This window comes from Cygnus atratus, chromosome 5 (assembly GCF_013377495.2).
Source record: "Cygnus atratus isolate AKBS03 ecotype Queensland, Australia chromosome 5, CAtr_DNAZoo_HiC_assembly, whole genome shotgun sequence".
NCBI lineage: Eukaryota > Metazoa > Chordata > Aves > Anseriformes > Anatidae > Cygnus > Cygnus atratus.
The window spans coordinates 50,913,321-51,201,678 of NC_066366.1; the positions used below are offsets into that span (position 1 = coordinate 50,913,321).

General features: G+C 38.2%; 6 protein-coding genes across 17 annotated transcripts; 5 read left to right on the forward strand and 1 right to left on the reverse strand.

Annotated features, from left to right (window-relative positions):
- The first annotated feature begins 43,429 nt into the window (after positions 1-43,429).
- On the forward strand, positions 43,430-69,531 carry BDKRB2 (bradykinin receptor B2). 3 transcript variants are annotated; one of them, XM_050711050.1, is made up of 4 exons: positions 43,439-43,530; positions 51,965-52,146; positions 59,220-59,284; positions 66,312-69,531. In XM_050711050.1, the coding sequence occupies exon 4, from the start codon at positions 66,314-66,316 to the stop codon at positions 67,457-67,459; it is 1,146 nt and encodes a 381-aa protein (XP_050567007.1). In that variant the 5' UTR covers positions 43,439-43,530; positions 51,965-52,146; positions 59,220-59,284; positions 66,312-66,313; the 3' UTR covers positions 67,460-69,531. The 3 variants fall into 3 exon arrangements, with proteins under 3 accessions (XP_035395568.1, XP_050567008.1, XP_050567007.1); XM_035539675.2 differs by lacking the exon at positions 51,965-52,146 and having other exon boundaries at positions 43,430-43,530; XM_050711051.1 differs by lacking the exons at positions 51,965-52,146; positions 59,220-59,284 and having other exon boundaries at positions 43,436-43,530.
- Positions 69,532-74,108: 4,577 nt separating this feature from the next.
- Positions 74,109-78,604, forward strand: BDKRB1 (bradykinin receptor B1). The gene is made up of 2 exons (XM_035539648.2): positions 74,109-74,208; positions 76,900-78,604. The coding sequence occupies exon 2, from the start codon at positions 76,911-76,913 to the stop codon at positions 77,994-77,996; it is 1,086 nt and encodes a 361-aa protein (XP_035395541.1). The 5' UTR covers positions 74,109-74,208; positions 76,900-76,910; the 3' UTR covers positions 77,997-78,604.
- A 24,812-nt stretch (positions 78,605-103,416) lies between these two features.
- On the reverse strand, positions 103,417-148,008 carry ATG2B (autophagy related 2B). Its single transcript, XM_035539431.2, has 42 exons — positions 147,480-148,008; positions 143,680-143,842; positions 141,400-141,552; positions 140,369-140,471; positions 139,315-139,477; positions 138,649-138,828; positions 136,633-136,729; positions 135,565-135,747; positions 134,768-134,922; positions 133,870-133,981; positions 133,466-133,727; positions 132,453-132,603; positions 131,828-131,917; positions 131,467-131,655; positions 131,015-131,288; positions 130,104-130,206; positions 128,882-129,074; positions 128,616-128,758; positions 127,490-127,647; positions 127,078-127,250; positions 126,593-126,743; positions 125,657-125,856; positions 124,707-124,787; positions 123,512-123,618; positions 123,182-123,274; positions 122,218-122,288; positions 121,140-121,216; positions 120,746-120,916; positions 120,073-120,214; positions 119,023-119,225; positions 117,740-117,966; positions 116,957-117,065; positions 115,231-115,425; positions 114,574-114,675; positions 113,034-113,112; positions 111,992-112,196; positions 111,393-111,462; positions 110,343-110,425; positions 109,721-109,842; positions 109,349-109,503; positions 108,333-108,482; positions 103,417-107,874 (listed from the first exon to the last, which is right to left on the reverse strand). The coding sequence occupies exons 1-42, from the start codon at positions 147,639-147,641 to the stop codon at positions 107,644-107,646; spliced, it is 6,231 nt and encodes a 2,076-aa protein (XP_035395324.1). The 5' UTR covers positions 147,642-148,008; the 3' UTR covers positions 103,417-107,643.
- A 72-nt stretch (positions 148,009-148,080) lies between these two features.
- Positions 148,081-151,872, forward strand: GSKIP (GSK3B interacting protein). 2 transcript variants are annotated; one of them, XM_035539433.2, is made up of 4 exons: positions 148,129-148,231; positions 148,771-148,996; positions 149,095-149,353; positions 149,983-151,872. In XM_035539433.2, the coding sequence occupies exons 3-4, from the start codon at positions 149,096-149,098 to the stop codon at positions 150,139-150,141; spliced, it is 417 nt and encodes a 138-aa protein (XP_035395326.1). In that variant the 5' UTR covers positions 148,129-148,231; positions 148,771-148,996; position 149,095; the 3' UTR covers positions 150,142-151,872. The 2 variants fall into 2 exon arrangements, with proteins under 2 accessions (XP_035395325.1, XP_035395326.1); XM_035539432.2 differs by lacking the exon at positions 148,771-148,996 and having other exon boundaries at positions 148,081-148,231.
- A 1,119-nt stretch (positions 151,873-152,991) lies between these two features.
- AK7 (adenylate kinase 7) lies at positions 152,992-176,951 on the forward strand. Of its 8 annotated transcripts, none has more exons than XM_050710926.1 (18): positions 152,992-153,016; positions 153,922-154,104; positions 155,250-155,358; positions 156,361-156,455; positions 156,884-156,994; positions 159,046-159,129; positions 159,703-159,791; positions 160,311-160,401; positions 162,289-162,366; positions 163,135-163,284; positions 164,856-164,984; positions 165,448-165,586; positions 166,465-166,593; positions 167,587-167,655; positions 169,679-169,876; positions 173,471-173,691; positions 175,421-175,584; positions 176,689-176,951. In XM_050710926.1, the coding sequence occupies exons 1-18, from the start codon at positions 152,993-152,995 to the stop codon at positions 176,810-176,812; spliced, it is 2,187 nt and encodes a 728-aa protein (XP_050566883.1). In that variant the 5' UTR covers position 152,992; the 3' UTR covers positions 176,813-176,951. The 8 variants fall into 8 exon arrangements, with proteins under 8 accessions (XP_050566883.1, XP_035395401.1, XP_035395402.1 ...); XM_035539508.2 differs by lacking the exon at positions 152,992-153,016 and adding an exon at positions 153,289-153,418; XM_035539509.2 differs by lacking the exon at positions 152,992-153,016 and adding an exon at positions 153,289-153,418 and having other exon boundaries at positions 175,421-175,579; positions 176,689-176,936.
- A 1,668-nt stretch (positions 176,952-178,619) lies between these two features.
- Positions 178,620-221,788, forward strand: PAPOLA (poly(A) polymerase alpha). 2 transcript variants are annotated; one of them, XM_035539462.2, is made up of 22 exons: positions 178,620-178,959; positions 188,258-188,428; positions 189,035-189,101; positions 190,252-190,333; positions 190,811-190,920; positions 192,751-192,804; positions 194,894-195,005; positions 196,112-196,201; positions 196,297-196,435; positions 197,627-197,699; positions 199,135-199,255; positions 200,163-200,247; positions 204,942-204,995; positions 205,709-205,828; positions 207,456-207,565; positions 208,951-209,072; positions 210,752-210,894; positions 212,242-212,342; positions 213,626-213,846; positions 214,238-214,303; positions 217,507-217,578; positions 219,637-221,788. In XM_035539462.2, exons 1-22 carry the CDS (start codon positions 178,952-178,954, stop codon positions 219,730-219,732), a joined length of 2,217 nt encoding a protein of 738 aa, XP_035395355.1. In that variant the 5' UTR covers positions 178,620-178,951; the 3' UTR covers positions 219,733-221,788. The 2 variants fall into 2 exon arrangements, with proteins under 2 accessions (XP_035395355.1, XP_035395357.1); XM_035539464.2 differs by lacking the exon at positions 178,620-178,959 and adding an exon at positions 186,044-187,753.
- The last annotated feature ends 66,570 nt before the right edge of the window (positions 221,789-288,358 follow it).

Below are 288,358 nucleotides of genomic sequence, written 5' to 3' on the forward strand. Positions count from 1 at the left end.
ACTCCATCCATAAATTCTTCTTACTTGGAGTATTCTCAGCTTTCCTTAATTTATGTTGAGATGATCATAAATTGTCACTGGAACATTCTGGTAGCCAGAGACTGCCAGCTTGGAGGTGCCCTGCCTCAAATTTACATTTACATTTACATAAACATTATGGCACATAGATTCCCTGTGTCTGACATGAATGGGCAGACTATACAGAGAAGACCCTGCAGGTTTTGGAGGATTTTTTTCCAAATCACTCAGACTGACTGAACTGCATGACTTTTCTTCACAGACAGAGCAACTTGCACTGGAGAACACCAAAGCATTTTAAAAAACTCAAGTCTATAGGAGATGGCCAAGAACCAACAGTGCAAGGGAGTGGTGAGCAACTTTCCATCACAGAATATCAAAACTGCTCTTATGACCACCCATATCTGAAGTAGAACAAGATTATACTGACACTATTTAACTCTGAGCACACTCCAACAGCCCTCAGGAAAAATATTCTGTTTGGATGGAAAAGCAAAGGGTGGGAACATAGATCAGCAAAATAAAGTAGGAGAATACAGGAGAAGGGAGAAGACAAACCTTGGAAAGGGGAATGGAAAGAAACAGTGCACAGTCTTTTATAGACTAGATACATAGAATAGATATATAGATATATAGACATATAGATACAGCTATATAGATATATATGTATAATAGATATATAGATATAGATATAATAGGTAGGTAGGTAGATAATAGATATATAGATAGATAGATAGATATAATAGATATATAGAATAGAATAGACAGCTATTCTATCCTGTTTCCCGGAAGGGACAGCCCTTACCTTCAGGTACTAAACTGAAGTGTAGAGTCATCCCAGGTTTATTAATTTTTATGGGTGGGAAATAGAAAAAAATAGTGCATAACATCCCTCTGGTAGCTGCAACACTGAGGTGATGTTATGAACTTACACATCGTACTGAGAGGCCTGAAGTTAGTTAGGGAAACATGGGCCTTCATGTTTTCAATCAAGATATCTGCATCATCAAAGAGAGATAGGAAATATTCATAAGATGGAGGGACTCAGTGCATTTAACATAGAATAAATGTACACCTCATCTTACTGGGCAAGCAAACACAGAGATAGATAGGAAAGCATAACAATAACGCTTTTTAAAAGCACCAAAGCCAAATCAGAAATCCTAATTTTTGGGGGGAAGACTTGGCAGAAGGAAAGACATACTTATTTTTGATCATTCATAGTAAGACAGCAAAAGTGCTAGAGAAAGGTGATTTTTGTGTTCTTTTTTTGTTTGTTTGTTTGTTTTATAATCAAAGGCACAAGTGGAGATGCAGCTACAATGGTAAATGTGCTTCTGCTACAAGAATTTAATTTACTCAGACAAAAAAAAATCAAAAAAAAAAACCACTAACATGGTATTTTGCTCCCGTGACGCGAGTTCACTGTAAGAGCAATTGCTAGCACAGATCTATTAACCAGTCTTTATTATCAGGCACCCAGCTGCAGATGTAACACAGATTTCCGTTGAGATGCAAAACATTTAGTTTGCTCTTAATCAGATTTTCCTTTAAAGAAATAAATGAGTAAGTAACAAAAAAAAAAGTTCATGAACTCACACCAATGGCGCAAATGCAAAACCAAAATCACTTGAGCTTTGCTGAACTTCCAGATCTGAAGTTTATTGTATGATTTGTAGCACTGCTGAGTGCAGCCCTGACACTGACAGACCAGAACCAGATGGGTCTCAAGCATTAGCACTGGTGATTGCAAATACATTCAAACTACAGCTACACACAAAGCAGTCTTTGCAGGAGCAGAAATAGATCTCTAGTGACTGTAACAAACAGGGCTTTGCTTCAGTTTTTCACTTCTAAGATTATTTATCATCTATTCAAAAGGCTACTTCTGCTTTCTGAGAATTGGATATATATTGATCGAATCCCAGACCACAGAGAATTATTGCCTTAGCTAGTTCACCGAGTGCAACTCGATGTTGCAAGCTTTATAAACAGGCTCTGAAGAGAGCCTGAGGCCTGCACACTGAAATCCTTCCTTTTGCACCTACATGTGTCCAGCCCAAATATACCAGATTTAGATAAAACCACCAGATAGGAAAAAAACTCCCTTGAAAAAAACTCAGGTATCAGTGTAGCACATTTATCTGATACTGAAGTGTCTGAAAAACACTATTTTAAGGTGAAGGATAGTTTGAAAATAAAAGGGCTACAACTAGCTAGACTATGCAGAAGGAATTTTCTTTCCCTCAGGCCTAGCTCTAGCATATCTGCAACTTCTATAAACTTTGAAGCTCTTTTCCATGTTTTTTACTGAAATAGGAAAATATTAATGACTTCATAGCTATCACTTGCATGTAGCATGATAAATTATTTCAATAGGGTTGTGTCAGTCTTTAGCTTGGGTACATGCAAATTGATTTTATTTGAACACTTAAGTCAGGAAGGCAAACTATGCCCTGGAAACCAATTCTTCTCAATGCTTATGAGGGTAGATATGCAGTGAACATGTTTTTCAACTGAGCTTTTAAAAAAAGTGTCAGTACCAGCTTTTCTTAGGACAAGCAGTATAAGGGACATAACATCCCGAGCATTGCTTTGGAAGCAAATTGCTACACAATCCAAGTGACTGTATGTGACGGTGATTCAGCCTGTAATAAAGCAGAGAAGTGTTTGAGCTCCTACACCAGCCAGATTCACAGCAAGACACTTTTCTGTCCCTGCAGGCTCTGCAAGTTCTCTTTTTTGAAAATATTCTCTGGGAACTTCATGAGAAAAATGGGCACTGATCTACACCAAAGATGACGACTCAGGTTCAGCATGCTATTGCTTGGCCTCCAGTGAGACAGCCCAAGCAAAAACAACAGAAGGATAAGCTACTTCTAAGAGAAAAGCAACAGAAAGGAGTAACAGTCACAGATATGACTTAATGCCAAGGGTACACCCATATCCTTTATAAAGTTTTTCACTGATAATCTACAACAAAAACAGGTGAATGTGAATTAATCTGCAGCTGTAAACCTGTCCCAGTGTTCATCAGATGGAGCTGAGCACGTGCTGTGGAAGGACAAATCCTTCAAGGGAGATGGGAACCTGTATCTGCCTGTTGCACGGTGGGTATCCTGTCACACCGTAACTCCTACCGGTTACACCGGGATTGCTCAGCACTATCAGCTCTGTGTGACGTAACACTTTGGCCACCATAGAGATTTTTGAAGTGTTAAATTATCTAATGTTTTGCCATATGGAAGAGGCATAAGGAATATACAGAACACAGGTGAACGGTGAGTGCTGTACATGCAATTTGCTACCAAGTACAGACAATGTACATTGTCAGGGTCAGTACTTAGAAAAATGAAAGACTTAAGCTAAACTTCCACATTTCTTCTAGAACATGACATCCTCCAGAAAATCCACCCTTTCCCTGTAGCTGTGCTATATTTACTACAACATAGTACCCCAAAGCACTATAGAGGAGCTCACGAGTCTAAAGGAATCTCTTCAAACTGTGAGGGTGTATTTGAACAAGATGGTATGGCCAGTTCTCCGTGGCTGGTGCCAAGATCTGGCCTACGTTAACACAAGTTAAGCCAAGTATCCACAAATCCAATCCTCAGAAAATGGAAATTCTGCTAGCACAGTGCTGAATGCTGCTTCGTTGGCAAACATAACGAAGCAACATTCTGTACAATAAGCAAATTTAGAAGCTAATAACTCTTCAGGCTCTGTACATGTAGGTAATGGGTAAGGAATGTTTCCGTTCTAACTGTTGCTGATATGAGCAACCTTGCCCTGCAGAAGAACTCCCCAGTGCAAAGCACAAAATAATCTTTAGCACTAAATCTGATGATAAATCATTTCATAAACATTCTTGTCCACATAGGAGACTATTGCCTGAAAAATCTCAGTCAAAGACTACATGCTTTCCAGCTGATATTGAACTTGTGGAAATAATGAGTCTGTGGATATCTATTCTATGGATTGTATTTTAATAACGTTGGAAGAAAACAGTGTCAGTTAGTTTCATAGTTTGTGTAAACCACAAGGGCTGCACCAGTCTGGATGAGACTGTTGTTATACACACTTTGTCATGTTTTCATCACCTGTTTATGCCACTCAAAACTTGACACTAACTGTAAAACAAAACAAACAAACAAAAACACATTTTCTGCTCAATAACACTTTTGAATTGAGAAAAAGAAAAAAAGAAAAAAAAATCACCAGAAGCTCTGGGACAGTTTCTGAACAGAATTGCACACTTTGTTTTTGGTGTTGCCAAACAACAACAAGAAAACTACCCAAAGTAAGGTTGAAGAAAGAATCCAAAAAATATTGGTGGCAGGGGTGGGGGGATGGGGAACACATCATAAGACTGCCAAAAATAAAAACTAAACATCAAAATCCAGTTACCCTGAGGCAATATAATTTTAGGTAATAATAATAATAAAATAAAAAATTTAAAAAAAATTAAAAAAAGCTTTAAAGTTCAAGAATCCAAAACAACTTTTAATGTAAGTAGTAACTTAAAACAGGTTATTTTTAGCATTTTGGAAAATTTCCCCTTTCCTATTTTTCTTCTTTTATTCAAAGCAAGTGATTCATTGGAGATTGGATACTGGTTTGGTTTTATTTTTAGTAACTTTGGCTTGCCAATAAAAATTGCATGCATAGCCAGAGTAAAACACTCAAAGCCTTGTCCCAGAAAACACAGGAATCCCTCAGATAACAGCAAGTGACCATTTTCATATTAAATAATAAAATACTCTTCCACAGACCAGTAAAGATATGAGCTGCTATAATTTAAAGCCATTATTCTCAAACTGGGAGATGTTCCCAAATGTTATAAGGATCCTTAAGAAAGTTTTTGAGTACAACTTGATTGAAAGTGAGTAGAGGAGGAAGAGGAGAGAAAAAGCAAGAAATACAAAATATTTAACTACTATTTTTTTTTTTTGCCCCCCAAAAAAATGTGAGAGAGGAAGGGGGACCAAAAAAAAAATTTTTTTTTTTTTTTTTCTGGGATAGCCTGGTTGAAGTGCAGTGTTACAACATTATTTTTATTATTTTACTTCTAAGTCTCACATTAGTAGCAAAACATACTACCATGGTCAACACCTTAAAAAAAAAAATAAAGGAATTCTGACAGATCAAAACTACTGTGGTGCAAAAGAAACAACCATGGAGTAAGTTTACTGATGCTATATATACTAAGAAAGCTGTTCATGTTTGCTAGCTTTAAACAAATTAATTAAAAAGTGTGAAAATCTTCATTTAAAGGCTTTTTCCATGCTTTTTCCTTGTAAATGGAAACGAACCAAGGAAGCTGGCAACCTGTTGCTCAGGCTCTTTCTTGAGAGGTTCTTCACCTCACTGATCTTCCTAGAACTTTCTGCTTTATCTGCAAAATTGCTCTGACAGGACTTCCTAGGAGCATTCCTATATTTCAAAACCACATCCCAGATAAAGCCTGGGGTGCAGCAATGAACACCAAAAACGCAAACAAAGCACGCAGCTCTTTCCCATTAGAAAAGGATTCAAGACTGAAATTGAAATCATAACTCTGGCTTGTCCTTTAGTAAGCAATGTTGTTGCAGTACCACCTGTGGCATCTGATTTGGGGGATTTCTCCATATAGTGATGCTGAAACATCTGAGGTCTGCCAACCAGTGAAGCAGAAGATGGTTCATCCAGCTACGAGCTTCCAATACAAGGAAGCAGGCACACTCTCAGCCATGGTTTGCTGCCCCTAGTAGCAGCAGAATTCCTGATGAAGAGCAGAGTTTCTCAAGCAGATAATTACTAGAGTTATATTTAAGCAAGCGTCTGTCCTTGTTGAATGCAGGAGTCCCAGAGGTTCTGGTGTTTATCTAAAGAAGCTTGTCTAGGATGTTCTCAAGGCCTGACAGACCTCCTAAAATGGCACTCAGTGAACATGCCCACAGAGGCTTTCACTCTTTCAATATTTATAATTTAAAAACACACAGACTTTGGCTTAGAAAAAATATTTGAAAGGAGAGATTGGTAAATAGGGAGAAAGGATGGCTTTTGTATCATCTCAGTAAAAAACAACAGAAAAAAAACACATTAAAATCAGCTGAGCATTTGGTTCGGCTATCAGCTTCAGATATAGTTTTAATGTATATCTACAGATGGAAGACTTTTCATGACTTCAGTTCTTCAGTTGTAATCTATTCCTTTAAGCTTTCTTTTTGCAATAAAATTTACAACATGAAGACTTTTACTTAATATGAAAACAAAATGAGTAAAGCACTTGAAGTCATAAAGCAAATGCAAACTGAACTTTTTTTTTAATGATCCAGTTATCTTCAGCTATCAAGTCACACGGAAGTCTTTGTCTCTCCAATTCTCCATCTTACTTAGATCAGAAAAGCAAGCAAACACTACACTGAACAGACCAAGAAACACTGCTGCATTAAAACAGCTGGAAGCTGATTTTTCAGGGTTGGCAATGAACACAAAATGCAGTTCTCAACTCTTGTCAGCATCCTGAAAGTAGAATCCTGAAACCCAGGTAAAATTTTTGAAAAGTTTTTTTTAAGGGTTTTAAAACACCTATTATCCCCAAGTTTGTTATAAACCAGAACGTGTACATGCAACTAAAACTGAGAATATTCTCTGTTCTCTGAGTTCTGTGAAAACATAGAAACAGATCCAATAGGACAGAAACTCTTCTGGAATTTTAATTTTTCAGGAATAAAAGTTTTCTATTTAATTTTTTTTCCCCTCCTAAAATCAGAATTAAACATTATCCTGAGATTATTGGAGCAGGGAGATGTACAAAATGAGTGAAGGCTACCACAGGATCTCAGTGACCTCTGGATCCCCACCCCTCTACAGTTGTTACCCCACTCCATGTCTCAGGGCAGGTGGAGCATAAGCCATGACAGCTCTTCCTCCCCATGTCACCTTACCCAGCTCTGCTTCACAAGTGTTTGTACCTCACATGTGTTATGAGACTTAAATTATTTGAGAGATGAAGAACAAGCAAAACCCTATTTCTTTTTCCTTCTCTCTCCCCCACACCAACATATACAAACTCTCTTGGCTCTCTCCCTGCACACACCTTTCAGGGCTTTTAACCATAAATATTTTATATTCATAGGGAATTATAAGTAAAATCTTTTCATGAGGTTGCTAACCATCACTTAAATTCCTTTATAGTTTCATTTTGAAAAACAAATTTGATAAACGTACTGCAGACTACCATTAATTATTTAGAGGTGTGCATTTCCTCAACAAATATCTTGAACAAACTCACAACCAAACAGGTCTGCATATTAAAAGTTACGTTTCCCTGCATAAGTTGCATTTTCTTTATAGTATTATTTAAAGAGCAGTGATGGCTATAGACTTTCCATTACTCACTGAAGTAACAGAGTTAAAAGCAAACAAACAAAACTTTAATGGAAAATACCCCCAATTTTTTTACAGCTAGCTTCCATAATATAATACTGGCAGAGAAAGGCAAGGAATCAGGAAGGCCCTGTGAGGAGAATCATGCATCATTTTGTTTGAAAATTTAGATTTTAAACACTAATTTTCCTTTGTCTGTGCCCTTGCTGGAAGGCATTCCCTACGTAATCCCCCCACTACAGACCCCTTTGAGCTATTTCAATTGTCAAAATAGGAGAGGTGCCTACAGAGGGAATGGTGCATCCTGAGTGGGGTATGGTTGAAGAGAAAAAGGCGAGAAGGGTGGGAGCTGGGAGGGATGGAGTTACAGCAGCAGAAGCATCACAGAACACAGAGGGAGGAAATGAGCACAGAACAAGAGGACACAGGATGTGAACAGTTTAGAACAGAGGTGGAGCCCAGGTGAGAAGATCAAGGCTGACAGGAAAAAGAAAGGAAGTATCCCGTTCATCTTATAAACTATTACACATGGGTTTTTCCCTTTTGGTTTTCACTATGAACACCAAGCAATGCAAGAGCAGACAAAATAGTCTAGTTAGCAGTTCTGATTTTCACTGAGTCTCCCTGCTATTTTCTTCTTCTTCCCTTTCCTCCCTCTGTGGTTCTGTGGTTAAAAGCTGACAAACAATCCTGCCAATGCCAACTTCATCTTTGCATCAGCCTTCTGCTTCATTGGTTTCTTATCCCTCTAAAAGTATCACCTCACCAGCTCTTGAAGAAGTTCCCAAGGTGTCACACCTTTCCTTTGCTCAGATGACATTCAGTCAAAACCCCCTGAGTTATTACAGTTGATGCTTATTTGGCAAGAGATTAGAATAAAGATCCTACTGCATTTATAGATAGTTTCTTTGCTGCAGTGACTGATGGCCATTTTGGCCGTTTAACACTTGCAATGTTCTATGGGCTTCAGGCATTGTGAAATACACAGAAAACAGGCAGGATTTGTTTCTCCTTTAGAAAAGAGCATATGCAATGTTATTTTCTCTTTGGTTTTTGGATATAGCTGAGAAGGGAGAAAAAAAAATGATAAAGCAAGTTTCTGGCAGATGGATAGAATAAAATTTCTAAGCTTGGGACTCTTTATTGCTCAATACAACAGTCTGAGCCATGGGGTTATTGAGGTCAATGGACTATTTCAAAAACACTGCTTCATGTAACAGTACTACAAACATGAATGCTTTGCTAGGTGAAAAGGACACCAGGGCTTTCAAAGGCCACAAAGAATTGCATCTCCCTTTGCCTGTATTAGCGCCCTGTGCTTCCACACATCAGCTTGTCCAGAGTAGAAACAGAAAAGTGAAACCTATCTTGAGCAATGTCACTACAAGGCATGAGTGTGACCCAAATTAGTATCAAGGTCCTCTCACCCTCAGCACTCTCTGCTGACTCATATCCTTAGCCTGAAGGACAGCATCCTCCCATACCCGTTCCTCACTGGCAGCTGAGGCCACCACAAGTGTGGTGCTCTTCTATCCCAGAGAGAGGAACACCATGCTAGGGCCAGGTGTCACACTGCAGAGTATAAAACTAGTATAAATAATATCACCGATACGGCCCCTAATACACGTTACTGGTCATAGTGGTTGAAAAAGCATTCCTGTAGGGACAGCAGTGTAGTGTCCAACATTAGTTATAACATTAGGTTTCAAAGCAACCTGTTACTTTCTTTTGACTCAGCTTTTCTGTCATGCACTCTCGCAACAGTGAACTAATAATATTTCTCATTTTTATTTTTTTCACCTTGATCCCACTTGTGTTAGGTGTTCAGAGCTCAAAAGACTTCAATAACATCATCACAGACATTAATAACAGCTTTGCTATGCACGTATGGTAAGTATGGGTTAAATTTGTCTTTTACCCTTCTTAGCTAAAATCCAGGAGCAAGGAATGTTAGGATCTCCTTGGCGGAGGCAGCTCTGCAGAGGCTAAACCTCCTTTCTGCTCGTGTTCTTCAGTGTCCAGAGAGGCAGGGGGTCTAAATTCAAAGCTGTTTCTACCTTGCCTTCTTCTCAGAGGGACACTCGCTAGGGAAGTAACACACAATTACCCATTTCCAACAAAATCCACTGTGTGTTTCTCAAAATTAGCCAAGCATAAAGACTAAATTAGTGCAGCAAACTTTTAAACTGTCAAGCCAGAAGCCATGTGCAAAACAGATTCCACAAACTGGTCTTTTACACAGGCGATTCAGGCTGGCACATCTATGAGGCTGTGCTGGAGGTGCAGACATAGCATGGAAACTTACGAGTTTAATCAAGGTCATCATTCCCCTATTAAAACAACAGAAAAAAGCCCCAGAAACAAATTTCTAAATGGTGTCCAGCAGGGTTTTTGAGATGTGCTTCATAAATTGTTGATTTCAATCTCTTGAGGAAAAGCAGAGGACAGCTTCATAGCAAAATCCAGAACTTTACTTTCATTTCCTGAATTTATTTCTGCATTAAGAGAGAGAGAATTTTTTTAAAATGTACTGTTTTTAAAGTGTGTTTGCAAATGCAGAACAGATACCAGATAACAAGCAGCTTTGTTCTAGAGCACTCTAAACGCACTTTCAAAGATCACTTGCTATGGTCATCTGTATTAAATAATAACTTCTGTTTAAGCTTTAAATTTCATCAACTTGAAACAGCTTATTACTGGCACATGTCACCACAGTCCTTCCTTACTAAACATAATCTTTTTCCCTCTCATTATCTGATGATGAGTTTCAACTGTCTTTAGTGACAATGAATCATTTTCCAAGCAAGATGAAATGATGCAGACAAACCTCTTACAACAAACCACTAACTCAGTAGAATCATGGTTAATCCTCCATGTGACTTCCCACACAGCCCCTTCTCTTTTGCTAGAACTGGTCAACCAGCTATTATGCAAGTGTATCGCTTCAGGGCGATTTTCCAAGGAAATTCTGCCAAAATTTGAGTGAATAAATATTTTAATAAAAATAACAGCAACTATTCTGTCTCACATACACATATACTCTCTTCTATTTCCCATTCCCATTTCAAGTCTTGCCCATCTTTCTACAAGTAGTTAACTTATGGCAAAATGAGGCAATGATATATTTTCCAACCCCATTCCAGTATTTTCAAAATTGGAGAAGCACTGCATAGCTAGGAGATTAGGGTGAACATTAGGCATACATTTGATTTCACTGGTCTGTAACCTTACAGCATATATGGGCTCCAGTGACCTCTGGGAAGCCAGAGAGTGGCGATGTACAGCAGCAAGTAAGCAGTCAGGTATGAGATTTGTATGGCAGTATAATTGCCAAAGACCTCTTAATGCAAAGCCACAAATTGAAACAAAGAAAAACAAAGGACTGGAAAAAGTGGGAAAGCAGACAAGAGGATCATCAGTCTTTGCCAGCAGTCTTACAACAGTAAGCTGTTAATGCATGATCAGTTCCATACAATAGAAACATGCAAAAGCAGGGAAACAAGTGTGATACATTCTGTACAGTACACTGAAGCCTAATTGATTGCAATGTGATCTCAATGTGATCTACTCCTTTACCTCCTGGCTCTACAGTTTGCTTAAATACAGTTTTTCAACATAATAATAAACTACACTTTGAAGACTGATCAATTCATCCCTTAATAACGGTTCTCCAATACAGTGGAAAACCTTCGCCCAAAGTTATTAACCGTATGGCACACCCATAATTCAGTAGGCTCTGTGCTTCGAAGCCTGTTCCCTGCACAAGGCATATTGTCTGGTTTGTCTTATCATCCAGCACAGAAAGCCTGCCCAGTCTGTAGGACAAGACATATTGTGGAAATAGAGTTCACCAGTTGTTTTAATTTTTTCTCTGGTGCTACAGATGTTAGTGATGCTTGTCCTAGGACTGCAGTCACACTATATTTACTGCCAGGTAAGCTCACTCTACTATGAGGTCAGTCCCATCTCCTTTTTGTCCTTGTATTTGCTGTGGAAAAACTCAAGACCAACACTCAGTAGAAAGGAGACATTTCAAAGCAAGCAGCAGGTTTGTCCATCCCTCCCAGGGACACACAAAGCCCTAGTCTGTGCTGACAAACACAAAAGTGATCTCCAGTGATCGCAGTTTGAGGCCTTATTCCTGTTGCTCAGGTGACAGACACTCACAGCACACCCAGCTGAGGAAGAAACTGGTATGCAGCATGCCTCCTTATTCACCACTGCTCAGATCAAGCCCAGCTCCAGGCACAAAGCAGGCTGTTGCCTAAGGCAGCACAGCGGCAATGCCTCTGACATTTGTTTGCCTCCAGCTGAACTGCAAAAAGGCTGAACGTTGCTTTTAGGAGCATAAAGAAAAGGATACTTCTAGGAGACTTAGCTCCTCCTGTTAAAATACCAGCTGCCACCCTCTCCAGACCATGGTCTTTGGCATAGTGAAGTTCAGCTCTGCATGCACTGCTGAGCCAGTTCTGGGGTCTGTCCATCTCAGAGATGGATACCAACTTGAGCAGAGTTATATCTGCAAGCATATGATGGCAGGACCTGATCAGGAACACCTGTTACAAAAACCAGTGTTTGCTGTGGAGCAGAAGGTGTTACTAGAATTGTAACAAAATCTCAAAGCTGGGGCATGTATTTCTACTCTACAAAAACAACCCAGTAAGTAGAGAGATAAATCAGCACCAGTAACTGAAAGCATCTGCCTTAGAAGAATGCTAATAACAACACCCAGAGAGGAAAAAGAAGAAGAAAGGAAAGTCATCTGGATCTCTTTTAACTTGGCTCAGTCACCACCTTCTTTCTGGTTCCTCCATAGCTCAGAGAAGCAATGCTCCCCACTCAGTCTGGGAGCACCATCCAGCCTGGCTGTTAGCATCCAGGGACACCAAGTTCACAGAGGAACAGGACTCAGGAGGTTTGCAGAAGCTGCTTTCTTCAAATCTAGCCCTGCGTCATAATTTCTTCATGCATGAGGTAGGGACAATACTTAACCACTGCACAGATAAGCGAGGAGGATAAATTAAATTGTGCTCACAGAGCTTCCTGGAATAGAAAGTAAGAGACTGCATACAAATTAAAATATTATACAGTATTTGTTGTTGTTTCTCCACTGTATCAATCCTTTTTATGCATTTTTCAAAAACACTTAAAGCATTCCAAGAGAATAAAAGAAAGGGGTGTTTGTTTGGGTTTGAGTTTGTTTGTTTATTTTTAAACTGGACTCTATATCTTCCAGAGATAGCTACAGGGTTTTCAGAACAAATAAAGTCAAGGTGAGGTGGAGGGAAGGCCCACGCTGAACTACTTGCAGATAGCTTTGGGGTGAAACATAAGCTGACGTTGCCTGAAGAGCAGCTTTACTCATTAATTTTGAGACTGTGTAATAAAATTGAGACATGAAGGGATTTCCAGTGTTTAGAAATACTACAATTCTTTTGCCAAAACAAGGATAAAAATGACGGAACCAAGAATCCAGCATATGTAATAAGCCTTAACTTTGCCAGGATCTGTTATTTGAAAAGAAAATCACGACAAGATTAGCAAGGCATATGTCAGGCTTTCCTTAAGAAAATTAGTGAAGGTCTTTTTTTACATCGTAAGTGGACACAGGAATTCAGATATGAACTGGACCCTTCCCAGAAAGTGAGGGAACACACTGTTCTATTCCGTGCTTCCTCTCATCAGATATGAGACTTATATCATTAGATATGGCTTTCTATGAATCAGAAGTCAGAACACAAACCCCAGGCCTCTTATAATGCATAGTCTGGTGAAGCAAGTTAATGGAATGTCTTACCATATCTGTAATACTGAGTAATATTTTACCCACAATAACTCTAGCAGGCTGCCACCCTTCTTTGATACTATAAAATGTGAATAGTAGTGGATTCCTCTTGGCAAAGGCCATGTGATAACTGACTTTGGAAGCAAGCACATTAATAGTCCTTGCTCTCTTAGATTCATTAAATGAGCTAAAGTCCAGTTCTGCTCTTTGGTTTCACATAGATCTGAACCCCTTCTTCTTCTTGATCTGTGCTTTGAAGGCATCAGCCTTTGTCTATCATCCTGCAGTGGGCTGGCACTGGAGACAAAAACTCCCATAGTCTTGTGGACGTCATTTCTTTTTCTGAAGAATTTGGATTTCTAATTTTGGATCATCTGATGCAGGCTACTGCAAACATTAAAAAAATGGGGCGGGGGGGACGTTAAGAAAAAATAGAAACCACGGTGTCAGAGAAAGCTTATTTCTTTGTAGCAACTTAACCAATACATAGCCTCTAGGAAAAAAAAAAATGTCTCTCTTCATCATATTTTAATATCTGCATACAGTAAAGTGGACAGAGATCCAATGGTCATGTCAGGCAACCACAGACTTGCACAGTAGAGAAAAGGAGATGCATGCACTGGTTTGGAAATGACTGTGGCGCTGACTTATGTGCACAAATAACCCTCTGGACTCTGACGTAACAGCTTGTGTAAAACTCAGGAGCAAAGTGTGTGACTTTCTAGATGCTTTCTGGGAGATGAGGCTTATTTTTACTACTGATATTAATTTTCCAAGTTGCATTAAGTGGCACTCAGAAAAAGATCACAGACACTTTCAACTTGTTGAAGTATAGTCATCTGCTATTTCCTTATGCATCTTCTTCTAACAGTATTAAAATAGCTGAGAAATTAGTACATTAATTTATCACTTGTTCTGAAATCTCATTTGTTTTTCAGGACATTTATTTATCTTGCTTACTAAGGAGCAAGTGTTTCTATGTCTCATGGTTGCCCAAACGTAAGCAAGAAGTTTCTAGGAATTTACAGAACTGAGGTAGAGCTGGCTGTTAATCCACTCTAAAATAAGATGAAGTAGCAACTAAGGGGCCACTAAAAATTAGCGTAGTCTAGAATTTTTTACCCCAAATGGAACACACCCTCCTACATCCTAAAGCAGTGCATGAACAAAGGAATCATTACCCAGCTTTCTGGTCTGTGCTGGCTGCAGAGTTTGGGGGGGGGGGGGGAACCTTTTACTTTAAGTTTTCTCAAAAAGCAGATAAATTGGCTGAGAGTAACAACCCAGGTGCCCACCCAGGAGACAGGCTAAACCTAACTGGATGCTTGTCCCAAAACACAGTGATTTGATAAAAATGTTTTCTTCTCACTACACCAAGGTCTTCAAGAGGGAGGACAACCCCTTAAGAAAATGTTTTCTGTAGGTAAGTTTACAACACAAAACTATTTGCCAAATAGATTTGTTTGCAAGATCCAGGTTTTTATGAAGTTATGTCACTAGTTTCTTTATTTGCTGTTCTGTGTATGAAGTACAAGGGGATGTGGGGTGAAAGAAAAAGACTTAAAACCCTAGAAAAACCACCACCCTAACTGCATTCTAGAAATGGCCAGTTGTCCCCATAACAGAAGGTCAGAGCTGATGTGCCTTCTACGAGCCCAATAACTTCTGCATTATACTTTAGGAATCCATTCACCTTTACTCCTGTAATACTTCTCAATCGAATCCAATGCTCTCTTCTAATATATTAGTACTTCCATTACAGTGTTTTTCATAAAAAAGGATAAGTAATTAACTGTTAAAAAAAACAAGGAGATCCATTAATGTTCATGTTTTCTGTTCTTAGAGCATTTTCAAACCAGTTTGCCTTTTTGCTGTATTTCCCCTTTGGCCAAAGCCCATATGCAGAAAAACACTGGGACAATGCATTCTCTTTCATTCCAGCAAAGTGAAAAGCTTGTGTTTCCTTTATTTATGTAGCAAATGGATTTTCATTTTGCTTTCAGCAAACAAGTTGCTTCAGTAATAGAAATACACATTTGTTTAGATTTTGAATACACTTGAAAAGGGTTTGTTATATACTTTTTTTTTTTTTTTTTACAGGAAAAGTAATGGAAATAAAATACATTTGCCCTATCAATCTGTAGCAGGTTTCATGTTCAGAGCTTACAGCAGCCAGTCTGAGATCCATTCCAAATGACCCCAATGAGCACTGAATCTTCATTTTTTTCAAAAAATTGTGCTGAAGGTATGATCTTCATACCTGATAAAAGTGCAAGTGTACAACAGGTGCAAAATGACAGACTGAGTTGGGAGTCAGCTTTCCAAGCCTCAAAACCCCATCTGTGGATACTTATACATGGAGAGAATGAATCAAGCCCTCCCACCTACTCTCTAGTGCAGGACCTGTCCGTGTGAGCCACCAGCCTCCAGAAGGACAAGTGACCAGCATACTAGATTCCCCAACCTGAGCTAAGGAACAAGTCTGTTGTTCTCAAATGGCTGAGCTTTTAAGAGCTTGGGAGCCGCAGGGGAACTCTGACGCAGTACTGCTCTTCCTGTATCTTTCTCTGATCAAAATATTCCTTAACCTACATGCCTGTCTTGCAAGCCCCCTGCCTTCTGTGGATGCAAGTTTTACAAGTATTACTTCCCCTTAAATATAACATAATGAAATGTGATGGCTACTATCTACCAAAAGTGGTAGCAGTTTTCATGTCATGACCATTGCCCTTCATAGAAGAAAGATGTTAAGTAGTGCTGGCAAAGGATCCAAGATCTACTCCTTTCCTCCATGTGCCAGTTGGCCCTGTCACATTGTGGAATGACCACAAGAGCAGTTTCACAGTATGGATATTGAGTATAGCTTCCCTTGCTTATTTTAAGCCTCTTGTGTTTGTGACCTTTGGGTAAAACAACGTGTTTCTTAGTAAATCCTGATTAAATCTGTAGCGCAGAAACAGTGAAAATTTGGATGAATTTCAAGCATGTAGAGGCATGATGAGATATTTATTCAATGAGCATCAAATGCATCTATGCATGGGACTTTCCTTGTTTACCTGTATTTCAGTTCATTCTACAAATAGCTGCATATTCAACAGCTGTCTTCATCCTCCGTGCCATGGCACTGAGCATAGACACAACTCCATAAAAGTTAGCAAAGTCATAACACTTCCTGTTTGAAAACAATGGAGGAAGATAATTACACCCCACCACCACCTCAATGCAATTGAGAAAAATCAGCAAGAACCTCAGCTATCCTAACACACTGACACCCACTCCAGAACCACTTCTTCTAGTGACCCACAATGGCTGTACCACTACAGTTCAAGGCCTGGAAGGCCTTGAAATTGTTGTTACAAGTCCATCAGGATGTTAGATACCAGGATCAGAAAGCCTACCTGAATTTCCAACCACTGCTCTCGGTTTGAAGCAGACACTAAATTCTGACATTTCACCAGTGTGATGAAACTCTTCTTTTGTATCCCACTATACCAGTGAAGCAAATACAGCAAAACTACTCACCATGGAAATGAACTACAGATCTCTACATCACCACACAATTCCAAAGGCAGACATTAATTTATTTTACTACCGTAATTCTACTTTTTAACATTCTTGATCTATTATTTAAAACAACCTTCCACACTACCCTTAGTCAGACATCAGAACATTATCCCCTTAAAATTTTTTCTTTAGTCTATAGGGATCTATTCACCTGCTTTCCTCCCCGCAGTTGTTCTCTACTTCATGGTTGTGCCTTTATTCTGTTTACACATTCAACTTTCATCTTCCGCTTTCCCTTGATAAAACAAAAAAAGTCTAAGCCATGAAGCAAAATTTTTGTAACTAACTTCCAATACTAAGTGTTATGTTCAAACAAGTGCCAAGGAGAACTGAACAGTTAGCTGGTCTAATTAAACTCATTTTGGTCCAATTAACTGCAGTTATGTTTCACAGTTGCTCTGCGCTCTTTGTTAAGCTCCTTTTTCAGGCCTATATCTCTGCTCAGTGAGACGAGAATTTCACCCCACTGATTTCCATTAGGAACAGCTCTCTTCTACCCTCTAGGCTTAATAGTATTCATTGACCTTTCAAATGTGCCCAGATCAACTAGAATCCTCCTTCTTGCTTATCCCTGTGCAATACTAACCTCACATCTTGTCAGATTTGCCAACTGCAGCATTTTCAGCTGAACCACTTGTAATGTAATAGGACATTTGAAGCTTCCCTTATTTAACAACTAATTATCACAGAAGGAAGAAAGTGGGCAAAAAGAGAGGCAGAAATTTACCCTCACACTTCAGCTGGTTCTCCCTGGGCACAGAAACTGCACAATGACTTCCCTCTCCAGAAGGAATTGAGAACAAGAACCAGCCTAGTACAATGAACATTTGCAGCCATTTTAATTATAATAACCTTGTATCATTTGCATTAGTAACTGCTAAGGGTCCAGCTCTGTTAAAGACTGTGATTTAGGCAGCTGATATTAATCATTAGGTATAGTATCTTAATGCAACAATGGTGTTATGTATTAATGCGTATTTAATAACCATAGCAACGAGATCTTAAATTGGTAGACAACTTGATCTTCATTTTTAATCTTGATAAAATTCATAAACTCATACACAGTCACTGTCCTCAGCTGACACAAAACCAGATCTCCACGTTTACCATCACTAGAGACTCTGTCAACTTAAATGGAAATAACTCAATCTCCTTTCCCACTGGAAACCCATCTGAGAATAATTCCTCTTGCAGCCCGTAACAGGACTCTAGATCAGCTGAGGATGGTCAACATGAGTCCCATGGGCTAGATCTGGCACAAGAGGCAGCTAGCATCCAGGAACATGAAACAGAAGGCTTCCTGCTTTAGTCAAAAACAACAGGAAATTAGCCATATGAAGTCTCACGACTGTATTGTGGAGTTCTCTTGATTAGCAAATCCTGCTAATCATCCCATAACATGGAGAATTCAGCCAGCTCTTTAAGTTATACAAATAGGAGCAGCAATTGTTGCGACAAGATCTTAAATTGATAGAGAATTTGATCTTCAATTTTAATCTTGATAAAATTCATAAACTCATACACAAAGTCACTGTCCTCAGCTGACACAAAACCAGATTTCCACTTTTGCCATAACTAGAGACTCTGTCAACTTAAATGGAAATAATTCAATCTCCTTTCCCACTGGAAAACCACCTGAAAATAATTCCTCTTGCAGCCCGTAACAGGACTCCAGATCAGCTGAGGATGGTCAGCATGAATCCCATGGGCTAGATCTGGCACAAGAGGCAGCTGGCACAAGAGGAGTCCAAAGAACTTGCTATCAAGTCTCAAACATTTAACAGATACACCATCATAACAACTGGGGTGGGGAGGCGCTTCCGATTAGTTTCTTGCTGTGGGTGGGCATGTCAAGTTAATAAACATTGTGTTCACTGTTTACAGACATAACATTCTCTAAGACTTCAAGATTTATGGAGGCATCCCAAAGATGCCTGGCAGAAAGAAGATTCAACACAAACTCTTCCTTGCATTCCTATTTGTGGTGTTCTTCATTTCTTAATTTCTCACTTAACTTTTCCTTTGTCAAATTAGAAATATGTTAACATTGACTCCCTAAATAGGCTCCTTTCACCTCCTACAGGGAATAACAGATGTATAAGAATCAGAAGGAAACAAGATTATAGATAGCAAGATAAAGCAGCTCATATGGATTTGTAGATGTATTACCTTAGCCAGCTCAGATTTATTTTCTTCCCATCAGGTTTTCAAAGGAAAAACAATGCATCTAAATTGGTATCCTGGTGTCACCATAAAGAGCTCAGAGCCAAGAAAAACATTTGAGGTATAAAGGATATTTACACTGTTGTCTAGTTTTGACATAAACACAGATATCAGCCTTTTTTTTTTTCGCTTGATCTGAGCAGAAGATTGGAAGCCAAATTATTACACTTTGGTTTTCCCAGTGACTTCTCTTGTGATCTCACGTTAATTTGGAGCTAATTTTTTACAGCTAATCTATGAACACCAGAATAGTCACACTACACCCACTGATGCTGAGGGTGCAGCTGGAGTTTCACCATTTGTCCCCTCCTGCCAGAGGTCAGAGAAAGCACTTATGCCTGTGTGAAAGAATTAAATTCAGCTCATCCATTTCTTTTAACTCTACCTGGCGAAAGATTTCTTGTTGCAGCACCAGAATATTTTCTAAAGCCAAGATCCCAATTTTCCAATACACAAATCAGAGATTTTTGGAAAAAAAAAAAAAAAAGAAAAAAGTTATCTGTTCAGAATTGAAATGGAAGCAAAATGTACCGACTTCAAGCTCTAATTTCAGAAGGTAACTGAGGCATTCAACTTCTATGTCTCCATGTCTCCTGGCTCCTGTCCAGCCTAGGCTAGCTTAGACTTTTAAAGCAAAATCTCATAGTCCCTGAAGAGAATTGGGTCTCTCCTTTTGGACTCTACGAATGGAGAATTTCACCCGCTCTTTTGCTGAGGTACAGTGGGCTAGTCCCGTGGGCATGGTCCTTGCTTGAAACAAAGCCCAAACATTTCTGCAAAACCTGAAGCTATGGCATTAATGGTAGAAAGGAGGAAGAGGAGATTGCCCTCCCTACTTTTGCTGGCAAACTGCACCTATGAGATTTGCATTGAAACTTCGGATACTCTGATTCCAGCTCACAGTGTCTAGCCTGAAGCCTGTACAGTCAATGAAATGAGAAATACCGGGCTACAATGTTAAATAACTTTAGGCTGATGAAAGTTGTTTTGACCTCTCAGAAAGAAGTTTGCTCACTCCCTAGGTTTATCTTTCAGATGTACCTAAGCAATATTAAGATGGCATTAGAGATCTGGGCTGTATGCTGTCTCTCAGCCACGTCATCACTTCAATTGCACTACTTATGAAGCAGCACACAGATTCAAGAAATCCCAGCTTGGCTTTTACTCAATTTTAACTTCTTGTTGTTGGTTTAACACCCCCACACACACACACACTTCTTTTTTTTCTAATTTGCTCAACTATAAACATCTTAGGCTCCAGGCAGCTTCAAGAACTGTCAGCAAACTAATGAAGAAAAGAAGCCTAAATAAGGAAACACGTGTGCTTCACCAATACAACCACGAAAAAAAAATCCAGCAGGGGGAGGAGGGGAAAAATCAACCTTACTATAAATTGAACAGGGTTCCACTTTCCCCCTCCCTAAGGGCTTTAAGTGAGTCACCTTCTGACCAACTTACCATGAAGTAGGTTGACATTTTATATCACATTGAGTTATCTTTTTCCCTTTAAATCTTTTTATTTGTTGGTTTACATGAATGTGATGATAACTTTGTAGTTCCTTTGCACGTTTAGCTCCTCATTCTGCATTGATTTCATGATCTTCAAAACAACTCTGGTTCTTACTCACTTTACCAAGAATTATTTGGAAGAGCTGCTACACTAAAGCCGTAAAAATTGACGAATCAATTTACTCAGCTTAGAACTTATCAGCATGATCTGTTTAGGGAAGCATGTTTTAATGGTTGCTAGCGAGGAGAAGGAAGACATCCAAAATGGAGGCAGAGTATTACTCAAGACCATCATAAAGCAGTCACGCTGATGACGATGACGACCTGTCCTGCTCCCTGCAGTGGAGAGGCCCACTTTCACTACAGGGTGGAAGGCCATGTGTCTGCGATGAGATAACCTCACACAAAAATGGTAGTTCCAAATCCAAGTGCCACACACCTGGGTTCAAATATAGATATAATAAATATAGATTATATAGATATAATCTAAGAGGTGAAGGAGTTAGAAGCTTGTTTTCCCTAATGAAATTTAATGTTTGAACACATTTCTCTCTCATGTCCAGGAGCTGAGGCTTTCAGGAAGACACTACTAATCATGAAACTAAGGAAAAAATCAGCAACACTATAAGAGTTCTTTTTTTCTCCCTCTGTACTAACTTAATTCTGTATACTGTTCTACATCCTTCTGCTTTTGACATTTGAAGGAGAACAGAAAGCTAGATCACCTCACATTAAAATGTTTCATTAGTTGCCATTCTTTATGTTAGAATCTTCACTAAATCTTTTATGAAAGTGGAAGAAGAAAGATATGCCTGAGGTTCTTTGGGCTGGAGACACCAAGCATACCAGGTGCTATAGCACCTATCTGGTCCTCAGGAGCTAGAAATTGCCACAGATATGTTACAAGGTTTACTGTGAGGTGACAAATTCATTTGGCCTCTATCCCCCAAATTTGCTAGTAGGCAGACAGCACTACTAGCTGCTGAACAGAACAGAGCACGTCTTGTTTCCAAAGCGATGACTAAATCTTATCAAGACAATCTTGATCGCTGGGATTATCAATAGGGACCCAAGACTGAATAAAACAGAACTTAGCTTATAGGCCCTAGAAAAAGGTCTCCTTTATAAATCAACAATAAGGAGTTGATAAATTTTTATCTTAAGTTAGGCAGTTTCCTCAAGTCACAATTGGGAAATAGAATACCTAGTGTCACTAAAAAAATGTTGCTTTAGTCCCTTTATGATTTGTGGGAATTTAAGGCAGGTTTACTTTCCTTTCCATTGGCTAAATCAAACTCACAGAGGGCAACCACATCTGCTGCGAGATAATAAAATACAGGTATACATTTACACAAAGCAAATATTTTTCCGTGGTCCACTATTACTTTTTAATACAGTTCCCTCTCAGCTGTTTTCTCCTCCCTTTCCTCAAAAGTTTAAACCGGACAAAAGGAGGGACCTCAGCACTTGGCTCATATTTGCCAGACACACAATTTCACCTGCCCTAGAGAGTATAGAAAAGATTACGTACCTGGGTGAGTGGGTGTGTTTGAGTGGGAGAAGAACTCAAACAAATACTTCAAGGAGAGCCCTACCGGGAAAGGAGAGGGGGGAAAAAAAAGGAAAAAAGTATTTGTACTAGTTTAATAGGCGGTTGTACTGAGAATTCCAATCTTTTCTGTTGAACCACACGAGAGGGAACTAACAATTACCTGCCATTCAAAGTACGAAGACTGTAAACAGAGAAAACTGATGCAACTAAAACTGTTACAACAGAACACTTGTGAATTTAAATGCAGTTCTCACCTCCCCCCTTCTTGGTTTATAAAGCAGTTTCCTCAAGACCTTGCCTCGGGAAAAGACATCTTCCAGTTAGAGGCCAAAGCCATAAAAGCAAGTTCACAGCCCCAGACATCACCTTGAGCTGGTACTGTCATTGATTTAACTGGTTGAGCACATTCACAGCCGTCCCAAAAAGACAATTATACCTAACTACTGCTACTTTGATTTGATGAAACAGAAGGTAGCTATTTCTGCATCACTTTAGCTTTAAAACTTCACATTTTTTATTCAAGTTAGATCATTCCTACTGTAACCTATATGGCTAATAGGTAGGTAACTGACATGCCAAATACCCACATTCAAATCTAAGCCATGGTACAGACTTATTTCACAGTCTTGGGCAAATTTCCTAATGAGAGATTTGTTTTCTTTACTTATAAAAATGAGAACAGTAAGATTTTCCACCAACCTTTGATACTTTCTTTAATGTGGATCATACATCTTTCTGGCTAGGTATAACAAAAAATGTACATATTTATTACAAAGCCCTTTAAAGTTTATTGTTCCTAAATGCTACCAGTGTGAAATAGAGATATTATTACAGGACTAATTTATGAGGAATGAACATTAGTGTAACTGAAATAACGTCTTTTTTTTTTATATATATTTTTTTAATTGGAACCACTGTTCTGTGTGTTATATATCGGAGACATACTAGTGCCTGCCTGTGGGCTAGTACATATTATTACACATTTTCAATATGCCTCTGAAGACAGAAATTTAGAACGTCAATATTTTTAATGTTATCCAGGTGCATGATCAAGTGTGTGTATATATATATATATATATATATATATATACACACACACACATCCATCTGTGACCTAACGTGGAGCATGCAAAAATCGCTTCAGTCACGAAGAAGCTAATTACGTCTCCTTATAAAATCTACCTTGTGTTTAATCCTGTAATACACAAGCAATAAATTCTTAGATAAATGTTTTGATACAACTGAATGTCTCAGAGTTTTAGCTTAAGAAAAAACAGCTGTGAGACAGAATTTATGTCTTTTGCTTGTTACAGTTTGTAATTACTCCCATGGAGGTCAGATAGAAAATGCCAAATGATGAAAACCAAGTCCCCCACCTTTGAAGAGAGATGTCAAGGCAGAATGCAAGCAGCCTTTCTGCTGTTACGCTGATGGGTAACAATTAACATGAGCACTACTGCAGATTTAATTTAGGGTTAGATATCAATGAGAACACATCACAGAATTGTGTTCCAACTTGTGTTACACACATGCTATTGTTGGACATATCTTATTCTACAGGGAAATGATCACCCTTTGGCTTCCTTAATCCTTTAAATTTTCTTCAGCACAACATCTCCTTACCACCTCAGTTTTTGTATACATGAGAATCTGCCAGGTACACCAAGCTCCTTAGCTGAAGCAGTGTATGCTGCAAATTTCAAATGAGGTCTAGGAGTTAAAAAACACAGAAGAAAGAGAAAAAATATTCTTAAAAAAAAAAAAAAAAGAGAAAGGAGAAAAAATATTCTTCAAAACAAAAGGAGATATAATAATTTAATAGATTTCTGATAACCATGCTTTATTCTTTGTTACAGCAAGCTGTCTTTTGCGATGCAAGAGCATCAATGAAAGGCCTGTTTCCTAGTGTCTTCGTTCAGACAGATGGGCATAAAAATTTAGCAGAACCCTCTCAACAGACATCATTGATTTATTAATATCCAGTTTCTCAACCACTGGGAAGAAAGAGTGGTACTTCTGCAAAGAACATACAACAGAAACTGGGCTAAAATTGTCAAAATGTCCATCCATCACATGGAAGCTGCTTACTTCATTCAACACATGCAGGATGGTCCTATTTGTATTAATGTTATGATAACTGGTACATCTAGCATTTGAGATCCCACCAACAGCAGAATTCGGTAAGAAGTCATCACCCATTTTCTTTTTAGTGGGTTCATTTCTGTGTGACAGATTACTGCTGTCTGCCTCTATCTTCTTTAAAATTGGAGGAGTTAGATGAACATCTGACCACAGTGAATTTATCCTGTGGTCAGCACATTACTAACCCAAGAACTATCAGAATTTTTCTCTTTCCAGCTACTGATGTAAAGGATTTATAAAGAGAGAAAACTACAGAAAATTGCGCTATATTATATGAAATGCATCCTTAAATAACACCTGCAGAAATACTGTGTGAGACTAGCACATTAACATTCCTTGCAGAATTTCAAGCAGAGTCACTATGTATGAATAGTACCATCTGACCCATCCCACATCCCTACAGTATTTCCTACATCCCTACAGTATTTCTACAGTTTATCCTCAGTCACATGGGTTTGTCTTTCTGCAAGGAAGATTGAAACAAACAAACAAAAAAAGCTTTAATAGAAAAACTCCTCTTAATGACATATTTAATTCCTTGTTAATTGATTATACTTATTTTCTGCAAGTTAGGTTTCATACCCCTAAGCAGATCTTTGTCCTCATTTCTTGGACACAGATCACAGTAGCTCAGCCACGAGCATCTTCCAGCTTTGATATTATAATTCATTCAGCTCTAAGACCCTCCCCTCACACATACTTGTCTGTTACAACTGTCTAAAATTTGCTTTTAATAAATTACTCTTTTCCGTTTAGTTGCACAGTGATTATTAATCAAAGCCAGAGATGTAACAGGAAAATAAAGTGGCCACAGAGCTGTATGTGGATGATCCAATGAGCACTACCTAACTGCACTATTGGAGTAATGGGGAGTAGAAGGAATCACCAGAAAAGTCATACTAAATGCCACATTTTCCCCCAAATTTGAGATTAACAATTATCTATACTTTTTCCAGTAGTTAAGGATGAATCTTAAATAAAAGTTAAGTTTCAGTGGATCTAAGTGTTAATCTAGGGCACCATATAAATTTATTTACTTTCCTCTAAATGAGGACCAAAAGCCCTCAAAGTTAGGGTTCTGAAATAAAGGATGAAAAGACATTCTGAAATTCTCATCTGACCTGATCTAAATTTAAAATGGCAGGAATAACAAAGATTATCTTAACATTTTGTTATCTTAAATTCAAAGGATCCATGGTCACCTAATCTTAAACAGAACATTCTGTCATTTTACCACTGAGTTATATTGTAAATATTAAATTAAATTTGAAGTTAAAAATGAGAATCACAGTGAAATAGTCTACTCATTTTTTTCCACAGTAATCTTGATTCAGTCAAAGAAATTCAGAGCTGTTGCAAGAGCTAGCTTTTCAAAAGCCACTTCAAATGTGGCTGCCCTGAAGCTTCTCTGATAATAGTGCTTTGTCAGGTCAGACCCACGGTTAGCTTTTCACTCAAATGTTTTGTAATACTGACTCACATCCTCGAACTTTTCCTTAAGTAGGATATGTGCACAAATGCTTTGTATACTTTGGGCTCTGGTCAACAGAGAAGTCAACAATTTGGGAAAACTAAGGTTACCACATCAGCTTTCTGACCCTTCTGCACAGACATACAAGCTGCTGAGTCATCTCTGGAACCACTCAACCTTTTCAGACCCCCATGTTTCCAGACAAAAACAACAACATCTTGGTTTTGCTCAACCTCCAGAGCTGTGAGCTGCAGCAGTTCCAGCTGTGATCAACAAGCAGCCTGGATATCCCTTCAGGATGGGCAGGACAGACCTGATTCACAACACTATCTTCCCTAACTCAAACTAATCCACCTATTTTCAGAGACCAAGAATTAGTAATAATAGATTTTTCTTTTACTTAACCTCATCTCTTGGTAGAGAAGAGGTATTTTTGTATTCATTTTTTATTTTGTCCTCTTTCCTCATTATTTAGTTTTGATACAGAAACCAAAAAGTACCTAGTTCTCTATATACAGGGCTAAAATATATTCCCAGCAGGAGCAAACCTCAAGAATGGGGGAGAAACACAACAACACAACCAGACACACAGTGAATAAGTGATAGCTTTCTAATATAAATTTGCCTTCACTTTGAAGCTTGCAAACACACTCTGAGGAAAGTTTGAACGACTACCTCTGCCAAGGGCAACAGGAATCTCTAACTGCAATTCACTGTCTGCATGATAGAAGAGTGGTTGTGGCTTTTCACTTTTGCAAAAGCTGGTTAGAAAATCTTTCCCTCGCATTCAGGACTTGGACATGAACTTTTGGTGACCAGTTAGTGCTTTATAGAGAATGGATACCAGTTGCTGTTGCCTTAACCCTCATGTTCCCATTACACCAGAACAGCAGTAGCAGATTAAAGTTTGAAGGAGCTGAAAACCTGTACACACATACACAAGCCACTCTAATGTTCACTTGGCATTTCAAGAGAAGGTTATGTCATTGGTATAGACATTAGTAATATAAATGAAACAGAAGAAATCCCTTTCAGTCCTTCTCACTCATAAAAACATCAAGTCATCTTCACCCACCTCTGACATTCTTCTCAAGATTATTACAAGGAAGCCAACAGATGTCACTACTCTCGGAGAAAGCCACAAGCCAAATACTACACAGCTAGTAGTCCTGACCTAGCAAAGCCACAACTTAATGAAGACATGCAGGCAAGCCAGCAGTGCAAGTGCAGCAGGGACTGGAAGCTGCATCATCTCTGTTGGGTTATCAAATACAGACTGAGATCAGGTCTCTTTAGCTTTGCTCTAGACTTGCCAGCAGACCAAAGGAAGTCTTGAAATTAAGAGCAGAAGTCTTAATTTCCCTTTGAATTCTTTAAAATCTGGAGTCTGATCTGATTCTTAAAAAGGTATTTGGGATCACATTCCAGATTTTGTACAAGTCCAAATTAAAGAGCACAGGAATAGAATCAGAATAATGGTTACAACCAACAGTGCTAGGACAAAAGAATCATAGTGTGCGCATATTTTTAAGTTGTTTCCCAGTGTTTCCCAACCCCATATCTAATCCACACAGAAAACTGCTGAGATTCTTCTGCCTACATATACACACACAAATCTGCATACATGAACACATGCTTTTTAATAAGTATATTAACCCTACTATACCACAAATTAAATATTCCAATGACAATTCATAACACAATAGCAACACAGATATTTAGACTATCAAAATTTTAGATTAGTACTTGCTGTCTTAAAAAAAAAAGACTTCTTGCAGTTTGACAGTAAATACTTTTATGACGTGAATAAATCCAGTCAGGGTTTGCTCCAAAGCAACATTTACAGGTTATCATTGTCTTGTCATTCGGTACTGTTGGCTCAGCCATCAGAAGTGTTAAAGCAAACTCAGGAACTTCCTGTTAGCTGTTTGAAACAGGACAGACAGTAGCAGTACATTCTGCACTGGTTGCCAGTAAGGCAGCTGATCCATTTCAAGCTCTTCTAGCCACTTGTACAGCTTTTACAGTCCTGATCAACATGTAATCATCTGTCTCTTACATCCCTCCAAGACATATACAATTAGCTAAATACTCCCTGCTGACTGGAGTGGAGGGCAAGGTCTCCATGGTTCAACACTCCAGGATAAAGTTTCTCTTCCTAAGGCTGAGTCCCTCAGAAACTGCCTTCAGGGCTATAGTCAAAGCTTTTCTATTCAGGCTTCTTCAACAAAAAAATGTTTCATTTTTTTCTACCCAGTAGCTGCAATTAGAAATGCAAAGCAAAGTTCAGTTTTGCAGACTTCACTGGAAGCATAGTGGTACTACAAACTCAGAGTCCAGCCCAGCCTCCTTTCCCATTCCTGTTTCCCTGCAGAGGGGGGTTCTACTTTCAGTTTAGCTTGAGATTGCTATGTATCTCTGCCTTCAGCACTAGACTGTTATCACTGTAAATCATTCAGAGTTTAATGGGTGTACTAGTTTAATATCTTGAAACCAACAAAAGCCAATAAAATTTTTTATCATTTTCTCCAGGAAAGTATTTGGGAGGCTTCAGACATCCCACGGATACTCTGCATTTTTGTAGGAGTGGTTCAGTGACCCATATCCAGGTAGTACAACTACTCTTGCTTATAAGAAGAATTTACTGCCTATTGCTCAAATTCACCACAGTGTTATCAAAAGAGAAGTCTACAAATTGTTGCAAAGACCTAGAAGAACAGAGATGATTTAGTGCAAGTTAACTGGAAGGGAGTAAGCTAAGATCAATCTCTTCCTAAGAAAGACAACACAATCAAACATACAAACCCCACACACAGAGCACCACCGAAGTGAACCACTCAGGGAGACTGATGTGCCACTAGCAGAAATGTTTAAAGTTGATCTAGTAAATATGCTTCATTAGCAGAGCAGCAGCTCAAGAAGCCTGTTCAATGGTCACTTTTGCTGAATATTTCTTCTCACTGAGTTCAAATGAAGTTCAGCTAAGCTGCTCTCCGTTTCTCCAGACTTGTTTCCTTTCAAAAATCTATTCAAAGCACACAATCAAACGATTTCACATATATGTGCATCTACCACTGCACTGTTGTGTGCTGAACTGCCATGTCCATGCTAAAGCAGCTTTTTCTCCCCCAAGATTCAATGAAGATCTGTGCACCAGTGAGAAAAGCACACTTTTCACTCTCCTGGAAGTGTGCAGGCAGAGCACTGTGTGCTGAGTGGAGACTTATGAGTCTGCATGGCCAAGTTTGTGTCCAGTTACAAATTTCTTACAGCATCTTTCTTTCATGCATCAGATTACTGGGAGGTGGGAAGCAATCTCCTGAAGCACAGATATACTGATCTGCATTTTATTTGTCATTAAACAGATGCTATTTTTCAGGCACTATTTGTCTCCCACTAATTAGCATACAAAAGGGAGAGATAAGTGGACTGTGCCAGAACTGAATTTAATAATAACATAAACACTTCGTTTGAAATGCAGACACCTTTTGAACACCTCAGTCATAGCAGAAGTCTATCAGAAATGTGTGTTTTTCACACCTGTTGTTGACTAACCTACAGCCAATGCATACTTGTAAACTAGTTTTCTGTCCCTTATTAATCAATCCCCTGAGATAACCAGGCAGGCTACCAACTGTTACTGCATATTCAGTAGACTTTACTTTGTCTTTGCCAAAACTGCTATTTTTTCAGGAAGGCCAAGCCTGCAGGTTCCATCAGTTCCATCACAATTCTTAACACATTTGGGGGACATCTCTAAATAAGAATTTCAGAAATTTTTACTAGTATGAAATCCTTTTTTTTTTTTTTTTTTAAATACAATTCCAGCATCATTCAGAACATAAGTTAAAAAAAAATAGTGAGAGATCCATGCACTTCAGAATGAGCTGAGTTGTGGATAACCCCTGCTGCACATCCTCAGCTCAGTTTTGCTGAGAAATCATCAACGATGCAGACCTTCCATGCCTGGCTGTAAGATGAAGTCTCAAAGCAGATTTTTACAAAGTTTGTCATGGCTGCCAAAGTGACCTAGGTATCCTAGAGTTCAAGTGAATGCAGAAACCATCATAATGGTGTTTAGACAGACATCATCTAGGAAGGAAACTGTGCAGTCTATTTTCAAAGTAGTGTGTGTTGCTGTTCATCCTCACCTGTTGTGCATGGCAGAAACTGTCAGCAACATACCATGAAGTCCCATATTAAAAGATAAACATATTACAATAATCAATTTGGGGGGAAAACAGGTCACAGATACCATAGGTGTAACAATAATCTGAGAGTCCTGCAATCCCCAATGAGAAAACTAATTTTCCTCTAACAGCACAAGATCAGGCCTGCAGCATTGCTCTTCCAGTAGCAAGACCACCTCCCCAGGATGGCTTTTACTTACTTTGGTAGTTTATTCTTCCACAGCAATTCTCATATCCTCACAGAATATGGATAGCAGCTGGGAATTTTTATTTTTATTATTTTTTTTAATCCTGATTTCTTCAATAAGTGAATAGAATACATCTGAGGAAGCGATATCAGTGTTTCAGGAAAGAGTGGTAATACTTTAAGATGTCACTTCTAAGGGCCTCCTTGGTCTCTGTTTCAGTAGGGGTAATGTGTTGAGGTCCCTTTCACAGGTTTAAAGAAAATAAGAAATACAGCTTCTAGATGCCCCTCATATACATTTTGTATCTAAATGCATGTGTTTCCCTCAACAGCTGGTACAACAAGCTATATTTTATTTTTGCCTTACAGAGAAGTCGTCATGCAAGATTACAAGATTTGTATAGTTAGAGGAGATGCTCATATTTGAACAGTACTGAAGGATACTTGAAAAAAATATACTGCATCCCTAGTTATTGTCAGACCACATATTTCAGTCATAGCTCAAACTCTGCTAGAACAGACAGCAGTTAAAGAGGGAAATGCAGCATTTCAGAATGAACTTATTTTCTACTCGAAAGATGATGCTGAGGAATTCATTTACAGTGCCTTTTGGTCTCTGTGTTGTAATACGAGTACTGTATATATATTGTTTTTCTGTAAGCAAAGATTGAAATGCAGCTAGTGAGTTTCCAAGTGTCCTTCCTGGCATCTCCAACAATAAAACACATGCTTTATTATTACCACTCTTAATTCCAGCATTTTTAAGTTAATGGAGGTGTCATCCCTGAGCACTCTAGGAACAGCTCAAAATGTTTAGAGGATAATTCTGATTTTAGGTCAAGTAGCTTACATCCTTTGCAGTCCTACTGAACTCATAACAAACCAAATGTCCTTGAAGACGGGACGGGACTTCCATAGACCACATACACCATCCTCTTTCCTCACAACCAATAAGATATACCCACTCCTAAAGTGATGAAGGCTTCCTACAAGTGCTTCACTTTCTTTTGGAGTAGAAAGATTTTTCTGATGTTCAGCCTAGATCTCCTTCACTGCAATTTACATCCATGATTTATTGATAGCCTAAAATAGGAAGAACCTCCCATGCCTCTTTAAAGCATCCTTTACTTACTTGAGGGCTCAGGCGTCTCCTAAAACTGAAGGACTCCAATTTCTTCATTTTTCCTGTCTAGGGCATTTTTTCATCTCAAATTCAAAGATCTGACAACTCTCATTGCTCTCCTCTTGCTGGTTATTCAGCTGATCCATATTCTTCTTGAAATGGAGCACCCAAAACTAGACTCTACTCCACTTCAAGCTTTACCACTGCATGAATAATGAAATAATTTTTCTTCACAGGTCTTGCAAGATATTTTCCTTAGCATAGCCCAGGATACTCACATATTTTCCACACAATGTTGCTGTCCCATATTTCTTTAATATAACACTATTCTTCTTGTCTTCCTTCCCCCACCCACCCCACCATGAACCTACTGGCTAAATGGGAATTTTATTCAGCCAAATCACATTTTCCTTGTTTTATGGGCAAACAGGGTGCAAAATATAGTCTGAAACTTTATAGTCGAAACATAGGGCTATTCTGCTGAGTTTTCCTGTAAGATACACTACCTTGTTATAGAGGTAAATAAAATTAATCTAAGACTTTTTGTTCTTGATAAATCTTCATTGCCTATTCTCAACGATAGATTATTTAAAAGGTGGTTTTATTAAGCAAACCACATACCAGTTCATAGACAAAGGAGATGTCGCTGCCTTCCAGAGAGTCTTTATTTTCTGAGTGCTTCCTCCATGTCCCTAATAAAGAATGCCACCTTTCAACCAGGAATAAATCTAACCACCCTACCACTCCAAAAAAAAAAAATCAAGTTGAAAAAAACTGGCAACTAGTAAAGTCTAAGTATGATATTTCACTTTGGAGTGCACTCAGCTGATGCTACTCTTGCAGAATTTACTGTAAATGGAGGATGATGGGTTTACCCTGATTTACACTTATGGGGTTAAAAAAAAAAGCCATAAACAATACTTCCCTGAGCCAGTAAAAAAGGTTTTTTCTCCTCCTTAATTAAAAAGCACAACACACATTTCACCCACGAGAAGGAGGAAAAAAAAAAAAAAAAAAAACACAACACTTTCTCAGTACCCCACAGTTATCAACAGACCTGGTATTCCCACCGATTTCAGTATATCTTCTTTTACTAGGTTACCAGTAAAGTTATCATATAAATTTTCAAGAATTATTGTTTCTATTTTTATTTAATAGAATTATGTGAATGCTGGAAAGGATACAAAATAAACAGATGGAAGGAGGAGATATTCAAGAAATGCTGGAAAGCATGAAAATCACCAGGGATATGTTGAAAATCTAAGTTCTCAGATTAGCCAGAGAAGCCATCATGCAGAGCTCTAGGAGTCAAACTTCAGAAAGAAACTTAGAGAAGAACTGCAATTCTGGTAACCACAGTGGTAACACCAGAGAAATAAGTAGAGAAACTGCAACATTTAAAGTTGTGAAAAGTTGAGGTAGATGCCACTATTGTAAAATATCTTTACACATGTGATGGATCAGCTAAAGTTTCTTTAGACATATAAATGAAGTAAGATATTCCTGGTCATGCTCAATATTTGAGGTTTCTGGATGATGCACTCAATTTACTTAAAAATGAAATAAAAAAGCACAACCTAAATGGAATAAACACTGTCACATATAAAAGTACCCTTCCTCTTATTTGTGCATAAGCATAAACAGGGGAGGTGTACACATATTAGCATGTCCCAGGACAAAACAAAGACCACAGCCAGCACACATTTATTTTAAGGGTACTTCTCACACCACAATTAAAAGGCCTCAATGTTTGAGCTCTATAAAAATCTCTATAAAGAAAGGAGATCTCTTTTTTTTTTTTTAAAACACAAATACACATCTTCCAAATATGGGTTTGTATTCCTTCTTCGATTCCATTTCTACTTAAAAATCTAATTTGGTAAAAAGTATGTATCGTTTCCATTTATACACCACTTCTGAATACTGCATTTCTTGCAAATACCACAATTCTCATCACAACCCTCCAAAAATTGCTTCTTGACTGTAAAGGATGCAAAGCTGGGAAAGAGGGAAAAATGTTGTGAGATACAGAAAATGATGTTGTAACTATTTTTTTTCCCAATGAACTTTAGAAGAATGACTTATGCCAACACCCTTGTAGAAGCACGTACTGCTCTATTCCTTAGAAGAAAAAGGATAGCTTTTATCCTCAAGAGGATTGTCAGCTCATCCGCACAGAAAACGCTTGGTAAAAAATAATGGAACAGCTAATTTTTACTAATGATGTTCTTTAGCACAGGTTAAAGGAAAACCAATCTTTCTAAACTAAGAGGTAGAGAAAGGTGTTAGTTTAATTTCTGGAAGAAATTCAAAAGCGGAGTTCTTGAAGGTAATTAACCTGTTCTTACACAACAGCATTATTAACGGACTCAAATGATACCAAAAAAATACATAAGTATATATATATATTGGTATGTCACACCTACTGTTGCTTAAAGCTCACTGGCAGATCTCCAGTATTATTGGCAATGAGAACTGTCCACTGGGCATTTATACTCCTTCTGAGGTTTCTTACATAACCTTCAGGTCACTGACCGAGAAAAGAAAAAAAAAATTCTTAATAATAGATTTGAGAAGAGGGAACAAAAGAGTCGTGTTGAAGATGTTCGTCATCTTTTTTGTTACAAGCTGGCCCAAAAGAAATTATGAGCTTACATTGGTCGCAGGTGAAACATACAAATGGGAAGACAGTCCAGCCTACATCATGGCTCCTCTCTTGAAGGGTCATAATGATAGAAAAAAAAAAAAAAAAAGACTTGGAACTGTAGAAGTGAAACTTAACAGGTGAATTCAGCCACACTCCCCCTTCGTGACATGAAGCTGTTTAATGTAATTCTTGAAAATATAATTATTAGATGTCTAAGAAGAAAGGAAATGATATAGCTCCTTTTGGTAGTAGTAAGAAAGTGGTCCAGTTCTATTCCAGAGGTGGATTTTTGTCCTGTTCTGACACCAGCTGAGGAAAACAATAATACACTGGAGAAGGGTTAACAAATAGCATGAGTTATTAAAATATTGGGTAACCTACTACAGACTTCCATATTTATAGTTTTTCAAATGAAAGGTCCAGAAATAACTTTATCACAGAATACAGCTACCTACATGAAGAATAAAACTTCACTGAAGATTTCTCCAATGTGGCAAAGGTGTAAGAACTTCAATGCTTGGAAGACACAAAGAGTTTGAAAAAAACAATAAGAAGGATAACCTGTCAAGCACCAGAAAAACTTTCCAAAGATTCTGGTAGATACTCTCATCTTTAGAACTGCCAGAATTTCACAGAACAGCACCCAATACTCTGCTAAAGGCAGGGTGACTTCAATGTTAGATCTAATTGCTGAGGCCTCTGTCTAGCTGAGTTTTAAATATCAGCCTGGGAGGGCAGAGGTAGCTGGAAATTGAAACTTTACTCCAGTTAGCCTCAAAAATGCAAGGCGAAGAATAACTGCATCCTTTAACCTGCTGGCTACACCCTTACTATCAAGTATTCTGCAAAATTTCATACTTGAATGGACATGGTGCTGAATCACGTTCAATCTGCTACTCATTAGGATCATCCAAATCTTTTCTTGCCCACCCCATCTACAGCCTGTACAGAGGTATGGAGTTATTTCACCCCCATATGCAGGACTCTGCACTTGTCTTTGTTGAAAGTAATGTTTCCTGTCAGCCAGCTCAGAATCACTGAATCATCTAGGTTGGAATAGACCTCCAAGATCACCTAGTCCAACCTCTGACCTAACACTAACTCCTCCAGCCTATTGGGGTCCCTCTGAATGGCAGCCCTAGACTTTAGCTATGAGCTACCGCCCCAGTTTCATGTCACCCTCAGGCCTGGGATGCATTCTTTCCCGTCATTCAGGTTGCTGATGAAGACATTAAACAGTGATGGAACACCACTCATAACAATTTGCCAGTTTGATTTTTGAACTACTGCTGCTACTTTTTGAGCCCAGTGATCCATCCAGTTTCTCATGCAGTCTGTATCCCACTGATCTCGTTTGTATCTCCCCAGTTAAGTTACAAGAATTAAGAAATTGTATCAGAGGCTCTGCTAAGGTCAAGGTAAACAAGATCCACTGCTTTTCCTTCTCCACCCAGCCAGCTACCATTTCATGAGAATTGGTAATCTAGATGATCAGGCATTATTTGCCCTTGGTGTACCAGTGTTGACTATTCCAAACCACCTTCTTGTGTTTCACATGCTTGGAAATGCCTTCTGTAAGGACTTGCTCTATAATATCTGCAGGGCAAAAGTGAAGGTAAAGAGCTTGCAATTTCTCAGTTTCTGGCTTTCGTCTTTAGTTCTTCTGCTATAGTAAACACAGCTTGACTCCCCAATAAGCATTTATCTCAAAGCATTTTAAGAAGTTTGTTGAAACAATAAGCTATATGAATCTATTCTTTTGACCTCACATAAGATCTAGGTGAGGACAAACATTAGTCTTCATTTACCTGTTTCTAGTCATTTTGGGTATATGTCAAAAAAATATAAACAATACATGATGTATTGTTTGACTTTGGGAAAGTTTGATCTTGGCTGCTATGAAATCCAAAAAAAAAAGACTAAACGATCTTGTTTTTTTAGTCACATGTGAAGAATATGGTTTCAAAGTCCTAACTCTGTTGGTTCAGTCTTACTCTTAAATCAGCCTAGCAATGGAAAGATAGATTTGTAAAAGAAATATTAAGGAATGACTGCAGTACAAATGCAAAGACTTTTAGGAAACGAGCAGAAGAAACAACAGAGCAAGGGTTAAAAGAGTGATGTGCAACAAAAGACAGGGCAAAATTAATAGTCATAAAACTGGTAAACACTGAAGAATGTGCTGTTCATGCCAAGGTCACAGCAGAGATGACTCATTAGCTGAAGGCTGGTTCTCTGATAGCAGAGTGATGACAACAAGTTAATAGCCCAATGCTAGTGCCATTTCTCTTCCTGTTATTCAAACCAGGATACAGATTGTAGTCAGAAGATACCCAAAATAAGAAAAAAGAAAATTGGCAGAGACCTCACCTTGATTTCTAATGGGTAAAACTGCAGACTGTGATGGCTGTAAAGAAACATGTTCAAACCCAGATTATCATCATCAGGAAGGAACCTGGATGATGAGTAGCTCAGTAGCTGGTGTTTCACATTTTCCATGTCATATACAAATAATCCTAATCACACCAACTCCAGGTTGGACGAAGCCCTGGGCAACCTGATCCAGCTGGTGGCATGCCCATGGCAGGGGAGTTGGAACTAGATGATCTTTAAGGTCCCTTCCAACCCAAGCCATTCTGTGATTCTATGGTTCTTCTTGTGCACGCATATCTAGGTGTTCATGAATATGAAAGGTAGAGTCAACTTACCCAGAAATAAGAATAACTTTCTCCTCCTCCATAGTTTCACACAGACTTGTTACAACCCAATTGGCTTATGTCCCTTTCTGTACCCTCACAAACACAAACACCCATAATGTACCCTCACAAACCACAACACCCATAATGCAATAAATGCTTGGAATGAGGGAAGCCAATCGTTATTGCAGGAACTATTACTTCACACTGAGAAACTGCTGGCATTCAGAAAAAGCAGATAAGGATTCACAAATATTACCAATTGTAGTAGGAATTAGTTACTGCCAGTCATTTGTCACTATAATAAGGTTAAAAAAAATTACAGATTTTTCATATTCAATCTACCTGCAGCTATTATTCTTGTATTCGGTTACTATGATAATCAAATCTCTGCTATCCTTATCTTTAAAAAAAGGTAGTTTGGTTTTTGCTAAATAATGGTGACCACATCTGTTTAATTGTCGATGTGCACTTGAAGCCCAGAAAGCCAACTATATCCTGGGCTGCATAAAAAGCAACGTGGCCAGCAGGGCAAGTGAGGTGATTCTCCCCCTCTACTCTGCTCTCATGAGACCCCACCTGGAGTGCTGCGTTCAACTCTGGGGACCCTCAGCACAAGAAGGGCATGGATATATTAGAAGGAGTCCAGAGGAGGGCCACAAAGATGATCAAAGGGCTGGAGCACCTCTACTACAAAGACAGGCTGAGGGAGGTGGCGTTGTTCAGCTTGGAGAAGAGAAGGCTCCAGGGAGACCTTACTGCAGCTTGCCAGTACCTAAAGGGCGGCCTACAGGAAAGCTGGGGAAAGACTCTTTGTCAGGAAGCATAGCGATAGGACAAGGGGAAACGGCTTTAAATTCAAAAAAGGTAGATTTAGATTAGACATGAAGAAATTCTTTACCCTGAGGGTAGTGAGGCACTGGTATAGGCTGCCCAGAGGAGCTGTGAATGCCCCATCCCTGGAGGTGTTCAAGGCCAGGCTGGATGGGGCTTTGGGCAGCCTGGTCTGGTGGGAGGTGTCCCTGCCCACGGCAGGGGGTTGGAACCAGATGGTCTTTAAGGCCCCTTCCCACTAAAACCATTCTTTGATTCTATTAATTTACATTGAATTATTTTAGATACTTTCTGGGTAAAGTTGTTAGTAATACATTCACATATTCCCCACAGGCGGCACCCAGGTCAGCCTGTGGTGCTGAAGAGTCACTGCCCTTGAAACACTTGTCAACACCCTGCTGCCAGAAACAAACTTGTCTTTCATTTTTCTGGCTTTAGACAACGTCCAGTACTTCCATTCTCCAGAGTTGATTTTAGGACAAATCAGTAAAATACTCACAGGAAAGCACTCTTGAATCTGTTTTAAAATCCTTTACTAAACAAGCTGTATTGAAAATGCCATAAAAGCCACAATTCGTGGTTTGTATACTTGGTAGGTGCGTGGATAAACCCAATACCTACCTCTAGGGGAAATGAACACATACACTGCACATCACCTTTTGTGAAAAAAGAACAGGGGAGAAAGCCAACAGCACATTTGGTTCTATAATTTTCTCAATACTTAAAAGAAAAGCCCCTCCTTTTATGCAGGTAGTTCATATGGTCATGAGTTACCCTTTTTCTAATTAGATGTACAATACTTTTTAAAGTAAAACTAAAATAAAAATCTAAGACAAAAGTACATACATAATGATGAAAGTAAACAGCAACCAATATAAAGGCACATACAGAAAGTTTTACAAAAACAAGTTGCCAGGTTATTTTTTTGTGTACTACAGATGTATCAACAGCCTTTCAAGTACAAATAAGCTTGTGTTATAATATTTGTACCTAAACCTTCTTTTCCCTTAAGCTCAGCCCATGCAGATCTGAAAGGCTATAAAGACTGTCCTGGGAATCTGCATTATCTTACTAGGGCTGTAGTTCACCAAATCTGGAAGTCAGTGGAACTTTCATGTAAAAGATGCAAGACCCAGACATAAACAGAATATATTAATCCCTGAGGTATATGGCTGCTTTTGATTGAAAATCCATTAGCTCTAATAATATGAACAGAACAATCACCACAGTATCTCAACTGGAACCACAGCATTCTTTGTTTTGGCAGATTTTCACAGGCAACATTTTTTTTTTTCTTTGTGCAGGACTTACTCCATGCTGCCATTTAAGCTTATGGGAAATAAACTCTCCCACCCACTCATCAACACCTACAGTGAAGTCACGCTACGGAGAATCATAGTGGATGTGACTCTGTTCTCATCCTTCCCCTCCTTCATCAAATTCAGTGATAATTGCTCCTGTGCCACGTTGCTTCAATCTTACCACTTCTTCCAGCAAAAAGCAGGTCACACAGCTACCCTCCCTATGTTCATATTTGGGGCACTAATTATGCTTATCAAAACAATTCTCATCAGCTACCTTAAACAGCTATCATTGTTCTACATGTACATGCACCAAACAGACCATGGTTCCTGTGTTTGCATTACATCTCTGTTAGCAGAACTTAATTGACCAATACAAAGGAACTCAGTATACATACATACATATATATGACTAGACTCACAAAATTTGGCCTGAGGAGCTCAGGAAAAGAGCAGCATGCATTGGTAATTTTCAACAAATACCAAAATGACTGAGGATGCGCATGGAGATCAAAAGCCTACTGATTCTCTACATGAACATGAAATTGTGTTGAAATTCAACAGTTAATTTGGGGATGTTCAATCTAAGATAAAGAATATTAGAGAAAGGCTATTTTCTTAGCTTGTACAACATATAGCTTAGAATATACCTTTACAGGATTGGATACAGATAGCAGAGTACCTCCTTTGATAAGCTGTTGGTGTTTGATAGAAGTGTGGGAGAGGATACAGAGGAACTCATAAGTCTTAAAGTTTCTGATGAGAATAAAAAAAGAATTTATTGAGGAGAAACAGCAAGTTTCCTTCCTGAATGGAGGAGCTTAATTTGAGGCACATCTGTAACACTGTTTACAGGAAAGCTTCAGTAACTGCAAGGATAGGCGCACTACCCGGTACTTCAAGGCTGTGGATTTTTTTTTCCTTTAATCTTTTTCCTCATGCTAAGTGATTACCATCAATCCCGCCTAACATCTGCAAAGGAAAGGGGGAAGAACACTTGACACAAGAGTAGAAAAGTATAACCTAAACCATAACATCCTGCTGCACTGTATCTCCAGCTAATCCCAAGCACTAGCATGCAGTGGCACTCTCCTGAGAAACTTGGTCAGGTAGAGCTGTTTGGGAAGCAGTAGAGATATGCAGTCTTAATGCTATTTGTTTCCAAGTGTGATAAAAAGCTATAAAATTACTATTCAGTACAAGAGAGATGACAGGCATTACAGTAGGGATGGATCTACATAACGAGCACTTACTTGGGAAGTCACAAGGGAAGACATTAGATGCCAGCTCCCTGTGAAGGCAATAATCTTCTCCATGTAGATGCAGCCAAATTATGATCAATGCAAGGAAGAAGCAGGACCTAGAGTTTCAGTTACAATGATGCTCCCTCCAGTACTTATGGTACACACAGGTTAAAAACAAACAGACTTCTACATCTTACAGATAAACACTCTCATCCCAATAGTACTACCTGCTAGAGCATGCACAGACTTGTCAGGGATACAGAAAAGTAGGGTCCCTTGCTTTCTCTGTTCATTCTAATGCCATTTCACTTGGTATCATCCAATGCAGACTGAAACCCTGGTTATTCAGCTGAGAGTAATTTTACTGCTAGGAGAGCACCACTACCTTCAGGTCTCTGCATTTTCCTATATATGCTCACAAAGGGGTAGGTTGAGATTCATGCCACTGCTTCTAAAGATGAATGCTGCCCCTCTCACTGAACTGAGGAGGTCTGGTTCTGACTGCCTACCTGTACAATACCACACAGAGAATCCAGTTTTCAAACAAAACATTTTTTTTCCCTCTGGTAAGTAAGTCACAAATGTTTCCATCATCATCTTTGATTCTCTGTTGATAATCTGTGTCTGTAATCCACCTCTGTCTCACGATAAGACTTCTGAAACTAAGCCCTTTTTTACAATCCTCAGCGGTTCACACAGCTTCTAAATATTGATTGTCAACCCTCTTTATGATAAAAAAAAAATAGTACAATAACTCTTTGATTGTGAGAAGGAAAGATCATTTCTACATGAATTAGAGAAATAAGTTTTTAAACACGTTTTCTTCTGAAAAGCCAAAAATATGCAGAAACAATAACCTCTTCTTATTATTCCAGAAAGAGAAATGACCAAAAGGGGGCGCGGTGTATACCAGAATACATGCCAAGCGGCTGAGATTCAGTGTGATACAAAAACCTCACTGCTGACAGAGAACTATCCAGATACAATTTATCTCTGAGTATCAGACTCAGCTAAGGGCAAGGAAAGGGAAACCGAAGAAGATCCTATGTCGAGAAGGTATCCAAGTCTCTTCAGTCACTGATTTTAATCATTAAATCTTGTGCAAGACAGTGAGTTTTTACAGGAAGCAAATGCACACACTCAGCTGCAAGAAGAGCTTCTTTGCACACGCGCAGTTTTAATAACCCCTGAGGCAGATGTTGCTCATCTGAGCAGAGGTTCTTTCACACGCATGGTCAAGAACACAAGTCCTCTGCTCATCAGGCAACTCTTGCTCAAACTCCAGCACTCAAAACTGTAACTCCCCATCAAAAAGCAGAGGACTACTCTCCTCTTCCAAACCCAGGGACACAAAGACAGCCATAGTATCAGCAGTAAGGTGGGAAAGTGCAAAACACACTTGGAAAAGGGCAGCAAATAATCAGCTAAAATCACTAGACAAGATGTCCTCCCCCAGAAAATACTAGCAATAATCCTGAACAACTACCAAGGCAAGCAGTACTCCCCATATATTTATTTACTTACCATTTATTTTCTTGAATTAATAGACTCTAATATTCAGCTATATTTTCCTTCAACTTCCTAGCAAAATCTTGGCCAACATTTCCTAGCTAAGAAAAAATGCTCACATGTAACCAAGTTCAAGCTGATTAAAGTTTTCACAATTACTAGTTATGACTCTCAGCTGTGGCATCTTGCAGCCATTCAGACAGTTGTTCTTTAGAAAAACAGAGAGGGGAGGGGAGGGAAAAGTTCTGTCGTCTTTCTGTATTCAAGATATTCTAGTTTTATGCTTACATACTGAAGTTTCTACATGCTATCTCCTGATACTTAAATATGAGGAGAACATTGACTGCAGTATTATAAATGTCCAAGTAATTTAACTGCAGATGAAGCTGGGGGCATGTGCATTACCTCCCCACACCCCTGAACCAGTCACCATTCCTCCTTTGCAGAGGCTGGTCTCTCAAAAACTCTTGAGATGATCAGAGGCATGTTTCCCCTTTCAGAAACAAGTGTCCATAGCAGGCTAGCTCCTGAAGACTACAGAACACCACTCACCTGCTCCTCAAGAGGCTGTCCACATTCCTCGGATTTAATGAAGTAGATCTCACTACAGCTGGGTTTTATTACACTGCTACAAATGAGCTAGCAGAACCCCTCCTATGAATACATGTTAAGTTAATGTTTAAACTCTACCCATATCCAACAAAAAAAAAAAAAAAAAAAAAAGGAAAGAAAAGAAAGAAATTCCAGTTACAGTTCTAAAGTGTTTATTTGGATACAGAAGGACAAAAATGTAAACTTTTTTTAAAAAAAAAAAAAAAGAAGAAGAAGAATTGAAAAAAATTCAGGATGAAGACCTTGGAGATTTGAGTGCTGAGATTACATGATCAAACTAGAACTGTTGCAGGGAAAGCAGGAATGGACCAGGGGAATGCATTGTTGGTCAAAAAGTTTTACTGAGCTTGCGGCATTAATGAAAGACAATTTATTATTTTCTAGCAGCTATTGTAACAGTTTCAGAGAAAGAAAAGAAACATGAATGGAAAGCAAAGCAGTTATTCCTGTTGGGAAAAATGCAAGTGAGTGTTGTTTGAGAATTATAAATGGAGAATGAGAGGGGAGCAGGGGCCCAATACTTTTTCTAGTAGATACCTTTGATCACAAAAGACCACATGTAATATGAATAGCTCCAAGAGTTTTCTTGAATTTATTACTTTCAGAATTAGCAATTTGTGTGAAACAGAGTACACTGATCTCTTCTCTGTTCATTTATTCTCAGAATGAAGATGTATCCTCTGTGTGGGATGCTGCAACCACGGCTGCTATTTCAGGTTTCAGTTTAATTGCATAAATAGAGGAAAAACAGTTATGCCTGTTATGAACAAGGTAAAATTAGATCTGTTATGATCTCAGATTCAGAATAAAAGTCATTGTCATAGGAAAAATGCTCTTCTCTGCTCTTTGGGTATAATTCTGCTTCTTACAGACACTTCATCCAAAACTTGAAGAAATTTTGGTCCTATGTAAATTTTTAAGTGGTATTTGGAATTTGTCTTAGTTCTTAGCACAATGAGTAGCCAGAGATTTCTGCTGAGGAAGAGGAACACACAGTCTTCCAGAAATATAAACGCTAAAATCCTTCTCTTGAATGGGAAGAATGTAGGACTGTAAATGAGATATTTGTTCTTTTCTGTTTTAAAGATTCAAGTCTTGCAAGAAGTTAATTTGTGTAACTGTTGATCATGTCTAACACTGGTAAAAGTAATGCACATGACATCACCCACAATAAAGGTCAGGTTTGTGTATGTCTGCATACATATTTATGCACACACATTTCTGGAAGCTCTTGTTCAAACACATGTAGCTGTTTTATACACACTGTGTCAAATCTTTATTTTAACTTGATTTGTATAGTTTACCACCCATAGTCAAATAAGAGTGGTCTCATGTTGGTTAGAGTAGACAAGCTTTGCTTCTGAAATAAAATATAGCAAGGCAGAAAATCCAGGAATATGATGTCATCAAAAGGGGATGAGTCTATTCTGTTCAGGGAGGGGCAGAAAACCAGAAGTTAGACTCATTCATACAACAGAAGGAGCGTGACTGTTCTCTGAGAAGTGTTGCACTCCCTCGCTTGTACCTGTTCAGTGCTGAATTCACAGTCAAGGTATGCGTTTCCACTTCTTTTTCATATGAAAAGTTGTCATTTAAATTCAGTACAGAGTGCTGCTTTTTGAAACCACTTCTTGAATTCTTAATATGTTTCTGTTTCAATTACAAGAGTACTAATGTTATTAGCATTCCAGGAACAAGGAGAAGTAAAATTATTATTGCTGATGTGGTTTGGTAACTTGGCAGGTTTCACAGAGGTGTAGCATTTCCAAAGAAAAGAAAAGAAAAGAAAAGAAAAAAAGTTTTATTTCAGAGTACCCAAGATGCCAAAGACAGGGCTTTTCCCCTGCCACAGGGACAATCTGGTGTGGGTTACCCAAGGGACATGATTTATTCTGTGCAGAAGGCATCTGATTTGCACCATTGTTTCACCTTATAAAAGATCAGAAAGTGTGAACAGTCAACTTTATTTTCAGCTGAAAAATTACCTACTAAGTAGTAAGGAAAAAGCAGAGGCAATTCTTTCCTGTACTCCCTGTACTTTTTTTTTTTCTTTTCTGTTTATTGTTTTGATTGTCAACTTTGTGACTCAAGAAATGTGGATGTGTGTATACCTTACACTTCTGACCTGTCTCATCTATACTGACTAAATGGATAAAAAAAATTTTTGAAGTTATTTCTTGTGTAACATACGAAGAAAAGTTTCAGTTGACATTTGAACATTATTTGTTTCCTTCTAACATTTGTATTCAAATGAAAAAATACAGTAAGAGCATGATTTATAAGATGTTAAATATAAATACAAGCTTAGAACTGGAGTTGTAATTATGATCTTGTAACAGAAAGACTAAAGGTTGAAATATATGCTATTCTTTTAGCTGCTAATTTTCTATTACTCGGTATGTTAAGCAGCAATTTGAGCACAATAACGGTAATAACAAAATAGCCATGCAACCAAGAGAGTTCAGTTTGTCATTAGAAGCCTTGAATTTGATACATTATGTGTAATCTTACAGATGCTATCTCCTAAGATTAGAGGATATTCTTGTCTTGAACAGTGCACATATTTTCTTAGAGAATCTTGAACAGAGCTAGAAAAAAAAATATATTTTTACCACAGAATCTGTAAGAATGAAGCATCAGGATATTGTGTAATATCAGTCATATGAGTTCTATCTTGTCTGTTCTTTTCTGGAAACACGCAGTCTTTAAGAAAAGAATGAAGAGAAGCATTTTCACACTTCAGAATCAGTCACAGACTTCTAAATATACCTGTCTTGTTTTCAGCGCAAACAGTACAAACTCAGAGAGAAGAGATAAATGTCCCTAAGTTAATAAAGACTTTGGAATAGCCAGAGCAGAGTCATCTCCAGAACAGTTCTGTCAGTTTTCCGCTGAGCCTTGTACATGCTGGAACAGGATTAAGTGTGTTACTCAGAGTTACCTGAACATTTCGTACTGCCAACCCATAGAAAAAAACCTGCCTTTCCTCCTGAGTTAGAGCTTCCTGAAATAACGATCTCATCACCGCACCGGAACACAGCTTAAAATAAATAAATAAATAAATCTGAGCTATATTCTCAGAGTAAATATTACAACATTCAAAGTCCTTTCCCAGACAGAAAATGAGGAATTTGGGAGAATTTTAGTACATCGATTATGAAGAGTCTAAAATTCACTGCCTAAGAACAGTCAGCTTTAGATAGTCTGCTTTTCATGGAAAGAAGGGAGCAAAAAGCTCTTAGAAACCCAAATCCCCCCGTTTTCAAAGTCACAGTAGGAAAAAAGTCTTACAGCAAGTCCAGGGAAACGTGTTAGCAAACAGAGCTTTGCTTTCAAAACAAACACATTCCTTCCTAGTAGCCAAGTCAGCAACAAACGTACACCTGAAGTCATTAGCAATGCTAATCAATATGAAGTTTAAAAGAGAGAGAGAATAAATATTTTCTGTCAAAATGTCGTTTAGTTAAAACCTTCATTTTTTTCTTTAAAAGTTACACATAGGCCAGGCTTGTTCTCTTGTCATTCATGGTTTTTAAAACTCCCCCTCTACTCTCCACGCTTTTGGGTTTCCCTAGCCTTATCTAAATGTTGGTCTTTCTTCCTCATGTACTTCAGATTTTACATACGCAAAGATCAAAAGCTGCATCTCTGCCTGGCCAGTGCAGGACTGCCAACAAACACAGTGCCTTGAAGCAGAGGCAGAAGCTTTCCTTTGCAGCCGGCATGGCTCTGGGTGAAGGTGCAGTTGCTAAAGACCAAACCCAGCCTGAAGTCTCCAGCTGCCAACCCATACGCTCATCTGCCGGCAGGGGAGAGCTCAGCCAGCTTCTCCCTTCGGCTGGATGCCCCTCTCCAAATTTCTGACCCTACTGTTCTCCATTCAGCCACACCTGATTTTATCTCTTGATACACAAAAGAAGCAAAGTGATAACTGCTTCAGCCATTCCTTGCTAGCCCCCAGCACCACTGAGGCTGCATTTCCCAGGGGGGCTCAGGCTTCAGCAGCAGTATGGATGAGCAGAGTTGCCACTCTTCTTCTGCTTCCTGCTTCTGCCCCTTATGCTGCTGCACGGTGTTTCTGATCAGAGAAAGTTTAAATGTAATGTCAAGGGATTTTTGCTTAAAGTGGACCTATTTCCTGAGCTAATGTTGCCATATGAGTAGTTTTGAAACTAGCAAAAGGGCTGTGTCCTATGGCACAAAAGTAAGAACACTGGTGGGGCAGACTGGGGGGAGGTGAGGCAGCAAGGCTTTACACTCTTATTGCCAAACAAGTCCTCACCTTGTGAGACCAGACAGCAGACAAGGGCGAGCTCCTCTCCTAGCACAGCTGCAGGAGGGTCCATCCTTTGTGCGTGTATCCCTGCCAATAACATTAACCTGACAGAAGAGTAAATACGACACAGGCTCAGGGTACAGTTTCACAGCAAACCCTGTTCAAAGACTGCAGCCCCCTTACCCAGCTCCCCATGAGGTCAGGCTCCGATAAGGGAAACAGCGAGATGTCCCAGCCAGCTCTGGAGAGAGGAGAGGGCAGCCTTATAGCATGACAGCCTGGAGATGAGTGGGCACAACCGCAGTGGGGAAACAGGATGAGCAATGCAACAAGAACACGAAACGCAGACCGCAGGCTGCTGTCTTCCCGTAGACAAAGTTGCACCGGCTGCCAACCACAGTTGATAGTATGATGACATATCATTCACTTAGAAGTAATACTAGCACGATGGGGCTGAGGAACCCTGGTCATGGTCCAGCACCCCACTGCAAGCCCCAGATATTGATGAACAGACACCAATGAGACACAGACCAGAAAAAAAAACACAAGGAGTGAAGTTGCCTGCTGAAAGCATGCTATCTTCAGTCTGATGATAAGCAAGCCCGGAGCACTCTGACATTATGGAAAAGAAACTCTATAACTTCAGCAAAATGTTTCAGAACTATGCAAATTTGCCAGAGTGGTAGATTTGACTTACTTTTGCTGCTGTGCTATATTTACCTCCCTTGTATGTTAACTCCTCAACTCAGTTCATCAAGGTTGGGCTTGGTTTTTTTTGATCCCTGAAAAAAAAAAAAAAAAAAATCTTATCATTCAGATTTGCAGAGCTGCCGGTGCTAAGCCCTGCACACTCAGGTATGTCAGTGCAGTGACAGCATTGGAACAAAGCCAGACCTCAAGCTCTGGCTAATTTCAGAGGATGAAGGTGCCAAAATGCAGAAATCCATTTCTCCCTCTCACATTATCTGAGATAAACTCAGTAATAAGGACAGCAAGCTATGGTTTGAGGTTGAGGTGATTTTTATATTAATGGCGTTTACATGCGCTTGTCCGGAGGCAGAACTGGCCGTAGCTGGTTTTCCTCCTGCAGTGTTCCTGCAAGTTGTCTGGGAGTTGCACCCCTGTGAGCCTGGAGGGGCTTTTTCCCTTTGTCATGGCTGTGTGATCAGCTCACTGACTGGCTGAAGCTCTGCTGCTCTGAGGAGCCATGGGGCATAAAAATGGGCAGCACATTCCCTCCAGAAGGGCGGTGTGAGCCATCTGCCCACACACATGCAGAACACCCTGCAGCAACACTTTCCTGATGAGATGGTAAACGGCTTGCAGACAACAGGCAGGCCAGAAAGCTGGGAGCAGTTCATCAGAGCTCCTGAGCCTTTCTACAAAAAGCAGCTGTGAAGCTGACATAATTCAAAGGTGCACCTGATCCTTAAACAAGTGGGAGGACAGAAATATCGAAAATATTGACACTAGGTTTTAGCTCAGGTCTGCATGCACCTCTTATCTTCTCCAGCAGTCTTTCCCTAAAACAGGCTATATTCTTCACTCTATTATCATAGAATCATCATCATATATCCATGGAATGGATTGGGTTGGAAGGGACTTTAAAGGCCATTTACTTTGAACCCCTCTGCCATGGGCAGAGACACCTCTCACCGTACCAGGTTGCCCAAAGCCCCGTCCAGCCTGGCCTTGAGCACCTCCAGGGATGGGGCATCCACAGCTTCTCTGGCAACCTGTGCCAGTGCCTCACCACCCTCTGAGTGAAGAATTTCCTCGTAACCCCTAATCTAAATCTCTCCTCTTTTAGTTTAAAACCATTCCCCCTTGTCCTATCACTACCTGCCCATGTAAAAAGTCGCTCTCTATCTTTTTTATAAGCCCCCTTTAAGTACTGAAAGGCTGCAATGAGGTCCCCCCAGAGCCTTCCCTCTCCAAGCTTTATATCCTCAGCTCTCCCAGTCTTTCTTCATACGAGGTGTCCTTCTATTACAACCAAGGCTGCTAAGTTGGTTTATTTCTTCTCTTTGATTGGGCAAGGATCATTTTTCTAGGATCCTCAAGGATCATCATTCTAGTTAATGCCAAAATTTCCAAGTGGTAAGGATCTGGGACTATCCCTCATGGGCAGATAAACAAATAAGAGCAATTATCTTTTCACAAATCTTCATTCTTTGTAGCGATTTACAAGTAACAGAATCAAGTAATGAAGAAAGAAGTTTAAAAAAACAAGGGCACTGGTTTAAAACTTGAGAGCTTTCTAGATGGCTCTACTCTTTTCTTTTATCCTTGGTGTTTTGCAAGTTTATTTTCAAAGTTGTACTATTTCACCCTGATCAAAACAGTCCTAATGAATCAGAGAAGAAGGCAATTCATGAACAGCTGGGATATTGTTCACAGGAGACTTTGATTTATGACATCCCTGTTAAATATATATATATATATGTATATATAGCATAATATATGCATTGTGTACTCTTAACTTCTACTTACATCATTCCACTGAGAAACCTTTTTTCATTAAAAATATCACCTTATAGCCAAGAAATTCCAGCTAGCTGGCTCAGCAGAAGGAGCATTTCCCAGAACTAGAAGGAAGGGGAAGTAATGAAGCGGAGTCATTTTTTCAGGGGTGTTTCCTGCAAAATTTTGGAAATATCAGTCTTTTTTTTGGAAATGCAAGACAGCAATTTGTTTTCTTTCACAACAGAGTTGGTCTGCAAATTGGCATTTGAACCGTGATTACAGTACAGAGTAAGACATTTGGAATTTCATTCTGCTACACTTTGTGTTGTGGATCACTACAGACAGCTTTACTGTTGTATTTAGCACTGCACTTTTGAGCCTGTTTAAAAAAAAGGGGGGGGGGGCGGGGAGAGAGTGAATACATTAATAAGTTTTAGCTTGGGATAAATGAAATATCTGGTCAAACAGCTTTAAAAAATTTGAAGAAAGATTTGACTCTAAATACCAGAATCAAACAATTTCAGATTTTGGACTATTTTGAAGTGAAGTAAGAGCAGGATCCAAACTGTGTAAAAGATCTAGGCTTTATGACAGTTTGAACAACATTCCCATACGAAATTCTCATTACTTTGGTATATATCTGACTCAGACAGGAATCCTTAGTCATTATATGTCTTTAAACCATTTTCCCTTTTGGGAGATTAAACCTCAGTTTTCTTCCCTCCTTTCCTTCCCTCCAGCCTTCCTTTCTCACAACTAGCAGCATTTCTCCTATGTTTACTTCAGCACTGTTATGTTCTCTTCCAGAACTGGCATCCTCTCACTTTCTCTCCACTTGTTCCTGACCTGACATTCTGCCATGAGCTTTTTCTGCATACTGCAGAAAACTATTGCATGCACTACCACACAGTACGTTATGTGCTGTAGTGGTTGCAAAAGTAGAGGTACACAAGTCCAGAGGAGACATGATTCACTTAAATAAGAATATTTTTCAAAATTAACAAATCTGGTCAGAAGAAAGCATTTCTGTTTCACATGAAAACTGGAAAAAAAAAAAAAAAAGAAAGAAAAAAATGAAATTCCCATCTAGAATTCAACAAGAAATCTGTCTGGGAAGGGGCATCACAAATTAGGGATTTTGAATGAGGCATCTTCCTCTAAAACAAGTGACAGGGAGATATGCTGTAGTGAGTTGTTCTCTTTCATTCTCACTGTTTGCTGGGGCTGTTCCACCTTGTAAAGATAATAAACTATTTAGATGGCCACACAGAGCAAGAGTGAATCTGGGTCTCATGCTAAGCCATTAGCTTCTTGTCAGCATGTCTCCTCCATTGCTCAGAATCAGAAATTACATCTTTAAAATCTTTCCTGTTAAATTTTCCAAATCATTTGTGAAAAAAAAAAAAAAAAACTTTCTTTTAGAATAAGTTTCACCAGAAACTTTCTGTTTCGATAGTCCTTTCAACAAAAGAAGACAATTCCCCTCTTCTGATATTTAACAAAAAAAAAAAAAATCCTACCCCACTGCAGGAATAGGGGGGATGACCCATGGTAAGGTGTGATCAATGAACTGTTAACACTGAGCAAACATGAAAATGTCTCTGATCTTGTGTCAGGCTGCAAAGCCACCCAGTGACAACCTAACACCATGTGACTGCTCCAGCCTAGACGTATTTCTGCGTTTGTTAGCTTGGGGTACAAGAACTCTCTGAAGGAGCTGTGGCATATAATAAGAGAATCTCTCTGACAAAATTCTTACCATATTTTTGTGTTGACACTGATATTCTGGAAAGAGCAGATAGACAAATTTTCCTGGTAACCACCTGTGCTCAAAACCCATGGATACAGAGTGAAAAACAGATTGTCTGCACCGGGTTCCAGCAAGTCTCCGACATCTCTCGTTGCTAGCAAAGTGGAGACAACAAATTAACACATGGTTTAATTTTGGAACACTGGCAAAGCATGAAAAGGCAAAAGCAAAATCGTAATCCAAACACTGGATATCATAAGCTGGCGCTGTAAATCACACCACTTCTCAGCTGGAGAAGTATCTTGAGCCTTCCAGACCACTCAGAGTTGAAAGCTGCAGGAATGTTTGTACAAATTAGTTAATCACCATATCCTTATCAATATTTATTTGAATGCTTAATTCTGCCAATAGAAACATGGTGCATTTCCACATAAAAATTGTTGTCATTGGTGTTCTGGGTTTTCAGCTGAAAAACTGTTTTTTTTTCTTTTTTTTTTGGGGGGGGGGGCCAGGGTGCATATCCAATTTTATCAGCTCTGTATGTCAAAGTAATTGTAATGCAGTCTGAGGTTCACTATAGTTCCCTCTCTCTCACCATTTTAAATATGTATGTACATCTACTTTTGAGATTTCCTCTGTGATAGACTGTGGTAATTTTTAACCCTGGTATCTGAAAAGTGACCTCTTAAAAGTGCAAATGCTTCGTGTGTTGGCTAAGTCAGGAGCAGAAACATAAAAATAATATGAAATGACTGTCCCAGCTGCCCAAGTGACAGCACAGCAGGACATGTTTGACCTAGGAAGGGCAAGGCAAAATGGCTTTCCGAAGTTCATCACTGAACTGAAGAAGCTCCAGACTTTCTTCTCCTTGAGAAGGGAATTCATCAGTGCTTGCACTGCTATACTCTGTTTTTAGGAGTTCTTCAGAGAGTATAAAAAGGAATGGGAAGGGAAGGGAAGGGAAGGGAAGGGAAGGGAAGGGAAGGGAAGGGAAGGGAAGGGAAGGGAAGGGAAGGGAAGGGAAGGGAAGGGAAGGGAAGGGAAGGGAAGGGAAGGGAAGGGAAGGGAAGGGAAGGGAAGGGAAGGGAAGGGAAGGGAAGGGAAGGGAAGGGAAGGGAAGGGAAGGGGAACAAACACCAATTATTTTAGTAAAGATCACCTGCTATTTAGACAATGAATATCGTGTCATACTTGTATTGCCTTCCATGACACAAATCAGTAATGCTGGAGATTGTCTACTGGGATGGTCTATTAGAGAAGTCAGGCTTTTCAAGTGATTGAAATTTTAGTTAATAATTTGATAATGTAGGTTTGGGGATAGGTCTATAGATGTAGTCAGATGTTCTGAATTAAACTGAGACTGTCTTAAGAAGCACATGTGTAGAAGCACTAAATTAAACAACCTGGATAAATATAATCTCCACTATATTCTACCTGCTTAAAATGAATGCTGTAAATTTAATTAACCATTATATATTTAATCATACTTTCTAGCCTATTCTGTTGTCAGAGCCTGATGTGAGCCTTTACTGAATGAAGCTGTCTACATATTATTTTCATGGAGAGAACCCACTGAGAGAACCCAAGACATTCTGTTATAAAGAGGACAGGTTCTGACTGTGATGCCTCAGATGGCTGCCTGCACTAAGGAATCCGCTCCTTGCACAGAGCCATGAGTATGTGACTGAATGATAGAAAACGTAATACTAACTGCAATATTTACAGCTCCTGGTGGGGATAATTATCTGTAGTTGCAGACAAAATATTAGTTTAAAACATCCTTTAGGTTGCTGCACAATGCAGCACAGCCTGAATCAACTCTAGAGCAAAATCAGTTGCCTATATGGTAAGAACTAATGAAAGCAGCAGCTGTCCAAGAAATTGCTATTGCATTGTAGGCACCGCAACCAGTCAGCCACACATACTTAGCTATGGGAGACAGCGTTTTCTCAAAAGCCACGGTTGTGAGAGCCAGTGGTGCAAACGTGCAGGAAACACTGCATTATTGCAAACGCCACTGACAACTCTGTAAACGTGTTAGCAATTGGCAGCACTAGAGATGGCAAATCTGCCTTTTATTCTAAATGGCTGTTACAATGTTCTCAAGGTGCTAGAAGGAAAGTGCTTTCAGGGCACAGATCCAGTTCATCTGAAAGTCAAATCTCACCATTAAATAGTGCAAAAAGGGAGCAACACTGGTAAATACTATTTGGCCATTAGGCCTTCACATTTTGCCTAGTCATGAGAACTTAGTGCTGCTAACCAGGGAAAAGAGCTGTATTTCAATTGATAGGAGAAAGGAGTGGCTAAGCAGAGCTGAGGAGGCCTGGTAGGAGCGATGCAAGAAACCAGAGCTGAAGAGGACATCCATGTACTCCTCAGTGAGGGAGACTTAAGTGGAGTTTCGTACACTGCCGAGCAAATCCTGTGTCTCCACTAAAGCAAAGCAAATAAAGGAGAATCAATTACTCCATTTTCTTGGGGAACACAAATGCTTCAGAACTTACATTTTTTTCCTTTTATTATTCCAACTCTGTTGCTTTGCTGGTATAGTCCAGTGCTTTCTGCAGGATATTCCCACTGATTTCTGTAGTGAAGATATCAAGCAATTTATGTCACTGGTATGCTTCATCTGCGCTCTCCTACTTTTCAGCCACATAACTATTTAATTAGTTGAATCCCAAGACCAGTTCTAAGGATCTATCCTAGGAACAGTTCTCCCAGCCCTCTCAAGAACTGTCATTAGACAGCTGAAAATTCATGTCTTCTCCAGCGTAGCTGTTTTCAGCATGGCACTTGCAATAGTTTTGATCCATCTGGGTTTCAGAAAAGCTTGCTTTCTGAAACAGGAAATGCTTACTTTAACAAAGAAATATAATCTTGCTGTACAAACTACAAACTCTTGATAAAGTCAGAAGCATTTTTCTTTATCACTGGATGCAGGTTACCTCAGCTATTCACCGGGCTCAAGGTATTGTCTGCCACTTGCTTGATAGCTGCATTGTACAGCGTGATACCATCAGACCTGCCATTTCACATGACATCAGACTCCTGCAATGGATATCAAACAGGTCTCACAACATTAGCACACCAACATCTTTGTATTTTGTAGTGGTGATGGGGTACAGCAAGCCCTTCTCATACAACAGAGAACTCCCAAAGCTCCTGCAGTGCTTAGGGAAGGAGGTTCAACCTCCTTTGAACCTATCACAACATGGCAGAACTTTATTTCACTTCATAAAAAAGAGAAAATTTATAGTCTCTCTTTCTCTCTCTCTCTTTTTTTTTCTTTTTTTTTTTTCCCAACTTTCACTCACAGTTCTCATATGGCGAATGCCAAAAAGAACAGAACAAGATATCCTGCCAACTTTGCAGAGTGAGTTTGTAGTCAGTTTTCTCCTGTTTGAATATTTTCTGTCACAGTTTTCACAACATTGTGAGCAAACACACAGAGTGCACACAGAAGTGTAAATTCAGTTGTGATTTGAGAGCATCATGTAAGAGTAATGTGCCTTGCTGTAAAAGAATCAGAGAACATCTTGGTTCACAGAGACACAAAGCTACTCCTGACACCAGTCCTGGAGTAGAGTTGCATTACATCCAGTAGTGCAGGGGTCCATGAGGATTAAGCTCCTGGAGAATTAAAGAAGATTAAAGAGACTTGAGAACTCCCAGAATGTAATTCACTAGTCACAAGGAGAGAGGGAAAGAATTGCAAAATTGACATTATAAACATTTCAGCTGACATTTTCTAGAGACGGAAGAATCACATTCACAACCCTGCTTCAACAATTATTTAGGTACTTATATTAATTTGAAATAGCTTCATCAAGAGGAATAGTCTCAATCAACATTATTCAATGACCTTGTGGTATCTTAGTATACAGGCATGTAGATCACCTGAGTTCAAGACCTTGTTCCAAGTTAGGCAGAGCAGAGACTTGGATATAGGTCTCCCATCTGCCCAATGACTATGAAGATGGCAACAACTTGGCTTATGCTTGATTAGCACTTAGATTTTAGAGCATCATACACTTTGCTCCTCCCTAGGTATATACCATGTTGAGAAAGCTGAGGATGGAGAAAAGAATAACTTAGTAAGACAGAACAGCTTAAACCTCCTCAGAGATGTTTGAATTTCTCTGCAGCAGACACTGAAATGTGTTCTGGGAGAGCAAGAAAGGAAGTGATCATTTCTGTTTTCAGAGTAGTTAGTTTTTGAATCCATCTTCCTTCTCTGCTCACTAAGTGCTATGGTAAATGTTGCTGAACAAGTACAGAAAGTTTTCTACTGTGTTTGCCAATCAATCACATACAAAAGAGAAGGAAAAAGCTGTTCACCATTAACACAAAGGAAATCTCCAGGAAACAGGAAAACAAAATGGTAAACCATTTATTCAAGTCTTAATTTAAACTAGGGAATTGGTTGCTATGCACACATCACCATCAAATACTCAGTTCTTGATGCCCCCACAGTTACAGACCTCACTTAGTTTTATTGCCAAAGACAATATTAGCATTTCAAATATTAGCAGAAGTTTTAAGGAGTAGTGGTAGTGGTGGTGCTGAGGGATTTACCGTCATATTTTATTCCTTTGTCCAACCTGCACCTTGCCATGACGATTAGGCATTTTTGACTATTTATTTGCTTATACCCTTCCTTGTGATTTAGGCCACTTTTTAATTTAACAAAGCTCTGATGCAGCCTTTCCCTGCCAGAGGAACATTCTCAGTCACTTTATCATCAATAGCAGTTCTTTTCAGGGATGCTTTCTGAAATCCCATATCCATGAAAGATTTCCATACAAGAGGAATTGTACAGCTTCAAAGAACTGCTCTGTAAGCTAATACATATAGCAAGACCATGACTAAATCTTTACAGCACCTTGTTAGTCACACCTAGCCCTTGTGCTCATCACTGACTGGGTGTAGGTCATGTAGCCTCACGACAGCTCATGTGAGAACTTTTCACAGAAAAAAAAGATTTCTCAGCGACTGAGTCCACTCACATTTGTAAATTGCTCTCAGTGATGTTATTGCTAGTGAACAATACATTAATACATGACATTTATAAATGTTACAAAAGGAGCAATATATCAGAGCTCTGTGGCATTACCTTTCTAACTAAACGTGTTTTCTCTCCTCCATGCTTCAGGGAAAGAGGACAAAATATTTCTACAACAGAAATTACAATTTTAAGAGTTATTTCTTGCTGAATATTTCTAGCTTATGTTGTTCTTAATATAGTTATGAAAAGTTAAAATACAGATGGAATTTAAGTCAACTCTGAGGAATACAGCATTCTCAGGAATGAGGAAGGTGTTACGAACATGCAGATTTTAAAGAGGTCAGAAAGTCAGCAAAAATAAATGTACTAAGGCAGGTTTGTTTTTTTCTTCTGTTATTTTACCCATAGATAATACCTTTTTTTCAGAGGAAAGACATAATATCAGAAACAAAAACCTTTGACTCTAGCTCATCCTCTTCAGCTGTTGCCAAGGTACCACAACTTTACATAGCATTCCTAATGTCCCAGAAGATAAGAAGCAGGAATATTCCTCAAAACAACATTAAGCCAAGGTCTAATATGCTAAACACTACATCAGACTACATTTATTTCAAACACAGAAATTTTAACTATATTTTAAAATTTTAAGTATTTTTCCATACTTGAAAAGCATAAACATATTTCATTTTTTTAATTCTTATTATATTCTGAAACAAATCAGCAGCTTCTCTTTTTCAGCTCTTAAAATCTGGACTGTTTTAACAGACTCATTCCCAGGAGACTCTTTTCTTTATCTTCTTTTGCTGTGATTCTGCGTTTCATTTTACAGCCACAATGCTCTATTTTATAGCCCTTATAACACCCTATTAAGCCCAAAGATTTGCTAGTTTCGCAGCAGAGTTATGTCCTCCACCCTCCAGTCTTTGTGCTAACATCAAAAGGCAAAGGGACCCCAAAAGTGTCTGGGGCTCTTTCAGGAACTCCAATGTGTTTCACGTGGCTCCAGAAAAACACAACTTTCAGAGACCTTGTATCATATACCATCCTCAGGCAGACATCCCAGACACAATGCACTTTCCAAAATGCCCATATTAAAGCACCCAAATGGCCTCACAAACACCTGGCTGCTGCTGTCTGTCAAAATCACAGATTTTTTTTTCTCTTATGCGTCTCCCCTTCTTCACTAACTTAATGTTAGTGAAGCTCAAGTCTCTGAGATCTCCTTATCTCCCTCCACCTCTCCCCGTAGCCATCTAAAGAGATAACTGAAGCAACCCAAAGATTAGAAAGGTAAATGTGACAGTACATATTTTGGTGCTACACAGATAGTACACACTTGAAACATGGCTCCAACAGCCCATGCATCACACAACAACCCAGAGCAGAAGATGTAACTGGGCACATGTCAACCACCAGCATCGCCCCTCAGCCCCTCAGTGTGCAAGCTTTGCTCCCTAGGCACTCAGGCTCCCCTCTGCCCCCACTGAAACCCCCAGTTAATACAAGTCAGCTTTTCCTCTGTTCTCCAATTTGGACAAGCCACTGCTGTGTCCTGATATTAGCAAAAAATTTAGCAAAAGCCAGTTCACACCGTGCTTTCACCAAAACGTCCATAGCTTCCTAAGGACATTCACTTACTCACTGCCAAAATTCTACTTTTGTTTGTGGGCCTGAATCCAACTGGAAGTTTCAACTATTAGCACAAGAAGCAAAAATTAAGGATCTTAGGTTGGAAGGATCTAGGAAGGTCTCTAGTCCAACCTCTTGCTCAAATCTAGCCCAGTGATGGGATCAGACCATGCTACTAAGGGCTTTATCCTGTTGGGTCTTTAAAATTTCTGAAGGTGACAAGCTTGAAATTGAATGATTTAATGGCTGGATAAACTTGATGATCCTGCTGTTCTGATCCTAGACCAGACTCTAATGTTAAAAATCACTATTTCTCATTTCAGATTAAATAAAACTATTGTAACAAAAATGTTCTTTCAGAATGGCAACAACATCGGACTTGTGTGACATTTGTATCATTTTGGAGTGCATTTTTAGTAGAATAGTTTCTAAAACAGATAGTATCAAATCAAAGGATGAATACCACCACTAAATCTGGACTAAACACACAGTGTTCATAATGATATTGGCCCTTTTCCATATACAATTACCCTGTGTTCAGTGATTCCCACTGATCCGGTTCATATTTTCCTCCTCCTACCAGCTCTCACAGAAGTGTAGCCATTCTGTTCTGCTCTTCATCTCAGCTATAGTTATTTTACCCGTAGATAACATACTCTGTCAGAATTATCACAGTTATTGATGTATATATAAAAGTTGAAATAGAAGCTTTGAAAATAAGCTTTACAGAGAAGGAACAGAATTTATAAGGAGTATGTCTTGCCTGTGTTTTTGTTGACAACAAATTCCAAGAATAAGGTCCATCACAGAAGATTACGATGATCTTCTAACATGCCTTTGACTTCTTGCTGAGCAAAGCTTCTGCTTAGGCTATCCCATCACATGTTCTTCAGGCCTGCTAGACTTGTAGGTGTGCAGATAAAGGAATATGCATTGAGATTGTTATGCCATACATGACACTAAATAAAGAAACAGTAAAACTCCCTTTTCCCTGCAAATAGACATTGTCCTGGAAGGAAAACCTCCAAATGTGAAAAATGAAACCTACCTCTCCTTAGCTGGCAAATATTTGTGACCTGTCAGATGGTCTCAATTGAGGCAGTTCAGAGAAGTTGCGTCACCTCTTATTTTCTTTAGTCCATCAATTTTAACCCTGTATGTTGGCTCTTGAGAAAACGGAAACAATACTTCCACAGTCATCAGGAAACAGGTTTTCTTGTAAGCACCATGCTGCAGAGAACCATCCTTACCTATGACATCTTTTAAATTCTTGTTATTTCTCATTTCAGTAACAGCAGATGTGTCGGACAGATACATTTATATCTTCTTATATCTCTGGCAGCTCCTCTGTTGCTTTTACTATAGCATTTATACCAGTGTGAAGAAGTAAGGCTGCAAAACTAACAGGCACCAGTAAGGGATACTTGGCTGCCCAAGCTGGGCTCAGATATGTTCAGGAGGACAACACCTCACAAAAATACATAGCATCAAAACAGGCTTGGCTCTGCACAGGGATTTACAGGAGAGACCACGGCAGGCCTTGGGTGTTTTGTTATTTCTTTCTGTAGCTGCTCTGCCTTCTTAAAAAGCACCATCTCTAAAGCCTCATATGTCAGAAGTGAGCCAGTGCCCCTCTCAGTATGCAGCCACTCGCTCAAAGCTATGTTTGTCCTCCCAGCTTTTCCACTCCTCTGTGCCACCATCATCTGGCTTTATATGAAGCTGTATATATCTGGAAAACCATTTGGCCACTGGCAGCACTTAAATCAGATATCATAAGACATTGTTAAGAATGTTACTGACTTCAGTCTGGAATTCAGCTGGGAGGCATATCTAGCCTTTACAAGGCCCTTGTTCTGAATCTGTATCACTGAAATGGAGTTCTGTTCTGGATACCCAGCTCCCAGGCACTACCACCAAATAGGTCTTACGCAATTGTTTCCAGCAGATCTGAGAGCAAGGGACAGTCTTTTTGGGGAATAGGAGAGGCGTAAACTGACAGTATGCAATCTCACAAGAATTTTAGTTTACATTCTGAGATCATAAAATCTTACCTGAAGTGGCCTGCAAGAGTCCTGAGGCTGAGTAATCATCAGTATTATTTTATTTCAGGGAACTGAAACAATCCGGATGCGGAATAATCCTCTGCAATAGCATTTGTCCACAAGCTTGTCCAGGTAATGCTGGTTTACTTTAAATACCTTTCCTCTGAGTTCATTGCATGTATCCTATTAATTTAATACAGGAAGAAAAACGGATATCAGCTGTATCCTGTAAAAACACCAAAATGGTTGTAACTGTTATGGTTTCAAAGTAATGATTCCAGAGGCTGTAGTAAGATGCTGACAACAAAATCCTATCCTGGAACGTTTGCATTTTAAACAGTCAGAAGGAATAAATCAATGAGCAGTCTCAACTTCTTACCACTGATGAGGTTTTCATGTAGACATACCTCTTTCTTTATGTGATTCAAAGCTAAGAAGCAGTAATCTGTGTATAAGATTACTTAATGATGTTTCTTTAAGCAAACAAAGCTACAATAGTAATAATAGTATACATATTTCAGCTTTTTTTCATTTAAAAATTTGTTCTCTGTTATCATGACCACTTATGCTGATGCTAATAAATAAGACCTAGAATAACTAAGACCTCAAATCTAAGTGCCAAGATACATCTTGCTGCTGAACAAAGCAGAACAAGCCAGGCAGCAAGGTTTCTGGTGACAAGAGAACTTATTCTACTGTCTTGGCAAAGGAAATGTTCATGATTCGCCTTGAATAAAAGTGAATTACACCTCCCTTCATCCTGATAAAATTTTACTAGTGGATGAGAAGAAGCCTTACGCTGCTCAGAGAAGTAGACATGTCTTAAGAGGCATGGGCACAGTGTGACACAGCAGGAGGCGATGTAGTAGTTCCCTGCATTCATTCCCAAGTGACGTGTCAGCAGTTAGCTGACCCTGCTGAGAGAAACTGTGAATAAATGTACATAAATAGCTCAGGAACCTAGCCATTCCCAAGCAGATATGTGTGTTTCTCTGCACAGTGCCACTATGCATCATCAGAATAAGCAGATGTACAGGGGTCCCTGCACTGCCTGCTCTCTGTGTCTGTGAGGCAGGCACAATTTTATATTCCTCTGAGCACCTTCAGCAGCAGCAGTGCTCCTGTGCTCTGGGGAGAGGTTTGGCAACAGATTGCACCAGGACCTGAACCACAAGGCCGCAGCCTGCAAGAAAAGTTCTTAGAAGCCACAGGCAGGATTGTCTGTGTTTCCTGTACATGATGGGATTTTGTTTGAATTGATGCTTTTTTGTTCTAATTCAGCTTGCCTAGTCGAGAATGCGTGAGTTTGTCCTCAGCACACAAACACGTGGTGACTGTGACAAAACAGGCAGAACATCGTTGCATATAGAAACCAGTACACAAAGACCTAAAACACAGGCTCCCAGCAGCATCCCAGTCCTTACGTATATACTGGAGAAAAAACAGGAATGGTTGTCTGGACTTCCAGAGTTCAGAGAAATCCTGAGGGAATGACCAAATTTTCAAATTATTCCCAGACAATTTTTTTTTCCTAAAAATAGAGAAATCCAATTATGGAAGCCCCCAGATGCTTTGAACTGACTTCAATGGGATATGGGAACATTTAGCAAAGACTCAGAGCAGGATGGTGATCCCAAAAAGTAAAGGAAACCGGAAATTGTTCTTGTCTCTATGAAATGCTGATTAACTATATAGACTCAGGACAACATCAGCAGCTGGCAAGTGCTCACACCGAAGACACTTCACTGAACTATAACCACATGGATGCTCAGCCCCTTGTTTTGATTTGAGCTGTGTCTACTCTTGCTTGAGGGCAAAAGAAGTGTTGTTTGTTGTAGGAAAGCATAAATTAGGGATGGAAGCATAGACGTCTGCAGTGACTCATTTCAGCCCTATAATCCTAGCTGATGTAATCAGTGGGCAATTTGACCATACCAAGATGTGGCTATAATTTACAAATAGGAGAGATCATAAACTATCAGAGTCTGAAATATTGCGTCATGCTTGTAATTCCAGTACCTTTGTAGTCAGAAGTATTTCCATGGGCAAAACAGTCTCTCGGGGAATTTTTATGCCATTTTTTTGCCAGTTAACTCAAACACCTCATCCCTAACCTGGATACCAAACAAAATTATTCCATAAACTATTAAACAAACATTGAGTGCTCTGGCCCAGCTTAAGCCAAATAGCCCTCTTCTCCCCTTCTTAGTCTCAAATACCCTTGTTTACACCACAGGTTACACTTAACCCAACCTGATCCTGCGGCAACAGGTAGCCATGAAGGTTGGGGTCATTTGGCAACAGTTTCTGCCTGCTGGTCTGTCCCTTGTTCTTTCAGATTATATCTCACTGTATCTTAGCATTGAAGCAAATGTTTAGCATAGTACAAGAAAGGATTAATACCACTCTCAGAGGTGTTAATCCAGTAGCTGCAAGACTTCATCCAGACCCAAACCAGGTTGTGAAAAAATGTTAACTTGATGCATTTCCCCATTTGGGGAGTAAAATTGCATAGCTTTCCTCGAGCTTATTCATATTGAGTAACACCATCAACTGAGCTCTGACTTTTTTTCCTGTGCTTGCATTTTCAGCTCACAGCTCGTGATCCTTAGAGGGCTTTTTGTTTTGCTTTATCATATTCTGCTTCTCCTCCTTCAGTAAGGACCATCCATAGAGCCCAGCATGTACAGCAGTAGCATGAAGACTTTCCATCCTCACCTGACCCTTATTCCAAGTCTTCTGTACTCTGTGCATTATCCTTGTCTTGCTGCTCTTCTCACACCTGTCTTCTGATATGCTCCCCCCAGGATGGTACATACAGTAGGACATCCCACCAGGTTCCAGGCAAAGCCAAGGGGCATTAATGACTGTGCCCAGTCCTCAAAGCTTTCAGGCCATGGCACTTCAGACCATCACCTTTTGGGGTCCCTCTCCCCTCTCCAGCAGCACAGCAACTACAGCTTATTACCACCTTTTTCCTAGCTCGTCCATGAGGGTACATTATTTGCAGCATTGGCAGAATCGGGCCATTGTCCAACATATGACTGTGTCAGCCAACCTCAAAGCCCTCCTCTGGTGTTCAGGTCAGTGTTTGAAGGTGACACAGGGCTGGGTGCCACCTGCACAGGGCAGGACATGGCTGTCTGCAACACAGAGCACCCTGCAGCCTCCTGCTACCAAAACATTGCCATTTATGCCCAATACTATTAGCAAAAAAAATATTCTGGAACAACATGAAGCAATGACTGACAATGTTTTTACGTGACTGTCAGGCAAGAAGTATCTAGCTGTAGGAGGTGAACTTCAGCAGAGACAAGTTCAACCCACTACAGCAGTCCTTCATAATCTCAGTAATAAGTGGGTTGCTTCAGCTGGGCAGCGTTTATATCAAAATCATCAGATAAAATCTTTTTGAGGATCCCAGATGAGACATTAAAACTGCCTTGCATTGCACAGAAAGTGTTTGTAGAGGCTGTGTGAAGGGATTACATTTATTTTCACTGAATTGCAATATAAGATAATGGCAAATAGACATAAATCTCTTTTCTAAATTGTGGCTGTGTAAATCATAATTTATTCAGCAAGCACATGGTTTAAATGACTTTCCTGTGCTATAGAGAATAGCCCCAGGCAATCATTTAAATAAGGTATGTAATGATCATTTGTACATTTTATACTGTTCACACCCATATTTCTACCAATGTTTTACGGAAGTGCTTGAGGTAAGAACCAAGGAGGCAAGTCATCCAGGAGCCCCACAGCACGGGACTTAGTCCCTGCACACTGTTCTTAGACCATGGTAATGTGATAGAAGTAATTTATTTTAAAGAATTCTAGGGCTTTCCTTTCTAAAGCTCAATCATGTAAAAGAGATGAATTAAAGGAAAAATATCAATCAATAGGCATTTTTGAGCAGTTATTTGCTGTAGAAATAATTCCTGGGTATTGTTTTTCTATTAGTCATAACTATGACGGAGAGCATAGAAATTGCCAACTACATCATAGTCATTTTGACTCTGAATCACTAATTAATGCTTTATTAAATATATGTGGATATCCAACCTGAAAACATTTTATAATGCACTTAATTCTTGCCACCAGTTCATAGCTCGCTACCAGCAGAAGCAACAGCTTCTGCCATTAGTATTGCCCAAGATCTTCTGTTCTCAGATGACCTTCTGTTGGTCATCCATTAGAATTTCCTATGTGTTTTTACAGCATGAAGTGCCAGGAGAAGGAGCTACAAAGATAGCAAAGGGTTTGGAGGGCAAGACACATGAGAAGCAGCTGAGGTGCCTTGGTTTGTTCAGCCCAGAGCAGAGCAGGCTGAGGGGAGGCCTCATGGCAGCCTGCAGCTCCCTCACGAGGGGAGCGGAGGGGCAGGTGCTGAGCTCTGCTCTCTGGGGACAGCGACAGGACCCTAGGGAACGGCATGGAGCTGGGACAGGGGAGGGTCAGGCTGGGTGTTAGGGAAAGGTTAATCCTGCCCAGAGAAACTAGGGGGTTGAAACTAGATGATCTTTAAGGTCCTTTACAACCCAGGACATTCTATGAAATGTTCTGCACCCAGAGGGTGGTCAGGCACTGGGACTGGCTCCCCATGGAAGCAGTCACAGCACCAAGCCTGCTGGAGTTCAACAAGTGTTTGGACAACACTCTCAGATACACAGTTTGGGTTTTGGGTGGTCCTGTGTGGAGCCAAGAATTGGACTCAATGATCCTTGTGGGTCCCTCCCAGCTTGGGATATTCTATGATTCTGTGATTCTATGAGACACAGAAAGAGAGACTTGAAGCTACTCTTTGCAGTAGCTATGTTAATCCTGTGTGTTAATCACAGCTGTGTTGGCTGAGTTACTGTGTTAATCTTCTCAGAAAAGACTGTAAACTGATATTTAAGATGATTGATTTGAACAATTTGATAAATGTGATTTGAGGAAGAACAAATTAAGGAACACATGGAGGCTCTCAAAATGGCAGGGTTTTATATAACCCACCATTTTGGTGTTCTGGAATTAGGAGAGGAAATCTTTGTTCTTGTGTCTGTGAGGTCAAGGAGAACGGGGACATTTCAGAAGCCCAGAGAGAGTAAAAAAAAAAAAAAAATACCTGCCATTAAAAGGCACAGAGTGCAGGACCCAGGGACTTACAGACCTGTCATGCTCATTTAAAATTCCTGGAAATAGGTTAAAAAATAATAATAATAAATAATCAATATACCAACATATAGAGGACAATAAAGAAAATTAAAGTGATAAGGAACTGCCAATATAAGCATGTCGAGAATAAGGTTGTGTCAAACCAATCCAATACAGACTAATGGATAAATCAGAAGCACTAGATGAGGCATATCTAGGTTTCAGTGAATCTTTTGGTATTATCCTACATTGTACTGAAATATGAACAAATAAAATCACAGAAACATGCCATGTATATGCAGATGCCTGGAAGGGCTCAGACAAAAATTTACAACCTGCAGCAGTTTGCACATGGAAGATGAATAACAAACAGAGATCAGAATATTTCCAATGTTGTATAATATGCAATGCATACGGTGTTTGCTTTCAATATAGAACAAATAAATCCATATCCTCAAGACCTAAAAGCTCCAGATAACCAGTGTAACCAAAAGCATATGTCACTGGACAGGTGTCTACAATGTGTAATGATAGATAATAAACTGGTTCCACCAGCCACCAACCCGTTCTCCAGATGCTGGTTGAAAACATTCAGAAATCTAAAGGATACAGGTGTCTCAAGGCTGAGGTGGTTCTAATAAGGACAAGATGGATGAAGAGTCAGGATACATGCTAGAGGATAGAGATATGTTCCTGCGGTTAGATATGGGCTTGAAAAGTTTTGGGTTCGGAAAGATAAACTTGGAGAATGAGAATATTTATGTTACTGTCCAGTTTATGCAAATATTGTCCTTTGCTTAAGTTATGAAAGACTGGAAGTGTGCATTGCTGTCATTTTGGTTTGTGCTCATTAATCTATTTTTGAACTGCCCTGTATTTCAAAGTTCTCAGTCCCACTTGCCCATTCTATCCAGTTGACCTGTACTGCCTGACAACCGTGCTATAAATTTTATGGTAGAGAGTCTTTGTTGTTGCCTCTACTGTAGGTAGTGAAATGCCATCTTGATCTTTGCTTTTGGTTCCCAAGCACTACAGTACTTAATTCAAAACAAATACACAGAATATGGCCATCATTTTTCAGGAATTCTGAATCTAACAGCCAAATGTCTACGTGCATATCCAGCACTGACATTTATCAAACAACAAATGCAGTAAATAGAAAACAAATGAGAACCTCATCCTTCCAGGAATTACAAATGTGTCCCCTTTTCACTGTCTTTTCACCAGATGAATCAGACAAATATTTTAGTTAAAAATACATCTGAAAAGCTTCCAACCAAACCATAATATAAACTGTGGTATTTTAAAGACCTGGAATAAGAAAAACAGTTTTACTGTCACCTAGTCCAGGGAACTATACATACATACTGGGAAACCAGTCTTGTACTTGAGCATTAATTATCTCAGAAACACAGCAATACCGGTAACACAGTTAACATTTTAATGTCACTAAATGAAACCTGGACACTTAACTACTGTTTAATCCTAGTGACATTTAAGCACATATCTGACATTTAGGCCACTAAATAGCTCCCTGTAAGACCCTAGGCTGTTCTGAATATTTACAGTATAGCACCTGGTTGTCAGATTGTGCTGTTGCACCCAAATTAGCTCACTGTAGCCAGATGGCCACCATCTTTGCGAACCTGCCAACCCACCTACCATGGTAGGAAGGAAGGAAAGGAAGGAAGGAAAAGATAAAGAAAAAAAAATGTAGCTCTAGTGAATAAAGGCCAGCCAATGTTCTCTTCCAGCTTCAGTTAAGCTGCTTGTTACAATGACAACTGTTGCTTCATCCCTTCTGTTTCACCCCCTTGATTGATCCAAATGCACAGTCCATGGCAGTTTGCTTTTTAAAACCCTCTACAAGCATGCAGGGTGCATACAGAAAAACAAGCCAGAGAATTGTGAGCCTGTTCAATACCACATTTTTAGGACAGTGGTAAAAGCAGAGCCAGTTTTTCTCATTGTGTCTTTTGCAGCAATGATCTCATTTCACCTTTTTTTTTTCTTCTCTGCACAGAAATGGTTACCATCACAACTGAAAATGTTACACATCTTTACAAGCTTATGGCCACCGAGGAGCTCACAATCATTCCAGCAGATTTCCACAATGATTCCGAAGTTCATCAGCTGAATGGATACAAATGTATAAATTCAGATGCATGGCTATGGCTACAGACTTTTCAGCCTGGATTCCTTTGGTTTATATTTATTCTGGGAGCAATAGAAAATGCCTTTGTCCTTATCGTACTGTGTTTCCACAAGGGTCGCTGCACAGTGGCTGAAATTTACCTAGCAAACATGGCACTTGCTGACCTGCTGCTAGTCTGTTCTTTGCCTTTCTGGGCCATTAATATTTCTAATAATTTTCAGTGGCCTTTTGGCCTGTTCCTCTGTAAAGCCGTCAACACAGTCAGCAACATGAACTTTTATTCTAGCATTTATTTTCTGACGCTAGTGAGCATTGACCGCTATCTGGCCTTGGTGAAAACCATGTCTCTGGGACGGATGCGGCGAACTGTCTGTGCCAAGTGGAATAGCTTTGTAGTCTGGATGTGCGCATTGTTCATATGCTCACCTGCGATGGTCTTCCGAAAACTACAGTATTACAAAGAATACAACATCACAGCCTGCTCTCTTGCTTATCCATCCCCCTACTGGCACCCTGCAAACAACTGCCTGCTGAATATTGTGGGCTTTGTGATCCCGCTCTGTGTAATTACCTATTGCACTACCCAGATCATCAAGGCCCTACGAAGTAGTGAATTACAAAAAATGAAGTTAATCCAGACAGAAAGGAGAGCCACCATGCTGGTCTTCGCTGTGCTCTTGCTGTTTGTCATTTGCTGGCTCCCATTCCAGATCAGTACATTCATCGATACAATCTGCTCCTTGGCAAAAACTTTGAAATGTCTTGAAGAAATCAATGACATTGTGACCCAGATAGCTACCTACTGCGCCTTTAGCAACAGCTGCTTGAACCCAGTCCTATACGTTATAGTCGGGAAGCACTTCCAGAAGAAGGCTGTGGAATTCTACAAGAACTTGCTCCCACAGAGGTGCAGAAAGTCACAGTCTGTGAAGGCAGAAAACTCCCTGGACACTTTAAGAACTTCCATTTCAAGCGAATATCCAAGGAAAAAGTCTGTTTTCCCATTACCACGGTAGCACAATTTGTTCATAGTCGGGGCAGGGATCAAACATGTCAGTCTCCACTAATATCCATCTGCTATGGGTCCACAGAATAAACACGTGGTAGCATTCATCATTTGTGGAAAACCAATGGTTTGATCTTAATGCAAACTTCATACAGAGAACTGTTTCTAATGTTATGGACATTTTTCACATTTGAATCATTCTTTGTAGCATATTTATGGTTTTCATGGCTGAATTTTATTTCTTGCATGTTTCATTTGAAATGTTTATATTTCCATGGAATATAAGTGTCTGAATGCACATACAGTTGTCTTATTAGAGTCCCAGTATAGAAGCTATTGTCAGGGTTGTGCAACTACTTATGGTACCCGTACAGTTTTGTTAGACTATGTTTTTATAGGAGGGAATCATATTTATGTAAGTTTAAATGAATCCTGTAGGACTATTATTCAAATGGATTTTTAGGTGTGACCCTCTTCTGGACTTTTCCTTTCTCTGCTCCAAAGCAATATGGGTTGCTTGATTTACAAGCTGTGCCTTTTTGCAACTGCTCTGCCTCTGCTAGGTGCAGATTTACATCTGCCTGTATGCATGGAACATAGCTCAGAAAAGGTAATGCAGATAAGGGAGGAAAATTTCAACCAGCTTAATGAAGGCAGTAGAGTTTTCTTTGTAGCAGGAGACTCTTCACTCTTTCTGCCACAAGGTAAAAATGTTCACTGTGGAGAGCTCTTTTGGGGTGGGTAAATGCTATCTTCATTTATACCTATATGTCAGCTCAGAGACTAGTTTTTTAATGTTCACAAAAACATAATTAATATTCATAATGTTATTTAATGGAAATATAAATGCTCAGTACAACTGGTATAATCTCACAAGAAGAAACAGAATACAGAGGAGAGCATCACCTAACTACCTTAGAAATCTAACTGAAGCTAATAGGAGTTTTGAATATTCAGAGAAATCAAAAATGGTATTTTCAGACCCTAATACTACCTAAATTTTATTTATAGAGTTAATATGAGTGCTTTTAATACAAAATATCAATTCCTAAATTAGACTGGATTTAAAAATCAAATGACTTCACACAGAGGAAACTCAGTGTACTGAATTGTCAGGATGCACTTTTACTTATGGGAACCTTGATCTAAAACCAACTTGGAGATGATCTAAAAGCTTCTGAAACTCAGAGCCTTTCTTTCCAGTTGGAGCACTTAAAACTGGAGCCTTACAACTCCCCCCAAAAATAGAGTTTGGTTAGATCACTAAACTCAGACTGTTAATGCATGGCCTTTAATCATCAGAGCTTGAATGGAGCAATAAAGTTCCATTCAAGCTGGAAAGTCTGTATTAAATCTTCAAATAATTAAACCAAAGAAATGCTCTAGAAGCTTGTGGATGTGCTATTAAAACTATGGTATGCAGATGACTGTAGATGATTTATTGAAAATTTCTATATGTTTTATTTAATCATCCAGTATAATCCTATATCATAAGTATTTTTAGAGTTTGTTCTATATATTGTCCTAGACGTCTATGATGAAACACTCCAAGCCTTTCTGTTATTTCCAGTGTTATCAACATTGTCACGTTCATGAGCATATTGTTCACACAATCTTTAAATTAAAGGAACTCCATTCAGAGGTTATTGGGGCAATGGAAGAGAATTTTGAGTATTTGGTACTGAGAAGTAAAATATGGAAATGTTATGACTTGTCAAGAATACAATATTAATTTAAAACATGTAAATACATACATGTGTTGTTTTGCTGTGCAGAAAGCATGTACAACAGAAAATAAATGACTTTAAGATATTAAATTTGCTGGCATTTTGTTTTCCAGCCTGAGTCCTTTTACTCAGGAAAGACTTCTGAGAAGTGCAACTGTTGCAGATACTTTCCTTCACTTCCTGTTGTACCAACAGAAAGTGAGTTAAAACAACAGAATTTTAGCTACTTTCAAAGTTTGGGGTTGGCTTTCTTTTCAGGGCACATCTCTGCATGGTGCTGAACACCCTCAATACCTTTGGAAGTTAAAACCTGAATTAAGGCAGCTGAGGATATTGAAATCATTTCACTAGCTGTTTTCTGCACCCTGGTAGCCTAAGCTTCCATGAAACAGCAGATACTCCTTTTCTTTGTGAGGACCTGGGGTACACAAAAACCTATAGTGCCCTCCATAGCTGTCTGCAAGATGGACCTCCTGCCTAAAACCTTTGCTCTGCTATCAAAACAAACAGATAGTAGCAGCAAAGCAAATTCCTTACATTAGGCTCTGCAGATTGTAGAACGTATAATGTTGATTTCCAGGTTGCCACTTTCTAGAGTGATCCCACACTTTGTACACCGTGTAGCATTGGCATCTATAATTTATGCAGGTAGGAAAAAAGAAAAAAAACGCCCTAGAAATGAACGTCCAGTGTAATGCCCAAGCTACATCTTACCTACTGGCAGTTTATGGTCACACTTGCACGCTTTGCTCTGTCCCATTCTCAGAGAAACCAGGGAAAACGTGAGACACATTCCTGGGAAAACAAGGACAGACTTTATCCTCAGGATCTCAGAGCTGGGGATATCAAATTGTTACTACTTCACTTTTTTACTCTTCTATATCCTGTCCACCTCCCACAGCCTGTCTTCCCTCTTACCTGAGGCTGCCAACTCTTTCATTTAGACTTCAGTCATGCAAAAAGATAACTCCACATTCAGTCTGATGGAGGTGGCTGGGGACCATTGCCACAGGAACAGCACCTACCTCAACACTCAATTGACATTTCCAGGATGGAATGGTATGGAATTATTCAGTTGGAAGGGACCTTCAAAGATCATCTGGTCTAGCTGCCTGACCACTTCAGGGCTAACCAAAAGTTCAAGCACATTACTGCGGGCACTGTCCAAATGCCTCTTGAGCACTGGCAGGCACAGTGCACCAACCACCTCTCTAGGAAGCCTGTCCCAGTGTCTGACCATGCTCATGGTCAACGCATTTTCCCTAATGCCCAGTCTGACCCTCTCCTAGTTCAGCTCCTAGTTCATCGGATGCTGGGAGCAGAGAGCGGCACCTCCCTCTGCGCTTCCCCTCCTCAGGGAGCTGCAGGGAGCAGCGAGGCCGCCTCTGAGCCTCCTCTTCTGCAGACTGGACAGCCCAAGTATCCTCAGCCTCTCTTCACAGGATGTGTCTGACCCTGTTTTCTGCCCTCCTCTGGACACTCTCAAGGACCATAACATGCTTTTCATATTACAGAGCCCAGAACCACACACAATATTCAAGATAAGGCCACACTAATGCTAAGTATAGCAGGAGAATCACCTCCTTGGAGCAGCTGGCTACACTGGGTTTAACACCCACCAAAACGCAGGTTGCCCCCTCAGCTGCCAGGGCACACTGCTGGCTGATGCCAGGCTGATGCCGGGCTTGCTGCCCACCAGCAGCCCCAGGCCCCTTTTGCCGAGCTGCTCCCCAGCCACTCATCCCTAGCCTGGGTCTGGGTCCAGCACTGTTCCATCCCAGCTCTGTGCAAGAATAATTATCATCTTTTTACTGTCTGTTTTTTTTTCAAGTGGATTATTGGCTTCACCTGAAAAGCATAATTAACAGTCTTAAAAGGAGTTGGCACAAGCAGCTGATGCTTGTTGTGGGTAGGAAAAGATTGCTATTAAGGAGGGACTTTGTTGAGAAGTCAGGAACTCAGTTCAGCTCTTCCAAATTCTTTAGCTGTTTCTGTTATCCATCGGATCATCCTTTCCTTCTGTTCCTCGGTCAGTACATTGTAGGTTCCCAGATTGTACTTTCACCTTCCACATTTGCTGTTTCAGCCTCTGTAAGCTGTAGGTAGTAGGGCTTGATTATAGCTGTTATGTGATGTTGGCAGATCAGTTTATTAGTAATTGTAAATCACCATGCCATTAGTTTAAGTGGTTACAAACCGCTGTCTGTAGTATACATAAACAAATCTAGTCAAGCTAAACCAAGGTCACAAGGTCACATCACAAAACTTCTCTCCTGTTCCAGAATAAATGATCATTCATAGAAGATAACTATATTGATATACAAGGCACTTCAATAAAGAAAATCAAAGTGCTAAATTAAATTGTCCCAAAAAGATAATCTGTTCAGATAATTAAAGGCTCCAACTGTGCTATGAGGAAGAAGATTTTAATGGCTGAACTGTTGAACCAAGAGCCAGAACTCCGGAGACCTTTTTTACTCCTTCCACTTCTCTACTCTGTAATGTGTGTAATAACTGAGCAACCAGTCTTACCTCTGCCTTCATCAATATATTTGTTTAATCTTTCTGATCAGATAGACCCAATCAGAGATTTCTAATTCCCTATATGGCCCTAGAGAATGTGTACTTTTTGTAGGGAAGTCAACGCAGATGGGATGGCTGAAGATCATGTTAGCTTAAAACATAAACTAATGCGCCCGAGTATCACAAGTTGAAGGCAACAATAGATGAATATGTTTTAATTATGTATGCAAATACATTTTTTATTTAATTTTTAATTCTGTATACAGAAACAGATCCTTCATATTTCTTTCATTTGCAGTCCACAATATCTGTGTAAAGTGTAAAATGTTACAAAACCATTATATGCTTTTTACACGTTGAAATGAAGACCCAAGTCGCAAAGAAATAAAAAATTAAATCCACTCTTTTTGTAAAGATACCACTGTCATGGACTTTTTCTAAGATGTTTAAGAACTGAGCCTATTCATTTCACAATTTCCACCAAATGTATAGAATCTTAATTTTATATCTTTCTTCACTGCTGACAAAAATTTATAGAGATGGCAATAAAAAAAAAAAAAACCAGAAAATATGAAGCTGGATTTACAAAGAGGAGTTGGGCTTTGATCCCATTTTGAAATGATGAGTTTAGTAAGACTATGTTTTTTATCATTTAGATTTTAGATGCAGCTGCCATTTGCTGTTCAGAGTATGAGAAAATGTGAATGTTGGCTGCTTTTAGAGAGTTAAGTCCAAGCAAGGCTCAATTCCAGACCTCTTTTTATTGCTCAAATGTTCTTCTTTATGAAAAAAAAAATAATCTAAACAAAAATCCACTAGTGTAAGCAAAGAGGAAATTATGGAAAGTCTGTGACGAAGATCTCCTCTTCTATTGCACTTACCTTAGTGAGTCAGAGTGGGTTGCGATGTTTAAAGACTGATCTCCTGTTGGTTATTAGGACTCCTTAGGTCATGTAATCAAAAAAAAAAAAAAAAAAAAAAACGTGTTTCAGGTCTTCACCAAAACAAAAGTTTTAATCAAGATGCCAAAAAAATATTTTGACAGAAGTGAAGTATATAGCTTCATTTGAGATATATTTTTACACTGCTTCATTTATTTAGTAAAATAAATTTATGTTGAAATAAGATGCTATTTAAATAAAAAAACATTTATATCCTTTAAATCTTCAAATTAAATGTGGTTGGTTTTTTTTTGGTTTGGTTTGGTTTGGTTTGGTTTGGTTTTAGATAATAATAATAACACCTGCATTGTTATGGTTTTCATTCAGAACAATTTTTCAAGGTTCTGTCAATTTTACCCTAAAATCATATATTTTTAATGAATAAAAAGAGAGTTGGCATCAAAGTATTTTTTATGATGAAGTTCATAAGGGAAGTCCATAAGATATCATAGTGCAGCCTTGCATGGTCTTTGACTTTAACTCACTTATCAAACAAGAAAGGACACAAAAGAGTAAGAATTCAGAGAGATGGTGCATTTGTGGGGTCACTAGCCAATGGGAAGAATGCTTTCATATAAGTAAATAATATTCCAGTCCCCTCATAATTTCTCACTGTTCTTTAAAAAGAAGTTGAAAATACCTATTGTTTACACATATGTACTTAAGAGAGATTTTGTATTTAAAAATCTGATATACTGATATATATCTGTTTTTTTCTTATTGTTTTTTTTTTTAATATTGCTCTAATAAAAGGACAATTAAAATGAAAAGCATAAAAATAAGTTTATAAACAATTAGTCTCAGGCTACAAACACTGAGGTGATCACGCAAAATGCGGATTCTATATGGGTGCGTGCCTGATAAAATACAGCCATCATCATGCACTCCTAAGAAGTAACATTCACAGAAATTCGTGTACTAATCAGCGATAGTGGGGTGCAAAGGACATCAGTTTTCAAAAACAGAGGAAAGATTTAGTGGCTCCAAGTTTCAGCCCTTCCCAAATACCTCCTCTGCTCTAACCCCAGCTCCTTGGCACAGCCCATCAGGTATGCAGTGCCGCCTTTCCTCCCCATGGCTGGCCAAGGAAGGAGCTCCCACCACACTGAAAACTTAGTACAAAGTTTGGCTTTGTTTGTGTTGGCACTGAGAGGGTGGTTTGGAGCTGTTGATAAAATTGCTATTGTTGCAGACATAGTTAATCACACAAAGGAACTTTTAACTGCCACCAACCTACAGGTCGGTGAGACCTTCATTTATGGTTACATGAAAACAAAATCCAAGGCATATGGCTTATACAATTTCACAACAAGAATGAAATATCTCACATGCCTTGAAAATTACTCCAACTGACATTTGGGAAAAAAAAAAAAAATCCTAAGGCTTTCTGCCAAATTATAACATCATACACAACATGCTTAGCCAACAAAACACTCAGGCAGCACGACAGCATTCAGTCGTGCCTCAGGACATATCTTTGAATTCTTTCAGTAATCACTGTATTGCTATTTACCAACTTTTCCTGAATTTGAAGCTTCGCCTACACTTCCAGGAAAGACAAGGACAAGGTATTTCTATCTGTTTTTAATGTTCTGACTTTATTAAAAGTATTTCAAATGCTTTTTTGTTTTAAAAAATATATTCTTTTGTGCTCTCGGTTCTGCTGTGTGCAGTCTAGTAAGTTTCCCTTTCTCTTCCATTGTGCAGCTGACTTTGAAGGTCCTTCTAATCTGTAAAAATATGTTGCTTCACTTTACAGAAGCTCTGTATAGCTGAATATACTTATCTGATTGCAGAATTTTCTCTTTCAAAGTAATCTTTACTTTAAAAACTTTTCCCAAAACTTAAATGTTTCTAGAAGACATGATTCTAACTAGGAATTATTTATTAATCGTAATAGTAGTAATACAGTCAAGGAACATGGAAACTAATCTGAAATGAGTTCAAAGTAGAAAAAAATGTCATTGTTTGCATAAAGCTGGAATACTGGAATGCATTAAGGCTATAAACTGAAAACCATTCTTGTGGCTAATTGTCAATCAGCTTTAAATACTTCAAAACACAAAAGAAAATTGCCTTTGAAGAAGAAATGAATTAAGTAATTGGAAATGAGTTGCATTTTCTTTCAACAAGAAATCTGGAGCTATAAGTTCATGTGGGTTGTGGCTTGTGGTAGCTCTAGGGCTTTAGCTAGTAGACTTTGAAGAAATTTATCCCAGTAACACAAGCTCTACAGAAACTTCATGTACAATTGCTACCTGAACAAGTCAGATTTAGCTATGGCTAAAATCTCAGTTGCAATGACAAGTAAATATTCCCAAAGTTTTTAATATAGTCCACCATGGATGAATTTGGGGCTCTAGTACACAGATGCCATATGAAGTGCACAAACAGACTGACATTAACTGATAGGAAGAAAATATCAGGAAATGGGCAAGCAAGGAAAATAAGCATGTCTTTTTCCTCTGCATTTAGTAACAGTAATAATTCTGTTTACAAAAGGAAATGTTTAACTAGTGTCTTTCTACATTGTTTTTGACATGTATTTTTGACATACAATGAAAGATTTTCTTCTATTACCGTCCCACCTTAACCAGTCTCCTCCTATGACAAAGGTTAGACTTCTGCCCCCTTGATGCTGATCAGTCATTCATTTACTCTATGCACTCTTTGCAGTTTTAGATCCTCCCAAGTTATCTTAGTTTGCACAAGATGTTCAGTGAACTAGGTAACACTGTGACTGCTGTGAGGGAAGGTGTGTAAAGCCATGGAGCTGTGCCAGCTTGAATTGCAGCCCAGCCCCCTGACAAGCCTACCAGCTTGAGCATGGTTATGAACTCAAATAAAACTTGACTGTGCACTTAATTCTACAATGATGAAAAATGGTCTGTGTGTTAGGTACTGATTCATATGAAGTGGAATATTAGTATTCCTTTAATTCCTTTCTGCACCACAGAGATATGTACTGCATACTGCCCAGACAGTCATCACTGAGGCTGTACATACACGTAAAAGAGACAAACCGTGACCTTAAATGCTCTTTTCAGAAGCTCTATCCTTAGCTATCTCTTTGGTGTAAAAACTGAAAGAGCAGACAAACAGTTGTAAGAGGAAGTTAACATTCAGGATAACTGATTGCAAAATACTGTGTTTTTTTTTTAAAAAAGATTCTTTTTTTATGACTGACACGCTTCCCTTGCATATGAAATACAGAAATGTAAGATGTCACCACAGACTCAGTAATCTCTTGCCTACTGAAACAATTCTAAGAGTCAATGCCTGTAATAGACGAGATCCAGGTAATATGGTTGTGCATGACAGCACTGGGAGAATAAAGTCTCTGCAGGAGGCAGCACTGGTAATTTGGTGGAGTTTCATAGGGGTATAACGTTTTATCCATGCTCTCATTCCTGCACAATCTCTCACTGAGTTACCATTACCACAGAGAAGCAGATGTACGTCCAATGCTATAAAATACTAAATGCTTTGGAGTCTGGGGTTGTCTCTTTCTCCAGCTGAATTCAGGTGGAATTTTTTGAACTGGAGCTGCCTCTGATTAGACAGGAGAAGCACAATGAATTTGGAGCTGCAGAGGCATTCCCTCCAGGAAGGATTTTGAGCACATGGTTTAGGAGAAGTCAGTGTTTTATTATTACAACTGCTGACATTTGAGGGCAATAAACTGTCTAATCTAGCAGTAATTTTAATCCCAAAGTTTGGGATGGAGGAACTGACAGAGGAGAAGAGAATGCAAATTTAACCAAACAAGTTACGCACACAGACAGTGATTAGCAGTCCCAGACATGGCAAAACTGGCACCATCCTGCCAAAGTTATACATAGCACAGAAGAGAGTACGAGAAAGGGCAGGACAAGTTGCAAGCCTTGCATCGTGTCACCAGCATGACTGTCCCTATTCTCAGGGAGCTGGAATTCTGCTATTTCTGTTGCTCTCACCAGTCTGGAGGAGACATACAGAGTTACTTACACTAAACTGGTACATGCCTTCCTCTCTGCAACTTTAAACAGTGGCAACAAAGAGGAAATTTCACAGGATGTAGAGGAATTTCCATTGTTACTAGTTTGTGAATATTTCTCACCATTGCCCACAAGAATCATGGATTGATCTAGCCTATAAAATCAATGAGCACTAATAAAGAATTTCCAGCAGTTAAATGTCTGTTGCAACTTTTAGAATGTTATGGCTCTTTTTTGCAGTCCTTTTCTCTCACTTCAAAGATGTTCTACTGTTCATTTCAGAATTTTGAAAAATGACTGAAAGTCCTCTACTGAACGTTCCCTTCTCAAACCAAAGTGAAAACAAGAGCAACTTAACTAGCTGCCCAGACTTGAATGACTGGTGGGAAATTGTTTACTACTTAGTACCCAAGTACATCAGCGCCATCTGTATTATCGGAATGCTTGGAAATTTGCTCGTTCTTGTCATTTACTCACTGTACAAGGGCCCCCTGAAGACAGCTGAAATCTACCTTATGAACCTAGCTGTTGCTGACTTTATCTTCCTCACGTGCCTCCCTTTCTGGGCAGAGAATGTCAGGAACAAGTTTAACTGGCCATTTGGCAATTTCCTTTGTCGTATCACCAGTGCATCAGTTCACCTAAACTTGTATACCAGCATTTACTTGCTAGTGGCAGTCAGCATGGATCGCTATTTGACTTTTGTTCATACCTTGACACACGGAAGGATACGGAACAAAACCATGGCCAAAGGGATATGCTTGCTCACCTGGTTCTTTGGAATCCTTGTCAGCATCCCAATTTTTACATTTCGGACTGTGAAACACTTTCCCCAGTGGAATATCTCAGCATGTATTTTAGACTTCCCCGACCCGTTGTGGGCAACAGCCGAGCGCCTGGTATTCAGCATACTGGGGTTTGCATTGCCATCTATAGCAATCGTCTTCTTCAATTTCTCTACTATTCGCTCCCTACAAGAACACACAAGGGAACGAATTGCACTCAGGACACAGTGTTGCAAGAACGACAAAGACACGAAGGCCACCAGGCTGATCTTCTTAGTGGTGCTGATGTTTCTTTTGTGCTGGACTCCATACCATCTCTTTACATTCCTTGATATATTATTCCAGATGGAAGTGGTCAAAGGCTGTTTCTGGGAAGAACTGCTCAACTTTGGTGGGCAGTTTAGTTCTACTCTGGCTATCACCAACAGTTGCGTCAACCCTATAATTTATGTCTTTGCTGGGAAATATTTCAGACAAAAGGCCTCAGAAGTTTTTTCACAGTTTTTCCCCTGTGGTTTTTTTTTGAGCTGGGTATCACTCAAAGAGAAGTCTTCAGATTTCAACATGTTTCCAGCCAAAACTAGTATAAAATAATGATTTTCAGTTCCATCTTCATTTTTATAATTCAACTTATTTCAAATGGCATTAAAAGTGAACATGAATTGCACTGATCTAGTATTCACGGACTAAGTTAATTATTTATTAAAGTAAATCACTTCACTGATTATTTGCCCCAAGTCTGCTTTTCCTTTTCTGTGTTACCCATCCAAATGCATAACATGTGATACCAGAATTTTATACCAAATGATCTAACCTGTTTCATTAATTACCAGTGACTGGAAAGAAAAGCTCTTTGACAGTGTATGAGAAGTCTGATTTCTTTACAGAACACTATACATTGAAAAATTTACTACGTTGTATCTATGGTGACAACTATTATACCACCAATAACACTATGCAAAATATTATGTGTATTACACAGCAAATATGAGCTTAATCTCCAGCTGACAACTGCAATGATAGAACAGCTCCCATTATTTTTAACAGTATTTTAAATGGTTTGTATTTTCAATGTAGCATATAGAAAATTTGAAGAACCGTTTGTTCATTTCAAATGTATATGGTGCATAAATATTGTATAAGACACTGTACCACAAAGGAAGAAGTGTACATGAGTTGTAATAAAAAGCAAAACAACATGGTATCATTCTCAAACTCTGACAATTTTTTGGATCCAGTAAAATGTTACATAACCACTCATGAAGTAGGCAAGGATTCTTTTTATTTTCTGTATATGAAAATATCATTGATGGCCATTGATACTGTATTATTTTGGAATATTTTTCATCTGAGGCAAATCCTTAGATGCACACTTATATTTTTATGAATCAAAAATAGTAAAATGCATAACACCCCATTCCACCATAATGTTCTTCTTTTTACATTATTTTGTCTTTTGTTTCTTTCCCTATTCCTTTGGGCAAGATCAATATATAGGTCTGTGATTAAAAATCCTTGCTTCTACCATGGTATTAACTCTATTAATAGTAGTAATAATAATAATAATGATATAACAATAAGCCAGACAGGAGATAAAGAAGAAGGATTTTTTTCTGTCACAGCCACCGTTGTTGAATAGACAGTGCAGCTGAGATATCTGTTCCCATAACTGTAAAGCAAATATATGTGCAGACACTGGAAGAGGAAGAAAGGAGATGTATTTATAGGGAAGTCTGTCCAGCCAGAAGGATACTGAGTGTAGAAAGAGGCATACAAGCATACTGTTGTATAATGTTTTACTTACTTATTATAAACCCTGTTCAGTCTTGTACTCACTGTAATGGTGTTTCCATTTTGCATATGGAATTAATTTCTTATTTTATTATAGAAATCTACCCATTCAACATGACAATAAGATTAGTGCTCATTTTTAATGATTTCTCATGAGTTAAAAGTCTGCTTCCTGCAATGATGGGTTAAGTGTAAAGGGTGGATTAAAGAGATCAGGGAGGAAAAATCATTCACAACGTTATTAGCTTCACTCTTTCTGTGACCATTTTTTTTTCAAATAAATGTTAGAGTTAGACATTAGCAATCACAACAGTATGTGAAGTCCGGTGAGTCATCTGAGATAAAGAATCTAATTCCAGTCTATTTTAAAATACTGCACACACCATTTATTTCATACAACCCCATCTGAAGCCTTAATTCAAATAAACTCCCAAACAGAGATATAGCCTGAAGGAAATAAATAAATAAATAAATAAATGGGAAAAAAAATAAGGAAAAAAAAAAGAAAAAAGTGCATAAACAGAAGTGCCATTTCCCCAACATGCACGGGAAACCTTAAAAGGGAAAAGTATCTTGTATGCACTAACTCTTGTCCATGTTAAGCATTATACACAAATAAAGGGAGAAACACTTTTTGAGCACTGTGTTGTTTTTATAACATGAACTTATAGACTGAAAAATCTGACTGAAATCCAGAATTAATGAAAAGCAGCCCATATATTTCAATACAAATGTGACAAGGACTTTTGTGAAAGTGCTGCTTCAATTCTCCTATGAAGAAAGGCTGAGAGAGCTGGGGATGTTCAGCCCGGAGAAGAGAAAGCTGCAGGGAAACCTCGTTGCGTCCTTTCGGTACTTAAAAGGAGCTTATAAAAAGATGGACAGTGACTTTTTACATGGGCAGATAGTGGTAGGACAAGGGGGAATGGTTTTAAGCTAAAAGAGGAGAGAGTTAGATTAGAGGTTAGGAGGAAATTCTTCACTCAGAGGGTGGTGAGGCACTGGCACAGGCTGCCCAGAGAAGCTGTGGATGCCCCATCCCTGGAGGTGTTCCAGGCCAGGCTGGATGGGGTTTTGGGCAACCTGATTTGGTGGAAAGTGTCCCTGCCCATGGCAGGGGGTTGGAACTGGATGGTCTTTAAGGTCCCTTCCAACCCAAGCCATTCTATGATTCTAAGAAAATATTTTTCATTCATAAAGTAAAAAATTGATCAGCTTCTCTCATTACTGATTGTGTGAGTTGTATTAATATAGAAAAATATGGACAGCAAAAGTAATTTACTGCACAGAAAATGCAAAATTCTATATTTAAACAGAAATTATCCACTGCCCAGAAACAGGCTGCCAAGTGGGAGACTAATAGCAGTTCAGCTGAAAAGGATCCGTGGATTAAAATTTGAACATGCCCCAGGATTGCCATGCTGTTTCTGCCTTGGATGTGTACATTACAACAGCTAATGGACTTAAATTGCAGCGAGGGAGGCTGAGCATTAATTAAAGCCTTCTCCCGGTAAAGCTAGCAATGGGTTGCCTTGGAGATAATCCAGCACCTCAGCCATGGAAACCTCTGAGACCACCTTAGACAGGCATCACGGGGGATGATGTCAGCATAGTCAGTTCTGTCCCAGCACAGGGGGGATTTTTAATGATGTGCATTCCTCTATAGACTCTTTCACTTGTGGTCAATAAATAAAGGTTCCTTGTTCCCCTTCCAGCCCCTTCCAGGGCTCTCCACCTAACAGCTTTCATCCAATTCTGAAATACCAGCCTTTACAACCAGTTAGCCAGTACTGCCAGACTCCATTGCCCATGGGTTGTTCTTTCCAAATGAGCACCTTTTTTATCTTCTTTCATGTTTGTCCTCACACTCCCAATGACCATTGCCAAGCATTTATCATTAAAACAATTCTTTTTTGCAATATCCATCTTCTGTAGGCATGATCCCAGCACCCTGAGAGCTTGCAAAAGTTATAATTTAACTTAGTCCCCTCATCCATCTACATTGACTTTTTGATATTTTATTTGACATTGATATTTTATGTTTTAATCTTAATTTCTCTAGGGCACAAACTTTTATTATCTGTGCAGACATTGCTTAGCACCCTACTTAGTCCTAGTTTACGTGATGGCCGTCCCACCACTAGAATAATAAAATGGCATTCAGAATTCATTGAAACCCATATCAAGGAATAACAGAGCCTGGACTTGGATTTGCAGTATCAAAATATTTTGATGAGCTATTTTTTTTTCAACTTCACAAACTTTAACTGTAAAAGTAGACAGTTGTCATATCGGGTTCTGCCTTTAACAACAACAAAAACAGGCCAAAACCAGCAGATCCATTTCTAAAACTGAAGCTATAAAAAAGAAATGCATTAATTGCTAGAAACAAAGACAGAAACATTTTCAGAGATTTGTAGCCACAAGTGCGTCTAATTTGCCAAGAGTCATCTTCCTGGGAAGTGAGCTGTTTGTTATCCCTCTGAAAATCATACCAAATCAAGCCAATATGATAACTCTTAGATAGAGGAAAGCAGTTTGCACACAACACAGACATGCTGGAGCTTCCAGCAGCCTGACAATCCCATCCTCATGGAGTTGCTCAGACCCTCCATGGTTGCCCGTGACAATGGTCACAGAGCAAGAGGACCCACTTCGCTGCCTGAGGATAGCTTTGGGCTAAGGGCAGTGGGTGTCAAGGAAGCTGCTTGCTCATGGTCCTAGTCTGGCTGTTTGTGCCCGCCCAGCAGCAGGAAAGGAACACCACACAAAGTCTGTGCCAGGCCGCAGGAAAACAATCAGGCTGGGGAAAGGGGGCTGTGGATGGTGTTTAATGGTGAACAGAGAAATATCTCTGGGACTGGGAGTCAGGAAATGAAGGAAAAAACTGAAGGGGAGAGAAGAAAGCAACTAGCAGCATCTCCTTCAGCCACTTCCCAATGTGTGGAGGAGCACGGAGGTCATAGTGAGGGAGGACAGGAGACAGGGACTGGCTGTGACTGGATACACAGCAGGAACCAGTGTGTGTACAAAGGGGAAATGGCTTTGACAAGGAACTGGAAAAGAGCTGGAACCTGCTAGGCAAGGAGGCCTAAGAGAGGAAAGGAGAGGCAGATGGGACAGATGGGCCTCAGGATGGGCCTTGGGATATTTCGTTCTCTTTAACACACACACACACATACACAAAAGCCTGCTGATGAAATTAAAAATTTAACTGCATTAAAATAAAATAAAATTTATCAAATTATGAATTTAAGGGCCAGGAAATGTTTAACCTAAGACCATCCCTAGAATCTCAGTGTGGCCTCCTTCAGTGTGTGAGTTATAATACAGTCTCATATGACTAAGCTTTGACTTTCCAACATTGCAACTTAGCCACTCTGATTTAGCTTTGTGTTACTCTGCCTTATGTGGGAGAGAAACACACTTACATAAACCAAACAGTGCCCTCAAGAAACTAAACCGTCTTGTCTTGTATACTAAACACAAACTATAGTATTGGCAACATACATCTCACCATGAATTTAACTGAAAGAAATCTTTGAAACAACATATAATTAAATTGAAGAATCTGCCACCGTGAGATTGTATGGAGACAAACAAGTCTAATAATCAGAAACGGAATGGTTAGACAAAGTTCTAAAATAACAGCAATTAGAAAGAACATTGTCATCAGTGCAAATATACAATATAACATTTCCCTTTGTTTGTTACATGGTAGGAAGCCTGACAAACAGTAGAAACCACCCTCAGTCATTGGCAAAGAGAATTCAAAACAACTTCATCACAGAAGAGTAAGACAGGGCTTTGGGTCCAGCACGAGGGCAGAAAGAGGGCAGAAGAACTGGGGATTCCAAAAAAGTCCTGCTCCATCAGCTCAGTGCACATAGAGAAAAGCTGGAAACACAGGCCCCAGGCTGGACAAGGCAACAGCAATTTATTTTGCTCTAAGGGAATTTGAAACTTGAAGGCAAAACCAGCTCACCTGAGGAGAATACATGCTTATCTCAGCTATTCTGATGTGTTAGCTGATTTGTTCTTCAAATTTTCAGTAGTTACTGTTCATTGCTGAGCCTTTTTCACACATGCCTGAGGGTCAAATCCTGAGTATCTGTGCCTACTAGAGAAGGGACCTGCCCTCCTCTTTCCCTAGAACCATTCCTAGCACCATACAACAGACAGCCCTTACAACTAGTATGATTCTCCTTGGTGGAGAATGGATCCATTTAGTCACAGGTGTCATGCCCTACTTTAATTTTCTCCAGAACATCACAATGCTTAACATCACACTGAGCAACAGAAAATGTTAGCAAAACTCTGCTCCAGTGCAGGAGGCAGCACCTCCTCCCTTCTTTCCTTTTTTGTTGCTGTTGCCAAAAAGAGGGGCATAGTCTTGCTGGATGAGTTCACTCTGCAGGTGCTCACAAAGACCCAATCTTTGACCAATTCTTGAGTTTCACCTTGGTAACTAAGCATGACTTGAAGACGTCCAACTGCCTTTCAGGGTCACCTACCCATGGGCAGCAGTGGTAAAAAGGGCAAAGTCTGCTTTAGAGCTTTACTTCTCAATTTCAGACAGAGCAGTAGAATCCCATCCACACAAACTACTTTGGCTATGCTGTTATCAGAAATACAAGAAACCCCTTGGGCCACCAAGCAGTAGACATGGGAGGTTATTAAATGACATAACAAAAAGCGGTAAAAAGGGCTTAATTAATTCAAAACTTTCTACCTTGAAAGCAGAAGTGTGGCTGGTTGCAATTAGTAGTATAGGAAAACATCTTAAGAAGCAACTGCTCAAGAAATCTTTCTTCTGCCATCTTAATATTGTGCACTCTGGGTTTATTCCAGCAAAATCTTCCCTGTCTACTAGCTATATTTTCTTACAGGAGATGAGGCTTATTCTCCATCATCACTCTAATCTACAGCTACAGCTGGGAGAGATATTTTCCTCTGGGAAGTAATTCACACATGGAAAAGTTCACATTTGTTTTCAAGCATTGCTATTTATCTGTTTCAACTCCTGCACAGCAAATCCCCAGCCACACATTAAGAATAAAACCAGCCACCATCACTCCCTACAGGAAGAGATGGGATAAGTCTCACATCTATCACACAAGACTAACTCAACAGATGAACTACAAGGTCCAAACCTTGAAAAAACTCTTCAAATTGTCACAGTAACTTTTTGCTGTATGGACAAATGTACATGTCAGGTAGCTATGGAGTGAGAAATGCTCATCATTTAGCACTGAAAGAAGGATAAAAAGCAATATTTAATCTGTAGACTCAAGCACTCCTTATCTGGGCAACAATTTTTTCTATGACATTAGAGGCAAAAACCTCACCTGATGTACTTCACAGTAAATTGAAATTAATGGACCAGTCCTGACCAGAGATAGTGACTTCGAGTCTGTATATCACTACACCACTTTAAAGTTATAATAATTTTTTCAAAGTGAAAAAATATATGATAGGTGAGACACTTTGTCTCTGTGCATTTTAGTTTTTCTGCTATGCTTTTTAGTCATAAAGCTTCTGACAAAAACCTCTTTCACATGGCAAAACTGTTGGTGTACACTGTAGAAGTGGTGGGGATTTGATTTTTTGCATGACAAATCATGATAAAGTGAGATGCCCATTAAACACCGTTTTGAAAAAGATACGTAACTTGCAAAAGAAAACCAAGATTTGATACTAAATCTAATAAATGGAAAGGCAGCTGAGACATTTTTAAAAAAGAAAAAGCAAGAAAAAATATAAAGATCAGGCTGCTTATTTTACAAAACTTTAGTCAGTCTTCACAAGAAGCACTGAGCTTCTGAGTGAGGCCTCTTGCCAATTTTTTGTAACACTTATCTGCTGGTTGCATGCCAGCTTCCCAGCATGGATGCCAGTAATTCACACACAGCAAGAACATAAAATCTCTCTGACGTGGCAAGTGGTAGTCAGACAATGGGTGACAATGAGTCTGATGGGAATTAACGCCCTACAAATATCCTTACGTTTTGGGCGTTATTGTAGAAAAATAGGAATCTACTGGAAGAACCCAAATTATTTGTGAGAGGATGTTATGATGGTTAGCACAGTTTTGTCTCATTCTGTCTTGCCTCAAACATTAGGATCAGAAGGGCTAAAAAAAAAAAAAAAAAAGAGATCTGCAACTACAGAAAAACTGCTTTGTGTAGTGCCATCAAATACATAACCAGGCAAACTTTCTTCTTGCTAGGGTTATGGGAGAAAAGGAATACCCTGGGTTTTTTTAACAGCTATTTCACAGCTGCTAAGCAATAAACCATCACAATCAGGCAGCACCTATCATGGAAGAGGCTATCTTTGCAAGGGGGAATTAAACATAGCAGAAGATTAATGTGACAAAGTGAATAGCAGATATATGGGAACATATGTAGAGTGCCATTTGTCAACGGTAGCAAAATCCCTACAACCAGTCCTAGGGGTACTCTTCATGTCTTGATAATAAAGGAGAGAGAAGTAAATTCAAGCTAATGGGAAAATACCTACCAGAAGCAAGTTCCAGAAAATAAAGTTTCTCTTTTATAAAGTGACTTTTAGATGTGCATACTAGAACTGAAGCTTTGCACATCCTAAAGCTCAAGGCAATTCCTTGCTAAATTGTCACTGCAGATCAAGAGTAACATTCAGGTGCTCACTGGTGCGTTAAAGACACACTCTCCTTGTACACATGACCTTGTTCACACCAAGGCTTAGTATCATTTCTCAGGCCTACCCGATACACGCACTTTAGTAGCCCACGGGAAGAGGCTAGTGGTCTAACCACCAACTGTACAACATGCTCTCAACTTCCCAAAACCACAGAGCTCCAGCTCAGATCCCAGCTATCCCTCCTCAGCCCTCTGGCCTTCTGCAAAAGCTGTACCAGCACCACTCTGTCTCAAAAAACTCCACGCTTGTCCCTTAGTCATCTGAATACCTTCGACCACATTATTACTGAGAGGAAGCCTTCATGATAAAAAAAATAACAGTTTTCATCTCAGCTATAGACCTTTTTATTTATTTATTTATTTATTTATTTATTATTGGAGAAATCCTTACTTTCCATAATTATTTCTAAAATAAACTTTCCAAACTGGATATCTGAATGTTCTGGTTTCTAGAGGCCTGTCAGGAACCAGCACCTCTCAGGTGGAAATAATTCACCTTACCTGCTGCATTATCCCTCATTAACATCCCCTTTGCCCTGAGGACCAGTGGCATCAGAAGGACTCCAGGGAGCCTGCAAGAAATAGCATCAGGCAGAAAAGAGAGCCAAGTCCTCACTGTGGGTGCAGATGTGGTAGCTTGATACCTGGGATATAGCTGCAGCATTGTAGGCTGCTGTAATCTCTACATGAAAGCTGTGTTTGCCCCTAAGGGTATCAGAAGTCACCCCAGAGTGACTCTAGACAAAACACTACAGCCAAAGAGGTACTATTGTTTTGGTGCTGCTGCAATCAGCAGGGTCAATGCTGCCAACAAGTTTGAGGTCATCACCAATAAAATGAGGTTTAAAAATTTCACAGGTGTCCTGTGACACCTAAAAATACAATAGGCATACACTATTCACAGACTGTAATAACAGAGGTTATCGAGTACTTCATATAGACATGAAAGCCAAAACCTCACCTGTTGTCTATGGGTATATAGCACTTCAAGTGTGTTCCCCACAATATGTGTCTTGCTGGTTGTTGCCTCCTCAGAGGTGGCTGCATTGCAGTTCTTGTCCTCCCCATGTACAGTATGCACAGCATCTATAGGTTTGCATTTATTAGTAAAATATTAGACAAATAAAAGAAGTATTCATGTTTTACAGTTAAAATAACCATTTACTTGGAAAAGAAGCTCAAAAACCTAGTTATTTTAAAATCAAAATCATCTCTTCTTTCACAGTATGGCAAAAATCAAATATCCTTCAAGTATATTGCACATTATCCTAACAATAACAAGTGCTGTAAACAGCACGTGATTTCCCTGAGAAAGTGCACAAAAGTAGTACTGATCTCTTTAGAAGAGGCAATCTGAAGAGCACACATGTAAACCAGGGGCTCATTTTCAGTAGAATAAAATTAGATGTGTGAGTTTGGACCTACACAATTCTTCCTGCCTATCTCTGCTCCCCCCAGCTCTGCTTCACTTCCAGGTATTCTGCAGAGCCCATCCTGTTTATTCTGATGAGTCGCAAAAGGTCTGGATGAGTTATTTTGGGATACTGTCCCAGACTTTAGGGTTACTGATGTGAAACACAACTCCCTTCGTGCATCGGATTCTTTGTCTGTTCTTTTTTCAAATTCTAACTATTCAAACTAATTTTAGTAGAGCGACCATGTGCCCCAATTTTAGGGAAGCACTTCCTTTTCCAGTTCAATATATTCTTCTCTGGTGTGTTGGACAATACTGTGTCCAGCTGAGCCTGGATACAGTAGCTGGGAACAGTGCAAGAGAGGTACCTGCAGTCCCTGGTCACTGAGGCAGATAGCCTGCAGCAGAAGATGATAGCAGATGATGCCCTTCACCAGGGCTCCTTAGTCCAGCCCCACAGCTTCTCTCCTGCCCCACAGCTGGGAGCCCCACAAACAGCCAGGCATGTTTAGCACAAGCTGGCCCAGAGCAGGAGAGGCACTGCAACACTGCAGTGAGGTACCAGTCCAGGGGCAGAGAGCTGGGGGGCAGGAGACAACTGTGCAGGACTAATGTCACAGACTAGACAAACCACCTTTCTTTTTGAAAAAATTAGTATCTTCCTAGGCACCCAAAATGTTTTTTGTTGTTGTTTGTGGTTGTTTTTTTTTGTGTACGTGTTTTTTTTTTTGTTGTTGTTTTGTTTTTCTTTGTCACAAAAGGCAGCTGGGAAATTCCTTGGTTTGCCCAGGGTTACTGCTATATGAATAGATGCTTTCTGTACATCTTTCAGGAGAAAAAAAGAGAATGCAAGATGCATTCAGTTCTCTGAGCTTTAAAAGGTGTGAGGAGAAAGACTGAAAGGCGCTGATGCTGTTAGTCCCACTTAGAGTAAGGTTAATAACACTTACTGAGCGTTAGCAACAAACTCATTCCATTGCACTATGCTACAGGAAAAATATCATCTATTCTGAGAAACATGAGTGTGCGTTATCAGAAGCTGTTAGCAAAAAACAGAGGAAGAGAGACAGTTTCACAGAATCATTTCTTGCTGTGTTTTATTGTAAGTTATATCTGACTTGCATGTTATACCTTAATAATGCACACTTTAAAGAGTCAATTAATTGCTTTGCTTTTCCTAGACTAATTCTCTTATTTATACAATTTTAAGTATTATTAATGTGAAAGGTTGCTTTTGAGAAACACATTTTAGTATGCAGCTTACCTAAGTTGACTTCTACACTTCCTTAGGTGATAGAACAAACTATGACATTAGAAAACCTTTGCAGCACAGAAAGAAAGTTATGTCCAAAGGTACATCAAACAATAAAACTGTAGTAAAAATACAGAACATATTAATGAAATCCTTTATCATATGCTGCCAACACACATGTGATCCAAAGTTTGAGTATCTTTGAAGTCAAGCATTTAGAAAGGTCAGATTTGTTAACTGCAACAACAGTGAAGGACAGCAAAAAAGTTCAACGTTTGGCAAACCATGCATGTATTTTCCAAGGGAGAGTTGTGCCAGTCAACTGAGTCATAGCTTGGCTGCAAGACCAGGGGCTGGTGGTAGTGGGCAAATCACATGTGTCACTACGGGCTGCTCCGTCTGACATTAGGTCAACAGCTATGTCTTCTTGGTGAAAGAAGCTAGGGAAGGAAACAGCGAATCAGAAAACTAGAAGAGATAGTCCCTCTTATCAATCTAGGCACTGAGAGAAAGCAGGAAAAAGACTGAGTGGCCATAATTATATATAGGCATGTAATCAAAAGTCCCCCTCACATCACAAACCCATTAAGGAAGGAGAATGAAGGTGGAGCAGACAGTGGAGTCTGTTGCATTTGCTTGCTCTCTGCCATCTGACTTTTCAGTGTTAGCTGCATTATTTTGCTATAAGTAGTTTCTGTATATATGTATACACATGGAACCAAAACTAAGAGACTTCTTAGTGTTCAACAAACCATTTCTTCTTCTAAAAGAAATCAGGAAGAATCTACAGTACTATTTAAGACAAATATTTCTAATTATTATGGTTTGAAAACATCAGATTACTGTTTGCAATATTCTAGTGCATTAACTCTTCCTTCTTCCACATATACATTACAATAAATACACTAATTTCTCTTCTGGCAAATTTGCTTGCAGTAACTACTAACATTACCAAGTGCAATTACTGTCTGGTACTGAGTTATAACAAGACTGAACAGTTTGATTAGAGTTGGATTGAACAATTTCTAGACAGGTATTTTATTTGAAAAATACAGCCACTTTTTAATTCATCAACTATCTACAAAGGAACATGCTTTGTTTGCTTTAAGTGCTCATTGTTTAAAATTATCCAGCAAATGGTATATACTGCATCACACTAAAGGATTCATATCACCCCATTGGATGGCCTTCTTTGAGCACAAAAAGAAATATCTACTAGTGAAAATGATTGGTGAAGCAATATAGAGCTCCAGGAATAGTTAATTTCTCTATATCATTCTAAATTGCAGTTGTAATTCATATAATTATAATTATACGGCTGTAATTTATAACGTATATAACAGAACTTCAAAATATATCACAAGAAGTCTCTTGTGATGGAGCCTGGACCATTGCTTCAGTACTCTGTGGAAGGAACATTGTTCCAAATCAGTTTTGACCTATGTGAACTGACAAGCTAGAGGCATACTTTGTGCACAGCCACTGTGGGCATGCTCTTACTGGGGAGGTTGTGGGAGCTTCTTCCTGCTGCTCAGACCTCCCAATCATTAGCACTGACCAGTGCAACATGTATTCACTGAATTAAAGGGTGCAGTACCGTTGGCATAGCCTCCTTGTCCCATCCCAATTCCTTGCACACCTTCATACAAAGCACAACATACGGGTTGTCATGGCAGCATCTTAGATTAGATGCTAATATTAACTAAATGCGTACTAACAGGCAAGCCAGGTCCCCAGCTATGTATGCACTAATGAAAACCATCACCAGAAAGAACTACCTATCTCAGCTGAAGAACCACCAACGGATTGTATACGGAAGATGCCACTGGAGTTAATGCACCTGAAGAAATATAAAGGGAAATTGCACTTAAAGAGCAAAACAAAGGGACCAGAAGCAGGATTCCATAATGGCTGGATGAAGCTGAAAATCCCTGACTCATTCCAACAATTAAAATGCTTCACTCTCCTTGATGATCTGTATTAGGAAAAAACACTGAAGCGTCAGACAGCTCCTAACATGACCTACTTTGTCAGGGAGCCCTTGTCAGAGAGGTCAACAAACCCCACTCGTTTGCCCATCCCTCATTTGGTTTGAGGGAGGATTGAAGAACAAGACAAAGTTTTCCTGAAAGGTAATGGTTAAAGTAAAAAGGCACTTGTTGGAGATGCAGAGAAGTATATCAGAGAAGTACAGCATTCATATTTTTCCTTTAAGAGTAGACAAAAACTCTTACTCCTTTTCTCTGGCTATTGCAATTACTTTCCTGTTCAAACCTATTTTGGTTGCTCTAATTGTTCTGGAGGACTCAACCTAGTAGGCGAGGCAGTAAACACCTGCACTCCATCTCTATTCTCTGAAAAACATCTGTATTGTCCCATTCTTTAATTTGCTGTCTTCTTCCTGAGAAACTACTGGCCCATGAATAGACAGCAGATCTCTGTTAAAACACAGAAATTAAAATTCAAAGAAGAAGCCTGTGATTGAAAGCAAAGCGCACCATCTCACAGGTACTTGTTTACCAGTCCTATCCTTTACAGTGGCATACTAGTGCTTCTACCTATCACAGACTGCCCCAAAAAAACACTTACCTAAGACTTGTGGTTATCCAGAGATCCTCAGCATGCCTATTTCTTTCCATGGATGCAGCAGGCAATGTGACATTGCTCTGTGCCAACAAGGTGTTGTTCCACATTATGCTGAAATCCAACCAACTGGTGCAAAATGAGTTGAATGAATTCCAAGTAGCTGAGGATATTATTGCCTTCCCAAGGGTGAAGTGATAATGTTGTCAGCTCCTCAGAAAAGGAGGAGTACATATTATTAATCAGCAACATTTGAGATGCTTCAGGGCCAGCATCAGCATACCACAAATGAACCACAGTGGACAGCCTGTCTTTTAAATGAGAAGTGCATCTGAGGCCTCAAGAGATGGGATGGAGAGAAGTAGAAAGAGTATGTGCATGAGTGTACATGAGAGAGGATCCAGAGGGACTGAGATATACGCTACCTCACATGGTAACAAGAAAGTATTAACGTCCTTTCTGCAGATGCACACTCGGAAACACTATCGCCAAATGAGAGAGAGAAGAAGATCTGTCAATGGTTGAACAGGCTCCTAAGGATGCTTACACAGAATTTTGTGGTAACCTAAACTGTTTTGCATGACTATTGCTAACTGCATATTTTATACGAGCTAAATACATCAAATTGTTTATTCTGAATATTTCAAAAGTATTTTCTCCCTGTTCACAAATAAAAGAAGAAAATACACTGCTAATCTGAGGTCTCAGCATCATGGCTTATGAAAATTTTGTAACTGAACGCAGATTGCTTCCAAACACTGTGTACTTAGGGGTAAAGCTCACATTTACAGAATCACTTATTTGCAAGAAACCTCCTGAGAGCACCTAGTCCAATGTCCAAGCTCAAGCAGAGGTAGCTAGAGTATGTTGCCCAGGATGATAACTCCAGAACATTTCTGGGCAACCTCCTCCAGTGTTTCACCACACCTCCAAGAAATAAAAATAAAAAATAATAATTTTTTAAAGTGTTTTCTTACATTCAGATGGAATTTCAAATATTTTAATTTGTGTCCAGTACCTCTTGTTCTGCCACTGGGCATTACTGAGAAGAGCATGGCTCTCTCATCTTCTTTCCCTCCTATCAGGTATGCGTATAAACTAATTCATAACATCCCCCTGAGCCATCTCTGCTCCATGCTGAACAGTCCCAGCTTTCTCAGCCTTTAAGTTATAGTTGAAGAATTCTTGCTGCCTTCCCCTTTTGTACCCTACATTTTTAATACATATTACCTTTGTTGCTTGGTTACTCTCAAACCTTCCATTGCAGTTTTTAAAAATACATTTATTGTCTTCCCCTGCAGTCTCTACACAAAATGAAACAATCAAGGAAGCAGTGTTTGGCCATGCAGAGCTGGATGGCGGCTGTTTCAAATACCATACCACTGACCTCCTCATCACTCCTCAAGCCTTTGACTGCCCTATCTTGTGTGTAAGAACAACAGACGTAAGGCAGAGCTGGCTCTGTCTTGCCTAAAACTGTCCCAGAATTATTCCAAAGTGTGCCTGATGATTAAACATCAGTTATGCTTTCAGAATTGCCAGTGTTTACACAAATGGATACATAAATCATGGAGCAGAGCTCTTGAATTAAACACCATGATTCACTGACAATGCAAGACTAACAAATGACTTTCTGTTCCATTTCCCCTGTAAGTTGCTGACAGCTCCTCCAAATGGAAGCAGATATGCTTCCAATGATGATTCCAATACCTGTGCAAAACTCAAAGATCCAAGATGGATGTGAAACATGAATTTGCGTGGCATGAAACTACACTCAATAAGTATTTTCACTCTGTGAGAAGGAGGGTGGTGGTAGCTATTTGACTGAATGTCTTTCATGTGAACCAAGTGTGCTCAGGAGATGTTCCTGGACATGCATCTTGCCTGATTTTCACATGTACATGACACTGGTCAAACTGCAAGCCCTGACCTGAATTCTGACCTGATATTCTTGGGTGACCAGAAGCTGAGTACCGAACCCATATTTTAAGAGAATTGGAAGCTTTTATAGGTGACTTAAAGGTTAAGGCACCATTTGGAATTGGAGAGGAAAGCTGTTGTGTAGACATAATCTCATCTCAGCAGCTGAAGCAAAATGAGAGATTTCTTCAGTCTCACCTTTAGCACACAAAGGGTGAGCCCATAAGCAAAAAGACTTATTTTCTGTGAGGAACATTTGAGAGTAAAAATCTGAATCTCAGGCTTCTGTACTACGTGTACTACGTGTTTGTCTTGATTCATGTGGATGTGATCATGGAGAGAATAAAAAAAGAAAAACAAAATCTTACAGATAAAGAGAAATCTAGCCTGAAAATGAAAGGTCCATCAGATTGAAAAAAAAAAAAAAAAAAATCACAACGGGGGCTATAGTTATAAAAGAGAATGTAAAAGGATGAAAGCTACATCATTTTTCTGTTACATCAGAGAATGATGCGCTTTGTATGCTCAGGAGTTTTGAAGCCAGCCCGGCCCAGATCCCCAGTGGCACAATAGCATTGTTTTCTCTAGTGTGTTCTTCTGGTTTGCATTTATTAAAAACATCAAATGAACGTCTGAATGAATGTCTCATTTATAACTCATGGCATGCAGACACCCAGGACTCCTCTACCTTATACGCTTTTTCAGTGTCAATCAAAAACATCTCTCAAAAGTGTTTTTATAAGGTTATAGCTTGGGCAGGCTCCCTCACTGTGTGTGGATGAACAGCAGCCACTAAACTAAGAGGCACTCAGAGCTGGGGGTTGTTACTGCTCTTTTTTTCTGATGTTTTATCACATTTGACTCAGCCACACAGAATGTCAGTCACAAGTCTTGTCGGTGGCCTTGACAAGACAGTCAGCCCCAAAATGGCTGCTGCCACCCACTCTGGGCCAACCCTCCCTAGGCACAGACACTGCCTGTGGGCTACCACTACTGCTACCTGATGGAGGCCTCGGCACAGAGCCACAGGCCAGGGTCACCCATGGGCACCACAGAGGTGACTGTGACCGAGCAGGGACTGTCGTAGAGTAGGATGGGAAGATCTGGACAGCTACAGCCCAGCTCTGAGCCTCAAGACGTGGATCACCAAGTGGCACATGCTTTGTCTTGTGATGAAAAGCACTGTTGATATCCTGGCCCTTCTCCCTAGCTCTCCCACAAAAGCCCATGGCCTCTCTTCTTCCTTTGCCTTGAGCAGAGGTGAAACCACCACAGTCTGACCTGAAACCCAGCTTTCCCAGCTCCCGTTAGTACCCCAGGGGCTGTGTCCTGCCCCAGTTGAGCAGACACCTCAAAGGGAGCCGTGCCTGGCTGCCTGTGACCACAAAACAAAGAGTACGTCAAACACATAATCCAGGATAATTGTACAAGAAGAGCAAAATTATTCTGCCCTGAAGAGCACAGCTAGAAACCCTTTACCACAGAAGTACCTGGATAAAGCTGATGCTCTACTCCACCCATATATCAGCGAATCTGCTTCCCAGTGGCTGAGGAAATAAACTTGCTTACCTTGAGAGGAGTCAGGGAGGCAGGACTGCGTTTCAAGAGGAAGGCAAGCTCTGGTCCTTGGGTAGAACTGAGTAGAGAAAACTGACACAGGATTTTTCTGAAGGTTTTCTCAGTGGTGGGGGAGAAAAAGATGTACAGCATGTACACCGTGCCCTGCCCATGATGGGCAGACTCCTTTGCTGCATGGTCTTGTGAGCTATATGTTGGTAGATCCTCAGTGATCCTCTCCAGACTGAGTGCTCCCCTTTTCTCCATGTATACTTCTGCCCTCTTGAAGGGTGCTGGATTGTTTCTGGCTCTGTTCACCACAGCAAAGAGCATGTAAGATATGTAAAACCTCAGCTGAAATCAGGAACCTATTACACCTGTCTTTGTCCATATTTGGAGGAAAGAAAGTAGGACTCTTTCAAGAGTTTACAGTTTAGGACAGGTAGTACAGAAAAACAGAAGAAAAAGAAATGCCTTAGGGGGTTGAACTGCAACAAGAGAGGCCAAGTAACTATATTCTGCTGCTGCAAACTTCTGGCACGATCTTGGGTCTAATTATTTAAAATCATCTATAAAACTCATGCTCAAGCACTCTGCACAGGAATTTTTCCAGTAGAAATGTATTTAAATATTCTGATTTCAGATACAGCCAGAGTTGCTTAAAATTGGAATAGACTGACAATTGGTTCACATCTGTTTCTAGTCTAACATTTTCCAAAACAGCCTCAGTACAGGTCATTATCTGGCATACACCCTAACATATGGCACAAAACATGACAAAAGAGGACTTTTTATCCAAAACTGCAATGCTTGGAATACTCACATTCGCTTTGCCATGCCAAAACTGCAAGCCATTCATTATTATAGTAACAAAAGCCATAACGGTGTGAAAAGATTTGCATTATTGCTATATTCTGAGTATTATTATCTTGTTGAAAAAATAATATGGCAAAAATTTTATTTTATTAGTGAGTTTTATTGTTATTTAGCTGGATGCAAGCTGAGGCACAGAGACACAAAGAACTAAATCCTTCGAGCTTCTCAGGTCCAATAGCATTAAGTGAAAGACTGCCCTATGGCTGGGGTTTCAAAGCCTCACAAGAGGCCTGGGGAGAGCACGCACACACACATACATGCATTAAGGGGAAGGAACCCTTCACACAAACTGTCTGAAATTAGAGGGGCACATATGAGCACGTGAGCTGCAGCCCAGTGAGATTTTCTTTCCTGGCATGGCTGTATGGACAAGAAACAGCTGCTGAGCAGCCTCTCCTGGTAGACATGAATTACTGCTTTTCTAGGAGAAAGGTTTAGTATTTTGTTCCTGCCGCAGTCACTGCAGCAGTCTTTCTCTCTATCATTTTACCATGTTGACGGTGAAAATCTTAATGGATTTACAAATGCCATCAAACAACTCATCCATTAAGTTGAATGATAGCTAAAATCTAAGAGTTTCTTTCCATAAAATCAGGTACATGAGAAGGTGAATCAACCCGTTGCTTTAAGCAGTCCATGTGTCGTACTCCACACACTTCTGTACAATTTCTGCACTTTTTATAGAATTTGAAATCCCTCTTCAAGCAAGCGCTTAAGCACTCCTTCTTATTAAAAAAAAAATAATCAAGCCTTGAGAAGAAACTGATAAAAAGCACTTATAAAAAAAAAAAAGCACTCCCTTCTTATAAAAAACCCTAAGGTATGTGTATTGCTAACTTAAATTCACCTTTGCTTAATTGTTCTGCTGAATCTAATCATCATGCAAGATTACTCACAGTCAAGCCTTGCACTTAAATTTTTTTTAATCTGTAGAATTTTTTTATTTTTTTTTTAAATCCTGTAGAAATAGTTATAGCATATAAAATGCACTTTTAAAGTTATGTTTGGTGTAGGCAAAGCAAATTAAAGCCACCTCTGTACGTATTTTAATGTTAATGAGTCTTTTGCTTGTCTCCAAGCTATCCTTTCAATACTTTTAAAATCTACCACTTAAACTATTATTACAAGTGGCACAAAAACTGCACCAGTATCATCTCATTAACACAGTACAGTATTAGATATCCCAGCACAAATGGAGATGCAGGTGGAATAGAAAACATTGTTTCCAGATGCTGAGCAACAAGTCCTGTCTTGGTATGACGTGTAACATTTATGAGCACTCCTCAGCAGTCTGCTTACGGGAAGGTGAATTCCCTTAAATTCCTTGCAAAGACCGCATGAAGAGACAAATGTATCTGATCTTGCTGAGGCCAGAGTTTCCCAAATATTCATTTCAGGGACTCTGCTGGTTTGTCCTGCCCAGCCTGACCTGTCCTCCCCTCTTGTTTGTTCTTACTCCTCTAGCTGAGTCAGGATGGCTGGATCTGTCTACGTGTGATGAACTGAATCAGGAAAGTGACTAAAATCCAGCAAACTATTAATTATCCAACTCCTATTCTAATTCACTAGGCATGCACAAAGCCAGCTAACCTGGCACAGCTTGGGAGGCATAGCAGAGCACGGACAGAGTAGCTGCTGGACAGATGGGTGAAGGACAGCTTGAGACACTTTGTGAGCAAAATGTAAATGCATAGAAAAAAAAAGTCTATAATTTCATAGGAAATACATAGACACAAGGAGATTTTTATTCCAGGTAAATCCATAACTCCTGGCTTTTCATCAGAGATTATATTTTTCTGGAGATAACCATTTTGTCTTCAATTCCTTATATTTCCGTATCTCATTAAGACTATTAACAGGTTTGTGCAGGTTATTGAGATGAGGAAAAATATTTGGTTTTGGTGGAACAGCATCTCAAAAAAAATCGTATTTGTCAAATTACTTAAAAAATAAATAAATAAATGAATAAATAAACACCATTTTTTCAATTACTGAGTAAATGGGAACTACAACATTTTCCAGATTAGGAACTGAAAAAAAAATGTCCAGAGAAAGTTTAAAGTTGATGTAACATTGTCATTTAGGGTAGGCATTGCTCTGCAGGACTCCTTTGACAACAGGCTATCCCAGGCAGTCGGTAAAGCACAGACTGTTCTTTGGCTAGACCGAAAGCTGGTAAACAAGAGTAATCTTTCCTCAGCCAGTTACCACCATCTACCCTGACTGTCCTCTTCAGTGAACTGAATTTATTAAGGGAAATCATGCCCTGAACTGCCCAAATGGCACACATGCATTTTAGCAGCATCACACTGTTTGAGTGGAAGCTGTGCAACTAACATGCATTGTGCTGATGTGTTCCATTAATGGAAAGAATAACATCTCCTAAAGTTAACATGATATGGCATTGTCACCATTCAAAGCTGTAGTGCATTTTTTTTAATATTTTCAAATATTCTTAATGCAGTTTACAGACTGTCTTTATTATAAACATGTTTAACTATTCTTAACATTGCAACACACAGCAACTATCACTGTGCTTCGAGAGGCCATGTCAATGCATAAATAAGCCTTTAATTTCTTCTCCACTGAAGGAGCACCTAATGTATTGGCAGTGGTTAATGTTGTCTTTGTCATATGAAGATCCATCACTTCAGCTGTGGGTGTCTTGGAAAAGAGCGCTACTTAATTCACTGTGACATTCCGTGGCCTTTGTGAATGACTGTAGATGATACTATGACACATTATTTTCTTCCATAGCAGGCACTTTTATGTTTGCAGTATTTCCTACTGGTATGATCAGTTTCTTCTCAAGGCTTAACTCCAGCATTTCATTATGAAGAACTGAGAAACTTCCCCCTTGAACATGAGAAAACTTCAGGAAATTACTGCTAACCTTCATGAAATATCTGAATTGATGCAGAAAATACATTGTCTATTACTCTTTCTCACAGACCTTAACTTGCTGTGACTAATACTGTCACAGTTACAGTCCGTGTAAGGGTGTAAATTTGCCCCACAAAAGGTACACACTGTAGTACCTAAGATTGCACTTAGCTATCGATCTTGACAATGATTGTCCAGCACCACCTGTCCTGGGCCAGGACAGCTTTAGCACTGTCCTCTACACAGGCAGTTCCTATGTTACAGTTGACACCTGGGATGAAGTTTTATGTATAGACGAAAGTAGAGTTGCTGTTCCTTATGTAAATGAGCTATTCTGAAAACACATTTCAATCATTTTCACATTGCAGTGGTAGCTGACACTTCTGAACACTGCAAAGAAATTCAGGATTTTGAAACGTCTTACGAACGTCATTTCTTGCTGCTTGAATTCTAACACGGTGGACTCGATCTTAAACAGAAAAGCGATCTGAAGAAGGAAACAGCTTTCAGCAAAGCAAATGCAGATTCAGTCATGTGGAAGTTCCCCTGGAGACTAGACACAGTCTGTCAAATGCTCCCAGTTCGTTGCCTTACTCTAAGCAGGTTCTTCAATTTTCCAACAGTAAAGATTTTAAGGAGTCTTCTCTTTTAGTTCTCCTCAAACTCTCACTTTACCCTTGTTATAAATGGGGAAATAGTTGTTGTTTTTTTGTTGTTGTTGTTGTTTGTTTTTTTCATTTCTGCAGTAGACTCCTAGAGCTTTCTTCTGCAGCTGAGAGCATAGGAGAAGGTACAAGCAGGAAAGCACGCAGGGACCAAGAGCTGGCTGGCCTGCCACCCCCGTTGGTGCACATTACAGACATCCCTCTTGTGGTTCTCAGGGCACAACACCTGCACTTGAAGCCAGACCTCGGCCCGCACTACCCAGCAGGGCATTGCCAAGCTGCTGTGGCTCAGGAACCACTGTCACACAGTGCCAGAGTTGCATTCCTCCTGCATCCATACCCATGCTCATGCGTTCCAGTGCTTGGTGGCCCTGATCTGGAACCCCAGGAGGGAAGAATGCTTACACTCATAGCTTCCCTCTTCAGCTCAGGCGTCTTTGTTAGGGCAGATAACTGCCCTTTCTCTATATTAACTTTGCTGCAGATATGTTTTGTGCGAGCAACAGGTACGAAGAACTATCACTCAGTTAACACTAACAGGCCTCCTGTGGACCTGTTTGAATATCTGCTCCTAAATTGGGTGAGAAAACAAACAAACCATTTTTTCCAAGCTTTCAATGGTAATATGAAGAATCTGCTCTTCCTTTCTTTCTTTTGCATGGTAAGTCTGAATTCAGGCAACTGCCTTTAGGATAGCTATATTGACCAAATAATTCAGACATGAGCGCTGATCAGCAAAGCTTGGGAGTGGCAGAAATAAAAATACTGCTCATCTTTATTCATCAGCCTTACTGGCCTTTTCTGCATCTTCCCTAGTATCTGTTTAAAACTGTTCCTAGGGCTTCACACTTAATAGGAAGCAGCAACAGAAAAAAAATCAGACTGAGGACAACAAAGAAGATGGTTATGACGAAAATCGTATTTGAAAACCTTCTCTCTCAATGTCATTGTGGATCTTTGCATTAAATGATACGAGAGGCTTAAGGCAACAGTGTAGAGGCATTAGCAGTTAATGTAGTGGGACACGCTCCTTGTAATTGCCTCCTGTTATTTCTGCAGCATCCAAGGGGTATTTCAAAGAGACAGGGCCCAGTTTGTAATTCTATGTCAACAGATCTCAAACTTGAAGGTCATTTTTTTGAATGAATTGTCAAACTACATTGTGTTAATAAAGAATTTACCTGGAGGTGCATCACCTCCGGTCTGATGAAGGAAAAAAGGGCTACCTGGTACTAAATTGCAGCTCTTACGAAAGGAAAACACTAAAAATACAAAGCAGTGCCCTGAGACAGGACTTTTTGTTGGTTTGAATGACATTCAGACAATGAAGTAAGAGGGGTTTCTCCAATGAACTTGATATAATTGCTACCCCCTCGCTTACCTGTGCCGAATTTGGCCTGCTCAATATTCCGAGCAAAGTAAGTGCTCGGGAAGCAGAAATGAAACAGAGAAGAACTAAAAGAGTATTTGTCATTACAAGAAAGTACGAAATAGCTCTGAAAGGCCAAGAGAAAATGGAACTCAAGAGCATCTCTGAAGGTCTCATGCTTAAAATAAATACCTTTAGTGCTCTTGAAGATACTTCTGGCAGCAAGTACACGGAGACATGCCATAATAACGGTGAAGCATTTTATTTTATTGAGTAATTCCAGGAAACACTTCAGATCTGTTAAACATTACTAAAAAGATAGATGATGCCAGGAACTGTATTTCCTAATAACTTGGATTCCTATAAAGGACCTGTTTATACAATTGAGCACTACTTTTTCCATCTTCCCATATTGCTGTTTTGCTTTTCTGTTAGCCTTCTGCCCCCAGTACCAAGTTTTCGTACAAACATCTGACACATACACATACTCACCCGTATCTATCATTGCCAGGTCCATGTGCTGTCTGGCTTTCTATCAGCTGCAATGGATCCAGATCTGTAAAATATTGGTCATATCAAAATGTAAACTCAGCAATACCCATGCCATCACCTTGCAAACACTCTCATAGCGCACTCTGCAGTGTTTCTCCTTGATTGTTCAGCATCCTCTTCAGCACGTCATGCCTGCACCTTTCAAGTCTCTTGACCTGCCATTTGCCCAAGGACTGCAAGAGTTAGAATAAATAGCATGGCACTGTCAAACTTCCTCAAGTTCACAGCTCTTTTCACTTAAAAACAGCCATAAACCTCCCTCAGACCGTATTGTGCAAACAGTAGGAAGCACTTTCAGCCTCTGCTGACAGAAGAGGTGAATGGAAAGAATTGAAAGAAGTGCTCTAAGATCAGTGGAGCTGATGGAATCACCAGCAAATATCCAATATCAAAGAACTGCCAAGTGCTAAGGCCTACAATGAAGTCAAAGCCCTCCTATTGAGATAGCTGAGACCTGCTGAGTATTTGTGCACATTTACCTTTGTGTCCATGAGCTACCATGGACCAGGTCCTCATTCTGCTGAGTTCTACTGTGAGGGACACGAGGCAGACCATATCCCCAAAACTTTTTTCCTGCCTGAAGGCACCTAATCTTGGCCCGTAAGAGCCAAATTTGAAACTCAAGCTCCTACTAAAGAATGAAATCTACACCAGGGGAAATAATTACATACATAAATGAATCAGTTATATGCAGCGTAATTCTGTTCCCTGTCTCAGAAACAACTAAGGAGCTTGAACTGTTCCCCTGCCTGTTGGGCAGCAAATACTTCATTGCTGCCCCTCAGCAGATTGTGTTCATCTGATCACTCAGTTTCAGAACAAAACAGCTCTGAAACCTGAATTTATCTGCCACAAAAAAGCAACTTTATGCAGCTTTTTGTAATGTATCATAATACTGTATGGTTTTAAACACTATTTGCTACAAATATGAATTGTCAGAAGAAAAAAAATCACTTCATAACACATTTGAAAGTTTGTTTCTTAAAGAAAATCACTATCAGTAAAGTACAGTAATTAAAGCACACAGTAAGGCACGCTTCAGCCTGGCTCATCCTCAATTAGCAATGCAGTTCAAGGACAACAGCTAACGGTGGTCCTGATGTGTCATACTGGTGGCTTCCCATAAATTCTCAGCTGGTTGAAGCATCACAGGCTGTGGAGTCAGTCTCTTCTGCTCTTGGGACTAACTTGGAGATGGAAGGAGACCGCTGTGGTATCAGGAATAGATCTCCTTTGACATTTTCCTTGAGTTGCAATTCCAGTTGTACCATTCTGGATGGTCTCCTTACAGCACGTACAAGCAAAATGAAGCCTTGTATTCTGACAAGGTGGGTGCAAGCTTTGCAGTCACAAACTTAAATTACAGCAGGCTTAAATTCAGAGAAGCACAAATACTTACTAGTAGTTTTCATATAATTGCTTTCTTACAAGTGACAGATAAGCCCCAAAAATCTTGGGAAGTACTGATTGCAAATCAGTTTGTAACTTCATCACTTTTGATCCACGAAAGAAATATTGGGTACAAATGAAAAAAAAAAATCCTTTCATTTTTCATACCTTCTCAGGACGATCAGTGACTAATTCCAAGATATTCCCTATTTCTCCTCTACGGTCCATGCTTCTCCTCTGCAAAGCGTTTGTTAAAATAGCTTTGATCATTTGTATGATAAAAGTTTAGAAAAGCAGAGAAGATTCTTGTCCACCCTGGCTGCAAACAACACCAAAATCCCTCTCTCCTCACCACCAGGTTATCTAGAACTTCCTTAAATTAAAACAAAATTAACAGCTTTTATACCAAAATAATACAACTGGAAGTTAAGTAACAAAAAGGGGGGAAGGAGCTGCATGGGGTAGAAGTCAGCTTTCTTCTTACTATCTGACCAAATAATTATTCAGGCATTAAATAGCGGGCTTGTGTTTTTATTGATTTTTTAGACTATAAAAATATGACAAAACGCAGTAAGAATGCAGCACTGCCACCAATATTTAATACTATCCAACACTCAGCCTAAGACCTTTCAGATGCTTTTAACTAAGCACCTATGAAGCAGGCATCATACTGAGATCCTGAATGAATGATTTTGCATTTTCCACAGTGTTTGGAAGCTAATAAAGCTCTAAAATCTCTTCTGAATACAGGGATAAGGAATACAAACTGAATAAGGAAGCCTGGGAAAGAATATGTGAAGCCAGAGTTAAAGAGCATTTTGTTGATATAAAATAAGGGTGGATTAAAGCTGTATTAGCTAAGCCCATTTATTTCCCAGCTTTTCTCTTTGTCCTTGCTTTCTCTATGCAATTTTGAAGGTTCACGTTCTCTGGTTTGGTGTTGCGTTTTTGTTTGCTTGTTTGTTTTAAGTAGAGAACTTTGTTTCATAGGTAAAAAGCTTTGAAAGTTAACTTCTGATATTTGGGGAGAATGATTTCCGTATTATTTATATTCACAGGTAGAGAAAACCAACTCAAGGAACAAATTAAGGTATTTATTTATATATTGTTACAAAGTTGTGTGTTGTTTTTTTTCCTCAATTTAACATATTTAACAGGACAACCTATTTGCATTCATGCCTTTCAGCACTTTAATAAGCTAAAATATACACATTTAGTGCCATATAAATTATGGTCTAAAAATAATTCTCAAACACCTATTGAGGAGACGAGCTTTAAGCAAAATAACTCAAGTTGAAGGTGTCAATTCCCTTCAACAGTGGTTTCTATTTAATGATGTTATATCCTTTACACTTTCAAATTATATACAAACAATACCACAAAGCTACTAGAAATGCAAAAATGTAAAAAATGTACACAAACATATACACAAACCACTGTTTCTGTCTGAGCTAACTCACTATTAAGAAATCCAGTATAAACGCATGATTTGTATTTATGTACTTAATTTGTAGAGTTTATTTTTTATTTTTTAATTGTAAACAAGATTCAGCAGGTACAGCAACTTAAAACAGTTGTCAGAAGCTTAAATGACAAGGTCTGGACACTGAAAGAACTATGTGGAGCATGGATCCAAACTGACTTCAACACCCACATCTTTTCTGAAAGTGTTTCTATTGCTGTGAGATTTAGGGTACTTGAAAGTATGTAACTGTTCTAAACAAATTTTTGGATTTCACTGCTTTACAAAAACATATGTTCCAGTATTTAAAGTAAAATCAGCATCACATTTGCAGGTTCATGGATCATGTTCAGTAAAAATGTCTTGTTCATAGCCAATTAAGAGCTTTTTGGTTTACTAAGAAACCTTTCTTGCCAGCTCAAAAAACTGTAAATGAAAATGAGCAAAAGATGACCACACTTAACCACTTAGTGAGAGAATAAAAACATGCGCATCCATTAAACACATATGAACTCGCTGGTGACTGACCCAATGCTTATCAATATGCAAGTGAGCACAGGGTACATTGGATTGCTAAAAAGCGGTGGTATTTACAAACCGCCAATTGCTATCTGAAAGAAAATGGAAGCTGCCTTTGCATGAAAGTGATGATTCGTTGCTTTCAGTCATTGTTAAGATACTTATGAAGCAGGGTTTTTTGTCTGTTTCAAAGAACGGCTGTCTCTCATGTAGTTCTTGGGCATTCATCACTGTGCTATTTGAAGTGCCAGGATGCATAAGAAAATCCAGGTTGACTGTTCTGGGCCTGTTATCTGGAAAGTATCAGGCTAAGTAATAGTAGTAGCACAGTAGTAGTGTTAGTTCAACGTTACCGAATTCACTTCTTTAACATGGTCTGTGCTTGTTTACACCCACTAAAACTATGAGAAGGAGTAGTATCTGTAGCAGTTGATTTCAGTAGAAACTTCAAGTGTAACAATTTTTTTTTTTGGAAGATCCCATGCTAACAAAACCACAGCAACCTATAGGCTTCCATTTCCAGGAAATATGTCCAGAGTCAAACTGTATTTTGTGTATTCAATGCCTTAGAAGTCTTACTGTATTGAGCAGAACTTTTGATGTATACCTTTTCATGGACAATACGTATCTTTTGATCTAAAGCACAAGCCTCTCCCCTACACAATACATTTTGAAATGTAAAGGTTAGTTTGGGGGAGTTTTGAGGTTTTTGGTTTCGTTTTTTAATATTTCCAACACCACAAGACGATGTTACAAATGAAAAACAATGCTGAATATACATCCAAAGATTAAGAAACTATTAAGAAACTGCTTGCAAAAATAAAAAGCTAGGGAAAAAAAAGATTTCTCTGAATAGGCTCAATAAAATGCAAGAAGTAAATGCAAGAGTTTAAATGGTGAAAAGTAAAGTTTAATAATTTGTACAATCTGTATTGCCGACAGTGACAGACACTATAAAATGTTTTACCTTGACAGCATGCGCTCATATAAAAATATATTCTAACTGCATTGCTGTACAATCAGATGATGACAGACAGAATGGAAAATGAAATGAACACTGAAATGCCACTGCTCCTTTTCAGCAATGTCAAAAAGGAAAAAAAAAATGCAGATTTATACTATTACAGTATACTCCAATTAACTGGATGAACCAAACCAGCAGAAGTGATGTAGTATGGTAACTGTAAATGAAGATGATTCATTGCTACTTACTTGCATTGACTCATCGCCACTTCTTGAGAAGGCAGTCGGGTGCCAAACTGCAAACATGGAACTCATTCCTGTGCAAAATGCTCAGCTTTGAGCTCTTACTGAAGCAGTCAGCAAATAATTATTGAAGAAAAGTATGATCTACAGCAAGTATTTTTACATCAGAAAGTATTTCAAGTTGCTCAATGTGCAGGTATTTGTCCCCTCAGAAACATTCTCCTGCTTACAACAAGTCCTTTAACCAAAATACCCAGGTCTTCAAAGAAGATTCCAGTAAATGAAAGCCAACTTTGTAATACCACTTGCCACCCAATGCAAGAACTTGTTTGTAAATGGATTTTTGTTTTATTAAAAATAATAAAGCAAACTGTGGTAGTCTTTCCAGCAGAGGGGACATTTTTAAAATCATTTACCCTCCAGACAGATTCTTTGGCGTCCAGGAACAGCTGGTATAATATCAAGATGAATAAGCAATAACTATTTTCCTTTGTATGCTCCTATTTGTCCTGTAATACCCACCAGCAAAGTTTTTGCTAGCGGCAGGTTTTAAAAAAAGAGAAGGAGGCTATCTCCTGATTACCACTAGAGATTCAACTCAGACCAAAAGCATCTGATATCCCTCTTTCAGTAGACATTTGCCCATAGCATATATGTAGGAGAAGCACAGGACTAGTACAAACTAACGTTCCAGTTGGTCACCCAAAAATTTAAAATTCAAAACGAGTAGTTTTCTATTCAAAAAAGTCTTTACTTTTTATCCTCCAGTTTTTGCTAATATAAGGAATAAAGGTTTATTCTGGCATAGCTAGTGTCTAGCCTTTTAATTTTCTAGAAATGATGCAATGTCAGTTGCTTAATAAAGCTCTAGGGAGACCCTGGTCCCCTATTAAACTGTAAATAATGTCAGTATCCACTTTGATTTTTGAAGATTTTTTTTAAAATCCTCTCACCTATCCCCAGTTCAAATTAAATGACACCAAATGCTCATTGACAAATAACTGATGACGCACAATTTAAATTAAAAATATCTTGTGAGAGCAGCAATTTTGCAATAATGTGATTTTTAAATAAAAGCAGATTGTTACAAGTTTGAACATAATTTTAACTATGAATTTATGATTTTTTATTATTTATTTTTTTTTAAACTTTGCTTAGGATCCCTCATTCTTAGAAAGACATTTTGGCTACAACTCAGAACACAACTGCTGTTTTTCTGAAGAACAGTTATTTTTAGCATTGTTGTTAGTGTAACAGAAGACAAAAGTGTTTTCACATATAACAAGTAGTTTAAGCAAATTTAAGACACTTTTCTTTCTGTAGAATCATCAAACGATGCTCTTGTCAATAATTTGTGTAAGCTTCTAAACCACATAAAGGATAATGCACATTACATTTTATTCACACTATAAAAAAAGCACAATATACAGGCCATATCCTTTAAAGTGCAACACAACAGAACATTTCTGCAACATTCAGTTTCTTCAAAGACCCACAAAAGTAGGTATTTAATATTTAGGAACTAATCCTGTTCATAGGCGTATCAACACTGAATCTAAACTCTGAATGGTTATCAAGCTTGCTCTTTTAAGTGCCACGCTAAAAGCGATGCTTATGACCACTAAATGGTATCATCTTATATACTTCCATATTATATAGCCTTCATGTCTCGCTACCAAAATGAAAGCTTTTATCTTTCAGTCAGTGAAGAGCATCTACAGAGCCCTTTATTGAAGACAGTTCCTTGACTATGCTCAAAAACCATCTCTGAAGTATACTTCGTTTTGCCATACAGGCTACTGCTTCAGATGTTATATCTACCAAAAAAAACATGGTAAACAGAATAGAGCAAGCATGTCTCTGAGTTGGCAGCGCATGCTTTGCTATGTTTGGCACTATCTACCAAATGTATTGGTAACACACAGCGTAAGCAAGTACCAATTTGCTTTTCACTTCATAAATATTTTTGGTTGGATGTTTTGCTATTAATAGGTGAAAACCTTGTTTGTTCCTGAGATGAGCATAACAAAACAATTGAGCTTCATCCAAGGCTGCCAATGGGAAAATCCTCTGCATTTCTAGCCTTACTACCTGGCTGCTGAGCCAGATTTTTTTTACTTTCAGTCTTCCCCAAGGCGCCATTTCTGAGACTCTTCTTGACGCACATCTGGCCTGATCTGGTTTCTCATTCCACCTAAAACATTTGAGGTTGCCTCTGTTGCAACAATGAAGGGTTTTACCACAGTTGGTGGAATTTGGCGGAGGACTCCTCCTACTGCTCCAGTTACTCCTCTGTTTTCATGCTCACGAGCAGCAGTCTCATAGATGGTTTGAGCTGTGTCTGTAATTCCCTTTAAGAAATTAATAGAAATTAGTTACAGTGAAAAAGACAAAGCAACCCCTCCTAATTTTAAGGGCAACTTAAAACTGCACAGCATTTATCACTTTCGTATTATAAATTGTAATACAGCTATACTTTGACAAATCTGATTTAATTCTTCTAATGAGACTTAAAATAACACTACTATGAGCTTACAGATGACAATATTTCATTTAACTTCTGGTTGCACCCTCACAACTGAAGAACTCTGAAGTCTTGTTCACGATTAACTGTATAACATCTTAATTTGTTTCTCTAAATTTTCCATGCAAGGTTTCTGTTGGTTTAAGACTACCGTTGAAGACAGTCTTGTTCAAAACTTAAAACCTGTTCATCAGCTGGTTAGCTTAAACTAACATCTGACATTTTATTTGCTTTGTCTTCAGATATTTCTTAAATTATGTTAAGGACGGTTACATTTGCACTCACCTCTTTTACTACACTGTATGCTTTGGCAACACCTTCCCGTAAGTCTACTGGCTGATGAGCCAAACGATGGCGAGGGAATCGTTTTATCTTTTTTGTTTCAATAAAGGTAGGCCCTGGTGATACCATGTCATATGCAGTTTCTGCAGCTGCCTGATGATCAGGAGCAAATGCAAGATAAACAAGAAGTCTTATTTTAGGATCAGATCCCATATTTAAACTACTTATAAGGTAACATCACTGAAATAACATTATTTTTAATGCTACAAACAATACTCAATTACATCAGGTTAAGGTTTTGCACAAGAACTTCTATATATTGTTATAGCTGCACCAACTACAGAAGTTCCATTATGAAACACTGAATGCTGTAGATTTTGGTATTCTCCCCAACCCAGTCCTCCAACTGATGTTACTTCAAAAGCATCCTCCAACCTGTAGAAAATGCTTGAGATAAAAACTTGAAACGTTTGAACAATAATGTTTTCTTACACACACACACACAGATACTTAATTCCACGCATAAATAATATTTTTTGGTTATGCATGTTCATACTTTGGCACTTATACCACGTTTGCAAAATTAGGTGGTAAAAGTGTATTGTCATTAGGTATTTGATATTAAGGAACATAACATTGTTACCACTTTGAACCAAGACTAGGGTTACTGCCTACTATTCCCTGCTCATACCACTCCCCTCTTCAGTAACTAAGCACAGAAAACCTGACATTTTCAAAAAAATTTGAACACTTCCTATGTCTTTCATGTATTACAATGCAACACTTGCAGCCTGAGTGTTGGGCAATATTTTAACACAATAGATATTGCATCTGATGCTACCACTCTCACCTCAGACTGCCATAACCTTTGCCCAATCTCTGCTTTATTTGTACAGCATACATTTACTCTTATTTTTACGCATACTCCCAAGCTTAAATATAGCATTAAGGCTTAACATAAAGCACTTGCTAGTGACACTTCTCATTTTCTGTCTAACTCCAGAAGCAATACACTATACCTGTATAGTCTGAACCATTCTGTTTGTCAGCTCCAGCGCTGCCATTGCAGTTGAAGTACCAAAAGATGCTGCTCCTCTTTGAAAGCCTCTTACAATACGGCCATCCTTCCGGTACTGTTCAATTGGTAACCACACAAGGTCTTTCAGACCTTGAACTGAAATGAAGACAAAACATCGCAGTTAGCAAGTTCTCTTGAAGTTCTCAGTTTGCCCGGAGAGGAAATAAAAACAAGAGTTAACAGTGTCTTTTTTTAGTTTCTTCTTGTATTTTTTTTTCTTTAGGAAAACAAACCACAACAAGAAGCAGAAAAACAAAACAACAGCAAAAAACAATGCCATTGTGTGCCTGAATAGAAACAAGAATTAGCTTACCTAACTGCACTAGCGAGTGCATAGGCCCTACTCCTCCCAAAATTCCTGGCAGCTGGTTTTTCTTTATATCATTAAGCCATTCACTGATTGCATAGGAGAACAATTTATCCACACCTAATAAGCTGAAGTAAGTAAATCATTAATATACTTTTGAAATACAAAGAATTCCTGATAAAAGAAAAATATTATTCATTGAAGTATGCGAATGCCATTTAAACAAAAGGGAAACTGATTTCAAGTGTCATGTGTTGTTGCACTTGGCCAAACCAAGAGTTTAATGTGTATAATCATATCCAGTTCAAGAGGAAGCAAATGTACAAATAAAGAGTTTAGCACCAAAAATAGCACATGTATTAGATAACGTCCTAAAAACAGATGTTGTTCTTGAACTACACCCATTTACAAATATTTATTGATAATAGTTTTTGTGAAATTCAAAAAAAATTATCATAAATTATATTAGGCCTACTCAAATGAAATACTCATTATAAATATTATTAGAAAGTGTCTCAGATTTTAGAAATGTGTCTTATCGGATAATTTGCTTTTTGATTGCTATATTCAGTTATTCACTGTAAACCAATCTGTAACACAGATGCTAGCTACAATTTGATTAACTTACCCATGTCTGTAACAAAGTCTCTTCAGCTTTAATTCTGAACAGTTTAATTGAGCAAGCCCAATAAGAATCCCAGCTAGTGTCCCCTGTAAGTGAAATGTTTTGTTATCATAAGAATTTACTCAGCATCACGATTTGTATGTGAGAGATAATTTCATCATCTTGACTCCTACTGGAGATATTTCTGTCTTAACTGATTCTCCCCCCATCACTAGTTACAATGCTATGAATTCCATGTTCGATTAACTTGCAAGTTTTTACATAACTTGCAAAAGATGGAATCTGGCTTAATCAGCTACTCTAAGGAAAATAAGGATATAATAAATGATGTAAACATAGCTCTGGCATTACTGTTTTCCAAGCGTTATAAAGATGCTATTTCATGTTACAATTTCTTTGGCGGTAATGCCAGTTCAAGAAGTTGTTGCTTCTATTTGTCTATGTTTTCTTACTGATTGGCCAAGACAGACTACAAATCTGGTTCTGCAAACAGGTTTGTTTTTTTGGTTTTTGTCTTGAAGTTTGCTCTGTAAACCCAATACGGTAACACATAAAACCAACCTGATTAACTAATAATTATTTTTAAAAGAACTATGAGCAATTTTTTTTTTTTAAATCTGTACAAGGTTCCAACGTTGCCAGTGAAGCCCATATGTTACTAGACCAGAAGGGACGGAAATCAGAAGAAAAAAAGGTAACGTTATTCTGGCATTACTGAGATAGAAAATGAAATGCTCAATTCTAGCATCAGACAGTGGTATCATCCTTTGAGGGGCACTACAGCTGTGCAGAAAGACTTCCAGCCTGTCGCTAAGCTGATAAACATGACTTTCAGGTTTCATTCTGCATTAGTCACACCCAGAAGATCTATCCCTCAATATTCAGATTACAGATGGAACAAGATTAAGTTTTATTGAAACTATAAGACAAAAGTGCTCTACAATTCGCAAAACCACATTAATAATGAGTAGAAAGCATAAAATAGAGTCCAACTCTTAGGAAAAGAGAACAAAACAAACATTTTGTTTTACATCATCAACGCTATATACAAACCTGATCCATTGATACATGTTTGCCATGGTAATCAAGCCGTATTGGAACTTCTGATGTAAAACGAAATTCTCTAAGATACACAAAGGAAATTTTACAGTAAGAAACATAAATCGGAAATAAGATTATCCTTTCAAAAAGTAGCCCGTGGTTTCCCACCTTCCTGGAAAACAGCGTCGCATCCTTTTCTTTAAACCACAAGTCCTCTAGATACCATGTTAGTGCTTAAGCACTTGAGAATAATCGGACAAAATACAATTGCAAATTTAGCTTTTCTTGGTTTATTAAAATCTAATCAAAGGTAGTATTTACAGGAAAGTTAACGATCCTGCTCTTTTTAATATCTTTGTATAACATATTGGTGCTGTACATGGCACAACTTTAATTAATTGTATTTTCTTGTGCACAGTATTGTACAAAAGTAATAAATTCATTAGTTGCCTTCCCATAATAGAAAAAAATACATTTGATCTCTATTATCAGTGAATAAAAAACAACAACTGCACTTTGTCCATAAGGTGTGATTAGTTTATCATCACCCTTTCTTAAATCAATGAGCAGAACAGTTGTGTGTCTCTGGGAATTTTGTAACAAAAGTTTACCTGAAAAATACTGGCTGATCACTGTATGACGTCGCTTCTTGTGAGAAATGATGATCATCTCCATTAACCACATCCATAGGATCAAAGGTACCATTTTCAGTTGTTTGCTTGTGTGATGAGAAAGAAATGACTGGACTTGGGTCCTTAAGGCTGCTGACATGCCTGGGCAAACTACATGTAACTTCAGCACCAGGAGACTTTTTAACTGTGATAATAAGAGATTACACAGATTAAACAGACTAATTTTTCCATAGTGATTACAAAAAGTCTGTACTTATGCCTTATTTATACCTTAACCTTAGTTAAGTGCAAATACTAATTTGTAGTAATTAGTAGCCAGACAATATTTAAATTCTTAAATATCATTAGAAATCATTACAAGAAGCTTAAGTTGAGATTTATGTATCAGCAAAAATAATTCATCCAATTTTAATAGCAACATTGCACAACACTTCATTACCTATGCATTTCAGTATGATCTCTCAACAGAAATAGGGAAAGGATAGCCGCTAATAAACTCACAAATATAGTTAATAGAGGAAACGTGCATTTCAATATACACTGTTTTTGAAGTGTCGCTTCAAAATACTGATTGAAGTATCGCTTTACATACGTACATTGCATTGCCTATTTATAAACTTGAGCTGTTTCTTCTCAATGGGTTACACAACTTCAAGCTATTAGACAGATATATTCCTTTATGCAAGGGGTACAAAATAATGCATTTGTTTTATCTAATGGGAACTCCTAATTATATATACATTCTCCAATTTTTCAGAAGTTCTTATTTATTATGCTCCAATTTCAGTGAAACATGTTATACAGTGGAGCTCCCAGACATCCAGAAACTTTGTTGGTGTTTATGAAAACCAAAAATACCCCAAGTATCTTTTTTTTAATAAAAAAAATAATTACTAATGCTGGGTTTTGGTCACTATCATAACTTCTTCTATACATGAGATTCACATGTACATTTATAGATATGCATACATACTAAAAGAGAAAGAAGAAACATTTTCATGTGAGATATTTTAAAGTGTACCTTCAGGATCTGGAGTAACTAAGAGTTCTACTTCTGTAGACAGGCTAGTGAAAAAGTCTTTCAAGAAAAACAAGGCATCCTAGTGTCAAAAATAAAATACAATCAGGTTAAAAAAAATAATAAAGGGGAAAGACAAATACCCATTTCTCTAAAAAAATATAACCTACAATTCCAGGTCTTCTATCTTTATAGAGATATGAAACAAAACACATTTCCTTATTTTGATCCTTAAGCAGAAGCCACTTTGAAATCTAGGACATGAACTGCAAAGGCTCTCTTGGTCCTTGCCCCCTGCTACATATAATATGATTGCATAATATATCTAACTCTGTTTTAAAATTCCAGGGTTGTTTTCATCATCTCTACACGTATTTTGAAGCCTGTACCAGAATTCAAGTGTTTTAAAGGCTTTTTAAACATTTAAACATTCCTCCGATTTCCAGTAAAAGGGTATTAAAGCCTAGCTATATTCATTTTATACTAATACCATCAATTGCAGACAAATAATTTCAGATCAGATCTCACTATTACTTCCTTAAAAGGCATTAATAACTCTATGGTTGCTAAATGTCTTGTTAATGTCTTCATATTTTAACATCTAATTTTCTTTTTTGAAAGATGCATCACATTGTTGCCTTATTCATCCTATGATTAAGGACATATAGACATTCTTTTCTTTCCTTTTTTTGTTTCTAACTGATCAGCAGACAGCTTAAGAAATAACAAGAATTTCTGACATAATTGCGCGCAGCCTTGTGCTTCTGGGAAAGCTGTGGTTTATTTTGCAGAAGTTGTAAAGGTGAATTTGGTTATGGTACAAAACAGAAGAGTTACAAAGAAGGTACGTATTTCCTCACTAGATGGCAGTATTTCCGTACTATTTTTCTGTATGAAATTATTACAAACAATACAGAGTAGAATTCTTCTATGAGCAGAAGGAAAATCTGGTCTCCAATGTGCACTGAAGGCTCGCTAAAGAATGTAAAACAATTTCTCCTGTTTCTGTTCTTCATGCCTCTGCAGTTGATAAGGAGAGCAAACACTTCACAGTAGAGAAGCGAGTCCTCAAGTGTCGACTGCCCTTGACTAAAATGGTGTGAACAGCTTCTAGGTTAATCATTAATTTTTCTTCAGTTAAAAACAACTAAACTACCTCATTAGCAAACAAAGCAAGATTGTCCACATTTAAGCATATGCTTTTAAGAAGCTGACGTTTCAAGACACGTAGAGACCATCAGAAATCTCAGAAGATGAACTGGTAGTCTCAAGAAAAAAGCCAGTTACATAGATATTTTTAGTTTCTAAATGTAAAGTCTAGCCTCTATAATAGCTAGAGAACAAGGCAAGTTCCAACACAGACATAAACAGAGAAGCAGAGATCTAAAGATATCTGTGATCATAAATGAAAATGTACCAAACTGAAAATTAATCCCATAAAAACAGGTGTGATGGTCACAAGTATTTGGAGGAAAGCACACCATCAAATATATATTTATAAATATACATATATATATATATATATTTCATTATCACAACCAACCTGGTCAATGTTGAGGCGAAGTGGCATTAGTGAAACGCGTAAACAACATTCCTGTGGGGATCTGCCAGACTCTGGACGGACATGCAATGCTTTAACTGTTAGCTGAGGGACAGCAACAAGATAGGTAAGTAGTAACATTCACAATTATTAAATTTCAGAACACCAGCTAGGACAAATATTTACTGCAAAAGTTCTGTACTGATCTGATTTCACTTGCTAATTCTAAAGCTAGTATAGAATAAGTAGCTTGTTTTAATTTCATTTTTACACCAACAATATGAGAACTCTAAAAAATTAAATTCGTAAATTACAGAAGCAGTAAGACTATAAAATTGTAAGAATACACACACAAGCAATGTTTGTTCAAAACCAAAATTTGAAAGCTGTTTAAGTAGTCCTGCACATATACCTTCTAAAAATGACAGAACTTTAAGAAAATTAATATCTCACATACTAATATTCAAGTTGACTTTTTCATTAGTTTTCATATTCAAAGGAGGCAAGAAAATAACTACCAAAATAAGTTATATTACTTCATTGTTCCACGATCTCATGCTTCATGCCCCTTCTTCTGCAATATTAAGAACTGTATATAACTTCCACAATGATAGTCCAACCACTATAATTATAGTGAAATAAAATTTTCCATAAACTTACCATGTTTGAATGCGCTTTTCTGGGCATCTCCTTACTACAGTAGAGGTAAAGAAATTTATTCATCTGTGATGTAGCTAAGCGGTCTCTAATCTCCAGGTCTTGAACAATAAAAACCTGACGTGACACTGGCTGTTCCAACAGACTGGATTCACCTTCTGCACCACCTGGAGGGTATACCTCATGCTGGAATTTCACCTTTTAATACATGAAGAAAAACAACATAATCAGCTCCAGTGATAAAAAAAGTTTTAACAACAGAATAGTACTTGGAAAACAAACAAACAAACAAAAAAAAAACAACCACACGAACTTTAAAGCTCAGTCCACTGTTTTAAATTTGCAGTAATAACAGGACTTCTGAAAACTATTCAGATTTTTCAATACCCTAGCATTAGAAATCTTTCAATTCCTATTTGTGCACATACTCATATTTTAGTATGTCGATTCAAACCACAACAAAGAGTCAATGGCGTTAAATGAAGTACAAGTTTTGCTTTTCATTTGAGCATGGACTCTGCTTTTTCCTCTCAATCCTGTAGCTGCATCTCCTTTCTTACAGATCATGCCTTGTCTTAACTCCCATAGCATACTTGTCTGCAAGTTGTCTGGGGTAGGCCAGAACAGTGGCTTTTACTGGCCAGATACCAAGATTTTAACACTGCACCCTGTACTCCAGATAAATGTGATAACATTGTAAGTGTTGACAAGAATAGTTGATCATAAATACTGTTAAGAAACTTCCCAATTTTGACAGTATTTTCTTCTCCTTGGATTCTTGTTTAAATATAGTTATTATTATACCGCCTTGCACAACATTAAGAAGTATGAAAAAACTTTATGCCTCAGTACTAACACCAAATACCTACTCGTTAAATACCTGCAAATTAAGAAACATTACAGTTCCACATATTAAATTTTCCACGTGGATTATTAAACTCTTCCTGTTTACCTCTTTTTTATTGTAATGCCAAAAAGAATAAGATTTGCCAAAAACATTTGATACTAATCATATCAAAGTGCTAATGTCATCACACAAATTTTAAACTCCAGAAGTACACACAGACTATAAAAGGCATTCAGTTTTACATAGTGCATTTTTGTATTTATGAAAGTGTTTGAGAAAACTTTATTTTAAAATAATATTCTGTTATTGATCCCTTTAACATAAGATTTAGTTAACTCCTTGCCGATATTCTTCATAGCACCTGAATCATGCACCTAGTTTCTACTAGTTTCTAACAGGCTTCAAAACAATAGCAGCATAATTATTCCTGAAGGGTGGTAAATAATGTTATATCATGATATTGTTGCTGTGTTTCCCATAAGTGGATGTTGTTTAATAACCAGCTGTCCAATGGTAAACCAAATGTCTCAACAGATCTACATCCCAATTATTTTGCTAAATGTTGAATTTCATAATAGGTCTATTAATTCAGAGTAGAACTGAAGACAGAAAAATAGAACAGCTGCTGTACAGCGTGGTGAAACAAACTTTAAGAGTATTATAATAGGTATCCTCCATCTTTAGAAACAGGTTCGGTCAGCAACCAAGCAATACTCTGCTAGAACAAATAATATATTTTTCGTTAAACACATCTACCCCTTTAAATGTGATTGATTAGATGTAAATAGAATTGAGTACGCTTTCCTCCACTGGCATCTAATGGAAAGCTGATATTAAACCTATATAACATGCAAACATATTCACACACAGACAGTCGTTCACCTTGCTCAATTGTATTTCCATTAGGAAATCTGGGTTTCTTCCTCTTCCCCCACATGCTGTACTCCTTCCATGCCTTGTTGGTGTATGAGAAGGAGAACTATGGGGACTTCTGTGGAAATTAAAGAAAAAGAAAGTACACTTTCCTAGTCTAAATTTAAAGCCATCTCACTGTAAGTCCAACTCTAAGAATGTGCATGTTTCACTGTCTATTACTCACTAAGATTTTATGGGTTACAAGACAAAAAGAGACTGGAAGTTGTGTTACTGTTTACCAAAACAAAATCCCTTCTTTTTATTGCTAAAGTAATGCATACTTAAAGTGCAAGGTGTATGCTTCCTACCAAATTCACCTTAATAAAACATTTCCTTAATTTTGGCCATGACAATATTAATTCCTCTTTAGCTTATGTGACATCAGTAAAATCAGACTCCAGCCATCGCAGTCTCTAAAACTCACTCCTTAAACACCAAACTGCTTAGGAAAATTTAACTTTTCAAATAATCCTTAAAAGCAAACCCATCCCTCCACCCTCAAAAAAGAAAAACAAAAAAGAATGACAACAAAACAAAACAAAAAAAAAAACAACAACAAAAAACAGCTTGCTCAGGTTAAGACATAGAAAAAATACATCAAGCTAAACTGAATAACAACAGTCCTTATGTGGAGGAAGCAAAGGAGCAAGTGAGGAAAACTTGAGGTTAATCTCATTATACAATCTCAAATTAAAGGGAAACAAAGTATTTTAAAATGTCCTAATGTACAAAACTATGTCAAACACTTACATGAAACTTTTAGCTGGAGATGTTGGTGGTGCAGTCCCAAAATCCCTTCCACCATAAAGATGCCAAATAAGAGAGATTTCCTTCACAACATAGCGTACCAGAGGAATGGGAAAATGAAGGGGAGCTTTGCTTGTATCTGTTTTTTTTATAGGTTGGCTGAAATGATTTTCCCTTATAATAATTGCATCATCAACCATTTTTTTAATTACTGGTTCTTCTTCTTTGTCCTAAAAAAGTACATAATATTGAGAAGGTGAAGTTCACGTTCTTTATTGACATGTCTAATTCTTTCCTTTAAAGAGAAAAAAAGACTACTCTGTACTGTTTTCTGAAGCTTACACAACACAGGCTTGGTTTAGGAATGAGTCTTACAGAGTAACATAGATACACATAAGAATAAAGTAGAAGCTGAGAAGAAGTTTAAAATAATAACTCCTCATCCAAACTAAAAATCAAAATAAAACATTTTGAGGTAAAACAAACAAGCAAACATACATATATATATATGTATACACACACACATATATATATACACACACACACACCACATGCACATGGAAGACCTCAGACCACTGCGCTAGCTCAAACACAATGTGTCAAATACATCTTCTATTCAGGAATCCAAAACTACTTCTATTAAACAGAATACAACCAGAGGTGATATGAAGAACATGAACACAAGCTGCTTTCAATGAGTTTGAGTAGTTTCCTAAATCTTTTAATGCAGTGGTCAGATAGTAGTGTGAAGTGACACACAAGCTTTTCTCTGAGGTTTGTAAGAACCTTATGCCCATTAAAGCACTGAAAGCTTAAACTATGACAAAAATGAATAAAATGTTAAAAACTTGCAAAGATATTAATTTGATGAGTATTGTAATTTTTACAACCTTTTTTTAAACTATGCTGTTATTGTAAAGCCAAAATAGCAATAATAAATCATAAATAAAATGTAGAAAAACTACCAATATACTTTGACATAATATTGAGATCACAGAACGATTACATATCGTTGATATTGAAAAATTATATATATATTTGAAAATAGCTTCATTTATCCCCAACAGTGCATGAAGTCCTTGCACACAAAGATTTCTGTGATACTGTGTCCACTAATACACAAAATACTCACTTCTCAATGAGAAAGCTACCAACAAAAATCAACCAAAAAGACCCCCCAAAAACCACTATGAAGACTAATTTCTCCAGCTCTTACATAAGCTTTCCTCTGACCCCGTTTACTTAAAAAAAAAAAAAATCCTTAAGTAATTCTTAAAACTTCTTACAGCAACAGCGACTTTGGGGGCGAAAAGAATGCAGAAGTCATCACTTTCTGCAGGAACATCTCCCACAGCTTCATTTATCAGGTGATGAGTGAACGAAGCATAAGTGGGGCTTGAATCTTGTGACGCATTTCCACTTTCATCTGGAAACAGGAAGAGATCTGAGCAAGATGGCTCCTGAGTTTGAGACCTGTCATCCAAAACACCTGGGAGGTGAAGAAAAGTAGAAAAAACTTTATAAAATATGAAAATATGAACAAAGTAACTTAACACTTAAAACGTGTTCCATCATGAAGAGAAATTGCTTATATCTTGAATCAATTCCTACTATAAATACAATTTTCAAAAATTAACCTACTGTACAATCAAAACAATTACAACTTAATCATATCTAGTTACTAGTAGAGATGTACCAACAAAATAAAGAAAAAACACAGGTCTTGCTATCAATAACTTTCAGTACCACACTGATTGCTCACATTTCACCATCAAAACAAGGACATTGTGGAAATAAATATTATCACTATTTGCAATACAAAATCCTTAGTCAATTTAAACCTGGATTTAGAGCTGCCCAGAACGTAGAAGTTATAATCTTTCAATTAAATCAATGATCTTGTTCTATCTGTTAATTAAAAGACTGCCTCATAGCTTCAAATTCTTTCTGTGTCTCGGAACTGTACCATCCTCCTGAACTACCTTTGTATACAAAATGGAGGTCTTTAATTCCTCCATATCACAGTATGCCATATGAACTTACACCTGTGCTAACATACCTTTTAGAAAATTTGAGGTCTTTCATAGAGTCCCACAAAGCCAGATTCCTTCCTTGCTGTCTTCACTATCTCACTAATGTGTAAATGTCCAGAATATTAAATTACTTTTGCATTACTGTTACTAATAGCGAGAAGCTAGTACTCAATAGATGACTTCAGATATTAAAGGCACACTCCCATTATTACTGCAGCATCTCAATACACACAAAATTTTCAATCCCACCTTCCACTCAAAAGTTGCTCTTTATGTGTACCTATGCCTCCAGAGGATTCTTACCATTAGACTCTGGCTTCATGGCAGATGCAGTCTGATGAGTCTCGATTTCCTCCATAGCATCACTCATCAAATCCCGTAAAATCTGTTGCTCTGATTCAGCAAGGGCTGGTCCATGTGAAGAGGGTTGGCTAAAACTCTCTACCTATAGCAGGTGAACTATACAGTCATACCTTAAAAAGTAACTGCAACATCACACTAAACAAGATTTTGCTATATGTCTTGAAATATGGCTGTTAAACTAAGATAACCGACCACAAATTCATCAGGTAAGCTGAAACTATCAGCTAGACAATTCATAAAATAGATTAGAAAATTATGATTCAGGATATTTCACAGAATCATGGAATCATTTAGGTTGAAAAATGCTAGTGCGACTTTTAGGTCAACAGAGCACTTGGACAGCTCTTATGTATCCTGGAATTTGTTTTGGAGGGATATGAATAAAGTACAATAGGTAAATAGCACATAATATTTAAACTATCAGGTAGTGACCAAAGCAGGGAAAAAAAAAGGTAGTATTTTACTCTCAAACATATTTTTTTTTGAGTTAGATAAAATCAGTTACTTTCTTGTTAACTTCAGAATTTCTCATATTCTTTGGAAGTAGGACATGGGTACCAAAACTAAAACACATTACCAGGAAGTGTAGAGTTAAGTCAGTGTTATTTGATACCTTCATTTTCGGCTTGCTAACTCCACATTTAATCTCTGTCTTAGTTGGAGGATGTAGATCACCATAACTTGCAATGTATTGTATAAGATTCATTAGTGCAGCACATGAATCGGAGCAGGTGCGAATATGGATTACATCACTGGAACAATGCAGCTCAAAACGTGGTTTAGTCTAGATAAGAAACGTGAGAATATTCTTAAAACCACTCTAAGGTTGCATAAAAATAGCTTCTATACACAGATGTTTTTAAATTAGTTAAACTAGTCAAAATGGACTTAAAAAATAGTACATGTAAGCTGAAAAAAATAGATTCTAAGTATAATAAAGTAATTTTCAAATCACATATCTGTCCTGCAGATTTTACTTTTTATCTTAGTTGTGATTAAATACTTACTCTTTCCTCCTCAGAATCAGATTTTACTGTTGTAATAGTTAGTTCCAGCAATCCCATATCCATAACACGAACATAATCTGAAAGAAAATGCGTTTAAAAAAGAAAGTACTATACTTAAACGTTTCCTTACTATATATTTTTGGTTATTAAACAATTAGAAATAGTATAAGCATAAAAAAGGATCTTTTTGCCAAAGTCTTTCATATTTCTGGATTTCCTTCTATTATGAAAAGTCAGAGTTCAAGTAGCAGCTATGCAAAATGAGAATTCAAGCATTTTCAGTACAATACATCACCCCCACAGCAACCATCTGTGTGCAATGTAATCTCTAAGACATTTATCCTCATCCCACCCATGAGAGTTAGAGAAAGAGGCACACAAAAGCTGGGTGACTAAGCATCTCAGGAGTTTTTCAGCCGAAGTGGGAGAGAGAGCACATTTTAATACTGCAGTAATCCTTCAGTACCACAAATAACTTATTTCCCCTCTTTCATGTTTAAACACAGTAAGCACACCTTTATTCTGTCCTTCATTAGGGACCTCTGACCTAAACTAAATACACCCATTTGTGCACACAGGGCTTCATTATTTTTCCAATTTATTTTTAAATATTGCTCTAAGTTCCTCAGTTCTAATGGCTGTTATTGTATGAATGAGAGTAAAATAGTCGGTATCTTTCTGAAAAGACTACCTAGAATTCCACGTGATAAAGAACCCTTCAAGTACAGCTATTGAGAATGTATAACTCATTTTATGAGCTTGTTTTTCTTATTTCTTTCTGTGGTAAGTTCAGATTTTTACGAAATATGCTTTTTTCAAATACCTAATATGCAGCTGTAACAAGAACAAGAGGACTTTCAAGTTTCTGTTCTCTGACACGCTTCTGCAACTACAAATCCAAACAAGAACACTCATTTTCATCAACACCACATTACTCATTCATATTCAACTTGCTGCTCCTTATCTTCTCAGATCTTCTTCAGTAACTCATATATGCTGAATATTCCTGTAATTTTATTTCTTTAGGTCCTATCAGAAATTCAGCAATTGATTACAGTTAAATTAAAAAGGTCCTTACCTCTATGGAGGTTCACCATAACAGTGTTGCATTTGTCAGACAGATGCAAAGCAGCTTCATCTAAAATTATTCTAAGAGAAAAAAACAACAAAAAAAAAACAGAGATGAATTAAACAAGATTAAGAAATGTTGTGTGACTCACCAGAAACAATATGAAGTTAGTATACAAAAATGTTTTAAAATACAAATATATCTCAGATATCATAAATCCAAAAACTCTTCAACATTTCATCATTTCCAAATCCATCAGGTAACTGTGTAACATGGATCTAATGACTGCAACGTTCATTCACCATCACTAATAAGATTTTATTGGCTTCTTAGTTTATAAACTTGGCCCTTTCTAGAATAAAAAATAATGTGTTTTGGCATGCTGAATTATTAAACAAATACTTCTAGTTTTTTTGTTCTTTTTTAAAATATAAAGTAACAAAACATTTGTTTGAAGGGTCATTTGTAAGGTTATATCAATAAAAATAAACAACTTGACAGATAGTTCACATAAGAGAACACATCAGAACATAGATGTGCTTAACTTAAATGCACATTCTGATGTGGATATACACGGAATATATATTTAACATTGAATAAAGTTGTCTTAAAAATATTAGAGGTAGACAATAATCCCTAAGTATTTTGATAAGTAATTACTTGTCTACATATAGCAAATCTTTAAGAAATCTTAAAGTGCTCCTAATTAAGAAAATACAATTTCATTCCAGGACACCTTTCAACTGGCTCTATTAAAAATTGCAGAATTGCTAGTTGTTAATAGAAGTAATCCAATTAAATAATGTATTTAACCTAATAAACAGAATAATTACACCTAAGCAGAGTATATTTCAATGGTATATTTCACCAGTGCAACCATTTACACAATATGAATGCTTCATAGATCAAATAGTAAACAGGCATTACAAGTTTCACAGAAGCTTCCACGCTTCACAAGCACTTAAACTCATACCTGAGAGTAGAAGAGGATTTATCTACTGCAACACTGCTGGAAATGCTGAAAGTTTCAACAGTAAGTAGTGATCTGACCGGCAAAAATAAAGGCCTAACAACATATAGAAAAAAATATATATATATTAATACTCCATACACACTTAAAAGTAACTAAATCTTCCGATTTTCAGACAAATATTTATCCTACTTTAGACTGCTTACACTACTAAGCATTTTTTCCAAACAAGCCTAAATAAATGTTCTTAACAACATGCAAACTAGAACATCCCTGAAGAATAAATATGTAGCTGCAGTGCCACCAAGTGACATACACTGACATTTTATTTACCTGTAATCAAGAGCACAACTCCACAGATGTACATGAAAAGTTGTAACTGTAGCTGGAGGATTATATCCCAAAACAGGCTCATCAGAAATATTCAAAAAATATAAAATCTAAAAATCACAAACATATTATTATAATATTTCAATATCTGCTAATTTAACAAACAATAATACATTAGAAAAGAGAAAATCTGTAACTGGTATGATAATAAAATGCTTGATTAGTGCAAGGAACAGGGAGTGAAAGAAGCTCAGATATTTAAAGGTGCTTACCAAGTATATGAATACAGAAAAGCACTGAATGTATATAAGGCAAAAAATACAACATCCAAACTTGCAGACTTAAATGTATGAAAAGACCAATCCACAGACACCTAACTGGCTACTTGTCTTCTAATAATTTTCCCTACCTACTCCTTTGGCCAATTTCACTGCCCTCACAGCAGTAACTGAGCTCAATAAATAAGCAACACCATGTAAAGCAGGCTACAAAAACACATAAGAGCACTATGTAGAGATAAAAGTAGTAACACATCTGTGTGCAAAGCAATGAGTGCAGCTCCATGCAGTTATATAAATAAAAATGAACACAAAAAATATGTCCACCATACTGAAGAATAAGCATTATAAGCTTAAATGACAAGGTTTACCACCTGTAAATCAGTATGGCGTCCATGTAAATATATGCAACTAGACTGCTACTCTACTGATGGCACATCTTTGCTTATGCGGGTTTACACACAGCTTCTCATTCTAGGCTCTCTAGCCTTAACTGCTATGCTATACATCTGTATCTGATCAATACAGGCCCTCTGATTCAGAAATTTGCATTACTGGCATTTACATAATCAGCTGCTTACTGCTTCGCCAAATTCTTTTCCATCACTGTTATTCAAACAATGCAAAACAGGAAACAGACAGAAGGAATGATGTAAAAGGAATGAGCAAGAGGGAAAATACACAAAAATGCTTTCAGGGCTAGGAGTAGTGGGATTTTTGTTGCGTTGTGAGGTTTTTGTTTGGTTTTCATTACTTAAATTGAGTAAATTGGTAAAATAATAAGACAAAACCTAACACAAAAAAAATCCATTGAGGTTTAGTTTGATATTTAAAGCAATTATGTTAAAAAAGTAAGGCATTATGTTAAAGTAATGAAACTGAAATTGAAGATGCAGTTGAGAAAACTGTAGCAATCTGACCTGTTCATGCCAGCTTAAGCCGGAAGGCAACACTCTGTGCTGAAGGGTGGCTCCTCTTAGTCCAACAGCAACTAGAAATTCCTGTACAAGAAAGCTGCACAAGTCAATTTACATGAAATACATGCAACTATTTGACATCTAGATTGTGAAACAGCCATCCTTCTACTCCTGGAATTGAACACAAATTGTCTAGACAGACTCGTCTAGATTGGCCAGAATTAAAAATTCAATTCCCAAAATAGAAACCCTATTTAATACAATCTAATACTTGTTGCAACAGGATAGTTTGGAAACTACTATCAATTTTCTGGTGGTGGTGGCTGGAAGGCTATCAATTCATTTATTCTGGGATTCCCCAGGAATTACCAGGAGCACAAACCCAATGCAGTCCCTTATTATGCTGTTTAAACCTGAGTCAACTGAGCCACAGTGACATTGTGCTGGTCTGCAGATTCCTTCTTCTCTAGATAACTCTAACAGCTTGTTTGTCATCATTATGCCAGCTAACAGGTCATCTTTTAGCCATGCTAATGAATGCTAGTGTTGAAGCCAAATGTACCACTCATTTACCAGAGTGTTACTCCAAACAGGTAAGCAAAAGGCTGCCTATTAGATGACACTGCTAGTAAGCTGAACAGAAAAGCTTTTAAATATTTGTTTTTGCCTTGTTTTTCACTGGATTAAAACTCAACAAGAAAAAGGTCAACTGGACAATAAATAAATTCTGTAAATATAGTGTGACATGCAAAGTGAAACATTGGAAGAATTATTAAATTGTGCTGATGTGTAAACTTTACAATCTACCCAAAAGACTCCAATTTTAACAGAGAATTAAAGTGGCTCCGAATTCATGGTTTCTTCATTTATAACCTTTGTAATCTGAAACCTAAATGCTCCCATGTACACTGAGATAACTCAATTTCTAAAAGCAGAAATTTGAAAAAACAAACCTTTGTATTGCTCTCTATTTTATCTGATTGGATTTTGACTGCAACGGTCAACATATTTGGACAGTCCACTCCCACACCATCTGAAGTAGTCCTACTAAGACCATCTTCTTCCGAAAAACAAATAGTAGGTTCTAACCAATGGGGACGTATCGTGCTGGGCAGTCGTACTTCGGATGAAGGGACGACCCCATCCACCATACCTGCAGAGAGATTTTGTCACAAGTTACCTTGTGGTTCAACGCTGTTACTGATGAATAGTTAAGGAACATTCTTCTTATTCTTAATACCTTTAAAATCCTTTTCATTACCACCAAATAAAGTTAGTCATGCACACTTATAACTGCAAATTGTGGAACTGAGGTTGCACATGATGTAATATTTAAAACCATGGTTCTAGCTAACATTTAAAAACATGGTTCTCCTGTGGGTTACATGGAGTCAGGGGTATGTCTCTGGGAAACACATAAGAAGTTTATTTACATGCGGGTTATCAGACACAAACTACATAGCTTAAAATTCTTCACTTGTTGACTACAATTAGCTACCCAAGAAGACAGAGCAACCTGAATTGCACTGGTAACCTGTACTTTTTTAAAATCAAATTACTACCACCATGTAGGAGGTGTTCACTTTCAAACTAAAGAACAGACTGTTTAGCTAATACTTACAAGAGGACCACAAAATCTTTAAAGATCAGAAGTTGCCATGGAAAGCTTGAACTAAACTAACAACTAGACAAATACAGTTATCATGCAGTTGTATTACTGTAGCACTCTAGGAGCATTACCAATGAATTATAGCCAAATGACATACTATTTGACGAAAGAAAACGGGGGGGGGTGGGTGGGCTGTAGGGCGACAGCATTTCTCCTATAGAACTACAAGTCTATCTCATTTCAAATTTAGCCCCCACAGCCACCTTAATCCCACCCCTACCTTGATGATATAAATTGAGGCTGCCAGAATGGAGGCAAACGTAGTGTCTGTCTTCAAAGCCTTCGTATTTAGTCACACTAAAAAGTGAACCGCTGTTGAATTCAAACCAGAATTCGCCATATTTTCCTTCCAGTATATTTCCATCATCCTGCTGAAGGAAGAACGGAAATGGTAAATTATTGCTTGCTGCAGTTGGATAGTCCAAATTATCTTTACACTTGCTACTAACACGTATTTTTCTGCTTGCATTTAATTACTCTGTATAGCTAAGTAAAAAAAAAAAAAAGCACATAAATAAATAAATCATTAAAATATTATGTCACGTTACAGCACAGTAGCATGAAGATTACAGAACTGTTATACACATTTGTTCCTTCCAGAAAACAGGATATAGAAGTATGAAGGGGTCCCATGGCCAAAACAACAGAACAACTTTTTACATACTATGTTTGATTTTACATGTTGTTTTCCAGACAGTGCCTTACCTTTACATCTGTGAATATTGACACTAATCCATGTGTCACATTTAGCAGAACAGATAGAAAGCTTTGTGAGTTCTTATTCTGAGAGTCAAGCTTTTTCCTTCTGCGTGAACGATAGTTTGGATCAACAGCAGAATAGTATTGTAGTGTTTCCTCCTCTGATCCACTCTCATCATCTAACAGATAAAATGACAAGTAACTTTCTAGCTAGTACACATTATGCCAATAACTCATTTTCCCAACAGTAATGTAATTCAACTTCACACTTATTTTACTTAATAAGTAATTTTTTTTCTTTCTCGATTTAAGTACTTTCTTACAAATTTGCACATTCTTTCCAGTATCATCTTAATCACTTCAGCCAATTATGCTTTTTTTATCACTGTAGTTCTAGAGGATTTATGAAATGTATTACCATAATGAACTGCAGATTTAAACTGACTAAAGCTGTCTTTACTGAAAGTATTGATGAGCTGGCTGGCCACAGATAATCCAACACCATAAGAAAGGTTTTCAAATGTTTCTACAGGAGATGGAGCTGTTGGTTCCCACAGCAGTAAATCATTGCTGATCCTAGAAAGAAATACATTATTATTATTATTATTATATAAAACACATCACTGTATTTGCACTTAGTATAAGGTAAAACAAGCAGTATCTCCTTCACAGATTTCATATAACAACCTTCATAAACAAGGAAGAGGAAAAAGTTCAAGAGAACAAAAAGGAGTAACATATTCAAGAATAAAAACAATAGATAAGGAAATGTTTTCCCTCCATAATTATAGCATGCACATATCAAAATCTAGCATTTGACAGTGACACCAAAGCCTCTATTAATAAAGTGCATATTGGATAAATAGGTTGGGAGGTAGGGAGGGGCAAATACCATTTTGACCACATCAATTTTTAAGCAAAGTTACAAGAAACATTAGTTATTTTGATTTTAAGCAACTCTGTATCTAAAGATCTGTGACATTCAGTACAGAAGTACACTAACAGAACCTGTACACTCAATAACCTGAACATTCAATGAAGGTTTCAGCTTTTCCACTTTGGAAGTGAAATAATGGCTATTCGAGACTAAAACAGATCAGTATGTCTCTTCATGTAGCTAATATGTAGCATAATGCTTACATGCTTATTTTTTTAATTGATTACATCTAGTTGTATTGCTTTGTTTTTCTGCAGATCAGGAACAACTAACAGAAACACAGACTGGGATTCACTATTTCAGAAAGATTAGAGCAAAACTGGACACTGAACAAAGATCTAAAAAGATTTTTCACCGAAATCAAAGGACTTATTTATGTTCACAAAATCTGCCATACTTCTTCAGCAGCTGACTGCTATGGCACCGATCAGACATATCATAGTGTCCCTAATATTAACTTGGAAGAGTATTTACAGAGCACTTTATATTCTTAGAAAACCACACAAATACCTGCTATAGCCATGCATTCAATTGCCTTCATGAACAATTAACATAGAACTAAAAGTACAGGTAACAATAACTAAGCAAAAACAATTATCATACTTGCCTATTGTAAAGTTTTTCGTAAAAGCTTTTGTTTGGTAATGTTAAGTGAATGTTTGGTAACATGAGTTCCAGTACATAATGAGAATTGTTAATCGTTTTATCTTGAAATTCAGTCATTTCAACTATATCTCCTGGCATCACCATCTGAAAGAAAACAAAAAGTGGGGAAAAAAAAACTGAGAGTCAGAAAATGCATACAAAAGTAGGAGATTGATTTTTTTTTTTTATCTACCATAAGAACAACACAGTAACAAAATTTTATAGTACCTCTTCATTTTCAAACATGACTCTACGAGAAGAAAAAGGAGAAGGCTCTGGTCTTCTAATATCACAGACATCCTTCAAAGAATGAGGCCCTCCTTCTTCTTCCTCTTGAAAATTACCATCTCCTTCTTCCTCCTCAGCTGCTATCCTTTCCAGAATGGAGTGCACAGCCAAAGGGTTTATTTTCAATACAATCCTGATATTGGAGAAGTTATGCAGAACAAGCCATTAGAGATGCTGAGCATTTTTATATTGGTACCACAGTCACGTGTCCTACTCTACTAGCTAGCCAGGAAATACACATGGGCTAAGCAGGTCAAAGATCAGAGATCTTTTATTAGACAGGAACATTTGTTAGGGGGAGTGATACCATTGAGAAAGATCACCAAACTTAGAGGCACAAGGTAATATAGAAAAAGAATCATCACACCAAAAGGTTTGTGTCTGCTATTTTCAGCTCTATCAAGTGACCATTAGGTGACCAAAGAAAAAAAACTTAGCGCTCTCCCAAAATAACGTTTATACTATTAGACCACCAGCAGCTGTGAAAAAAATGCTCTGCACGTTCTGTGCAGACTGTATGTATACTGTTACAAAAAATTACTTGTATACAAGAAAACCATAGTGAAAAAAATTCCATACAAAAATACTGTCCAAAAAGCCACTGAATTTTGTGACAAAAATGTATGTGGCAAATTCTAAAATAACCTCTTTAAACAGCTTATTACTTGTCACAGCTGTTAAGTGATTCTATTCAGGAATTGTAAGGTATTGTATTGCCTTACATGTGATATAGGCTGCAGTAATACAGGCATAATGCAAGTCTCTTTATTGTTATTACAACTTTGTACCAGCTTATTAACATTTTGAGACAAAATTCAGCTGAGATCTTTTTGTTGGTGGTCTGTATTCAGTCTTCTTCACTGTAAAAGTAGGAGAAAATGCAAACTAACATATAAAAATGGATAAAGTTTCAAGTCTCCAATCATCCACATTTCACTGAAATTTACTCAAATCTACCCAGAAACTTTTATATATTAAAACCAACTTGCATTATTATAAACGCAGAAGTTTTAGAATTCTTGCGTTCTTTTCAAGAGTTATATGTTCTTGCTTTAAAATTAATTTTAAAGCATTTGCCACATAGGTAGTCTGCATTAAAATTCAAAATATAGTTCTTCAAAAATCCAAACAACCCACACAGAAAAATAAAACGTTATTTTACCGAGGCCAGTCAAAGTTATCTGATGATGTCATATCTCCATCTACGCCACCAGACACTTGAAAAAATTTTATTGGTGCTTGGGCTTTATCTTCTTCAAATGAACCTGAACAGAGAAAGATCACAGAAAAAAATTAACACAGGAATAACAACTGCTAACTTCAGGTTGCTCACTCCTCAGGTTGGGGTCGAACAAGCTAACATATCAATGCTACTAACAAGGCACCTTTGAAACCAGAATGCTTTCACATTATCTTCTAGCTATCACAAGTTTGAAAAAACAGATGCTTCTAATGTATAAGTACCTGTATTTACATAGCATCACTAGATTATGCCAGTCCCTTAGAAGGTACAAGGAATGACAAAGCAGCTGAGAAGGTTGCAAATATAAAACAGTCTCAAGGACTTATTACTTTTAAAGGTATTAGAGTCATAAAAGTATTACAGTTTTCTAAATTGCAATTATTTTAGACATAACCAATCACTTTATTTCTAGACCAGAATTGAGATTCCTCACTTGCACAGGTTCTAGTGCCTCCCTACTGTCCACAACACTTATTCCAACACAATGACAGAGATCTCAGGGATGTCCTAAATTGAAACAAACTGGTATGACAATATGACTGAAAATAACAGAAACAGTAGTTCAGGTCTCAAAAACAAGAAAGCAAACACTACACACACACACACACACACTACTCCCATCTCCCAACAGTATTGCTTTGACTTATGCAGATATTTAGTACAGAACACAAAACTACAGCAGAGATATCTGCTTCAGATATCTGCAGATGGAAACGCATTCCTTCAAGAGGAAAAAAGTCACGATTAATCCATAAAAGAACACCTTTGTCTCAACTGCATAATTTCTGGGAAAATAATAAAAAAAGAATACTTAAACGTAATATTCTTACCAGTTAGCTCTTTAAATGTAAGTTCTAATTTAACTTGTTCTGGAGTTGACCCTCCTATAAATTCAGTTTTAAATTCCATATCTGTAAATTCAAGATGAAGAATCTCCTTCTGAAGTGATTTCTTAAACCATGGTCCTCTTTCCTGATCTGACCGCAGGTCAGGTATGGGGAAGCGAACAGACAGATTTAATGCAGGGGCAGTGACTTGAACTGAAACTCTACAGTTTGCAGGAGTATGTGAATCATCCAGAAAAACTTCAGTAAATGCTTTATGCTAAAACAAAGTAAACAGAAAAAGTAAAAGAACTTACCACTGACTTTAGGTTTGTTATCAAACATACAATCACTAAAATGATGAGATAGCTGCTGTTCTTTATCAGAAGTGAAAAACAAAAACAAACAAAAAATAGACTATCCTGTCTTCCTGCTGGAAAAAAAAAAAATCAACTTACCAGATTTATGTGCTTGTTGTAAGAAGTGTACATGTGAGATGCCATCATCTCCACTGTAGTTAGTTTCTGTGGTTGAAGTAAAGAATTTAATCTATCTACAATACTAATATCCAGCTCACAAAACACCGGACTTAACTTTATTTGTAATTCTGCTTTCTGTGGAATAGAACTGAGTCTCCCTTGACTACCCTGAAAAGAAAGAGAAAAAGCACTAAAATCCTTAAAAACAACATAGTGAAACAAATTATAATAGCTGAGAGTTAAGGACTCTCAGCTGTACAAGGTACCTTTCTGTTAAAATGAACAAAATTAGACAAATGCTGTTATGCAGAAACTTGGTGTTTGTAATCTCCCTCCTTACCTGAGGTCCTCTATTATCTGAATGCTTATAATGAAGCTGAAGACATGGCAGAGCATGGGTATTTTCTTCTTCAGAATGAAATGTCAGCAGCTTTAGAACAGAAGAGTCAAAAATAATTAATGGATAAGGAGGCCATAGAAAAAGACATTTATGACATTTTACCTAGAACAGATAGCATGAAATTCTGGATTCAAGTCAGTGAACAGAGCCCTGGTCCATTCACTTACTCAATCCATTTGTTCCGTTACTTCTAATGATGTCTCTCATCATTAAAGAGTTGGAACAACAAGCATCACCTAAAGAAACCTTCCTATTGCTTAACTCCACGGGTTAGTTTTTGAAAAAAATCTTACTCCAATTCCCAAATTACATTAAGCATATTTTAAAGAGAGGTAAACTACGGAATTCTGGCTACTGAATTCTATTTTTGTCAGGAATGACAGCAGTCTGGTTCACCATTTGAGCTTTCAATTAAAATATGAGACGCATCTTAAAACCATAGCATTTATAAACTTATAACTTAAAAATTATAACTAAGTTAAAATCTAGCATTTTAAATTATACAATTCAAATTTCTTTTTGGGGAACTCCCTGCCTTCTTTTTTTTTTTTTTTTTTAAACATACCTCTGTATAGTGAGGCTGAATGGAATGAGAGTCAGTAGAGAAAAGGCATTCCAGGAACTCCATATCCCCAATGGATAAATCAGTACTAAAACTTCGAGAGGCAGACCTTTGTCTCTGTTCATAAGACACTTTGATGCCAGTACCTATAAATCTGAATTATGAAAACTACGAATTACAGAAAGTAGCATGAAATAATAAAATTATGAAAAGTCAATGTTTAAACATGTAAAAAAAGTATCACTACAAGCCTGTAAAAATCATTAAAACTGACAAATTTTTCTTAAAAAGCTAAAAAGAAGTTTCTCATTGTAGCTTTAGCAACAAAGATAAAGGATTTCACATGTCATATTTCACTTCACACATCTAACTTAAGGTATAATTCACATAAAGATGGGAATCCTTATATAGACAAGGAAAGAGTCAGGTGCCTAAGGAAGTCTAGATTACATGCACAAGGTAAGAAAATATATTTACACCCTTAAACATTCTGCATCATACACTGTACTGGGACAGTAAAATCTTCCGGGAAAAAAATTGTTTCCTGACTAACTGTAGGGTTTTTGATAACTTTTTTTTTTTCCTTCACATTTCTTATCCGTACTAATACTATCCTATTTTGCACTAAGTAAAAACCTAAGCTTCTCCAAACAGAAATCCCTCTATTGCAGTAAAGATGGTACTAAAAATATATCTGTTGCTAAAGAAATAGTTTACTTAATGATCCTGATTCTGTAGCTTTCTGCAGTAGAAACTTTACCTAGTTAAATTGATCAATCATAAAGGTGCTAGGTTTACTTCAGTGTTTATGCATTTTGCTTCTTTTTTTGTATTAAAAAATACACCTTGGACAACAGGTGTCAAAATACAAGGCTATTTTGAAGTTAACAAAGAAGTCTAATGCAATTCAATTAAGTGACAATTCCAATGGAAATAAACTTCTTTATTTTATTCAAGTTTACTTAAGAGATATATATATGTACTTAAATTAGATTTATTAATAAGCAAAGTTATACCTAAGGTGATCATGAGAACAAGCTTCTGCAAACACTTCTCGGAAGGATAGAAAATCTTCTGTTGCAAACTTAACTGGCTCAATCTTTTCTATTCGGGCAAAGAAATCCCGAGCCATTGGTGTCAACGGGTTATGGTTCAGTGAACTTTCAGGTGGGGGTAAAGGGTCAATATGAAGTACAGACACTGAGAAAGTTCCCACTGCCAGTCTAAAAAGAAGCTCAGGTCTGGATTCATCCACAGAAACAGATCTGGATGGAATAGCTGAAATACAAAAGTAAGTCCATATAATTTTTCAGCAATAACACATTCATAACATTTTCATTTCTTTTTACCAAGTTGCTCCATAACAGTTTCTTTCCAGAACTATCTGGAGAGTAGAACGTAAAACAGCATTTTTACTTACATGTCCTTCTTAAGGAAGTCTGGTGAACCACGTTGGCTGTAAGCGAAGAACCTCTAGGAGGTTGTAGCTCTTGTCTGTTACGGTCAAGAAAATCACCCCAAGTTGGTTGAAGCTAAAATAAAAATATGCTACATCGTAAGTTTGCTAAATAGATGTTCATATACTTATTTATTAGGTCACGCATAAACTGTAAGGTAAAGGAACATGAAGACATGCATAAACAATCAACAGCATGCTATTTCATGGCATTTTAACACTCAACTGAATGATGCAGATATGCTTTAGGCTATGTTTTTTAATTCTACAGTAGTCTTTATCCACGTATTTATAAAGCTGGATAAAGCTGCTCTCTCAATAAACATCTATTATCTTGTTTCTCTGTAAAAAGCATGCATTCTCCATAGCTTTAATTAAATAAAACATTAGGCACCTAATATCTCCATCTTCCCCAAATCTGTTAACAGCATAATTTTTTGTTCTCTAAGAAATGAATATAATGATTTTGTATTTTCATTGTCATTGCCCATGTAGTCCATGTTAAAACAAGACTCAGATATCAAATATACAGTTATGAAAAATCAAAGGGTCTTTCATAGACGACCATTGTAATTTCTGAGGAATTTCGAAGCAAGTACTCTCCATTTCCTGTCCTGGTAGCCAAACAAAGAAACTTTCCGATACAGCTTCCATAGCTGACAAGGAATACTATCAGCTCTAAATAACTTTATGTCTCAAGACAGCTGTTAAACAATTTCAGATCTATACACAGACAGAAAGATGCAAAATTGGAGTAACAGAAAGTGTTGACCAGCAACAGTTCTTGATATTGCAAAGAATAAATGAAATGAAAAAATGTTGATTTCAAAAAGATTTTAAATGCAGTTAATACTATACATACCACTGTAGTGCTCAGTGGAGATCCTGCTGGTGTAGTTGTGTACGTACTAGTTAAAGACAAGTCTAGATCCATAGTAGGAGGGTCTCCAAGAGGTGGAAGGGAGGAAAGGCTGTGAGACATGTCCATGTCAGCCATCGAGAAAAAAACTTCTTCTTCTAATGAGAAACAAGGATAATAAAGAGTTACTTTCTAAAGTAAAAAAATAACTTTACTTTTAATGGGAATGTATTTCTAAGTTCAGAAATCCAATGGCTAGTCAGAATAACCAACTAAATATATTTTTTACAGAAGCTCCAGGTTCTCCTGACACTGAAACAAGTAGTACATACAGACAGAAATTATAAAAAAAGGCAAGAAAAATAATAAACTGTCAACCATTCTGTTTTCATATTCAAGTTGGTATAATTTCTACAGTTTCACGCCTTCTGACAAATCAAAGTTTTTATTTTCATATTACAAAACAGTAAAAAGTATTTAAGCAAATAAAAATGTAAGCATTAGTGCAATGCAACTATTACTTTCCTCAACGGTATTTTGAAAAGATACTACAGTTCACATGTATTTACAAAGTTGCAAAATAACATACAGATTACCGAACGCTTTTAATGAAACACTGAATGAAACCTAGCCCAATATTTAAACTGTAAATTCATTTTTCAGCAGTACAATTAATAGCACAATAGTAGTATGCCAAAGTTCTTTTGATACTTAAATTACTAAGATTAAAAGCTCAACACTCAATGTATGTAATTTTCACAACAGGCTATTTTCTACACTGCATCATCTTTTATACTTGCCACGACTAGAAGGCGTTCTGGCAGTCTCTGTTTCATAGAAGCTTTGTTCAGATGAGGCTCCTGCAGATAAAGACTCTTTTCTTAAATAACGTTTCAACTCCATCTGAATTCGATACTCATCCTCCTGCTTCATCGGTCGGTTCTTCCTATCTTTATTTGACAATTCTATCCTGCTTAGGCTCTCTAAATTAAAAAGGCACAAAACTCACTGTTACTTCCTCACCAGTATCCCAAAGAAAATTCAAAACTGAGTCTGAAAATTAACCAATTGTTATTGTTGTGTATCTATATATGTAGATTTATATGCACATCTATCTGTAGATGCGCACACATCTGTTGTGTATCAGATGTATATATACGCGTTGTTTTGGGGATTTTATGCATCCAAGATGGATTATTCTCTCTTTAGCATTACTTTCAAGTCTGAAGTGACTGTTTTAAGATCATATATGCAGATATGTTCACATATGATATCACCGTATATTTCTGGGTCAGCTTTAGAGACTAATGGACACAATGCCTTGAAGATTTTACTATTATTATCATCAATTATTAAAATTTCAGGTTTGAAGATGATACAAATTAGAAACTATTTGTAATGCTTTTCCAGTTATCGAAAACCAATTAACAAGTCTAGTACAACAAAAATGCTAGCATCGTTAGAAGAGTATCAAGCATCTACCCAGTATTAAGTGTTTTCCATGCCTGTCTCTAAAGCATAGGACACAACAAACTGGAATACTAACCTAAACCCTCTGGTCAGACAGAAGCTGTAAGAACCAAAAATGTTCTGGCCTCCTGACCTTCTCCAACTACCATTTCCCCATCTCTTGTCTTAAAAAAAATAAAAATAATAAAATCATTACCTACATTTTCATTATCAACAATCTGCAACTGAATAAAAACTGCATTATAGTCCTACTCAGAGCATTTTGCTAAAAACAGATAAAAATTATTATTAATCTACTACCACAAACATTTTTTCCACTGAAGAAACTTGTTTATCTTACAAATCTTCATTCTTGTCCACCTAAATACACATCTAACATTTACAGAATGCTCACTTGCCTGGTCCTGCAATAGCTGCTACCATGTCCAACAGAAGATGCACCTGCCTTGGTGACAGAAACAGATGTACAGAGTCTACTTGTCCATCCACATCCAACTGCAAAAAAAAGGAAGGAAAGAAATTAATGAACACAATTTTTCCTTAGAAGTCTTGACTCAAATATTCTGATGATAGATTTTGATGCTATAAAGAACACAGCCATCCCAGCAATACTTTCATCTTCCAACAGCTAGAACTTTTAACAGTGTATTGCTTCTGATTTGTAGCTTGGCAAGACGAACAGACCTGTCTCAGTGACTGTTTAGTTGCTTGAATTAAATACAGATTCACCTAGCAGGAAAATTCAAGAATACCATTAACATGCCCATGCTTAATAGTTTTAGAAGCAACTAACAGTATAAATTTAGCTTTTATGTACTAATTACAAAATACTGAAATCAGCTCCTTCTGAAGTAGACCTTAAAAACTGCACAGGTTCTCTGCAGAATTTCTCTTCAGTGTACAGACTAACAGATTTAAATGCTTTGTTCCAAAAGAGCAGGATGATTTTAAAAGTCTAATTGTTTTAACATGGTATACAACAGAGCAAGCCACTTATCTTGTGAGAACTGCTCAAGCTAAATTTATCTTAAGAACTCCTATAGATTTATTTTTCAGTTCAAAAGTCCTATACTCATTGTACTGGGTGTAGGTGGCAAAGCGTTGGTAGCAGGGTGTGCTGCAGGGATGGCCTCTGTAAGAAGAGGTCATGGGCTGTCCCGTGCTGGGCGTGGCTGGTTACAGCCAGCCCTGCACCAGACTCTCCTCAGGACACAGCACAGCCCATCAGCAAAGCAGGTTTTCACCCCTGCAACAACATATTTAAGAAACAACATAATGCTATGTAGGCTGCAAGGAAAAAATAGCTGTGAGAAACAATCCTGCAAACACCAAGGTCAGAGAAGAAGGAGAGGGAGAAGGTGCTCCAGACACTGGAGCCGAGATGCCCTTGCAGCCCATGGAAGAGACCTCTGGTAGAATAGAATTTCCCTGCAATTGTTAATAGATTATTTTAATATTGGAGACAAGGGGCGTATATTTATACAAATTTACCTATATATTCACACCTTTAAAGAAAAAAAAAAGCTTTATTTTCAACTGCTTTGTTTCCTGTATTTTTACGTCAGTCAAAATATTATTTTAACTACTAGCATTTAAATATAGCATTATTATTTTATTGCTATAAATTTTAACATAAAAATTCAAAAGTAGAAATGTTCACATTAGTTTTATAGTGCTGCAACCTAAGCAAGAATTTAAGGACTACTTGTAATTCTTGAAGTAATTATATCCTTTTAAAGTGTTTTTAATCAGCCATTTAAACATTCCATGCATACGTAGGCAAGGTTAGTCATAGTGCTACAAGAAAAAAGGATAAATGAATAGCAGCAGGAGTTTCATGAAAACAAAACAATTTCCTCAGGACTCACTTCAATACATAAATTCATTCCATCTCCAAGATACAAGAACCCTCCTTTAAGAGATTTCCATGCATTTCTTGTATTTCCAAATGTAATTTTAATTAACTGTCCTCCTGCAGTTCCTTTTACTGTTTGCTTTGCATAGAAATAGCAGGAGAATGTCTAAGTAGTTAACGTATTTGTTTACTTAAGAAAAAACAAAATAGACCCACAAACCCACACTTGACTTACTCTTCTTTTATTTATAAGTTTAAAAAAAAATCCCCTAACGATTATACAGTTTTTAACAGATAACATATCTATATTTTTTTTCTATATTTTTATATTTATATTTTCCTTTTTTTTTTTTCTGTATTTTATGATATGTCCTGGGAAGATATCAGATATCCTTTGTAAAGATGTCTTATTAAACATATACATTAGTACTGAATGCAGCAAATCTAAAACAAAACCTAAGGTGATTCTTTTCCTTTGAAAATCTTACCATTTTTGTATACAGTTAAAAAAAAATCCTACATAACCAATAATTTTAAAGACCAGGAAAGCATGACTAACCTTAGCTCCAGGAAGTACTTCATTTTGCTTTAATGTTAGGCTCAGCTCCATTCTACCAATCAGCTTACTGATCTGTACAGGGTCAGAAGGAGTAATTTCTGGCAAGTTTCTTGTTAATTGCGGATGTGGCTCATAAGTGATTTTTGGGTTCCAGCTAGGTGAAAGCTTTGGCTCAGTTGCCTTAAAAATGTTACAGAGATAGGGATTAGAATATATGCCATTTCTTATCAAGAAATGTAAACATGCACTTCAGATAAGCTTATCACACAAATGATAATTTCACACAAATATAAATCTGATAGTGGTATTAAAAAAACACTTATTAAGAACTGTGAAGAAACAAGGCACATAAAAATACGAAACATCAGGCCATCACAAAAAAAACTGGAGCAAATTTCCACAGAATAGCAAGTTATAGAGGACTTCCACACATTAAACTTGCAACCAGATTCCACTGCATTATATATCCTAAGTTTTACTCAGTAATAAAGTTTCCATTTCCTTCCCCCTTGTCAAAATCAACAGAAGTGATTATGAATGTTAGCAAATACAGATGCAAGTAAAAGTTCAATTTCTATATCCTTTAGAATGAATCTAATACATCAGTGTAACAATATATTCTATGCTTCATCACTTTACATTCTTACATAATGCATTTTATTTTACCAGCTGTGTAGCTGAACACACTGGGGAGGACTTTGTTGATGCGGGAAACTCATCCCAGAAGAAAGAGACACCTGAGAGCTGAAGTAACTTGTGAGCAAAAGCTGTGGGCTGATGTACATTAATTCCAGAGCACTCATCAGCAGTTTCATCACAGTACATAGTTCTGGGAGACAAAAGCAAGGAAATAAAGATGGTAGGAGCATGCAAATTTTTACCTTTATTGTGCCATTTAGCCTCTAAGTTTGTACATGCTCTCTCCCTCTTCAGACTATTTACAATGCCGTAGACTGTCCTGAAAGGAGAAACCACCACTCTCTGGGAACGGGTGGAGACCTTCAATTTTCTACAGGACATTTGCAACATGCTTCCAGTGTAAATATATCCTGGTGTATTACCCTAGTACTTATGTCTAATCTAACTGTAAAACGAAGGAGTCTGCCCAACACTGTTTCCATTAGGACATATGTAACTCTTGCTTCAGAACCCTGATTTTTGGAAAATCTACCATCTAATATTTTTATGTTGTCTACAAGCACTATTTGAAAGTAATATTCTGTGTCAAAATAGAATTTGAATATTGAGAGAATGTATTCCAGTCCCATAAATTTTTGGTGCAAGTCTTCACATAAGAGAATCTACAGTGGAAAAATACATCTGCCTTTCCATAAATAAGTTGTATCAAATATCAAAACAACATGCTATTTATCGCTTTTGAGTAAGAGGTGGCCCGATTTGCCAATAATACCAAATGACTTTGGAGCTTCTGAGAGATGGTGTTCATTAATTGTGGAAGCGGTCATTACTTTGCCTTTTGAAAAGTCTAGATCTCTTCTAATTTGATGATTAAATATTGCGCAGTTAAAGTTCAGTGGAGAAACCGCTCCCTGGCTCTATAAAAGAGGTAGTCTTAACAGGGCTACTCAAGATCTAGTGTCTAACTGTATATGAAGATATGTTTATGTGCACATGGTAAAATACTTTGTACAAGAAGTGGCAAAAAATGTCCTGAAAATATATATATAAATATAGATAGATTTTTTCTAAAAATCTTTACCTTTCAATTCGAATTTCAAGTGCAGTTCCACTTTTAGAGTTTTCTGGCACATGTTCAACTCGCAAAACAGTATCTAAAAAGGTAACTTTCACTCTTCGTAGAACTTAAATGAGAAAATTAAAAGACAGCAAGCACTTAAGTCACTTTACTCAATAACGACTTTTATAAACCAAATGAAAGGCCATTTTAAATTGACAAAGTTCTCAATATTTATTTCAGTGAAAATAAATTGCCATTAAGTTTAATAAAGTAACAAGATCTCAAGTGACGATGTGAACTACTCCTAAATGTCTAATATGTACAACCATACCATGAAATGGACTGTAATGGACTTGAGCAAACAGCGACTCAAACCAAATTGTTCTGTGGCTCAGTGTGGATGACCCTTATAATATCTGCTGCATTGCACACCATGTCTAAACTCCTAAACATTGCTATAAGCACTATGGGTCTTTATCTGGATACTTCTATTTCTAGATCTGATTTTAGATGTTTCCCTTAGCTCAGACATTCCAGCACAAGGCTCTCCATTCCATCACGTGGTCATAAACACTTATTTTCTTCCACTTCAACAACAGCAAGCAACATGGTGTGATTATTGACATACACATCCTAACAGGTCAGTTTTGTGTAAAATGAACTGAAAAAACATTCTGATTTTCTTCAAAAGCATCAACGCTAACAACAGTAAGTTTGTGTGAAGTACTAAACTGGTACCTCCACAACTAAGGCACCTCACCAGTCATTCACACACAGATTTACTTCAATTTGTTCTGGTGCAAACAATGCGCAATTTGGCCCTGAAGAAGGGCTCATTCTGTCCACTGCACTATGTATACACATATTTCCAAGTACATTCCCCACACACACACCTTGAATACAGGAACTATTGTCCTGCCTTCCTGTTTAAAGTTTACAGGTATAAAGTGAAGATTTGTGAGAAAAGTTATGGCAAATAAGATGCCATTTTGCAAAACTGACACACAACAAAAACTGTGATGTTCACTCAGATCTCAATAATGAATTCATACCTGTTTCAATAGTTTCTGCAAATTTCTCAAGTCCTTCAAAAGGCTGGGATCCTTCTCCTTGTTCATCTGTCAATTTTTGGCTAAGACACTCTTTTGCAAGCTGCATACTACTGGTCATAAAACTTGACCAATACATCGGTTCAGACCCCGATGCTGTAAAGTAAGAGAAGTCTTAATAAATTTGTCTGTGAACATTTTGAAACAATGAAAACAAAATGAAATAAGTAATACATTTGGGACAACAAGAAAAGATTTCAACAGCTTGGTAAGAAGTCATACTTAAAAACGAACTTAGTCATGATCTGTCTTTATGGCTTATCATAGAATATCCCGAGTTGGAAGGGACCCATAAGGATCATCAAGTCCAACTCCTGGCACCGCACAGGTCTGCCCAAAAGTTTAGACCATGTGACTAAGTGCACAGTCCAATCTCTTCTTAAATTCAGACAGGCTTGGTGCAGTGACTGCTTCACTGGGGCGCCTGTTCCAGTGTGCAACCACCCTCTTGGGGAAGAGCCTCTTCCTATGTCCAGCCTAAACTTCCCCTGCCCCAGCTTAACACCGTTCCCGTGGGTCCTATCACTGGTGATAACGGAGAATAGGTCACCTGCCTCTCCACTCCCCCTATACACTACTTTTCAAATACCAGAACCTCACCAGTACAATTTAAATAGATTAAAGTAATTTAAAGGATGAAACCACTGTTCAAATTAACCAATCTTCAGCATTGCTTTAAGTGAATAATTTCACTCTAAACTTTATTATATTGGTATGATTTTGCAGGCATAATCAGCAAAATGAAATAAAAGAAATAAAAGAAATAACTTTGTTTTTAAGAATTATTTTCGGGTTTCCTATTCCATTTGAAACACACCCTAGATGAGGGAAGACTTGGCAAGGTTTAAAATGTTATCTAAGCATGTTAATTTAAACATGTTTAAATGTCTAATGCAGACCTGACCTACTAACTATAAAATAATAAAAGAGCAATCCAAGAGCCCAGCATGTGTTAAGCTTAACAAGTTTTTTAGCAAACAGATTAGCTTAATTGAAATTCTATCAGCTAACACCAAGCCTATTGTGAGCAAACACTATAAATCTAGATTAGAAAAGGTAATAAACTTCCAACATAACACCCTAGTACAGGAAACAAACAGTACAACAAGTACAAATGCAAACACGTTAAATGGACAAAACATTCCAGTTTAGCAATCAAATAAAACCAGCACTGTTCATCAAATAGAAATAAATGCATGAAAGTGAACAAATAAACCTTTCTCCTAATACTACCATTCTTTCAAATAACTAATCTTAAATCAGAACGTAAGACTGCTCAAAATTTAGTTCCAGTTAGACAAACAAGAATGAAACAGAGAAAATATGTTACTTAAAGTAACTCGTGAAAGATGGAGAATAGATTTATGCATTTTTCCACTTATGAAAAGAAAAAAAAATACAGAATAATCAAAGAAAAAATATTGGAATAAAATATTTTCTTCCACCTTCTTTACACTATAAAAAGGAAAACAAATTAAAATCCTTCAAACATTCATACATTAATCTCCACAAATTAAAAATGCACAGGAATGTCCCACACATGCTATAATAATAAATGTTACCAGAATTTCTGGGAGTTTCATAGTCACTAAAAATTTATCACCAGGACAATCAAAACTAGATCATCTAGATTTGTATGGATACAGACAAGCCAGAAGAGCTCAAACAATGCTCTCAGCATTATAATCAAACCTAATAAGTATTTACAGTAAAGTCATTATTTCAGACCATGATAGCAATTAAAATGTACTTGTTATCCAAATATACATACTAAATGCAGCTTCTGCCGTGAAGTTGCTGAAGAAAGCCAGTACCTCACTGAACCCCCCTCATAGTCTTACACTACTGTGTTCTTCTCCTGCCACGTAACAGCCAAGGTCCACACATCTACTAATGTTGACTAACAGCACTTGGCATGCAATAACCAAAAAAACTAGCTAACAAACTCCCTACCACGCTGCACTGTTTTGATTTCAATATGCCTGAAGCTGTTTGGAAGAAAAGATACAGCAGTAGGAGTATTATACACACTAAGTTATTTAATAGAACAACCAATTAAGAAACACTGGACCGTTTCTTTATTAGATTCTCTATATCGTTAATGCATGTAAATTAAAATGACACTTTAAATAACGCTAAGAACTGACTAAAACAGGTGCAGCCTTTTGCCTCTGAAAAACTGTGGAGTTTCCTTCTGAAAAATAAAAAAAATAACAAACCTACCAAGCCTTGGTCTTGGCCTGAAGACCATCTCTAATCCTTTTACTTCCAATGCACAGTTATCCTGTAGCAACGATCCCCATGGAACAGATAAAGAAATTGACTGGATAAAACCATCTGTGACTTCCAGAGGTGCATCTGCAGACTCCAGGATCTCATTAAGACACTAGAAGAGAATCAAGAAAAAAAATAATCAGCATAGTAACAACAATAAAATATAATGCATATATATGCATGTGTGTATATATATATATATATATATATACATACACTGTATATAATAAGACAGATTGATCTATTAGAAAAGGAATTAGAGAAACAATAAACCAGCTGTTTCCAAGTATTTTGATTCCATCATAATTTGTTTCCATTCATTACTGAGCTTTCAACATAATAGTTTTATCTGTGGCTAGCTATATAGCCTGTATTTTTACACCACATCAACAAATTCTGCTATCCTACTGTTATAAATACCACAATACTGATACAGGTTCATCTGTTCTTTTTCTACCAATATTGGAAGACCAATTTCTAACAATATTAAGACTAAGAACGCTGTAAGTACCTGGTTTCTGTGACAAGCCTATTTCACAAGACAAATTTCAATGTAACACTCATTTGACCCTTCCCTGCAACAATGGAACAACGCAACCAAATAATCATCTATTGCTTCATACCATACTTGCCATTTCTAAATTATATTTTACTGTGTTCAAAGTCATGTTCAACACTAATTTAAAATTACAAAAATTGAAACTCAGTTGACAATCCAATGTTCAACAGAAACTGTTTCATTAATCGAGTCCTTTATAGTGACATTATAAACAAAACTCCAATCAATCAAGCTTCCGTAAGTATCACAAAGAGTTGAGTGAAATTGATGACAGAAATGGAAGCCAGCTCTCAAGCAGTAATTAAGGATTTTGAAGTTTTCTGTAATCCTCAGAGAAGTCTCTTTTTGCACCATAGTGCTTTCATTACAACTACAGAGTCCAAAAGAGGCCTTTTCCAAACCAAACACATTTTTCCCATCTTTATTAAAAAAAGCAACCCCGTTTGCGCTAATTCAAATGTTCAATAATTTCAATTTTCACTAAATAAGAACTATCTAGGCTGCTCTAATAAAATAAACACAATCTAAATCCCATACCAAACTTGGTGAGTGTAACCTTCTGCTGTACACAAGACCCTGCTGAAGACTGTGGCTGTAGTATCAGGATACAACATTCTACAGACAAACGTGTGGTTTCAACCTTCCTATCTTGAACACAAACTTTGATTTTACCTCAAAAAAGCATAAGTTCAACATGTTAAAAAGATAAGGAATTAAAAGATGCTTTCAATTTTTATTTATTTTTAAAATGCTGTTTTATAGGATTTAAAAATAAATATGAACAAAAACTTCAGAAAATCAGATTTTTTTCATTCGTAAGTCTCCAGTTTTAACTGTCACTTTGTGTTAACTTGCTCTATACTCTCAGTAAATTTGCTTTTAGAATTTTATCTACTTGTATGCTTTTCTAGTTCCTGTTCCAAAGTCCACTCAAGCACTAGAAAAAGACACCAACTTAAAAAATAAAAATAAAAAAAAAAGCAGAACTTGAAACAGTTTTGTCAGGAAATTTTTAAATAATCAAATAATGAAGATTCAAAGACATTAAAATGTTATTTTGAATTAAATGTAATAATTATAGATGTGGCAGTAGCATAAGATAAAGCAAGAAGTAATTATTTGGCATGAAAACCTTATTTGAAAATAATACTGATTCTTTTAAATTACTTGAACCTTTACAAATTAATTTGCTATAAGAGGAAGTAAGCTAGTTATTAAAATCAATTTTGAATAAATCTGACCTCAGAAAACTTTTTGCTAGCAAGATACATTACAACAGAAATTATTAAATACATTCCTTATTACTTTGAAATAGAAATTTACTATCTAAAAGAAAAAAAAATCAAGTATTTTTATACCTGTTGTACCTAGAAAGCACTAATTACAGCATTCTAAGCAAAATTTTAAAACTGAAGCACAGACTTTGCATCAGGACTTTTTCCCACGTTTGACTGAAAGCATGCAGCTAGAATCACAGCAATACTACCTGCTAAAACACCATTCGATGTGCACTAAAATTCAACCACAAATAACATGGGATACATTCTGATTTTTCTCAACAGTCCAGGAGGCAAGGGTGTTACGGCAATAGCCCCAAGTATTTCTATCTGTAGAAATTGTAAACACGTGTACAACATCTTATTGTATATTAAGATGAACAAATGTATCCACAAAAATGGATGAGATAATATGCAAAACTACAGTCATCCTGGTAATTCGCAGAGAACAAGCTTACAATGACTAGAGGAAAAAAGGAGCTGTAGTACTTCCGTGACATCTGTTTTGCAATCTGTCATACACGAGAGTCACGTGCAGAGAACTTCAAACATGTCATTCATTGTTTATAAGTCAGAAAGAAAAATGTTGATCTACAAATGGGAAAGATAACCTAAGCTTTAGCGTACATACATTTAATCACTCTGTATCCGTAATTAAGTATTAATTTACTATTGTCTCTAACTGCTACCGACTCAAAATATTTATATTTCAAATAATGTCACTTTGACTAGTGAAGACTGCTGTGACACCCACTAGAGGGCATAATAACTCAAAGCCTAACAGCCTTACAGCCTGCCACAGAAAACAAGCTGTGGACAACACATAAAAGAAAGAAAACAACAACCCCCAACACCAAAATCCTGGTAATTTTGAGCATTTCTACAAATGTCTGTCCCCTGCCACTTTCCAACATACTTGCACATAAACAACTGGAAAAGCATTATTTGAAAATATCATTCACAATCATTTTAAAATGAACCCAGAGCACAGTACTGTAAAAACGTGTTTTGACAGCAGCTTGTAAAGCATTAAGCCTGTATAGTTAGTTAATCATCTATGCTACCTTGAAAGTCAGTGACTGACGCACAGAAGCACTTCAGGCTCCTCATGACACTCACTTGACTGGCAGGTGGAATGCAGTACCATTGGTAATTAACCCAAGAAACTTTACAAAACCCTACAGACATGGACACAGACTTCTGAATAACTACAGCAGGCTAGAAGTGTGTGTGTGTGCGTGTGTGTGTACAGACATACATATGTATATATAAATATACACACCAAGACTGAAAAAAGCTTTTGTTGGTTCAAAGCAACACAGCCCACCTGCTAAGCTAACTCAGCTAAAAGCAGCTTCCCATTTCTTGTCAACACATACTCTCATCATTTCCAAGACTAGGCTGTGGAGATCCCTAAAAACAGTCCCTAAAGTCCAACACAACACTGCCAGAAAGAACTAAGGGCCTCCCTGCTGAAGACAAAGCAGAGATAGAACAGGGATCACTATGTGTTTTTATCATCTCTAGTAGTCAGTAACAGGATTCTCTGGAACTACAGCAACAATTTCCAATGGTCTGGTCAGTATGAGCTCCTTCTCCCTGAGATGTCAGCAGCTCCTGCCTTTTTTTTACTTAAACTGTGAACACTTCTTTTTCTCATCCATAATCAAAAACAAACAACAAAACCAAGCCATGGCCGGAAAAATATATCCGTAATAAATGCCCAGATTATTTTTTTCAAGTGTTCGCATATCAGAGAAGAGTTCCCTGGATGAGACGCTAATTATGGCTGTAACTTTTTACATAACGAGGCCGGGTACTGAAAATGAAGTGGGTGGCAGCCGGGGGCAGGCGATCAGCTGGTCCCTCAGCCGCAGCAGGAGCCGAGGGGGCGAAGCGCCGGCATCTCTTACCCACTTATCCAGGGGGACCTGCGTCAGGGAGCCGGTGCCCTGGTAGAGATCCAGGCTGAGCTGCTCCAGGCTGAGCTTCTCCTGCAAGAAGTGGCCCAGGTACCTCTGCAGCAGGTACCTGCAGGCCCTCTTCTTGATGGACTCCGAGAAAGGCCACGGCATGGCGGCGGCGCGCTGGGGGCCGGGCAGCGGGACGGGGCGGCCGGAGAGAGAGAGAGAAGGGGGCGAGCGGCAGCCGCCGGGCCCAGCCTCGCCCCTCAGCGCTGGCTCCCGCCGGGGCTCCCCGCGGCCAGGCGGCGCCCCTGGCACGGCCGGCGGGGCGGCACCGCCTGCCCTCAGGCAGGTAGCTCCATCCTCACGCCGCCGCCGCCATCTTCTCGGCGCCCCGCGAGCGGCGGAGGGGGGGGACGACGACGCCGCGGGGTGCGGCGAAGGAAGGGGCTGGGGGGGCGCCCCCTGTCAGCTCTCCGCTGCCGTGCCGAGCCGAGCCGGGCCGGGCCGTTCTGTGCCGGGCCGATGCGGGCTGTTTGTTTGTCGTTTTCCTTCCCGCTTGCCCCCCCCGCTCTGCCGATCGCCGTGCCCAGCCCCCTGACGTCCGCGAGGAAATGGCGTCCCCAGCGGAGGAGGCGGGGGCGGAAGCGGCCGCGGGAGGCGGTGGAGCCGGAGCCGGGGCCGGGGCAGGCTCTGGCTGTGCGGGGAGCGGCCCCGGGGCGAGCGGGGCGATCGCTCTTCGGTGCCGGGCACCCGCACCGGTAGGTGGGTGGGCTGCCGGGGGGCGGTGGGTGGCTCCCCGCTCCTCTCCGTGAGACGCGAGCCTGCTCTGAGCGGCTTTCCCTCGTAGGCGCCGGGCTTCGGGGGCTGCCTAAGCCTCGGCTGGGGCCGTGTATGGGCGTCGGGTGGGTTTGTGAGGCAGCGACGGAGGTCGTGTGGTGCTGCGAGCGACTTGCGCCTGCTAGGGCAGCGTTGCAGGTCTCGGGCAGGTTCCCCGGGGTGTGGGGTAGCGCCGGGGTCGGCCCTTTGTGGTAGCAGGCCGGCTGTGTGTGTCTCTGAGTCGTACTGGCTTTTACTGCGTAAAAACCAAGCAAGGGGATTGTTGTTTAGTGAAGCAAAACAAAAATCTTGTTCTTAATCTGTCCTCATAACCTCTGATAACCCATTTAGTTCACAGACGCTCGGAAATCTGTCTTAAATTCGTCAATAACAGTGGTGAATTATTCACCAATAGACTACGTTCACCAATTTTCAGCAGCTGTTAATTGCAGTTTTTGCTGGCATCACTTGGTTTTCTTAGTGCATTCTGGATCCGCGAAGCGCAGAGTTAGTTGCTGCTGAATCATAACAGAGCCTTACACAACTCGCTGCCAGTTGTCCGTCTGTGAAGCAGCAGCTCCTGTGGTAGCTCCTGTGTGCTGATGGGACCAGAACAGCTGTTCCCAACCGCAAGGTTTGGAGTTCTCTGGGCTGTCCCGAGTTGCAGAATTCACTGAGTCTCCTATTTTACTTTTTTTTGGACAATGGTAAATATGCCTGCTTCAGATATTCCTCCAGTTTTATGGTATTAATGTCATATATTGACTCTAGCGGTATAATCTAAAATGCGTGTTTCCATATGCAGAATGGAGACTGACTGCAATCCTATGGAGTCGCCCAGTAATACGGGATTTGAAGAGGATTCTGATTATAGAGACTTTGAAGGAACAGATGTGAAAGATATGAGACTAGAAGCTGAAGCTGTTGTGAATGATGTTCTTTTTGCTGTCAGCAACATGTTTGTCTCAAAAACCCTTCCATGTGCAGAGGATGTGGCGTATATTAATGTGGAAACCAGGGAAAGGAACAGGTACTGCCTGGAGCTCACTGAAGCAGGACTCAGGGTAAACTAATTTGTTTATAATTTCTTATGCGTATTTGTTTTGAGTAATGATCTTGTTCAAAAAGTGCCTAGAAAGATACTTCAGTGGCACGAAAATAACACACATACTTGTCTTATACTTATTTGAAAGCCTGTTTTCTGCATGTTCCCCTAGAAAGGGGATCTTTAGTTACTTCAAACAAAGCGAGAACTTGATGGAAAAACAGGCATTTTTGTATAGACATCTGCAAAATGATGAAGACTGAAGTAGCCAATGGACAAATTTAATATAGGCATAACACTCTGGGTTTTTCAGGTACCCAGGTAAATTATTAATACAATATGTATACAACTCCATTTTGTACCATTTATAGTGTTTGTGAGAATTCATAGATGTAAGACTTCTTTCCAAAGGTGACAATGACAGTTTTTACTAATGTTCTGAGTTTTGGAAGAAAGTATTTGAAACAGTCTAAATACTGTATTACCAGTAAGCCCCACAGTAGAAAGCACAGACTGCAATTTAAATCAAGTATCTTGTTTGCATATTGCTGTACAGCCTGACTGGAAAAATTAAACTTTGTGATACCTATTTCCCATTGCAAGGTGATCCTAATCACAAAAATTTAACCGATGATTTCTTTGTTACAGGTAGTAGCTTATGATTTTGATCAGACTGATGACAGTTTGCAGACACCGTACCACGAAACTGTCTACTCCTTATTGGACTCTCTCAGCCCTGCATATCGAGAGGTGTTTGGAAATGCATTACTACAAAGACTAGAAGCTTTGAAGAAAGATCAGTCGTGATTTACCCTGAAGCGAAGATGTAATATTAGAAGGAATTCTTAATATGAGGCACTGCAGTCTTTCTTACAAACACAGCCACAAACATCTTAAGCTTAATTTCTTGCATTAACATCTACTGCATACTAGTACTGATCTATAGCATTTTGCTTCAGAGGATTTGTGTATATCACAGTGCTATTGATAAATTGTAAAACTACTGAACTTATTTTTTCTTTTTGTTGAAGGTAAGCAAGTAACTTGCTTCTCACAACATTTAAAAAAATTTGGTCTCTTTTCAAAGTGTTACTATCCAAAACTCAAAAACACGTAGAGACTGAATATTACAGAGGCAAGTAGTAATCTTTTTTTTTTTTTTGGTGTATACTTACTGATCATTGTCATATATGCTTTTTAAAATAGAAGTTAACTGTCTAATTAACATCTAGTAGTTGAAATTGATTGAGTAGAACAGGCAATTAAGTTCTGTTTTAAACTGAAAATTACTTTTTTTGATTTGCTGTGCATAAATCTGAAAACTCTAAGCTTCAGTAGCAAGAAAGATGGCTCTTGAACAGTTGAGTGTTGATTATATAATAACAGCATCTGAGTTAAAAGGAAAGCTCAGTATTGTTTGATCTGTCCGTGTCTGTGGCAACCAACAAACTCCAAAGAGTGAATGAGATGTACTGCTACTATATGAATGTACTGTCTGAATCACAAATGAGCTAAGCACAGAAGTAAATTCGGATGTAACAGGCTACATTCCCTAAAGATGATGTTATGTATGATATATATGTATGTATGCTATATTGTAACTGTTTGGGAGGCTTGAAAGACATTTTAGCCTGTTTACTGTTCTGAATGTCTGTTTACATGATGTACAGGATATACCCAAGAGTATTTTTGCTTCAGCCTTTACTTTCTATAATACAGTACTTTGGTACTCCTGTTTTTCAACTTTTCTCCCTCAATTGTACAGCATCCTCTCCTAATGAATAATGAGTAAGCTCTGTAATGTTACTTGCATTGTATTGGTTTGAAACCAAAGGTTGTATGAAATTTGCTAAGGCTAATACAAGCTGGAAGACGTAACTTGTATTTTCTACTTTAAAAATGGTACAAATCTCTTTATAAATTTATTGTATTGATGTAACTTTTCAAGTACGTATTGAATGGTAGACTTTTTTTAAAAAAATACTGTTGGCTAGAAATACTAGAACTTCTAAACTAGCATTTTGTGACTGTCATACTTTTTGTATTCTTGTATTATTCAGTATTTGTGCATCTTTATTTATTCTGCCATGTTTAGGTGCTAAGTATATGCAGTAGCTTTCTTGGAGTCACACTTATGAATACATCAGTTCCAGTGATTTCAGTAGACCTATATTGACTTACACCTGCTGAGGAATAATCTAATGGGAGAGGCTGCGTAGAGCTTTTATAATAGCTTTGGGGTAGTGATGTTATAACTATGACTGATGAGACAACTGCAGTCAGTGCTTCTGTTTTCTAGAGCTTGATTTCTTTATCTTGTTAGGTTGACACTTGGGATGTTAATCCTTTGCTCCAGGGTATGAATCTATGCTCTAAAAATTGTTCATAGGCTCTCTTTTGCACACAGGTCTGTGGCACGTGGTTAGTCCTCTGTGAGGAGAATGTACTTTACCAAATTTATATTTGAATATTTTCCCTTGCAATTAATTTACTTGTTCTATTTAAATGACTAAAGCATTAAACAAATGCACCCACCAATGTGTTGTAGCTTTCTTGGGGGGGGGGGGGGGGGGGAGAGGGGGTGTGAACAACCAAAGTTATTCTTTCCTTAAACACTTCTTAAACATTTGATTGTTAACAAGTATTTCAAAAATACCTCTGGCTGCAAACTTGTATCCGCTGAACCTGTCATGAAAAGATACAGTAGGTGACCATAGAGGGACTTTGAAAGGACACATGACAAATATAAGTGGAAAAAATGACAAAGTTAATGTTACAGTGCCAAGAACTTTTTCATAGACATCTTTAAAATGTTTTGTCATTTCAAGTGCTTATTATAAACTAAAGCTGAGAAATACTTCTAAAACATACGGTTTGTAGGTGTTACCAGAATAAACTTATACTATTTTTTGTACTGAAATATTAACTTAAAAATGGGAGAGCTGTGTCATTCCACAATTTCTGATTCTGGGTTTATGAATAACACGCTCTCTAGTTCTTATACTTAGAATTGTTGCCTCTATGGAGCTTATTTGAAGCACTCTCAGTGAACAATTTCAATAGGTCTGCTTTGACCAGTTCATTTTCATTTTCTGAAACTGAATAAATGCTGCTTGGCCTAACGCACCTTTCCAGAACATTTAAGATTATGCATTATCGCTGGAAGAACAATCATTGAAACGGTGTTGGTTACTAAGAAATTACCAGTGATTAATTATCTAAAAAGCCTCAAAGGCTGCTTGCTATCCAAAGGATGTCTAATAACATAGCTTTAAAACTTTTTTTTTTCCTCACAGCAATACTAGATTTTGTCTTCTTCAGCGTCAAGAAGTTGGGAATAAACACCCTCCTTTATTGACTGCAGGTATTCATGTTTGTTTTAGGATAGATTGAATAAGATATGAAAAAATATATATGTACACACTAAGTACCTGATTATATTGTGATAGTCCTTGAGTTCCTCAGCAGAGCTCTGAAAAGCAACTCCCCAGATGAAATGTTTGAGTGAGGACTGCTGTGGGTAAGGCCTGGGGAGACGGCCGTGTTGAACTCTGTGAGGAAGTGGCCTTAGAGAGCTGCTCATTACTCATCACTGCCTGCATGTTACTGCCCTGCCTTCCTGACTCATTCTCGATTGATCTTGATTCACCTGAGGAAGATGGTGGAGGCAGAGATGAGAAAGGTGCGCTTCCACTCCGTGACCCTCTGCAGGCAGGCAGGTTCACAGGCCAGACACCCGAGGCAAGGCTACACCAAGCCTTACGCTACACCGAAAGTCCCCATAGGCGGCCACCTGCTGAAGCTCCTAGGCCAGCAGCAGCCGGCTGGAGGGGGAGGGATGCCGGTGTGCGGCCTCGAGCGGTCCCGCAGCCCTCAGCCCGTGCCCGCAGCGCCCCGCGCCGGCTGTGAGGGCGATGCGGCAGCGCCCGCCCCAGCCTGGCTCGGCGCAGCCGCCGCCCGCCCTTAGCAACGGGCCGCGTCGCCGGCTGGGGCTGCGGCCATGGCAGCGGGGCTCGGAGGCGCTCGGAGCCGGCGGATCTTCCTCAACCACCTCGACTCCTACTGCGGCCGCAGTATCGGCGAGGTGACGGCGTGGCGGCCCCCGGCTGTTCTCCTGGCCGCCGGGCGGGTGTCCGGCCGTGGTCACCTAAAATGGCTGCTGCGGAGGGGGGCTTGGGGGCAAGGGGGGTGAAGACAGGAGGGAAAAGAGAGTAGGAGGTGGTGGTAGCGCAGGTCAGGACTGGGGCGGCAGCTGATGGCTGTGGTGAAAGGTAATGCTCGGAGATAACATCTCCCTGAGGTAACGCCTTCTGGAGAGGAGTCAGGTTGAGGAGAAGAGGCGTCTGGGGACACAGCAACACCTTCACCCTTGAGGCTTAGGGCACATGGCAAGATAAAATGTCGCTGCGGAGTTCGTGCAGTCCCTCACATTTCCCTGCTTTCCCAAGTTGTGTTCTGAGCTACGCTGCCTGCAACAGCATCTAAGCTAGCCAACAGCATTGGTGTCTTCCCAAGACTATAAGAAGCTGTGTAGTTTAGTCCCAATGCAATACATATTTGCATACACGTGTGTCTTGTATATTGCAGTATTTATCCAAATGTGTTGTTGGAGCATCACTAGAAAGCATTGGGGAAGAGGAGGAGGAGGAAGATGAAAAGAACTCAGCTGCTGAAGTTTCTACTAGGCCAAAGGAGGGAGTCTACCAAATAGTTGGTACCCTTTCTAAGCCAGAAGGTACTAAACCATGTTTTGCAGAGGAAACATATGCAGTAAGTAATAATCTTACTTCAGGTCATTGTTAGGTAACGTTAGGAATATTGCAAGTCATGTAAAATGACCAACTGACGTTAATAAAGTGGTCTCTTGCTGCTGGAATTGTATGCATATTTTACTACCTCTGCTTCCTGCACACTTGTCTCCTCCCTGCTAGTTCTCATACAGCAAATGTTAAAAGGAAATAATCCAGTCTTAAAATAGATAATTTTTTTAAATGATGTTTCTGGACAGGATGTTGTCTATCCTGATGATCCACAGGTCTGTTTTCTTTTTCCTTCAAAGCACGCTCTCTTGTGTCTCCTATATCTTTTATCAGTTTCTAAAGGTAGTAGTATTGGAATCAAAGTCAGTGTCCTCCCTTCTTAACTTTTCACTGAAATCACTGCTTTCACTAGCAGCTAATTGTTCTGAATACCTATGTCTTTGTATATATGTCCAGAGTTTGGTTAACTGAAGGAGGCTTGTTTTAAAGAATGTGATTGCTTAATGTTTTCTGAAACTAAAATTGACTCTGTCTCAAGCTGCTTATTATCCAGAATCTCTTCAAAATTTTGAAAGTTTTGTTCTGAACTTCTATAGAGATGAGTTGTTTAATCTGAAAATTATGGTTAACTATATTTAATCTCGCCCACTGCTGTCACGCAGAATGTTCGTTGGATTTGTTCAAGTGTTGCAGACAATCCACATTTAACAACAAGGATGGGATGTTGTTTTGCAAGAAAACTGACATTTTGCAAGAAAACTGACGTTTTCCTATGTCTTGTCCATTCTGCCAGCTGATCCTTGTTTAAAATACCTGTAAAAGTCATAGATATTTTTGTGATATTAATAATTATACTGAAAATACAAATCCTAAAATACCGCTTAAAATTGTACATACTTCTGAACTACATTAATGTCTACTGCAAATCAGAAGTTTCAGCATTTAATTTGTATTTCGTCATCTTTTATCTGACAGATACAGTTTGATATCAGTCATATGAATTATTCTAGCATCCTTTTCAGAAATCTATGCGCAAGAAAATTGCGTTCTATCTATCAGAAAGTTACTCTTGAAAAAGAATTTTGAATAGACTTTTTTCCCCTTTTTCTTCTTTCCTTTGTTTTCTAACAACAGGTTTTAACTATTTTCCCACAGGTCTCTTCTCAGAAAGAGCTCTTAAGTTATTTGCTTGAATGTGAGATTATTTTGTATAACATCACTGAGGATGCAAATCAAATTGAGGAAGCAAAATGGGCTGCTTCTGGTTAGTATAGCCATCAACTGAACAGAAAATTGTTTGCAATATAGCCACCAAAATTTACGAGAAATATGTAATGAAATGACCTTGGATTTATAGTTTACTGTAATATAAAACTGGCATCCTTGATAGGGAAATGCTGCATGAATTGTTCAATTAATTAGCAAGGGACCATCGATTGCATTTCAGCATTCATAAGCTAGAGAAGCTGTCATAGAATGGTCCGACACTTTAAATGACATATCTGTGTAGGCAGATATTTCCATAAATAACTATCCACAGCCATCTTATTTATTTATGTTTGAAGGTAGGTAGAAAACTTGCTCCTTTGATATTCAAATAATGTTTAATATTTTATATAATTAAGTATATTTCTTTGCTTAAAACTGCAATGAAAATACCATTTAGTCTTTCTGCAGCTTTCTGCTGCTTGATATAACCAAATTCTAATGGGTATATGGAATCTTCTTATGCTGACAATGCAATATTGCTCTTTATATGATAGTTAAACTAAACTATACATTTCTGTGTATTGTCTAAATACATAAGTAACACTGTAAGTTTTCAAGGACTCAACAAAACATCATCCACATGTAATTATTTTGTTCTAAATTAAATTCAAGGAAAAAATCCCTATTTTTGTAGATTTGCTGTTTCAATTATAAAACACTTCTATTTTCTTTCAGTATCTTTGTAGTCAATAAAGATAAATAATTTTCTAGTATAGGTTGTTTCTTTTTTTATTTTTCCACAATATGCAGCTCTATCGATATTATGTTCATTACTGGTAATGTAATCCTTTCTTCCCATTATTTTTCTGCTTTTTTTATTATTCATTATTGATTTATTTTTATTTTATGCCAAGCAAAATAAAGAGCATTTGCTTCAAACTAAGTAACACAGAACACTATAGCATAAGTGTATGTACAGGACCTCTACACAGAAACAAATATATGGCTTCAGTAGAACAGTTTACAATAAATTACATCCTTTGCTTTCATTTACCAGTGCTACATACAGAAATAGAGCATTTTGCGACACCAAAGATATTTATCCTCGTTTCAACAATAATGAGCTGGGCAAAAAGCAAAACCCCTGACCCAGTAAGTAACGAGAAAGTATTATTATTTTAAGTGAATACTTCCATTTAATGGAAAATATTCATTGAATTTAATTAAAGTATTTCAGTATGTACTTCAGTACTAGCAGGTAAGGTTAGTGTCAGCAAGTATATTTTTTTCTCATGGTCCTTTCACCTGAAATCTTGCTTTCTGCCAGAATTGTTAAATCTATTCCACTGGATAGAGAGGTTTAAGCATTGAGCTACAATGATGGGGAGATATACAGGAAGATATTAGGACTGTGTGGACATGCTAACTTTAAAGTGAAGCTTAGAAGTTTCAAGAATTTCAAATGAAAACAAAATAGATGTTTTGTAATATTTTTAAAAACTTGTTTTATCCATCTAGGCCTTTAACATTTGTTTTTGTTTAAGGCATGTATAACAGTTGCATTTTTTTTTCCTTCCTAGGAGGATTCTGAGATTCCTTTTACTGAGGAAGATTATCGCAGAAGAAAATCTCATCCTAACTTTATGGATCACATAAATGCTGAAAAACTTATTCTCAAACTTGGGAAAACTGTATGTAAAGATCTTTGTGGGGAGAAAAAAAAAAGTTTGGTCTTCTTAGAGCATTATCTTAATGTTAGAAGTTACCAACAATTTGAATAAATTTTGAGTGTTATTTTTTTCGATAAATGTGAATAGCATCCCTTATTAATAAAATATCCCTTATTAATAAAATATCAAGAAGGCTACGTTTTTGAAATAATACATATACAGTATACATAATACAGATCCCTAATTTTCTCTATTTTTCCTTAGCTAGTGAATAAATCATGCTTTTCTCATTTGAAGCAATACATTGTTTCATTGGTTGTATGAGAGAGAAGTAAAGCTGGGGACTGCGAGGGGAAATCTCAAGGATGATTTTAGACCTATCCCCCACTTAAAACATTTTATTCGAATAAAACAAACCAACCAAACAAGCCCAGAGCTGATTATACTAGCTAAAATGTGACATCTAGTGGCTTTAATGAATATTACACAGGAACTTGAAGGTCTTTACCGGTGACTGTGTATAAATGGAGCTTGCCTGGTCATTTGTGGTGTGGTTTTTGTTTTGGTTTGGTTTTCCATTAAGTATATCCAAGTCATCTCAAGTAGTACCTTCTCACATGTGTGATTTGTGACACTAAATAGGTATTTTTAGAGAATTTTGACCTGTTTTGGAGGTTTGTATTTCACTGGGTGCTGAAGTATTGTTGCTTTCCCACACAGAAGCTACTGCAAGGTAAATGATAGAAGATCCTATTAGTTACCTGCTCCTTAGCGTAGATGAGAAATGGCTCCTCCTCTGCCTTCATGAGAGGCAGGTTTTTCCTGTTGGGAGACAGAAATTACCATGTGCCTTCTGGGGCATGTGTGCGGTCTGTCCAAAGCAAACTTGGGAGCTGCTGTTCTTAGGTTAAAAACAGTTTCTTTCTCTCTTAGTACTACACAAGCAAACTTAGTGTGGGAGCTCTTGTGCTGTCTGCAATGTCTGATTTTAATATTCCATGTGATTACTAACAAGCTGTTGTATTCAACTGAGTTGAGATAGTTTTTATTACAAAGATAGAAACACATTACATGGATAACGTACATTGATGTATTATTTCCTGGCATCCCTGTATATGATGTTTTGCTTATTCAATCAAAGATTGGCTAACGGTGTTGCTGGTTTTATATTTCTGAAATAGTATAAAAAAATGTAGCAAACCGTGTGTTTTTTCACAGACAAAAAAGTTGATCCAAAGTCTTAGCATTTTATAGCCTCTGCTGGTAAATGCAAGTTCTAAGCGTTATGTAGATGTATAATGTCTAAGATCTTTACAACATCAGAATTATTTAACAATATTGTTTCAAGTTAAAAATGTCTAAGCGACTGGTCCTAATTTAAAAGATTTGCTTGAAATTTCCTTCCTTAAGATGGTTTAAGTATGGTTTATTCACTGTGTGAAACCACCCTCAACATTGATCCAATCAGTTTCATTTCACGTAAACAGTCATCCGGAACAGGCAAACATATGACCAGGTTTGCATAATGGTCAGCAAAAAATATGAGGGTTGATTGTGGTGTATGGTTAGAAAAATACTTTATAGTCCACTAATTTTGTTTGAAATTTTATATCAAAACGAAAGCAAAATGATTATAAAAGTATTGAACCTGCATTTCCCACTTCTTTAGGCAATCAAATGCAAATATAATGCAAATGGAGAAAAAAAAAAGCCTCAATGAATTTCGTTGTTACATTTCTTGGAAAAAGAAAGTTGAGGCATAAGTTACGCTGATCACTTCGTTATTATATGTAACTTCCAATTTCTTAACTTTTAAAAGATTTTTGAGAATTTCAGTTCAAATGAAGACAGGTCAATTCTGAGTAATGTTTTTTGTTGTTGTTTTAAGGAAACATTAACAATATGTCTTACAACACTACAAGCTATGCAACAGTTGGTCTAATTCCAAATTTTAAGTGATATAACTTACTTTATGTATTTAGTATGCAATTTCTGAAGTTTCAGTGTAAACCATTATCCCATTAGGAGTACAATAATTTCATAAAAACTTTCTTGTTGGTTTTACTTCACAGAATAAACATATATTTTCAACTTATGTTGTTGCTTCAGGACTTCAGTACGGAGCTGGGGAAGGTGTCTTACACTACTTTTTTAAGGTAGATATCTAAGCATTTTGGGGGTTTTAATATCTAATGGCAAATTGCAATGGAATTAAATGCATTTCTAATAGTTTTGGTATCGTAAGTTTAATGTTCTTGTGAACAGAATTCATTATTTGATCCCTTAGAAATGAGTGTTAGCTACAATGGAAGTGATTTCCACTTTATTTTTTGGATCTGTATGTTTTTTGTTTTTTTCATAGTTTTGGAACAGTATCTACAAGTGCACCTTATAATGAGAATGACTATCAGATCAATGGATTCAAGAAAAATGTCTTTCTTTTCAACATTGCATTCCTTTTTTTTTTCCCCAAGCATTTTTTTTTAAATTTGGGATATGAAGTACTAAAAACATTTGTCAATATCAAAGAGTATTCTTTTAAAAATAACAAAAAATTCTTGGTTTCTTTTTAGGCTGCCAGTATTTCTCAAAATTATTTACTACAGTTCCATCAGTCATTCAGTAAATGGAATTTTATAATCCTAAATATGTAGATTTGCCACTGCATAAATATGCCTAATTAAAAGTAACTGTTTACTTCTAACTTTGTTGTCCGTTTGTATTTTCAGATAGGTTGGCTCAGTGAGGCTACTGCAATACCTGTTTTTGGACATGGAAACAATTTTATTCCAACCATTCATGTTCTTGATTTAGCAGCGTAAGTAAAGTTTCACTTGGACAGTGATTGATAGTTAGCTAAGTAACAAATCCAAATACACTAGCAGAATACTGAGGCTTTTAAACTGGGACAGAGAGGGTTTAAGAACACTATTTGGCCCATCTTATTGAGGCAGGCAGAGACTTCAGTATCTTTGGTACTAGATATGCCTACGGGAAACCTGTGTCTATTGTACAGGTTCTGTGCTTTTAAGAAATTGCTGGCAAGGCTGGATATAGCAAGTAGTATCACTTAACTGGCATAGAACTGGAAACACATCACGGACTCTACAGCTTAAATTAATATTTTGTACAGGTGTTGCTTTTTATCCTTTGAACTTCTTTACAAATAAAACATCTATCTATCCTTCTTTATTGAAGATAATATACATGAAAATATTGTGCTCTGAGTTTTCCAAAATTAAACGTAGTCGTATTTGGACAGCTTCTGAATTGCATCTAACACAAAAAGTCCCAGTATGCTTTTATACTGACCAGCCTTGACCTTCCTGTGTTTCAGAGTGTTACAGAATGTAGCAGACCACAGGCCAAGATTTCACTATATACTTGCGGTAGATGAGTCTATGCACACTCTTCAAGAATTAATAAAGGTAAGGGATTTTATTCCTTTTCTTTTTTTTCCCGATATTTATAAGAGTTTTCAAACTCTACATTTTTACAGAAGTAGACGTCCCTAAGTCTTCCTGAATTATCTTGTGTAATAAATAATAAAATAAATTTGAAATCTACCAAGACTTTTGTCCTTTAAAAAAAATATTATTTTGACGTCTTTCTGCAGAATTAACTTTGAAAGTATTATTGTTAATTTAAATAGAAATTTTAGTTAAAACTGTGCTGAGTTGTTATGGGATTCACAGTACTACAATCAGATACTCAAAAGTCTTTAAAATATTCTTCCCTTCATTTGTATGAAGATATTTTGTTTTTCTAAACATTTTGAAATGAAGTCTAGAAATAGTCTGGATGACACTATTGAACTATAATTTACAGTGAGACTGAGAGTTGAGAGAAGCAGCTAATACAGTGTAACAGGAGATTTTCCCATGTAGATTGAGCAAATGTTACATAAGAACCAAACAAAACAGCCCATTTTTCTTTCAGTGTCAAAGAATGTTTCATGGAACTGTCTTGTAGGAAGGTCACAAGAAGATGCATCCCTTGTTTTGGTTCAGGCTTACGAGGTCTCACTGAAAAATTAATAGTTGGAAAATCCACCTTGTATAAGTGACCATAATGTAGTTTTCAACATTCATGTGGAAGAAGCAAAGATCAAAATAATCTTTGTAGCTGTGGTCAACTATAGGAAAGAGCATTATATAAAAATGAGCACAAAAGATGTTAAAAATATTAAATCTTTAGAGAAGGAAGGTAGAAGCTATTGAAACTTACATTATTAGATGTATAAGGCCATTGCATGCTACTTATTAAGAAAAGTTTGGGAAAGACAAAATGATAATTGGCATGGCTGAGGGAAGCAGGATGGCAGACTTCAAAAAGTTACAGTTATGTCCTGATGAAGAAAAATCATAAAAATCTGGCTGGATAAGAGGAACAAAACAAAACAGACTTAAAACAATATTAAAGATCAATTAACAGAAAAGACTCAAAATTAATATCCTTTTTTTTTCAAGCCTCTGAAGAACAAAAAGCTTGCCAGGAAATCTGTAAGGCCAACCAATAATATAAAAGGGTCACTTACAAAAGCCTAAGCTGTAGCAGAGATTCTTTGCATTAGTGAGCATAGGTAAGAATTATGAAAAATACCTTGAGAGTTACTTAAATATACAGCAGCTATTTCTAATTTAGGAAGTCTCTGAGGTTAAAATAGTCAAAGATTAGGAGAGCATTTGGAAGAAGTATCATGCATGCTTTTCCTAGTCTTACTTTCATTTAGGTGTCCGCTAGTTGAAACTGTTTGAGACAGAATACTGGATATATTTGGTCTAGTGCTCTATAGCTGTTGCTGTTATAATTTTATGGAATCTAGCGTGTGTTTTTTTTAACCTTTTTTAAAGGACTGCAGGAGTAACTAACTTCTGGCTGATGATGAAATGAAACTAGAGAGTTAATGGTGGCATTCCATTGATCTGAAAATCTTTTCTGACTGTTAACAGAATTAAATACTTAAAAAATCTGAAGTGAGAATTCTGAGAAATAAGATAGGTCTGCAGTTTGATTTTAAGCAGTATGAAGTTATAGATTTAAGAGCTTTGAAACACTTGTTTTTTTGTTGTTGTTGTTGTTTGTTTTTGTTTTGTTTTATTGCAACTACAAAAAAATGAAGTGATATATAGCAAAACAGAGGTGTTTAATACTAACATTAATGTTCTTTGATCTGCAATTCCAATCAGTATACTGACTTTTTGGGTATAGTGTAACATAAAATTTAGAGCAGAGATTTTATCTCCAGAAATCCTCTTCATTTTTTTCTAAGAATCTGATTTGTTATGTGCATTACTTCTTTTTTTTCTTTATAGTGTATCAGTAAAAATGTTGGACCAGGAAAAATTGAGAAGATTCCAAGAGAAAATGCATTCTTGAGTAAAGAATTAACTGTTAGTAGTTTTCTTTTATTCATTTTTTCTTTTATTACTTAAGGAAAGGATGCAAACCTAAAGAAAAGGATATGAAGTATCATATCATGAAATATATATATATATTTATTTCAGCAGAAAAATGTAATCCTAAAGCTCAACTAAAAACATCTATAGTGAATGTAAATTTAGGAAATAAACTAAAATTTAACCCTCACAGAAAAAAGTATTATGAGGAATTACAGACCGTTCTAGAAAAACAGTGAAGCACTGATGTCACTGCTGCACTAAGCATACTGGAGCATGCTGACAAAACCTACCAACAAAGCATTTTTTTTTTAAAAAAAAAAAAAAAAGGTTAATAATGAGGTACTACTGAGGCTGACAAACACAGAATATGTGAATCATCTTCATCTATTTATCTGGAATGAACTGTTCATGGGAGAAATAAATAAAATAAAAATCTGCTAGTTTAAAGGTGGTACTTAATGAATTTATGAAAGAAGTTTTTTTGTGTTTTTTTTTTTTCCTGCAATAGTATGAGACCTCAAATAATTGCTTAATGGTTAATAATATAATAGTCCTCAGGAATACTTAAATATATATTGAAAATATATTTTTTAAAAGCTTAAAATGTATGTTTTGCAGTGCATGCATACATACTTTCCCTGTGCTTAAATTCTTTCTATTCCCCTCACCCCCCCATTCTAGTCTTTAGTTTAAGCCAACAGTGTTATTTTAACATCCATAGCTTGCATCTTTAAAGTAAATGTAGTTTTGTTCTCTCAGCAAACAAACTTGGATATGTTGCTTGTGAACCTACGAATGGAAGCTATATTTCTGAAAGAGACTTTCAACATTAAGTGGGTTGCTCAGACAGGACTGGTGGAGAACATTGAAAAGATCATCAAAGAATACAAGCAAAATCGAGGACTTCTGGTAATGGCTTGGTGTATGCTGTTTTAAAGTGCTTTTTTCAAATATAAATAGTTCTATAAACACAAGCTTTATCTCTTTAAGTAAAAGTACACAGAAGACCGACAAAGATGCAAAATAAGTGAACATAAAATCTGAAAGTTAAATTGAAGTAATTAATTAGACAATATAAAATATTAATTAAAATAGTCACCTAAAGTTTTCTGTTATGCCTAAAATTGCAATTGTGTAAGTGAAAACAAGCTTCGTGATGGAGAAGCTGCTGCTTTGAAACTAGTTTTTGTAGGCAATATATGGCATTCCTGGTATATTAGACTTCAAGAAAGCAGTAACTGTGTCTTTTATTTAAGATTTTTATGTTAGAGTCAGTAACTGTGTCTTTTATTTAAGATTTTTATGTTAGAGTCAGTAGCTAGGTGAACATTTTGTGTCCTTCATTATACTTAGTGAGCCAGTATACTTAATTGCAATGTGGCTTTCATTTTATCCCACTCCGTTGTATAATGTAATGAGCAACTTTGCTGTTTCCTATGTTAGCTAAATATTTAGAATTGCCATATTCAAATGTATAAGGAAGTAGTTATTTAAAGGTGCATAAAAATGCTTGCATTCATTCAAGTATTGCTTGTCTTTAGTATGATAAAGCTATTCATCATGTCTGTATCTTGTTCAAACCATGATAGGTTCAGGAGGTGTAAAACAACATATAACTAATATCATTCGTTTAAAATTTTTTCTTTGAAAGTCCCTGCATACATCCAAAAGGATTATCAGATCTGTGCTTGCATTAAACTACTGCATCTGTGTAGGTATGCCTGCAGTTCAAAAAGTATGATGTAAAATAAAGGCATACCATGTGGTAAGTAGAAGAGGGAAGGCTAGCTAGACCTCTGTGCCAGTCACAACTCTGCAAAATTCATTTGCCGGGTTATGTTAGAAATTATGTTAGAGATTATGTTAGAAATTAATTAATTTGTTAGGTTTATGTTAAAAATACCGCCAGGTTTACTGAATTGGGATGTGAACTTAATGATGTATGGCTTTGAGTTTATTGCATGATATTTATTAAATGTATTTTGGAACTTAGTGATTCAACCATGGGCAAGATAGGCTGAAATTAAAAATTATTATCTTAAGATTGCGATGAATCTGAAGTTTTTGAGGTCAAAATAACTATGGTGATGACAGCAACTCTACCTCAGCTGGAAAATAAAATGGTTGTGTTTATATAGTAGTATAACTGCCACTTATCTCCAAAATCCACTGCCTATAGGGTTGTGTTATGTTTCTTTTAACCATTTAACCTCTAACAGTGCCACTGTAAGTTGGTCTGTTAGTCTACTAAGTAGAAATGTACCTTTTTCTCCAATGCTGAAGTTATACCATTAAGTTAACTGTGTTACTCAAAAGCAGTGGATGATATAGAACATGCTCAGTGCAAATAAATCTAAAATATATTTTCAGTTTCAATTATAATAGTTATTTCCTATTAGTTATACTGAAAAGATTGTACCTTTTAAATAAAAATTTCCATAACGTTTGATTGATCTTTCACATCTTTCTTTTTTCCCCAGCCTCTCAAAGTTTACATTCATGGTCCTCCTGGGGTTGGCAAATCTACCATCACTGAAAAGCTCTGCAAACACTACAAGCTGCATCACATTAAGATAAAAGATGTGATTTCTGAAACAATAGCAAATCTGGTGTGTTACTAGCTGTTTTTTAGTATTGCTATTATTTTAGTTTCTGTGACTTTAAATGTTTGCCATTGTTTTAAAATGAAATAGAACTCCATAATTTAGTATTTTAAGTTACCAAAGGAAATAATCATGTTCCAACAAAATGTTTTGAGAAATAATAATATACTGATTGCTTTTTAGGTCCACCTATAACTGTTGGTATTATTTACTTTCTTGCTCACTTTTCTGACCTGAAAAATACATTACCAAAACAATTTTAGATTTTAGAATGGAAATATCTTTTGACATACTGATCATCTCTGGGGATGCACTGAACTCTTTTTAAAGATTGAAGGTTGCTCAGTCTCTCATTGTCCAGGAGCATATGTGAAATTCATTGTTTTTTTCCATTTATTACATCTGTGTATATAAGAAAATTTGTCTGTAGAATTTCTGAGCCTATTCATGTTTCTGATCTTGTCTTCAGGAGAAAATTGTGGCTCCTAAAGAAGTGGACTATGACAGTGTGGGTGAAGAGGGGGAATATGAAGAAGAAGAGGGTACAAATGTAGAAGAAGCACATGAGTTGTTGGCTGGAATTAAAGAAAGCATGGAGCAGAATGCAGGTAGGAAATATGAAGTAATAAAAGGGGACCATCTTTCTACTTCTTTATACATTTTATATAATTCTTTCTAACTCCATAAGTTTATATGTAAGTGACTGAATGTTCAGAATCTTTAGATTCTTGACCAGATTTTTTTTTTCTATCAAGTTTTCTTCTCAGAACAGAGAGCATAATTTAAATAATATAAAGTAAAAAGTGAAGTATGTAATTATCAAATTTGCAAGAAAAATAATGGCAGTTTTCTCTTCTGCATTCTTTGTTTTGTTTAAAATAATAATGCCTTTTAATATGTAATGTTTTATTGATAACAATAGATTCTAATTTTGCCTCAGCTTTTAAAAGTCTTAAATATAAAATAAGAAGCTGGAGTCAATCATTGCAAGAGGACAAAAAAAATCAGGTCAAAACAAACTTTACTGCCATACATTTGCTTCACAATGTATGCTAAGTTAATAAGTCACTTTATATCTCAGTCTATTAATCTGTAAATGAAACTTGCAAAACCTATTTCACGTTTGTTTTGCAAGAATTTGTCTCATGGTTAATTGTAAATAGAAAATGTTTGCTTTGTGACATGCTTTTTTCTATTCTATTTCTTTTCATATCAAGATCTGACTGCATTATTCTAAAATATCTAATTTCATGTTTACTAGCCTTACAGTTCTAACATTGACACCTGTGTTTACAATGATATAATTTTATTTCATAGTTACACTTGTAGTCTATAAATCTCTTAACAGCATGTAGTATACACAGTGACATAATTTTTTTTGGAGTTTAGAAAGTGTCTCTGATAAATGTATGAACATGTTAGTAAAATAATTTCAGGTATTTCTTTTCCATAAACTAGGTTCCTATTAACCTTCTTTGTGTTTTAGGTTGTTTAGATGATCAGTATGCTGTTAAACTCATTAAAGATAAGCTCAAATCTATGCCTTGTAGGAATCAGGGATATGTTTTAGATGGATTCCCAGAGACCTATGACCAGGCAAAAGAGCTTTTTAACTGTAAGTACTGCTGCTTTTGTTTTTATTGCTGCTAATATTATCATTATTTTTCTCAGTGCCGTATTACTTGAAGTACATCAACACTGTTTTGACAGCAGAGCAAGGCACAAAACAGTTGTTTTCACATGCTGCTTAAAATTTAAGGTTTGTAATGAATTGTAATGCACCTTAAACAAGATAATTTTCAAATGAAAATTTGGCTGACAATGTCCTAAATAAATGACCAAATAGAGAAGACGCTTTCTGTGTTGATATACTCTATGCAAGAAAGCTGTAAGGCAGAATTTCTTCATAATATTCAAGGGCTGCTTAACAAGGGGATCCAGACAGTTCACCAATACATATTGTGTAAACCAGATTAGAGTGGGTATATTAGATGAGCTTCATTGGATATGACTTTGGTGGAGCTCTGCAATATACATCTCAAATTGTGAGCTGTCTCACAATTAAAACTGTCTGCATTAAGACCAACAACCATCTCCATAAATTAAAGGATATGATTTTAAGGAAAACAAAACTCAGTCTTGTTCATTTTACTATGCTGGGCTGTAAATCATCTAGCTCAGCTGATGCTCAAGCCGTTGAGCAGACTATTCATGTCAAGAATAGCAGACAATTAACAGCAGAAACCCATACCGCAGCAAACCATTTCTGCTCACTAAGCTCTGTCACTGGCATAAGAAAATATGGAGCAGCAGGAGAAGCCAGGGTCAAGAAAGTAGTATGGACATATTTTGTAACTGTGTATGCAAGTGCATGCTCTGCTGTATAGCTAAACAACTGTTAGTGTCCCATGGTAGATTCTGTGGCAGGCAACAGCATTGATTACTTACTGACTACTCTAAACTGGTGTCCAGGTTAGATTAATTTCCAACAGTTAGTACAATTTGAATATTAAAAAAAAAAAGTGTTTGTATGGGGCATGTTATTAGTAAATATAATAATATTGTTGCTTCAAATGATAATGTCAATCATTTATTGCTTTTGTTTTAGTGGAAGATGAAGATGAAGAAGAAGAAATTAAAGGCAAAATGCCAAAATGTGATAAATTAATCACACCTGGTAAGTTTGAGTTTTTAAATAAACAGAGGAGTTTTCAAATATTGCTGCCACCAACTAGAAGTTTAAAATATCATTCCATCTGTTCATATTCCATTTAAAAGAAATATCCACGTAATGCTGCTGCCCTGTTGTTTGCAAGTGAACAGTTAATCAATAGGAGGGTTTGGGTTTGTTTTGTGGGTGTTTTTTCTTTTTTTCTTTTTTTTTCTGTTTTCTTTTGTGAAAATGCCATCAGCTGTTTTTACCAAGAGCAGTGGCTGCCTTTGTTACGATTACAGCATCTACCAATGGAATAAATGAGCTCCTGAACATGGAATATTAATATATATATATATATATATATATATATATAAAATAAACAAATATATATAAAAGTTTAGCCCTTCGTAGAGTTCTTTGCAGTGCTTAGCATTGTATCTTGAATGATACTACCAAATTCATTTTATTGCATCAGCAAATCTGGGAATTGAAATTGTTTTCCACCTATGCAGAAAATGCTTTATTATGATGTTTTTGCTATTCTTGATTTCTTTGAATTGGCATATTTTATGTTACAAGAGGCATATGGTCAGGTAGTATAAAAGCTGAATACCTAAAGCGCTTAGTGGTTTTTGCAGCCTGATAACTTACTAGCTTCAGTGGAAGTGAAGAAGGTTCAGAACGTCCTGAAAAAAATCCTGTTCTTGCACTTAAATGAAGGGGACAAAGGGTTGATTTAAAAAGAGGCTTTAACCTCGTTTCATTTAGGAACTACTTATTTCTGAAGTAAAAAAGAAAAATGTGTTCTTTATAAACAAAAACACTTTCAGTTACAATATCAGAAAGAGGAACTGTGAATTACAATGGGCTGGAGAAGTACCAGCTCATCAAATGTGTTTGAAGGTAACTCCAATGTAATTCAAATGTGTGAATTATGATGTGCTGGAGAAGTACCACTTTCTCTCCCAAAACAAGGACTTCAGGCAAGGGATCTGTTTTAGAAACACCTTATCAACCTTGGAGAAAACTTGTTTTAGAGAACTGAGTGATCCAAAAGGGCGTTTTGTTGGTCTATGGAGATTTTTGTGTGTTTTGTTTTGTTTCTGTTTTTAGGGTGGATTGCTTTTTTTGGCATGCACGAGGAGGTTGGAGGGGAATTGTCTGTGTTTGATTCTGCAAATTTCTCTCTGAAATCAGAAAAAATACTTCCCAACTTTGTTAAATTAATAGGCTTTGGTAGTATTGAGAAGTGATATTAGATAGAAATATCAGAAAATATTGTGATAACTTACATGAATAATTAAAGGCAGACTGATTGTTGATAAAATATGCAACAGCCTAATGAAACTTATAAGTATGGGAATTCTGAACTAAAGAAAGGAGATGCATTTTTTTTATGGATCCTTTGAGGCTTTCTCGTGTTCTTGTCTATGAAAGTACTACAAATAACATTGACACCAAATTTTATGGCATCTGATAGCATAGTATGTTTAATCCACTGTTGTTGTTTTGTTTTGTTTTATTTTATTTTATTTTATTTTCCTAATTTACTTTATTTAGGAAAATACAGATTTATTTGTGAAATGAGAAATTGCAATACACTGTGATGACTTTTGAAGACTTGACAAACAAATGAATTGTTAAATTTTCCAGTGTTACTTGCTACCTTGGCTGCACTATTCACGTTTGTTTATTTTTCTTCCTATACCAGTTACGTGTGTTGGTTCTTCTCTGTTAGCTTTCTCAGAAAATTTGGACTATGTTTGCTGCTTCTTTCAAGAATAGTCTTGTTGATAGTGCTAAGAAAGAACTTGGTAGAATTAGAACATGTTGCTTCTATGCGTCTCCTCTTCATTTTGTTGGATTGCTCTAACTGGAGAAGTTGCATATCAGCATTTCTTAATTAAAGTTTCTATAAGGAAATATTTATATACATATGTGTGAATTCATGTTCGTTTGTGGTTTAAAATGTATTATTAACAGAAGGTAGATATGAGGGAGGAAGAATCATATATGGGCACTGATAATGTGTTCTTCTTCACAGAATTTGTTGTATCTTTGACTGCATCTGATGAATTTCTTAAAAACAGAATAATAAATCTACCAGAAAGTGTTGTTGCTGGAACTCATTATACTCAGGACCGGTTTCTGCAATCTTTAAGTCTCTTCAGAGAGATAAACACAGAAGATGAGACTGTTCTCAACTATTTTGATGAACTTGAAATACATCCTCAGTTTATTGGTATGAAATAATAAAATTCTTAGCCAAAATATCAATAAAAATTCCTATTACAAATGTAACGCTTGTGAAGATTGTACAGTAAGTATATAAATATTTTAACTAACATATCAGAATAAATATACAGCAGGTATTTAACTGTATACCTGTGGAAATATTTAAATGCTCATAAAGATTCTGAATTGTGCTGATTAGAGTATACAGTTAACATGTCTTTAACACTAGTGTTTTTATTAATCATTCAGTTTTGTAGGCTAAATAACCAAAATAGTTTTCTGATATAGTTTACAGATCTCTGCACTTGGCATCCTTCTGGACTGGTATTACAGTATATTTTCATGGACTTTAAATATTATAGTTGCTTATATTTTTTTCTTTAGATTTAACCTCAGATGTGGTGACAATATATGGGTATTCTGTAAGTATGAAAGAATATGATTAGACATTAAAGGTGGAAGGCTAGTAATACATCCTTTTTGTTTCATACCTAGAGGTGAGAAAAATTTTCTTCCCTACATACTCCCAGAAAATCATAACTGGGAAATCTTGAGTAGATTACTATAATCTGATAATTCAAAAACAATAAGTACAGGATGACAGCATTCTTAATAAAACTGGTTTTAGATTGTGGAAGGGAGACAAAGAAAAGAATAGAAGAGAAAGAACACAGGGAAAACCTTGCAAATACAATAAAACTGCTGATATGTTGATTGTCCATCTGAATGAGTTACAGGAAGTGATTTGTTGAGCAAACTTAAAAAAAAAATAAAATAAAAAATAGGAAGTCAATTGATTAATGTCAGTTGTGGAGATTATCTTGAAAATAATACCATACTTGAGTTGTTAGGAAATGTCGCAGTGGAAAAAAATAACATGAATATAATCATTTTAGATTTAGAATTATTTCTAAGCTATGCTCACATCTTTACCTTTTTAAGTATCCAGGTGCTGAGTGATTTTTGTATTATGTACTGATTATTTTCTCACACAGTTTTCCACTAAAATCTATTTTACCATTTCCCAATTCATAAAAGAAAGGAGATGATAAGATAAATCTATTTGTCTCGATAAGATAAATATATTTGGCTCTGTTGTCTTCAGTTGATGCTGCTGTCTTTCTTAATCAGATCCAAATGGTAAAGATGATTGTCTTAGTCCTGGGAGGCTTGAAATGAAGGTTAGCTGGCAATTTCATTTAATTGAGTCTGAAGTAACTCTGATGCAGAAAGTAAATGTAAGAAATAATAAATATTAAGAAGGTGTGATGTCATTAATTGGTCATGTTTTAATCTTATAAACTTTGGGATATACAAGCAGTAGCACTGTCCAAGACATTGTTTTATCTTGGTGAGGACTTTAAAGTGTATGCTCTATGACAGCATATTGCAGTGTTTTATGCTAAGAATTACGTCCAAAGATTACTCTAAAAATCTAGTTAATTCTAAATAAGGAAAGTCACTGGTCTACTAGCTGGTTAACTATTGAGGTATCACAATACTCACTGGTTAACTATTGAGGTATCACAACTGTGGGGCTTAGTGACTTCCAGATGAATTTCACATTCAATTTATAGTGTTGATTTACATCTTAAAAGCAGCAGCATCTTTACAGCCTGATTATGTCAGGAATTGCTCCTTTCCCTATATTCCCTATATATGTAAAATTAAAAGGTCAGATTGCAAAGGTAATTTCACTGGGGAATCTTCAGCTCTGCATTCTAGCTGATATTCCAGTTGGTTTATCAGAACCACTGAATTAACATCATCAAATTTAAACAGAGAAGCGACTGTTACATTGGTCAGAAGAAAGAAAAGTTACCTAGGTTTACTGGCCTTAGTGGAGAACTGTTGAAGAATTGTGCTTGATTCATTAAATACTGACTCAAATTAATCAATATTTTCTTCCACCTTAATTTTAGAAAATCTTAACATATGGCCTTATGAGTTGCTTTTACGATTTTTTTTTTTTTTTTTACTGAGTCTGAAATATGATTAGTACAAAGGAGTGGGTTTCAAGATTCTGGAAACGCTACTCTGCTACAGTGACTCACTTCATGAAGTCTGCAAGTCTGTCTTGTTTTCTTCATCTGCAAATTGGAGATGATGACACAGGCACATTAGATCATCTACAAAAAGGAATGTTAAAACAGAATTTTCCATTTTTTGGTGATCTTTCCTCCCTGTTAGGGACAGTGATAATCTTTTTTTTTTTTTCATTTAAAAACAATATTTTTTAGGACATTTTAGCATTTAATTATGATTGCTGTAATGTTTGTGTTGTAATCTTGCTTCATCATCTGAGAAAAGACTGTAGTCTTTGAGACCTCAAATTCAATGCCAAGAATGTTCTTAGCAATAATTTAAATGACTAGAAAATTGTCTCGCACTGTAATTCGTATATCCAGGTACAGCAAAAACTGTATAATTAATGGACTGCTTGGCATAAAAAATAAAATTATTGTAGTTTGGAATACTTCAGGAATGTAATTCCTGATTTTTGGAAAGAAGAGGCTCTGAAAGAAATGTCATCGTGCATCATGTAGAATTATGTTAGCTTTCTACCTTGTTTCATTAGCAGAGTTTGGACTTCAGGTCTAAATCACAAAGACACAAATTCTTGAAATAATGCTGTAAGTAATGCTTCTGTTTGAATTAGTGAAGAAATGAGAAGCATGCTTTGCCAATAGCTTTCAACATAACTTCATAAAGCAGAGGAATGTGGAGTAGGGACTAATGAGTTTTAGACTAAATTCTGTATTTCAGTTGTTCTGTATGCCCAAAATGCCCACTTTTCCTCTTTTCCATGTATGTTACTATACCCTTTCTTTCAGATGTCTCCAGCACTTTCTAGGCTTCATATGCATTCAGTGCCAGGAGGCTTTTCCTTCTCTTGTTTTTTCCCCCTTTTTTCCATTTCTTATTTTTTCACTTTTTTTTTTTTCTTTTTCTGCAGGTTTAGTCCCCAAATAGTCTTCAGCAGTTAAAAGGGAGAAGGAGTGAAAGGAAAGATTTCCTTGGTCTCTGTGCTTCTACGTGAAGCCACAGATTAGTTGAACTCTTATTACGTTATGCCTACAAAACCAGAGATAGGTCTGTGTAATTGTAAAACAGTGCATGTGAAAATTTTAGAAAATGTTGTGAAAATTTTGGAGTTTCTTGCCAAATTCTAACAACCTGTTGTGGAACCTGCATGAAGATACAGGGTCAGAAGCTGATAGTTTGATACCTGCAGATAAGCTGACATAAGACTCGCAAAGAGAAATATCTCTGATACTGGAATAACCTTGTATGAAAGTTTCAAAACTTAGGAATGCTGCAACTGCTGAATAGAATAGTTGTAAAAATTAACTATTTTCTCCCTAGCATCATATTAAAATGACGAACTATTTTAGCTGAAACTAACAAAGAAAATTAGACATAAAAAACTCCACTTTGTATAGCAAAAAAAATTGATATTTATAAGACACTCCAAAAAACATATTATACTTGAAAATTCAAGCAACATCAACACTATATATTTAGATCTTGCAGTTATTCACTAATGACTATTGATAATTGAGAAAAGCCTTGCGAAGTTCTCTCTTGTATTGTTTTAAAGATGTAGCCAAATTTGAAGATCCTGAGAACAGATTTATTGTAAAAGAGATTGTCAAAGAAATTGGGGAACCTCGCAATTATGGTTTGACAGATGAAGAAAAGGAGAGTTTGGAACGTAAAGCAGCTGAGGAACGCCTTGCCAGAGAAGCTAAAGAAGAAGCTGAACGAGAGCGTAGAGAAGCTGAGGAAAGGGCTGAAAGGATGGCAAACTGGGAAGAGTGGGTATGTTAATTTGCATTTTTGTGGAAGCCATTATTATTTATGTGTTTTAGAAAGTTGAAGCAATAGGGTTTCCAGCAATCTGTTATGTAAATATACTTGGAAAGTGTGGGATAAATTCTCTAGTTCCTCATATCATGCTTTAGATTTGCCTCAGAATATCTTCACGGTGCATTTTGTGGCTCAAACTAAAGAACACAGAATTGAGCAATATCCCAGGCTGCATTGCTGAAAGGTTTCTGAGCTTGCAAGAGAAGCATCATTGAGAGCTCAGCCCTCAGTTCAGTGCAGCCTCCCTGAGGCAGTCTGAAGGATGCTTTTTATTTGTTAATACTTCAATAAGTACCTGGTATTTAGGGTACCTGACCTCACAGGATTTGCACATGATACTTCTTCCTAAGGACGTTTTAGTTAAATTAACCCGAAATACATATTATAGGAAATTTCTTGTTCACACCTAAAGTCAGGTTCCCCCCCCCCCCCCCGCAGTAGGCAGTTCTTCTACTGCCCCCATTTAGAGTTATTTAAAAACAAACTGATCATTGCACAGATAAATCATTTTTTATCTTTGAAAAGCCATACATATTTCTGAGGAAATAACTTGAAATTAATCACTTTTAAAGAAGCATTTATATTGCTCTTACACTAGCTTGTAAATAAGAATTGTCTTTGTTATCTCTATGCTTATTTTCAAGAAAGCAAACTGCATTGTACGGAGCTAAAGTAGGTGTTTAAATAAAATGTGTAAGTTTATCCTTTTAGATATAACTTTAAAATCTATGCATCTATTCAGTTGCCCTTGAGATTGTAGATTAGCTGCACTCTGCGTAAAAAAAACTAAGACCTCTTGCAGGATTTATTGAGTAACACTCCTGGATTCAGTGAATCAGGTAAACATATTTTTCAGTTGCTGGTCTTAGTTTTATCTGAACATTGCTTTTGTCTTATGCCTTGAGTATAGGAAAGCAACATTCAGGGTATCTTTTTATATAGTTTTATATAGGACTAGGGCTACTTATGAATAAGGTGAGAGAAGAGAGGACAATAAAGATGTTTTTGAGTAATATTCTGGCTAAAACTACTGCAAGTGTGCGTGCTATTTAGTGCTATTTAATGAGAGAAAGGAATACTCCAAGTGGATTTATTTCCATCTTTCCCTCTTATACAATGATTATGCTCAAACAAGTTGATTTAACCCGAATTCAAGAATAAATTTAGCTGAACTGACATAAATGAAAGAAAAAACAAACAACATATTTAAAGATATATCTTGCAGTTATGTAAAGAGTCAGACATCTCTCATGTGTAAAAATATTCTCCTTTCCCCCAGTTCAAGGAACCCTCAAGAAACCATCTGCATTTGCAATAGTACTAATTTTTGAAGTGATACAGTGTTTACCAACCATTTTGCCAAATATCTTGGGAAACAGGAACACTGGAAAACTTCAGAATAAACTTCCTTTTAGGTGTTAAGGAGAGAGAAGTAAAATAATTTTGCTGGGGAGGTTATTTCATTTTTCTTCATGCTCAGTTGGACATCCTTAGTGTGCCATGTCCTCTAAATTTAATAAGCAGTTCATTGTTGTTCTGTTAAGCATGAGTTTTAAAGTTCTGTCCATGGTTTCTAGCACTATTCTTCTTTTCCCCTATAGGTCACCATCATTAGTTAGTCAACTACTGTTTGGTAAATCTTATAAATATTCTTCTTTGTTGTTTGGTTAATTATTTGTAGAATAAACAACTGGAAGAAGTGAAAAGACAAGAACAAGAGTTACTGGAGGCTCAGTCTATTCCACTACGAAACTATTTAATGAAGCATGTCATGCCAACACTTATTCAAGGGTTAAATGAATGCTGTAAGATCAGGCCAGATGATCCAGTTGATTTTCTGGTAAGGTGATTACATCTCTTCTTAATGAAATGTGTTTGAAAAAGCTTAATGAAAATATTCACATAACTCTATAGAATCTCATTTAACATATGGAGACTTGAATTCTTTTTCCCCACTTTCATGATTAATTACCTGCAATTCAGGTAAGCAGGAAGTATAGCGAAAGCTGAAGTACCCAGTAACTATATGGGATCATTTGACGCATTACATCAATCCAGTTTTGCTATAGAGTAACAGGAAAAGAATTGGTACCAGAATCAGTCATGCTTTGCTGAGAGGGTTCTCACTCTGCGCTTATGTACCCTGCCCGTTCTGCTGTGACGTAGAGACCTGCAGAAAGAGGGGCATCACTCTAACGCATCACTCTATGCACAATGATGCATGTTATTGTAATGTCTTCAATAATCCCCTTCACAATACACAGATAAATTCACGAGTGAATCCAGACAGACATTCACAGAATAAGTCCAGTTCCAAGAGACCTCAAGAAGTTATTTAGTTCAACTTTCTGCTGAAAGTCAAGTTGACATTGAATTCAAACAGGAATTCAGATGCCATAAAGCTCTAGTTGTGTATATATATATATATATATATAACTTTCACTTATCACTGTATAAATAACTTTCCTAGCAAATGGAGTCAGAAAAGCAGTACAAGCAATCACTGTTTTAATGAAGAAAAAAAACTCTTGTTGTTAACCAAGTAAAAGCTTAGAATGAATGTTACGTGTAGCTGTAGCAACATGAGATCTTTCCTACCAATCACGTAACATTGTAAGATCTGTATTATTTACTCTTCTGGGCCAAGAAATCAGGCCTCTAGGGTACTCCCTAGGATTTTTCATGGAATAACAAATACTGTCATAATATATGACTCCTTCTCTTGCCCATGATACTGATGGGGTCAATGCTACAAAGAGGCAGAACGAGGTGTGTGGTATTTGTGAAGAAAAGGTTTCTCTGACATACTGGGCAGAGATTACATTTTAGAGCCACTTGACACTTTCTGTGATTTTGTTTAAAGCCATGTTACCCACTACATTGTTGTTGTTTGGTGTAAATTTTGAAGTTGGAGACTTGAAAATAACTTTGGAAATCTTTTGTTTATAGGCAGAATATCTCTTCAGGAACAATCCTGATACACAATGAGGTAACATTAAATCCTAACAGCTGTCGAAACTGTTACATGGAAAGGGAGAGCATCGCTAATGCATTTTACAATAAAAATACTTAGTTTTTGAACAAAAATAAGCATAATTTTGTTTAGGCTCATTATATAATCTAATTTTTTATTTCTGACACTGTACTAGTATGTTGCATTGGGTTTTTAATATTCCTTCTATAAAAGTATCATACACTACACATTAATTAATACATTTGTGTATCTGTATTTCATGTATCTACTTCAAACTCTGAACCACAAGAATCTATTCTTTCTCCAAAACTTTCCTCTTGGATTTTTTCAGTTGCGCATCATATTTAAGCAATATATTGTTGTGATCTGGAAAGGACGTTAGCAGATAGCCTGAGGAAAGTCTTTTATTTAAAAAAAAAAAAAAAGGGGGGGGGGGAAGAAAGGGTATCTTCACTCAAAATAGAAATAATAGAAGCAATGAGCTCTCTTATTTCCTCCATTACCTACCAAGAGGCCAAAACACTTGCAACACAGCCCTCTTGTGCGCTGATGACTGACCAGTTAAACAATTTCCCAGTACAGGTTCCCAGTATAGGTATATCATAAAACCTTTTTTTTTTTTCTCTTTCTTCTTTGGTACCGTGTAAATAGGTGTAAATCTCATCATTCACACTTGATAAACGTTTGCATAGATTCTTTAAGAATGTGGAGTTTCCAGGCTGTTGATGTCTTTTCCTTCTCTCTATTGATTTTCTATGCCTTTCAGAGAACCTGTCAGTGTCTATGCTGAGCTGAAACTGGTATCATATTTGGTGTAAAACAAATGCAAGATTTTGTCAAAACAAAAAGCCAAAGACTGCTTGGGAGAAAGAGGAAAAAAGGAGAAAGAACTGAAAAAATAATGATAACAAAATAAATTGCACCTCTTTTACCAGTTAGTTTTAGTATTCAAATTTTAGACGTATTAATTCCCGAGGTGCTTATTCAGATATATTACTATTTTTACAAAGAAACAGTCTAATTTTGGCTGTTTTCAACCAGTCACACAGCCAAGGCCGTGATGATAGCCCGAACAAAGTTCAGGACTACTATCTCCTACTCTAAAGGAACATTTCTTGGGCGTGTAAAGTTCCTATATGCTGCCAGTCCATGTTACCACTTATCACGTGAGGCAACTCAACATGAAATAACTGGTAATTTTAGAGAAATTTGTAGGTTGAGTGTTACTTTTTTCAGATCAAAGATGAAAATCGGACACTAAAAAAGGAGATAAAATAGGCCTTTATTTAGTGTAGTTGCTGTAATATATGTGTTTTTTTAAGAAAAAAAAACTTTTTTGGGTAGATATATGAACTGTGAGATTATTTAAGTTTTTGAAATCGGCGTGGTCTCTTTGTCACAGAGCTTTCAAAACACCTAGTAGAAAACGAACTCCCTGCTCTGCGTGGGGCGCACAAAAAAAAAAAAAAAAAAAAAAAAAGCCTGCTGCGGCTGACTACGACCAAAACCCCCTGGCCCAGGCCGAGCCCTGAGCCGAAACTCCCCTAGGCCGCGGGGCTGCCCGCGGGGCCCCAAGCCATCCTCACAGGGCCGGGTCCGCTCCCGCCGCCCCCGTTTCCATGGCGACTCCAGGCCGCGCTCGGGCCCCCCCCTCCCCTCGGGGCCCCCCTCCCCTCGGGGTCCCCCTCCCCTCGGGGCCCGTGCCCGCCGCCAGCAGCGCCGAACCGCCGGCCCCGCCCCTTCCCGCCGCGCGCACGCGCCGTCTCAGAGCCGTTAGCGCTTTGTTTTCAAACCCCCGCGCGCCGCCACGCGGCAGAACTACATCTCCCGGCATGCTTTGCGGCGCCGCGGCCGGTTTGCGCAGGCGCGGGCGAGTCGGCGTGCGCGGCGTGCGGGGGTGGCCGCGCCGCTGCGTGGGGCCCCCCCCCGTTCTAGAACGTCGCTGTGGTAGCGCCCGGGCGCCATGTTAGAAGGCCGGAGGGGAAGAGGAAAGTGAAGCGGCGGCGGCCGGGCCCAGCAGCGGCTCTGTGCTCCCGGCCGGCCCGCGGCCCGGCCCTGCCATGCTCGCGGCTCCCGCTGCCCGGCGGGACGAGTGAGCGGCCCCCAGGCGGCGGCGGCGGCGGCCTCAGCGGTGGGGGAGGACGAGGAGCAGGAGGAGGAGGCAGAAGGGGAAGACGCGGCGGTGGTGGTGGTGGTGGCGGCGGCGGCGGAGGAGGAGGAGGAGGAGCCGGAGAGACGATGCCGTTGTAAGTCGGACGCCGGCCGGGCGCCTCGCCTCAGCCTGCCCGGCGGCCCCCGTTACCCGTTCCCGCCCCCTCCGGTGCCGCAGTGCGAGGCCGCGCGGCCCCGGGGCCCCCCCGAGCCTCCTGCTGGTGCCGGACCTGGGGGGGTGCCGAGGCGGCCCCCGCCTTGTGGCGGCCCCCTCACGGCGGGGCCGGCTGCGGGGCGCCCATTAGAGAGTAAAAGGCGCGCGGTTAGCCCTGGCCGCCAAACGTGCAGCTTACTTTATTACATATATATATTTTTCTCTCCCAAAACTGCCGGCACAGCCTCCCCTATGCGAGCGCTTTTCCTCAGGCGCCGGCTGTGAGGCGATCCCAGCCGAGCCCGCTGCCCTTGCCGACCCCCCCCCCCGGTGCCGGGTGACTCCGAAACGCCCGGGCACCTCGCCGCCAGGCCGCCGGCCGGCAGCGCCCCCTTGGCGGCAGCGCCCAGCCCAGCCGCCGTGCCCCCTGCGAGCGGCCGCTCCGCCGCCGGGGCTGCCCCCCAAAGGCAGGGGCCTGCCGCCGGCCTGCGGGAACGCAGGGAGATGCAACCCCGGCCTGGTTTCTGCGCCGGTTTCCTTTCCCCCACCTCTTCCTGTTTTTATTTTTTCTCGCTGACGTTTTGACGGCTCCGGGTGGATTATACAAAACTCCTTAGTTCCGTAGTCCACGGTGGTAATATTTCGTTCATACCTCAATAAGTCGAGGGAACCAGCGATGGGTAGTGGTTAAGTAGGCTTTACGAATAAGGTATGTTTAGGCTTTTTGGGGGGAGGAGGGAGAAGGCAGCATGGGGACGTTGAAAGAGAAATACAAAGAACTTGGAATTACTACATGCGCTGTTGGTTTACATACGCAGACATCATGTGAAGAATAGCCCAGTTTGCCTGGTGTGCTTGTTTTATTGAATCTAAAATACTGCTGTATTAGTCGCAGTGCAGATAATGTGGGACAAGTTTAAGAGTTTGTGGCAAAAACAACACAGTAGGTGAATGTAGTAGGGCAAATGGCTATGCCAAATAGTTTCTAAGGCTTTTGTAGCAAGAATGCAATGTATTTATAAATACGTTTTGCACATGTTCATTATGGCAATGAAAAATTACCAGAAACGGACTTTGAAGCTAGCTTTTTTTTTTTTTTGACTCCAGGAAAATGGGAGGGTGCTTATTCTGTCAGCTTTCATTTGTAGTTTATTTTGTTGTGTCTCATAAGTTCCAAATGCTTCATAACAGCATTCAAAGTTTGTGCTACTTCTGATGAATAAATTGTGTTCTTCATAATAATGGTCTTCAACTTTGAAAAGTTTGGGACGATTTGCTTATTATTCTTAAAGTAGGTAGGTGTTTATGATAACTAGAAACCCTTAAATAACATTGTGTAGTTGTAGCTGCAGTGATGCATTACTATTTTCAGCATAAACATTACTTAGCAACTGTACTAATACAAAAAGTTTATTTTAGCTAGAAAAACAGAAGCTTTCTTGGGTTTTCCATTTGTTTTGTCATCTGTATGTTTGTGGAACAACCGGCTTCATATTATTCAACCAAGACTTCAAAACAAACACTGTAATGCTAGTAAGTTGCAATGCTGGTAATGTTAATTCTAGAGTTTCTGAAGAGATACCTCTGACTTGATTTAAGAGTATTCGATGTTTAGAGTATTTAAAAAAAACGGGGGGGGGTCATAGGAAGTTCCTTGTCTGCATAATTCTTTCCAGGATCTTTTTCTGCTTGATGCTTTTATACTTCTGGACGATAACCTTCCGAATAAGGGCAGACCAACCAACCCTGGTCACGTTATCACTGCCATGCTTTCAGGGTGGCAAGCAAACATCTTTCAAGACATCCTTTAAACTTCTTTTTTGTAGGGTGCTGTGTGTTATTGACAGGCCTCGGCAGCACTGACCTCCCACACAACCAGCAACTGTCATCAGTCTGTACTTCAAAAGCTTTCAGAGTTCTCAAGAAGTGTACAACAGTGGTCATGCTGAGCTGTCTGTGTATAAATATTCTCTTAGCAGTATGGTACAAAACAGTAAAAACGAGCAAATTATTTATATACAAGGCACTTGAGTAGTAAGAAAGCAAACTCAGGCTCTGGTGATGCCGATAACTGGCATTTTGGAAAAGTCATGATTAATAAAAAAAAAAAAAGTTCATGATTAATAAAAATACTGAGTATATACCAGAAACTTACATGAGTGTTTATCATGGTTCTCATTAATCTGCATGATGAGATAGGTGCATCAAGAAAAACTCTTTAACTTTATATTAAAAACAAACAAACAAACAACTTTTTGGAAACAAAACAAGTATTTCTTCTGTTGTAGAGAGATATTTTATCGAACTGTTAGATACAGAGTACTTGTTCCTGAGCATTATTAAACCAAGCTGCTAGGGAGGAACGAAGCTCACTGAGATATTTATGTGTTTCAGGTAGGGCTAGGTCTTCTGCAGAAAGGCTACTGACTCCGTGAAGCGGTAGCTATGCTTTTGTGAACGAATGGTGCAGCCTCTTTATGTAACCGGGGCCTCTCTGACCCTCCAAGCAGAAGAATAGCAGTCGGAATCTGTTTCTTGTTAAACTGCTGATGTTAGTGCACTTGCTTCTCTGCTGAACTTCTGCATCTGCTGAAATCTCTGCTAAAGACTTTTTTAACCAGAAGTGAAAAAGTGCAGTCAGATACCTGAATGCTGAAGTGCTGTAAGAGCTATGAAAGTTTTAAGTGTTGGTGGTATTGGTAACTTCCATATAACAGTTTTGGAATGTCATTAGTGATATTTTTTTTTTCCCTCAGTCTATTGTAGGCAGTCAAACTTACAAGAAATCTTCAGAAGTGAAAATGTTTTCTTTTGCTGACCTTTGGGTTAGATACATGCAAAATCATTGTTTTGCTGACTTAAGTGACTGTCAATTTTATGCCAGAAGAAGTATGAGACTATTTAAAATGATTTGCAGTGATTGGGGTTGGATAAATGGTGTGTTTCTGAACAAAGCGAAGATTTTTATAGGCTGTATTTTGGAAGGAATTAAGTTATTACTAATTACAGAGCACTGGACTTGCTTCAGAAGAACAGTTGCCATAATTGACAGTCATAGCTTTATTAATCAAGAAGAAATTAATGTAAAAACCTCTACTGAAGATGAGTTTGATGTAGTAGAGAGGGAAACGTGGCAAATATATGTGGTTTTGTGATAGCTTTCAGTCTTCTACTGTCACTCCAAAAAAGTCTGAGTTCTCACTTGGGGACCTGCTGGAAACCCAGCAGCTTTGGGCTGAGCAAATTTCACCTTGGAGGCAAGTTTCACTTGGGTGGCAATTTTCACCTCTTAACAATGAAACAAGTTTCATCCAACTTGTAGTTCTTTGCTTGGTACTTCCTGTTATCTTCTGATTCAACCTTACTGAATTTCTTAAATGACTACCTCTGGAGTGTTTTGTTCCCAGAACAGCAATAAATCTTGGTTTTGGTTCAAGTGCTGCCTGCAGAGTTCAGTAAAAGTTTCTTCTGTTTAAGCTTGAGAAACTTCTGAAATTGTTGTTAGTAAGAATGCGGTGGATGGGTGTGTGTCTGGACATGCTGTTTGTACTATTCTTCTGTACAAAGACTGTCCCAAACAGAAGAGCCAGAGGGAATTTAGGAATGAGTCAAAGGTTAGCAGAATGTGAATGCTCTTCCTTTTGCCATAGTTGCCATCTCTTCTTCCATAGTTATGTTGCTCGTCATTTCTCCAAAACCCATGGTCAGGTCTGTTTCAGGTGTCTTAACATACCACACCAGCAATTTAGACGCTGTTTTTGCTAGATGTTAAAATCCTGCCCAGGAAGGGCAGCTGTCTTAACTTAAATGCAAGTTCACGTGTAACTGATTTGTGCAGACTTCATTCAGAGTTTTCCTTTACTTCTGGAATTGTGTGTAGCGATTATTACATTAGCGTTAAGCCAGAAACTTTCATCTGAAATTACCAGTTAGTCCTTGATGGAGAAGACTTCAAAATAGACAAAACCCTCAGAACACTCTGAAACCTAACACAAGCAGAGCTTGAGCTTTGTGAATTTAGCTCCAGTTGCTTGACCAGATGGTGGGATGGCCAGTATTGCTCCAGAAATCTGGTGTAGGTGTCACCACTGCATTTTACTGGTGTGGTCAGTAGAGGCAAATAGAGAGGACCGTCACTGAGATTCTGTAAGTTGTGTATTTATATCTGGAGGAAAGGCTGAATGAGGCAGAGGTCCTGACTGAAGTTAATGTTTAAAGTTAGCATGTGGGCTCTTGACACTATTTTAAGAAAGAGAAACCATAGGCTGTTAAATGTCTTCATCAGTGCTGCCTTACTGCACGTGTCTGTTTGGACAAACTCCATCCATAGCTTAGATTTAGTAATATATGCAGTGGAAGGGATTTTTGCGTGAATGATTTACTTAGCACACATTTAGATGAGTTAAGTCATGGGTGACTAAAGTCTATTTCAGGATAGATCACAGTTCTGTTACAATTTGTTAAAAATTAGGCATTGTTTTTTAAGATTCCAGTTGTTCTTGTTGCCTTTTATTTCCATGGAGGATTCCAAATTGCAAGAGTGATGTTTGGGTAATGTGATGCTGATCACAGCTATGTTCTCGTTGCAGTAAGAAGCATGCAGCCTTAATTCAGATAATGTGTTACCAGTAGAAATGTGGTAGAATACTGGCGGTGAAGAGGAAGAAGTGCTTAAAAAAAAAACAACACGGTTTGCCCAAACTTGAGGAAAGCGGTGGTAAGATTATTCCAGCAGTTGAGATAAAATGCAGAAAACACCCTCATTTAAATCTATCTTTTTCTTTTGTTTTGGGAGGGAAGCGTGCTAGAAAAAGTTTAGTGATTCTTATTTCTTCTGGGGTATAGGGAGTAAGGTTCTATTAGAGATGATGTAATAGCATAGTAGTGAAAAATGCTGACCTCTTAGTTAATGTGTGATACGGTGTTTTATGTATGTATAGATACACACACCTGTCTGCTCTATTTTCAGGTAACATGGATGTGTTTTCATGGTGTCACCTGATCTTTCAAAAGATATAAAGCCTCTTACACCCTTATTTTTCATTCCACTCCTTCGTTCTGTTGTACAGTGGCTTTAGCAGTGGCCATATTACCAGGATCTGTTCCTTTTAATTCAGTAGTTATCGGTAACTACATACGAAGATTCAACCCACCAAAGCTTTGGGTTCTGAAGGGGAAAAAAAAAAAAAGAAGCCTTTTAGGTATGCTGCTGTAAACTTAGTAGAGACTATATTATAACTGTGTGTGTGAGGGCAGTTAGTGGGGAAGAAAACGCATCACAGGTACATTTCACTGAGAGTTTGAAACTAATTCATGTTTGACTATGAGGTGTTGCATCACAGCACTTTAAAACCACTGTAGCTGTTGTCAGAGCTTGAGCTTGCGGATGTTTAATCTGTCTGAAGAGCGGGCACTCTTCAAACATTCAGGTCAAAACAAAGCAAGAACAATAGCGTGCTAAATTTAACTTCTTAACGACCTTTTCTACAACTTTGTTTTGTATTGTGCTCTTGGCAGCTAGTTTACATTTATAGTAATGCAGAAGCAAGGTCTTTGTGTGTGTGTATATGGGGTTAACTAGACACAAAGCCTCAAACTAACTGTATATTGCTCTTCTCGATGATCTTAAAAGTTTTGTCTCCTTAAAATGAGCGCAGCCCTAAGCATGGTTTGAGTTGTCTTGCAGACACTGACAAGGTCTACCTAATCTACCCAGCTTTTGTTAGGACTGAGTAGTTGGGATGGGACTTTCTGTTGTGTTTCAGTACTCTGCTTTTTGTTAATGCTTAACTTCCATGACTAGCAGATTCGACTAGCGTTCCCACCCCCATCCGAGGGACTTAACTTCCCTAATCCTCTCCGCTAGGAGGATAGCAGTGATGCTTACCTGTCCTTTCCTTCTGAGTTAATTCAGTAGTTTAAACCAAGAGATTCTGAAAGTGATACTTCATGACACGGCACAGGTGAAAACTGGAAGGTACTTCTGTCTTTTCAAGGGGGAAGATATTAGAATAATCTTCGTGTTTGTTTTTTCAAGTAAGTCTAAGACTACTAGCGTTTTTTGGCTATGTAACATGTAAATGCAACATTGAAAAACAGACATTAGAATCAACTGCTTTTTTCTAATTTTAATTACAATTTGTTCTTCATTTATAAAGCCACTAGCAAAATGCTGTATTTGAAATTTCTTGGTTTCATGAGAGGCTATGCCTCTAAATGTTTTTGTTGTAATTCTGAACATTTGCTGCTGTTTAAATGGGTGAATATAGGTTGCATAGGACTGCTTAGCTTACTGGATCCTGAAATGATTTTAATACAGACTTTCTAAGTCTGTTACCATTTCTTCTGTAACTTTTTTTTTTTTTTAAAAGGCACGTTCCTGGTAGCATTTGGTATGTTTAGGAAAAGGTAAAATAGCCTTAACTTTGGTGGGTGTAAATAGCATTAGTGATTTCAGGAATCTGCTTTCTTGGTTCAGTATCAGAGTGATGTTGAGTGATGTCGAGTTCTGAGTTTTTTTTAATCTAGAAACGGTTTTTGCTAGGCTAGGTTTTGTCAGCCTCTTCAATAAAGTCTAGTATCTGTTAAATTAGATGCAGTTATGGATGGGTGACATGTGAGTCTATCAGGGAATAGTTATGCAAATAAAACTAAAATATTATTGCTTTAGCTTACTGGTTTACAAACATAAAAAAAATAGTTTTCCAATGTTGCAGTTGATTTTTTTTTTTCAAATAAACGGTTGACAAAAGAGGGGTGAAATTGTAGTTCAAATTTACCTAACTGCTTTGTGATATAACTAAAAAATATTCATAGCATGCAAGGGATGTTTATGTATTGAAAACTTTTGTTTCATGGCTGCTTTTTTTTTGTAGCAACTTAGTGGCTGAAGGTACTGTTTGTGTTGACATCCCTAAAAGGATTCTTTTGAAAAAGAGAGAAATTTGTAGTGGCTTCCCTTGTCCTTACTATGTTTACTCTTTTATGTAATTCATCTTAACATCTTTTTTCAAAAATGCTTCACACAAAGTCGTAAGGTCTATATGATTCGTTCAGCTGCTACTAAGTTCTTCGCTTGGTGATTAAAGCCTCTTAGCTGAAGAAAGCCATGTCAAATAATGTTCTCGGACATGATTACTTGGGATTTGACTTACATACAGTTTCTAGGATTTTTTTCCTGCTTTGCCTTTTTATTCTTTTACTAACAGACAGTTGTACTGGGCCAATCATGCTAGGACCTGCTTGGTGAGAAACTTGTTGTAAATGATCATTTGTTTGAAATCAAATACTAAAACTCAAAATAATTTTTAAGTGAGTTTAACTTGTGGAAAAACACCTTACTTTTTGTTGATTTTGGTTAATTTTATTAGTTCCTAAGCAGATGATGACTGTAGATTATTATGGAAGTGAAAATGAAGTCGTGCTCTAATTAGGCTGAAACAAATTGTAGTGTGATAGAAATAGTCCTTCTGTGTAGGTATAAAGGACCGATAATACAGTAATGTACAGGGGAATGGGATGTTTGCTGAAGATAAGGCTTTGACAGAAGTGGTCAGCCTGCATTGCTGACACAGAGCAATCTTTTTAGGCTTCGTGAAAATTGAAGGAGACCAAATTGATAGATACTACAGCTTTTACCTGAGTAGAACGAACAATTGAATTTGGGGAAAAATGTATCAAATGTCTAATCTGAATTAAAACTATTACAGTGTTAACTTGTACATTTGATATTAAATGCAAGCTTTATACTGTTGAGAGTGAGCTTGTGTAGCAAGAGCATAACAGCTACTGGAGATGTAACACACAAGCATTACTTTAACTTGAAGGTAGTGCTTTAGTTGTTGGAAAGGCTTTTTAATAGCGGTTGATATAATGGTTATGTTTCTTGTGATGTATTTTGGAGGGGTTATAACATTGGTCTCCTAAGAACTGATTAAGAAACAAGTCTGTTTCATATTCTTTTACTGAGAAAGTTCTTTTCAGTAGACTTAAACGGTGGTTTGTTACTTTCAAGAGTAGCAGGTGGGGGAATAATATATATAATTTAGAGGAAAGTTGTCAATATATCAATATAAAACTAGTATTCAATGCTGCAAGTAACCTTTGGAGCTATTTTAATACAGATTTAAGTAGTGTATTCTACATCTGAAGTATATAAACAGGAAGACTTCTGAGTGTTCTTACAGTTAAAATTTGGCTATTAGATGATAAGATTATTTCTGTAATACTAAGAATAGTTTTTAAACAGCTGTTTTTTCAAGTATTTTGACATGGTGCTTAGGGATATGGTTTAGTGGGTGATGCTGGTGGTAGGGGGCTGGTTGGACCAGATGATCGTGGAGGTCTTTTCAGACCTTTATGATTCTATGACTATCGGTTCAAAAAGTTTTAACTATGTGAGTGTAGAATGTAATAATCAGAATCTAAACACTGATGTTTCAGAGAAGCGAGTTCCATTTTGAAATATTCAGAATTACTAGCCTTAAAGCTCCAACTGCTCTGAATATAAGGCTGCGTTTAACTGTGATCGTCACAAACAAATCTATAGCCGTTATGAAAAACTGCATGGCTGTTTGTGTGTCCAGGATGCTGATCTAGGAAAGCTGTTCCTAGATTTTACAGCAAGATGACACCTTCACTTCTGTGTTTCTTTTGAAGCTCTTCTCCTTGCTCTTGTCCTCTCACAACCTTGAAATATGAGGAGTTGAATTGAGAGTGCTGCCTTTCTGCTTGAGGTTTGGCTCATAACTGCTTTTGTAACTTGAAAATATGGTCTTTAAAGGTCCCTTCCAACCCAAAACACACAATGATTCAATGAATTGAGGCTGTATCTTGTAAAAAAAAAAAAAAAAAAATTGAGACGTCATAAATTCCTCTAAATCATCCTGTAATGGTAGCCAGACGAGAAGTCAGCTTAAAGCTAGCTTCTTCTAGTACTTCTAGTATGATGCTCTTGCTCAAAATACGTTAGAGCCTCCTTAGGTGAATATTTGCTGTGTGAAGTCAGCTGATATGGATCATGTTTCATAGCAACTTGTGACCCTGCAATCAATATTCAGAGTTGGAGAAAAATAACACCGTCCTTAATAACACCTATTTAACACAGATTGGTCTGGGATGTGGCTGCTAACAGTAGGCTTAACTTTTTTTCCCCCTTTATTATGTGTCTTGTTTGCTACTTGGATGAGAATAAATTTATTTGTTCCTGTCAGTAACGTTTGTCTAATTGCCTTTATTAGTCCCGTTACAACCCAGGGATCACAAACACAGCAACTACAGAAGCATTATGGCATTACCTCACCTATCAGTTTAGCTGCCCCCAAGGAGTTTGACTGCATGCTTACCCAGAAATTAATCGAAACCCTAAAACCCTATGGTGTATTTGAAGAGGAAGAAGAACTGCAACGCAGGTGAGTAAATGCTCTACGAGTGGTTCTCTCATACCTCTGCATTCATGCAGTTAACTACTGAACCCCAAGCATGTTTGTGTTCTTTCAGGTGCTTTTTTTAAAAGCTTGGTGACATATTTAGCTTCTCCCCTTAAGAGGAGTACCTCAGAACATAGGCATTAAAATAGCCTTTAATTTTAGGAGTCTGGCTTGCCATTTTTAAAAAAGTGTTTGTTTTAGTGGCCCTTGCTCTTGATTTTTGTTATTTTTAAGCTTTCTAGAGCTTTTTGCTGTCAGTACTGCTGCTTACTGTTCTTTCAGTTTCATGTGTTTACTCAGTTAAGTTTTTGTTTTGAATGTGAGTAGAAGCCATTTACCTAAAGCGTGTGTAGGCCTTGCATGCTTTCATTTCTTCTCAGCTTAAATTTCTTTAATGCCTTTGAAGAGGAAAAAATAGTCTGAATGTTGTGAGTGACTTTATTTCAGTGTGTTTATTGAGACAAGATCTCTAATTAGATCTACAATGTTGTTCTAGCTGATTCATTGTGTAATAATGATCAGTGTCTTAAAAATAATGTTAGTTTGCTCTTAAGTTCATGGTTCGTGATTTTGCTGTTTTATCAATAGGATTCTAATTTTGGGAAAATTAAATAACCTGGTAAAGGAGTGGATACGGGAAATCAGTGAAAGCAAGGTATGGATGTATTTTACATGAAATTGCTCAGATTAAGATTGCTGTAGGAAAATAAATTCAGTACATGTTCCTGGTGTGAATGTGATGAATCATAGGTTTGGAGATCAAATTAGGAAAACAAGTACAACCTTTTGGTTCCAAACAACATTGTAACTTTAAAGTAAATCTTTGTCAAAGAGAAACTTTGAGGAGAGAGAAAATAGCACAAAAGTTAATGGTAGTTGTAACAGTAATTTTCAGTTGTTCCCTCCTGACCTAGGTAGTACAACTCAACTTTGTCAAAATTTGTGTACTACTATGTCAATTATATGCTTATGTGGCTTGCTTTTGTGAAGCAATCCTAGATCTTAAAATGAATTTATTGCAAATTTATGATACTTGGCCTTTTTTCTTTAATGTCAATTTTAGAAGTTCTTGTCCTGTAATGCTATTTTCTTTTACTGAAATAATGATTATAGTACATTTTGTTTAAGTTTCACTGAAACCAAGCCGGGTTAGTCTTTCCCTTGCCTTTCCGTTTTTTTAACCAGTTTAGACTTCCTGTTCTGAAATGCTAACTGTCTCTGGCCACAGTGCTATGACGACAAGAGTTCTTTAAAGGTGCAAACCCAGGAACTTAAGTATCTTTGTGCTAGTAAATATAACTAGATAATTTTATCGCAAAATAAACAGCTCTCCTCAAAACAACTTTTTAAAAAGAATGTAGGATCTTACAGATGACTCTGAGAGTAATTTAATAAACATTGATACAGAACATAGTATGTTTCTGCTGCTCCAAATTAGAATCTATCATCAGTTTCGAAGTCAGCATAAAGTGTGTGAGTGTTAAGAAGAATGTGTTCAATATCCATATCTTAAAGCTGCTGCTCCTAAAGTGTAGAACTACTCGAAGTTACTGAGATTGAAGTGATGATAGTTCCCAAATGGCAAAAGTACTTCTGTCTTTAGTAAGATTATTTCAGTAGTAATTGCACCTTGAAAGCTATTAATCAGAAACAGTATATGTAAGGAGTGAATTGCTACTCAAAACTGTGTTAATCTCTAACAACATAAATTTTATGGAATATCTTTCCTTTTATTTTATAATAAGTTGTGTGTGTCATTATAATCTGCTAAGATGAAAATAACCAATTTTATTTGCTCCATCTAGAATCTTCCACAGTCTGTAATAGAAAATGTTGGAGGAAAAATTTTTACATTTGGATCCTATAGATTAGGGGTTCATACAAAAGGTAAAATTTACTTTTATTATAAAAAAAAATGTCGTGTCAGAGCTAATATCTCTAAATGTCATGTTTAAGTAACAAAAATTACTGTATTTTTGAGGTGGTGGTAGAATTTTGTCAGCCATCTCTAGTCTTCATTCTAAATAAAATAAATTGGTTCTTGTTGGGGGTGGGAAGCAGACAAGAAAGTTGGAAGTTATTTAAAAAAAAAGTTGTATACTTGGCTTCTTGTGGTTTGTTCTTTGAAAGTTACTACAAATGTAAAATTGAAGGATGTATGCATACATCCAGTGTGTTTAATGGCACGAGCATTTTTTCTTTAATTTGTTTTCACTTAGTGTCTTTTCTTTGGGAGCTGCTACAGGAAAAGAAATGAAATGTTCTGTTTGGTTTAAAAAATAAATACTTAAAAATTCTGGCTATTGATGGCATTTTGTGTGTGTAAAGTGTGAGTAACCTGCTTGTGTTAATAAACGCTTTCAGGTGCTGATATTGATGCCCTGTGTGTTGCACCAAGACATGTTGAAAGAAGTGATTTTTTCACATCATTTTATGAAAAACTGAAACAACAAGAAGAAGTAAAAGATTTGAGGGTATGTGAACTGCCTGATACAACCACCTGAAGTGAGGATGCTGAGAAGTTAGAAGTGCAAGATGATTCCTGAAATAAGTAACTTTGCTGTTAAGGCTTGCAGTGGATTTTTAGTTAACTTGTAACAAAACCAGTTGAAATAAATAGAGATTCTTCCAAATTTTCTCTGTTCCCCATTACTAGATACAATTGTTTGAAAATCTGGATCACAGAATAATCTGCTAGCACTGCATTAGTGTTGTAAAATTTCTGTTTGTACTCTGTAGCAGGAGGCAGGTGTAAATGTGTTTGGTCCCGATCCCTTTCAGGCTAACTTTTGTTGAAGTCTTTAAAAACAGTAGCACAATACACTTTATAATTTCATCCTTATATAAATCACCACTGTGATTGATACTAACCAGATCTATATTGGCTGTCAGCTGTGCATTTGAACCTGGAGGTTACATTTTTTAAGCTACTTGTGCAAGTTTTTCATCACGTGGAAAGATGAAGATTTTTTCTCATGTTCATGAATGACAAGCCTCCGTGGGTCAGTTTTAATCTTAGTAGTGTTAATTTAGAATAAAATTTCTCATCTGGAATTTGTTCTTCTTAGATGAAGATAATTGCTTGCAAATATTAAACATTTTTTGGTTTAGCCCTGCTCTGTCCTAAAATAAATTGAAGTGCCTCTGCAGCATTATTTGTCTCTATGCATCCCATAGTAACTCTGTCTAGTGTAAATATCTGGTGGTAATACTATGTGCACTGAAACTACTGTTCTGAATGTTTTATTATCTGAACACTTTTTTAGTAATCTTTAAATCCACATGCTATAATCAAGAGGATTCTGTCTTTCAGATTTCCTATTAGCTTTGGTATAAACTCTTAATGATGATTCAATCTAATGTAGTTGACTTAGCAGCAAGGGAGATCAGAACACGTTTGCTATTCAGTGTGGCTCTGCATTGATGTCAATAACTTTTAGGTCGGAGTCTTAACACTTGAAATCAGTCCAGCTAGGTCTTAGAAAGTTTTCTTCATGGAACCTTGACTTTAATAATGGTTGCTCTAGTGAGTGAGTCTAAGAGACTTACGAACTTTAAATCTTTAGGATCTATCCTGCCAACTAGTAGACTAAGATTGTATGGAGAGTGGAGTTGTCTTCTCCTTTTAAGAACTGGAATGTTCTCTTAGAATTGTGTTAGCCTCTGGAAGTTCCTAATGGTTGTTATTGGGAAGTAAGCAATGTTCTTTGATTTTACGAAAGCAGTGCTCTGCAGATCTGCATCTAGTTCAGGTGCTCAGTTTGGGAAGGTGATATTCCTAGCTGGTTACAGAATAGTTACCAAGGTCTATAGTTTCATCATGCATACTGTCTGTTCAACTAAACTGTGTTAATGACTGCAAGAAAAGATGCTTGTTTATCAGGTGAATATGGTTGTCTCCTTGTCATTTCTTGTAAAATACTGACAGCAGAAACAATAGAAATAAGATGCCTGTTAGAATAAGAATTCCCATAGGTTAGCTTTAGAATATGTAGAGATGCTGTGGGGTGGAAAAAGAGTCTTACCAGTGTAGTGAGGAAAAAAGTTTGGTCTTGAGGTAACACCATCAGAGCTGGCTGGTATGAGTTCGGGTTATAATTAATATCTAGGCAGCTATAGTACATAGTAGATCGGTGTTTACTGCGTAAATCCTCATTGGTGGAGAAGGACAGCTGACAAATCAAACTGAAAGTGGAGGAAAAGCATGTGTATAAATAGTGTTTCGTCATGATTGTTCAGATCTCCTGTCTATTGCTTGTAAATGTTCTTCTCTGTACTGAAAATAAAATACTTTTTTTCCCCAGGCTGTTGAAGAAGCTTTTGTCCCAGTTATTAAACTTTGTTTTGATGGAATAGAGGTAAAGATCTTCTTATGTTTTATTTTATTTTGTTAGAATATGGTTAAAACAAAGATTTCAGGATTTCCATAATTAATATTCATGAATACAAATACTATTAAAGTGACAATCCTAAATTCACATTCAGGTGATCGACAGCAGTCCTTGGTTGTGTATTTAAAGTGAGACTTTGAGACTAAAATAAGTCTCTTTCTTGATCTGCTTAAAGCTGCATGAACATCTCCCTATTCTTTCTTTTACCCTCTTGTGTTGATGAGTTTACTGACCTGTAGAGTACCGCATTAGCACTATTGAAGACTTAATATTTAATAGAAATTACATTCATACATAATGTGGCTTCAGTAATTTTTTGGCTATTAATGATTAACTGCCAAACCTTAAATTCAGATTTGTTTTAATATGTCATACTGTAGGAGGATCTCAAAAACATACCGCTGAAGGGAAGTTAGGTAGCCACTTCACCCTATTTCTTGATGCTTTTATTAACATGTGAACAAAATTGTTTCTGTCCAGTTTGTCTGTAGCCTGATGGTTTTGTTTGCTCTTGAGTGATCATCATGCTTAACATTTTCACTATTTTGGGGCAAGTTGCTAAGAAAACAGGAACATTTCTTTCAAAAGGTACTCCATAAATCTTTTTCAGACCATCTTATAGTCAACCTGTCATCTTTTCTTGGTGACAAGACAAAAAAAAAAAAAAAAAACAAAAAAACAACCATGAACTGTTCATATACACGTTTTCTCAGACTCATACCTGGATTATATTAACCACTAGCTGGTGGGTATACGAAGGGGACTTCCCAGTGGGAAGGAAGTCCTGTGCTAGCTATCTGATACAGACAATTTGAAGAGTAGCCATACTTAGGTGTAGTATTGTGTGCAAGAGCTCCTTCTCTCCCAGTCTCAGTTGGATCTCAGCCTTGCAGTTATAATGATCCTTAGGGTATTGGTAATTTCTGAGTCTCAGGAAGATGATGAACCACCTCCCTCACCCCGATCATTCCTGCTTATTTGTATTTTCACTGACGTTTGTGTAAGTTAACACTTAGCCAGAGAGATGTACTTACTCTCAAATTAGAGAGATGCACAGAGATACGTGATAGCATGCAGTAACGTAGCCTGTGACTTTTAATTTGTCAGCTACTTTATTACTGTCTATGTACTAGGTTTATGTTGTATATTAGGAACGTTTTTCTGGAGAATTTGTTTTCTGTTTACATAGCTTAGTTATTCATAATAAATACTGAAAGTTGTTATAGGCGTTCTTTGGTATGTCTGTTATTTGCATGTTTTTTAATTGTTTACATTCAATCCAGTGTTCGCTTGTTTTCCCTCTCTCCCTGAAATTCAAAATACAAGCTAAAATAGGGGAATGAAAGGATTATCTCCTATAAGACTTAGTAGTATTTTGGTCCGTTGTAGTAATTCGTAAACGATGGGCTGTGATGGCTTAGGTTTATGACTCAAGACTTAATCCATATTGCTGACAGTGCATTAAATAGTTCTTTTGTCTTGAACAAATTTATGATAAGGATTCTTTTTATATGCAAGTGTTGTTAGGCCACAGTTTCTGATGTTTGTATTGGAAGATTTTTTTTTTTTTTCATAATCCAGGCAAAAAATACCAGGAGTTATTCTCTTCTGTAAAGAAAATCTTAGATCTCAGGAAAAAAGGTTTTAGTTATGTGGTGATCCTGTCAGATACATTACAGATTTTTCTGCTGATGCTAGTAGTAATATATGCATTTAAGTTCTGGGGTTTTTTTTTTGCATTCCTGAGCTAGAAGTGATGCTTATTCCTAAAAGATTTTTATTTACATTAACAATGGGCATAGGTTTTATGTGCTGGTTCTGTATTGATCTTAATATGTATTTTATCAGCTTGGAAAAGGAGCCATAAGATAAATGAAGCATCTGAAAGTGAATCTTTAACATCTGTGAGTGGTGTTCATGTGTATTATTTAAATAGATTAGTTGTACTAGAAAGTGTACTGTTCTTACTGCTAGTAAACTTGATGAAAATGGATCACAAAGCTAACTCTACAGAAGAAAAATGAATTATCTAATGTTTTATTTCTTTTTTTTAAAGATTGATATTTTGTTCGCAAGATTAGCGCTGCAAACTATTCCTGAGGACTTAGACCTCCGAGATGATAGCCTACTTAAAAATTTAGACATTAGATGCATACGAAGTCTTAATGGTATGTATTTGTGTATAAATTTTGACAAATCTTTTAATAAGTATCCTAGATCATTTTATGTAGTAGTTGAGATGTGGACTTGACTGAAAATACTGTGACTCCGTGTTGGAGTTTCTATCCTTTTGGACAGGAGAGTTGTTTGTATGGACAGATTTTTATAAAGCCTTCCTTTTAATTGGGTAATAAATAGTGTTCTGTAGAGACTAATGGGACCGCAAGGTTTTAGTGTGGAGCACTATATATTTCTATAAAGAAAGAAAATTGATATAAATTTTGTTATAAACTAACTGTTATAAAATTTGTATATATTTTAGTATGCATAAATGTGTACAGAATTGCTTTGAGGATACAGAATTAATCGGGGGATTCAAAATACTGTCAACTTGAGGTCGGATCTCTAGTAGCTTAAAAATCCCTATTTTTAAGGGCATGGGTAGGGGCTCCAGTCTATGTGCAGCTTGCTGGGGAGAGGAGAGGAACCCATGTTATATATCTCTGGTTTCTGTACAAAGTTGAAAACTTGATAATCTCAAGTAAATGAAAACTGTACATACTTGGCAACTGGGTGGTAAGATAACAGCAACTCCTGTTGTTTTGTGAAATTCATCTTTGTGCAGTCTCTAGAATTCATGTTTGCCTTCTCACTTTGCGAGGAACTCCTATTCCTAGATAAGAGTATTTTCTTGCAGTCAGCTCTCTGTGACTATTTATTAACTGTTAACAGCTATTTATTCTTGGTTTAAAAGAATAACTAAATCAAGCAGGTAATATAGTCACCTACAATGTTATTCTTAAGCTTGAAAATGTTCTGTCAAAGTCGATACAATTTAGGTCTAACAACTGTCCCCTTTAGCCAGTTTTCATACACTTGAGCAAAGCTTTGACTTAAAACTTCCAGGATTTCTGTGCTGATGTAAAACAAGACGGGGGGGACAAAAAGATGAAATGACAATATGTTTTAGGATTCAAAACAACAGTGATCAAAATACCAAATAAGAAAGCTTCCAGTATGCTGATCTAAAGTTTGATAGCTTTGAAGGTGGGAGAGGATAAACCAGCAAAAAACCCTTGAGACAGCCAATGTGACAGATTCTTTCTTTTGGCAGGTTGCCGGGTAACCGATGAAATTCTGCATCTAGTACCAAACATTGACAACTTCAGGTTAACACTGAGAGCTATCAAACTGTGGGCAAAACGTAAGCAGTTTTATTCCAAAATTTGCGAAGTTTTCATTTACTCTTATGGTTGCTGATAACTCTCTCCTTTTGTCTCTTTCCTTCTTGATTCACAGGCCACAACATCTATTCCAATATACTAGGTTTCCTTGGCGGTGTTTCCTGGGCTATGCTAGTAGCAAGAACTTGCCAGCTTTATCCAAATGCAATAGCATCAACTCTTGTACATAAATTTTTCTTGGTATTTTCTAAATGGTATGTTTTTTTAAATTTAGATTCCACTAAAATAAAATTGTTTTGTAGACACTAAATTTTAGTCCTGTTTTTATGGTACCTTTTTCAGCTGTTACCAGATTAAGTTGATAGTTATAAGCGTTGTTCTTGCTGCCAGAAAGTTGCTAGTTTGGGTTTTTCAATAAAAGTCATCCAACATGTCTTGTTCTTAAAGTATCCAAAACAAAAATTCTTAGTTTTAAATTATTTTTTTAATTATTTGTTGTGACACAACATTGCTCTCCCAGATAAGATCCTTATATAGTTCTAAATAAGAACAGGCACCCAAAAATACGTAGTCTTTTAACGTTCACATACTGGAATGCTGGAGAAAGGAGGTGTATCAGCAGCCGGTTTAGGCATGTATTCCTCATGAGACTTCACGAGACATGGATAGATTTTTAGAATCATTGTACCACGTCATGGCTTTATTTCAAGTACAGTGTTTTTTTCTTTTTACTGTGAAGATAATTTCCGCAGTTTCACTATTTAGGATTCATAGGTTTTATAGCCTTTTTGAGAGTCCTAGCATTGAGTAATAACCTTGCCATGCTAAGCTGATGTAGAGAAACTGGTTACATTGGAAGCATTAATGTACTAATACCAACAGATGAATTGACTTCTGCTCTTCATAAGAAAGGTGGCTTAATTCATGGCAGTAGAGAACAAAAGTATTACCTTTTTTGTTGGTTTTAGTGTTTCATTCAGCATGGTTTATTTTTTTCCCAATCTGGATTGGAAATTGCTTTCCTATTTTATTCTGAACTCTTTGTAATGTTTCTAAAACACTGTGATCATGCTAGCTCTTCTTGTAGTTTGTACATGAAATGGCTTGCATGAAAATGGACCCAGTGTCAGTCTTTGTGGAATTTCTTTAGGTGTCCTATAGGAATTTATAGGAGCTGATGTTAGTTACCTAAGCCACTGATTGCAAAGCTCCACGACAAAAGAAAATTCATTGCTCTGATGCCCTAGAGAAGCTAACTACAGCTGTGTTGTACTTCAGCACTACAGGTTATTTAAAGAACTATAGTTAGACCAGCTTAGTCTTGAGGAAATGATGCTTTACCTTGAGAACAGAGTTAAGAAGGGTCACATTCAAAAAATATTGTTGTTTGAACATACATGGTTGTATCCAGTAGTCTTATTCAGTGCTACAATCTTTTTGAACAGGGAATGGCCAAATCCAGTGCTATTGAAACAGCCAGAAGAATGCAATCTTAATTTGCCTGTATGGGACCCAAGGGTTAGTGTATTATTTTTTCCCCTATAAGTCACATGTACAGTAAATTCAGTTGCTTAAAGAATACTAGGTGAACTTCATTTTAGTTTATTAATATTTTGGTATTATGTCATCTTTGTAGTAACCTCTAATTCTCCTGAGTGTGGAAAAAAGCTTAATTTTGTAAACTGACCACTTGAAGCACACTTGCTGAACAGTGTACTTTTTAATTCAACTTCTTCAATAGGTGATCTTAAGTATTCAGCGTAACTAGATACATGCCTTACAGCAATGCATTTTTAAAAAGTTGCTTATCTTAAAGCCGTTTGCTGTCATAGTTAAAACGTATTACTTTTGCAAGTATACTGAATTAACTTAAGTGCAACAGTCACAGTTGGATAGGTTCACTTCTACGTAATTACTGTAATGCCTTTTTCATCTTGGACCCAAGAAGATGGTAACTTGAAGTCTTCAGCTGTTTTTTATGCTATTTATAATATTCATCTCTATCATTATAGCACCTATATTAAGGACATTGTATATTAATATCCTTCAGGTAGTCAAAGAAATATCTTGCTACAGACATACAGTTCATATTTTGACGTTTCAGTTGGGCAATAGTGTGGAGGTATTTAGTGCTGTTTTACCAATTTTGCAATAATTGGTGTTCAACTTATCTTTTTGGGGGAAATAGTGTAAGCACCAGAGGTTGAGTTGCGTATGATCTTTAGTCCTTTCCATCTTGTTTTTCTGGTTGAGAGAAGTCCACATTTAAATAATGTGAGACAAAGATGAAAAACTGTTCCTAAGTCGAACTGTTATTGCTGGGTTTGAGGTCAGTGTGTGATGTTACAGAACTGTCTGTATAGTTAAAGTGGGACAAGTCATCAATGGGGCTTCATCTTTAATTTGCCATCTACAAGATTACTACCCTAACACTACTTTAAATGTATTTTATGTGTGTGTTGTCCCCCCTTTTTTTTTTGTTTCCCATGTGCTGTTTAATAAAATATATTAATGCAAGCGTTGCTTCTCTCAGGATGCCTAGAGCCTCTCTTTTTAGGCTGGCTCTTTATTTTCCATAGTCTTAAAGAAATAAAGTATAGAATATTTTTCACAAAGTCTGAAGAGAGTCATTCCTCTGAAGGTGCTCGTGTGGTAATGTGGTTTCCATGTTTTGACATGATCACAAGCTAGTTTCTACTAAAGAGAGAGAAGTGGTTCTGTTCAGTTCGTATTTCTTGACTTGATGTGCTGACAGCTTATGGTCCTCCCACATCACCTGTGTGAAAGCATTGTCCTTGTATTCTAAGCTTTCTCTGAACTATCTGTAAATTTGCTTGGTCTACAAATTAAGGTCTCTTAGAACTTAAGACTCAATTTTAGCAAAGGGAGAAATCCAAATTTGTTAACTCATGTGTATGCTTGAAGAAAACTGATTGGCTGTTGTTATATGTAGGTAAACCCCAGTGATAGGTACCATCTTATGCCTATAATTACACCAGCATACCCACAGCAGAACTCTACCTACAATGTGTCCGTTTCCACACGGATGGTCATGGTTGAGGAATTTAAACAAGGTAAGTATTATCTTATGCTCTCTATATAAATATATTCAAAAAGATTTAAAACAGTTCCATTGTGAGTATGCTTGGGGGTGGGGGAGGAAGGATATTTAATAACCTCTTAACATGAGAATTCTTTTTGAGAGAGGCAGAATTTAGTCTGTTATGCCGACGTGGCTTAAAGTTCTAAATTCTGTGGAGGGACTTCTACAGATCTATCTTTCACTTTTAGAAACTGAGGGTACTTAATTAGTGCCTTGTGCTCTGAAACTCATAATTACAGTCCAATGTCTTTTGTTTTTTAGGTTTATTTTAGTGGCTTTAGGTTGTGTCCTGCCACATAAAAGATAAATGTAATAATCCCACTTAATGGCAGTTAATAGTCTTAATATAAGACAATATACTTGCTCAGAATTGCCTAGTTTATTTTAGTAATCTACTTGGATAATTATAGTAGATAAAAGACAATGTAGTCAAAGCAAGGAGTAGACTTGATGCAGAGGGTGACTCCCAGTAGCTCTTGCAGACAGTGCAGTGGCTCGTCTTCTCATTGGTTCTTTGCCCTACTGTTGTGCAACACTTGTGCAAGAGTTTATTCAAGTACTGTAAGGAAAAAATCACAACCTTCTTTGGACTGAGACACGTAAGATTAAATTGAGCTGTGTACGCTACAAAGGAAAAATGTCTGTACTCATCAGTCTGATCAGTTAATATTACATTTCTGAATGTATTTTACAGAGTTAAAAAAAAAGATTTGTATAAATAACCACTTAAGATCCGATGAGAATATCAAGCTTATTGATAAATTAGTTTGAAGGGGGAAAATGATCTATAATAATATTTGCTAAGTTAATAAACTGTTTTTATCTGGGTATAAAACTGTGATTTTTAAAAAAAAATTAAATGTTTTTTTATAATTTAGGTCTTGCTATCACAGATGAAATTTTGCTGAGTAAGGCAGAGTGGTCCAAACTTTTTGAAGCTCCAAACTTCTTTCAAAAGTACAAGTATGTATTTTATGGCATGGCAGAATATTAAGTTTTATCAGTTACAATATCTAATGATGCTCTGTAGCACAGGATCTTAAATATACATACGAATGACTACCAAAAAGTGTTTTGTTAGACTATATAGAGGAGGGAGGAGTGAATGCACTATTCTTTCTATTATAAAATGACTAATTTAATCAAATAACTTTTCTGTCTTCAGTGTGTAATTCAGAAGCCTCTTAGTCCATGACCAGATATTTAGAATTTCACTAGTTAACTATAGGATTGGTATGCTACCAATAAAAACGAAGATATATCAGCTGGTTTGACTAGCAGAAGAGTTACTTAATGCTTTCAGTAAGTATTCTAAAAAAGGGTCTTGGCTCCCAGGAAACAAGATACTAAAAGAACTAATTCTGGAGGTCAATATGTAAAATGAATACATACTTGAAACTGTGTTTTCTTTTGTCAATACAGACAACAGTTCACTCTGATAATAAAAGATTTTTGCAATTGTGTTGACTAACTGCCAGATGTACTAGTTACTACTAGACTTTTTTCATTAAAGCTTAAGGCTTTTGGCTCATATTAATACACTTTCACATCTAGCTTCTCTAATTTTGTAATGTTTCTACAATAAGGGGAATACTGAAGTTCACAACACATTTTTAGGGTTTCTAGTAATATGCTTGTGGGGCAGAAGCTTGTTAAATGTATATTGACTTGCTGAAAGTTGTATTTTTATAATAAATTTGAATTATTAAAATATGGACTACATCTTCTTTGCCCTCAGTTGAAATTGGAGACCCATTTTTCTTGACTCAAGATCAAATATATTTTACAGTTGTTTCTGTGTTGGGTGGTTGGTTATGTACTAATCTAAAAAAATTGAAATATACAGTTCCCCCATTAAAAGAGACTGATGACCTTCATAATGTGTCTGTGTTTTGTTTCTATACTTTTTGCATGATAAAAGCTTTAAAACATTTGGATGGCTTTTATGTTGTACCCTGAAGGTTAAGTTTGAAAATGCTTAAAAGGGCACTGCAAAGTTATTTTTAGAAGTTAAAAATGGGCTGCAGACAACTCAGTTTCTGCTCAAGACACTGCTAGTATGTGTCCCTACTACATTTTTTAATTTCAAAACTAGGAAAAAATAGGAAAAATTTAATGTTATTTGACGTAATCTCCATTTTAGTATAGTTTCTTGTGTGTGCAAGCTGTTGCAGCCATTTTATCAGAGCAATAAAAGTTTCTTTTGCAATCATTGATTATTCAGGTTTTGTATGTTTTGCACAAAATATTTTTGCTTTTTTCCCCATTTTTCTTTTTTAAAACTGTGAATGGTATTAAGGAGCCTGCTTTAATTTGAATTACTCTTCCTGTTACATCATAGTAAGTTAATTTAAAGCATAGACTAATTAAAAAATAGTTACATGCGGTTGACAATGTGCATTAAATATGGCTTTATTGGTCAAATCTCCATCTGAAAGCTAGATGTTTTGTGTTTTTTTTCTGTCCCCCTTCACCTCTTTTCCTATTTAAATTGTAGATGTCATTGACTTGTTCCTGCTGAAATTCAAAGCAGTGTGTAGTGTTCTGCTGGATAAGAGAAGACCTCATCCTTGCTTTGACGTACCTTTTAAAAGCGTTTATTTCCTTAAAGCGTAGATTTAGTAGTCTCAATGGCAGTTAGTTGCTAAACATCTATGTTGACTGTAAATACTTTTGCTTTACTGGCCCTGCTTAAAATAAGCAAACTTGAAGGATGTGTGTGGCTAAAGAAGTCTGGAGGCTACTGCATACGTGCATGGAAGGAGACTATTGTAGATTAGGAAAACAGGAAAATCTTCTCATTTTTTTTTTAATGTCAACGATTATTTGGAGTTAGGAAGTTGTAATGTGCTATCTCCCCTTTATCTGGTTTTAAATTTGCAGATGGTGGTAGAACAATGACGTCATATACTTGCATTTTACAGGGAAACGACAGGAATGATTTCAGACATAAAATATTACTAATGAAAAGTTACAGGAGAATGAAACGATTAGAACTTAAAACCAAGAGGACAGTGTGGTGATAAGAGAAATGACATTCATTTAATGACCTCTAATCTATTGTTTCTCTGTTAAAAAGATATGTCCTTCTAAATAGATAAATATAAACATACCTTTTAAAAAGGTACTTGGAACACTTGCCTTGATAGGACTTAAATTATCCAGTGCTTTAGTGGAAGTGTAGATCCTGGGAAGCTTAATGCAGATAAACTTGAATAAACAAGATCATGTGTCCTCAGGCTTTTCAGAAAAGAGTATGACTTAAAAATATATATTTTTGTAGGTCCAGGTGTTTTATAAGACAATTACATAATATCTACATTGTTTTTTTCATAAAAACAATGCTAACAGGGAGATGGTGGGAGGGAAGAAGAAGCACCAGTTTCTTTTAAAAATGAATACTTTAAAATAATGCTATGTATATCGATATAATATTAAACACCATTGAGATGGAAGCTTAGCTTCAAAATTGTTTTTTCTTTATTGTGAAGTAATGGATACTTCTGTGTTAGATGTACTTTTTGTGATAAAATTGGAAATGAAGAATTAATAACTAATCTTGCCTTTGTAAAATTTACCAATGAGACCTTGAGCCCTTGTTTAATGCAAACCTTTATGGACCTCGAAGTATGTATTGAAAGTACAAGCTGCTTTAAAGTTGCCTTACTGGGAGTGGAAGTAGCAGATTTCCAGTGATTAATTCCCCCTCAGCACTGTTTAACAAATGTGTTTGCTGTGCTGGAGGTGGGAATTAAATATTCTTATTTTTCAGTTAAATATTACAGCCAGCATTACCTGAGTAAAAATAGCAAATAATTACTCTCATAATTAAGGCTTTTTTTTTTTTTAAGGAGCTCACCAGCTAGTTGAGACTTGGACACCAAATCCATGCGATGTTTTCTGAAGTTTTTTAGTAGTAGTATGTTTTTAAGAGCAGCTTTTGGTAATTACATGGAAAAATTAGGTCCTTCTAATACTTGCAGATCTGTCTGTTTCAGTTCGTATGTGGTTAAAAACAACAAAAAGCTTCAGTTGTCTTTTCCACTAAATGCATTCTGTAAGTGTGTGTGTTTGATGCAGGAATCTTACATGGATGACAGTTGCTTTTCTAGTGCTCCTTAAAAAGAAACTCATAGAAATGAGTAACTTGCACAAAATTTGAGAAAAGGCCACTATTCTAATTTCTTTTTAAAGTGTTTCTGCAACATTGCTGAATTCCAGTTGAATTGGCAGAATGTGTGTTTTCTCAGATTTAACATTCTGGGAAAAATCTGTTGCGTTTCTCTTACTTTTTTTAAAGCAATAATTCAGAGTTTTTAGGAATATGAATAATTGAGTTGTGGTATCTTAACAAGTAATTGAAAGGAGGATGTTTGCAGTAAAATAAAATGAAAAACTCCTTTAACGTTTTTATTTTAAGAGGTAAATACTGCCGAAATGCAAAAATAAATAGACAAACCATGCTATTTAAAAGAGGAAGAAGTCTCTTCAGATCTCTCCATTTGAATCCTCATAGTTCACTGACATTTGCTGACTGAGTTTAAAGGACTAGCATTTATAAAGGAGTAGCATTTATCAGTGTTTCTTCTCCCTTTTTACACCATATTCCGCCTATATGTATAAATATAGAAATGTGTAGTTACCAGTTTGGTCTTTTGATTTTGATCTACTGTTACGGTGTGAAGGCCTATAGCATCAGAGGACTCTTTGCACCATATTTTTTCACCAACACTGACTTTGCTTTACTTTATATGAGGTAAAAGTGCTATGGTATAATCATTTATGTTACTACTGACCTTTAAATCCTCCTCAGAAAATAACCTAATGGACCATATCAGTATAGTGAGTAAAGGCAAGTTGGTGATTTAGCTGGGAAGTCAACTTTAACATCCTAAACTTTGGAAAAAAAAAGTTATTGTAGACATGAAAGTTTTCTACCTGCCCCACAGTAATGAGCTCGATTTGAAAGATTTGTATTGAAGTTCACAGTAGTCATCTCCTTCCACCATCCCTTGGTTTCACCGATTTAAAATACTATTCTTGTTTTATATACTCTTTCTATGAAATTTACAGAGGGTATACACTGGTTATCCTGGAATATAATTGGGAGCTTAACAATTATCATTAGAGGAAAGTTTGTGAAGTTGCAGATAAGTATCTTTAGACAGCTCTGAAATGAGGATATTAAACTTGTAAACCACAGTCATAATTTTACTTCTGTCTTTGACAAATGAATATATGCTAACCACTCATCTAACTATTCAGAAATATTGTAAGACAACAGATTTATGTACAAATAATTGTGAACAATTCTTTTTACTTGAAAAGATTCAACAGTAGTAGATTAAATCCTTGTTCTCATTAGGTATTGAAGCTTCTGTACTGGTTTTTCAACTGGTTCTACGTTGCTAGCCTTTTATTAAGGTTACTGGTATTAAAGTGTAGTTTCAAGTGTCCCTAAAAGCTGAAATGTTTTGAGAACTGTTATTCATGTGCTTGGGAGCGTAGCCCCCTTCTCTACTTTTTATTACAGGGTATGTACTTAAACTAACAATCCATAGTTTGCAATATAAATGTATTGAGAAATTTAATAATAAAGCTTGAATGTCTAGTTTTAGAAGCATAAATAGAATAGCATATTGTCTTTATCTCCAAAGGCATTATATTGTACTTCTAGCAAGCGCACCGACAGAAAAACAGCGACTAGAATGGTGAGTATAATGCTTGCTATTTTAAAGCAACAACAAAAAACAACAACAAACAAACTGTCATACTTGGATTCAATTCTAGCCTATCTTTCAATGAAAATGTGCAACTTCACTGTTATAAAATTAAGTGAAGTTGGTATGTTTCTGAAAAACAATAAGATGAAGAACTAGGGAGTAAATTGGCTGAATTTTGCTTCTTTACAACACTGCCGGGTTCACTTTACAAATCCTATTTTCTTAAGCTTTATGCATTTTAGTTAACAGTGTGACTAGGTCTGTTTTCAATCTCTAGAAATAAGGTTTCTCAAATAAAAAATACCTTCTCCCATTTCTGCTCTTCTTTTTTATTAAAGAAGATTTAACATTGTCAGGTATTGGAAACTTCCTCATCTCTTAAATTCAACATCTAAAGCCAAAAGAATATTGGAGAAATACATGGGAGTTTCTTGCTGCCTGCCTGTTACTGATGTGTTATCCATCGCTATTTAACTCCATTTGTAAAAGCAGGCCATAGAGCTTCAGGGCTTTCTTAAGCCTGCTTTGCATTATTTTTATAACATGCTTACTTGGCTTATTGATTTGAATTAATCTGTCGTGTGTGTGCTAATTCATTTGTAGTCTCAAATACTTCAGTAAACAATGCTGAGGATTTTTGCCTAATATAAAGTTTCTGTTTCATATTAATGAGAACTTGCTAATAAATGACATTTATGCAGGGTGGGATTGGTGGAATCAAAAATCCGTATTCTAGTTGGAAACCTGGAGAAGAATGAATTCATTACACTGGCTCATGTGAATCCACAGTCATTCCCAGCACCCAAGGAGAATCCTGACAAGTAAGCAAAACTACTGTTTTCTCATGTAACGGTGAGGAACTTGCTTTGCTAAAATGACAATACATTAATCAATAAACTAACTTTTTTAGTCTTAAATGGTTTAATTTTTAGTGAGAGCATCTAACATCATAGAGTTGTAAGATGTTCTAAAGAACTCTTTGTAAAATCAGATTTTCTTTCTTCTGTATAAGAATGTTTCTAACCCAGAAAATAATTTTAAGGAAAGAATGTTATTTTTCTGATAACTGTATTAATTGCATAATTGCTAATAATACTAACTCCTTGTCAGCTACCACTACTTAGCTGCTGTTGTTTGAGCATCTGGTATCAGTTGGTATGACAGTTCTAATTACAAGGCAGTGCTGAGAATCGAGTAGAACATCAGGCACAGTAGAAGTGAGTCTTGAATAAGTAAATGTGATGTTATTAAATTTAGCAGTTTAGATGCATATCGTTTAAACTTGCTAATTGCTGATGCTAGATTTCTTATAGATTGGGAACAGTGGAGAGAATACCAAGCACTTCAAATTGCTTAGAATTGTATTTGTATTTCCACTTGTTTCCCCTTTAGCCCCAAAACCTGTGATCATTGTTATGAGTGGGAGAGGAGGGAGCAGCAGAACACTCCTTTTTAAGACTCTATTTTCTATCTAGTGTTGTAATTATCTTATAAGGACTTGTATTTTTTTTATGTGAAGTGTGAGAGTGGGGAAGTAGGGAATATCTGAAAAGCCTTCTTTACCATCTACAGTTTTTTTCCCAGAGATCAAATGCTTGAAATGACAGTATGCTGTTACCTTAAATAAATAAATAAATAAACAAAAACATAAGTTAAATTTGTTCCAAGTGAAAATCTGTAAAAGCAGATAGTAAATCTTCTGCACCATTTTAATGGGTAAATACAGTTAATAGCTGTATGCATAATCAGACTTAGTAGCTCTTATTTCAGAGGGCTTGGTATGTACAAGCCTTTTAGGAAAGGTTATTTTCCCAATATCAATAATTATATTTCTTCACCTGCCTTTCAAATTTGTTCATTAATTGTTTGGAAAGCGGGATAGTTCTGAAATTGACTTACAGGGAAAATACGTGTAGCTAAAACAAAATGTCTTCAGCTGTTCATTTTCTATGTATACTCTGTGAAGGTGAGCTGTCAAAGGGAAGTGCTTCTTACCTGAAAACTGCACTTTGCAGTCAGTTACAGCTGAGAAACTTGAAAGCTGAAGAGAAGTTTAGGTAGCAATATTGAAGTTGTTTAGTTGGGAAATACATAAGTATTTTGACTTCAGGATAAGGTACTGAAAAGCTGCTTTTCCTGTACAGTTGCAGTGGCTCGTTGTAACTCCTGTAAATGAGAGAATCAATCTGCAGAAGCACAATTAAATGAAATCATTTACTGATAATTTAATTCATTAAGTTTGGGAAATGGGTGTGTCTTATTTGTTACTTTTCTGCATTGCAAATGAAAAGGCAAGGTCATCAAGTTAATTTCTGTTTTTTGCCTTTTTATGTCTGGTTTCCCAGTGCTAGTGGAGCAAAAATATAAAATTAGCTGTTGAAGCAAATAACTGCGAGATTATTCAGTTATTCTGTCAGAACTATGAGTGTTTAATATAAAATTTTGCAGGGAAGAATACCGTACAATGTGGGTGATTGGGTTGGTGTTCAAGAAAACCGAAAATTCTGAAAATTTAAGCGTTGATCTTACTTACGACATTCAGTCTTTTACAGACACAGGTGAGTTCTTCATTCTAAATGTTTGGTTATTAAGCTTGTTTAATGCTGTTACTTGTTTTTGTTTCATAATCTAGTCTTTCAGTAGTAGAATTGTATCTAGACGTAGAAAAATTGATTAAAGTGAACAAAAATCTTTCAGATCTCACTAAAATGGTAAATTATATTGTGATCTTTGTTAAGCAGACAATTTGATATCATATGGAATCAACTGAACCTAACCTCATTTTGACAGTATGTATAGTTTGTGTTTTCATATTTGGTGAAACTGAATTTAACAGTGGGTTAAAACTGGTTATCTAGTAGACTCTAAGAGTAAAATGGCTTTTATTCCATGATATTTCATACTAGCTAGTTGGTTCCATAGGTTTTAGTTTTGTGTCTAACACTCAGTGCAAGAAATATTTTGACGAATTTTTGATGTTAACTTTTTTGATTCATGAAAATCACTTAAAATGTATGTAAGAAATTTGTAAGGCATTTGAAGGAGTGAATTGTTGACAACTAAAGAGTGTGACTCTGCAGAGCGTAACACTACCTTAGACAGATTTACCTCTTTAAACAAACTGCAGTTAAGATCCAAGTATTACATGTTTACAGAGTTAAAAGAGTAGGTTCAAGTACTACATAAATGCAAGCTATCATCTGGATTTCTGAGATTTGGTGAGACTGGAAGTGAGGAAACATGTAGTTGAGCATGTGCTTTACTCATGACTTACATTATCTTGACATAGTCCTGAAAAGCACTTTTTAAAGCATTTTCCTAATGTCAACCCAGTCATTTCCTGTTAAGTTTTCCAGCAGTTGATGGAAAGCGAAGAATATCCAGTGAAGAATATTTTGTAGTCCTCTTTACAAGCTGTTTAATGTGAGGTTTTTATATCCTGTCCACTGACATAACTTCTACTGGGTATAAACTCAGAATAGTCTGGATTGTGACAACTTTGTATTTTAAATTTCTTCCCTTAGTTGGGAAGGAAGGAAAAATGTTTTCAAGAGTAGACATAAATCAGATGTTTGCGTTGCATCTGATTTAACATAACCAAGATATCTTTAAGATCCATATACAGAAGAAAAGTAGGTTTCTATGAGGATGTCTTATTTGTAGTCCAGTTGAGATGAAATGAGGAATTGTCTTATGATCTGTCACTGTTAAAACTAGTTAAAAATACAGTTTAGAGAACCACGTTTGTCGTTTTTTTAAAGCAAGTCGTGTTATATTTGTGCTGACATAGTAGACAGTTCACTTTTTTGCTCCAGAACAAGGAAACAATATACCTGTTCCTGAGGGTGACAAATATTCTGTAACACAAACTGTTTCTTCCTGGGCAAATAAGTGGACTTTGCAAAATGCTTCAATACATATTGATATTATTCTAATTCTGCAGTTTATAGGCAAGCAATAAACAGCAAGATGTTTGAGATGGATATGAAGATTGCTGCAAGGCATGTGAAACGTAAGCAACTTCATCAACTGCTACCTAATCACGTGCTTCAGAAAAAGAAAAAGGTAAACTTGACTAATATAAGAACAGTGAAGAAAAAAAGCCATTGGGAAATGATTCCCAGCCTTTTAGATTTACTCATCAAAGAACTTAAGTCATGTTTTGAAAGCTTAGTTTTATAAGCAATGTGATCTTGTTGACTCTTAGCAGTATTACTGGATGCACTAAACGTTACACTAGATTTCCCAGAATGTCAACACTATGGATAGTATCTTTGGCTCTGTTTATTCACTTAAGATTGCTGGCTGAAATATTACCATCTTTTGTTGGCATTCCTAAACTAAACAGATTTAAAGTAGGTAATTATAAGGCTTTAAAGCTCTCTTGCCATTTTTCCATGCACGTCAGCTAGAGGAGGCATCTGTAACAATACCAATATAATTATCAATCAAGCAATTCCTGCTCTCAAGCTTTTTCCTCTACATTGTTATTACTCAGATGTTTCTGGAAGTCTCATAAATGAAAAATTGCAAGTCATCAAATAGAAGCAGAACAGAATGTTGAGCTTGATGCTGGTTTTTTTATATAAGTCTGTTGGTGTAACTGCTGTTGAATACTTCGAGGATAATTTGAAGGAAGGTATTCTTCAACCTGCAATTTGGCAATTTTTGATATTGTATGTTTTTTAAATTAAGAGTAAAAGATGTAAAAGACAGTTTTGACATCAGAAAATTGCCTATTGCCTAGCAAGGGTTTTCTGTCCCAATCTGCAGATTACCTCTGTGGCTATACAAGAGAAAGATGTAATTAATTTTTGAATTAAGTTGTGTTGGATATGTTTTTCCCTTTCAGTGGAGGAAGGGGGTAGAATATGGAATTTAACAATTTATTTTCAAGTCTCTGCTTCTTTATATCAGCTTAATCTAGAATAATACACGTTTATGTAATGGTTTTGCTCTTCACAAAACAATCTGCTTTAGGTATATCTGAATAACATGCTTTATTATTATAGCTGTTTAATATAAAACACTTTGTTTTAAAGAATAGGAAATGGGTAACAAACAAATTTGTACTTGGTTTCAGTCCATTTCAGGTTAGAAAACATTATGTTAATGCATCTGTTTAAGTAGTACATCATGAGAGGGTTTTTGTCCTCCACTGATGTTCAGCGCTGATCCTTCAACTGTCTGAAGTTTAAATCAGTCTCTAAATTCTTTGTATTCATTGTGTTCTTTCAAAAGTCTAATTTGTGGGGTACATCACATCAATTTTGAAGTTAGTGAAAGCAGCATCTGTAAGCCCAGAAGAAAAAGAAACTTGAAATAAAGCCAAAATTACAGTCACTAAATATAGTAACAGTTTATCTTCTGTTTTTGAACATCATTGGTTAGGTAGAATCTTTACCTGAATTGTGAACATGGAAAATGTAAATACTTATAGTGATGTGATGGAGGGTTATTTACATACAAAAGGATTTGAAAGCTGTCCATTTGTCTTGCATTTTTTAATGCTCCTTTTTTCAGGTTTCTTCTAAAAATGTACTTGCATAACTATGTTCAGTGCACATACAGATGCTTAATTCATGGTGTAAGTTCATCCCTGTTAAATCACCTCTCGTTTATTTTTTCTTCACAGAATTAATGGATAGTAAGTTGGCATAACTGAAATACTGTGTCATTTGAATCTCAGTTGATTTTTTAAGCATTTAGACTAACATAATTTTCTTTTGTCTTGTGGATGGCAGCATTCAACAGAAGGGGTCAGATTGACAGCTCTGAATGACAGCAGCCTAGACTTGTCTATGGATAGTGATAACAGCACGTCTGTGCCTTCACCTACTAGTGCTATGAAGACGAGTCCATTGAACAGTTCTGGAAGTTCTCAGGGGTAATGAAAGCTTTCAGTCTTGACTGTTTTTTTTTCCTGAATTTTATTAAAAGCGTAGCAAATACTGCATGCATGAGATACTGCTGTATGTCAAGGTGTAAATGTTCCAAATTGGAACTTTCAGGCATCTGTCTTTCCAGTTTGAACACTGGAGTAGGACATAATTTGTGGCATGGGGAGCATGGCGTTAGACTTCAGTTGGGGAGCAGTTACAAGGTTGGGTAAATGAGTTTAGAAAAGGTGAAATAAAAACTTGGGGGCAGTTTAGTAACAAGGTGGTGAGAAGTAGTGAGCATGAAATTGAGGTGTGATAATGAGGAAGATCTACTTGAGTTTTTGATCAAAATGTCAAACAGTAGTGAAGTACAGGCTTTCTGTCTAGGAAATGAGTAGTGCTACTTCTATTACTGATGGTATTAATGCAAATCAAGCTTAGGAACAAAATTTACCCTTGTATTTTTCAAAATGTGCGTTCTAATGTTTTTTAAACCAAAATTTTGTGTTTTAAGTCTTTTCCTATTAAACTTAGATTTGCACAACTAAATGGGATTCTGACTTTGAAAATTCTCAAGTTTGTCTACTTGATACGCAGAAGTTAATAACATTGATTTCCTACGGTTGTGCAGTATTAAGTGTGTATTACTGGATATTTTGAAGGGCAAAATACTTCAGTGGACTTGCTCCTTTTCGCAAGTGCTCTTTTAGCTGGTCTTTCTTGGTAAATGATTTTCAATACTTGATGCCATTGACCATGCTATTAGAGCAAGTCTATATAATTTCCAAGCACGATATAAGATATCATATTCAAAGTAAAACTTGCCACGTGTTGGTTTTTAAACACATACTGCTACCCTATTTCATGAAAAAGAAATAAAAATTACTTTATCATGTGTAATCCTGGGGCTTTGCTCAGGATGTCTACATTATAATCATAACTGAGTGTGTAGATTGAAAACAGGCTTTCTGTTCCAGTCCTTCTACATCTACATTGTTCTCGTTCCATCCTTTGGGGAAAATAATTGTAATATTTCCCCCTGTACCTCATCTGGTCAGACATTGCCTTAATTTTAGCATTTTTTGTTTTTAATGCAACTTCTTACTCGATTAAAAAGTTGTCTCGGAAGTGATTCCTATTAAATATCTGAAATAGTTTCTGTTGCTTAAGTTTGATACTAGGTTGACAACGCTCATTTCTGTCTTCATACTATGACATAGTTTTGTGTTGTGCTCTGTAATGTGCATAAAATTTTGTCAGCTATTGTTACTGGCCACACACATCGTGAAAAGTGGATGTCACCATAGGCCTGCTTTACTCATGTTCAGTGTTTTTGTTTTTTTCTCTTTTAGCAGAAGCAGTCCTGCGCCAGCTGTAACAGCAGCATCTGTGACCAACATACAGGCTTCTGAAGTCACTGTGCCACAAACAAATTCCAGTGAAAGCTCAGGGGGTAAGGCAAATGGCATAGTATGTTGTTTCTGTTGATTTTTTTTTGTAATATGCTGTAACGTGTTTTCCTTGATATACAGATATTTTATAACTAAGATTTTTAAGACTCAGAAAATCATGGTGGAAGACTTTATGTAGCAATACTTGTTTATTCTTACGGATCTGTTTGCCATTCACACTAACAATAAAGTTTTCCATTGACCTAATACAGAGGATGTGTACAGGTCAGTCAGTCTAATGAGAAAAAAAAATACCCCTTACCTAAATCTGCAAGAGCAATTTTTGCATTTATTTTTACAAAGGCGTCTGGTGAAAACGTTTACCTAACAAAGTAGCTGACTTGCTGGAAGTTTAGCTGTATACATGGCACAAGTCAGAAATAGATACAGAAGGGGACGGACCAGTTAGCCTTTCAAGATGAAATCGCTCCTACTTCAGACATGTAGGATGTCTTGTTCTTTCCAGTTTTTTATCCTGTCCCAGGTGCATCAATATGAGTAAATGAGTTCATGAGCACTAAATGTAGTTTAAGTGGCATGACTGTTTTTGGATTTGGAAGCAAAAGTTTGTTCTTGCATTTTGATTAATGAAAAGCAATCACATGATGGTGGTTAGTGGGAAAAAAAAAATTGCAGTGTAACTTTTTTTTTCCTCATTCTGGGGCTGAGAAAAACATCCTGTGTGCACGTACTGGTTTCAGGTAGGCCTCAATTGATGGGGTATAGCTTTGTCACATGGAGCATTTTTCAAAAGTGTCTAGAGAATGTCAGATCTTTCTTGTGCTCCCTGATGACTTTATATCCATAATTGCATGCTTTGAGCCTGAGCAATGATAAACGTAAGGCTTGTGTTTTTTAAAAAAAAAAAAAAAAAAAAGGAAAAAAAAGGGAGCATCAGATTCCTCTTGGATTTGATTTAAGGCACTCTTAGTGCATTAAGTACAGAAATAATAAAACTTCTTTGGGTACCAAGTATAATATAGCTATATTAGCGCAAAGCTCCGTCTGGGCTACCATATACTCTGCTGTTTAGCAGGGGTAATTAGACCTAGCAGAGTGTCACTGACATGGCTATCCTGTGTCTGGTACGTGAATTCTCTTTCAGAAAGAAATTGAAATTAAACTGTGCTGTTCTAAATGAGATGCTTTTACTATTAATTGTACCGCTTCCTTGAAGCCTACTTGATAACAGTGGTTTTGAATAGCAACCCGAAACACCAGTGATTGAACTGAAATGTTTGTGAAACATAATCCTGCTGAAGCTTTTAAAATTATTTACCCATAGGTACTTCAAGTGAAAGCATTCCTCAAACTGCCACACAGCCAGCCATTTCTCCACCACCAAAGCCTACCATCTCCAGAGTTGTTTCCTCAGCACATCCAATAAATCCATCACCCAGAACTTCAGGAAATGTTGCAACAAAAACACCTAGCCCTGTCACAGCAGTGAAAAGGACATCTTCTCCTCATAAAGAAGAGTCTCCCAAGAAAATAAAAATTGAAGAGGTATTTGGGATTTTAAGATTATAACATAGCAGTGTCCAAAACTTTGAATATCCATTTCTGCTGCAGAGTGCTGATTCTCATATTCCAGGTTTCAAATATTTTGTTAAATAGTGTGTGCATGTCCTATCAGATTGCGTAGCTTCTTTATGTATTCAGCTTGCTTAGGTGTTAGTGTTGTTTTTATTACGCTGATACTCTTAATGTGCCACATTTACTGCATTAGCACAAATATATGCTAAATTCTTATCTTAAAAGCAATTTTTTGAGTATAACATGTTAATTCTTATAATTAATTCTGTCTGAAAACCCTTTGACCTCTTATTTTCTTGATGATTTTTTTACTTATGTTTTTATGTTTTTTAAATAGTTTTCATGTTTGCTTGCATTTCAGCAGGATGAAATAAGTGAAGATTCTAGCTGTATAGATCTGAATGAGCATGAAAAAATGGAAACTAAGGTATGTATGGCCAGACCATATAACGTCTATATTAATTTGGACTCCTTGTGAAAATTACTGGGCTTTTCTCCTATTTATCAGGAATGACTGATAGTGTTTGTAGATATAGTATAGACTCTCCACTAAAGACATCAAAATTATATGTTATTTTTCAAAGTGTATGTTAATGAATTGCAGTACGTTACTTGCCATCATTAGTTACTTGCTAACCTGAGCCCAAATCCATGGTTACAAAAGATAAGGATTTCTTTGGTCATTCACACCATAGCACAGCAAAAAAAAAAAAAAGTAACTTTTTTAGGTCAGAAATGTCTGTGTGTCTTGCTTCGCCTGCAGTCCAAATTCTATGTATGTTACTCAGTTAAAGAACACGTCCTATGCATTCCATTGGGATTTTTGCACTTTGGGCTGAGAATCCTGAAGCCAGGTGCTAACCTGCTCACTTCTTAGTTTTTGGGGAAAAAAAAAATTACATGGTAGTATGTAAAGTTTTTTCCAGTATAGAAATTATTTAATGAAGTTATATCAAAGCCTATTGAGACTTTCAGAGAACCAACCATGCCCCTCCAGTATATTGTAATTTAGTAGACAATATTTTTGCTTACTGGTAAGTGAAAAGGGTAATGGTATGTCCTTAGCCTTATTCAGCACTTACAGGACAACCAGGTGATCAGGCCCAGTCAGCATGAGTTTATCTAAGGCAGGTCCTGCTTCACAAACCTGGTCTCCTTCTATGACAAGGCAACATATGACAAGGTGACATACTCAGTGGATGAGGGGAAGGCTGTGGATGTTGTCTACCTAGACTTCAGTAGGGCTTTTGACACCCTTTCCCACACTATTCTCCTGGAGAAACTGGCTACTCTTTGTTGAGTTAAAAACTGGCTGGGTGGCCGGGACCAAAGAGTCTTAATGGAGTTAAATTCAGTTGGAGGCCGGTCACTAGCAGTGTCCCCCAGGGTTCAGTAATGGCCAGTTCTCTTCAATATCTTTATCAATGATCTGGGCAAGGGGATTGAGTGCACTCCTTGTAAGTTTAGACACCAGGTCGGGCAGGAGTGTTGATCTGCTGAAGGGTAGGAGGCTCTACAGAGGGATCTGGGCAGGTTGGACCGATGGGCTGAGGCCAACCGTATGAGGTTCATCAAGGCCTAGTGCTGGGTCCTGCACTTGGGGCACAGCAACCTCATGCAATGCTACAGGCTGGGGGAAGAGTGGCTGGAAAGCTGCCCATCAGAAAAGGCCTGGGGGTGTTGGTCGATAGCTGGCTGAATATGAGCCAGTGTGTTCAGATGGCCAGGAAGACCAACAGCATCCTGCTTCTATCAGGAATAGTGTGGCCAGCAGGACTGAGGAAGTGGTTATCCCTCCAGACTCAGCTCTGGTGAGGCTGCACTTCAAGTACTGTGTTCAGTTTTGGGCCCCTCACTACAGGAAGGACATCGAGGTGCTGGAGAGTGCCCAAAGAAGGGCAATGAAGCTGATAGAGGGTCTAGAGAACAAGCCTTATGAGGAATGGCTGAGGGAGCTGGGGTTGTTTAGCCTGGAGAAAAGGAGGCTCAGGGGAGACCTTATGATTGGGCTCTTCTCCCAAGCACCAATAAGGGGAAGACAAAGGAAAATGGCCTCAAGTCGTGCTAGGGGAGGTTTAGGTTGCATATTAGGAGAGATCTCTTTACTGAAAGAGTTGTGAGGCATTGGAAGAGGCTGCCCATGGAAGTGGTTGAGTCTCACCATCCCTGGAGAACTTTAAGAAATGTGTAGAAGTAGAACTTAGTAGCATGGTTTAGTGGTGGACTTGAGTGCTGGGTTCAAGGTTGGACCAGATGATCTTAGAGGTCTTTTCCAAACTGAATGATTCTATGATTCTGTAGAAGCTTATACTGTTTTTATTGGGCATGTCTTATTACTTTTGGAATACTGTGGAAAATACGCCACAAAATTAAAATATTTTGTAATGCTTAACTGCTTTGGTTCAGTTTCCCTGCGCTTCAGTGAGAAATCTTATGTAGCCACCTTGAAATCTCTTTGAACTCAAGACAGGTTAAGGCAGAAATGCATATAAGAATTTAATCCTAATGTCCAAAATAGATTCTCTGGATACAGATCACTATAAAAGATATAGGTAATCCTGTTAGCTTTTATTGTAGTTTCCTCTAAATCTTACGTCCTTGAACATGTATGGTAGGATGTGGACGAATGAACTTCTTAATTAATACAAAAATGCATTTAATGGAGAAAAACCATATATGTGGTTGATTCTGTGGTACAATTTTAAAAGGTTGTTTTCATTAAAAGGAGAGTGCCCCACTGTCCTGTTCTAGCCATTCAGACCTACTGTTTTACCTGAAAAACTGTCTCTGACATTCATCTGGTTATCCAGAAAGCTGATCCAACCCACTAAAGTAGCAGGAAAACTATTTTGGCAGAACAGTAAATTTAGCCTTATACTCCTTGTCAATTTGCACAGTAACAAATGCAAGCTGTTTGAATCTAAAACCAGAGTATTTACTTGCAAATCCACCCCCCCCCCCCCCCAAAAAAAAAAATTAGTGTCCATAATCCTTCTAGTTGAAAACTAGAAGCAAGGACAGGAAGATGATGTTCTGTGTAGGGACTTAGGATAATTGGGCACCTATTTGGTCTGTACTGCTCAGTATGTGTGGGCAGTTGCTGCTCCAAAATTAAAGTGATGAAGTTGATGTTCAGTTCTTGAAACAAGAGATGGTTTGTCCTGATCTTCAGCTGTTTATGAACATAGTTCAGTGACTTAAGCTTAGTTCCAAAGCACTGAAGTAGTTTACTTAATTCAAAGGAATGGAAAAGCAGTTGAATTTGCAAGAAATACAGTAATGTTTCACATGGTTGTCTTTGATAATACAACTTTAATGAGTTGAATGACGTGTAATCTTTTCCTGTAAGATTCTGCATAAAAGGCATAGGTGGTTAAACAAGCAGCAAATGAGAAGTGATGTATCTTGTGTTGATACTGAGTTCCTAGTGAGCAAAACATCCTTTAGTGTGGTGATTTCTGTATTGTAATAGAAGTGTGGGTATCAGTGTAGCAAGCACTGATACTTGCCTTTTTTACTTATGTTGTGTATATACAACTTCAGGCATTATGGTTAAGTAAGTTCAGTGTATGTAGCTTTAGAAGTACAAATGGTGTAACTGTGGTGCTTCTTTTTTTTTTTTTTTTTTAGGAGCAACTCGAGACAGAAGTGAATGTTAATTCCCAAACAGAAACTCTTCAGACAACTTTACAAGCTCCTCAGGTACTGGTTTTAAAACCTATGCATCTGTTTCTCTTGCTAATCTGTGCTGAAAATATAGAAGTTAAAATGAGTCCAGATGTTAAAAACAAAGAATTTATAATTTTTTAATATAAACCAATTGTATGGAAAGTTGCTTGTTGTTACTGTCATAATTTTTGTGTTTTAGATGGTCATTGATCTTATTGAATGTGCATTGTAGCTAAACATGTATGGCTTGCCATACAAACTGACCGAAGCTGGATTCGCTCTTCTGAATTGTGCCTTCAAAGTAAGGGGCTCAGTTTATTCCTTTGTGCTTTGCACATCACAGAATAATCCTTTCTAGCAAGGAAACAAATGCTTTAAATAGCTGCTGCTCAGATACCCTGGTAGAGGCTGAGAATTGTCTGAGATGTTAACTTCAGATCCTGATACTTGGTATGAAGGGGGAGAGAGCTGTTCTAACCTGATGACCCAGCTGTGTTGATTCACTGTAGGTGTTAGGAGTGTAAGGAGCATTCTGTGGCATTCTCTTAAACTTACGTCCCTAATATTGTAATCACTTCTAGAGAACATGTATTTAGTGGCATATTTAAACTTCTGTTATTGTCCTACTGATTAAAAGTTCACTGTCACAAAGCATTATGTGCATACTTTACTCATTAAACGATGTGTAAGAAACGTATTGATTGAAAATGGAGATGTATTGCAATAGTACTAATTGTATTGGTTATTAGGCTTTTTGAACCACATGAGCAGTACTGCATAAAGCTACCAAAATTGTTTAACAGAAACTGTGGATGTGATGTGGACGCTTAAAAGTACTTCAGGGAGATTAATTTCTTTAAAGATCTTATAGTGCATTCATTTTGCATAAAGTTTTGCAGCTTTTATGAATTGAGTAGTTATTACTGTAGCAAAAGTAATCTGGAAACTACAAAAGTGCAGCGGGCCTCTTCTGTCACCTTTCCAGTATTTTCATTGGCTTTTAGAGCACTGCTCATGTTGCAGGAGATGAAAACAATGTAGGTCAGCATGAACCAGACAGTGGGCTCCAGGGTGCAGTGGGGTGGGTGGGGAAGGTGGGATATCAAAGCTATTTTGCTCTGAATCTTTGTTGCATTGTGCTTTGCTGTCATATCAGTCAGTGTGTACTCAGCTAATTCCTTAATGAAACAATTAAGAGCGGTCATTTTAATGCAATTTTTCCCATGCGTAAAATTTACTTAATACTAATTTTGAACATCTATAATGTAGAACACTTTCCTGATAAATCATGGGAAGTAACGCATAATAACTGGGTTATTGTGATGTCAATATGGAGGAGTGGAGAATAAATACTTAAAACTTCAAAACAAAACAAAAGAACATGAAAATAGAGGCTTCCTAATCCTATGAGAAATTAATGAATTGTATTAAATATTGTATTCCTTTTCTGTGTTTTCCTTTATTTGTCAAACAGGATTTAATTCTTTTAAGTGAGACAAAAATGTTCAGATTATTTTTTCGGTGTGAAATTCTTATCCCTGTCATAAAGCAGTTCATCATACCTTTTCTTTGTTAATCTAAATCATTATGAAAAGTTAGAAGTCTGGCCATTAAGAATTTTTAAACAGGCACATTTTAAAAAAGATGCGTTTTGTGTAGGGAACAGCTTTTCATCATTCATCTGTAAAGGGGTGGGGCTTAACACTGAATTATTCAAAGCAGTCTTTAAATCTTAAACATGCTATCTGATGTACATGTCATTGGTTAAGTACTCTTATTATGTGGATGTTACGTTTTTATTATAATAAAGGTTTTTAGTAGGCTCAACTTTATCTGCATCACTTCCCAATTTCTTGCAGTTGTGGAAAAAGGAAATGTACACTATGAAAGAATTTTTTTTTTTAAATGGCTGTGTTGGCAAAGGAAATATCCTGCTTCTGTATTTATAGTTTATAATTATTCTTATTTTGGTGCATTCTTAATTACTCTTTTAAAGATTTGTTTTGAAAGTTAGTGCCAATTTCTACAATATTTTCCTTGTATTTTAACTTTGTAAATATACAAACCAAACTTCTTTTCTTTTCATTTCAGAAAACACCCAGTACAGACCTTTCAGATATCCCTGCTCTCCCTGCAAATCCTATTCCTGTTATCAAGAATTCAATAAAATTGAGATTGAACCGGTAAAAACAACCTCAGGGGTCCATAAACAATATCTGCCAACTCAACCTGTTGTCTTCTAATGCTAGAAAAAAAGGAGAACAGAGGGTGCAAGACTAGAACATGATCGGAAATGGATTTAGGTATATTTTGTGCACTTCCCTTTCTGGGCTAAAATCACCACTTGATTGGAAGTCCAGGTTAGTATGTGAAGCCAGGAGTACTATTAATGTGTTAGCAACAGTTGCATTAAATATTTCAAAGGATTACTGCCTTTAAAAACATGAACACTATTTGTAGCCATATTTGACATTCTGATTGAATTTGTTTGATGCATTGTTTCAAAATTGAGATAAAACTGGCATAAGAATCCCTCGAATGCACTTTTATGTACTTTTTTTATTGGAGTATGACTAATTTTAGATCTTCAGCTGATACACTTTCGTTTTATTGAAGAATCTCTTCAGTAGTAGTAATCAGCAAATTGGGTGACATTCTATGACATACTTTACATTAAAACAAAGTGTATAGTATAACTAGTTCAACTGCCATCAAGCAGCAGTAAGCCTTTAAAGAGGAATGTCCAATCTTGAGGTAATAAGACATATGTCAAGGAAGTAATTGGGAAGTTTTCAGTATTGGTGGGACATGGTTAAGATGTGGTCTACTTTTATTTATAGGATTGTTTTAAGGTGCATACAGATCATCAGTCAAACAGCAAATAAAATTTCCTTTGAGCTAATCAAACTCCTTATTTCCTTTTTGAACCCTTTATTGTATTTCTTGGGAAAAGCTTTTGCATTTAGTGTTGGGGTTTTTATTGCAGCTTGTATGCACCATAAAGGACAGTAGCTATACAAAACAAAAACAAGCCAGACCCTAATATTGTTTTTCCCCCCCCTTACATAATCACAATACCTTGTGGCCTGTAGGCACAAATTCAGAAGTTTGTCCCATCACTAAAGCGTTTAAGTAAATGTGTGCCTGTGAAATACAACACCTGTCTTGATGGCCTTCGAATCACTAAATATAAGATGATTTTTGTACACTCCATAAAAGTTCTGTATGCGTTAAAAAGGTTCAAATTTTAAATAAAAGCAAAAAGTTTTTTCCCAGAGGATTTTAACCTTTTTATTTTTAGATGGCTCATCGAAAATAGTTTTACATATTGAACAACATTGAATTTTTAAAAATCATATTTCTAGTAAGCACTTGACATCTAGTAAGCTCTCTTACTCCTATTTTTTGTTCTGTAGTCCTATCAAAAAGATAAGTAACTACTTTTTCTTTTGAACGAACTGAATCTCTCATGGCAAAGAACAACAGTATTTGAGGAACATGAGGGATATCAGCAGTAATACCAGATGTAGATAACAAACTTCATGTTACTATTACTTAGTCTGAAATACGTGGGATGTCAAATCATATTTCCCATACTTTGATTAGCATGTTTTATGAACTCCCTTCTCATTGTGCTCATCCTATTTACACGTGCATCTTTCATGTTAAAATTAAATTACTTACACTCTTCCCCTTATCCTTCTAAATTAATTCTCCAAAGTCAGAGTGTAGCTTATCTTTTACTTAGGCTGTGCAGTAACTGAAGGGTTTTTTTTGCCATTTGTCTAAGATGTCTAGTATACAATACTTCTCTTTTCCTTGCCCTGTGCAGCCTGCTGTTGTCCACCCCAAAAAGAAGGTTATATTAACAGTTGAAGTGTACAAGGTGTCTGTGTATTTTGTGTAGCTATGGAGTTTAGATCGAAATTGCCAGGCACAAATTTAGTCTTGTCATTTTGTTTACACATCAGAAAGTCTTTTTCATTTTATTAAACGTTTCATGTAACTGCACCCAAGTTTTGCCAAGCTGGAAACTTGGAACCTTTCTGTATAGTGACTTTTTAATTCTAGTTTTCATAACCTGGAGATCAGACTGTTGCTTTCGCATGATGTACGTAGTGTCTCATGACTGGAGTTTGCTTTGTTTTATAGTATCTGTACTCCTTGTATTTTTCAAGAGCTATTTTGTAAACAGATGATGTATTTCTCCATTGAAAACACAATAAAAAACAGCACAATCCCATTGTTGCCTGACTTTTCTGAATGTACAGAACTGGTTTTACTCTGAATTTATACTTGGCTCTTAAGTTTTCTGCTAATACACAATACGGTATGGCCTAGAAAAATAGGTCCATAAATAAATATTTTGTAAATAAGCATGATGTTAGATGTAGGAAGTAACACGTAGCAGGATGTTGAATTCTAGCCCGTGAAAGGGAAAGGTGGATTGTGCAGTGGGCTGGAGGTTGGAGGGGCGGAGTTTATTGCCAAAACACTTTAAGAGCATCCCTTCCTCACTTTCTGATTAGGACTTCATCATAACCTGATAATACAAGAAGAAATGTGCATACAATCTTGAGCTGTACTTATTTTCCTTAGAATTTTGAACTGTTAAAAGACTTCAACTGTCTTGGTATCTTACGCTTGCTTTTCTTGCAAGTGACTACTTCTTGTGTCAGCAGATGGCACTATTTCTCTTCTTGTCAGTTTAAGCTTGCCTTGAAATAAAAGTAAAAAATTACAAATAACTGTGCATCACTTGATTGATCTTTGTATCAGCATGAGCCCAATCCTCCAAATGCTTGATGTGAGTAACTTTAAGTAGCTCCCTTTTGACTAAAATTTCTTTAAATGCTAAAACCACTGATGATTACGGTCTTCATATTATAATTACCCTGCCTAAAACAATGGACCTTTGTGTTGTATATATTTTTCACAGCATGCAATTGCTTGTCTTGTTTCAAACAGATTCATCATCTTTATATCTTGCCCATCCTTTCTCCCTTTCATCACAGCTGATGTTATTTATGGCTTTAATTCCTCTTCTATTTTTTCCAACCAATAAAAATCTGAAAGTAGATGTACAGATTTCTGTTCAGTGCTTCTCCGGTTACTGGCAATAGGCTTCCACAAGTTTGTTCTCAGTTACCTGTCATGAACCTACGTGAAGTGGAGTAAGTACATTAACTCATGAAGATCTCCAAACGAGACATTGAAAATTACTGTTGTAGCCAAAATAATTAACATTAATAAGCCATAGTTCTAACAGATGGCTTTAGACATGCTGATTTGAATCAGACTTCTGAATTGATGAGTATCAGCTGAAATTGTGCTTCCTTGCTGTAGGTAGTGTCTTGGTGCATTGTTTTTCTTTTTTTGAAGGCAAATTTTTGATGCTGGTGGTACGTGTGAGTAGTAACTGAGTAGTAGTGACCATCAACTGATGGTAAGCTGATGGTTACCATATTTTGGTAAACATAGAGGTTCTCTCTCCTTAGAGAACCAATTTTAATCAACAATAAAAAGTTAAAACGGAGTTTCTCAGCTTCTAGAATAGTGGAAAATAAGAGTATTGCAAGAGTATGCTAGATACTACTGAAGCTACAATCTATGCCTAAATGCTAGAAAAACCTCCAGTGGTAAACGGGAGGCAGAATATGTTTATTTTTGTTGTTTTTGAAAGTTGCATGTGTTATGAAAGACAGTTCCATGTTAAAGTGATCCTGGGTGCCTTATGTAACTTTACAGACACGCTAGTCAAGTAGCTTGATCCCTGGCATCATTGTTGCTGGACAAAACTGTCACTTAAAAATGTGCAGGTCTTGACAGTACATTCATGAATGTCTATGAACAGCACATTAGTTATGTACTTGATGGATTCAATTTTTAAAGATTCCAATGTTCAAATTGGAAAAACATCAGTAATAAACCACTTTTTACTTTACTTGAAACATCTTAGTGGAATTAAGGGTCTGTTTAATAGAAATAAAGCATCTTGCATTTGTTGATAGAGGCAGATGCAGTTTGATACGTCTACAAAGTTCAAACTAATAATTTGAAATATCTACAAACATCAAACATCTGCTACTACCATCACCAAAAGAATGCAAACTTTGATATCAAACTTCAGAGGGCACATTTTATTATGAAAAAGATAATAGAATGAACCACTGCTGCATGTCCCATCTGTTTTTTGGATATTTAAGCTCTAATGATTTTTTTTTTAAGAAAGCTTTGGCATATTTCTATTGTTCTGACTAAATTCTGGAATGCTATATTTAGCAGTGGTGTTTTTTATCCTTCCACGCATAGTAACTGGTTGATTTATTATTCAGCATGTCTTTTTTTTTTTTTTAAATGACCTCAGTTATATGACTTCTTTATTGTAGTGGAATGTTTAATTAAACTGTTAATGTGACTGTCCTGCATACCTTATTCAATTTTTACCTCGCAAGCTGTAACGGTACTGAGTTTAGAGAAGTCAAATTTAACAGGTTCCTAATAGGTGGAGGAGGGGGGGAAGAAAACAACAAACAAACAAAAAACTTAATGGTATATGCAGATATTATCAAGCTTGGTTTTGAGGTCAATTTCTGTCTTTGAATAAGAACTTGAACGCAGGCAATAATAGGAAAGGATAAAGAGGAAAATTACTCTTGATGCATGGTTATAAAAACTCCAACTTGTTGGCTAAATAAAGCTGCATTTATTTATTTAACTTGAGAAAATAGCCAATGCATTTAAACTGCCCAATAATAACTATGGCCCACACGGATACCGGACACCTTACGAGTTCAAATGTCTCGTCTGTCTTACTTGCAAGCTAGCATGTCTTTAGGAATGCATTTTATGTTCATCTTTTCAAAAGCAAATTTCTTAAATAACGTTATTTAAGTAAATGTTTTACATGCTTAAAAATCTACACTTAAATTCGAACTTTTCAGTTCATCTAAGATTATTTCTGTGATGTTTGCTTCCCTTAATGATAATATACTAACCTGAAGCAGATAAAATTAAAGTTGAATGGAATGTTTGGTCACGTACCCGTCACTGATGAAACATTTCAAATGGTGTAAAATAGGACTGGGAGAGGGGAGCTTGATGTTTCGGAACTAATTTGTCTTTTCCACCCTTCCTACCTTACCCAATAGAGAAACTTGTGTGTGTGTATATTTTTATTTATTTATTTTAAAGTAAATACAATAAACATGATGCTTCTTGAAACGGCATATGAGAGTTTTGAGCTGCAGCTTCTGCTTCAGATTTACTGAAACCTTGCCCTGCGTGGTGTCTGGTGCTGTGTGCCTTCCAGAAATCTGGCATGCGCGTTGTCCTTGTTTGCATTCTCAGTCTGCAGTGGAGCTGTTAATAAAGAGATTGATGATAAAGTTGTCGAAAAGAGACAGTTGGACAGGACTGCTCGCCATGAGTGACAGAGGGCATGCTCTGCCTTCACAGCCAAGAACGTTGCCCCCAGCAGAGAGCTGGCCATGCCTGGACGCTGTGCCAAGACTGTTCAGTGCGTGGCGAGAGGAGTCTGCAGCTTATACGAAGAATTTCTATTAGATTTTCAGCTTGCACTCTTAAAGTAAGATTTCCTTTATTTAGGATCTTCAGACAATTTCTTTTTTAAACTATGGCATGGAGAACAAATGCAGCTTCAACAGTGGTATAAAGGGTAATGCAGATAAGTTGAAATTTTTGTGAATGATCTGTTAGTAGGGCTTTTGAAATGTTTCATTGTGGACTGGTTCAATGATGTGAAACAGAGATCCCTTGTTCTTAAAAACAACATTTTTTTAATGGGGAATAAATGCATTATTCATCTACTTGATATAGATATTAGCTTCTGTAGGAATCTCCCTGCCAAGATGTCATAAACTTGATTCAACTCAGTCACATGGCTGGAATAAGAGAAGACCGGAATGATGGATGGAAGCATTCATTGTCTCAGCGACAGTTTATCATGTATAATTTTTATCCATCACAACGTAAGAAACAGTAAGACTGACAAAACACTTGATAGTTTGGGCCATCTGCTCATGCAGGATATTAGAGTTATTAGTGATTGTTCCTACTGTTTCTTATCTTCATCTAGAACAGTGTGTGGATTTTCTATACACTAATGATCGCTCTGACCACTAAATATAATTTCTCATCTAGGAGTATTTTTTCCCCTCATGCTATCTAGTCTGTAGGTAGTGAGAAAGATTCTTACAACTCTGAACAAGAGCAAGGATTTAAAAATCAGTTTCAATAGCCCACTTTTTTGTTTTGCTTTTGAATGTATTTACAAGAGAAAGATTAATCATTTCCATCTGATGACATTTTAAGTGGTGGTAGATCATTTTCTGTGGATTAACTTTGCTGTGGATAAATTTTTGCAGAGCTATTCCCTCAGGACATCCTGTTAACGGAATTTGTTTATTTTTTTTTTAACTGGATTGAAATATGTAGTGGTTTACCAATTAATCTACAAATCCTTTATATATATTGTCATTCCTAAAATAAATAAATAAAAGGATCCTTTTCTGTAATTCTTTGACTTACCTGGATATAAAACCGTATTTTATAGTAATTGCTGGGAATAACCAAATGTTGAATTGTTTAACGTGCTTCCAGTAGTTGATACAAGTACAAAGAATTTCTTAAGTTTTAAATTTTGCATCTTGACAGCCTTTTTTCTTTTTGTTCATTTTTTTTAATAAAATCACAAATTTTAAGTTTGTTTTATGAAAATGCAGGTTTAATTCTGGAGAATCTCAACTATGTAATGTAACTTTTTTTTTAATGTAGGGATATAAGCTAACTCTTGCATTGGTTTGCTTTGAAGGTGTAAGAATTGATTCGTAGTCTCAGTAGTGCTGCTCTGAATAGGACCTGTCTAGCCAGAAGCACACCAGATGTTCTGTCTTTGCAGATAAAGTCAAAACAGCAAGTTTGATCTAGTACCATTAGGACTTCTTTTTTTTTTTTTTTTTAGCATAAAGAATACTTTTACATTTGGTTTACTGTAGGCTGTATTTTTAAAAATGCATGGATGTCACCAAAAAGAGTTGCTTTTCCTTTCCAGCCCATTAGTTTTTCAAAGATGTTAAGAACATCCATTATAAAAGTAGGCTTCTAGTTTTGTTTGTAATAGGGATAACTTTACATTTTATTACTATTTGATGTTCTGGTATGCTAAATTTTTAGATTACTTCAAATTACTCATTTTTACTTTCAGCAGGAACAGTTGTGTACAACTGAATCCAGCATCGCTAGCCTTAATGAAAGTAAAAACATTTTTGAACAATTGTGGGAGTGTTATCCATGCTTGTGCATTCCACCAGCATTGCAAGGCATCAGCCTCTCTTCAGCTGTAACAAGTTATTTTGGTACTGTAGGAAGTTTCTTGTTCTTATAAAATAACGTTTTACTCCCCCTTCGAATTTAAAGGGATCGTAGTCATTATTTCAAAGTTGCTTTAATGTGCATATATAAGAAAAAATAATAGGTAACATGTAAGCAGACAAACCTCACTATAACTTGTCGCTGTGATATGGAGCAGTTTGTTAGAATGGCTGGCTCACAGCAAGGTCAGGCCCGAATTCTAATCTTGACTTGCTTGTGCATACATGACCTTGACTGGGCTATTGACTCTTTGCTTCAACCTTCTTGTGTACGAAATGAGATTAGTGATTATCAGACATTTCACAAATACCGGTTGTTAACATTCAAGAGTTTGAAAATGTCTTGGAATTCTCATATAGAAGACGCTTTAAAATTATTCCACTGGATTTTACTGTAAGCATGAATCACACACCACTTGAAACTCATATACTAGTTTTCCAGTCTTGGGTTTGTATCAGATATACCGTCTTTATATCCAGCTGTAAATTAGTTCTAAGGGCATCATATGAAAGAGGAAGGTACCTATTGACATGCTGTTAGAACAGTCTTCTAGTAGAGGAAAACAACAGCATTGGGCAATTTGATGCTTTCTTTATTTAGAAATAAGTCTATAAGTCTTTCTTTGGAAATATTTAGTCTTATTTTAATATATATTTTTATATAAACACGCAGACAAACGTGGTAGTTCTCCCCCTGTGAAAAAGATCCTAAAAGCTGTAGGCCTGTTTTCTGCTCTGACTACCAGCTATTTAATCACGTCTTCCTATTTCTATTTGCTTATATATGGTCCACAAACTTTGTAGTTCACTGACACATTGGTACAGTGCATCTTTTTTGGTGTAGAATATTAAGTATAGCATATCTGAAAAAAAAATTTGAGCTTCTGGCACTGCAAACTAATGTTACAGATTTGTGGTCTATCACACCTTGTTAAAAAGGGGATGTGATGAAGTTGTCTTTGGAAGACTGGCTTCTTTTTTTGTTTATTATTTCCAAATTTTTCTAGTTTTCCAGTCTCCATTTGTTTTCATTTGGGAGCTTATCTGAAAATAAGGGAAGACACAGTTGCATGAGTGAGGCTGTTCATGGTTTGCATTTGGGTTCTTCACAACAGTAAGGTTCAAGGGGCTTAATTCTTAATGAAAAAAAATTACTTTTGAAGTTCAATTTACATAGTAAATGGAAAAATAACCTACTTCTAATTTTGTCTTGACATAAAATTCTTTTTCATGTAGTATGAGAATTCTAGATTTAAAAAAAAGGTATTTTCATTTTACAACGTAGCAGAAGAGTGCCTTGTTCCTCCCGTGCTTACTTGGTTTATAGAAGATGGTCTAAGCAAATTGTGGAATGTCAAATGTATCACCTTTTGAGGGTCAGCCTATGCAACATGACGGAATAAAGACTGAAGTAACATGGACCCTGTAACTGTGATTTTGACAACTACTTATAAAGTGACTTATTTCATACAAAAACAAGTGTCTGTATGCCAGGGAACAGGATATGTCCTATGGTGATCCCAATTGCACTAAGATCTTCTCGATACCTTTCAATTTTTTTTCTAGTTTAATTCCAATACTCTTCTAAGAAATCCTGTTTTAAAATAACTCTTTCTACTTTCTTCTACCTGAAGGAGTGAACTGAGGCAGCAAAAACTAAACCTAAGTGGGAAGATGTTACATTAATGTCTGCTATGCTGAATGCTCACCAGTAATGCTTTGACTGCTATCCACAGCTGTTACCTGAGCATGTCTCTCAAAGGCTCCTCAAAGTATTTAAGGCTTGGCCTCATGTCTTCCTCTTTAGCTGTATTTTTGTTGGACAGGATCAATGAGTTCAGCGCTGCTGCATAAGCACACTTAAATCTCTTGTCTCTGAGAGACAGGTTGTACTCAAAAACCAAAGGGTGAGCTAGGCTTGTTGTGGGGTGGGCAGGGGATATGACGTAGTATCAAGCAAATCCATCTTCAGCTGGCCTGGTCCTGTCTGGAAGCCAAGGCTACTCATCACCAGGCTGGGAGGAAAATAATGAGAACAGTGTCTTCTGATGGGCATCCCGTCAGCCAAGGAATAGAGTTTACTAGGGATTTGGAGTTATTCCTAATTTGTTAGTGCAGAGGTTAATAGTAGTGACCTAGATGCTATAGCACTAAGATCCCTAGGGAGAGGAAAGTCTCTTATTTATTTAGGCACTGGTTATGTGCTTGCAGATATTAAATTCAAGCTCTTCCTCATAAAACAGTCAAAGGAAGATGCTTCCCAGTGCCCATTGATCAAAAAATTACAGTATATAAAAATGTTAACTCAAACCCTATGTATATGCTGCTAACTGCCACTGGGAATTTTTCTGTAGTATATTGAAGCACTCTGGAGGAAGGACTTTTTTTGTGTGTGTTGAACTCCAAGCATAATAATATACATCTTCCCAATAGTTTTTCTAAACCTTCTTAACTGTTTTCAGATCTATCGGTTGTGGTGACTGGTTCTGTACGCAGTGGAATATGTATGAGACCTTATTTAAACAGCCGGGTATATTTCCACTGATAAACTAGGAACTGAAATATGGACAATGCTGATAGGAGAAGCCGTTTGTCCAATTGACTCTCCTGGCACCCATCCATTTTTTCCTCATCGACTTTGTAATATTTTGGACTTGCACGAGAACCTTTCATCTGATGACCTCAAAGCTTTTTGCAAACATTAATTAAGCCTCTTGGTGCCCCTGTGAGCTAAATACACACAGTAGTTGCATTTCGGATGGGTAAACGAAGATCCAAAGTAGTTGTCTTCCCAAGGTCGCCCAGTAATTCAACAATTAAGAGGGACATCTCCAAGAATTTACAAATCAAATTCTGCAGGAGAAGTAATATTTTATGTGCACTATAGTGGTCCAGGAATAAGCACCTCTTGTTCTGACGATGCACGTGACAAAGCACTTTGTGGCAAGCATTTTGTAGTCTGCTGCGGGGAGATAGGTGATGAGGGCAAATGTGTGAACGCAGCTCAGTTTAACAACTATTTTGTTTCCCAGTTGATGATTCTCTTGCTTATTGTTTCTGCCTATTGTATTCTTTCCATTTCTGGTGTAGGAAGGACGTAGCTTAAATCTGGAGTTGGCAAATGGGAGAAAGCTGATTACTTTTTCAAAGAACTGATCACAAATAGAGTTCTACCTTCATGTATATTATTTTTCTTAAAGGTTTGGTTAGGAAGTAAGAAATAATATTGTACACATGCTTGTTCTATCATATCTGTATTTTGTCTATTGCTTTTCACTTTCTTTTTACATTTGGCAAAATATGTAGATTGATACCCCATTAAATGCAGCTGTTTCCAGTCTGGCATTCAAATGGAACATGGAACATAGCACAGTAATGATAAGAAACCATCAGCTCAATAATGTCCTCATCAAATGCTGTCTGATTTGACCTTACACTACCTTGCTTACCTCAGAAGCGCACCCTGAGATTTTGGTGCCCTTGTTTTGTTGGGGAAAAGAATTAATCCAAATCAGAACCAGAAAGCACGTTATAGGAACCATCTTGCAGAGTGGAGAAAAGTTGAACAAGTTGAATGCAAGAAGATTGTAATACATTTTTTTTTTATCAATTCCAGTTCTTAGCTAGCTTTCTATTTTTTTCCTACCACGCAAATATAATATTTATCAGTCTAATTTTAAAAATTCCTGTTTGAAGTTCTAAGTATCTGCAGAAATGTCTGTGAAATATATCTAATGTTCATTGTCTGTATCTAATTTAGAAATTTTATAATTTGAAGTGCATGTTTAGTCAACCCTACATGAAAGAAAAATCTTTATAAAGATGTCTCATGTATGTTATTCTAATTTGTTGGGGAAAATCCTGAAAAAGAGATGAGTTTTGCATCATGATATCAATTTCAACACACGCAGATCCTGTCAGATTTGAGTGTTAGACAAAGCAACTTCTAAAGATGAGCGATGGCTTCAATAGCCTGCCTCCTGTCCAAACCACTGAGATACGCTGCAACTTTCAGAAGAGTTCCCAGCACTTGCAAGATGCCTGGGTGTTTTACATTTGCGTGCCCAGCACCCTGGCAGCCACAGTGAGCCTAACGCTGAGAACCACCAGGCCTGGAAGAAGCTTTGCTGGTTGTGTCCGCAGCAACGCTACAAGGACTGTACGATGCGTGTAATATATGGAATTAGGTCTCATCCTGTGGACACAGGACCAGGATGTGTGCAGTGCATCTGAGCGCGCATCTCCTCCTTTGTAACAGCTCCATTCACAGCCAGCACTGACGTGTGCTCCCTTCTTCAGTGCATTGCATCTCATTAGCAGTCTCTTTCCGTGGAGTGTAAGAAACTCCTTTTGACCGGGGCATGTTGTTTACTTCCAAACCTGTGTACAGCTGGCATAAATCCCTCCAGGCTGTGGTCAGAGCTGGAAGTTGGCCATTAATACAGGCTTCTTCTTTGTCATGATATAGACTTAAAGAAAAGAAAGCAGGTGCCCTCCTGGCATTTTATAAAGAGTCATTCATGAATACAAGATACTGCATTTTGCATATTAGTGTGAGTGCCAATATAAACCCAGCTGTGTGCAAAATAAAGTGAAATATGTATTTCAAAAACTAGGCCACAGCTTTTCTATGGTGCAATCTGAAAGCATTTGAATCAACTTTGCATATGCATAGCCTTTTCTTTTAAAATTATATTTTTCCTTTTTTTTTTTTTTTTTAAAAATGTGGTGATTTTGTAACACTTTTCCCAAGGTGATAAGACAATAACAGGAACACAAGCTGAGGAAAACCCAGGCAGATGCCACAAAATGCATCTTAAAAATGTACCTCTGCAGCAATTTTCCATTCTCTTCTCTGGTCCCAGACGGTAGCCCTCTTCTTGCTTTGAGCTGGGATTGTCTTCCACATGCAACTGTTTTGGAGAAGGCCATCAATAATTTTTCTTGGGATTTTGGTACACTTTAGATCAACCTCCACAAAGCTAAATGTTCTTTAGTACTGTTATACAATTCTACAGGTGGAAAAATGTGGATATGAGGGTTCACAGTATAACGCCACTAGTGCTGGGTGGTCATCTTCTTGCTGAGGGGAGGACAAAGAGGGGACGTGGGGGTATGGCGACAGCAGGAGAGAAGCCTTGGGTCTATGGTGGAGTTACACAGCACAGCAGGTGGCACCTACCAGTCTGATAACATCAGCAGGCCTTTGTCGTGGGGCCTAGGTGTCCATTTTTTTAAAAATTTTTTATTTTATTTTTTTTGGTCTGTTGGTGATTAAATTCAAGATGTGGTGAAGGAAATGCTCATTTCCCAGTAGTTACAGGAGGCATGTGGTTGTGAGATGTTACAAGCCTTTTCCTTGTGCCAACTGTGGCATTTTCCACAAATAAACTGGCTTCTCATTGCTCAGGTCCTGCGATACCCTGCTCCAATGTCAAGAAAAATAGGTGAAATGAGGAATATAGAGAAGAAAATTTTCTCCCTTGGTCTGTTAGGCCTGGAGTTTGCTCACAAATAAACCCAGGGAGCTGGAAGAGGTCATTTATGTAGGGAACTCGGGGCCCTGCTGCCCAGGCCCCGCTGTGGGACCTGCAGGCTCGGGGCTGTCGCGACCTGCATGTGGCTGTATGGATGCCACTGAGGGGACGTTCCGGGCCGGGGGTCTGTGGGCAGGCACCAACTCCCACAGGGGAACTGTGCCAGGGTCAGCTGAGAGACGAAACAGGTGTTTTTCCTGTTTGTCCCTGCCTGTCACCTGCCGTCTCCGTGCAGGCCAGGGACACGAGGGGCCGTTGCCGAGGCCAGGCCTGGTCACAGAGCCTGGCCGTGAAGCAAAGCGAGAGCGCTCTGCCTTCATACCGGCAGCTCCCCGGGGTGCTGGGCGCTACGCCCCAGGGTCACAAAGGGACTCAGTGGTGCAGCAGGAACCTCCGTGCCACATGCTGGCCTTCCCAGTTCTGTAATCCAACCGGCAGGTGACACTACCTTCTTTTTTGCACGCATCTCTTAAACCCGGTGATGGATCCATCTGCATTTGCATGCAGTTAAAAAGACCGATCTGGTGACAACTCACTTTTCTGCAGCGAATTGACTGACAGCGTGTGGCACTGACACAACCAGGACTTTAAAACCATGTATGGGCTTGTGAAAGGAAGGTGGGGGGGTTCAAGATGCACCAATAACAGACATTAACTAATGCAGGGCTCTCTCTATCTGATTAAGTTTGATCTAGGGTGAGCAGTGCTTTGTTTTGGCAGGATTCTTTGTTTTTTTTGCTAACAGGTGCTTGGCTTTAACAATATTCTTTTGCTGTTTGGTTCTGGTAGATTTAATAGCATAGTTGCTAAATTGAGTTTAGATAGCTTATCCTGTGTATATTTAGAGATAAGAAGTTCATTTAGGGATTAGGGAATGCTTCTTGTATATGCACCATTAAGCATACCACATCTGCTACTCAACTAGCAATCAGCAGAATATTGACAAAAGTTATAAAGAAATCTTTTTGTTCATTAGAACAAATTTATACGCAAGGTTCTAGATGTTTACCTGACAGAAGAAGTAGCTCCAAGAGCCATAAAGTAAATCCAAATTCATATTGGGCTTGGGTGAAATATGGGTACTGATCTCAGAATATGTTGTGGTGGAAGTAGGTCAAAATAATAGAAGATTAATAGAAACAAAAAAGAAACGAAAAAAGAATATATTACAGTGAAGTAACAGATTTACCTTTTAGTTGCATTTTCTGCTTTTGAAAGAGAGAGGAGCTTGTCTTTTAGCATATGGGAGGAAGCTGAACAAACAGTAAGTTGCGAGAAAAAAAAGAAAAGGAAAAACTAAAATATAGATTTTCAGATATTATTTTAGCCAGAGAGTCGGGCCTCTCAAAGTAACTCTCAGAGCAATAATCAAAACACAACACTTTTTCTTTAGCGAAGAAAAAAGGGGGGGGGGGGGGAACAAAATAATTCCTGGACCGTCTGGGAGAGAAGGGGAACAGTGACCATGTTACTGACACTCACCAGCTGGTAACCAAAAACAAGGAGGGAGCAGCGAGAATGAAGGGGAGTCATCAAGATTGTCGGGTTATCTAGTCCTTATTCATACCAAATGTAACACTTTATATTGCAATTAAGGGAAAAGTGATTAAATCTTTGAAACGTGGAGATGAGCCTTTCAGACACGCAGGTGGTTCTTCTGAAATGCCTGTTTGTGGAGGAGAGATCTGTGTGTATGTATATGCATGGGCAGCTAGACTCCCACCAAGCAGCTTAAGGAAGCTTTTCTGGGCTATTTATATACTTTATGGCAGGCTGTTTGCTTTATATGAAGAAAAGCTGATTCGTGCTGGTGTGGAAGCTGATTGTGCTGCCAATGGGAGAGGCAAATTTTAGGTACACGAGGATAATTAAGCAGGAGATATGTATGGCTGGAACAACACGATTCAAAAATATGGATGTATTTTTCTAAATGAGATGTTTGCATGTTAGTGTGTGGGGCTTGACTGCAGGTGTCACTGTTAGATCTAAAATAATGGTTTCTTTCTGACTACTGCTGTCACAATAGACTCTTATTTCCTACGAAAGTCACACTTCTGGTAGTAATGTAAAATCCAGGAAATGTGTAGTAAACTATAATCAATTCTAACTACGTGTGTGCATCTGTGTGCATGCATGTGCTTATATCTGTACTGAAGGTGCACATATATTTTAGGTGTGCATCTCTGCATGCATTTGCCCCATCAAGAATTAACTCAGCACCTTTACAATAAACTCAAACACCTCTACAGATTAGGCTTGCAACTTTTACTCCGAATGTTTTGAAATCCTCCCTTGCTTTGGGATGGGTATTTAACTTCCAATGACCCTTAGCAAAGTGGTGATGCAATCTTTAATACAGCTGTAGAAAGTATAAGCAACAACATGGGGATTTGATAGTGAGTATCTGAAATTGTTTACAGTGATTTGCAATAGCCCAGTAATTCCATTCCATTCTCTGTAAATGACTTTGCTTGGCTTTTTTGTCGTTGTTGTTTATTTTGTTTTTGGTTTTGGTTGGTTGCTTGTTGTTTTTAAATAGTCTCTGGCTTTCACTTAGGCAAACAGGCCTGATTTTTTCCATGGTAGTTATTCAGATGAGTAAAGTGCTGCCAGTTTACTCTCTCTCTCTCCCCCCTTTCTTTTCTTTTTTTCTTTTTCTTCCTTTCAAAGATGAGAGGATGAGAAGGAACCGAAAAATGGGATTTAAAAAATCTTACACAAAATTTCCCCTGTGCCTCATTTGAAACTACAACACACTGTTTAGCAGGTAAAGAAAGAAAATGAATCGGAGTGTATTTTGGAGTAGCTCCTCAACAGCTCTTTCATAGAAGAAATTTTAAGGGAAAGGCAACATTCTCATTAAGTACCAATCTTCACAGCCCATTCTTCCCCACCTGGATACTACGCCTTCAAAGCCGCTAGTCTCGTATATGACTGATCAGTTCACTATATTAACATTTTTGATGCTTTGTGGCTTTTCTCTTGGTGGTAGTGTTTCCAAAGTATTTATGCAATTTTATGAAGTATATCCCTGATTTAGATTCCTTTATTTCTATTACTCCAGTCCCAATTTTCACTTTTTAAAATGTTATGCTATGCACCTATGTAGATTTGTTTTCTTTTGTTTCTTCTCAAATCCTGTCAAATACTTCTGGTGAAAACAATCCATGAGACTGAAAAATAGTCTTTCCTCACATCAGACAATGGGGTTTTTCACTTGCAAAAAATTAATGTATATGTCTCAGGATAAGCTCGCTCTAACTGATTCCTGAATGTTCTGGAGGATTTATCCATCTTTTTAAAATTTTTCTCAAAACAAAACCTAGAAATGAGAAAATATTTTGAGGTAGGAAGGAAACGGAGGGGGAAGAGAAAAATAAAGCAAATAAATTTTTGAATAAGAATGACCCATGTACTGTGACCGGAGGGCAAATGCAAATGTCTGTTTTCAAACACAGACTCGTGAATTCTTATTAGGGGTTCGTGACTGTGCCTCCAAGCACATCATTACATATTCATAAGTGTGAGGAAAATAGACTCCTTCCACATTCAGGTGTGTTCAACTAAATGCTGCCCCTTTAATCTTAAAGAACAGCTCATTTGGTCTATTTTCTTCAGTTCACAAAGTGTTAAGGGAATATGAGATAAAAGATGCACACACACAAAAAGAAAAAGAAGCAGCAATATTCCACAAAGATCTTTTTAGTGTCAACTTAAATGCACACAAATAGCAGATGATGATCTCTTTTATTGGACTAACATTTATCCAGTAATATCCACACACTTTTAAAACCATTGAGACCTCCTCTTCAGGTGTTCATTTGAATAGAAATAGCTGAATGAGTGTTTTTATAATTGATCCCCTGAGTACTGAATGTCTAGTGCTGCATAACCAACATTTTCCCATTGCTGATTTTTTTCCAAATTGCTACTCTGCAAAATTAGGATTTTGTATAGTTTTGATAAGAAAATTAACCTTCCAAATGCCAGATCCCCTTAATGTTACTTAGGAAGTGGTGTGAAGGTGCGATTGGAATTCTTGTTCTCAAATGGCTTCTTTTACCTCCATGAGCAAGAAAAATCTTTTCTTCCACAAAATTATGCAGAAATCGGAGTTTCCATCCCCCAAAAAAGGATAAAAGTTGTTTGTTTTGGTTGAGTTTCTTATCCCTATCCCTTAGATAAGAAGCTGTCAACTTTAGAGCGTGCTTAATGAAATGCTTTTGCTTTCAGCAGCAACACAGAAACTTTGTAATACCTGTTTGCTATTGTTTGATTTTTACACTGGATGAAAAATCTGTTGTATTTTCAACTTTTCTTTTTATCTTTAAAGTCACCTTTAGAGGATTTTTGCTTGCAACTTATATTGTGTGTCAGAAGGACTAAATTTTCCACAGACATATCCAGGAACAGTGTATATATCTAGATTATTATTATTATTTTTTAATTTATTTTTTAATAGGAAAAGATACCCAGGTAGTGCTTGCAATTCTGGACATGGAGTTTAAAAAAATGATCTTGTTGTTGTGAAGATACGGAGCAGCTGAAGTTTAACAGCATGCATTACAGGTGGCTGTTCCTTCAGTAGCCCCTTGAAGGAAATGGAATTCCTAATTGATATGAAATCATTTTGCAGCAGCAACACCTGAGTAGTAGAGAGAAAGGGAAGAAGATATGATAATGACTGTGTGATAAAACCGGTTAGCATTTGTGTGCCATAGTAAACACTCATGAGTATAAAGAAAATACTAGCTAGCCACTAGAGATATCCACTTATGTTCATGATACAACCACTACAAACTCTAGTTCTATCAAACTAGCATCAAGCACAAGATCCATCTTTAATTAATTTAATCCTGTAGAGCTGAGACTCATTTTATTTGTGACTGTGCAGAGAGAAATTACACTTCCATACTTGCCTTGAACTTCAACCTTATCCTTTCCTATCAGTCATATTGAATAACACAAAAGCACGTGCTCTGAAATTCATGTCCTGTTTTTTTTTCTTTTTTTTTTTTCTTTCCCCAAAGATTATTCAGATCTTCCTACACACAGCTCACTCAATAAAAAGCATGGAAAATGCCTCCCCCCGCTCCTCCTTGTTCAGGAGAAAAAGCGATTTCTTTCGCAGAGGGGAAACAGTTTATTGAATCAAAAGTCTTTCTCATAATGAGTGAGAAGCATGTAAATTCTGTACCAAGGCAGAATAATTTCTTTTCTGTCTGTAGTGCAGGAATGAACAAACCATGCCCTACTGAGGGCAATACCTACTGGACATAGGATAGTGTATTTTGCCTTTTTTCTCCTATTTAAAGGTGTGCTTTGTGGAAACGACCTATTCTGCCTGTGCACCTACAGTATGGCTACCCTCCATCTCAGTAACCCATTCCAGATACCGTGTAGGTGCCACAGTATTGCTCCCAACCAAAGAAGCCACAGTGCACACTCCTGTAATCAGCCCTACTGGTGAGGGGCCTCACAACTGATTTATTGCCCAAGCTCAGCTCTTCCCAAGGGGAAAAAAAAGTACAAAAAAAAAAATAATTACAAAAGTTCATTTTTTTTTCCCCAGAGAAACAAGGTGAGAACTATGACCCAACCCAGGGGAAGCAGCCAGTGGCGAGTGCTTCTTGAACCTTTAAAACAAGGCTACTTCTCACCCTGGATGACCAGAGCCAGAGAGAAGTTGAGGTATTGCTGCATAAGGCGCATGTCAAAGTTCATAGCATCTCTGACGTGGCCTTGAAAACACATGGATTGGAGAAAACCCTGTGTACTTTGTGATGGCTTGTCTCTAGGATGCAAACAGCTCCAGCTTTCATGTGAGCCTCTAATTATAGGCCCCAGCTGTGGTCCCTGTGTACAGGGAGGGGTGCAGGGAGGAAAGTTCCGTGCCTGACATTTAAAAACCAAACATTCTCTCTTGCTTTTTCCTTGCACAAATCAGGAAAAGCTAAAGGAGCATAAGAGCTACCTTCTAAGATCTAAAGGAAAATATCCCTGGGCTTCCTTCCTTTTACCAGGAGGCTTCCAGAAGATGATCTGTGCCTTTGCTCCAAAACAGGCCTCTTGCTTTGGGATGTGACCCAGGTAAGGCTGGCTTTCTCCCACATTCTTAAGGCCAGATCCCTGTGTGCAGGAGGAATAATAGTATTTGCAAGTCAATTAAATATGCATGGGAAAAATAAAAAAATAAAAAAAAATAAAGTCAAATTCTCAAAAAAGGAACTTTAAGGGTTTAGCTAGGCTTAACCTGAGAAATGTGTATCCAAATAAGGATGTAGAAAAATCTAGTTCTGATGTCTATGTGGAAGAGAACTTGTAGCCTCCCAGTTCTCTCCTACCCCAACTATTTTTGTAGATAATTGTGCCACTGGCCTTCCTCAACATGGCCAGCCTTCTTTCCTGTTTTGGTAGAAAAACTTCAGTAATAACATAGTTTATTTTGATTTACAGACTAAACACTGGCAAGCTTTGTAGAAAGCAGTTATTATATCTTTAGATTTCCTCTTATCCTTATGGTTATCTGTCAATCTCAAAACCTACTGGTTTGTTATTCTTTATAGTGATGCTGATCATAACAAATCCTGATTTGTATGTTTGCAAATCTCTGCACTTAAAATAATAATATTACTGGTAATTTGCAGGCATACAGTAACTTTGTAGTTATACTTAAAGTATTTTGCTTAAGTTAAATTCCATATTGAACCTGGAACTATCCCCAGTTTACTGACAGGGAAATGCAGAGAATACGGGCAACTTCTTCAGATTGACCTAACTATTTTATGAAATTTTTCTTAACCTCCAAAATCTGAGGCAAAAATGTCTCAGTGCAAGACACAAAAAACGAGACAGCTCTCAGTTTAATCCATGGTTCTTCCTCTCAGTCTTGCCCACATTAGCTCATACTTTCTTTGGATGATTACTGTTATGTCTGCTTCCTATTTTCTCCCTTCAGTATTTCTGTTTTCTCTCACACTTAAGAGGAGAGAATAAGAGAATTAAATGTCAAGAATTATCTCATTTCGCTATGTGGGATTTCTGTGATCTGAGCCTGCTGCCAGACTCCCATTCAGCACAGCCAAGTTCCTGTGTTTTATCACTAGCTTTATCAACAAGGCCTTTGCTAATTCTTCACCGTCTACAAACACAGTCTTTATTATTATTTTTCCTATCCAAAGCCAGCCTAATAGTTCAGTTCACTGGTATGAAAGAGCATTGCTTTGGCCCTGGGTTGTAAAGGTGCAGCATCTTGTCTTCCACCATTCCTGGCTTGCATTAACTCGTTCTGCTGCCTTTTGATTCACTTTATTTTCCTTTTATAAATTTTACTCCATTGCTTGGGTTCCTGTCTCACATTTTTCTGCCTTTTACTCTGGTGTAGAAGAAAGGATGGGTCTCCTATACAAGTGTTTCCTGTGCCAGGCTGTCTTCCTCTGGTAATAGAATTGCCCCTTGCTGTGCCTGAACAAGGGAGTTATTTTCCACCCTTCTCCCTATTACAGAGTCACTTCTGGCCCTGAATTCCACTTTCCCCTGCTTCTATCCTGGATTATCTTTCTTATGGGCTAATAATAATAATACTTACCTGCCTCTCAGGGGTGTTGTGAAGATTAATTAGTTAATGAGCTCTGAAGATGAAAAGTGCTGCATCATTGCTAAATATTATTGTTGTTCGTATCCTGTATAGATTGAACTCATCAATATCAGTATTTCAATTATAAATCTCACCCTACCATTTTTCAATTAAGCCCACTAGATCACATTATCCATCACTCACTCTACCTTCTTGTTCCCCTGGCTTATTTCTACTTTCTGCTTTTCAGAATAGACAGACAATGACCGTGTGTTCCTGTAAATAAAAGAGTCGCCTTTTGTTTCAGAATATCCCCATCTTCTTTTTAATATTATAAGTTAGAGTCCACAGAGGACTCTGAGCAAAGTGATAGTTTCTGCTCCTTTATCTGAAGTAAAATCTCCTTCAAAGTCTGTTGCATTACCTCCTCAAAACAGTATCCTCAGTAGAAAGATGTTAGGAATTAAAATAAAATAATAAAAAACCACACCTCATCTTCAATACCTCTCTCATATTGAATCATCATCCTGAGCTATGTTTTTTGCCTTCTTTTAGCAGTTATCACAGTTATCTTTAAGTCCATGAAATCTCTCTTTGCTCCCACGGACTGCAGTGGACCTGCTGGGTGAAGCAAGGAGCAGGGATTCCCCAGCACTCTTCAGCTCGCCCAGAAACACTTTGTGCAGTGCTGCTGTTGTGGAAATCAGGATGTACCATGCCTCATTACTTCCTTTAGCACATGGAGATGTGCTTGGTTGTCCTCTTTGCAGATCAATCATCAGTCAGCATTACTGCTTTTTTGTTTGTCTGTTTACCTTTCTTCCTTTCACCCAAGGCTCAGTCTCTGGATGCTGCTCAGATTCCTGTTCTCTAAGACATGCTGAAAGGATATCTGGGGAATGTCACCTGGCCCATCTTTTCATCTGTTCCTGTCTCTTGCTAATCTACACCAATCTGTTTGAAAAACGTGATGACTGTTGCTTAAAAAATGATCCTTTACATCACCTCCTACAAGTTACCGTGGTACAGATAACAGAACACCTGAAGCAAGGGCCAGCGTGGTGCAAACGTGGCAGGGAGGCCGGAGGTACTCTGCTTCAGGGGTTTGCCTCCGCTGCCGTGTGTGGTTCCTAGTGCAGCCGGCAAAGACTGCTCGGGAACCACTCCAAGATTTTAATTTCTGCACTAAGGCAAATCTGCATCTCTCTGGAAATCTGTAAAAGCAAAATCGTTCCCACCACCCTGTACGCTCGTGTGGGAGGGGACACAAATTTGGAACAACCAGGGGCAAGCTGCCTGTTTACATCCCAGGCAGGCCCCTCAGCCCGGGACTGCCGTCAGTCTCAGCCGCCCTCTCATTCTCATCGGAGCTGTTCCACTTTGTACAAATAATTAAATAGTCATTGGGCCTGAGAGAGGGAGGTGCCTACAACACTGCTTGCGGTAAGGGAAGGACACGATCAGCCCAAACAGCTTGCAAAAGAGCCTCTAAATTCAACAAACCCTGCAAGACATCTTAACTCTTCTGTCTCCTGTCTAGACTTTGGGAAGCACAATCTTTCTTTGGAGAGGCGTTGTCAGATCAAGCAGAAATAATGCTGGCTGAGCTCAAACAACAACCATATTTGATATTTTCTGCTGATTGAGCTGTCCAGTTGACTGGAAAGGGCTGACAGCAGAGAGAGCCCTGGTCTGAGCAGAGCAGCTCCCAGGCCAGCTGGCGAGGGAATGGGTCTGCGCCAGGTAATTATTGCCTAGTGCAGAGGTCGAAAGCCTCAGAGAGGCTGATGTACTAATGAAACACAAATGGGACATCTGTGTTCAGGAGTTCAGCAAAGCACAGAAAACAGAGCTTTGCCAGGAATATATGTACTACCGAAAGCGAGCTCACTTCCTTGAGCTAAGGGAAGTCCTCTGAAGGGTAAAGGCACGAGCAAGCCTTTTGCAATGGGCTTTTTGCCTGCAGGACGACTTAAAGGCTTCCAGAGATTGCTGTAGACATTGCAGCATTACAGAGGGGAAATGGGTGCATCCAAATAGCACGATGTAAGGTAACGTGAGGATGCTAAGAAGGGTGGAGAGAGGTAGTAAAAGAAAAATTGTTGTAAATGAAGTTACTGGGAGTCTTTACTGATGTGGCTGTTGTTAGGTCTGAAAAAACTGTGTGGTACTGGGGACAGCTGGGTGGGTTGTTACTACTATATGACTGTGGTTACAGACACAAATGTTAGTGTATGATTATTATTTTTTTTTGTGAATTCTGATCTTTTTTGTAGCTCACATAACTATGTCATTAGAGCTGTGTTTCAAAAGTTTTTCTTTGTTTAACACTGGGATGAGATGGATATATTTTATATATACTTACATATCTGTAAATATATAAGAGAGCACTCTCTGCAGAATAACTGCCAGGAGGCTCAGGGTACTGACATTACTGAAATCACACTGTCACAGTCACATTTAAGTGGAGACTTAGGCACTGTATTGGGTAAAAGGATTTTAACCTAAACCCCGCATGTTGAGGACAAGCCTCACAGAGCAGTGAAAGATTTCAGGACTGATTTGTAAGTTCCTTATGGCATCCTTACCAAACCAAATTTGGTCCTGTTAGGGGATGTTAGTTACCCGTTCTGGAGGTGCAGAATAGTTGGGTGAATTGGGAGAGGGTCTGAGGCAGCTGAATTTCAGCTTTTTGACTGGGAAACGGAGTTTAATTGTGGTACCCTTCAAGCTCCGTGAGCTTTATCAAAGCTGGGAGTGTAGGAGGTGTGCTGAGGACTGTGCAGGTGCATCCATGTCCATGGTGTAGCCAAGATGTATGGGTACCTGTCCAGCTACTCCCTACAGTGCCTGGGCTGGGTGGGAAGCACAGGGCCCTGGTCAGGCCTGTGCTGGCCACCATGAAGTTTGAGAGACAAGGCCCCAGGTGCTGCATGGGCTCATCAGCAGCTAGGTGAAGGGAACCAGCTGGGCTCCAAGCATTGGTCCCCCTGCTCAGCAGGGAGGGAAAACAGGCTTATCCCTGCCCTTTTTCAGCTTCCTCCTTATCTACTAAGCAGTGAATAAGGAAATAATTTAGCTCATCTGGAGCTGCCTGTACCTGCATGTCTCCTTGTTGTGTCCTCCTACCCAACGTTGGCAAGGTGCCTGCAGAGCAGCAGGCCTTGGAATTAGCTGTCCTTTTCTGGGGAGGAATGGGCAATATTTCTTGTGTTGGGAGGTGTATTGTGCCCTCAGGTTGTCCCTGTGAAAGTGAGTACAACGCTTCTCCAGTATTGCTGTGTCAGAGCTGGGTGTGAGCCCATGTTCGATGTGAGGTGTATCTAGAACCTCTGGCTGGGAGGTGAGAGCACAAAGGCTGGCACAGAGGTCCTGACTATGAAACGTCATCAACAGACTGTCAGAAGTGGTCTGTAAAAAGAAATAACAGCAAAACTAGGGCAGGGGATCTTTTTACACCTTCAGGTTGCTGGTTCTGAAGAGTTTCATTTTGTCCATTTTGACATTTGCTGTGTTCTCCTACTAACCACTGGGCTAGGTAATTATGTTCTGCATACCTAAAACTTTCTCCTAGTTGCACATAGTATTGCTTGTCTTCTATGCTATGTTGCTATGTCATGCTAATTTTCCTTGTCTGAGTGTTGCAGGTCCTCAATGGCATTAGTGACTTCATTTCATTGATGGGTGAAATATATGTATTTAAAATTAAAAATCAGTTTACTAAACATGGTTTGCGGAAGAAAAAACAACAACAACACATAAAAACAGAAAAAAAACCACGCCCACCAACACGTGAACAATGTAATGAGGCAAGTAGTGCTGTGTTCTGCCACTGCTTTTACACCCTGATTGGATTCCTTTCCATGTTTCTTGTATTACAAGCTGTAATTCAAGACTTCAGGAGATGATCACTTATGCTGAGTGATGCATTTTAATCAGCTGCACTGGCTTGCTTCTTGCACACAGTGATCACTGATTGCTGTAGCAAACTTTTGGTTATTACATTTATGCCTGTTTGCATATAGCTGTGACTTGTCTGGAGAGGTGGCTGATAGGGATGAGCCAGTGGCTACTGGACCGACTGGGAGCTTATCCAAGGGAACGCTGGATTAATTACTGAATCTGAGGAAAAAGCATTTGGGGGAGGAGAAAGAGAACTCATTTTTATTTATGAGAAGCAGCTTCATTGGTGCTTCTGGCTCTACAGTAAACCTTCAGGAGTAGATATATAAAATATATTTGCTGTTGCTGGGATTAGATCTTAAACAACTTCTTTGAACTACCCGTGTGGAAAAGAAGTGGTTCCTTTGTGGATTTACCCCAGCCTTGGAAAAGATGCCTGCCCTTTGCAGTGGTAAGACAGAGAAATCCAAGATGGGGAGCCCTGGGTGGTAATGCCCCGAGTGAGGGGGAGAGCTGGACATGTAGCATTACGCAGCAGAGCTCTGGAGCCAGCCACTGGTGGATATAAAATCCAACCAAATCACCTTAAAACAAATTCCTCTAAAAAGCATGAAATATCCAGCCTAGCTGAGAAAGAAGGCAATGTGATTTTTCTGTTTTACTACTTTATTAATGGAATAAAAGGTGGGAATCTGAAGATGAGCTGGGTTCAGCTTCCTTAGCATTATTGAGAAGTGCTGCCCTGTAGTGCAAGAATGGCACTGGATTATTTTGTTCATTCAAATACTGTTCCTCATGTCCTCCCTTCTTCCTGATGACTTGGCTTCTGGTTGCCTGGCTCTAAACCAAATTCCTGACACAGCCAGGACAGTTGGTGCCTACACAATCATACAAACAGCTACTGTCTAGGGATTAATTCCTCCCTGTTAAGATTTGTGGGGCTCTGTAGACACAAGCAAGAGGATAGAGCATAGTGTGCTCTGTAGTGAGGGACTGTGCTGGTTCCTTGGCCGAGACAGGGGCTGGCAAGGTGTATTAGTGAGGTGAAATGTAGGATGACCACCAGGAAAAAGCTACAGCAGACATATGGACCTGGGATGCATGCTGGAGCCCTGGCAAAAGTGGTTGCAGCTACCATCCAGGTGTAGCAGGAGACCTACGGCTCTGGAGATTGCTTGTGTTATATTTACATGGGCTCCTGACCTTTAAAAAAAAGTGGTAATTTGAGATCTGCTACTTACTGAGTACTGTGGAGTGTATTTCACTATTAGTCAGGGTTTATACTGCTAAATGTTTTCTCAGTTCAGTCTAAAACTGATATAGAGACCAGCAGTTAGAAGATAAAATAGCCATTTAACCAATCTTATATGTTGCCCTTTCTTCTGCATACTGTATTCTAGATTCATCATTTTCTTATGTTTTCCTTCTAACACTCTCTTTATTTATACCTGAAGAGAAGAAGACATGTCAGCCAGTCCTTGGGAGCCAGAATTACCCTAATTCTGTTCATCCAGATCTCAGTCCAAATCCTTTTGAATTCTTCAGAAGAAATGGTTAGCTTGAAAAATAGGGAGTACTGCACTATATCTCCAGCTGGGTGGCTTTGTTTAATCCACTCAGTGACTGTACAACACATAAATTATCTCATTTAATATGAGGGAATGTAGATGAAGCTGGAATTATTTGCTCTAACAGCTTTGGGGAAGATTATCAAAAGGAGCTAGAACTGGAGCCTAGAGAGAAGAAAGGGAAAATCTCTCCAAGTTGTTCAGATTGTAACCTTCAGTGGAGATTATAGACAATAGTAACCAGGTAGAAGGTTTCCCTTTAGAAAAAATGGGTTGGGAAGTGGTGTCCCTTCTTTGGACCATGCCTTTGACTACAGTTTCTGCTGTGCCAGAAAAATGATGTGTTAAGGATGAAAATCTATGGCCTAGCAAGCAAAAGATGCCTACAATGCAATCTGAAAAGGGTGGTTTGGGGGCTCAGGTTGTAGAGAGGGTAACTTTCCACAGGCATTCAGACAACAGTTTCACTGCTGAGTAGGAAGGTATATTTGTTTTTTATGGCAAGGGCTTGGTTGCAGGGTGGCCTCTGTGAGAAGAGTCCAGAACATTAGATGTCTTATCTACCCTACGTTAGATAAAAGCCAGTTTCAGCCAGAAAAGGATTCGGCCTAAGCTTTGTACGTCATCCAACTGTTTAGTGCACCTCTGCTTGGTACCACAGAAAAGTCTGATCTGCATTCTTGAGAAAGGCACAACCGGTGAGTGTTGGAAGCCACCAAAATCCATGGCTGCTTGTGTCCTCAGGCCATTCTCAAAATGTCTTCTATCTTGGGCTCACAAGCAGTTTGCCAAAGGTTTTTGTTTGTTTTCACAGCGCTGTGTGGAGCACAGAGACTCCACCCACACCTCAGAGTACAACAGGCCAGGGACAGCCATGTTTTTAGGGCCAGCTGTTAAGTTTTCAGAAGAGGCCTATCCAGTGGGTCTCTTTCTCCATGATCTCCACCTGTCTATCAGAGATGTAATCATCCAGCTGTCTGAGCTCCTTGCTTCACCTTACAGGACTGGGGCCCCAGCTCTTGGGGCTGCCAGTGCTGGGGCAGGAACTGGGAGGTCCCACTAGGTGGCATGGAGCAGTGCCACTGTGCAGTGGAAGCGGTCAAGGTTGACACTGAGCCCCACGAGCTGACAAATGCCTTAATTTTCCTCTGGATGGCCACATGTGGCTGGGCACGACTGCTGTTGAAGGCCATGAGTGATGAAACACCGGGAGTTTTGCTTCCTGGTGAGGGCAGCCCTCCTGGAGACAGCAGAGAGGCCTAGCAGAGCTCTCAGAGGAAGAGCAGAGAGGACGCATTTAGTGTGTCAGATGTTTTTGGCTTTATTCAGTTGAGCCTTTTTTGCAGTGCTGTGTGGAGCACAGAGGCCTGGCACACTCTTCAGATGAGGACAATAAGGAATTAACTACTGAGGAGGAGGAAGAGGTGGATTTCAGTGGGTTGAGCACAGGCTTGGCACTCTGATACCCAGGTTCCTGACTTTGCTGCAGGGCTGATGAAGGACTTGGAGTAAGTGTGACTTACTCATTTCTACTCAGCCCGGAATAAATGTGCATAACAACAGTGTCACATACAAAATCTTTCGCAGTCTGTGGATAAGAAATTCTGTAGTCAAGCATTAAATTGGGAGACAAGCAGAGACCCCTCTGTTGTTTCTGTTCATAAGTTTGCTGCCAGTCAACTTTGTGGTGGGGTCTTCAACTTTCCTTCTGGTTACACCAAATGATGACAGAGCAGAAAGTATATTGTTGCCAGTGTCCAGACTCATAAATACTGTACTCAGCCTGTCCAGGCCCTGTGTGATCTTGCGTACCTGTGGCAATAACTGATGGACGTCAGGAAAGCCATTTTGGTGTCTGAAGCATCTTTCCTCCACAAGTGCCGTCATTCTTCCCTTTGCCCTTTCTCCACAGGGCTGCCCAGGCATTAGGGGATTTCCTAAAGAACAGAACTGGTGGAAGCACCAGCGATGCCAGCAACCATATGCCTGTTTCATAAATGCCTGTTGATTTAGATATGATCAGATTATCCAAAGTGCTCCACTTGCCTTGAATCATCAATTTTGCACTAAGGTGGGAGGTGCTGAGCTCCTCTGAAACTCTGGCTGCAAATGTCACTGTGGGCACAGCAGGACTCCTGGTGCTCTCAAAAACCCAAGCCTGAAGGGTGTAAGTGGGACTGGAGTACTGCTGAAAGAAAGTCTGATGTGGCTGTGGGTGCTGAAACCTTGAAAAAGTGACTCAGAGTTGTACCGCAGCCTTGACTCAGAGCTGTGAAAATGGGTATCAAAGAACACTGTCCTGTCTGAGCTGTCTTTCACATGCTCATCATGCTGGCACAAGTGATCACTTAACATGGAGCACAAGGGAGAGTTGGGGTGATACCACGTGAACATAGCCAGGGGCCACGGTGAGTGGTGACAGAGATGTTGAGAGTGCTAAGGATAAAGAAAACACCACGTAAACCCAGTTTAGTGCTTCAAGTAGGTAGTACAGTACAAAAGAGGCACAAAATCATGCTCTAGTCTTAGAATAAATTCTATGCTTTAACTTAAAAGAAAAGCAGAAACAAACAAACAAACAAAAATCCCCAAATAGGCTTTTAATCTTCATAAGTGCAGATGATCTGTACATTCCACAAAAAAGAGATGTAGGAAACACACACACACACCTTTTAACTAGTGAGCAATTTAAAGACTAATAGGATTCATCCATAATTACATAGTTAAGTAAAATTTATGTATGAAAGAATTAACTGATTTCCCTGAGGGCAATATAAACCATAGAGACAGTGCTCTCATTTAAAAGTACCATCTCAATGTTAAAATACTTTGTCATTCTTCTGTAGCGATGGTTAGGTGCTGTGAGAGCCACATGGAAGTTTATTTACTGATCCGCAGACAACTGATAACAGATCTCTGCTTTGTTTGGAATAGAAAACTTGAACAGCTTGTCTGCACCTCTCCACTCGGACATTAAATCAACATGGCTCTATTAGTGGCCCTAGGATGCCAGCTGAGCCATCTCTAAGCCTGTCACCGTGATGTCTTCATCTGTAACCAGAGCAGACGTGAGCTCCTGGCAGCTTCGGGAGGTGACAACAAATCCAATTAGCTCCTCTCCATGGCGCCACAATACTACTGTGAAACGGCCTGACAGGGAGGGTGGCTGCAATACCCCGCACAGTGGGCCATATCCTTCGTATTAAAAAAAAAAATAATCTACCAACATTTAATTGCTGGAGTGGCTTTCCAGGCGGCTGCTGGAACCTTGTGCACAATCTGGTCAGAAATGTGAGCTGTCCTGGAGGGCTGGATCGTGCCCAGCTTGGGGAGGGCTTTGTGAAAGGGTAAAATGCTCCAAGAGGATAACTCTGTGCCAGCACTGTTGTCCCCCTTCCTCACAAGGAAAATTTGGTCTGGAAATCATGTAGAAGCCAGCCCCTTCCTGCTCCAGTCCCACATTGCACAGAGACGGGGACTTTTGGTGCCTGGAGGTGGTGTGTGCTCCGTACTGTCTGTTTTGGCTATGGTGTAAGCCAAAGGATGGAAGCAAACTTCCTGCTCCAGACTTCATCTGCTGGAAGGAAAGTGGGGGGGCTGTTCAGCGGATGTAGGATTTGGAAGTAGGCAATCTAACGAAGTCTTCTAGCTAATTTAAAATTGCCGATATCCCGTGAGACATAACACGTTAAGTCATTTCATTTGTTTAGACACCAGTAATGTGATATTTTTGCCTTTCTGACTTGTATCTAATAGTAAAAGGTAAAGTAGGCTGGGAAAAAAGAGAGACTGAATTTAGGGACCTTTTGAATGAGCAACTAAATCAGTTTTTCCATTTCATTCTTGAGGTCATGGACTAATAGAGGCCTTCAGAGAAACCTGAGCATCCTGGCTGCTGAGGTGTAGTATATCCGAGATGCAAAAACGTTTCCTGGAGTTGGTGCTCAGGTGGTCTCCAACCCCATTTATGCCGGCAAATTCTGGCTCTTCCAGTGCTGAAAGCTATTAGGAATCATCGTAACCATACGCTGAGAGAGCTGACAGAAGTTAGTAACTAGCTTGATTTCTCTGCTTTCAGCAGTGTTAGGCTGGAGTTACATCAGAGTAAGGACTGCAGCCACTAGGCTACATCAGACACCTCTAACAGTATATATCCTCTTTTTCAAGTAGAGAAGATGTTTTTTGCACATCGTGGGGCAGTGCGAATGTGTAATGTTAATGGAACTGGCTTACAGGTGACTACGAAACTAGGGGAAGGAAGGGGCCAGTAAACTGTTGCACTGCTGCATGTCTGCAGACTTGTTTGAATGGAGAATCTTCGTTCCTCCAAGGAGAGCATGTCTTAAATCCAGGCAGAAGACAACAGTAATCTGTAGCCGGGATTTGCCTTGTCTGCGCTTTTACTGGTGATGGGGGTGATGAGAGAAAAACAACTCAAAAAACTCCAGAAATGGTGTTGGGAGGAAGTACTGCTATTTCCAGCAGCTTAAATGCAGATTCTGTAACTGCTTCCCCTGATGCTCAGCTTCTGTGCTTTAAAAGTACAGTGAGATCTGGGAACATTTCAGCACTAGTCATGATTTCTGAGGATGGATTTCTCTGGGGAGAGCATATTGCAGCAGCGTTTGCCTCCCAGAGCCAAGCGCACACTCCAGTCAATGGGTAGCAGTTGGCAGGCCACCTCTCTCTTGTCAAGAAGCCAGTTGTACTGTTGTCTCCTGCCACATCCCTGAGGAATACCTGTGGGCACTGGCAGCCACACAGCTGATGAGAGAAAGGGAAAGAGGTGTAACTGGGATGAAACAGTAGATTTTAAAATATTTTTTCTTCTTTCCTTTTCTTTCCTCTAACAGAAGCAGCTTGTTGCAGATATACATTGTTAAATCAAACTCATTCCAGATTAATTGGGCACAATATCTAGGCATGTGGCTGGTTTACAGAGCAACCAAACACTCAGTGAGCCTTGGAACTAACGGACTGGTTTTGGAAACCAATTGAGTGCTGCCAGGCCCAATTATTTTCAGCAACATCTTTCTGCTACCAAAATGTGGCACTGTGGACTTTGGCCTGCCTGGTAAGTGCTCCTCACTGATGGGCACAATCCAGACTGCAGGCCCTCAAGTGAGCCTGCAGAGCACAGAGAAAAAGGATACGCTGGTCATCCACAGGAGACTTTGTCTTAACCAGTAATGAGCAGCCTGAATTTTATTTTAAACTAACTACATGCATGTTGTATGTAACAGTGCAGTATGCAGCTGAAGGAAACTTCTGTCATTTTGCAGTGATGAAGATGCAAACAGGTGACAGGAGTTAAAGTCTTGGTTACTCCCATCACAGTAACTGTGGATGCACAGGGTCTTTCATCTGTATAGCAAAGAGAAAATTTTAGGGAACAATAGTTTCAAAATTTTCAGCATCTGGGAGAAGTGTCAATACTACAGTGCAGAGACTCGGAGCAGTATGAGAGACCATAGAGCTGATTTCTCGGGGAAATATTCCCCGTACAGCTCACATCCCAGTGATAAGACCAGTTTGCAGTCTTATTTGACCACAAACTTCACAGTCAGGCTTGCTTCGCCAAGACAGTTCTGGCTATCGTGGATACTTTGCTCTGGGCCTGATTGATGCAGACGGCTGAGAATTTGCATTATTCAGTGACTTTAAGGGCATGAATTTATGTGGCTTTGCTGGTGACAACTGAGTTTTGCTTTGGCGTTTTAGGGAGACTGAAACTTGAAGATCGCGACTGCTGTACTGGGCATCACGTAAGTTTTTAATGAGCCCTCATCCCCACCCCTGCCAAAGTAACACACTCCTAATGTGCTCCTAAAACACACGGCAGTGCCCCGAGCGCTCAGACTTGGTGCCCCAGCATGCAAGGAGAGCTTGCTGTCACACGTTGGCAATGGGCAGAAGAACATGTTTCTCTGCTGAGCTATTAGTCTGTCTTCTCCCAAAGTTCATCTTTTACAAAGATTGCAATGAAACGGCTGGGCATAAAACTCACTAAGTTTTAAGAGTCTTGCTGAGGTGACTGGACACTGAAAATGGCACTGAGATTGCGGGGACTTGAAATACAGGGACAAGAGAAAGCTCAGATATCATCAGTTTGGGAAGTCAGAGGGAAGAAAAGACGTTGGTAGAGTGACAGCAGAAAGATTTAAAGAGCAGGATGGAATTGGGGAAGTACTTTGAGTGGGCTTGGAAGGAGGAGATATCCTATTTGGCAACTGAAGGTGATAAAAGCATGTGAGGAAGAGGGGAAGGAGGAAGCATAAGAGTTTGCTCTAAGGCAGGTACGTCAGGGAAGCACAAATGTGTTTTCTTTCCTGGAGTTTTTGTGCCAGCTAACAGTATTGGCTCTGTGGAGCCTTCCAACCCACTTCTCTAGCAGACCACCCCAAACTGAATGCACATGCTAAAAACTCTAACTTTTTGCTATTCTCTGGTTAACAGTGAATACTGGCTAGAATTATGATTCCTGCCAAATCTTTTAATTCAATAGAACTGGTGTCAAAGCAAAACATATGGCTTCAGTTATTGGGAAGTTCGGGGGAAAATTACATGTTTGCATTATCACATGAGCTGAAAAACAAGTATTGAGATACATACTCTAAAAAGGAATTTCTGTGAGAAATGGTACATTTAATTAGATGACTGAAGGTCTGTTATCCTCTGGAGGTCTCTCAGATTCTGCTCTACAAGATTTGATAGCAAAACTAGTTTTTTTCTTAGAAAATCTTCATCAGCTCTCATGTATTCAACACAAAATTTGCTCCATCCTGGAGGAAGAGTTCCTAGATACAGTTACTCCCGTCCTCTTTGTAGGATGTGGCCAGCTGTGACTGTGACTTTCTTCCTGAAATCATTGAGACACACAGTGGATGAGGACATTTGCATAGTCAAGCCTCTGTTGTAATTGCAAAGCTGCTCATCAGAACAGTGTGTCTGCTGAGCATTCCCAACCCATTTAAAGGTTGGAGAAGCATCTCACAAGAGCTGGCATTACTCAAACAGCTCCCTCGGTATACAGAGGGCCTGTTCTGATAGCCTTAGGGAGTCTTTAGTTTAAATCAAATGGATTTTGTTGACTTACTCTCTTTGCATGAAGTTTTTAAATATGTCAGTGGTGTCTGCCTCTGTTGGAAGCGGAGGGTGGTACACACAGTCATGTCATCAGACCTACATCCCACTGCGTGATTTTCTCTCTTTAACTTGAATAGGAGTCAACAGTTTAGAAGCTACAGTTTTGTGGTCTCTTGGGCTGTCCTGTATCTTTGGCTCCTGGTAACACTAGAGCCTAAGCTCTTTAAAAAAAAAAAAGTTATGAAATGGGACTCTTGGAAAAGTATAATGTCATGAAGAAAATAGCTAGCAAAGATGGTGGCAGAGCCAAGACAATTTCCCCTTGTTTTTTGGCCAAACCCTCTAGTGCTTAGGTAGATGCCATCTGCCTTTTTCCTCTATGGTATTGCAACTCCTCATAGGCTGTAGGGCTCCTCCAGGCAATGAAACATAATTGCACCAAAAAACATTATTTGAATCACAACACTAGGTTTTACTCGGGACAGTAACTTCACAAAATTCTCAGTTTTCCTTCTCTCTCCTATTCTCTTGCTTGTTTTTATCCACCTACATGCCATGTTTCCCTGGCTTGTAATACTGCTGTTGAGGACTTGCATTGCTGTAGTGCTCAAGAGTCCATGTCATGGACTTAACTGTTTAAGGGACTAATCACAACATTAAGGCTAGTTTTCCTTAGCCAGCTAGCAAATAGAGGAAGGAGAATGTTGCTCAGTAATCCTTTTCCTAGTGTTAGGTCTTATCGAAACTGCTGTCCAAGACAAATTCCCACTCAGAAAACCATTTGCCTGTCTAGTGATGGAGTTAGGATATTCTTGCAAGGTTATTTAAGGTGCAGGAATGGAGCAAGGGGGAGAACTTAATCTTCTCTTGAGGCCTTGGCACTGATTTAGGTGGTTTGTTCCTGCTTCCTCCCTAGCCTTGGCTCAAAAAACTGGACACATGGCACAGCTTCTTCAGAAGAGGGGAAGTGCCCCTGCATTGAGCCTCATTGCCTTCCTGTGTTTCCCAAAGGAACATACTGATAAAATGTGGTGAAAATATCCCAGCTTCCCACCCCCCGGTCCCTCTAGGGGGCCTGGTGCCATGAGGCGATGCAGCTCAGTGCCGTGTGGCAATACCAACCCATCAGCCCAAGCAAAGCATACGGTGTTCATACGGCAGCAGTGCATGGGAGGAAGTGAGCCGTGTCCCTCTTCCAGACTAATGGGACTTTTTGCATCTTCCAAAACCGGGAGGTATTAGCAGTGACTGCTCGGGAAGGGGTGTAAGTTGTGTGTCAAAGCCCTGTTAGCTGGGTTTAGGGAGCCTTTCTTCCCGCCTTAGGGGCTTCACAGCTCCTGGAAGCTTTGGAAACGAGCTCAGTCAGGACTCAGATCCAGGCCTCTCACATGGGGCTACGCAGAATCGCTTCCAGACCGACGAGCCATTTTGTAGGTGACTTCTAAACATGCAAAGAAAATTAAACAATTCCTTCGAACATCCTTAGCCAGAAGAATGGCTCAGAGGGTTGTTGATTTTATATATTTTTTTAGATGCACAGTTCCTGTTTCTTTGAATGCTGCATCAAAGCTGAGGGAAAGGCCATGGTGCCTTTGATTGGATTGGCGTTTCCTGCACCAGCATTGGCCAAAGGCAGCCCGTCCTCTCGCGGGCTCTCGCACGTGACCCAACGGGGAATCGGGGTGGGGGAAAACCTGACAGACAAGCAGACAGATCAAACACGACACTTCAAAGAGAAGAAAAAATGCAAGAATGAAGCAATCTGGCCCTACAGTCCCTCAATGCTATGAAACAAAGCAGACAACCTCCTATACATGGCCATTCCTGCCGTCCAGAGACTGAGGCTGTATACATGAGATCTTACCAAAAGCACTAGGGAGTGGTCTCTGGTGACTACATGACCAGTTATTGCACTATCCGTGCTCAGACACTCTGAGGGGCTAATTAGTGCTTTTAATATGTAAATCAGAGCCTGAACAGATTAAATCTAGGGGAAAAAAATAACCCAGCTGGTGAATATGTTGTTTTAATTATTACTCTAAAGAAAATATGGACGTGGCTGAAGATGATGGCAGAGAAGACCATCTAACACTGGCTTAACAAAATTGTCCCTGTTCATAGAAAATGAGTAGGAGAAACTCGGTGCTGAGCAGGAGCAAAGGAGGAGCAGCAGAAGCACATGCAGGGGCGGCAGAGCCCTGCCAGGAGCATGCGCCCTTCCAGCCTTGGTCCTCCAACTCAACCAACAGAGATTTCAAAATTGTCTTAGTTTTACTTCTAAATATGCGTACGTCCAAAGGTTCGGTCAGGGTTTCATCTTGCTGGGCACAGAGAGAGGGAGAAACAATGATGATGGGTAGGAAATAGAGGTTAAGAAGAATTGAAAGAGAGAATGAGGAAGACTCTGTGGAAGGGGGCAGATTGGATGATTACCTGTGTTTGGTACAAAAAACTATGAGCAGGAAAGAGGCTATTAACTTCGGTTGAGCTGTGCCCACCAACACTGGAATAAAATAATTTGCACAGCAAGCCTGGACTCCAATCCTCTCTGCCAAGCATGAGTTGGGAGGAGGAAGTTTGCTTTCCAAGAAAAACTTTTCAGAAAGGAGGGCATCTGTATGCCTCAAAGGCCTCTTGCGTTATTCAAGTCAGAGCTGCCTTCCAACCCGCCTGAAGGAATTCAGAACAACTTTCCTCTGTCTGTTGCTGAGGCTCTTTTGCAGCCTCTAGTGAAGTGAACATTTTTCTATGGATCAATTTTTAGCTTCTGTCAGTATTGAAACTCTGAACTTTTTTCCATAGAGCAAGGGAATAGCAGGTAATTATATTTCCTTTGAACATACATGCCCTTTTATCTGTGCCCTTCTGCCTGTCTGTCTGTCTCCCTATTTATCTGTGTATTGTAATTAAGAATTGGGAGTTGCAGGAGAGGCATGTTCCTTTTCCCATTCTTTTACTCTCTCTCACTGCTTGAAACAGATAATTTAAAATGTCTTCTGTTGTTCCACCAATATATATCTAGAGATACATGCACATATATATCCCTGTATAATACTGTACATAACTGGATCTCTTAAGTCACATAGCAACTCCTTCAATGAAAGAAATCATCAAGTGCTCCTTAAGAATTAGGTTGACTGATATGACTTGCCTGTGATGTAGATATTCCTTCCTCATAATTATTGTAATGCTGTTTTGAAAGAGCACAATTTACTCTTCTCTAATTCCACTCTTTTCCTCCTGTTCTCATCCCTGCTGCTGCTCTGTGGATGCCCTAGAAGGCAAATGTGACTCTCCTAAAAGTCTTCCTTCCTTTCTGAGACTTTAACTCATATAACATAGAGTGACTGAGGGATGTGATCTTGATAGCTCCTCCTTTGTAGTCCAGAACGCCTTCGATGGAGCACATCTGAATGCACATCACCCCACATTAACCTCTCTGGTTAAATTCTTGAACTTCTTGGAGAGACAGAAAAATTAAACATAGGAGGAGACCGAGGAAATCTGTATCTCCTGTTCTGGCTCTGCCTCTTTTTCCTCCATGCCCTTGGAGAAGCCCTTTGAGTCACATCAATGCTGTGCAATGGCACGGGGTGCTGCTGTCTCCAGGCATGCTCCTGTGTGCACACTGTGAAGTGCAGAACCTCCTGAAAGGCCTCCTAGGAAAAAGTGTGAGTGCCAGAAGTTTGAATACCGTGTTTCTTTGATAGCGTTGTTCCTGTCCTCTTAGCTCTGATATGGATCTCTTCAAGTGTGCCCAGCACTTCCTAGAGAGACCAAAGACAAGATGGCTGCCCTGAGGAGCTTTTGCTCTAGGTGTCATACGGCTGCCTTAACACTTAGTGACAAGACACCAGGCAAGCATGAGACTTAAAACAAAGGAGGCTCCTTGTTTCCCCAGTGAGTTTGTCACATTTTTAGGATTGCTAACAGTTACTTTGTCAGAAACACAGGCACACTGCTGTGGGCAGGGGGGTGTCAGGAGACAGTAGACAAGATATTCAAGCCTTGGAAAAAGATTTTCTTTCTGATGCAGAAAGTGGGAATGTCAAGGAATAGGCATGCATAAGAGAAGAAGAAGAAGTGAATTTGCAGGAGATGGGCAAGATAAATGTTGCAGTGGGGTCCCTGTGTAGTCACTTCTAACAGAGTCACTGCAGTAATGCCCAGGCAGCAAGAGCACGCGATCTAGAGGTTTTGCTGGTTCCAGGCAGTTAAAAATAAAGGCTGAAATTTGTCTTAGAACAAATAATTACTTTGACATGTATTTAAATAACACTTTGTCCGGACCCAGCATGCAGGAGGCAGGGTGCCTGGCATTGCCATTACATGCCAAAGAGAGTTGAAACCATGGATGCTTGATGTATCATGCTTGATATCATGACCTGCCATCCTGCAGCAGAAAAGTTCCCTATGATTCAGTCTGCACTTTGTCCTCTCCGCCAACTTCTACCTTCTGCCTTTTCTACAGAGGGATGAATGCAGTCTAATTAATTGTAAAAGGAATTTTAAAGCAGTTTTTAGTAACACATGTGGGAGTCAAATGTCTTGTCACTGTGCTCTAGAGCCTTGCAGCAGAGCTTCCTATCATGGGGACCAATCCCACAATTCCAATGAGAGCAAAACCACTCATGTTTTCTTTTCTTTCAGTGACTTCCCCAGCAAAGCTAATGCCTTTGTCTGAGCTTTAGGAATTGCCTGCTAAAGGCAGCTGCTTCAGCTCCTGTGCAAGTCTAGAGGTTTTCCTGTTTCTACAAATACAGAACTTCTAATTGCAGTGTTCAGTAATGGTTAAAGCAAGAAAAAAAAATCAAAAACCTCACTACAGCTGACCTAGTAAGATACAAACAAAATACACCATCGGGGCTGTGTGTGTCTTCCTCATAATTTAAAACTTAGGTAAAAATAGTAGATTTTGTTGTTGCTTTGCCTGGGAAATTGCCAAGATGGACCTTGCTGGTGCCATGTTTGTTGGGTGACCCTTTAGTGAGCATTTATGCTCCCACATGTCAATATACTGGTAGTCCCAGTTCACCTGAAGTCCTCAGGTGCTGTGTAGACTCTTATTTGTCTTGAGCTGAAAGTTACCAAGGGAACACAATGCCCATCTTTGCATTGCAGGAGCATGGTATAATCACCAAAGCCTGTTCTTTCTTCAAGGAGAGCTAGAAATACCAGTGAAAGGGGCTCCTTGGTTCAGGCTGAACTTCTTGGGACTTTGGAGTGAGAACTGCCATGTGATGAGGCTAGGATCTAGCTTTTTGAAAATCACTGGGTATAATTCCTCTGGCTGAAGCCATAGCCTTGTAGATCCCATCTCTTCAGTGTCACTATTAGTATAGTGATTGATTATCTCCACATGAGCCTGCTTTGAGCTTTAGGTAGTGTTTTCCTTCCAGCAAAATCAACATCTCTGTTTGATCAGGCTGTTTTTCTTGCTAGGTGTTGCAGATTGGGACAGTTCCTAATTTTTCTAACCATTAAGCAAGACAGAGATTCCACATCAGCTTGTTATTTTGTGTTTTCCTGCAGCAGCAGAGCAGACCAAAATTCTGCAGATGCATTCATTGTGGCTGATTTTTGTCAGGTTTCTTGTGGACTAAGTCCGAGTGGAGAATTAATGGCCAGTTCTGCAGGAGATTGTCCTGAGATGCACATTGCCATGAAAGAAATCTCAATTGTTTTTGTCAAATTTTTGCATTCTTGTAATTAATAAACAGATACAAGCTGCTGAAGCAGCCAGTCCTCTGTCATTTACCTGTAGCTTAAAATAATTGCTAGAAATGATATTTTGCTGATATTTCAAATCCACAAATGCAACCGAATTAATTTGCTCTAGACATTTTCCATTTCAGTGTCTGTATACATATATATAAAATATAACCACATCCATATTTATAAGTATGAAAATGAATATATTTTGTACCTAGAAATATTCCCGTGTACCTCTTGACTTGTCGTAGGGAAATACACACAGGACTCAACAGCAAGCAATAAAAGCAGCAGAGGTGATATCCCAGGGTTTGCTGCCCTCACAGATTGTTATGTGGCGGAGGAGAGTCCAGACAGGTCCTTGTGCATGTCCTTGAGTTGTGCAGCTCAGGTTGTTGGCCACGCTAAAGGGCGGTCCTGCTCCTGAACAAATGCCTGCCTGAGCACACGAGGATGCTGTTCCCATCCTGCTTGACAAGGGCAACCCATACCCATAACCAGGCCAACTCTGATAAACCATCAGGGTTCAGTCAATGAGCTGCTCGACTCTCAGGGTCTGCTCGCATAAAAATAATTAAGCACATGCCTAGCTTTAGGCATGTAAGTCATATTGTCTCAAAGCCACATTGCCCAGTGTCTGACCAAGCGATCTGGGCAAGCGTGCCTGCTCTGTGATTTACGGTGCGCCTCCTCTTCTCCTGCAGGAGAAACAAACACCTCGCTGGAATTATGCCCCAAATAATTAAAAGTGTAGTCTGTTGAAAACCACGAACATTCTGGCAAATAATACTATGACAGAAAAATTGTGTCTGAGCACTTGCTTTCTTCCTTAAAATGTTTTCACTACAAAGCTAGTCATTTCATTATATATAAAGGTAATTTTAATGAATGAGCAAATGCATTCAACTGTCTAGGGCAATGTGATATATATCTATATGTTTGGATGGATCTACATGCACACACACACTCTGATAAGATGAGTCTTTTCTCTTACACTGAGGGATGTACAATAATTCCTGGGATTCTTTTTTTTCTCCTTGCATTACAAAATTATAGAAAGCGTTACTGTAACTCTAACTGAGGGCTATTTCATGCTCTAGCATAGCCACGTGTCTGCAAGCAGAGATAAGCAATGATTTCCAATTTTCCTCTACAAAATTAGTGATCTAAAAGCACAATAAAACCATCACCTTGTGTCACCAGTGGGGACAGTGGAAAGCGTTTAGTTAAGAAATAGTAAAATAACAAGTATTAATGGGGAAAAAATGAATAATGGGGGAGGGGTGTGTGTGTGTGTGTGTGTGATCTCTGCAGATTTTTTTTTTTTGTAACTTGAAAATAGCTTTGAGAGAAAAAGAAATGTCTGAAATTCTGTGGAAGGATTTGCAGAAAATTAATTCAGTGAAAAAAGGGATGGCCAGTAGCCAACAACAATTTGAAGTTGATATATGCAACAAAACTGAAAAAAAAAAAAAAAAAGGAAAAAAAAAGTAGTTTAGGGGAATCTCTCAGGTCCTTTTCATTGAATATTTTTAGATCGCTTTTTTTTTCTGTCTGCAAAAAATACACTTGGTAACAGGACTCGTTCGCAGGTAATAATTTGCACAGGTTCTCTTGGTGCTATTTTTCAGTTAAACTGATTTTAATGCAAAAGCATAACCAATTAAATAGTTATCTTTTTTTCTTTTATGCAAATTATATATATATTTTTTTCTAAAGCCCAGAACAAAACTGCTCTTCTCCCCCGCGGTTGAGTTTTGAGGACCAGCTCGGGGAGGAACCCCCCTCCGCCGCCACGAGGAGGTAAACGCGGGGCTCCCCCCCTTTTTCTGAGCTGTTTAGAGGCTCAACACGCTCCTAACTTTGCACAAAGCCCGGCCCAAGGAACAAAGCCGCGGCCCACCACCGGGAAGTGGTATTAGCCCTCTCCGCAGCCTTCCCACTGTGGATGCATGCACAATTCCCGGATAAATGCACCTTTTAAACTATATTAATGTAAAAGTTTTATTTGAAAGATGCCAGCTGTGGTCCTAGCCCAGGTTTATTCATGTGGGACATTTACTGGGTCAACTTAATACTTGACTACTGCTTATTATCCCATCAGTCTTCGGGGACAACCCATGATCTAATTGCCCGGCATTTATGTTGCCCTGGCAACTATAAATACAGAGTAATAATCCTTAAAGGGGCAGTGTAGAATTTCATGCCCCTGCAGTGAAGTACACTTCATTTCCCAGAGCACCCTGTGTTTTTTAATTCAGTGAATAAAAATGTGTAATGAATAATTAATTATGTGCTTGGAGGCACAATAGCTGCCTACTTTTGAATATTCATCAGTGACATTATTAATTCACTAGAAATCCCAAGGAGCAGTGGGATAGGCTTTTAGCCTAGCTGGAGGACTTACAGATAATACTCTGCAACACGAACAAACTTTTTTAAGCAGACTTTTCTTTCGGAGAGTTTTTTTTTTTTTTTAATTTAATTTACATCTTAATAAAATAATAATCGAAAAAAGCTCCGTGCTGGTGCTGGCCGGGCGGTAGGAAGCAGTAGCAGGCCAAGGCCAGGCCCCAATGCCAGGCCGGGCCCCTGCCGCAGGGCCGTGAGCCCCGAGGACTCCACAAGCAGGGCCGAGGAGAAAAGGCAGATGGCCAGTCGGTGTTTCTAGTACCATGTCAGGTGCTCTGATGAAACACTGTCTTATTTGTCTGTCGGAAAGTAAACGTCAGAAATCCTGCCCTGGGTGAATGACGTGCCATCAGGGTACAAGGAGGGTTATCCTGACACTGAATAAACCTGCGAGTCTTTGAGTCTTTTCCAGAGATAGGAGTGCGACTTTCCACGTCATCATGCTAAGTTAATGATGCCATTCCATTTAAAGCAGGGGGTTTATGCCAGATGAAAGCTGATGCTGGAGTGCAGAGACAAACCCCATCGGTTTCTTGGCAGAGGAGAAGTGGAACGATTAGAAAGAAATCTAAGGCCTTTTTGTGAAGTTTTCCTTCTTTCCCCGTCTGATTTGCAATGCCAATGCAGTTGCAATGCAGTCTCTTTTCACCACTGATACCTAAGGCCAGATTCTGTGCTGACACGATTTCTTTGACTTGAGAGAGAATTTGATCTTCAGCGCTTTGGGCCAAACCTTGCAGAGCCCTCTTCCCACAAAGAGCCCACCTTAGGGTCTTGTTGGGAATTTTGCCTTTGAGGAATTTTTAGATGAAAATGTTGTTTCTGCGAAGATCAAAATTCATGGTTACAGTCACCTAAAGTTCTATAAAGCACTGCACTATCAGAAGAAAATGTAGTTTAATCCTTCAGCGAGTCCAACAAACTAAAATATCTGTAAAAATCTTCCCTTTTCTCTAAAGGTTGTTTCTGAGCTATGGTTCATGTTGGGATATTTGCGGGCCTGGCTCTTTGTTTGTAAAAGAATAAAACTTTTAAATCCTTCAAAAGGCAGTTGGACTTGGCTGCTAAATCACAGAAACATTTTTAAAAATTGAGACCTGTAATCCACGGAGGTTTTTAATGGGAAGAAATCATTATGCCTAATTAAATTGAAAGTAGCTCAATTTGTGCAAAGCTGGCAAAAATAGAGCTCACTTGGAGCATATGCTTGCAATAAGTTATATTTAAACTACCTGTGGTGTAATAGGGTCTTCCCCATATAGGAATGAAGCCTGATGTTTGATTCCTTTCAAAGCCTCTTTCTCTCTTCTTCTTCCTTTGCCTTGGTCCTGCTGGCATGTGATGAGCTGCACCTGCTCTGTCACCCTGAAATTCAGTAGCTGCCTCATCTTTCTTTCTTCTATTCCAACAGAGACTTCCAGCAGCATCAGCAGCCGGAACAGTGCACCCAGTCTGGATCAATCTTGATTCCCTGTAGAACTTGTTAACCATGTAGTGATGGGATGCAGCAATTATGCACGCTGGCTTATGCAATGGAAAGCTGAATCACAATTTTAGTTGCTTGCTTTCCTGTAGGTAAAAAGGATCTTCTTTTATTATTATTATTACTATTATTTCTTTAAGCCAAAATACTATTTAGCAACAATTTCAGCTGAAATATTTGCCTTTCTTCCTTCCTTCCTTCCTTCCTTCCTTTCTTTCTTTCTTTCTTTCTTTCTTTCTTTCTTTCTTTCTTTCTTTCTTTCTTTCTTTTTTTTCCCTGTACAGTCATGGGGTGTACACCTTTAACAACAGAACAGATACCATCCAGGTTGGTCACAGGTTAAACAACAGTCATTTTGCTCAGCAATTCAAACTTTCATTACAATTTGTAATGCAGTAGAGCACTTGGGCTATGTAGTCATTTATTGCAGTGATTTGCATTAAAGAGGGTGTCATTGTATTACCTCTTAGCTTTGGTTGAGATTAGAAGTAATATCTACATTTATCTTTCACTCCTAGGAGTATAAAATTGTGCTAATAATAACAATAATAAAGCTAGTTCCTAAAAGCAAGTGAACTCTACACAGCTTTTTCCCTCTTTATTTTTTTTTTTCATCTGCTCAAGTGGGGGAGTAGAAGAATCATGAATAATAAATATGGAGATAAGAGAACTGAAACTGGGAAATCAATTTACTGCAAAATATTTGCATATTTTATTAAAAGAAACTGCATAAACCCCACAACAGGGTGGAATGATTTATATTTTGATTTGATTTGTATACATTATACCTCTGGGAGAACTGATGCAACTTAGTCATCCCTGCAGGACTTTTTTGGGTAGGGTTTGTGTTGTTGTTGTTGTTGTTTTGTTACAAATATCTTAGATAAGGGAGCAGTAAGTCCCCAATGGAAATTTTAAGTCAGTTTGATGCTACACAATATTTTTGGAATCTCACACATTCAAGTATCCAAGAGTGCTCTTAGCAAATGCCCCACTCCCTTGGGGGTCTGTCTGTATCCAGACTAACTTCAGGGTTTCTCAAAACAGTGTTTCAAGTCAGAAGACGTTCAGCTCTCAGTTTGTAAGAAAGCTATCTCAGTCGGCCCAGGTAATACTTATAGAATCTATGATTGTAAATGAAAATCATTAGCATATAGGAGCGTGTCTGTAGTCTGGTTAGCAAAATCTGAGATGGTGAGCAACCTGTCCCATATCGCAACATCTGACTGCTCAATACATGTTCAAGGTGTCCTGTTGAGAGTGTGGTGGGAGCAAAAGCAAGTTATGGGCTAATGGAAGAGATGTATGGCTTGGGGTGTTGTGACTTTGCTGTGCAAAAGGAGGTCAGGTGTCTTATCAATGACTTCTGGCCTTAAAATTGGCAAGCCCACCAGTCAAAACAATTATATTTTTACATAAATAACATTTATTAATTCTCTTACATGTCAGATACATGCTTCAGACATAACAGTGTCCATGTGTTTGTTTGGATCTCTGGCTATTAAGCTTTTGAGATCAGACAGCACAAAACCTTCCCGATAACTACAGAAAGCCTATGTTACAACTGGCTTTCCAACAATAGCATTGTCAGTGTGACATATTTTCAGGGCCTGAAATTTGACCTGAGGGGGATGCTGCTGTTCCATCTCATTGTCTGCCCAGGGAAAACACCTGTACAATTTCTAGGAACTGCCATGTCTCGGCACATACTGATATATTTTATGTGGACATTTTAGTATTTGATAAAGGAGACAGAAAAGCCTCACCATGCTGAATTTTTGCCAAAAAAAGCGCCAGTTTTTCCCATACTAATTGAAGTATCTCCTTATATATATGCATATATATGTATATGCTTTTCAAGCGTGTCTCAGATAGAAGTTTCAAAAAGCAGCTTTAACACACACGGCCAAATTCCATTCATGTCCATGAAGTCAGGGAGTTCACATCAGGAAATGAGTGGTAATATTTCAAGAGCAGCTTGAGGTCTTCTCATGTTTCTGTACCAGCAGTGACAATATTTCTAGCAGCTTCCAGGGGGTCGGAATTGAGACCAGTGAGAACATGAAAATAATTCCAGGCTAATTTTTACTCTTTATTGCTCAGACTTTACTGCTTAAAGGGCTTTGTAAAGTTTGTATGTGTGCTCTTAGAAGTTTCTTAACTATGTATTGGATATTTCACTCTTGGAGATCAGAGCAGCTCCAGGTGCTTGCTGTATCGGTGAAAAGTGATGTGTTTGTCAAATATGAAAATATGCTTTATCAAACACCTCATGGGTGTATGAGCAGTGAAATTCAGAAAAGCTCCATAATTAATCCTTGCCATACATCCAGTTTATTTGGCTTACTTCAGTTGGCTCCTGAATGTAATTTGCATTGTCTGAAAGTTGTCTGTGAAGTACCTCTGTAAATAGGCACAGATGGTTTGGTGAGGTGCATTTCATGAGTACATAATATAATCATTACTATCATTATATATTTGAAAAAACAAATTATATGTATGTTTGTTTGGTAAGCTATGTAATTCATCATTTTCCTCAACCCTGTTGCATTCTATAGTACCCCTTGTTTCAGTTGGACCTTTAAAGGTTAATATAGCCCTCTCCCCTGCATTGTGATAGGATTAATTTAATGATTTACTAAACCACTCATCCAAATAACTGTTTCAGTCTGTAGTCATCTGTGTGTTTTCAGATCTTTCTCTCCTTACCTGCTTCGTACTCATTCCGTGTATAAATGACAGGGAAGTATCTAAGGCCCTGGGCAGTAGAGGGGGGCTGCTTTGGTGAGATCACATCAGCTAACCTGAGACTCGAGTGTGTTAGAGACTCCCACACAGAACCACGGAGAACCAAACCAGTGAGGGGAACCCATTTGTACACGGCAGCAGAAAGTCTCTGTCCTGTGGTGGGAGGAGTACCCTGTTACATCCTGCTGGGATGTGTGTGGGGCTGGACTGCGACCGCTGGGGGAGTGAGCAAGGGACTAGGCAAGAGAAGCATTAACAACAACCACAGTTGGGAAAGTTTCATCTTTGAGTGGTTTTTTGTTTGTGTTGTTTTTTGAGCTGCCAGTGAAGCATGACAAAGGGATTTATGCAGAGTATGTTTATGCTGTGTTCCAAGCAAGGTGTCATTTGCTTGTACTTGTTATTTTTTGTTGTGGCTTCATGGATTAACATTCCTTTTACTATCTCTTCCTATGTCTAGAAACTGCTCTTCCATCTTCCTTCCACTCCCTAAGCGAAGTCAATTTCCTTAACTTTGCATCGCAAAAGCTGGTTGCGAGATCTTATGCAATTTTTTTTCATTTTTGTTTTCCCCACACTTTCTTAAGTATTTTAAAATGCAGGATATAGTCTGTTCTCATGACAGGACTGGTGTTTGCTTTTGTCGCCTAAGATATACACATCTTTAACTTAAATCTGGACAGAAGAAGAAACCTAGAAAATTCAGAAAGTTTGTATGTATGGTTCTGTAGCTTTACAGGCAGCGTGTATCTACCTTGTGGTGTCAATCCTTGCTATTTGCCAGTCATCTCTGGTGACTTTATAATTTTGAAATTTTCCCTCTAAACTTAAGAAGCCTGGAAACTTGCAGTTGCCAAATACCAAGCAGTTCAGAGAGCAGCAAAAGCTGAAGGCTGCCTTATGTGTCCTTGCCTTATGTGTGCAGCTTGGGTTGTCCCAAGCTAACAGGACATGAGCTTTGACTGGAGCTTCTCCACCAACAACATTTGTGATGTCTCTAGCCAATTTGGATTTGCTTGGGTCTGATGATGCTGGTGAGATCAGTTTGCAGACTTTTCCATTGTGGGGCACTAAATTGAGTTTCACTCCTCCATCTGATCAACGATTTCCACAAAATTTATCAGAAGTTAGTATTTTTGTTACTTAGGCAATTTTGCTTGAAACTGGCCAGAAAGTTCCAATATTACAAGGAGAAATGAGTACCTGCACACAAATTTGGAGAACACAGTAAGTCACATTTTGTTGACAAATCAGACTAAAAATAAAACCTGTGAAGCCATAACCCCCGAAGCCAAAGGTATGCTGGGGTTTAATAACAGAGCTTAGGGCATCAACACAATCATGAAATACCTGTAGTCGGGGGCCTCCCTGAGATTTCTCATACATTCTACTCAAAGTCATCTGAGGCAGTCATATGATTTCCTTGGGTTACATTAGCATTTCTAATTCTATTCTGAAAGCAAAGAACGGTAAAGTGAGTAGGAATTAAAAATAAGGCACTGAGCATTTTCTTTTTTGGGTTGATTCATTTAAATGCATCTGAGGGTGGGACAGCAAGATTCCTTAATTCTGTCACCCCCGCATTCAGTGTGATACAGGAGGGGAAGCAGCACGCTGACAAGTCCTAACCTTGAAAGAAATAGGGTCCGTATCTACATGGACAAGCTTTGCTTTGTGTTCCCTGTTGTCGGGATGCAAACAACCTGCAGTTCCAAACTGGCATGGCTCTCTTGCTAAGACAGCATGCTCAAGGGAAAATGTGCTGTTCCTCTCAGCTAATGCTCAGGTGAACTTACTAGCATGGACACTGTGTCGTATGTGGCCAGTAACCATGGACTTTGGCTTATATTCGACAGCTTGGACAGGGCAGGATGAAGTGTGATCTGCCTGTACCCTTCTAGTCAAACCAGAATCCTAAGCCCTCTTTTAGAACAAATTCAGATGTGTGAACCTAAATGTAACGGGAATCCATTTTTTTTCTGCATACAGAGCACAGGATGTGTTTTTACCTTGAGTTTACGAACAGCTTGCATCAGTAGGGACTCTTGTATGAGTTGAAATATGATTCTTTACCATTAAGAGTGTTTTGAACATCCAGCTGGAGTCTACTTCAAACTTTGACAGCATTCACTTCAAATGGGTTTTCACATCAAGGGTGTGAAACTCATGACATGCATTAATACGAACCCTGTAGTGGGCACGGGTGGACTCCTGCTAGTTCCTGTGCAGTGATCAAATATTAATGGGTCAGTCGGGTTTAAGTTTTCTGCCCATTAGGACAAAAGTTGCATGGGATCATGGATATCTGGGGCAGTCTTACACTCAAGGAAATGGTGGTTTCGGTCCCCGCTAACCACAGAAATGTAATGCAGAATTGCTTTTCCTTTGTGCCTATGCAGCTCCTCTCTCCTGCAGAGAGTGTCAGGCCCAGCTCTGCTGGTTAAAGAACATTTTGCTGCCTCTGCTATTTGCTCCTTTCAGCAGCTATTGTGGGCTGAACTCTCAACTCCTTTCACAGAGGAGTCATGATGCCAGAGTACATGGTTCCCAGGGTGGTATGGATAAGAGCAGCAGCTTTCTTTCTTATGGCCTGAGTTTGGCTAACATGCCCTTATTCTAGTAATAGTTATTTTTGATATATCCAGCACACTGTGGAAAGTGAGTAACTTGAGAAAGGACAGTGAAAGGAAGTGAGATATGAGAGTCAGAAAAATGATCCTGAAAAATCAGGATAACTGTTACCTAAAAATATTTGAACCCTATAGCTCTACCCTTTAGCTGCTTAATCTGCCCCAAAGAACAACAATTTTGGATTTAGGGGGTCTGAGTTTCAATTCTAAGGATGAAGTTAGAGCATTGGTGATACCAGCACAAAAAAATATTCTATCATTTAGAATCTGTTCTTGGAGTCACAGTAACAAGTTCCATATTTTCACTTCTGATTTGGTGCCTTGCAGCAGCACATCCATTTTCTGCTATTAATGAGTTGACGGCTTGAAAACTTACTCTCAGTTACAGTGCAGCCTTTGATTTCACAAAACTCCTCCAAATGCCTCCAGCTAATTGTGCTTTCAGTAATAAATTGTTGAAGAAATCTTGGCTTAGCTGAATTTGCTTCAATTTGATTTAATTAATGTGTTTTGAAAGCACTGTCCTGAGCAGCTTGGACTACAGGATTGCTTATGTTATTTGCAGGACACTGCAGAGAGGACTGACCTAGAATTTACAGCCTTCTTCCACACCATCTATCACTTTGCAATGCCATTATTTAAAATAATGGCATCTTCTTGCCTCATACAAAATGATTTTTGCAGCTGTGAAGACTCTAACTAATAGGGAGTTTTTTATCATATAAAAAGCAGAACTGAACATTGCTGGCATGTTTGCAAGCTTGACTGATTTACAGAGGTCAGCCTCTATTACAGGTGGATTACAAAGCACCCGAGCTGGCTTTCCCCTTCTCGCTCACAGGAATCTTTAAAGTAGTTTGTACCAATATTGCCTATTCCTTGCACTCACGTGTTCTGCTTTGTATCATGGTTATACTCCTTGAATTTACCCATTCTTGCTTTTGTTATTGAAGAACCTGATGCCACCACAGCCAGTCTTTTCTGCCTTTCCCTACCTTTGTACCTAGCCCTTCTACATTAAGTAATGGTGGTAAGAGATAAAATAGCTGTTGAGTTTTTGTAGTAAATCATGTATGGTCTGTAATTCACCACCAGGGCTGCAAGGCACAGAGATGTCATAATGTGGAATTCACAGATTAGTGTTATCTGATAATGTATGTGATCTGCTGGACAACGTGGTATCACACTTTAGAGACATGAAATTTGCTTGATAGGAGTAAAAAAAAAAAAAAGAAGCGCCTTTGGTTTGGGGCACAGAGCTGATATTTATAGCCTAATTTTAAACAGGGAAGCACTGTTGTCAGTTTTCTGAATTACCAACAGTTGCGGAAATCTTAGCACAACAGTTTTTCTGAGACTACCCAGATGTTTGATATTAAACAAACATCTGTTTTGAATAGAAGATATTTCACTCCCCTCTGCACCTCCTCTTTAACATACCAGAGAATGGCTGGAAAGAGCTGTCACGGCTATAGTTTTATTTAGTTCTCTGAACACTGCTGTCCATAGTGTCAAAAACGCACCAAAAAATAACCCTTGGAAAGGTTAATAGTGGCCTTTCCAGTGTCATATTCTACACTTTATGTGTTGTGGTAATTATTATCATTATAGCTGTAAGGATGTCTAGTTATCTTTCTTAATCACATACTATAAAAAGTGCTTCTGAACACATATCTATTATTTAATCAAAATTTCACAGTTATTGGCATTTATGCTCTGGAAGGGCTGTGTTTATTTTCTGTTTGCAAAGGGGAACAGTGCCTCCCAGAAGAAAGGGAGACCTCCATCCATGCCCACTTTAATCACTGTCATATCATGTGACAATCTGTACTATTAATATCAGAGACTGCTAATACATGTTATTATGTCCTGTTGCCTTGTACTTTTTGCACCCTAGGAAAGCACTTTCATTAACGGACTAAAAAAAAATTGTGTGAGAACTGAACTGTCTTCTCAAGGCAGAGCTGAGTACAAGAGCTCTCCTGCTCAGGACAGCGTGAGATAGTTTCAGGAATGCATCTAGTAAGATCAGTCATACACCTCAGGTGGCATCTATCCTCCCACCACTGTATTTTTTCTCTGCCCCCCTGCAACAGACTGTTAAACCAGTTCTCCCGTTCTCATGTCAGGGCCGAACCCTGAGTCCATTCAGAGGACTCAGCTTCCATTGGTGTTTGATGCTCCTCTGTTAGATCATTCCCAATGTTTTTTTCTGGCAAGACTGTCCATGCTGCCACTTCAGCATTGACCAAAAAGGTCTGAGTGGCCACCATTGTCCCTAATCGCCCCAAAAGTCATCTCAGAATTTCAGAACAACGATTGTACCCTCTGTGCCACAGCACTGATGGGACACCACTTCCCATGGTCCCCTGCAAGAGCTTTGTGGTTCTCAGCCTAAAGGCAAGGGTCATCATGCACACTCCTTGCCCTCACAGGTTGCTCTGCATGTTGGCATTCGTATCAGCCGTGGCAGATGTGTGTGCATGATGCTTCTGTCTTCTTCAGCATCTCATGTGTACGTGAATACCCTTCTCCCTCTGTGTCACTGACATCCATGGTGTCAGACAAACTGCACATACCATTGCCAGTGGTGTTTGCTTCCTGCTGCTACCCGAGTTAACCCTGAGGTGTAGCCCACACTTTTCCAAAGATTCACTGCCTTGTAAGAAAGCTGAAAGAGAAGAGAAAGCGTTGATGTAACAGTGGAAAGCATCCACTCTTATTTGCATCTCTTCATATTAGGCACTGGTCTGACATATCAGAAAGAGCTTGCCTACTAAGCCCATCTGGAGACCTCTTGCCTCTTAAAATATAACATGAAATGAAATATGAAATGCAGGTAGGAGTCCTTTTACGATATGTCCTTGGTCTAGTTGCTCAGAGACCAGAAAGGCCATGGTCTTGCCTGGCCTTAATGACTATTTAGGCACTGTTGAAGCCAGGCTGTTGAAGGCATGGATGCGGACGACCCATGTCTGCACACCAAGTGGCATAAAGAACGCCTGCCTGTGCAGTGGACTCAACATATCTTGCTGAAGGACCGCTCTCACACTGGGCCTTGGATATGGATGTTGTGACCCGTATGCTGGCATGTGGCACACTGTCCATTTCCTAGGCCTGAGAGCCTTGGAGATCTCATGGACAGGCATGGAGGGGATTGCTGGACTGGGACATGAGACAAATTGATGTGGCCATCCATCCTTCATGGCCTTTGTTGCCACAGACTGGTAGTGTTTTGAAGCAGAACCTGAGGAGAAACACACCTTCATTTCGTATATTACATTCCCATTGTGAACTTTAGCCAGGATTAACAACAGAGTAGTTTGTTTATTGATAGGACTGTTTTATTCTTCAGCCTTCAATCTGAACAATTTCATCTAAGTCCTCAATTATTATAGTAAACTTGCACATTTGTGCCTAAGGTAGAAAATGTTGACTTGAGTCACTGTAAATGTTTGTTTGGTAGGAATAGAATGAAATTCATGATTTTCTGATTCAATTATCTATAGTTTATTTACAATCACCCCAAAGTCGAGAGTTACTTGTGACTGGGAGAAACTTTTTCTTGTATTAGGACTCATAGAAATGCATATACCTGTGAGCCAATTTAGTGTTTAAACCACCACCAACAAAGAAATATAATCTCTAATGCAAAACCCAATAGCAGTGTATGTGACACATCAGTGCTACTATCAATTCCATTTCGCTTAATATATCTCACCATGTGATTATTCTTAATTTGAAAATAGCCATCCAGTACATTTTTCTATAATGAAAATGCACTTGCATCTTGTAGATATGCTAATAAATTTAACACAGAGGTGCGGTCATTGATTATTCAACAACAAGATGAGCATATCTGCTGTAAAATTTATTTTTAAAGGTAATCTCTAATAGCCATTTCATAGCAGCTAGGCTTTGCACTAATATGCTTGTCTAATGTCCCATTTAGATTCTTATATCCCAAATTAGTGATAAATCATGGGTGAAAATTTGTATTTTATATTCCTAAAGCATCAAAATAAAGTGTGACTTCAGCTGTATTGGACCAGAAATGACTAGTGCTGGTTACAGGAAACATTTATGCGGACATCTCAGGAGAGCATCTTTTGCCATAAACCTTTAGCAAAAGTGCCCAGTTTTTATGGGAGTTGGTAAAAGGATGTGAGCACTGTTCAATCGAAGCCAAACGGCAAACCAAAAGCATGTTTAATGCTAGTTCTAAATCCACCAGCTAGAGCCAGCTCTGAGCAAGGCTGGAAAAGTGAAGAAACCTTCCTGAAGACACATAGACACTGATGCACTCAGGGTGTCCTGCCTCCATTGCGAGCCGGGAACTGGACACGGGAGTCTGACATCTGCACCTAAACCAGCTGTTGACTATACATTGATATAGTTGTTGACATATGTTGAGAGCTAGGCATTTCCTTATAACCAGTGCAGTTGTGGAGCCCTGGATTTTTGTTGTTAATGTTGCTGTCCCCCCCTTATCCTATGGAAAGTTTTAGAGGTACTTTAGGTGAGTTGTTCCAACTCACCTGGATGCACTACAGCCAGATATTTGGAACATGGATAGAAAGAAAGGTGGAGAAATCACAAACATGACAAAAAAAAAAAAGGAGGAAAGAAAGTAGGTTCTGCATGACACCCCCTGGGGAACTCTGGGACCTGCTCACACTTCATCCAGAGACTGTGTTTGGAACTTGAATTTCCCTTCACGTCTTTGTAGCATTCCCATATAATTGCATCTGTGCTTGTAAAGTTACTAAAGAATGAAAACATGTAACTTTCCTGCTGCCTTTGTCTTTGGGGCAGTTGCCTGGGCAAATACTCAAGTTCAACATCTTATTTCAAAGCCAGTCTTAGCATCAATTGATGAGTTTTGACGCAAAAAAAAAAAAAAAAAGAAAAAAAAAAAAGGCAGGAGGGACTGGGTGGCATAGGGGTCTGAACACTGCAACACAACCTCCTCATTCAGCTCCCTCTGGCTCTGATCTCACCATTCCAGCATTTTCACCATGAATCCACTGGGAAAGGCAGGATTTCAGAAGGAGGGACCAAATAAGAATACATCTTGCAGAACAGAAATCACTCATACTTGGGACAAAACTTGTGTTTGCTCACTTTTAAATTAGATGGAAAGTACTTTTGAAAGTCCATGTGAGTATTTTATTTAATTTAGTGGCTCCAGAGGGATTTCACAGACACAAAGTATTGACATAGGATAAACTGGAGTCATGGGATATTCTTGGCACTTACAAGGCTACCTTATGCAGTAGCAAAGGCCGTGGTATAAGTGCCCTGGTCAACTGTGAGCACAACGCATCAGTAATTAGAGTCAGCCCAGCAACATCAGTGCTGCTGTGCAAAAAAAAAGGGGAGCCCTGACCCAGAATAACCACAACCCTAGAAACACCACCATTTCCAGAGAAGCCAGAAGGGGTTCCCCAGCCAGCCATGTGCAGTTCTAGCTTGTCCAGAAAAGCAAAAGGATGTCGCTGGTAATCAGCCTTAGGTGGGCATGTTGCATTTATTTCCAACTAGAAAAAGAGAGAGAGAAGAAAGCGGGAGAACAGTTTTTCCCCCTCTGGTTCAATGATCCAGGAGGAAAGCGGAGAAGCCGTGTGATACATCCACGCCATCAGTTCCCTCCGTTAGTCCCTGTGCCAGGCTTGGCACAACAGAAAGCACTCGGTCCTCTCATTGCTTTCTGCACTTCTCTCTGGCTTTCCCCTTGCCTCTCTTCTCCCGGTGTTTGAAGCTATGCTTATCGACTGTCAAAGTTGGAATTTCTTAATGATGCAACCTGAGGTTACTATGGCAACTAGTGTCATTGTCTAGGTGGCGGGGATCATATAATGTGCATTGCCATTGGATTTTCAAATTATTTGCCAAAGACCTAGGCAGGCCAGGCAGAAGGTTGCACCGTACCCCATCCAATCCTCTGGAAAAAAAAAAAAAAACAAACAAAAAAACACCCTAGCAGGCACTGCATAGCAAGTTTTTAAAACACGGATTTGTACTTCATTAATGTATATGATTAAAGTTTTGCCTCTGAAAAAGTTCGTGTATTAGGTGTTTATTTAGTGTCATCAGTGTACTTTTGAGGAAGACAATTCTTTTTTCTGTCTGATGAAATATCCTCCAGCTGCTCTATGTATATTATGTATCCTCCAATTACACAAAAGTGCAGTTTTGTTCCCTGTGTTAATCCTCATTAATTACAAGGAGAGCTACCAAATTCTAATGACCTCACTCCTATTTCACTCAGGCAGTCCTCCTGATAAACTGTTGGTCCCTTTTGGAGTGATGGTTGGAAGTCAGCGCTTTTGCTGGTGATTTCTAGCTTGTAACTCCATTAGCAAAGTGCTCAGACACCCTTGTGATGGGCACAGCATTTGAAGCTGGATGCACAGGGATTACATTCTTTATGTTAGTTAAATTTCACTATAATAAATGATCTAATAAATCAGTAAATGTCAATAGGGGGGATTCTTGGAGTAGATTTAACCCACAGAAACAGTAAGTAAAACAGAAGTGAAAGCACAATGGCCTTTTTATTCTTCTTCGGGGGATTTTTTTCTGTCTCATCTCTCAGCAACAGCAAAGATTCTGCAGTCACTGTTTGATAAAGGGAAGAAGATCTGAACCAGACCGCTTTTTGAGCCCTGGGTTTGGCTATTCAAGCAGAAACAAAACTAGTTGCAAATTAGGATACAGCACTGGAGGGTTCCCTGCAGGTCATCAGCAGGCCCCCAGTCACAAGCAGCGAAGTTGTATATTCCCCTTCTTCTGTGTGGCAAGCTTCATTAGAAAACTAATTGCCTGGAGGTTTTGCCCATGATTCTTTTTATTGGAAAGTTATTCTGGAGCTGGTAGCTAGAAGTCACTCTAAGCAATTTCTTTCATATTCTCTATCCGTACGTTTGTCTTTTTATTGTTGCCAGTTGTACATGTAGCCTTTTCTTGATGTGCCGAAGATGTGGCTTTATATATAAAGCTAGAATGGCTGTTTTTCTTATGTCTATTATTGTTGATACGTTTAGTCTTTTTCGCTGTTAATGACTGGTTATATGGAAGCTACAACCATGGGGACAGTTACAGAAAATCATCCATTATTAGGAAGAGCTCGATACAGATGTTGGTGAAAGAAACAGGTGCAAGAATTTTGTGTCACCTTGTAGATATGTCTGAGTTTTCTATAGCTGGACAATAGTTCCTCTCTAATATACAGATTATTATAGAATATCTTGTAAAAAAATTAAACTTCATGCCCAATTGAACTCATTACATGTGCTGGATTTTCTTCTTGCTGGAAAGAACACAAACTCTCTTTCTAGGGATTTTATACTGTCATTGTTCTCCCCCATTTCTGAGGGATTTGCGAACAATGTGCAATGCAATACAGGCTCTTGCAGGCTTCATCAAGTCTCTGGCTGCAGGTCTGTGAACAGATGAAGGTTTCAATGCTAGGAAGAAGCTCTGTGGCCAAGGAAGATCTTCAGCCTTTCTGAAGGTGATGAGGTTATGGATTTGTTTGTTCTTTATTTTGATTCCTAGCCAGATACTCATGACTATGAACACTCTCTCTTCTGCTGTCACAGATTTTGGCTTGCCAGATTTATAGACACCCAATTCACAGATTAAAATTTGGTCTTTAATGTATCTTGTCAGTTTGACCCACTGTTGGACCATCAATTTTGGTGGATTTTTTCCTTATATTTATTATTTTTGTTTGTACCTTGTTTCTTCTGGTACTGGACATTGAAATACTAAATTACTATGATATTTCAAGTTCTTTCTGCAGGCTGACTTGGCCAGCTCAAGATAGCAGCTACCAGGAATCTTATGAGTGTTTAGTACAAGATTAGCGAGCAGAAAGTTTCATGTGAGCTGATAATTAAGCATCAACCTTGTACCTAAGAAACTGTTGAAGCTCAGCCTCTGCTGCTTCCATAATGCTCTACCTTTCCTTCATTTACTGAAGGGTGGTGAAGAAAAATAAGCTCTGAAAGAGTCAGTGTATGTTTTTTTTTTTTCTTTCCCTTTCAGCCTTTTCAGTCCCAAAGCCCAAGATGATGTATCAAACATTCCCTGAGGTAGAGACTTAGCTTGAATAGAAAGAGAATGTATATCCATTCATTTTGAGTGTGAGCTCTCCAGTTCTTTCATATTAGGCATCCATAATGCCTGCAGACAATAAACACAATTGCAGTAGTCTATGTAGTATCAAAGCGAGAGGCAAAGTTATTTACAGCATGTCAAGGTCTTTCTGTGATGGTGTAAGAACACTTCGATAATAATAATATGGCACTTAGAAGTAATGATGTACTTATAAGTATAGATGAAGCACCTTTAATTTATTTGATAAAGTGAAAACTGAAGAGGGCAGCTTCATAGAAGCGTACACCTCTGGTCCTGACTTGCACTGAGTGTTTACTCTGAGAGTATGTGAACCCCTGCTGAAGCTTTGTCATTAACAAAAGAACTTTATAAATACAGAAAATACTGAGATATAAAAGATTTTTTTTTTTTTTTAAATAGGGAAAACCTGTTCGTGGGCAAATACAATATGCATGTTATCTGTGGGTGAAGTTTCCAGCTTCCTGAGGTCAGCTCTCACCTTCTAGCACAAAGGGTGAGTCTTGTCTTAGAAAAATGTCTCACAAGTTTCTTTTCTTTGAGAGACAGTTGGGATATGAAGCTTTTAGACTGGCATCATTATGCATCTACTTGAATATTTAGATTAAAAGACACCATGGTGTAGGGGCAATTCTTCCCCAGACCAGGCCAGTCTGCCTTGCCTTCTGAGAAATCCCTTGAATATAGGATTTGAATTTGCCACAGTTATGCTGTCATGTCCAGGAATTTAGACTGCAAATGTACTGTGTCCACATCCAGACTAACTTTGTCAAAGGTTTTGGGTCCCAAGCAAGGATCTTTGTCTATTCCAAGGCTGTCTCCATACAACTGATTTTCTCTAAACTCCTAATTTACCTAAGTCATTTAGAGTAGTTCTGGTTTTATGTTTGTAAGCACCAGTAAAAAGGATGGATTTTAATTTCTGTGATACCATATTGAAAAAAAAAAACACCACACAACCAAACCAAACCAAACAATAAAAAAAAAAAAAACACCCTCCAACTGTTCTGTCAAATTCAAAATCAAACCCAAATGTTTCATTACATTTCTGTCATGCCATATACACAAGAGGAGACCTGGTAGAAGGTTCCTGTTTATAGAAATAGAACATGTTTATTTTCATAGCCAATGAAGATGTCTCCAAGAAAGATGACATTAAAAGTGGGATGAGAGTGAATGGAACTTGCTGGTGATTTGAAACTCCCCTCCCCTGAGATCTGTAAGGGATGGTAATTGGCAAGGTCTGAACTCTCAGGCATATGCTAAAGCAATTCATTTAGTCCTGGAGGCCCCCTGGTGACACTCTCAGGGGTGTTTGTCCAGGAAATCAGCCATTGCAATAGTACAAAAATGGTAAAATACATGCAATTGCTTGGCAATCCAACTGAGAGGGGAACAAAGTAGGTGACGATGGACGCTGAGAAATGGCTAGAAGGATACCAGGATCTATAGAAATCTGAAGTGCATGTATGTACTAATAATCAATTTTATACATAAAACCAGAAGATGAAAAGGTATGAATATTACAAAATACTGAGTCAGCTTTAAATGAGTTGCTATCCATTCACAGAACAAAAACAATAGCCCGAGCCTCTGAAAGCCTAATTTAGAGCTGGAGATATCAAATGCTCCCTCACAGCAGCTATCCTAGTGAAGCAAAAATCAAGACTGAAATACACTTGCAGAAAAGGGAAGCTTAACAATAAGTAGTATGAAGAGAAATGGACTGTTTTGAGTCATTCATCAACAGAACTAAAGGATACATTTAATCAAGGCATACTCAGAATGAGCAGTTAGTTCAGTTCCAGCTTGTGTGTCTGCTTCAAAGGGAGACCATTTAAAGACGGAACATGTTCTTTCCAGGGAGATTATTCCAAACCAATCTAATCTTCTGTGAATGAGTCAACCTTAAAAAATAGGCAAACTGTGGAGAAATCTGTACATCGCAATGATTTTTTTTTCATGCACCTAACTTATTCAGACCAAATCAAAGCATGCAATCTGCTGATAACTTTTTGTATTACACTAGCTGCACTTCCTTAGAAGCCTAGTAATTTCCACAATGTTTCTCTTTTCCATTAAAAAAAAAGAAAAAAAGAAAAAGAAAAAGTAACATCAAATCCTGTTAGCTGCAACAAAAACCTTCCAAATATAATTCAGCACAAACCCATCCCTCCATGCTTTCAGGTGCCCAAGACAGAGCTCAAAACTGAGTCTAAGTGCAGCTAAAAAGTCTGAATTTGATGACAGGCTCATTTTTCTCCTCCCCGATTCACTTTTCTATTTAATCCAAATTTGTTTCCTTTAAACTTATGCTGATTAAGTCATACTGATGATTTTTTTTTCCTTTTCCTTCCCTTTTCCTTTCCTTCCTGTCCCACATCCTATATCCTCCTTTACACATCCTCTCTGAACAAGAAGTCAAGCAGGTATATACTGTGTATGCTTCTATAGACACTTTTCTCAAGGTAAGCTACAAAGTGTTAGGAAGAGAGTTGAAATAAGGGATATTGCTGTGCGCCCTCCTTCTTTCTTCCCTACCCAAAACATGCACATGTAGGACAGTGGGGGAACACCACCCTGCCAGCGCTAACGGGCATGGCCATGCCAACCCACCCTTACCTTGGCCAAAATTCCCACTTGGGGCAGTTTCTTTTCCCTCTTTTTTTGCCAACCAGCTCAGGTTTCTTGTAGTGCATTGGACTGTGGGTTTCTCTAGACTGCAGGAGATGGCAGGATGTCTGTTTTTTTCTTCCTTGCCTCCCTCTGTGCCTCCTGCTGAGGTCTGACCAACTTAAGGCTCTGATGGAGGCAGAGAAGAGTGAGACAAGATCTGGAAGGGACAAAACCAGGATGCTAAGTGGGGCAGGACAAGAGACTATCCCCAAAGCCCTAGTCTCTTGGTGCTTTCCATCAACATGCTTTCAAACTCTCCTGGGATTTTTCTTTTACCATGTGCTCTTCTCACTGCCTTTTGTTAATGCCATGTCCTCTCTTGACTGTCCCAACATCCCTGATGCCCTGCCTGACTTCCTTCCGCTGCTAGTTGTGGAGAAGAAATGCATTGCCTCCTATTTTCTGCTTCAGCTGCGTTAGACTCAGGCAACTGAAGAACTTCCTTGGTGAAAATTTTCATACGTTAGAACCATGCTAAAATTATGAGTTCTAACCATGGACAAATGTGTCTGTTTATTAGATCAGAAGTACTAAACTGCATTCTTAGTTACTCCACAATTCTCACTCCAACCCTTCTTTCACATCCTCCTGCTATATTTTCTTCCTTTTCCAGCTGTGTGTGCACAAGAACTTGGTAGAGACTTTTAATACACTTTGAAGTCCCCAAGTTGGAAGTAATGTTTTATTTCAAATTCTTTGATTGAGTCAGCTAGGTCAGTACAAGTCATATGGACCATCGCCCACACAGAGGCGAACATGCTGAGTCAGTGGCAGAAGGTTGCACCTCACAACACGACTCCATTGTTATTTTAATTTTCTCGTTCCACAAGTGCTCTCCCACCATTTCCCTCCCACTGCAAGAAGCTTTGCTACAAAATGAGCACAACTAACAGCGCCCAGGGCTGCTATACAAAGGAAAAGAAAAGCTGGGGGAAATTGCTACAACCTCTCATGTCTGCAGCAACTTTATTATGCCACTTGACACAGCTTGAAGGAAAACTAGAGATTTCACAAAAGGCAACATTTAAAAATAACTTTTTTTTTTTTTTGTCAATTAAATCTAAGTGTTTTTAAAACCTCAGCACTTACAAGGTTTGTTTATTTGTTTTTCTTTTCTTCTTTCCCACCCTCCACCCCCCAAAAGGGAACTCTGAACAATGTGCTTTCTTCTAAGTCCTATACATTTCATGCACTCTAGTTTAGAAAAAGAATGATAAAATCACAGAACCATCGAACAGTTGGAGTTGGAAGGGACCTTAAAGACCACCCAGTTCCAACCCCTCTGCCCTGGGCAGGGACACCTCCCACCAGACCAGGTTGCCCAAAGCCCCATCCAGCCTGGCCTTGAACACCTCCAGGGATGGGGCACCCACAGCTTCTCTGGGCAGCCTCTTCCTGTGCCCCACCAGTCTCTGAGTGAAGAATTTCTTCCTAATATCTAATCTAAATCTCCCCTCTTTTTGTTTAAAACTGTTACCCCTTGTCTTATAACTACACACCCTGGTAAAGAGTCTCTCGGCGTTTTTCTTGTTGGCCCCCTTTAGGTATTGGAAGGCTGCAAGAAACAGAGAAAATGACTTGGCCCATCCACGTCCAAAATTGTCTGGTTACTCTCAAAAGCAGACAGCTGCAGCATGCTTCTGAGTGGCAGAATTTGAGGGATGAGGGCAGGACTAGACATAATTCCAGAAGTTCCTTCTATCCAAGTAGCTCTAAGTGACAGACTATACCAAATTTTTGCCTTGGTCTGACTTTCAGTGCCTTCGCTTCCCCTCCTGCCAAGCTGACACGGTTGCTTGGCCAAAAGCCTCATAAGCTGAACTTGCTAATCATTCAAGCCCCTCTGACATCTCCAAAAGCAATGCACCGAACAAACAAAACACTATTAAACGTGCAAATATAAAAGCTCTGCACACAGCCCGCCCCCCCAGAGCACACAGATAGCTGAGGAGGTAATTTGGAAACTTAAGCCTTTGGACTCATGATCCACAATGATCTAGAAAGCCAATATATAGGTATAGAAGTGAAGACAGTAGGAGTCACCAGGCCAGGCCAGGATCCTGGAGGGTCCCTTTATGGAAGAACAGACCCAGGGCCTGTGGGTCCCAAATGAGCTTGATTCACAAACAGCATTTCCACTTCTTTGTTAAAGATGGTAGTTGGAAAGTCCTTCTTCAAACAGCATGGGAGGGGGTATGCTAGTGAAAAGGCTCTCTGTGACCCCGACTGTTCAAGACATCCTCTTGGCTGGATTCTAGGAATATCGATAGCAAAAAAACAAACAAGCAATTACTAGAAATAAAGTTCATGTGTGATTGTGATATAAGTTATCTTTGTTCACTCTGAATGAAGACAGTAGCTAAGTCTGAAGTACGAGAAGCTGTGCTGGGCAGCAGTGTGGTCACTGCAGGCACTGGTACGAAATGTCTGCAAATCAGGCATCCAGGTGGAGGAGGCCAGGCCTATCAGTATACCTACTGATTTCTACATCTTGCGTTTGAGGTTGATCCATCTCCTGTCCTCAGAGGATTCAAGCAGCCCAGGAAATTTCACCTATACGCTACAAGCTCTATCGATTGGAGTGCACCCTAGATGTGCAAAGCCAAGTTATGGTCTTTGTGTGCTGTGATCTAAATGGCTGGTGTGGAGAGATGCTGGGTGGGAAGGGATTGTGGTTGATTGCAAAACCTGAAGGATGAACTTCCTGACCTTCATCTTTTAAAAATTTGCATCAACATTAGCACAGAATTTCCATGCATGCCTATGTTTTCTTTTTAGAACCAGAGTAGGTTTTTGTTTTGTTTTAATTGTGATATATGGATGAGCTTAACTTTAACAAAGTTCTTTTTTTTTTTTTTTTCCTGAGGATGTAAGATCATTATCACCCCCAGTGCACACTGTGTAAATTATCTGATGTGTCTATGGGTATATGTCATTCAGAATATTCAAAAAATAAAATTTTTATGGCATGCTGCAGGCTTGAGTAAAAATAGATTTGTCATCTCTTTTCGCAATAGAACACTTTCAGAATACATTTTTTTTTCATGCAATGTATTATTCCCTTTAAATAAGAGACCCAGGCAGAGTTGTTAGTTTATACAAAGCTTTTCTATAGTGATGACCTTTTCTGACCCTCTGTGAAAGTTAAGCATTCACTAACAACCAATGGAGATGATCTCTAAAAATAAACATCTGCATACAAAGAATTTTAACCCTGGTACACATTTGGGTAAAAAAGGACATTTTCAAGGGACACTTCATGACAGCCTAAGAGGAATCCACTACAGATGAAAATAACAGATTTGTGTCGTTGTGATGCTCCATGCATTGTTTACGATAAATGGGTTATTCATTACAAATGACAATGAGGTCACTGGGTTTATTTGAGAAGGTGGGAAATTTAACACCAGAGAGACTTCATTTGTTGTTCCCACCTCTGTTGTTGGCCTCGGGGGTGAACTGGGGCAAGTCCTTTTGGCCTGTGGTGCCTCTTTTTCTCCACCTATGCAGCTGTGAGATGGATACTGATCTCCTTTGTAAAGCATTCAGAGATCTGATGAAATGTGCTGTCTGGCAGCCAGATATTATTGCTAATTTTGAACGGATCAAAACTTGTGTATGCAAGTGATGCCTGTATTGAGTTGTAGGATTACCATGGTCCTGTGTGCTAATTGGGTCACTGGGGAAGAGGCTTAGTCCATCATTTCGAGCTGTGGTTACCTGGGAAAAACACGTTGAATGCCTCCAAATGCATGCATGTTCTAAGGCCTCCATATTCACATCAGAAGCTTCTCTGGAAGAAAAAAAGTCCCATGACACATCATCAAGTTCAGTGCTCCTGAGAGGTGTTGTGCGTTTTTAGTATATGTCTGACTGGTGTAGCTCTGGCTAGCCCATGGAAATCCCAGGATAAATGGAAAAAAAATACTCAAACTTCCTAAGTGTGTCTAAGAAGCCCTGAACAAGAGACAAAATCTCTCTCAGGTGCATGTGTGTATCTCTACAAATCTAAATATTCACAAAGATAAATAATTTGAGGTGTTTTGGAGTTCTTTATTCTCCCAGCTTGTATAGAGCTGACTGGAGCATAGCACAAGTCCTCCTGGGACCAGAGCCCATGCGCTCAGCACAGTGCGACTGTGGCTCAGCAACCCCCTCCTGCTCTGGCAAAACCAGTTTATGGGAGTTTGATTCCAGGTTCTTGCTGTCATCCTGGTGACGCATCTCAGCTGCACATTGATTGAAAAATGAGTGCTTTCAACCTGAATCTGTTCATTGAGTAGCTGGGTGAAAGCTGGCACCAACCCCAACACTGTCGCCTAGAAAAATAAGGGCTGTGGACCTGTACCACTGGGTGTCTGAACTGAAAAGTAAGAATCGTAGTAAAGAGTAAGAGGAAGAGTAATGCTTCTCCCCACCTCGGAGTGAACTATACAGACTGGGGACCCAGATATGCAAACAGGATGTAGGGTAGACCTCTCAGAAATATTTGGAAAGCTTTCAGTGGAACAAAGCGTTTTGAAAAAGCTATATTTTTTTCCATTTTTTGCTGTCACTTTTGACAAAGTTCTGCATCTAAACTAATATTTTCAATTATTTTTTCCTCTCATAGGACTTTGTACTGGGGAAAAATTCAAAATTTAATGTCATTTTCTTAAGTCTTGATTGTTCCTTGCTACTTCTGACACAACATTAACTTAACAATAGCTGAAACATTCTATTACTTTATTTTATATTATGGTTCTTTTTTATTTTTTTTTTTAATCATTTAAGGCAGCTGCTATATAATATTTAAGTATTAGTTTTCTATATCAAAATGCTTCCACTTTGTGTTGAAACACAAGTTTGACATTAACTTATTTTCTTGATGAAAGTGCCAAACTGTTTAATTTCAATGCAAACAGGAGACAAAACATATAAGAAGATTTTCAGACAATTTCATTACTACACAACAAAGGCACATATTCATCTGGAAAAGACAATATTTCAAACTGTTCTGTGTAGTGGTTAGACTTAATTATTTTTACAGTAAGCTAAAAACAATAAACTGTAAAATAAATTATATTACTATTTTAACAACTGTATCATGTCGTGACAGAATACAGCATAACGCAGTTTTGAATTGTGTAATTCATATTATGCATTTCTGCTACTAACATGTCTAAAAGTGATACAAAAACAATCTAAAAATGAAATGGAATATTACTGTAGTTTAAGCACCTATATTTATGATTTTGGAAACATAAAATTTCTCAAAGTACTTCTTTTCAAAGGAAGCACAAATTAAAAATGCAGGAAATGGAAAACAAATGTTTCAGATAGGTTTGCGACTGGTCACATCTCTGCCCTGCACATGGAGGGGATAGAGAAAATAAAGCCTTAGGTCTGCTCCCCCGTATGCAGGGCAGCCCAGACGAGGTTGCCAAAAGCCATTGCAATTTGCTGTTTGCGTGTGTCAGCAGCAAACAGCTGTATGTTCCCTTCTCCTGAGGGCCCAGAACAAGAGAGGCAGCACACACAAGTGTGACAGGCACATGTGCAACCTGCCTGGCATGTGGCTGGGCCTTACAGACTTGAGCACTGAAAATGGATGAGAAAGAAGAATTTGGCTCTTAACTGGAAGGTATCTTACCAGGATTTATGTTTACTGGGAGGTGTCTCAGGTAACTGATTTAATCAAATGACAGTGAATGGTAATGACTGCTGCTTATTAGTGTAGATTTGGCTTAATGGGGAGGCATTCAGCAGGTGCCAAGTAACTGCATGGCCAGTTGACTCTGTCAGGTCAAATTAGACTCAAATTATAGGTTCTGTAAAACATAAATGTCTTCTGGTGCTAAGGCCAGCAGAAATATTTTATTTTATTTTTTTTAATTCAAAAGCAAATAAATATATAAATAGGCAGCTCAGAGCAGCCTTTGCATTCACAACATTGGCTTTACTAAGACCGAGGTAACTTAGGTTTGCACTTGAGAAAGTCAGCAAGGTGCTGTGAATGTTCTTGTGGCTTCTGCCACGGCACCATGGTGTAGGCTCATTTCCATGCTCATGGTTAATGTGATATAACAACTTCCACTGCTGTTGTAGCTACCATGAATGAATCCAGAAGGGGCTGAAAATTGGGCATCAGGCAAACAAATTACACTCTCTGGTCTCCATTGGTTTATACCAGTTGCAAACTGCAAAGACAATGCAGCCTAGAAGCATTCTTGTAATGGTCATTATCCACATAGCCAAGTGTGGCATGTGCTAGCATCATGCCATCTCAGACTCTTGGCTTCCTTTGCATTTGTGCTTTACTCCAGTGCACGAGTAAGAACAGCACTTGGAACTGCTCTTCTGGGTACAAGCACAGGTTTGACTCCATCCCAGTTGCTGTTGTTCTGGGTCCCCCTCCCAGGATTGCTTGGATATGAGAAAGTTTCAAACTATCCTCAGGTGGTCACATTTATTGTCAGACACATAAGGGTAAGTAAATAGCTTAACTTTCCCTGTAAGAATTTGTCGGTAGCTGAAGAATAGTCTGGACATTCTGCAAGTGCTGTCCCTTAATAGTGCACACAGTGTTTGCAAGGCATATAATTTTTTTCTTAAAAATAATTCAAACACACAAAGGGAATCCCCTTGTGCTTGTCTTTACTTGGGAGGATAAAGGGGAAAAGGCCGATCACCTCCCAGGTGATTCCAAGACAGGCACACCATAAGTTCACAGCTGGCAGCAGCTCCACCATCAGTGCTGGTGTTTCAGCAGCAAGACAGGTACTGACAGAGCACAAGAGTGTCTCTGCCTTTAATAATTCAGCAATTAGAATTGAAGTAGATTAGAGCTGAGAGAGAGAGTCTCTTGTCAAGAGTTTGAATGTTATCCTTGACCAGTATTGCAAAGATTTAAGCTATTTCTGCTCATAGATAATAATCTAAAAATGTGAAGCTAATGGAGTGCACGTGCAAACTAAGGTAGGGGTGAATTTAAGAGGAAGGAAAGGAAAGATGAAGGGATGAAAGAAGAGATGGAAAAAGGACAAATTTTAATATAGTACACTTTTATGTAAGGAAATAAGCCTTCCTTCCAGCTACAGAATAGTTTTTACCCTCATTTGCCAAAGTATACTTCATCAAGAAGTAGAGGAACTTCAATTTAATCTCTTTCAGTGTAAATCGAAACACTTATTAGTAAAAGTACCAACATAAATGGCTATTTTACAGTAGCTCTAAAATCTGTGGATCAAATTTTACGCTTACCTACCCCACATAGATTGAGTCCACCTGCTGGGATAAATTCTTTGTGAAAACATACTTGAAGGATAATAAATCCTCTTTCTTCTTCAGTGATGCATTAGGTGTAAGATGACTATAATTTCTTTTTGTAAGGATTCTTGCTCAAAGAAGAATTCCTACTTCCAGAAAGGTATAAACAAAAGTGTAAGAAAAATTAGACCAAGGCAAGAAAAAAGATGTAATCATAACAACATTGTATATTTTTCTATTATTCTGATTGTTCTTGGGGGAGGAAGTGAGAGAGCAAAAGAGAAGCAAATACAACTGCTAGCTTCCAAAACTTACAGGAAATTAATAACAGCATCTGTGACTTTTTTTTGTTATAACAGTGAAATTTTCCCTGCTGTTCTGAAAATAAGAATAGAACAACATAAAGGGACAGAACATCAGTTGGTGTAAATCATCATAGCTCCATTAAAAGGATGAATTTTGTCCCAGTAAGTTTAACAGGAAAAAAAAATGTATTTACATTGATCTAGTGCTGGACAATATTTCAAATGTATGTGCAGTACACATTTTGATGTCATGTTTTTACTGTGATTTCTGCAGTGTTATTCACCGGGATCTCAGAGGGGCTCAGAAATCCTTCCGGTCTGAGCAGATGCCCCAGGCAATCGGAGTTGTGTTTTGCAATCTTCAGGGCCTGGACACCTGCGAAGGGTAGCCCAGGGGGAGCTGAGCACCTTGCAGGGTTCAGAAAGCAATGCTTGATAATGTCCACCTTGGCTGCAACCCAGGTGGTGTGAGAGAACAGTGGGGAGGGTATGTTCTTGCTGCGCTCAGGGATGCTCTAATTACACAGGGCTGAGTATAAACCCACAACACGTTTGGGTTTTGACTACAGAAGTGAAAATTCAGGTGCAGGATCAGAGAGCTGGAGGCTGGCCAGCTGGGAGCAGGGAGAGTGACACAGCAGGAGTGCTGAGCGTACCTGGTGGGGCCCTGGCCAGATCCTCCTGGAGGCCATGGAGGATCTCTAGGCCAAGGAGCACCTGAAGCAGTGCACAACTTCCACTGACGCCGGGTCCTCTGCCATGATGACACTTGGCAGCTGAAGGTGCAGCATGACAGCTGCCATGGGCTGTTTACAGTGACATGGGCAAATATTGCAAAGACTTAAAGGAAAAGATGGCTTGGTGGGGTCTCCAAGCTTCCAGGCAATCAGTAGTGCTTTGTTTGTGACCCTGGCTCATTTCTTGCTGGTAAGAGAGTTAACGTCCGCAGCAATAGACACACTTCTGTCTCTGCCACCCTGAATAGGCCCAGCTCTCCTCTCACCCAGCAGGTGCCTCCACACACTGCCTTCATACCTTGCTTTCCAGCCTCTGGGCTTCTAAGAGGTTCTCTAACAGTGTCCCAAGTTTTAATTTTCCCCAGCCTTTTTCAGCCTCTGAGATAAATCCAGAATGAAAGATGCAAAGAAAGCATTGATAAAGGCTTGACAGAAAATCATATCTAGAAAGGCTGTAAATTCCCTCCTCACAAAGCCAGCCCATCACAGCACGCTTCTATTTAATCATTGCACGTGTGCTTTTAAAGCCTGCAGGCTTCTGGAAGGACATTATCCGCATGAATCACAGGGTTCAGCACAAGCTGGTCAGTAGCTCTCGTTCACTTGCAATTGTGTTTTCACAGGGTGAAAATGCTGGAAAATTCAACAAACCTCAAAACGTCCACCTGGACTAAAGCAAGCAGAGGGTGTGGTGGGGTTTGTTGTTGTTTGTTTGTGTGTGGGGAGGGTTTTCTTTTTTAATGTTGTGATAAGGCAGAATGTGGCCAGTTATAGCGGCTGGATAAGATTTTCATGCTGGGGACGAAGCCAGTGCTGCACTGGAGTGACTGGAGATGCAGATCTGCTAGGAGGTGAGATGGAGAACAAGGGGCCTTTTGTGGGAATGCAAGGACCTTTGGAGAGAGGTGAGCTGAAGGCAACGGTCATTCTTCCTACCTGATTCTCTTCTTTTAAAGGGATTGTTCTTTTCAGCTGTATGTATGTGCCTGAATTATTTTCATGGATTGAGAAGGACTTTTGTATGATGCTCCTAAATTGAAAGTGATTTTATATTTTAAGAAAAGGAGGAGAAAAGGGCAGATGTGCTTCTTGAAATAGCTGTTCCTGTTATTATGTTGGATTGAAAAAGAAAAAGAAAAAGGATGCAAATCTAAAAACCTCTGAAATTAACTATACCATGTGTTACTTTTTGAGCCTTTCCTTGAATCCCAGCACTATTATCTTTCTTTTCCCAAAAGTGTTATTTTATTGAGTATCCAAAATATGTTGGGAGTACATAACAGAAGTGGAGTTTTTAAAATCAGAATTTTCCTAATGTAAAATCAATATATAAGTAGTATGGGTGGGAATTTCAACATACAAAGGCTATAACTGAGAAGCACTTAGCTGTCTGATAACATAAATCCAGCAACTTTTGAAGCACAGAGAGGGAAAAGGGGTTGCTGGGCTTCACAATGGCCCCAGTCTTGTAAAAAACATTGCGCAGGAAAGCATCTCAATCAAAATTAGGTCTTCAATGAGCCTCTGTACAGATGATGGAGCCTGCCTAAGTGGCTGCAGGATCAGGGTTGTTGCTTGGAAGTAAGGTGACCTGGGATAAGACTTTTATCTGAAGACACTGCACCGAGCAGTTTCCTCAGTCACTCCCCTCTACTCTA

Coding starts and splice junctions, on each gene's coding strand:
- BDKRB1 (XM_035539648.2), top strand. CDS start 76,911: ATGACTGAAAGTCCTCTACTGAACGTTCCCTTCTCAAACCAAAGTGAA.
- ATG2B (XM_035539431.2), bottom strand. CDS start 147,641: ATGCCGTGGCCTTTCTCGGAGTCCATCAAGAAGAGGGCCTGCAGGTAC. Junction 134,923..135,564: donor CAGAACGCCTTCTAGTCGTG/GCAAGTATAAAA, acceptor GTTTCTCATTAG/AAGAAGAAGTTTTTTTCTCG. Junction 128,759..128,881: donor TCATGTTTGAAAATGAAGAG/GTACTATAAAAT, acceptor GTTTTCTTTCAG/ATGGTGATGCCAGGAGATAT.
- BDKRB2 (XM_035539675.2), top strand. CDS start 66,314: ATGGTTACCATCACAACTGAAAATGTTACACATCTTTACAAGCTTATG.
- AK7 (XM_035539508.2), top strand. CDS start 153,335: ATGGCAGCGGGGCTCGGAGGCGCTCGGAGCCGGCGGATCTTCCTCAAC. Junction 166,594..167,586: donor GGCAAAAGAGCTTTTTAACT/GTAAGTACTGCT, acceptor CTTTTGTTTTAG/TGGAAGATGAAGATGAAGAA. Junction 175,585..176,688: donor CCAGTTGATTTTCTGGTAAG/GTGATTACATCT, acceptor TTTTGTTTATAG/GCAGAATATCTCTTCAGGAA.
- GSKIP (XM_035539432.2), top strand. CDS start 149,096: ATGGAGACTGACTGCAATCCTATGGAGTCGCCCAGTAATACGGGATTT. Junction 149,354..149,982: donor TCACTGAAGCAGGACTCAGG/GTAAACTAATTT, acceptor TCTTTGTTACAG/GTAGTAGCTTATGATTTTGA.
- PAPOLA (XM_035539462.2), top strand. Junction 207,566..208,950: donor TCAGTCTTTTACAGACACAG/GTGAGTTCTTCA, acceptor CTAATTCTGCAG/TTTATAGGCAAGCAATAAAC. Junction 217,579..219,636: donor CAACTTTACAAGCTCCTCAG/GTACTGGTTTTA, acceptor TTTTCATTTCAG/AAAACACCCAGTACAGACCT.